Source organism: Erinaceus europaeus, chromosome 9 (genome assembly GCF_950295315.1).
Source record: "Erinaceus europaeus chromosome 9, mEriEur2.1, whole genome shotgun sequence".
Taxonomy (NCBI): Eukaryota; Metazoa; Chordata; class Mammalia; order Eulipotyphla; family Erinaceidae; genus Erinaceus; species Erinaceus europaeus.
The window spans coordinates 91,662,670-91,900,054 of NC_080170.1; the positions used below are offsets into that span (position 1 = coordinate 91,662,670).

At 37.6% G+C, this 237,385-nt stretch overlaps 1 protein-coding gene across 4 annotated transcripts; it reads right to left on the reverse strand.

Annotated features, from left to right (window-relative positions):
- Positions 1-59,408: 59,408 nt before the first annotated feature.
- On the reverse strand, positions 59,409-171,560 carry NECTIN3 (nectin cell adhesion molecule 3). 4 transcript variants are annotated; one of them, XM_060198405.1, is made up of 9 exons: positions 171,206-171,560; positions 144,270-144,611; positions 143,029-143,325; positions 137,774-137,891; positions 133,295-133,446; positions 110,618-110,756; positions 108,026-108,110; positions 63,179-63,241; positions 59,409-62,349 (listed from the first exon to the last, which is right to left on the reverse strand). In XM_060198405.1, exons 1-9 carry the CDS (start codon positions 171,498-171,500, stop codon positions 62,170-62,172), a joined length of 1,671 nt encoding a protein of 556 aa, XP_060054388.1. In that variant the 5' UTR covers positions 171,501-171,560; the 3' UTR covers positions 59,409-62,169. The 4 variants fall into 4 exon arrangements, with proteins under 4 accessions (XP_060054388.1, XP_060054389.1, XP_060054387.1 ...); XM_060198406.1 differs by lacking the exons at positions 59,409-62,349; positions 63,179-63,241 and adding an exon at positions 107,181-107,272 and having other exon boundaries at positions 171,206-171,558; XM_060198404.1 differs by lacking the exons at positions 59,409-62,349; positions 63,179-63,241; positions 108,026-108,110; positions 110,618-110,756 and adding an exon at positions 124,147-125,944 and having other exon boundaries at positions 171,206-171,543.
- Between the last annotated feature and the right edge of the window lie 65,825 nt (positions 171,561-237,385).

Below are 237,385 nucleotides of genomic sequence, written 5' to 3' on the forward strand. Positions count from 1 at the left end.
TGTAACTTAAGGCTTCATTCATCCAGACTCCTGTTGCCTTTATTAAAACTTTACCTGCTTAAAATACTTAGATTGACTTCAAACTGACCACAATCTATAAGTAAACTGATTTGAGAAATCTTGGAAATATCTTCTGGTTCTTGATGCAAGCTAAATCTCAGAAGACCATATCCTCATTTGGATTATAAAAGCACTGTTTGTGCTTAAGAATTCCTGGACTAGATGCTTTCATCTATTAAAGGAACATTCATGGAATGCCCCTTGGTGATGTTATAGACAGTACAAGGAGCTTACATTCTATCAAGAGGAGACAGGTCATAAACAAGTGAAAACATAATAAATCAAAGGGCAATGGATGCTATGGGAGAGAGTGAATACATATATATATTTTGCATAGTAAAGGAAGTATTATGTCTGTGGAGAAGGAGTTTTTTATATGGTAGTTGGGAAGTACTTCATTTGAGCAGGAATCTGAAAAAAATGAAAGAGTGTGTTGGAAGCAATATGGACAAAGTTTTTGACATAGTTCTGAGAATATGAGCATTCTTAGCCTGGATGAACAAAAAATATGCCTGAAGCAATGTAAACAATTTGGTTAGAAAGGTAACAGAAGTTTATATTACATGGGGTCTTGTAGACCATGGGAAGGTGTGCCACTTTTTCTCCAAGTGACACAGAAAACTACTGGAATTTCTATCATGCATTGATTTCTATGCTGAGAAAAAAAATTCATTTTTGAAAAAAAAAAGCACATTAACAAACACCTCACCAAAATTATATACACATAGAAAGTCTGTATATGAGGGGGACAAGTGGTGGAGCACCAGGTTAAGTGCACATAGTGTGAAGTGTAAAGATCCACTAAAGCATCCTGGTTTGAGCCTCAGCTCTCTACCTGCAGGGAGGTCACCTCACAAGCTCTGAAGCAGTTCTGCAGGTGTCTATCCTTCTCTCTCCCCTCCCCTCTCAACTTCTCTCTGTCCTATACAAAATTTTTTTTAAATGGCCTCAGAAGTAGTATATTCCTAGTGCAGGCATCTAGCCACAGTGATAACTCTGGATCAAAAAAAAAAGATATATATATATATATATATATATACTCCATATCACATTACCAGGAAAAGGTATATTGAAATAGGATATCATCACCCACTACTTAGAATCACCAAAATCTAAAGTAAAACAACACCAATTACTGGCAGAAGCACAGAGCAACAAGAATTCTCATGTATTTCTGGTGAGAAAGCAAAATGCTAGATCCACTTTGAAGGGCAATAAGGTGGTTTCTTAGAAAATTGAATAGTTTTTTTTTTTTTTCTTTTCCTTAGTCAGAGCACTGCTCAGTTCTGGGTTTGCAGTAGTGCAGGGAATTGAACCCTGGGACTTTAGATCCTCAGGCATGAAAATCTTTTTGCATAAACATTATGCTACTTCCCTCAGCCTAAATATCTTACCAAACACAATAGCAGTCATACTCTTTAGTACTTATACATAGGGTTTTAAAATCTCTGTTTAAGAAGGAAAAATACAAGGCAGAGCTGGGACTAGACTTGGTGTATTGCACCAAAGTAAAAGACTCTGGGGTTGTGTTGGGGCGGAGTGTTCAGATCCTAGAACTTGTTGGCAGAGGAAGACCTGGGCCATGTGTGTGTGGGGGGACCTAGATTGCTATATGGAAAACTGATAAATGTTACATATATACAAACTATTGTATTTTACTGTTGACTGTAAACCATTAATCCCCCCAATAAAGAAAAACAAAAAAAAAAATAGCTCTGTTCACACACAAAAAAGCTTCATATATATGTAGCTTGATTTATGTATGTCAAAACTGGAAAGCAACCTAAGCATCTTTCAGTAGGTTAATGATAAACTGTGGTTCATTGGTGGAATACTGTCTACCACCACAAACAAATGGACCATCAAATTGTAGAAAAGCATGGAGGAAACCGAAATGTCTATTATTTGATGAAAAAAAAATAACCTAAAATGTTACCTATTATATAATCTCAATATTATGACATTCTGGCAAAGGCAAAAATGTGGAGACAGCAAAAAAAAAAAAAATCAATAGGCTGCTAGGAGTTGTGGTGGAATGGATGAATAAACAAAGCAGAGAATTCCAGGGCAGTAAAAAATACCCTGTATGCTGCATTAAAAGTAGATGGATGCTGTTCTATGGGTGTTCAAGTTCATTGAGTGTGCAACACAAAGAGTGAGCACATTCATGAGCTCTGGGTGATAATGATTCGTCAATGTAGGTTCATTAGTTGCAACAACTACAGTACTCTATTGGGTGGATATGGATTATGGGGTTGTCAAGCATGTTTGGACAGAGAGAAAGTAAATGAAAATCTAGCAACACTTCTCAATATTACTACAAACTCAAGACTGCTTTAAATACAAAGCTTATTTTTAAAATGAGAGTACTATGCTGTACTTGTCGCAGACCAACTATTCAGATATGGTGTATTGTCTTCTCGGCTTTTGTTTGAAAACTACTGTTTCACCATCTTTTTTTTTTCTTTAAAGAAATTCTTTTTTAAAAGACTTTATTTATTTGTTATTGGATAGAGAGAGAGATAAATTGAGAGAGAAGGGGGAGATAGAGAGGAAGAGAGACAGAGAGACACCTACAGACCTGCTTCATCATCTGTGAAGGGCTTCCCCTGCAGGTGGGGAGCCGGGGGCTTGAACCAGGATCCTGACTGGTCCTTGCACTTTGAGCCATGTGCGCTTAACCCGCTGCACTACACCCTGACTCCCCTGTTTCACCATTTTACAGCCTAGCTTATAAAGTGATTATAAACTCAGTATCTAGCTTGTAAGAGAATTTTCTGCAATTACAAAATAAAGGCTTAGTCTCCTGGATGACTACAATTTAATGTTAGATATAAAAAAATGTAATCAGCTAAAAGAGAATGATAATTGAATACAAAGAGAGAAGGTGTCTGTAATCTGACTGAAAGAATTTCCCTGTGGAGAATGTGCATTTTATATTAAAGAATGCCTCAGTGAGAGGGCTTCAACACAAGAACTATGGAAGTTCCCATAATCACACTCCAGATTCCACTATGCTGAAGAAGATCTCAAGATAAGAGGCATTTTGTGCTCCAAAGAACTCACTTCAGTTCTTAAGGACTACACACAAGTATTGTATTAAGACTAGTCCAGGCCTAGAGTCTTCTGCACAAAATAAGCTTCTAAAATAAGCAGCTGAAAGCCAAAGGATTTCTAGAAATGATAATAGGGGCAGAGTGGAGAGGAGAAAAAGAAAGAAAAATAAAGATGAAAATAATTCAAACTGTTTCAAGTGACACTCAAGGGTGGAAGGAAGAAAGAGAGAAAGGAAGAAAGAAAGAAAGAAAGAAAGAAAGAAAGAAAGAAAGAAAGAAAGAAAGAAAGAAAGAAATAAATAAATAAATAAATGAAGGAAGAAAGAAAGAAAGAGAGAGAGAGAAAGGAATGAAGGAAGGAGGGAAGGAAAAAAGAAAGAGGAGAAAGAAAGATAGGAAGAAGAAAACTTCAATAAGACACTGGAAAGCAAAGACAGGGAAATAGTAGATTTTCATTAATTTACTTAAGCCAGAACTAACACAAAGAAGACTTACAGCTTTTAGAAACATTTGAAATGAAAGGATGAGAGAGCTCATTAAAGCTTCCATTTGCTATTTTGTTCAGTCAGACCTTTTCCCCAAGAAGCCTCACATCTAGTGCCTCGTTTGAGAAAGTAGCCTCTAGTCATTAATATTTTTCTGTCTCTATATAGACATGAAAATAATTTAAAACCTAAGTTGCACCATAAAACTGTTAACACCAAAATAACTCAATTTTTAAAAAGACACTCCTGACTCTAATAGCTTGTCAAGACCCTCCCTTTTCCCATTTATCCCCTTCTTTTTTTAAAAATATTTTTTACTTTATTTATTTATTCCCTTTTGTTGCCCTTGTTGTTTTTATTGTTGTAGTTATTATTGTTGTTGTCATCGTTGTTGGATAGGACAGAGAGAAATGGAGAGAGGAGGGGAAGACAGAGAGGAGAGAAAGATAGACACCTGCAGACCTGCTTCACCTGCAGGTGGGGAGCCGGGATTCGAACCGGGATCCTTATGCCAGTCCTTGTGCTTTGCGCCACCTGCGCTAAACCCGCTGTGCTACAGCCCGACTCCCCCATTTATCCCCTTCTCTACACACACATGCACACACACTGCACACCATACTCTTGTTACTTTTCCCATCTTCTTCTTTTTTTTAAAAAAAAATTATTTATCAAAAAGAAACACTGACAAACACCATAGGATTGGAGAGGTACAACTCCACACAATTCCTAGCACCAGAACTCTGTATCCCATCCCCTCCCCTGATAGCTTTCCTATTCTTTAACCCTCCAGGTTAACTTGATAGTTAACATGGAGGTAGACTAAGAATATTGTCAGGGAAGATATAGTCAGAGTCAAGAATAGAAGTAGAAAGCTGAATTAGAGCAGAGAAACTTGAAGAAAATATAAAAACATGGGTCCAGGTAGTGGTGCACCTGGATTGAGCCACTAGTTACAGCCACTAGTTACAGTGAGCAAGAACCCAGGTTTAAGCCACTAGTTATAACCACTAGTTACAGCCAGTAGTTACAGTGAGCAAGGACCCAGGTTCAAGCCCCAGTCCCCACCCGCAGGGTGAAGCTTTGCAAGTGGTGAAGCAGTGCTGCAAGTGTCTCTCTGTCTCTCTATCTCCCCCTCCTCTAAATTTCTGGCTGTCATTACCCAATAAATAAATAAAGATAATAAAAAGGAAAATATAAAAATACAGTTAACTGTTTACCACATCAATCTGACTCAGGGCTCATGCATATTCATATTTAGCACAGGAACCTATATAACTTCTTGGAAGTTCCTGTCAGTCTGAGCTCACAGTCTATGGTCACAGCTGGGACCATTCTAGGGCTGCACTCATTTCAGGACCAGTCTTCCTTGAGTGGCAGAGTAGGATGACGACCTCCCTTCAGAAAGTGGGACAGTCCCAACTATTGCTACTTTACGGTGGGGGCAGGGTCCTAGAGAGGTCTTTGAAAGGACTTATGATGGCATTTCTGATGGAAGTGACCAGTGGTGGTGGAGAGAGGGGTCTATAAGAGGTTTAGGCCCTTCCTATCTTACAGGGGAATCCTAGTTTTCCTTGACTTGGGCCCCAGGTGGTGGGGTCGAGTGGCCAGGTAGTGACTGAAGAGGACACCATTTAGTGAGCCAGTCTCTTGCTCTTTTCCAGGTTTTGTAGTTCCTTTATTTATTGATTGATTGATTTTTATCTGATGAGCTTGGATTTTTCTCCCACATGTTAAAGCACTGTGTCATTTGTTGTATCCCAATTGGTCTATGGGGTCTGGCCTCAAGTTGGGGAAGAAACACACATGAGCTTTTATTGAGGTCTAACTTAAGTCTTGAATTTTACTGCATTTAATTGATGATTCTAATAAAGGTTGCCACAGAGACAATAATTGTTCTTTAGTTGATATATATATATTTGCCAGTATATCTCTTGGCAATTGTATACAGTGTTTCTTCTAAAGATTATCTACAGTGTTTCTTCTAAAGATTATCAAGGGGTGACAATTATGCACATAACTGAGGGATGTAAAGTAGGAGAGGAGTGTGTCTAAGCTTGCTTTGCCACGCACATGACCTAGGTTCCAACCTGATCCCCACCATACCAGAGGATGCTTCAGTATTGTGATGTAATTCCTTCTCTCCCTCTGTTACTCTGTGTTTCTATCAGACTAAAATGGCCCAGAACTGTGAAGACTTGATGGCAACAAAAGAGAAAGAATATTAATTAGAGTCTTGTGAATCTTCAATTCTGTCTTCATTCTGGTACAAATTTACTGCACAGATTAGACAAGCCTAAGGAGATAAAAAGCCATACTATGTATATGATTTTATGTTTTATAACAGCCACATTGAAACGTAAAAGAGAAGAAGGTGAAAATAATTTTAACAATATATTTTACTGAACAAACCTATACAGAATACATTTAAACAAGTAATCAATATAAAAACTTATGTAGCCAATATTTTACATTTTCTTTTATATTAGGGCCTTGAAATGTGTGTTTCTTACACTTTCAGCACAACTCAGTTTAGGTTAGCCATAAAGTGCTCAACAGACACTTGTGGCTTCACAATTCCCCTATTTATCTCACAAGATTGCTCATAAAATGAGATCATTTTTTTAATTTAATGAGTTTTTTTTAATTTTTAAAAGATTAACTCTCTTATTATTAATTATTGTTATTATCTTTCTTTATTGATTGGATCAAGACAGCCAGAAATCTAGAGGAAAGGGGAGATAGAGAAGAAGAGAGACAGAGAGATACCTGCAGCACTGCTTCACCACTTATGAAGTCCCCCCCACCCCAGGTGGGGACTGCGGGCTTGAACCCAGGTCCTTGTGCATTGCAACATGTGCACACATGTGTGCTTAACCAGTTGTGTCACCAACCAGCCCCATAATAAGATAATGTATGTGAACACAGTTTATTGTTGCTGAATGGTATCAAATGTAAGATCATATAGTCAGAGGTCCCTTGAGTCTGCCCTATTTTATGCCAACTACTATGGCTCCTATTTCCCCACAGCATTCTGTGATACAGAGTAATGAGTTGGATACTCTTGGGCGAGTGGAGTTAGTTGTAGTTTTACTTCCTCCCTCAGTTGCGGGCTCCTCAGAAAAGCACACAGTATGAATGGAGTCAAGATGTATAGATTGAGCTCTTGGCTAGTGTCTTTTGCTAGTTTCTTCCACCAGAGTTTATCTGGGACTTTATGCCTGCAAGATTCTACTATTTCTTATTTTGTTTGGTTAGTTAGTGAGTTAGTTTTAGATAAAATGAAAGAAAAGGAGAGAGAGAATAATACACCATGGCAGCACTGCTCCACTGCTTATGAAGCTACTCTTTCATATGGTGCTCTCTTCTAGTGACCAGGTATTCATACACAGGCTTTTGCAGGTGGTAAAGTGTGAACCCTTTTGTGAACTCCTCTGGGGCTGAGCTCTTGACCACATCTTAGCTGTATCATTTCAAAAAAGTCCAGTTTCACTTCAAGCATCAGTCTCCTTTCCTACATAAAGGAAAGTATTTACTTTGCTCTCTACATCATGAAGTTGTTGGGAAGATAAATGAATGTGAACACTTGAGCTATCATTTATTATTAAAGTTCAGAGATATTTACTGCATCCCCTCAAATGATTGCTAATTGGATCCTGGGAAATTACATATCTTTCAGATCTTCAAATATATTTCTTATTCATGCCTCCTCTAGCATGGAACTACTTTTAAGATTTGGTGTGCTGGGCTATATACTCTCAGATGCAATTCCTACAGATGTTCTTCTGCTGGAGAATGCACCTTGCTGTTCTGCATTGGGAAGTGCTGGCAGAGGCAAAGTCAAATGAAAGTGAGGGCTTATGGGCTAAAGAGAGAGCTAGGTAGGGCAGGCTTGCTGTGTATCTGATCAAGGTTCAAACCCCAGCACCACATGGGTGGTGCCATGGCAGTGGAAGAATCTTTGATGCTATGGTGTCTCTTCCCACCCTTATCTCGATGTCTGTGCTTCTATCTAAATTACAGATGTGGCCTGGACTGGTGAAATTGCCTATGCATGAAATCTAGTTACACACACACACATACATGCACACACACAAAAGTTCAGAGTCATAGACAGGTGAGAAAACTGGGCCCTCTACTTTCCCTCTGGGTTTTTTACTCTTTTGAATCCCAGTTTCCCAATCTGTGAAGTAAGTTACTGCCTCGAACTGTTGAGAGACTGACAAGAGAAAATAAAGTAAAACACTTAGCACTGTGTTTGTTCCATAGTCCATCCTCATTAATGTTTTTGTCATTATCTCAGCATCCCAGATGCCTGACGTGTCACCCAGGGAGGGAGGAGCTGAAATGAGGCTCCGAAGGAGCCCAGCCATTCATCATGTTTGGAGGGAGTGGTATGGAAGCTGTTGGCAGGTTTGTTTAGTGAGGACAACCCTTGGTTGGCACTCTGTTTTATAACTCCAAGCCATTTAGTCACATCCTGTTGGACAGACTCATTATTTCTGAAGTGCTAGAGAAGCAGTTCACAAGATTGATGATTCCCTCCAGCCTGGCTGGCTCCCACGGGTACTCATTCACAGCACTTGGCTCCTCTCTGGCTTCTCGGGCAGAACCTTTCTGCTTGATCAATTTGGGCATATTATAAGTTCTGCCTCATGAGCTCTTATATCCACCATGCATTCTGTGAGTTTAGGACAGCAACAGTCATAATTTTGGTTGGAAAGAATATGAAATCCTTTCAGCCCCCCAAAGGATCTTAAATTCCTTTTTACAGCTCATCTCTTGTGAGAAGTCTTATCTAAGAATGCTATAATCTGGGTGACAGTAGGGACATTGGAGGGAATGGCACAGCATTCGCGAGGTAACAACTTGCAGGTGTCTATAGTTACAACTGACCTTTCCTTGGATGATAGAAGGCTGGATGACCAACTATCCAAGTTTACCTAACATTGGGGGTTTCCTTGGCTGCAAAGCTCTCCAGACATTGAAGAGTCTAAATTATAGATTTATTGCACTGGCAGCACTTCTCAATATCTCTCTCTGTGTGTCTCTGTATGTCTCTCTCTTTCCTCTCTCATTACCTCCCTCTCTCTCTCCACCAGGATTACTACAGGAGCTCAGTGATTACATAACAAATATACCATCCCTAGTGGCCATTTATCCATTTCCCCTATCTTTTATTTGATAGGACAGATAGAAATTAAGAGAAGAGGGGGAGATAGAGAGGAAGAGATACATCTACAACATGCTTCAGCTCATGAAGCTTCCCCCTCAAACCCAGGTCCTTGTGCACGCTAACGTTCACTCAACTGGGTGTACATCACCTGGCTCCAGCAGTACTTGAAGTTTAATATGTGTCACCTGGGAACCTTGATAAATGCAGATTCTGATTTAGGAAGCCTGAGGTAATACTCACAATTCTTCACATCCAACAAGTGAATTCACCTGCCACATTCTAAATAATATTAGCAGACCCACCTGAGGTTTTAGGAAGAGCTGGGTTGTCATCCCTGCTATAACACTTAGGAGGTGTTTTACTTTAAACTTCATTTTTCTCCTTTGCTCTGTCTCTACCCCCTGGATATGATATTTATTTTACAGGTTACTTAGAAATCAGTATTCCTGATTCCTTAGTCCACGATCTCCCTTTCGAGCCTTGCTCACATACTGCCTCTTATCCATCCCTATTTATGCCAGTGTTTGCGCTTCCCAGTGGGAAACTTTGTGATCACAGTCAATATATACAAGCTTCTTCTTCCCTCTTCTTTAATCTCCATCAGAAAGGTGTTCTTTCTCCTCAATCCTCAACTTCACCGTCTTCATCTATCTTGGATGTAAATCTGGATGATTGAGATCTAAATGTGCCACAAGCATTCCCCTCCTATACTTGGTGCCAATTGAGTTGTAGGCTTACCCACTACGGAAAATCAAAAATAGACCCCACATTCCTTCCCCCTGGTGTATCCTTGAAATATACCTAAAATAGACCTACTAGTTTTCCCCAAAATGAAGATAGCAAATTTCATCTGCTATATTCTTGCCTCTAGGTTCCTGATTATTTAACAATTTGTTCTGCTTTATATCTTAATGCTTTTTCAACCACTGAGTTCCAGATGCTACCATGACATAACCTGAATTCCCTGGGCAGACGACCTCACCAATGTGCCCTGGAGCCTCACCTCCCCAGAGCCCTGAACCAGTAGGTAAAGAAAGAGACAGGCTTGGGGTATGGATCTGCCAATGCCCATGTTCATAAGAGAAGCAATTATAGACCTTCCCCCTTCTGCACCCCATAATGATCCTGGGTCCATGCTTTCAGAGGGATAAAGAATAGGAAAGTTTTCAAGGGAGGGGATTGGATACGGTGTTCTGGTGGTGGGAATTTTGTGGAATTGTACCCCTCTTATGGTCTTGTCAATATTTCCATTTCAGAAATAAAATTTTTAAAAAAAGGAAAAAAAAGAGAAATAAAGATACTAAGACTGTTTCTTGGTTTAAAAAAAAAAACAAACAGGTCTCCAGATAAGAATCTAGGTAAGTCAATGCTCTAGTTGACTTGTGTGACACTGATATAAGGATTCATTTAATCCATGTCTGAATTTCTGAACCATAAAAATTATGAATGAAAAGTGGGTGTTCATGGTAACATGTTATACAGCAGTCGAAAACTATTATACTTACATGCCCATCCAGATATCCAAAATAAGTAATACCAAAATATATTGCCAATAACAGGGAATTTGGCTGGAATTTCTCTTGTATTATTCCCCCCAGGAATCATGCACTGTGGGTTAAATTACAAGTGAAATGATATGCACATAGCATCTGGAAGAGACTATTATATGGTATATGATGGTATACAAACACCCTCTATTCCTCCCTTATCTCACTTTTTATTATTTTACTCTTTTCAGCTATTCTAGTCATACTGTATTTCAAATACTTCCATAATACTTTTTCAGACACTAACTCCTCTTCCTGCATAGTTTTTCCTAGGATTAGATACTTCTGTATCTAATGGTGACATTTAGGAAATAAAATCCTTCAAAAGTAAGAGTGAAGTAAATTACAAATAATGAAAAAAAAAAAGGCTATCAGCATGAATTTGAGTTGGTCCACTAATAATCTAGGCAATAATTATGTCTGAAATATATTATGATCTAGGCATTCTGTTTTGATTGATTTACCTTATTACCTCAGTCCACTAGTACTTATTCCCTGGCCCTTGTTAAAAATTAACATTACTGTGTAATTATTTTTCAATATTTGGAGTTTTTAATGAATACATGCCTAATATGTAGAAATATTTTATGTTCTTGAAAGAAAAGGATAGATAGTTTCATGGTTATTGTTTTAAATAGAAGAACCATTTTAGATAACTGCAAAAAGTAAGAAAATAAGGTTGTAAACACTATTTTGAGCTTTAAGAAATAAATTCTTTAGCAGGATTATAGCAATTTGAAATAGCCTTCAGTAAAGCAAATTGGAAGGATAGTCATATCTCACATATGTCCTTTTATCAAATAATAAAATGGCATGGGAAGTGAAAAACAAGGGGATGAATTCTCTGCTCAGAATTATTGTCTTTGATAGAAAGAGCCTTTTTAGGTAGGATGGCCAAGTTGGAAAATCCTTGTACCACGAATGTCTTTCAACTGTGAGCTAATTATGGTAAGTTTGTTCATAGGCAACACCTATGTGTGCTTTTATCCTTCAATTGTCATTAAAACTGAAAAATTGAACGAGAACAGATGATCCTAAAAGTTGAAGAGAACGTTACCCCAATAGAGTTTTGTTGTTGTTGTTGTTATTGTTGTTTTTAACAAAGTGTCTGATTTCATTTAGGATCTCTCAGCTTGTCATGCTTTACTCTTTATGGAAGAAACTGATCACCTAAGAGTGAAGCAGAAACAAAACAAAAATCTCTTGTCAAATCATGTTTTACACTACATTAACTTTTTTCTGTGAGAATAGTGCTTGATTCATGCCATAAATATACCTGAGACTTCTGAAGTGGAATAAATCCCCCAATTCGAGAAAGATACATCTTTATGCATTTCAGTCCAACTGCTAAACACTTATTGGCTCTGAAGAGAAATTAGGATCTACACTTTCATGAAAACAGAACACTTTGAATTCTTCTAATGCAGACATGTAAGCCAAGTCAACCAATAATCTATGCTTCTCAATTTCAGCAACTATCTCTTCTTGTATTATTGCAAGAGATTTGACCTTAAGCAAGAGGCTTTCAACAAAACTCCTTTGGTGAGAAAGCTGAATGTCAACATACACATATTTGGAAGAGAGATGACTGCTACTAATAAGTTATTGTTCACCAGGAACAAACAGCTATTCTGTTAGAACTCTGATCATCTCAGGCTGCCTGATACATTTGTGTACTTCATGTCTCTGAGGTTGAACTAAATTTTCTTATTAAAATTTAAATGCAGATAGAAGATTTAAAATGGAATAACTCAAATTCAAACACGAATTTTGATATTTTTAACTTTTATTTATTTCACATTTCAAAAACACCAGTAATAATCTCAGTAACAGCATTTGTGGAAAAGACTTGAAGACAGAGCAGGAGTAGATAGCGTAATGGTTATGCAAAGAAAGTCTCATGCCTGTACCTCCAAAGTTCAGTCCACTGCATCACCATACACCAGAGCTGACCAGTACTTTGGTGGAAGAAAGAAAGGTAGGAAGGAAGGAAGGAAGGAAGGAAGGAAGGAAGGAAGGAAGGAAGGAAGGAAGGAAGGAAGAAAAAAGAAAGAGAGGAAGAAAGAGAGGGAAAAAAAGACAAAGTCTTCACTTCTTCATAAGTCCATGAACCAACAGGGTTGTTGAAGCCATATTTATACGAGAGAGAGAGAGAGAGAGAATTGTGCATAGTATTAAAAGAGATTGGTCAGTATGGGGCATAGGTAGATAATCACTTTAGTGTTATATGTGTAGGAGATACAAGCACTTTGTAACCAGACATGAGTTGCTCTAACAAGTATACCACAGAGAAAAATCTAGGGCCATTTAAATTCTAAACATCCAAGTGAATTGGGTCCAAGTATTAAAAGTGCCTTTTTGGTTCACTTTCTAACAAAGTCCCAAAACCTAGATATACACCCGTTTCTGTGAGAGAGAGCAGATGTTCACATGTATCCATAAACTACTGCAAAATATATACCTGAAAGCAGAAGTACACTAGAGTTTGCAGTGAGTATCCCCCTAACACTTCCTCTCCACTATTCCAAGCTTTGGGTCCATGATTGCTCAACAATTTGTTTGGCTTTGTATGTTAACTCTCTTTTCAGTCACCAGGTTCCAGATGTCATCAGGATGCCGGCCAGGCTTCCCTGGACTGAAGACCCCACCAATATGTCCTGGAGCTTTACTTCCCCAGAGACCCACCCTATTAGGGAAAGAGAGAGGCAGACTGGGAGTATGGACCGACCAGTCAACATCCATGTTCAGTGGAGAAGCAATTACAGAAGCCAGACCTTCCACCTTCTACAACCCACAATGACCCTGGGTCCATGCTCCCAGAGGGATAGAGAATGGGAAAGCTATCAGGGGAGGGGGTGGGATATGGAGAATGGGTGGTGGGAATTGTGTGGAGTTGTACCCCTCCTACCCTATGGTTTTGTTAATTAATCCTTTCTTTAAAAAATTAATTTAAAAAAGTGCCTTTTATTTGCTTTTGGTTAAAGCCAGTGAAGAGAAGTACAACCTTACACAGCTTTCTGTCATCTGTCACAGAACATTAAAGAAACAAAAGAAGCACATGCTAGAAGGATCAGAGTGGTAGTTCAATAGTAGGGCACTGAGTTGTCCAGCTAGCCAAGGCCTCTCTACTAATCTCTGATATTATTTGACCCTGGGCTCCTGACTGCCAAACCAATAAGGAAGACAGGAGAGAAGAGAGAGTTTTTCTATTTTTCACTGCTGGGGCCACAATGTCTAACAGAATACTTGAAGCATATTGAGCCTTCATAAATTTTAGTGAAAAATCATTATTATAAATTGTGCAATTTATTCAAACCTTCTATGTATGGAAATAACCATAGTTAGGCTGATAAACATATCAACTACAAAAAAATGTGTTTTGATTTCAAATATTTTAACAAACTCCTCTGTCCTACTTATAATTTAGAACTTAAGTACTTCAAAATGCTGTGTTTATGAACTCTCACCGCATTCATGGGCACGCATTCATACACGTACTCATATGCATGCATACACACAACACACATCTGAGCTCATTCAGAAATACAAATAGTAGGCATCATGAATGTGTTTGGGGGTGTCAGGTAGGAGCTGGATTCTCTGTGACACTGAACAGCATGGTATCAAATGCCTTAATCCAAAGTAGCAGAACTTTTACTTGGAAGGACAAATGGTCCTTGTTATCATGTCTCTTCGAATATCCACCTCCCGCTCTAACTGGATAAATTCACCAAACCTCTGTGTGAAGCAGAAAGACAGAGTGCATTTGTATCTAAAAGGTTTCTTGACTGTTTTGTGATGGCCTCAATTTAGTGTTAATGGTTTAATTTTCAGGCTGCACATCCTCCCTCCTTAAACAACACTTAATGTAATTGATGCCAGGTTAATCACTGCACCAGCTGAGGAAAGTGTCCACAGGGCAGGAACCACATGCTGCTTAACCTGTGCTTAAAGAGGAAAGTGCCATGCATCTCAAAAGAAACAAAACTAACTGAAAACAGAGGCTGCTCTCAAACAAGATCTTTGAGTAAAATAAAGTACAAACTTGGAAAAGAAAATTTCACTACTATTGAAGGATTAAAGGAAAGAGCAAGGTGAATAATTTTTCTTCTTTACATTATTAATAATTTCCAAAATGATTAAAGGTGTATATGTAATTTTATAATTATTTATGGTATGGTGGATGTTTTATTTTATTTTTATTTTTTATTTGCATTTTTAATTTATTTGTTTTTTATTTATTTTATTTTTTTACCAGAGCACTGTTCAGCTCTGGTTTATGGTAGTGCAGGGGATTAAACCTGGGACTTTGGAGCCTCAGGCATGGAAGTCTGTTTGCATAACCATTATGCTATTTACCCTCCGCCCTGTATTATTTATTTATTATTGGGTAGAGACAGAGAGAAGATGAGAGGTGAAGGGGAGATAGAGAGGGAGAAAGACAGATACCTACAGCTCTGCTTCACCACTTGTGAAGCTTTCCCCCTGCAGGTGGGGACCTGGAGCTTGAACCTGGGTCTTTGCACACTGTAATATGTGCACTTAACCAGGTGCGCCACTGCCTGGCCCCGACATTTTTAAAAAGCAAACTTATGTAGGGAGGTAGGTAGTATTTTTTATTGTAGTGTGGTCTTGCCTTAATCTATTCAGAAGGTTATAAACTACTACAAGTGAGATAACCTTTTTTTTCCTTCTGTAGTCTTTTTTTTTTTTTTTTATGGAGATAAAGGTTATCAAGGCAGTTTTCACTTAAGTACAGTTTCTTATCTACCCGTGATAGGTGCCTGCACACCACTCCTATCACCAACAAAAGTCCTCCACCACTGAGTCCGCAATGCCTTCTCAACCTTTTCCTCCTTCTATCCTCCAACCCCTAGAGTCCTTGGCTTTGCTACCAGAGACCACACTAGAAAGTTGTGATACACACATACACACACACACACACACACACACACACACACACACACACACACACACAATTCAGCTGTCAGAAGTGACGAAATGTTCTCCTTTGTAAATGGATAGCTTTTAAGCAACAGAAATTTATTTCTCATAGTTTGAGAGGTTGGGAATTCCACAGAGGACTTCTAGATTTTATGTGTGGTGAAGGTGCACCTTCTGATTTATAAACAGTTGTCTTCTCACTGACTCTTCACATGATGAAAGGATAAAAGAGCTCTCTGAGGTCTCTTCCATAAAGTCACAACCCCTATTTAGAAAGGCTGTACTGTCACTCACCTAATCACATCCACGGGGCCCTCCCTCCAAATTCCATAGCATGGGTTTAACATACACATTTTCAGAAGACACACACATTCAGTCTATAGCAAGATTATTAAAAAAATAAATAAAATTTAAAAATCTAAGGAATCACTAAGATGTGTGATATCTTTAAACTCTAGGGTCATTGCTAAACTTATTCATCCGTATTGCTTTCTATTATATTCTAAAATTTGAGATAGTGATGGGTATGGAAATTAGTGTTTACTAATTCAAAAAGAGATGTGCACCCCTCTGTTCATAGCTGTTGCACTGTTTACAATAGTCAAAATATGGAAACAATTTAAATGCCCAATGTAGATTACTGGATAAAGAAGTTGTGGAAGGTATATTCAATGTAATACTACTCTGCAGTCAAGGAAAACCAGGTTTTATACTTGAAAACAAAATGGATAGACCTATATATAAAATAAGAGGTCTATATATAAAATAGGAGATGAGGGACAACTACCAGATGGCTCCACTAATATGTGGAATACAAAGGACTGAAGTATATGAATCTTGAAGAGGAAGAGTGGTAATTAAACTCTTTCTTGGATTTTGTAAGAACTATGGTGGTTATGGGGAGGTGACGGTACAGATTTTTAGTGGTAAGTGTAGTGACTTAGACACACAGGATTTAAGTTTGAAATGATTCTCCCTGAAATCTGACAATTCTTTAAAACACTGTTAATTCACTAATAAATAAATAAGCAAATAAAAAAATTTAGACATTGAATATATGCGCCTTTAACTTTTCTTTAAAAAAAGTTACACGTTCTAAAAATAGCTAACACTTATTATTATTACTATTATTATCTTACAACTAAGTACTTTGTTTGCTTTGGATGTATTTTAAACAGATTTCACATCTGATTTCTGACCTTATACTAGAGGGTGAAGACTTTTATCTCAGAGAGAGAAAGGGAGTGTCTCTCTTTAAATAAAGAATAGGAATGCTATGAAAGGAGAGGATGGGATATGGAGTTCAGGTGGTGGGAATTGTCCTGTTATCTTATGGTCTTGTTAATATTTCTATTTTATAAATAATAAATAAAATAAATCACCCTTTAGGAGAGGTCTTCCCACCCCACCTCCCTCTAAGGTTCCCCATCACTAGTTGGAATGGAGTGGGCGTGGGGAGACCCATGATGGTCTCTTCATTTAAATCTAGGAATAGAATGATTTGGAGACCAATCACCACTGTTGCCTTTCACTGTTGAGGAAGCAGTTTCTGAGGGAGGATGGTTGGTGATATCATAACAAATCCGATTTGAAATCTCACAGAAAACCACAGTTCTTGTTTTTCTATGAGTGACACTGATTCTGTGAACTCAGAAAGAGAATCCTTATGAATTCCAAGCACAATGTGTTATACTTGGTTACCCTAAGTAAAGGAAGTTTTAAATACTAATAACAGTAGTAATAATAATAATGACAAAGAAATTTTTTTTACTATGAACTTAATAAAACTTTGCATGGAGGGGAAACAGGTTCTGGAAATAAATAGCAATTCATTTTATTCAAGTTGATAGGGAAAAAAAGAAAAAAGTAGAAACAAAGCTATCAGAGAAATAGAAACTCTCACACTACCTAGAACACATGTGCATGGCAGGCACTGGGCCTGCCCCCAAAGACGCCGTCAGAACTACTGAGAAGATGGAAATGTACAGGAATATCTGCAAAAATTCTTCTTTGGCATAAAGAGGCCAAATAATCTGAAAGAACTTGGGGAATGGTCTCTATTTCTTTCTGAAGGATAAAGAGAAAACCCAAGTCAGTGGCTTCAAGGGAACTCCAGAAAGCAATTGATTGACAACTTAATAGGCTATCACTCAGTTCAGCAAAACCAAAGTGGCCAACACACGACAAACTCCAGGTAGTAAAGAGAAATTAAAATGCACCTTGGAGACAGTAAAATGAACAGAGAGAACATCTAGCCTCCAGAGTGAAGACAGTTTTAGAAGCAAAGAAAACACTTTCAGGATTTACTAAGGCTTCTTGATATGGATACGGAGGTTTTGCAGGTTTCTGCAATGACAGAGTGCACATGAAATACATGATTTGATTTTCTTCTATCATTCAAACCAACTAGATTCTCCTCAGGAGCTTGGTTTACTCTGAGCCGCAGAGTTATGTTATACAAATTTTACACTACCTCCACCACCACCCCCCACACACACACACACATACACAAGGAACAGGGCATCTGCTAGAGTCGATGGCAATGCCTTTCTTAGACCCATTAAAAAATCCTACATCTACATGGGTTTTTTTTCCTGAAAATTCAAAAATTGTATTTTAACAATACTTATTTATTTATTCATAGTTTTGTTTTAATGAACGATCAGAGCACTCTCAGCTGTGATTATATATATATATACACATGCTGGGGATTGAATCTGTATTCTCAGGCCCCCAAATTTTACTTTTAAGCTCATTCCTTGACCCAGGAATTGTAATGTAGGCATAATAACCTTAGTATATCACATTTCATAACCTTGAGCATTTTCTCCTCCCAAGTCTGAATTTAGAGAATTGAATTCTCTTTATAGAATGAGAAAAGAAAAGAGAGCTAAAAACACAATATGTGGCATTGCTGTCCTGTGCATCATGGAGTGTGTGTGTGTGTGTGTGTGTGTGTGTGTGTGTGTGTGTGTGTTGGGAGGGAAGCATGCAAAATGAGTTCTCTTGAGCTTAATTTGCATAGATGCTTCATTTATTTGAGGCTAGGCCCAAGATAATCTCTGTTACTTTTTTTTTTTATTCTTACCAAAATCATTAGTGTCAAATAACCAGACTCTTCCCTAAAGCCTACAGAGGGGATTCGGCTCTGTTGGCAGTGTAATGTTAGCCTAGTAAGCCCTATTTCATATTTATGACCTCTGGATCTATAAGATACTAAATACTCTGTTGTTTTACTCAACTAAATTTTTGGTGATTTATTTTAGCAGCAATAGGAAACTACTACATAATTCAACTGAAAGGGAACATGATAATTATGCAATTCAGTTATTCCTTACCCTTTGCTTTAAGGAAATGATCATTAAACAAGAAACCCCAGAGATTTTCAATGTGAGCTTTTCCATTAGACTCTTCTAACACAACTATGCCACAATGACCTGTAAGAATAAAGATCCAAAGCCATGGCCACCCTCACACTGGCTAATATGCATTTCACACAGCCATTTGTAATCAGAGCAATCAAATCTAAATTATAGAGCTTTTTGCTCTGCAAATCAACTCTCTGGCCTCCTTTTTACTACAGATTATAACAAATTCAAATACCTCAGTAGCACATGAAACAAGGACATTGCCTAATGTGTAATTTGGGGAAGAATTTAATGATACATCTGTCTGTTTTGACAAAGCACAGTCTTGAAGTGTCTATTTAAAATAAAATCAACAGATTGGCAGCTATTAAAAATGAAAGGCTATAAAAAGTTTAGGGAAAAAAACATCAAAGTCTAATAGCTCTTGGTTTATGTGCCAGCACTATAGTAAATATTTCTTACATCAAATTTCTCTCATGAAATCTTGGCATTAGCTACTAAAAAAAAATAAATAAATAAAAAGCTACCAATAAGCACATGTCTCCTCCCCATAACAAAATCTATCTTAGTCCATGAGTCCATCTGGAATACAGTTAAGACTGGATATGCATAATATCTCAAGTTATTTTATTGAACATTTCTGAGTTTTAGCTTTCAGAATGTTAAGATAGGAACAGTATACTTTTTTTGTATTACCTTTAAATCCTTTTGATACATTCCTAATGTTATTTTGCCTGAACTAAGAATTAAGGAATTTTGAGTTTTGGGGAGGACTAGATTATTAAAAATGATCATTTCTTCATTCTATAAGGGAGAGGCAGTTAGCACAATTCCTTAACTCTCACTGACCAAGACCTGGTCATATGTTCATACTAAGTTGCAAGGGCTTCGAAGATTACAGGTTCTTATCTGTGTGGTCTGTGTCCAGCTCAGTATTAATATTCTTGTTTCCAAGGAAGGAGAAAATGGATCTTCGCAATTAACTAGCATATACTAACAGTGTCTTCACTTGTTTCACATTTAATGCACTCAACCTGACTTGAAGAAGAGTAAATTCTCTATTTAGTGTGATATAATAAACAACGTTGTAATCTATAAAATGCTTTATAAGTACTACTATTAAAGGTAAAAATTTACTAGTTGTTAATTCAGAAAATTACTACTTTGAAAACCTAGAATCTGATAGATACTATAGGGCAAAACAATTATCAGTCTTACAATATATCAAATTATTTTATGTTTAATGAACAAATATTTTGGCTATTCAGTTTCTTTGATTGCTAGTTTTGTAGACTATATTACCATGCTATCTTCCTTCTCTTTGTAGTATTTATGTTCTGTTCTTCTGCAAAACATCCGTTCCCAGGGATTCTTTCTGGATTGAATTGTACACTCTCTTTTATTTATCAGAGTAACTCCAAAATAAATTCTGAATGATTTCTTTTCTTTTCTAGGCTTTTGAGAGAGTCCGCATATCAAATACACAGTCTATATATCAAAAAGATTCAGTTTGTGTTTTGAAAAACTTTGAGACATACAATTGATTTTCCCCCTCTCATATTAATTAACTACTGATTTATATGTCTACATTTTGCTAGGAGTGTACATAAACACCATTCCCACCACCAAAAGACTGTGACCCATCCCTCCCACCCACTCCCACCCCCCACTGGCCCAGGAAGCTACATGTCTACTTCTTAAGCTTTTCCATAAGATTGAAGAAACAGGAATACTCCCTTCCACCTTCTATGAAGCCAACATCACCCTGATACCAAAAGCTGATAGGGACAGAACAAAAAGGGAAAACTACAGACCAATATCGCTGATGAACATAGATGCCAAAATATTAAACAAGATCTTGGCCAACCGGATACAGCAACATATCAAAAAGATTGTTCATCATGACCAAGTGGGATTCATCCCAGGAATGCAAGGCTGGTTCAACATCCGTAAGTCAATCAATGTCATTCACCACATCAATAAAAGCAAAGCCAAAAACCACATGATTATCTCAATAGATGCAGAGAAAGCCTTTGACAAAATCCAACACCCATTCATGCTCAAAACTCTACAAAAAATGGGAATAGATGGGAAATTCCTCAAGATAGTGGAGTCTATATATAGCAAACCTACAGCCAACATCATACTCAATGGACAGAAGCTGAAAGCATTCCCCCTCAGATCGGGGACTAGACAGGGCTGTCCACTGTCACTGTTACTCTTCAACATAGTATTGAATGATTTCTAAGTAAGTTAATTTACTCACTGTATGTCTATGGAGCACCTGTTGAGTAGTTGACAATGTTCTAGATTCCATGTAGTAGAATATATCATACCAAACAAAAATACCTTCACAGAGCTTGTAATCTAGTCAGGGGAGAGAGGAAACAAAGAGGAAAGAAAGCATTTTCCTAGTTTGGTAATTTCTGGGTGTGATGAAAAGTAAACAAACAAAAACATTTTATATCCCCTTATTTATATAATGATAAATCAACAGTATAGGATGATTGTTAAATGAAGACTAGAAAGATAATATTTGCAAGGCTGAAAGGACCAGTTAGTAAGAAATGACTTTATGGTAAGGACAAGAAAAAAACAAGAGAGGCAAGGGGAGAAAAAAAAGTAAACGTTAATGAAAGAAATGAACTCCCCTACCCCATTTCTAACCAAGGATGATAATACACTGTTTTGTGGAGATCGGTCTGACTTTGATGACCTGTTCCAAGTCAGGTGAGAATGGCTGGAAATGCAATAGCCTCTTTTACCTTGTGATTTTTTTTTAAATATATATAGTGGGTGAGAGAGAAAGATAAAGAGATATCTGGAGGACTGCTCCAACTGTGAAGCTTCCCCCTCTACAAGTGGGGACTAGGAACTTGAACATCAGATCCTTGGGCATGGTAAAATGTGCTCTACCAGATGCTACCACCACCCAGAACCTGCCCTGTAATATTTTAACAACTATAGAGTTCATAGACCAAGTGAGCAGAGAAAGAACCACCACTAGACAGTAATAGAGGTAGCACCTACTCAGAACTGAGCAGGAATTCCCAGTCAACACATTTTATTCATTCTTTCACTGTGCTGCTAGGGTTAGAGGTAAACAAGAAAGACCACAGTCCTGCGTTAAGATGATGTTTAGTCTACGAAGGGTTATAGTCATAAAATTGCTATACAAACACTTTAAAACAAACATTTTTAAAGTTCTTCCTATAAATATTTTGTACAACTTATTGATACAAGCAATCAACCTGCCAATGTCCATGTTCACAGAGAAGCAGTTATAGAAGCCAGACTTTTCACTTTCTGCACTCCATAAAGAACTGGCCCATACTCCCAGAGGGATTAAAAAAATATATGGAACCCTCCAATGGAGGAGATAGGATATGAAACTCAGGTTGTGGGAAATGTATGGAATTGAGGAGGGAGATAGCATAATGGTTATGCAAAAATACTCTCATGCCTGAGGCTTATAAGTCCCAGGTTCAATCACCATCCTACCATAAGGTAGAGCTGAGCAATACTCTGGAGAGAAAAAAAAAATGGAATTGTACCCCTCTTATCCTACAATCTTGCTAATCATTATTAAATCTCTAGTAAAACAAGTAAACTTCATTCAGATATATTCATTAAAAGATGCTAAATATGACCACTTCATTATGTTTTTTTTTTCCTGATTAGCCCCAGGAAACAACTAAAATTCACAATTTAATTTTAGATCTGGAGTGAAAGGTTTATCACCATGTTATTCAAGCAAACACATGTTACTGTGAAATACCATTCTGACCGGGCAATCTGTTTATCTGGATCATTTAGTACACAAATCTGACAGATAAATCAGCTGGGTTTTTGGCATATGAGGGCCTGATAGAACAAGCCAAAGTGTGTAATCCAGCTTCTACTCATCAGCGGTCAAATAAAAAGCCATAATCAAAGCAAAAATGCCAAGACTGATTTCAGGCACTGTTCTCTCTGACTCTCTTTTTGGAAGTTGCTTCAACTTAAATGAGCATTCAGTTGTATATATGCCTCAGATGCTCGTATGAACCAGTTAGATATTAGGAATGTTATTTATTCATACATTGTTTCTATTATTGTTATTATTATCATTTTGTCATCACTGGGGCCTGGTTGTTCTTGGATGACTTTTTTTTCAAACAGAGAAAGAGACTGAAAAAATCAGAAAGTGAAAGAGGTCACAGCACCAAAACTTTCTCCAATGTGGTGGAAGCCAGGCCTAAACCTGGATCACACACATAGCAAATCAGGACAGTATCTTTGTGAGCTATTTTGCAAACCCTACATTGTTTTTTTTCTTACCTATTTATCATGCTATTGTTTCCAAAGCAATTGTGCTTAGTAAATTAGTTCAATTTAAATTAGTACATTACTCAATAAAATATTAATTTACAATTGTTATGTCATTCAATAAGATATCATATAACATATTTAAGATTTTTAAAAGTAAAAATCTGAAGAAATAAAAAAAACTTATGGGGGTCAGGAGGTAGTGCAGCAGGTTAAGCACAAGGACTGGCATAAGGATCCCAGTTCGAGCCCTGTCTCCCCACCTGTCCCCACCATCAGAGCTCCGTGTCCCCATTCCCTACACTGGAAACTATAGTAGTTTTCCAAGGTTAAAGATAAGGGTTGACAACTATTTCTATAACAATCTATTTATATTTCCAGATATGTTTCCATTTTTTGTCTATGGTCTTGCCTTCTCTTTCTAAGTCATACTGATACCTACTACTATTTCTGAGTGTCTTTCCTTTTTTCTTCTTCTCTCTCTGAGTCATGATGAAACTGGAGTTTAGAGGCTTCTGGTTATCTTCCCCAAATATTTCTCCTCCACTGGGAGTATGTGTCAGTCAGAGTTCAGAGCTCCAGTATGCCAGGCTAGCTTCGTGGCGGGAGACAGACGACCAGGGACACATGGCTGAGCAGAGAAGCAGTATTTCTTTATTCACAAGCGACGGTTCAAAAAACTAATCTAATCTAATCACAACCCAATTCTACCCTGCCTCTCTCTCCTCTGGTGGAAGAGTCAGGACCCAAGGAAGTATGTAGGATAGGAGGCGGGGAGAAGGAAGAAATGCAAACTAGCAAGGACTAAACCAAAATCTCCCGGAGGCAGGGGGAGTGAGACCAAACCAATGTAACAGAATGACCATGTAAATAGACCACAACGTCAAGCAATGTAACAGAAGGGATCCCAGAAGCAGAACTAGAAGCATACCAACAAGTATGGACCAAAATTCTTCATGGGGTGCATAAATTGGGATTTTTAGCTTCTTTAATTGCTTCTCCATGTGACATGGACATTGACAGGTCACTCCATACCCTCAGCTTGTTTCTATCTTTCTTTACTGGGGTAGAGCTCTGGAGAGGTGATACTCACAGGCACATTGGTGAGGACATCTTCCCAAGAAAGTCAGGATGGAATTATAGTAGCATCTGCAACATGGTGGCTAAAAGGCAGTAAAAAATAAAATAGGACAAAATGTTTAATAAATAGAAACCAAACAGTAAGAATAGAGCAGACGAAAATGGGGATCTTAGGGTGGAGAGAAGCTAGGAAGTCTATTTTAGATATGTTCCTAGGGGCCCATGACTTTAGTAATTTTTGCTTGAGTTTGATAGGTAACATGAATGTGGATTAAAAATATTGTTGGGGAGGACAGTATTAGAGTTGAGAACAGCTCTAGAAAGTTGGATTAGTGCAGAGAATAGCTCCCAAACTTGAAGAAAACATATAAGTACAATTTACTCTTTATCCCCACGCTCTGATTCAGGGCCCATATATATTCATATTTAGTACAGGAGCTTGTGTAACCTACAAGCCTCTGTCAGTTTGAGATAGCAATCCATTGTCACAGCTTGGAACATTCTAGGATGCATTTAGTTCAGGACCAGACTTGCCCTCCAAGCAAGAGGTAAGTGCACACACATATCCCTGAGGCAAAAAGCCCATACCTACTTGGTACCAGTCTGGCATTTTCCCAGTTGACACACCACCTCCAGTGTGGGGTTTATCAATAAAAACACTGCTAAAGGGAGGATAACCTAAACATAACCAATTTAAAAGTGTGGGTGTCCATGGCTGTCCTGCCTCAAGGGTTGGAACAGCAGCAAGGAAGCCCTATACTGACATCTGGGGGGCAAAGAACTGGCTGGGTTACTCAGGAGAAAAATCTACACTTCTGGTGGTCTGGAGGTGTGGCTACATAGTAGGAGAATTTTCACATCATTCCCCTGATGAATTAGGGAAAAGGGTGAATAATTTATCCAGAAACACAGGACAAAGTATTGCTTGGCTCAGCTTTGGCTGGTGGTAGAATGGGTACTGGCACAGGACTTTGGACCCTTGGACCATGGGAGTCTCTTTGCATAACACTGTGCTATCCCCCATGCTGTTTTATCTCATGGTCACAAATGAGTGATTAAACTAAATAAATCTACTAATTGTTAAAAAAAAAAAACTCTCAGGCTCCCATAGACTATAGGGGAGGTAAATAACATAAGAAGGTTTGATAGCCACTATGATTCACCTCAGGGATTGAGATAATATTGAAACAACTGTTAATTTTCACAACTGTGACCTCTTAACTACCTTACTTAGACACAAGTCAATCACAAGGGTGATTGGTGGATTGAAAAGTAGTGGGAGAGGGACAAAATATAATGCTTAAACCAAAAAGAAACAATGGAGAGGGGGCCAGGTGGTGATGCCTCTGGTTAAGCACACACATTGCAGTGCATAAGGACCTGGGTTCAAACCCCTTGGCCCCCACCTGCAGGGGGAAAGCTTCAGGAGTGGTGAAGCAGAGCTACAGGTGTCTCTTTGTCTCTCTATCTCCCCCTCCCCTCTCCATTTCTGGTTGTCTCTATCTAATAAATAATTTAAATAATTAAAAAAAGAAACCATGGAGAAATGAACCAAGACAAAAGTCCAGATTAAAGCCCCAACAAGTAGGAGCAGGTGGTGGTGCACCTAGTTAAGCGCACACATTACAGTGTGTAAGGACTCAGGTTCAAACCCATGGTCTCCACCTGCAGGGGGAAAGCTTCATGAGTGGTGAAGCAGGGCTGCAGGTGTCTCTCTGTCTCTTACCTACTCTGTCTCCTCCTCCTCTCTCAATTTCTCTCTGTCTCTATTCAATAATAAATAAATAAACAATATTATTTTAAAAATCCCCAACAAGATAGAAGCACATAAGAATGAGGATAACATCCAAACACTAACTGAGGCAGTAGTTACAGGAGTGAGCTTTTGAATGTAATATCAGAAATGGGCAAACAAGTGAAACTCTGAAAGAAAATACTAATTATCTCGAGGTAATTAGATTGCTTAAAGCTGAAATAGCTGAACTAAGAGCACAACTAGCTAAACAAGCTAATACAGTATCTGAACAGGGTAACAAAATAGTTGAGCTATAGAAAACAACAGAGGTGAGAGAACAGAATTACTGAGGTTGAAAACAGAATTCTCAATATTGAGAATAAATTAGAAAAAACTAAGAAAGAAGTAAGAGAACTAAAAAAAAAGATTAAGAGACACTGAAAATAACAATAGAGACATATTGGAAGACTTCAGAAAAAGCAATAGATTTATTATTAGAGAAAGGGGAATAAAGCATCCTACAGGACATAATATCTGAGAACTTGCCTACTCTAGACAACACAAAAGACATAAAGGTTCAAAAATCCTAGAGAGTCCCGAAGAGAAATAACCTAGACCTAAAGACAATTAAGACACATCATACTTAGAATGAACAGGAATAAGGATAAATAAAGGATCCCAAAGGCTGCATGAGAAAAATAAAGAGTCACTTACAGAGGGAAACCCGTATGTTTAGTAACAAATTCTCCAAACAAACCCTAAAGGCCAGAAAGGAATGGATATATATATATATATATATATATATATATATATATAGAGAGAGAGAGAGAGAGAGAGAGAGAGAGAGAGAGGAGACAAAGAGACAGAGACAGAGAGAGAGAGAGCACTCAATGAAAAAGACTTTCAACCAAGACTATTATATCCTACCATCATTCAGACTAGGTGGAGGTGTAAAAACCTTCTCAGATAAGCAACAGTTGTAGGTATCAACTATTATCAAGACTGCCCTGCAAGAAGTTCTAAGAAGTCTCCAATAAACAGTCACATTGCAATAAACATGCCATATGTCAGAACACTCTAAAAATTTAGAATAATGGCATTCAAATACCTTCAGTTATAATATCAGTCAATGTTAATGACCTGAATTCACCTATTAAAAGGCACAGAGTAGAAATATGGATCAGAAAACAAAACCCAGCAGTATCTTGTCTGTAGGAATCCCACCTAACTCAACAAAACAAACACAGACTCAAAGTCAAAGGATGGAAAACTATCATATAAGTTAATGGACCACAAAAAAAGGGCAGCTATTCTCACATATAACAATACCGTGATGCCAACCTGACTTCCCTGGGCAGACAACCCAACCACGTGTCTTGGAGCCACACCATTCCCAGATCCCTGTCCCACTAGGGAAAGAGAGACAAGCTGTGAGTATGGATTGATCTGCCAATGCCCATGTTCAGCATGTACCTATAGTCTTGTCAATATTTCCATTTTAAATAAAATTTTTTTAAAAGATAGAGAAGTTCTCAATGGAGGGGATGGGATGAAGAACTCTGGTGTTGTGAATTGTACCTTTCTTATCCTGGCTCTTGTCAATCATTATTAAATCAATAATAAATGAAATAAATAAAAATGAAAAAAATGGTGAATTCACCTTATTCATCTCATCTTGGATGGAGCTTGAAGAATTCATGTTAAGAGAGCTCAGCCAGAATGAGAAGAAAGAATATGAGATGATCTCACTCATAGAAGTTGAGAAATAAAAACAGAAGGGTCAACATAAATCAGAACTTGGACTAGAATTGGCGTATGGCACCAAAGTGAAGTACTCTAGGTTACAGGGGTCAGGAGGGCTCAAGTCCTGGAACAGATGGCAGAGGAGGACCTAGTGGAGGTTGAATTGTTATGGAGAAAACTGAGAAATGTTACGCATGTACAAACTATTGTATTTTACTGTCAACTGTAAAGCATTAATCCCCCAATAAATTTTAAAAAGAAAAGAAAATACCAGGTGAATATTAGCTGGAATAGTTATAATTCCTGTTGGTGTTTGAAAATTTATCTTCCATACATGTATCTATTACTTTCAGAGATCTTTTTATTATTATTTCAAATAACTTTTTATTATTATTTTATATTTCTTTATTTGATAGAGACAGAGATAAATCAAGAGGGGAGAGAGCAAGGAAGAGAGACAGGCACCTCTATCATTGCTCTACCACTTGTGAAGCTTCCCCCCTGCAGGTGGGGACCAGTAGCTCAAACACGGTCCTTGCACATTGTAACATGTGTGCTCAACCAGGTGTTCCACCCACAACCCCCAAAAAGATATTTTTATTCCTACCAGTCACTTAATAAACTATTTTTTCAGTCCGTGTTATATTTTAAATACATGGATAAATCTGGCTTTTTTTATTTTCTGCTTCCTCAAGTCTCACTGGGTAATATTATCCTTCAAGTGAGGGAATCAGTGACCTTTATGAGTTTCTTTTAGGGGAGGGAGCTGGCTTTAAAGTACTGTTAAGTTTGGGGTGGAGGGAATGATTCTTTATTCCTAGTAAATCTACCCTCAGGCTTGACATTCTCTCTGCATTAAAATTCTGTGAGGAAATCCTTTTCCACTCTTGGAGATGATTAAGGAGAGAGAAACAAGTTTATCTAAACCTCCATGGGAGAGAAATGAATAATAAAAATGGCACTAAGACAGCTAACTCCCTCTTCTTCAGTGATGGATCTATTAATGCATTTCAAGGCCAGTCTATCACAATAGATTGAGAATAATTTCCTCTTTGATTTCCATTTTTTGCAGCATATTTAATTGCATTAAATAAAAACATCTACAGTCTAGAATAATAGCAGAGATCTCTCTCTGACAGAGAAAAGAGGTACAATTTTTCTCCAGAACTCAAATACATTGAATAAATATTACACTGGAATAATGAATTTGCACTCTTTCAGAATACTCTTTGTTATTGTTGTTGCTGAAGTAACACTGCATTTGCTAATATATGTTTCAGGTGTGTGTTATGTTTCTTTTTTTGACAAAGCAATATGCTGTTAAGATGGCTGCCTCTATACCATAAAATTCCTAAAATGAGGCAGCAAGGTGGCTTACTTAGTGCAGTGGCTTTGCTATGCGTGTGACCCAAGTTTGAGCCTGGAACCTCACCATGCTTGAGATAGCTTCAGTGCTGTATTATCTCTCTCTGCCTCAATCTATCTGAAAAAGTTAGCCCCCAGCTGTGAAGGCCAGAGACAATAACATTAAAAAAAAAATTCCTGAATTGGTGGTGACAGTTTTGTGTCTTCCTGATCAGCCACAAATTCAAAAATAGCGTATACTAAAGAAAGTGAGATGAAGACTCTGACTTGGTTGCTGATCCAGTTCCTCAGGTTTTCATACAATGGAAAAAGACCAATGTATTCTCTGACAAAATTAAGACTTATGCTCACAGCATGGAAGTAAGCTCTCAAGAAAGATCCAATGTTTTGGTTTTAAAGGTTGTAAGCATTACAGGTAAAGGTTTTTTTTAAGAGATTTTTTTAATCTTTATTTATTAATTGGAATGAGACAGCCAAAAATTGAAAGGGTAGGGGGAGATAGAGAGGGAGAAAGAAAGAGAGACACCTGCAGCCCTGCTTCACCACTTGCAAAGCTTTCTCCCTGCAGGTAGGGACAGGGAACTTGAACCCCAGTCCTTGCACACTGTAACATGTGCACTCAACCAGGTGAGCCACCACCCAGTCCCACAAGGTAAAAGTTTTAAAGTAATAGAACGTACAAAACACCAGATTTGTCTGGATCAGCCAATCAGGATCAAGTGACTGTTCCAAATTCAGATTCTCTTCAGATGGTATTTACATGTGATGTGGACTTGGTAGAGCTTATATGGTTAACAAGAGGCTTATCTTAACCCACTGGTGTTAATAATTAAGATGAAAGCAGGGCAGGTTCTATCCCTATTTTATTTCAGTATCATTTACTTTGGTGGTCTTGGAAAGGAAGAGGACCAACATAGGGAACTATCTTTCAAAGATTATCTTGAAACTTTGTTTTTGTTAATAAAAAATAAGTATCTGTGCTCTTATACTATATCAGATCCTGAGTTACATCACAGCATCCAAGAGGACTCTAAACCCTCCAGGAACTCAAGAAAGATGGTTCACTCACTGTTTAGACAGAGCTCTTAGTGTAAAGCTGAAGGGAGGTGCTTACCTATCTAGAGTGGCTCTCAAAGTTGTGGGAAACTCTCTGAAACTTTTTTTTTTGCTTTTCCAACCTACCCATCATTCCCCATCAAAAGTGATTATCCAATTATTCACTACAGTGAATAATTAGATAATCAATAGTATAATTATAATCAGCAGTTTCTGCCTTTAATTGATATGAAGGGAAAAAAGGAAAGTGCCGCTAAAAAATTAGAAGAGAATAGATCTAAATATTTTTTCACAGTTTAAAATAGTCGTTTATAGATGCTTACAGCATTCTAAATTTCCTCTAGCAATCAGCTTAGAAATGTCTGAAAACACTTGTGCACTGCTGGCATTAGTATAAATTGGACCAATCTTTATGGAAAACAGTCTGGATATTTCTCAGGCCACTAGAAATGGCCCTACCCTATAATTCCTCCTAGGGATTTATCCAAAGGAAACAAAAGCACCTATCAGAAGAGATCTATGTATATCTATTTCCATAGCAGCACAATTTCTAGTAGTCAAAATTTGGAAGCAACCTATATGTCCAATGACAGATGAATGGATTAAAAATAGTGTTACATTTACACAATGGAATAAATATGGGCCCCAGATCAGATCGATGGGGTTTACAGTTAACAATATTTATATACATTTTCCATATTTGGGAACTACTCTCTTCCCTGATCCAGCTTCCTAGTCCTGTTTCCAATTTTGACACCATCTCCCCAGACAATACCTTTAGCCCAGCTGCATGTTAGCTGTTAGAATCAGGCAAAAATTAGTACAGTCATGAGACTATACCTAAAATAGACTATTGAACTTTTTCCAAAATGGAGACTCCAAATCTCATCTTCTATATTCTTACCTGTAGATTCCTTATTGTTAAACAATTTGTTCTACTTTATATCTTACAGATTGTCAGCCACCAAGCTGCATGTGCTACTATGACTTCCCTGAGCAGATGACTTCACAAATGCGTCCTGGAACCTCACCTCTCCAGAGCCCTGCCCCACTAGGGAAAGATAGAAACAGGCTGGGAGTATGGATAAACCTGCCAATGCCCATGTCCAGTGGAGAAGCAATTCCAGAAGCCAGACCTTCCACCTTCTGCATCCCATAATGACCCTGGCTGGGTCCATACTCCCAGAAAGATAAAGAATAGGAAAGCTTCCAATGGGATGCAGAAACTTGGTGGTAGAAATTGTGTGGAATTGTACCCCTCTTATCCATTGGACTTGTCAATCATTATTAAATCAATAAAAAAAAATGTCAAAGTTATCTCTTTTGCATCCTCTTAAATAGAACTCAAGGACATCATGTTAAGTGAGATAAGCTATAGAGAGAAGAATGAGTAACAAATCATCTCACTTATAAGTGGGACTTAACAAATAGGAACAAAAACTGAGAACACAAAGTGAAACATAGAATGAACAGGGTGTGTTGAACCAAAGCAAGAGACTCTGGGAAAGGAAATGGAGGGAGAAGGAGGAAGAGAACTTCAGGGGCCTGGTGTATATATTCAAGGAGCAATGACTGCACTTTAAAGCATTAGCCCCCTCAATAAAAAAAAGTTAAAAAAAAGAAACAAGATCAGAAATTAAAAAAGAAATGTCTGAGTAACAGAGAGATGTGAAATTATAACATTATGCCAGCAATTCTACTATAAACCATGAAGCCCCTAATAAAATGATTTTTAAGAAAAGTTCAAAAACTGTCAGCCTGTTAGTGCACAGGTAGCCTTGTAATTCTGCACAAATTTCTCAAGGGAGCAGGAGTATTAGAAGGAAGAAGACATTACTGCCCATTTGTGTTGGAGTCCATTTACTGCGCTTTGGGAGGGAGTCCCAGTGAAGACCCCACTGGCTCTCCAGAACTTCTTCCAGATAGACAGCCAGAAATGCAGTGCCCATAAAATCCAGATGTGCTGCAACAGCTTGATTTCATGTATAGCTCTTCAAAAGAAGCATCATACTAAATGTAACTCAATATGAGCTCATTTTTATGTTGAGAAGACTTTTCCAAGACAAATTGGGAAAACTGTACAATTTTCCCACATGTTCTGGTTTGAGGTTAGGAAAATATGGCCTTTGTAGTAAGGAATGCATAAGTCAGAGCTGGGAAGCTTGGTGTAAAGGGAAAAGAAGAACTGCTGAGCTACTGAGCCAAGAGGGGATAAGCTACAGAAGCAAAGATGTCTAGAACCTAGAAAAGAACAAGTTCTCTCTATCTTTCTAACCTGCCCACCACCACCCCCCAATTAAAATTGATTAGCCAGATATTTGCTATAATTAAAATCAGTAGTTTCAGCCTTTAATTGATTGGGGGTGGGGATGGAAACTGTCACTGAAAAATTAGAAGAGAACAGATCTAGATCTTTTTTTCACAGTTTAACAAAATATATAGTCTTTTATAGATGTTCATAACATTCTAAAGTTCCTGTAGCAATCAGGTTAGAAATTTCTCAAAACACTTCAGCTCTGCTGGTAGGAGTAAAAATTGGTCCACTCATTGTGGGAAAAGGTCTGGAGATTTCTCAGGCCAATAGAAATGGTCCTGTCCTATGACCCAGCAATTTCCCTGACTGCACTGATCTTCCAACTGCTGCAGGCCCAGTGTGACGAGGAGGAAGGTCATCTCCCAAAGCAACGTTTTACACTATGCCTACACGGTGATCCTAAACTTTAAACTCACATTGGATGGGCATAGGAAGGCCTCAGTCTGAGGTTTGCCTCTCTGTTCACTTGTGCCTGACTCTTGCCTTTCACACATATAAGGTTTAAGGGGGGGTTTCTCTAAGAATTTACTAAAAAAAGAAAAGTTTGTTTCAGGAAAGATAAATATTCTTCAACACTTAGAATGCTCTCACTCTAAGAATTCAAAGCTACCTTCAGTCTTTCTTTTATGTTTCCTGAGTTTATTTGTGCTTCCTTCCTTGAAAAATACTCCTCACTTTACACTGGTAGTTCTGCACTTAGGGACAGTTCAGCACAGTGGGACTAAGAACTCTGGCAGGACTATGAGGACACTCTGGTCAAAGGAAACAATTCAGTTTAAGTTCCAGTATTCTTTCAGCCTAAGGCTCATCTGAAAAAGGAAAGTGTTACACCATTAAGGATGTTGTGCTTAACCTTTTGACTGTCCTTTTGTACATCAGCAAATATGAGTTACATATAATCCAAGAAGCTAAAAGGAAGCCCAATTTCAAGCAGCATAATTGGAAAACTCACTGGAAAGTACATATGACTATTTTACTTGAAGGTTCCTCTTGTCAGTCTGGAAGCAATTCAAGTGTCAATAGCTCTAGCCACTAAAAAAGTTTACATTGAACTCAAGATCTATGTGTTTTTAAATGATGCGTTAAGACTGCCAAAATACCCCACACCTATGTACATCTAATCTTTGATAAGGGGGCCCAAAGGATTAAATGGAAAAAGGAGGCTCTCTTCAATAAATGGTACTGGGAAAACTGGGTTGTAACATGCAGAAGAATGAAACTGAACCACTTTCTCTCACCAGAAACAAAAATCAACTCCAAATGGATCAAAGACCTAGATGTCAGACCAGAAACAATCAAATACTTAGAGGAAAACATTGGTAAAACACTTTCCCACCTACACCTCAAGGACATCTTTGATGAATCAAACCCAATTGCAAGGAAGACTAAAGCAGAAACAAACCACTGGGACTACATCAAATTGAAAAGCTTCTGCATATCCAAAGAAACTATTAAACAAACAAAGAGACCCCTCACAGAATGCGAAAAGATCTTCACATGCCAGACATCAGACAAGAAACTAATCACCAAAATATATAAAGAGCTCAGCAAACTTAGCACCAAAAAAGCAAATGACCCCATCCAAAAATGGGCAGAGGATATGAACAAAACAATCATTACAGAGGAGATCCAAAAGGCTAACAAACATATGAAAAACTGCTCTAGGTCACTGATTGTCAGAGAAATGCAAATTAAGACAACACTAAGATACCACCTCACTCCTGTCAGAATGGCATACATCAAAAAGGACAGCAGCAACAAATGCTGGAGAGCTTGTGGGGACAGAGGAACTCTTTTACATTGCTGGTGGGAATGTAAATTGGTACAGCCTCTGTGGAGAGCAGTCTGGAAAACTCTCACAAGGCTAGACATGGACCTTCCATATGATCCAGTAATTCCTCTCCTGGGGTTATACCCCCAGGACTCCATAACACCCAACCAAAAAGAGGTGTGTACTCCTATGTTCATAGCAGCACAATACATAATAGCTAAAACCTGGAAGCAACCCAGGTGCCCAACAACAGATGAGTAGCTGAGAAAGCTGTGGTATATATACACATGGAATGGAATACCATGCAGCTATCAAGAACAATGAACCCACCTTCTCTGACCCATCTTGGACAGAGCTAGAAGGAATTATGTTAAGTGAGCTAAGTCAGAAAGATAAAGATGAGTATGGGATGATCCCACTCATCAGCAGAAGCTGACTTAGAAGATCTGAAAGGGAAACTAAAAGCAGGACCTGATCAAATTGTAAGTAGGGCACCAAAGTAAAAACCCAGTGGTGAGGGGTAGACATGCAGCTTCCTGGGGCAGTGGGGGGTGGGAGTGGGTGAGAGGGATGGGTCACAGTCTTTTGGTGGTGGGAATGGTGTTTATGTACACTCCTAGCAAAATGTAGACATATAAATCACTAGTTAATTAATATGAGAGGGGGAAAATCAATTGTATGTCTCAAAGTTTTTCAAAACACAAACTGAATCTTTTTAATATATAGGCTGTGTGACTGATATGCAGACTCTCTCAAAAGCCTAGACCAAGTAGATCAGAAGCATCCAATAGCACAGCTATATACAAGATACTGGGTACTGTACAGCAAACCCTAACAAAAGGACTTTTCAAAATTAACTCAGCTGTTTTCTACTGAGAGTGGGTCTGCACTTCATGAGCATGTCTGTCCCAATGAAGTGGCACAGGGAACCAAGAAGTACCTGACTTCCAGCCCTTGAGAACTCTGACCCAAATCACAGTTATATTTTCCACAGGCCTGTGAGGGAAGATTCAGAGAGACTGTTGGAACTAGGCGCCTAGTTCCAACAGTCTCTCTGAATCTTCCCTCAGAGTTTCTCAAGGTCTGGAAGTCAAGTACTTCTTGGTTCCCTGTGCCACTTCATTGGGACAGACATGCTCATGAAAGTGTGTTTGCTTGTCTGGAATGTGTACTTCTCCCTCTAATGGAAGGAGAGGAGAGAACTGCAGATCCACTCTCAGTAGAAAACAGCTGAGTGAACAGAGGACAGGTGTACCTTCTGCCTGGTCAGTGGTAGAAGGTTGAGTTGCAATAATTATGGGAGAAGGAGTACTACTTGGATACAGTCTTTTCAGCACTGGCCTGAATTTTCTTTTCAACCTCCTCAGGCTCTCTGTGGGAATGGAGATCAGGCGTGACCATCAGTGGGGGCTCACTCAAATATTTGCTCTTTCAAGCAATAATTTAATAAACATCTTGATACATGAATCTTTGCCTGATTGTTTTACTATAGCCATAGGGTAGGTTTCTAAATGGAAAATTACTGGGTTAGAGAAAATTGACTTAAAAAAAAAGATATTAGTTAACATTCTAGAAGCAGTGATGAGACTATATCTTACTGTTTTCTATACCAACTATTATCATTTTAAAATCCCTTATTACTGGAAAGAATAGAAAGTGGCTGTTTAATTATTGTCTCAATCCACATAGTTTTTTTGTTTTGATTTTAGATTTTCCTTCTACTTATTTATTTATTTTTACTTATTTATTGTTGAATAAAGAAAGAGAAAAATTGAGGGGGGATAGAGAGAGGGGAAAAAGACAGAGAGACACCTGCAACCCTGCTTCACTACTCATGCTGGTGAGGACCAGGGGCTTGAACCCAAGTCTTTGCTCACCATAATGTGTGCACTTAACCAGGCGTGCCACCACCTACCCCCTTATTTATTTATTTATTTAGTTAGTTAGTTAGTTAGTTTAGTTTATTGGGAGGAGGATGGCTAGCTGTTTTTCTTTTTTAATAATTTTTTTCTTTCTTTTTTAATTTCTTATTTTGTTCATTAGGACAGAGAGAAATTGAGAGTGCAGGGAGAAAATAGAGAGGAAGAAAGACAACTGTAGAATTATTTCACTAATTGTGGAGTATCCCTGCTTCAGGTCAAGATGAGGGATTTGAACCAGGGTCCTTGTGCAACATGTGCACTCAACAAACTGTGTCACTGCCTGCCTCCTAGCAGTTAGTTTTTGGGAGATTATACTTTGGGGGGGGGGGGAATGTATAACTTTTTTCTCACAACATCTGTGGTAGGCCTATTTATAGGAACTTCCTTAATTATCATAAATGGATGCATTTGGTGTCAGCTATGATAGTCCTACAATATTGTTTTAGAAGGAACTCAACAGTTTCCAAGAGGTGCCTTCCAGCATAAGCATAATAGAATATCCATGGCAAAATGGAGAAGAACCAGTGGGGATAGTGGAACACTGGGGCAGTTGAAGACCTGGAGCTGTACCACAGGCAGGATCAGCTCTCTCAGTTGCTGCTGTAGCAGGAGGACTTCAGACACTAGAGAAGGAGGTGCTGGAAGACAGAAAAAGCTCTTAAATGATGTGAAGATATGGAGGCAAACACTGTCTGACTGCTTCTTTCCTTGAGGACTTTCCTGTGGAAAGGAAAGCCCTTCTTAAAGCAGGAAGTGTCATATTGAGCTACTAGAAAATCAGAGAGGTCAGAGTAACCCATCTAGAGGCAGCCTTCTCTAAAGCTGACGATGGTCATTAAAGAAGGCAGAGCAAGCTCTAAGAGTATAAAGTAAGCTGTTGTGTTTGTTTGTTTGTTTGTTTGCCTTATCAGATAGCATTGAGGGGTTGGTTCTCTGAGTGGGTGTCCTTGACCCTGATGCAATACAGAATGTTAAGTATGTAGTCTGCCCAAATATGAGGCTAGATCAGGTTGTTACAGTATGCAGCTAGACCAGATCCTTTGCTGTGGGTAAAGGTGGATCAGTCCGGGGAGATTGGGGGGGGGGGGGGGTTGGGTGGTAGCACTCAGTAGAGTGCACATGTTACTATGGGCAGCGACTTGGGTACAAGCCCCCTGGTCCCCAGCTGCAGGGGAGGGGGAGCTTTATGAGCAGTGAAGCCATGCTATAATTGTCTCTCTTCCTCTCTCTCTCTCTCCATCTCCCCCTTCCTGCTCAATTTCTCTCTGTATCTATAAAAAAAATAATAAATGAAGATTGAAAAATACAACCAAGAGTTCAGTGACAAGAGTCCATAAAGTACAGGCAGGTGGAGCATGCCCTCATACTCTAGGTCACTAACTTCCTATGTTCTTGTGGCAGAGGCTGGGATTGAACAGGACCCTACTTCCAGATGTGGGCGGAAGGGTCTCAGTTCAGGACACTGGTAGTCTGAGTTGGCAAGAAGACAGGAACTTCCTCAATAAAAGGCAAGAGGGAGATCTTGAGAATAACCCTTGACAAAACTTAAAAATATTTTTCACCACTCAAGTACACGAAAAACTGGGAAGTGCAAATGATAAATTGCAGGAGATTTACAGGTAAGGGAAAAACATGAATTAGAAGAGGACCAATGGGGAATGAACAGAAACTGTGACTGGTAACGTAGGCTAAAAGGGATGAAATGAATAGTCAAAATGAAGTGTATTATGATACCTGTAAGGTGTGGGGGGTGTGGGATGTGAAGGATTTTTTTTTTCTTAAAGTCAGTTTGTAAATCAAAAGCATGATACTAAGAATGACTTTTAAAGGGCTAATGTATTGAACTGATTTTCTTAATCTGTCTTTAATAACATTAATGGAACTAAGCAGCCATTTCAATTATGTGGTAATGAAAAGTTTTAAAAAATGGCCACAGGTGGTAAAAGAAACCTGGAGACTGTATAAATATGCAACTCAGTAGGTGTTGATGAGATTCATCTTTGAAATGATGCCTGAAAATAGTTCACACAAGCATGGAATGGGGGCAAGGCAGGGAGTGGGCAGCAGGAGAAGGTGTGGGGAGAGGAAAGGTGGTGAGCTTATTCAGCCATAGAAGAGTGCCAGTTGCATGCTGAAGGAGACAGCTGTTCTGTAAGAAATATAAGAGGGTCTGAGTGGTGGCACACCTGGCTGAGCATTCACATTGCCATGCACAAGGACCTGGGTTCAAGCCCCTATTCTTCACCTTCAGGGGTTAAGCTTCACAAACAGTGAAGCAAAGTGGCATGTCTCTCTCATTTTTACCTCTTTCTCTCTCTCAGTCTCACCTCTCCTTCTCCCCTCTTCTCTCTCCTTCTGCTTCCAATACCAATTTCTCTCTGCCCTTTAAAATAAATTAATAGAAACACATTTTAAGAAGAAATACATCAGGGGGTTTGGGCTGTAGTGCAATGGGTGCAAAACACAAGGACCAGCGTTATAGATCCTGGTTCAAGCCCCCCAGCTTCTCAAGCAATGAAGCAGGTCTGCAGGTGTCTTTCTTTCTTTCCCCTCTCTTTCCTCACCTCCTCTCTCAATTTCTCTCTGTCCTGTCCAACAACAACAGCTATAACAACCACAAGGGCAACACCAAGGGCAATAAAATGGGAAAAATATCAGGCAAAAAAAGAAAGAAAGAAAGAAGGAAAGAAAGAAAGAAAGAAGAGAGAGAGAGAGAGAGAGAGAGAGAGAAAGAAAGAAAGAAAGAAAGAAAGAAAGAAAGGAAGAGGAAACTCCACTGGTTAAAAAGAAATACATGAAATATCCTCATGATGGTCCTCAGAAGCAAGCATTAAAGTGTATTACTTCTCCAGGAAATCTGCATGAGAGTAATTTATCCTAAGTTGGGCAAGGAGGTAGAGAGGTTGCAAGTAGTGGTCAGCATCACATTTCCTGCATATCTTTAACCACTCATCTGAGACAGTTCTCACAATCACAAAAAAATGGCACTTTTTTTTTGGGGGGGGGGAAGCTAACTTAGTTCTGAAATGCATACATCAAAATCTGTTCACTCCAATCACCTATAATCTTAGACTAGAAAGACCAGAAGTAACTGGTCTTGTCTGTATATAAGATACAGTTATTTGTAAATAGCATTAAATGACATAAATCATGGTGAGGTCTTGTATGATACAGCAAACCCTAACCATGGTATTTTCAAAGTAAACTGAGTTCCCAAAAAAAACTTGTTTATAACAACAACTATCTATTGCCCTTTTAAACTCTAAGACAGCAGGAACCTTCCTCATTCTCTATAAAACCCGTATTTCTCCCAGTCCTGGAACCTCTGGGGCATGGCTTGTTTTTCCTTCATGCTTCTCTTGATCGACATCATTTGATACTGCATCTGCTTATCTCAACCAAATCAATGCACCCAGTACCACCTCGACATGTTTTACTTTGGATCGTGTCCAGAAATGCCAGGTGTGGGATGTCAGCACTTCAGCTACATTATTCTGGTGATACCTTTCCTAGCTTATAGGATTCCTTAATTCCATTTTGGGTGGTGCACTTCCCAACAAAGCCACAGAATCTAGATATAGACCAGGGCTCATGAGAGAGGGCACATGTGCACATGTATCTATAGGTTGGGGGGAAATATAGACCTTAATGTAAAAGTGCACAATACTTTGCAGTGACTCAATAAGTACATCAAGCAAGTAGAAAGTTCTAAAGAAGACACCGTAAAGCACTTAATCAAATAGTTTTTTCTTAGACCTAGATATTCTCCCTTACCTACTTCCTGTTTGCAGTGACTTAGTAAGTGCAGCAAGAAGAAAGATCTTCTTTTTAAATTTTTTTTTATTTATTAAAAGGAAACATTGACAAAACCATAGGCTAAGAGGGGTACAACTTTGCACAGTTCCCACCACCAGACCTCTGTATCCCATCCCCTCCCCTGATAGCTTTCCTATTCTTTACCCCTCTGGTAGTATGGACCCAAGGTCATTGTGGGATGTAGAAGGTGGAAGGTCTGGCTTCTGTAATTGCTTCCCAGTTGAACATGGACGTGGACAGGTCAATCCATACTCCCAATATGTCTCTCTCTTTCCCTAGAGGGGAAAGGGCTCTGGGGAAGCAGAACTCCAAAGCACATTGGTGGGGTTGTCTGTCTGGGGAAGTCTGGTCGCATCCTACTAGCATCTGGAACCTGGTGGCTGAAAAGAGAGTTAACATACAAAGCCAAATAAATTGTTGAACAATCATAGACCTAAAGCCTGGAATAGTGCAGATGAAGTGTTGGGGGGTCCTCCATCTTATAGATAGCTAGTAGGCATATTTTAGTTATATTTCAAAGGGCCTGTAGCTATACTAGTGGGTTTTTGTTTGTTTATTTGTTTTTTCCTGAGCCTGTCATCTGATTTACAGGTGGATCCAAGTTATTGTCTGGGGAGATGATGTCATGGCTGGAAAAAGGACCAGAAAGCTGGTTCAGGGAAGAGAGTAGCTCCCTAGTATGGGAAAGGGGTATAAGTATTGTTGACTGCAAACCCCATTGATTTGTTGTGATCTGGGGCCCATAATTAGCTTAGGAGCCTGTGTGACCTCTGCATCCCTCTAGATCTAAGCTCACATTCTGTGGTCATGAGTAGGAACATTCCATGCTGCCCCAGTATGGACCCATCTTCCTCAGGTGTAGCATAGAGTATGTTGTCCATCTTCCTTTCAGAGGGCAAGTAGAAAGATCTAAAGAAGATACCATAAAGCACTTAATCAAATATTTTTTACTTAGACCTAGGTATTCTCCCTCACCTACTTCCTGTTTCACTTCCCTCAATTACTCTAAGGCTCAGTCACTATATGGCTAACTTTGTCAGATATGATAAGAACTACAAAAGCTGGATAAGGGCAAGAGAAGAGACCAGAATACTTGACTCATGGCTCTCTTGGTCACTACCAGGCCACCCCATCCTTTGAAGCCTTAGTCAGGGTATCCTGGGATTTCCACAGAAATATGATGGGCCTAGATCTCTAACAGATCCCTCTCTCTACCATTACTGGTCATGTCTCTCAAGAACAATATCATAAGCCCTCTTGTGATCCTCTACAGGACCTTTCCCTTAATGTGGAACAACAATGGTAAGGATTGCCCCACTCTCCAAAGGGAGGTTGGGTCAACATACTCTGGGTCTTGCCATGAGTGAAGTCTAGAATGTTCTTGCTATGACCATAGAATGTGAGCTCAGACCTATAGTATGCAGAGGTTGCACAAACTCCTGTTCTGAATGTGGGCTCCACATCAGATCAATGGGGTTTATAGTTAATGGTATTTATATACTTTTTTCATATTTTGGGAACTACTCTCTTCCCAGATCCAGCTTTCTTATCCTTTGTCTAACACTGATGCCATCTCCCCAGACAATACCTTTAGCCAATCTGCATGTTAGCTGTCAGAATCAGGCAAAAATTAGTACAGTCATGAGCACCTTGGAATATACCTAGAATAGACTTTCTAGCTTTTTCCAAATAGGAGACCCCAAATCTCATCTGCTCTACTCTTACCTTTAAGTTCTAAATTTAGGTTCTGATTTGATCTGCTTTGTATCATAATGCTTTTCAGCCACCAAATTATGGCTACCATGATGCCAGCCTGACTTCCCTGGGTGAGCAACCTCACTGATGTGTCTTGGATCCCCACTTCTTCAGAGCCCTACCCCACTAGGTAAAGATACAGACAGGCTGTGAGTATGGATTGGCCTTCCAATGCCCATGTCCAGTGGAGAAGCAATACCAGAAGCCAGACCTTCCACCTTCTGCACCCAATAATGATCTTGGGTCCATACTCCCAGACGGATAAAGAATAGGAAAGCTTCCATTGGAGGGTATGGGATATGGAACTCCAGTAGTAGAAATTGTGTGGAATTGTGCCATTCTTATCCTAAGGTCTTGTCGATCATCATTAAATCAATAAAAAAAATTGTTCATTTGCCAAGTACTTATTACATGCCTCACTTGTACTGAGGTGGGGGTAGAGTGAAGAAAGAAAAAAAATATTATATTACCACCCTTGTTTTGTAGAGCTTTTGATAAGGTATAGGTCAGTCAGGGGAGCTGAGTGGTAGGCCACCAAGAGCCAAATAAGAAAATAGTGCATGATGGGTTAAACTATCAACATGGGTGGAGCAACTCTTGACTTCAAAGTTAAGTCCTTAAAGATGCTCACAGAAATAATAAAGTCAGTGGAGAAAAACTTCAACACGGTCAGAGAATGGATAGTTCACAACAAATTAAAGAAACAGACTACAGTAGCTAGGCTAAAAATAGCTAGTAGCTAGTGAATCACCAGCAGAAGAGGTGAAGCCAGAGGTCAAAGTGGTGAGCTGGAGATAGGGTACAGAAAACCATCAAAACACAAAAATGGCAAATGAAAATAATATGAGTTAAAGAGATGGCAAAATTGCTCACTTGGACAGTGTACTGCTTTTGCCATGTGTGTGACCCAAGTTCAAATTGGGACTCCTCCACCCTAATGGAAGTTTCAGTGGTATAGTTTCTCTTCCTCTCTCCAACTCTTGCTCTATCTGAAAAAGTCATCCCAGAGCAGTGAAGCCCTAGAGATGACCAGAAAAAAAATGTTATGGGAGTAGCATAAAAATGAACAAAAATTGCATTATATGGATCACAAAAAAGAAAGGGACAGAATTTTTTTTAATAAAAGCACTGTCATTTATTTTCAGTTATTTTATTACGCTTTTTAAAAATAATTTTATTCATGCTTTAATAATGATTGACAAGATTGAGGTATAAAAGCAGTACAATTCCATATAGTTCCCACCACCAGAATTCCATATCCCCTCCCCTTCATGGCAAGCTTTCTTATTTTTTATTCCTCTGAGTTTGGACCAAAGATCTTTATGGGGAGCAGAAGGTGGAAGGTCTGGCATCTGGAATTGCTTCTTCACTAGACGTGGGTGTTGGCAGATCGATCCACATTCTCAGCCTGTTTCTATCTTTCCCAAGTGGGGGAGGGTTCAGGGGAGGTGGGGTTCCAGGACACATTGGTGAGGTCAACTACCCAGGGAAGCAGAGTTGGCATCATGGTAGCATCTGCAACTTGGTAGCTGAAAAGCATTAAGATATAAAGCAGAATAAATTGTTTAATAATCAGAAACCTAAAGTTAAGAACATAGCAGATGAAATTTTAGGTCTTCATGTTGGAAGGAGTTAGGAATTCTATTTTAGGTATATTCTAAGGGGGCCATGACTTTACTAATTTTGGCCTGATTCTGACAGTTAACATGCAGGTAGACTAGGAGTATTATCTGGGAAGATGGTGTTAGATTGAGGATAGGACTAGAAAGCTGGGTAAGGACAGAGAAAAGCTCCCAAATATGGGGAAAAAAACATGCAAATACCACTAACTGAAAACCCCAATGATCTGACCTCATGCCCATGTCTATTCATATTTAGCACAGGAACCTGTGTGACCGCTGCATCTCTGTCAGTCTGAGCTCACATATTTGAAAGAGTGAAACTATACTTATATAAAGTATTTAGGGGGCAGATGGTGGCTCACCTGACTGAGTGCACATTACAATGTGCAGGGACCCAGGTTCGAGACCCTGGTCTCCACCTGCAGGGTGAAAGCTTTTCCAGTGGTAAAGCAGTACTGTAGGTGTCTCTCTGTCTTTCTCCCACTCTATATCCCACAACCCCTCAATTTCTAGCTGTCTCTATCCAATAAATGAAGATTACAATTTTTTAAAAGTATTTATAATCTGGTAGACCAATGTTATCTCCCAAGAAAATAATTGCAAAAGAACTATTAATGTGATAGTGAAAAAGTTTGAGGATTAAAAACAAACAAAAAGGGGGTGGAGACAATTTCTCCATAAGTCAGTTTCTCAATTCGGCTACAAATAAATACTCAGGGGACTAGTGTAGAGGTTAACTCTCAATTCAAGAACAAGCAACTGGAGTGGCGGGTAGCAGGACTGCTCATGCTCTGAGGTGGACAGAAGAAGAGTTAGAGGGAGGCTTTGCAGAAAACACTTAATCTTCTCAGTATCCATCTGGCAATATGCAGTCCAGATGGCCTAAAGACATAGAAGGTCCATGTGGGTGAATCAGGAGGCTTAGAGTACCTGAGCAATTAATATGGGGTGTGTTGGGGAGGCGCTGAAAGACTAAGAGTCCCTTACGAATCTAAAGCAGGCATGTGTGACAAGCATATAATTCTTTTTTTTGCATTTCTCAAATTTTTATTCAAGTCAGTTTTTTTCTAAAGACGTGCTTCCCTTTCAACAGATGACTTAGAAATTCACACCATTTGCAACACAGTGTTATTTCAAAATCCTGGAGTCAAACATAGTGCCTAGGTGGCATGGTAGTGGTGGCACTGGAAATAACTGCTCAGATACCTGCTATGTCAAATATTCTCTAGTGCACCATAGCATTTCTGCTGTGTCAGGATGAGGACTGGGGGCACTCCTGCCTCTCAGTTTTACTGAGTAAACACTACATCTGTTACACAATTCATGTCTGCATTTATCAAGGGACCCATAAGCCTATATAGTTGTTTTTTTCTTCCAGTGTGAGAGAAATCACCTTCTTTCCAAACTCTATTCTCCAATAATGGTTTTAGACTTCTAGGGGGAGAAATCTAGAACAGAACTTGAGTGGGAAAGAGAAAACACAGGGGGCAAATATAGCAATAATTTAATAATTTAAAGATGATCCTGCCAATTACAGTGACGTCCTGGTTTAGAAATAGATTAGCAATAGGAAAATGGATAAAAGTACCAGATCCCTTCAATTTTTCTCTTGCTGTGGGTAATGGAAATTCCCCCACATTCCCTCTAAGGAAGGACTTAGCTTTTAGATTCCAAGGGTGACTCAGCAGCTGAAGATCTCATTCCAAACTTGCCTTTGCTGGGGAGGCCCATCCAGTGACTATGAAAACTTTGCTATTTTAGTCTAGTGAGGAGTAATTCTGAAGAGATATATATGCTCTAGAACTCCCTGTACTGTGTGTGGAGCTTTGATTGACCTTCATCTCAGTTCTTCCCCTTCCCTGGTCAATCTTGCACCTACACTTTGCTTCCACAGGGGGTCACCTCTAAATAAAAAGTGCCCCAGACACACTCATCTCAATATCTGTTTCAAAAAAAAAATTGGAATCAAATCAGTAGTCATCTAACAGGCAATAAGGACACAATAGTGACAGATGAAACATGGACATCCTCAGGTGACCGTCTTATAGGAAATGAAATGGAATATACCCAAGGAAGAAAATATACTACTGGGAGTTCCCGGAAGATGGCAAACTGAGAAGCTGCTAGTGGCTTGAGCTCTGACCATATCTTCTGGAAACGGTAGGATTTTCTGCCTTTAGTAGGCCAGTCAATAAGGGGTCCTAGTGGTGACACCAAGGAGGTGACTATAACTTAATTTGGGTTAAAATATAGAGTAGGAAATAAGGGAAAAAAATTTTTTTCTTTCTTTTAAATTATTAAGCACACCTCCTTCCCCTTTCCCCCCCATAACCAGTCCCTGGGGACCAGCTCCTAGCAGGCTCCCCTGCTGAGCCCCTTTCTTTACCAAAATTCCTGTCCCACCAGGGAGTATCATTCATTCTAAGTCTATACCCTTCTGAAACCTCTGGCCTTTTTTCTTTCTAAGTAGGCAAACCCCCCCACCTCACCCAGCATAGCTAATTAAATAATTAAAAATAAATAAATTAAAAAACTCTTTCCTTTCACCGCTCTTTTATGACTGTTTTTTTTTCTCTCTCTTTCTTTTTTTTTCTTTTTCTCATTCTTGCCATCCTTTCTTCCTTAATCCTACAGCTTCCAAAGCCACAGGCCCCATCCCCCACACCACCAAACAGTGTGCTTTTTTTGAATTCACTGATACACATTTGGGAATTATTTTGGGGAAGAATTGTGACTCACAGTTGGACTCTCACTGCGAGTATCTCTGCTCAACATCCCTTCCTCCTTTAGCTACCCCTAGAATATACAGTGGATAGTAGATCTGCATAACTGCCTATTTCAGCTATCCTTGTCTAGTCCTGAGGTTTTTTTTATTGTTTTGTTTTGTTTTTTTCTCTTTCTTAACAATCAGCTGCAGAGCCCTTCCAAAACTGAACCAAGAAGAACTACAAAATCTAAATGCACCAATCACAGACAAAGAAATTGAAATCGTTATTAAGAACCTCCCCAACAACAAAAGTCCTTGACCAGATGACTTCACAAATGAATTCTACAAAACTTTCAGGAAACAGTTAGTACCCATACTGCTTAAGCTTTTCCATAAGATTGGAGAAACAGGAATACTCCCTTCCACCTTCTATGAAGCCAACATCACCAAAAACTAATAGGGACAGAACAAAAAAGGAAAACTACAGACCAATATCGCTGATGAACATAGATGCCAAAATATTAAACAAGATCTTGGCCAACCGGATACAGCAACATATCAAAAAGATTGTTCATCATGACCAAGTGGGATTCATCCCAGGAATGCAAGGCTGGTTCAACATCCGTAAGTCAATCAATGTCATTCACCACATCAATAAAAGCAAAGCCAAACACCACATGATTATCTCAATAGATGCAGAGAAAGCCTTTGACAAAATCCAACACCCATTCATGCTCAAAACTCTACAAAAAATGGGAATAGATTGGAAATTCCTCAAGATAGTGGAGTCTATATATAGCAAACCTACAGCCAACATCATACTCAATGGATAGAAGCTGAAAGCATTCCCCCTCAGATTGGGGACTAGACAACCCTTCAGCTTCATTACTCGGGTGAGACCTTTCCTTTCATAGTATACTCTAATTTCATCTCGGGTGGTTCACTTTCTAACAAAGTCCCAAACCCTAGATATATACCAGTTTCTGTGAGAGAGAGCATATGTTCACACGTATCCGTAAACTACTGCAAAATATATACCTGAAAGCAGAAGTACACTAAAATTTGCAGTGAGTATCCCCCTAACACTTCTTCTCCACTATTCCAAGCTTTGGGTCCATGATTGCTCAACAATTTGTTTGGCTTCGTATGTTAACTCTCTTTTCAGCCACCAGGTTCCAGATGTCATCAGGATGCCGGCCAGGCTTCCCTGGACTGAAGACCCCACCAATGTGTCCTGGATCTCAGCTTCCCCAGAGACCCACCCTACTAGGGAAAGAGAGAGGCAGACTGGGAGTATGGACTGACCAGTCAACGCCCATGTTCAGCGGGGAAGCAATTACAGAAGCCAGAACTTCTACCTTCTGCAACCCATAATGACCCTGGGTCCATGCTCCCAGAGGGATAGAGAATGGGAAAGCTCTCAGGGGAGGGGGTGGGATATGGAGACTGGGTGATGGGAATTGTGTGGAATTGTACCCCTCCTACCCTATGGTTTTGTTAATTAATCCTTTCTTAAATAAAAAAGAAAAAATAATAATTAAAAAAAAGAAAATATACTACTAAGTGAAATTTATCACGTGTTGAGTATTACAGAAGATATAGGGATAAAAGGAAATGGAGTAGCAAATGTTGCAGAATGCCTCTGATAGAGCAATGGTGACGTTAGTGATAAAAGTTGTGGACCCATAAAAACCAGAGACTTTCCCCAGTAGTTAAAAAATACCTTCAGTTGGGACACACCTGATCGAATACATATATTAACATGCACAAGAACTCAGGTTCAAGCTCCTGCTTTCCACCTACAGGGAAATTCACAAGTGGTGAAACAGATCTGCAGGTATGTATCATTCTTCCTCTCTACTACCCCCACCCCCTCTCAATTTCTTTCTTTCCTATCAAATAAAATAGGGGAAGAAAAAAAAAATAAAGGAAAAAGGCCACCAGAAGCGGTAGATTCTTAGTGCAGGCACTGAGCACCAAGTCCTAGCAATAACCTAGGCAGCAATAAGGAAGGAAGGAAAGAAGGAAAGAAGGAAGGAAGGAAGGAAGGGAGGGAGGAAGGAAGGTAGAAAAAGAAAAAAAAAAACTTCAGTTGAAACTTTAAGCTCAGGACTAAATCTAATGTTATTTTCAGTGAGTTACATTCCTAACTACTGTACATAAGGCCTGTTATCCTAACCTACCTGGGAGAAAGTGAGACCCTGACAGCTGCAATGAAAATATGGAAGATGTCAACTTACATTGTCAGATACCAGTGCAGCACCAAGGGGACTGATTTTGGAAGCTGTTAGGCTGAAAGGAATTGGAACATAAGTTTGAATAAGGTAGAGTGTTGATCCTGGGGGACATTCCAGAGATACAGCATGTACCCCTTGGCACAAACTCCAGGAGATGATGTTAAGTTGCTATTAGAATGGGTACTGAAACCATGAAGAAAGCAATGGTGCATAGTAGGCACAGTTGGAATGCCTGAACTTCCTTGGCAGACTAAGGAAGAACTAAAAGATTCATGGATGTAGTTACGATAAAATGAATATATTATTTCTTATATGAGGTCTCAAAACAACCAGAAAGAACAAGACCTACCATTTACCAAGGACATCTGGAGATATACTAGTGAGAGAGGCTTCAGTATCATTAAAATGATCAGAAAGAAAGGACCACAAAGGTGACATGATAGGACCTCAAAATAACAGAGGCCAGGGAGGTGGGTGGTAGTACAGCCAGCGGGTTAAGTGCACGTGGCGCGAAGCGCAAGGACCAGCGTAAGGAGCCTGGTTAGAGCCCCCGCCTCTTTACCTTCAGGGGAGTCCCTTCACAGGCAGTGAAGCAGGTCTGCAGGTGTCTATCTTTCTCTCCCCCTCTCTGTCTTCCCCTCCTCTCTCCATTTCTCTGTGTCCTATCCAACAACATCAATAACAACAATAACTACAACAAGAAAACTACAAAAGGGAATAAATAAATATTAAAAAAAATAAATAGGGAGTCGGGCGCTAGCGCAGGTTAAGCGCAGGTGGCGCAAAGCACAAGGACCAGTGTTAAGGATCCTGGTTCAAGCCCCCCCCCCTCCCCCCCCCCCCCCCCCCCGCTCCCCACCTGCAGGGGAGTTGCTTCACAGGCGGTGAAGCAGGTCTGCAGGTGTCTGTCTTTCTCTCCCCGTCTTCCCCTCCTCTCTCCATTTCTCTCTGTCCTATCCAACAAAATCATTAACAACAATAACTACAACAATATAAATAAATAAATAAATAAATAAATAAATAAATAAATACCAGAGGCCAGACTGCATGTGCTTGAATCAAGCCAGGTGGATGTAACTACCCTAATGAGCAGTGAGTCCAAAGCAGCAGGTAAGGGGGGCTGGCCTGCAGAAACTTGCAGTGAAGCTTTCAGAGTGCCCAAGACTAGCAGCAGCAGTTACCACCTAGGTAAACTTCTTATAACTTCCCAGGGCTGACTCCACACCTTCTGTATCAGAAATTCAGGACATAGAATTCGAAATTCCAAGTGTTAACAAAGCCATTCAGGTCATTTGAATGCAAGGTAAAGCTTGAGAACCTCTGCGTTGACTGAACACAAGTGACTAAGCAAGTTCTGCACTAGGAAACTCTCTGGAAGAATTGAGTCACAGCAGGGACTCCAGTGCAAAAATACACTTTGCATTTTAGAAAAGGCTTTGCTTTCACATTAGTCAATAAAGGAATAGAACATTTCACAGAGATTACAGGTTCTTTGCTCTACATGCCTTTAATTAGGACATTTCAAATTTGGGGAATCAGCAACTGTAAATTCTGAACAATGAATCCTTCACTTCACACACACTCAGCAAGGTAAAAATAATCAAGATGCTGTCTTTGATTCTTTGGCTTTGATTTGAGTTGACGACGACAGGTCAGAAACATCAATCTCACTCTGCAAGTGGGTTTCACCATTAGCAGCAGGGAAAGATAGGAGAATCCCCAGGAGATTGTGGACCAGAACTAACACAACTTGGAAGCACATTAAACTGGAATTTCAAAGAGGTTTAAAATGTCTGAAATGTGAATTTCTTACTTTCTAGGTGACTCACCATCTAATTTCTCTGGAGCATTCTTGCAGCAATTTCAGAGGATATAGGAGGAATTTTATTTCCTTACACTTTTTTTTAAATTTCTTTATTGGGAGATTAACAGTTTATTTTATTGGTAAAAGTGTAAATGTAGCACTGAGGATTTTTGTGGAACTTCCAGGGAGAAAAAACTCAAGCATAAAATGTGACGCAGAGTTCAGAACTGTGCATCTAACTACTGAGACAAATCTTCCCCAACTTTGTTTTACTCCCTTTTTTGAACTCATGCAGTATCTATATGTTTATCTACATATGAATTCGTTACCTCACCATTTTTTGACATCCAAGTCCCAGCTATAATATACATTATTTTTATACATTTTTTTATATTTATTCCCTTTTGTTGTCCTTGTTGTTTTATTGTTGTAGTTATTATCGATGTTGTCGTTGTTGGATAGGACAGAGAGAAATGGAGAGAGGAGGGGAAGAAGAGAGGGGGAGAGAAAGATAGACACCTGCAGATCTGCTTCATCTCTTGTGAAGCGACTCCCCTGCAGGTGGGGAGCCAGGGGCTCGAACCGGGATCCTCATGCTGGTCTTTGCGCTTTGCGCCACGTGCGCTTAACCTGCTGCGCTACCGTAGCCCGACTCCCACACTATTTTTTTCTCTTTTGCTGTCACTTCATGGCTCTAAGTTGACTTTTGATTCAGATAGAGATAAAGAGAATATGAGGAGGAAAGGTCCCACAGTAAAGCTTTCTCCAGTATTTTGGGGGCCACCTGGAACCTGGGTGGGTGGCCTGGCAAAGCAGGCATACTATCCAAGGGAGCTTATCTTGCTGGCTCCTAAAATGTATTTTCCAAGGAATTTTCTAGATGCATCAGAATACATTCCCATTTGTTGCTTTGCCTTTATTCCAACACCATTTTGTTTTATTTTATTTGACATCTTGGGTAATATGCATGCATATGTGCTTACTTACCTTTGGAAACATAGTCATAACTCCAGAGTAATGAAGATTGACAGAGTGTTTAAAGGCTGGTTGGGAGTGTAAAATCCAGAGGAAGGTATAGCTAATCTCCCTTTTGGTGGTTATAGGAGTGAAATAATTCAAGGAGTCTTAGCCATAGAGTTGCCATAAGACCCAACAATTTCACTCCTATGTAATTATTCAAGAGGTGTAAAAAACATATGTTCAAAGACTTATATATGAATATTCATAGAAGCATTGTTCATGATAATTTATAATTATTTCCATAAGCTAGAACACAAGGTCATACAATGGAACATTATTCAACAATACATGTAAGTGAATGACAAATGCTATAGTAAGGACGAACCTTGGAAACACTATGCTCAGAAAGGCAACATATTACATGATTCCACTTATATGAAATGTCTAGAACTACAAATCCATGAAGATAGACAGTAAATTGGTGATTGCTCAGGGCTGTGACAGGAATGAGGTGTGGGGAATGGGAGGGAATTTCTTCTCACTGTAATGAAAATACCACTAAATCAAGGTGATAGTTGCACAACCCTGTGGAAATTCTAAAAATCACTAAGTTTTACACATTAAGAAATTGACTAAATTTGTAGTAGGTCACCAGAGTAAAAACCCTGGGTGGAGGAGGGTGAGGGTGGATGTTCAGCTTCATGGGGGGTGGGGAGAGGGGATGGGACACAGTCTTTTGGTGGTGGGAATGGTATTTATGAAAAAAAAATTGATCTATTTTAAGTGTTTCTCAGACTTTGAAGTTTCACATAATAGTATAACATCCAGCCCTTAAAAGGAAACCATAGATGTTAATGTTTCATTTTTTAAATAAAAATATCAAGAGTAGATAGCATAATGGTTAGGTAAAAAGGCTTTCATGCCTGAGGCTCCAAAGTCCCAGGGTCAGTCCACCACACCAACATAAGCTAGAGCTGAGCAGTGCTTTGGTTAAAAAAAAAAAAAAAGTAGCCATCTAGCCCCAATATCATTCTATTAAAAAAAAAAAAAAAGGATATTTCAACACCTAAGATTTAATCTGAAATGTTAAATAATTCTTTAGGTAATAAATTTAGTGTCATTTAAAAAAAAGACTAAATAATTTTCACAAGAAATTCCAATATGCTACTTGTTATATACTTTAAAAAGCATTTAAAAAATCAAATACTGCTTGTAATACAAAAGCACTTTTGTTATTTTTAATAAAACACTTTTAATAAAGAACCTTGTAATAATACTGTTCCTTTTTAAAATAAAAGATGTTGAGTCTTAGATTTTACTCATGTAATAGATTTTAAGTATATAGACATTTTAATCATAGCTGATTGATAATAATGTAAATGAGAAATTTAGTTGATCAAAGCTTTATTTAAAACATGTCAGCAACCATATAGTTCAAAAATAGGACAATTTCTGGTAACTTAAAAATAAAGAATATCTAAAAATAATCCCATAAGTACCTACTACTTATAATGTAAACAATTTTAAAATCAGAACTAATTTTCATATTTCTATGGTTCCACATTTGAGCTAGAATCTCCCTTACTCCGCTATATTGTTATATATATAACTTTTGTTATATATATTGTTATATATATAACTTTCACTCCTAAGGAGGAAAATACAACTTGGATAATTTGTGACAAACAAGAATACATACTGCTTGAATCTCTTCCTAAATAACAAAATAAAAATAGCTCAAATGAGTAGGAACTAAATTTCCCTTTAAAAAAATAAGGTTAGTATAACATTTCTTTTGAACATAAGTGAATCAGTATGCTCTACTGAGTTACATGAGAACCCATTTCTACTTGAAGAGTTTCCAGATTGTTTACTGCACATTTATGGAGTGCAGGACATTGGCAATCTACTTTTCACCATTTAGGAGTCAGGACTCACAAGACCTAGGTGAAATAGGAGGATCAACCTCCGTGGACGCAGGGAGAACCAAGGCATACAGTGAGATTTTTTGCCAGGACTAGACCCTTTTTTTTCACTTCTTACTTCTGATTTCTTATTGCAGAGTCAGATTCCTATTTGGAAATAGCATTAATTAGGTCGGTGATGGGAGTAAAAGTCTGTGGAATTTGTTGTGAGAATGTTAGTTTGAGCTTCATAAGTAAAAAGTATCAGGGCATGGAAAAGACAGAGAAGATAATTTCAGTATGAAAGAGTTAATGGGAAGTTAAAACCAGCATAAAGACTATTCAAATAGCGATTACTTTTCAGAAGTAAAAATAGCAAGAATAAGAAAAGGTAATAGCTATAGAGTTTCTCATTTCTAAGCCCAGGGCTTTTAGAAAATAAATTTAAAAGGAGAACTTTTTTTGAAGAGTACTCCTAAATCTCTTACCCACCCCACCCCACCCCCACCCAGAAAATCTTTACGCAGAAGAGCACAAACACACAGGGGGTAAAACTGACAAAGAAGTTAAATAAAAGCTTGAGATCAAATGAAGAGTGATTGGACTAGAACAGATGCTATGTCTTACAGCATTGGCTTAGAAATAGAAACATAGGGTAGAGGGTAAACAGGAACTTTTCTGGATAGACAAGTGGAGTAATCCAGGGATCCAGTAGCAACACCAGCTACTTAATTTTTTTTTTTTTAAAGGATTTGGAATTTTAAGTATACAATGAAATTTAAGATGGAAAATTCTCTTCTGGGTATTGAAATGCATAGTTGAAGGGCATATATAGCAGTGAGTTTTTATAAGACCACATGAAAAGGCAGAGGCATAAATGAGTTATAGCATAGGCAACTAATGCTTTTTGTATGAAATATTGCTGCCCATAGTTAAAACATGATGGATATTGAGCCATTAATATGACTTGAAAGAATTTCATTTTGCTTGATCAATGGACTAGGGTGAATTAAAAAATATTAGCCATCTAACTAGAACAATGGTGCTCATTCTCTTGGATAATCGTAACTGTAAATTTCAGAGCCACTATGAGTTATTAAGAGACATCAGGAATGTTTGCAGTATATTCTTACCCTCAGGAAGAGACACATAAAACATGTTTTTGTGGCTGTCAGACATAATTGCAGTAGGAGAAGCCACAGTGCTAAGCCAGTGTAGCAAATCTGATGTTCTGGATTCCCAGAGAGTCTTCCCTCAAGTTCTTCTCCAATCAATTTTCATAGCTAAATCCCATATCATGACAATAAATACAACCAGTTCAGGCCATGATACTAAAGATCCTACTTGGCTGTAGGGAACTGATCATAGCAGTCCTAGGACAAACCTCAAGGGGGCTACTCTTTGATATTCCATGGAGTAAACTATCTCAGAAAAATTGGCCTTTGCTTATTAGAGACTCTTTGAGTCCACAATTGTAATCTAGTACTTTTTAAGACCGAGAGTATATCTCATTGGATCTAAGTAGCATGCCTCCAGTGTAGATTTTGTGCGAGTAACAACAGTAAACACCACACTATCGAATGGGAACAAATTAAAAGACAGAGCTCTAACCATTTTTTGTTCCCGGGGATGTTGTTGTTTCCCATGAATGTACAGCGTGACAATAGCCACATCTGTTGCCCTGAGACAAAGACATTTTTCTTTCTCCCATAGAAAAGTAAGGGATACTAGTATTTCAGGGGAGCTTGAAGGCATGTAATTTAATATACACCATGACCTCCAACCACTCTTTAGAATATTCTAGGGTTGGTTCAATGGAAAGGACAGATTTTCAATCGATAGCACAAAGAACTCTTTCATTTGTCAGTGGTGGAATTTTGAAAATTTGCATTGTGGTCTCAGTTAATAATTAATGATAAGATGATGTTTAGTGTCACTTGAATTTTCTTTGATTCTAGCCTACTCAGGTCCAGACTTTTGTATTAAACTGCAATTTTAGTAGAGAATAACTAACCTAATAATGGGAATAGAGCAGAAATAAACCTAAAAACCTATTTTTTTTTCCCTCCAGGGTTATTGCTGGGCTCGGTGCCTGCACCATGAATCCACCGCTCCTGGAGGCCATCGCCCCCCCCCCTTTTTGTTGCCCTTGTTGTTGTAGCCTCGTTGTGGTTATCATTATTACCATTGTTGATGTTGTTCGTTGTTGAATAGGACAGAGAGAAATGGAGAGAGGAGGGGAAGACAGAGAGGGGGAGAGAAAGATAGACACCTGCAGACCTGCTTCACCGCCTGTGAAGCGACTCCCCTTCAGGTGGGGAGCTGGGGGCTTGAACCGGGATCCTTACGCAGGTCCTTGCGCTTTGTGCCACGTGCGCTTAACCCACTGCGCCACCATCCAACCCTCACAACCTAATATTTTTATATTTAATCTGAGAAGGTGAATACAATCTCTCACTATCTATTTTAAACTTTTTTTGTAGAGGTGATGTTCAAGTAAGTACAGTAAAATATATCCGGGGGCAGGGTGGTGGCACACTGGGTTAAGGGCACACAGTGGGCTCAGGGACCAGCATAAGGATCCTAGTTCAAGCTTTCAGCTCCCCACCTACAGAGGGGTCACTTCTCAGGTAGTGAAGCAGGTTTGCAGGTGTTTATCTTTCTCTCCTCCTCTCTGTGTTCTCCTCCTTTCTCAGTTTCTCTCTGTCCTATCCAACAACAGCAACGACAACAAAAAATGGAAAAAATGGCCACCAGAAGCAGTGGATTTGTAGTGCAGGCACCAAGCCCCAGTGACAACCCTGGATGCAAAAAATAAAATAAAATAAATATACCTGAATAGTGATGTTTGCACATGCGAGAGTTCTCTATGCATACTACAATAATTTTTTCAAATGCAAATTTTAAGTAGACACCCTTTTTCCCTTCTCCTCCCCCATCAAAAAAGGAAAAGGCTGTTACTCAAGAGAAATGCCAGTTAGAGTATTCAGCAGTTGGTTCACTTCAGCAAAAGTATGGGAATGTGATAATTCCTTAACAAATTACATTACAATCTATGTAAGTTAAATTATTTTGCCATATGATATATATCTGCCTTAATATATACACAAGGAATAGTTAGTTAACATCTAAAGTATCATTAGGAATATGCCCTCCAAAGGCTATTAGTATTTGAAAAACCCGATCCACTTCAGAAGCCATTACCACAAAGGCTTTAGGTGAAGTCCCATACCAGAGACAATTTTCCATCGTCAAATTAGTTGAGTTACAAGTATGCGAACCAGTCTGATTACTGTAAGTTACTTCAGTCCTCCCATGAACAAGTAAGACAAGTCCAATACCCCTGGTATTTCTAGATTACTAACTTGTTTTGTGTTCTAGAAGTGAAACAGAATTGAATTACTTGATACTAAGTCTAATGAAATATTGAATAATGCTTTTCTGCAATATGCTGTTGGGTTCCTTAAAAAAACAAAATTGGGAATTTTTCAGGTTTACATGACATATTGACTATTGCAGGCTATCTGTTCTGGTGACTGCTCGTAAACAAGAACAAGGAAGAAAAAAGGGTCTAAAATCTGCTTTTGGTGTGAAAATACCACCTTGTGCGGTTAAGGGTAAGAAACCTAAAGCCTTCATCCACTTTATCTACTGAAGGCTATCAAAGCAAGCTAATAATTGCAAGTGACCAAATTAACCAAGTCATCTTACATCAATTTTACTTAGTGGAGGACACACACATACCTTTAAAAGTAGAATAAAATTAACTCAATCATAGGCCAAAGTTGAATGGTCTTGGACATAGTAGTTTCTAGTTAGTTGACAAGAACCAGGAAGAAAATTTCTGATCCTCCATTAATGTCTGCAAACAACCTGTTTGTAGGATGCTGAAGGACCTCGCTAGTTAACACGGGAACAGTTAAGCCCAGGAATAAGAGTAGCACAGAACTGGCATGTGAGTGGGAGTAGAGGGCTAGCATTTCTATTTCATAAGTCATCTTTCTTTCCTGCTGTCCATTATAAGAGTGTCACTATCTCTGGGAGTCAGTGAGCAATGAATATGTTGTTGAGCTAAGTGAGGAAGAGAAATTGGAAGTTTGTGCCCTCTAAAACTGAGTGGGGAGGAGTGATTTCAGTTCTTCAGCTGATTACGCTTACAGTTAATGGCTGATTTACTGGACATGAGAATCTGAGTATTTTTAGAAGTCCAAAAATGAAGTAAAATGAACGTATGTATTTGCTTTCATCTTAATTATTTATCATTTTCTTCCATCTCACACCCCTCTGTTATAACTAAATCTAGTCCTTGACACCATTTTCCAAATGCAAATTTGGAAGGAAACAATGGCTGTCTGATGACTGGCATGGTCTATAGGTGTGCAGGATAGGAGGGGTTCCAAAAAAAGGAACCAAACAGGAATGTGGTCCTAGTAAAGGTGACAATCTATGAAAGGTGCTTGCCTGGATTTCATCATACTATCCACTCAGTAGTGGTAGCTCTTATTAGAAGTTGGAAAACAAGAGCAAGCACAAGTTACAGCAAAGTACATTTTCAATTGTAGACAAAACTTAAAAGTCTAAGATCCAGACATCAGACTTTCCATATGTCAAATGTTTATTATAACAAAAGGAATGTCTCCTACTTGCCACTGGCTATACTCAAATTTGGTCAAACTGAAATTTTTCTGTTGTTTCTTAGTCTGCCTGGGGATGCTAATGTTACTCTCAACGCTGGTAAGGGCACCAGAAGTTTGGATTTAACACACAACTAAAATATTCATAGACAATTTCAGTTTAAAAACATATAATTCTCCATCATTATCTTTAAAAAAAAAAACTTTTATTATTGTATAGAGACAGAGAGAAATTGAGAATGGAGGGGGAGATAGAAAGGGAGAGAGACAGAGAGATACCTGCAGCCCTGCTTTACCACTCGTGAAGCTTTCCCTCTGCAGGTGGGGACCAGGGACTTGAACCTGTATCCTTGCACACTTTAATGTGTGCACTCAACCAGGTGTACCATCACCCGACCCAAATGATCTTATTTAACATTCACCACCTTTGTAAGCGGCTGACAGGGAAGAGATTTTATCTTTATGGACAGGGGTAACTAATACCATAAACAGGTTAAGGGACTTGTCTAAGTTTCCATGACTAAAATGGAGTGAAGTTGAGATAAGAACATGTTCTTTTGATTGTTGGAATAGGTTTTTGATCTATATCTTATAGAATAAGAAATTTGTAGAAAGTCTCGCTTAAAAAAAATAGTACTAGGGGATCAACATGGTAGAGGTAAAAAAAATGCACAATAAAGAACAAAATCGTGACTACTATTAAATCTGATGAAAGATGGTTTGGGAATCAATTTTTCATAAGATGGATAAAGAAACTACTATTCTTTTAAGTCAGTGACACCATAAAAATTACTGAAGGCACCAATTCACTTAGTTTCTAGCACAGTACTCTCATGCCTCTAGCATATTTTAGAGGGCAGCCTAGCACAGGTGAGAATTTATTACATGCCCCAAGGACCATAAACTTTGTTTTAAAATAAATTATAAGTTTTTTATTATCTTTATTTATTGGATAGAGACAGCCAACAATCAAAAGGAAAGGAGGGGATAATGAGGGAGAGAGACAGAGAGAGAGATGCAGCTCTGCTTCACCACTCACAAAGCTTTTCCCCTGCAGGTGGGGACCTGGGGCTCAAACCTGGGTCCTCAGACATTATAACACTATAACTCAACCAGGTGCACCACCACCCAGCCCCCGAGCATTAACTTCTTTTTTAAAATATTTATTTATTTTAATGAGAGAGATATACAGAGAAACACAGAAAGAGACAGACAGAGAGAACAGAGCATGGATTAGCTCTGATTTATGTTGGTGCTGGGGAATTGAACCTGAGACCTCAGAGCCTCAGGCATAAGTCTTTTGCAAAGATTATGCTACCTCTCCAGCCTGACCTTGAACTTCTTCAGAGCTAAAGTACATAAGGTAGTCACTGATAGGAGAACTCACTGAGAAGGGGTAACAAATCAGTGACATTTAAGAATTAATCTAAATTTGGGGGCCAGGTAGTAGCACACTTGGTAGGGCAGGCATGTTATAATGTGCAAGGATTAAGGTTCAAGCCCTTGTTTCCCACCAAGAGGGAAAGGTTCATGACTGGTTCAGTGTTGCAGGTATCTTTCTTTCTCTCTCCAACTCTGTCTCACCTTCCCCTCTTGATTTCTCTGTCTCTATCCAACAAACAAATAAATTAAATTAAAAAATAATCATTAAAAATAATTCATCTGAATTCTTAGCCCATTATACAAGACCAACCCAAGAGGTACAGATGCTTTGAGGCAAACACTTATTCTAATGTGGTTTGCACAGAACACAGTGATCTGCTATTTACAACTGGGTGCACTCTGGGTGCTTAGGCTACCTACAAAATAGGCAATAAAGGTTGTGTGTTTTAGATGGAGACTGCATAGTTTCTCTTGAAATACAAAGCTGTAACCATAAGTGGATAAGTGCTACAAGGATTTATTTCAGTTTCAGTGTGCTTTAGTAAACTAGTTATGGGGAGAGTATTCAGTATCAGCTAGGGCTTATATCCTGAAGCCTTACTTACTGACCTTTAAGAGTCTAATTTCCAAATTTATTTATTTAAAATTTTTTTTAAATATTTATTTTATTTATTTATTCCTTTTTGTTGCCCTTGTTGTTTTATTGTTGTAGTTATTATTGTTGTTGTCGTTGTTGGATAGAACAGAGAGAAATGGAGAGAGGAGGGGAAGACAGAGAGGAGGAGAGAAAGATAGACGTCTGCAGACCTGCTTCACCGCCTGTGAAGCGACTCCCCTGCAGGTGGGGAGCCAGGGTTCGAACTGGGATCCTTATGCCAGTCCTTGTGCTTTGCTCCACCTGTGCTTAACCCGCTGCGCTATAGCCCGACTCCCTAATTTCCAAATTTAAATGGCCATCAAGTAGTCTAGTCTCCAAACTTAGAGGTCAACAGGCTAATTTTAGATGACTTTGTGTGTGTGTGTGTGTGTGTGTGTGTGTGTGTGTGTGTGTGTGTGTGTATGGGGAGGGGGAGGCTAATCAAACCCTTTTAAACTCTTTTCTTTATCACTTAGTATTTCTAGAAAACAGAAGGCACCAAGGTAATTATATAGCTTATGTGACCTATGCTACATGAACTATAAGTTACCAGTTTGTTAAATGTCAGAACTGACAGAGAAGAATGAGGTTGGCTGTGAGAGATGCCTACATACTGAAATTTCTTTCTTATAATTACACCAAAAATGCAAAAAAGCTGAAGACAAGTTAAAGGATTTCTGAAACACAGTGCATCCAAATTTCTTTCCCTGGCACAATATAACAAAATACTATCTGAACTCCCCCTTAAGTTCAAGGTGTGCTTTCTTGAACAATTTGCTTCCCTACAGAATCCTAAAGACCACCCTCAGTATATGAGACTTCTTAATTTCTCAACATGGTGAAGTGCCACTCCATCTCTCCCGTAATTTGTAGTATATATGCAACACTTCCCTGGCAATGTGAGCTCTCACCAGAGTTCTCTTTTGCGAGGATTCCTATATCTTTAGCTATACTAACTCACTGATATCTTTTCAAGCAACACATTTCTTTTGTGTTAATATGCAACAAAGGACCAAAAGACATTAACTCTGAGGTAGTACAGTGATATAGCCATGGGGGTTCCTGGAATTTACCATTTTCTTCTGGATAGTTATAACTTCAAAAATTTCTGTTGCCTAGCTAAAGCAGTAAGTTAGAATTTAAGCATCTTTTCTTCTAAGAATTGTTGGTATTAGAGGGAGAGTATACTACTGTATAAAAGCAAGAGTAATTTGTCTGACAAAGCATGACAACTAAAAAAGGAAATAAACACACAAATAAGAACTAGAGCCAGTACATGAGTCATATGTATCTTTGGTATTTCATGAAAAATCTCCTCTCCTCTCCCCTTGAAGTTAGGTTGGGAATTAACTGTACTATGTGTGTCACTCTTTCCTAATATATGACAAGTCTGTAGTACAGTGTCACAGACTAACCTTTAATCTTGCAGAACATACAATAAAACAATGCTAACAATGTTTTCTTTAAGATACAAGAATGAGTGACTGACATTTGTACAAAAGCCTGCATTCCTGCCCACAATAATTATTACCTTCAAGCTTAGTAAGGAGAACTGGCACAGGGAAATGAGGAAACTCACAGACATATACAGGCACTGAAATATTGCAGGATACACTAATAAGCAACAGATGTGGTTTTTTGACATTTTTTTTCTTTCTCTTTTACTGGCCAGGTCAAGTGGTCAAGGAGAGATAAAGGACAGCATGTGGATTTGGCATATATGCCATATTGAAATGCATTTTTTTGTTTTTAACTTTGCAAATTTTTTACCTGAACAGAGCAGAAATTGTATCTTGGTGGTTTTCCAGCAAGCTTTTTTGAGGTAGATAAAGCTCAGAGAGTATGAAGTCAGAAAATACAGAGGATAGCTAAAGTTATGTATATAAGATTATTCTGAAAAGAAATCTCAGTCAGGAAAGCTGAACTTGTCATGTACAAAACTATAAAAAGAGGTACAGGGCTCAAGGGTATCCACAGTTTAGACGGCATGGGAAACAGGTCAATCTACTGATTGCTAGAAAAGAGCAGAATTGTGGGGACAATGACAGAGCAAAAGAAGAATGCACGTTAGTTAGCTCAAAGCTAATCTAGTCTATGCAGATAATAGCAAGGATATGCATCCCTCAAGACCTTAAGTGTTCCAGAAGGAACATATATTAGAGCATCACACAAGTGTGAAAGCAAGCAGCATGCTTGAAAGGCTAGTTAAACTGCCTTTTGTTGTGGTTGTTGATTGCATATTAAACAAACTTTTCTCTTTCCTCAGGTCTTTTGTAATTGTAATTACAATATTGTAATTGTACTGTTTGCCAGGGAAAACTAAATCCCAACTAAATAATTACTGAAGAGGATTTTGATCTCCCTTTTCTGCCTGTTTGAGTTACAGATGAATAGGCTGGTCTGCCTGAGACCTAGCGAGGTAAACACTCCCAGCTGGGGCCTTTCTTCCTGGAGACCCATTGCTATCATCACAGGCAGATGCTCTACTTTTAAATGAGCATGCCATTGTAGGCCAACTGTTAGTAGTTAAACACCAACCTCACAGAAACACACAAAGCTACATTCAAGTTCACAGACACAGCTGGTGGTAAAGGAACTCTTAATAAAGGGGGGGGGGGTGTCTGCTATCAGCTCCAAGTCATTCAATTCACTAGGACTTCCGATACACTTAGACTGTGATTGTTTTATATGAGAGAGAATAAAATAATAACTGTCGGCTTCAGCTTCTCTCCCTAACCTAAGAATAAACATTTGTTAGACAACTCATTGGAAAAAGTGGAAAATCACACATAATGCTCTCGTGGATTGATGTAGATGGGCTCAGGGTCGTTGTCTGGGTGATGTTTGCCAGGGCTCTGGTCTTGGTAGCACATCTGATTATACAGGGGATACATCTGCTGAATCCCATCTTCCCCCACTGGATTCTCATCTTCATAGTCAAATCTTCTGCTATGTAGGCCATTCTAAAAATTCAAACATTGCTTACATTAGTAGAACAGCTGTTAACATTTTTCTAGCACTTTAGTAAAAACAGACAAGAATAGACTTAATTACAGTGAGTGTCCCTGACTCATTACCCCCCAAGTTATTGAATGGCAAGGTGAAGTTCAACAACTTCTCATTTCCCAGTTGTTTGTTGTTTACAGTACCTGGACATGAGCAAAGAAGCTCCTAAAGAGAAAACTGTGCTTTGTCAGGAATGTAGCCAGTTTCAAGTTTGGGATTTGGAATTGTTATCAGTTAAAATAAACTGGAGAAGAGGCTGTGGACTTCAAATGCCCCTCAGCAAGGCTCAAGCCTGGAAACAGTACATGACACACACAAAAATTTGGGTCCAATAGTCACATAACTAAAAGAAACTTCCAGATACAAAACTGGGGAATTATGGAAAAAATAAAGTGAAATAAACTGGTGGTTTTACTGGATTCTGGACACAACTAAAAATAAGGAACACTACCATGAAAATATCTTCTTGTCTTACCTCTCTTCTTGCTTGACTTTGGGTCACAGCTGAAAGTACAAAATGAATGCATACCTCCCCCCATCCCTAGGACTCCTCTGTGGTGTCTGTTCATTGACCTTTCTGCCTATGTATTGGTTTCATAAAACTTGATTACTTCCAGGAGAGATAAGCATGCTCAAGAACATCACATACTCATAGATTAGATGCGCATACAACAAAGTGATGATTAAAATGGAATCACACAGCAGTCAAATGGTATTTTAATAAGCATGGTAGCCACCATGGTAGTCTGCCTGGGTGAACACTCACATCAAGATTGTGTTACTTACAGAGTGCTGAAGACTGCCAACCTCTCTTTCTTTGAACTGAGTCTCCAAAGGCAAGTGTTCGGTCTAGAGGAGGAACGAAGAAAAAAGACATGCACTTTAAAGCATCAAAAACAGGATAAAAGAGATCAAACAAGACCACTAAAACTTCTATTTTAAAAGAGCCAACCATGTCTTGTTACATGTCTGCCAACTAAGCAAAATATTGTACATGAAGATAGGATAAAGCAACTACATTTCCTGAGAGCTAGGTTCTCTCTCCTGACTCCAGACTTCTGGAAAGAACTATACCAAACATCTGCAAGCTCTTATGCAAACTTATTTACATCTTACTTGAGGGAGGCCTCACCACAGAAAGTCTCATCATCTGTCACTGTGAGAATCAGCTATTTCTTAAAATGGTTAGAGGAGTGGTAATGAAATGCCATTTTGTGTCTTCCTCTATAGTTGCATGTATGGGTATGACTCTCTTCTGACCTGCTACTTTCTGTTCCCTAGCCCCACCAGATTTTAAAGGGAATTTATTGCTTTCAAACCTCGTCTAAGAATCTTTCTCAACTTCCCTTTTGGTTTATGGACACAGATCGAAGTATATATGAATACCTTCAATTGCTAATCTCTGGTTTCTAGTTCAGTGCCTAGAGAATAAAGTTTAATAGATAGAATATAAGATACTTCCCACCCTGAGAGGAAAAAAAAGTCCTATCATGTAAGTATGTTTTTCATTTCATTTCATTGCTATACTTATGCTAGTCATTTGTGATTGGTTTTACTTTTTCTTTTTTAATTAGAGCACTGCTCAGCTCTGGCTTCTGGTGGTGCCAGGGATTGAACCTGGCACTTTGAAGCCTCAGGCTTAGGAGTCTCTTTGCATAACACTTATGCTATCTACCCCCACCCACTTATGCTGGTCATTAGGTCTAGCAGGTTTGCTCCTAAATTTCCAGCAATTGAAATACTACCTTATATAGTATTATTCCATGTCATTTTTGGCATGATACTTTAATACTCTCCACATGATCAGTCAATAATGGATGGTACACACTGGTAAAAGTCCGAGAAACTTATTAAAGGTAATATGTACATTATTAAAGGTAACATGTATCCACTGCGCCACCTCCCAGACCACTAGCCCTGAACATCCTAATAACAACCCTGCATTAACTATCAGGGTTTATGGAGAAGGAAACTGTATGTTATAACCATCCAATTTCTGACAAGGTACACAAGGTTTCAATTTAATTAAATGCTGGGTAAGTATATGTATTCACATTCTGCTCTTCTGTAAACTACTTGAAATATTTCATACTCTGTTTTGTTTTTTTAAAAAAGCTAATGATCATAAGGTTGGAGAGAGCACAGTGGTAGTGCATGGGACTTGCATAAGAGAGGCCCCAGATTTGTTCCCTGGTAACATCATATGCCTGGGCTGAGTAGTATTCTGCTTAAAATACAGCCAAACTTAATGACCACAGAATACCAATAATAATGATGATGATGATAAATTTAAAATCTTGCTTAAAGCCTCACATATGTTTGGTGTTTAATATGTAGGCACTGAATTAATCAACAATTTTCAACTGATGGATTACAGCATATATTTTTCTATTATTCATGTGAATTTTTTTTCACTGAGATGCTTGGCTACAACTTTAATATGTACTTGATTTCTCAACCTACATATACTATCTTGTAGCAACTTTTATTACACTGCAACCCATATTCATGTTTCTGATTTACTAAGATCATATAGACTTTCATTCCTGGCATCCAATGTGCTAACACTACTTGTTTTTTAATTTTTATTATATGCTATTGTAATAAATGTTTAACTTCTCTGACTCAACAAATAAATTGATACCTCCACACTCTTTATTATGTGTTATAGTTGAGCTTATTTCATGTAGATGATACTTTAAAATCCCATAAAGAGAGCTTTCAGAATTTTACGGTTTATTTTCCATGGTGTAGCTAGTACTTGAAAGTCCATAAACAGAGTTTTTAGAATTCTTACAGTTTATATTCAGTAATCACAGAAATAAAATTTCAAGTTGCAACTGTCATGAGGACTACAATAACCTTGGCTACTCTGCTCTGGCAATGGAAAAACGTCAAGCTAAAGTTCCATTTGAAACCATTATCTCCACTATCAAATATGAGTACTAGAAGCTTTCTAGCTCCTTTTATAATATCATCCTCAAAATGCTCTAGATTACTTTTTCTCTTACTCTGAACTCTTTAAAACACAATCTTCTATATTCCTAAACTTTTTTTCTAATATATCCACTTCAATTTTTAGTTCAAACTGATACATACTACTTCTAGAATCCTTTTTCCTCACCAGGGTTTCACCACCATTTCAGGCAAACCTTTTCAGATAGTAACAGAGAAAAATACTGAAGGGGAAAGGGAAAGATACCACAGTATCAAAGCTTCAGAATCAAACTAGTGAAAGCAAGAGTACTTCTAACTACCGCAAATAACTCCCATATTTCTAATAACAACCTTATTTTTGTCTTATCTCTCAATTATTTTGCTTTCTTAAATTTTTTCTCCATGGATTCTGTCCTCCTGCTACTACAATCATGTTTAAGTTTCTCCCATATTAAGAAAAATTCAAAGACACTTAAAACTCGTAACATCTTAAATTCTAAAAGGTCAGAATTTACCTCTCAGAAACTTCAGTTTAATGAAAGTAACTAACAGTATTTTCCCTGCCAAAGGGCCATCCATTTTCATTCAGTTCTCAGGGGTTTTTATTTTAAATAGCTATATGGTTTTTACTGTAATTACAAATAATTAACATTATAGTTCACTGTGTACTAGAGCTCTGAAAAATTTGAAGTACCAAGCTTTGGAAACTGACATAAAAATGGAAACTTGGAGTGGCAATGAATTTTGGATAAATAAGAATATGTTACAACAAGTAAACCATTAATTGAAAAAGTAACCAAGAAGCCTTAGTACACTGAAATAGTCTTCAGTTGATATCCTAAATAGGGAAGTGGCTGCTAGTGCCAAAAACCAAATTAGAACTATGACAGATGCAAAAAAAAAAAAATCCAGGTAAATATGAAGTAATAACAATAACAACAAAAGTTTGTGGGAAAATAGTGATCTCGAAACACTTTCGTGGCAGCAAAACTATTTAAAACACATCTAATAAATACTACTTATATAATGTTGATTAAACGTTTCTCAAATGGCCAAGATTTTTACTATAACGAAGGGGGGAAAAGTTCCTACAAAGTGTGTTTAAAGACAAGAAGAGGAGGGGGCTGGGCAGTTGTGCAGCGGTTTAAGCGCAAGAAGCACAGGAACCGACACAAGCCCAGTTCCAGGCACCGGCTCCCCACCTACAGGGGGGCAGCTTCACAAGCGGTGTAGCAGGTCTGCAGGTGTCTATCTTTCTCTCCCCCTCTCTGTCTTCCCCACCTCTCTCCATTTCTCTCTGTCCTATCCAAAAGCAGCAGAAACAACAGCAATAATAGCAACAATAACAATGGAAAACAAGATGGCCTCCAGGAACAGTGGATTCATAGTTCAGGCACCAAGCCCCAGCAATAACTCTGGAGACAAATAAATAAATGAATTTAAAAATATAAAGACAAGAAGAGTGTCCAAAAAGTTAATTTAATTCTTTTTTTTTTTTTTTTTTTAAATATTTTATTTTATTTATTCCCTTTTGTTGCCCTTGTTGTTTTATTGTTGTAGTTATTATTGTTGTTGTCGTTATTGGATAGGACAGAGAGAAATGGAGAGAGGAGGGGAAGACAGAGAGGAGGAGAGAAAGATAGACACCTGCAGACCTGCTTCACCGCCTGTGAAGCGACTCCCCTGCAGGTGGGGAGCCGGGGTTCGAACAGGGATCCTTATGCTGGTCCTTGTGCTTTGCGCCACCTGTGCTTAACCCGCTGCGCTACAGCCCGACTCCCCGTTAATTTAATTCTTAATAATCTCATCTTAACTGGAGGAGTCTTGGAATTAATATATGTCTAAAACAGTCACACATACACACACACACACATACACAAATAATGAATTTTGAAACCATAAATAATACTTTTAAAAAAAAATTTTATATTTATTTTATTTATTTATTTATCCCCTTTTGTTGCCCTTGTTGTTTTATTGTTGTAGTTATTATTGTTGTTGTCGTTGTTGGATAGGACAGAGAGAAATGGAGAGAGGAGGGGAAGACAGAGAGGAGAGAAAGATAGACATCTGCAGACCTGCTTCACCGCCTGTGAAGCGACTCCCCTGCAGGTGGGGAGCCGGGGTTCGAACCGGGATCCTTATGCTGGTCCTTGTGCTTTGTGCCACCTGCGCTTAGCCCACTGAAATAATACTTTTTAAAGTATTTGATATTAGTCTACTGACCAGGAGGAAATGTTAGTGTTAACACGTTTGTTCTGACTTACTAATTTTTACACTGCCTAAAAAGAATATTATCTCCCTAAAGAGTAGCATAATTAGCTAAAGGGTGGATTTCCACAGTTGGCTCACATTCATAACGATTTAATGATAAGAAACTAAGGTACTCTGCCGGGCTAGCGTGAGGGTGTTTCTTTCCAGGCACGTGCTCTCTGGGTTGGAGAGAACTTGACTGGAGCCAACCTGGGCTGCTGCTTACTCAGCAATGCGGGTGAGAGACCAGGAATTTGTGGCAGAGCGGGAATGCAATGTATCTTTATTGATCAGAGACAATACTTTTATATATTAGAACCAGAAGTGGAAAGTCGGAAAAGGAAATGGCTAGGAAAGGGGGCGGAGAAAAGAAAAGAGTGGGCTAAGGTAGAAACTCCTTTAGCAGCTGTTGCAAAGGCTTTAACCAGTGGGATTAATTAATACCCTGCAGGCAGGGTGGGTCTCAAGGTAGAAAGAGGATAGATCAAAGGTGGGGAACTTTCAGGCAAAACAATGATTATATAAATAGACCATAGTATCAGCAATGGAGGATGGAGGATGGAGGATGGAGCAGAGCGGGGAGGCGGGGGAGTTGCTGGCTTAAGGCCTGACAGTATTCACTTTAGAATGTCTAGTCTAGAAGGGAGGTATGGAGAACGCATTCTTTGCATTCATGAGGACCAGTGTCCAAATTATTCCTAAGGTTTTACATGGATACACACTAAGCATCCTACAGCTTTGTACTAGTGTGTAATTGGTTTGCCACCTTCCCCATGAAAGCATATAGCAAATTTCCCTGTCACATCTGTGGGTAATTTATTGTACACCAGACATAACCAAATATGCTAATGTGCACTTAAACTTTTTTAATGGAAACAGAGATTCTCGCAATATGGATTATATAAAGAATGCATGAGTAGTAAAATATGCTATTACTTCAACTCTGCCTGAAATCACAGCCAGCCTCTTAGAAATGGAGCAAATTACTACATATTGGCCTCTTATGCCTGTCCAGGAACTAAATCCTTGATAATATATTTATATGGCTCATTCCATATTAGTTATTTTCTATTTGTGCTTTTCTTATACTCTCCATTCCACTAGAGAGCAGAGAAATCGTTCCCTTTTATTTCCTTGTATTAGAGTTTCAAGTTCATACCTAGGATTCATATTGAAATTACCTCCTATTATACTCTAAATAGAGATGCTTCTGGAATTGCTGAGTCACAGGACAGCCAGTCATTTTCTCTGAGCTCTATAATCTGCACTGTTTTTCCCATGGCCTATTTTTTAAGATATTTGGTATCTATGGACATATTCTTTCCCTTATATCTCCACAGGACATATTTTAAAAGATTTATTTATTTCATGAGAGAGAACCAAAGAGTTTCAGCACATGTATACTAGGGATAACACCAGATTTCACACATGCAAGTTCTACATGCTAGCACTGAGTTATCTTCCTGGCCACTAAGGCATATTTGTTTAAAGGATTTTATCTATTGACAGACCTTACCCTAATAATTCTCTCTTATACTGAGAAGTGATAAATTTTGTCTTCTCCTAATCATAATGGAGAAGTAGCAGCATATCAGCATTTTTGTGATAAGTTACTACAAAAAAAAACTGGACAAAATATTTAAAACAATAGGTTTCAGACAGTAAACAACTGTTCTGCATAGATCTTAGTTCATAGAGAATGGGAACACACATGCAGAAATACATAATTCAATGACTCTCCAATAGACTTGACTTATCTGCTGACACAAGAAGAAAAACCAACATGAGCAAAAGGTCTCACTTAACTGAGCAGACAGAGCTCAGCATTCAGGCAATCTGAGTGGTGGGAATCCACAGAACAGGGAACTAAAGAGAAGAATCGGGGGGTGGGGGAGATAGCCAAGATGGCAACTTGGAAACAACACCTGGCATGAGCTCCAAAAAGAAGCGGCATACAACCTGGGATTCTCTGGAGAGGGTAGGATATCTGGCTTGTCTGTGAAAGGGTGAAAATGGATGGTCAAGGTGACACCAAAAAAGAGTCCTATAACCCACTCTTAGGCTGGCAAATAGAGGCCAAACGGACAAAAAAAGGAAAATCTTTGCCTTCACTATTTCTGAACTCACCCTTGCCCTCACCCCAGAATCAGCCCCAAGGGCTGGCCAGCCGCTCCTAGCAGGCTTCCTGTGGAGCTATTTTCTTCATCAAGATTCCTGGCTCAGCAGAGGTGTCAGTCCAAGTCTTTTTCTTTTTCTTCTCTTTTTTTTTAGGTGGCTAGAGCTCTATTTGAGTGACAAAAATTTGACCAGTCAGAGCCTCAGCCCTGCCTGGGGTTTTTTTGTTTTGTTTTTTTGATACTTCTTATAATTAGCTGTCTTTGCTTAGGCTGTGTGCAGCCAATTTGGAATGGTCCAAGCTGCAGACAAACTGTGAGGGTTTTTCATTATATTTTATTTTATTATTGATATTAATATATATGCATGTCCTTTTTCCTTCCTCTTCAGGCTGACCAAAATTAACTGCTATTGCTTTTTACATTGACAGGTGACTGGGTGTCCTATCCATTGTGAGAGGAATTTGTTTCTCTCTCCATCTTCCCTCCACCCTTTTTCTTTACTCCTAGCTAATTCAAAAAACAAACACAAACTCCTTTCATTATTTTTTTTTCTTTTCTTTCTTTTCCTTTTCTTCTTTTGCTTTCTGAATTCACTGGCACTTGTTTGGGAATTATTTTGTGGGAGAAATCTGACTCGGAGTGAACTCTCTATGTGTGTGTGTCTTTTCTACTTTCTTTCTCCTCTTGCAATCCCTAAAATTTATAGTGGATAGTAGATTTGCATAATTGTCTACTCTTGCTTTCCCTTTTTTTCCTTTCTCTTTCTTTTTCTTTTGGCTTTGTTTATTATTCATTCTTGGACTGGAGGTTTTGTTTGGCTAGCTGGTATTGGTTGAACCACATTAATCATTGCTTCAGTTGCTATTGTTGTAATTTCTGAGGTTTGTAACTGCATTTGTGAAAAGTCTTTAGTATAGTGTGGCTATTACTCAAAACACAACAACTGAAGAATGACAGGACAGAAGATTACAAACCATATCAATAATAATAAAAAAAAAGTGGTTAAATCAAGAGCAAATAAAACTGCTACCACAATAAATTAGGACAGGAGCCCAGAAGAAACTCCAAATCAGTCAGAAGTAACCATGTAACAACAGATAAGAAAGGCATGCAGGCAACAGTAAACCTAATAATCACAGACATGAAGACAACTATGGAGGAAAGGGCTATCAGAATTAGGGAAACAACAGATGAGACCCTCAAGGAAAAACTAGCTACCTCGAGGTAATTAGAGAACTGAAAGCTGAAATAGCTGAGCTACAACATCAATTAGCAGAACAAGCTAATACTATAACTGAACTGAAGAAAGAAGCTGAGGGAAGGGAAAGCAGATTAACAGAAATGGAAAACACGAATTAGCCAGACAGAGGAAGAGCTAGAGAAAATTAAGAAAGAGGAAAAAGAGCTCAAAAAGAAAATGAAAGACACTGAAACCAACAACAGAGACATATGGGATGATCTCAAAAGAAGTAGCATTCACATAAATTGGCCTACCAGAGGAATAAAGAGAGGAAGGGGAAGTAAACATACTAGAGGAAATAATAGAAGAAAACATCCCAGACCTGAACAACAGAAAGGACATTAGGATTCAAGAGGCTGGGCAGAGGATAGATAGCATAATTGTTATGCAAACAGACTCTCATGCCTGAGGCTCCAAAGTACCTGGTTCAATCCCCCGCACCACCATAAGCCAGAGCTGAACAGTGCTCTGGTTAAAAAATTTAAAAATAAAAATAAATAAATAAATAAATAAAAATAAAAGTCTAAAAAAAAAGTATTCGAGAGGCCCAGAGAGTCCCAAACAGAATTAACCCAGACCTGAAGACACCAAGACACATCATAGTTACAATGAAAAGAAGTAAGGATAAAGAAAGGATCCTAAAGGCTGCATGAGAAAAACAAAAAGTCACATACAGGGGAAAACCCATAAGACTATCAGGATACTTCTCCACTCAAACTCTAAAACCCAGAAGAGAATGGCAGGATATATATTGAGCCCTCAATGAAAAATGGTTCCAACCAAGGATAATGTATCCTGCTAGACTTTCAAACTAGATAGAGGGATCTAAGCCTTCTCAGACAGGCAACAGTTAAAGGAAGCAACCATCAACAAGCCTGCCCTGAAAGAGGTTCTAAAAGATCTCTTATAAAATCTCTTATATCAGAGCAAATAAAAAATTGTTGAATAATGGCACTGTAATGCCTTAATTCCATAATATCAATAAATGTCACCCATTAAAAGGCACAGAGTGGGAGAATGGATCAGAAAACATAACCCAACCATAGGCTGCTTGCTAAAATCCCACCTGGCCCAACAAGACAAACACAGACTTAAAGTGAAAGGATGAAAAACTATCCTACAGGCTAATGGACCACAAAAAAAAAACCAGGAACAGCCATTCTCATCTCTGACACCATAGACTTTAAGTTAAATAAAGTGATAAAAGATAGGCAAGGCCATTCCATAAAGATTTGAGGATCAATCAACCAAGAAGATTTAATAGTTATTAACATCTATGTACCCAATGCATCTAAATATATCAAATATCTACTGAAAGAACTACAAAAATACATCAATAGTAATACAATAATAGTGGGAGACTTCAACACCCCACTCTCACACTTAGATCAATGAAGCAAAGAATCAACATAGAAACAAGAGAATTAAATGAAGAGATGGACAGACTAGACCTCCTGGGCATTTTTCAGAGTTCTTCACCCTAAAAAAACTGGAATACATGGTCTTTTCTAATCCACACAGCACATCCTCAAGGACAGACCACATGTTAGGCCACAAGGACAGTATTAACAAATTCAAGAGCATTGAAACCACCCAAGTATCTTCTCAGACCACAGTGGAGCAAAGCTAACATTCAACAACAAACAGAAAATCACTAAAAGTTACAAAATTTGGAAACTCAACAACATGCTGCATAAGAACTGCTGGGTCAGAGAGACACTCAAGCAAGAAATTCAAATGTTCCTTGAAACAAATGAAAATGAAGATACAAGTTATCAAAATATTTGGGACATAGCTAAATCAGTACTGAGAGGGAAACTCATAGCCATACAATCACACATTAGAGAACAAGAAAACTCAAATAGACAACCTTACTGCATGCCTTAAGGAATTAGAGGAAGAGGAACAAAGGAACCCTAAAGCAACCAGAAGGATGGAAATCACTAAAATCAGAACAGAAATAAATAATATTGGAAGTAAGAGAACCATATAAAATATCAATGAAGCCAAGTGTTTGGATCTTTGAAAAAGTAAACAAAATTGGCAAGCCCTTAGCCAGACTCACTAAAAAAAGAGGGGAGGGGAGAAGACTACAATAAATAGAATTGTAAATGATAGAGGAGAACTGAGGCCACAGAAATCCAGAAAATCATGCGAAGCTTTTACAAAGAACTATAGGCCACCAAGCTAGAGAATCTGGAAGAAATGGAAGAATTACTAGAAACATATAACATATACCTTTCCAAAACGGAACCAAGAAGAACTACAAAACCTAAATGGACCAATCACAGACAAAGAAATTGAAACTGTTATTAAGAATCTTCCCAACAATAAAAGCCCTGGACCAGATGGGTTTACAAACGAATTCTACAAAACCTTCAGAAAACACTAGAGAAAGAGACAGACAGGCTGGGAGTATGGATTCACCTGTCAACACCCAGGCTTAGCAGGGAAGCAATTACAGAAGCCAGACCTTCCACCTTCTGCATCCCACAATGACCTTGAGTCCATACTCCCAGAGGATAAAGAATAGGAAAGTTATCAGGGGAGGGGATGGGATACAGAGTTCTGATGGTGGGAATTGTGTGGAGTTGTACCCCTCTTATCCTATGGTTTTATCAATGTTTCCTTTTTATAAATGAAAATTTTTTAAAAAGAAAAAAAGAAGAATCCAAAGACTTTCATGACTGAAGCTATGAAGTCCCAGGTTCAATCCCAAGCACTAGCTTAAACCCAAGCTAAGCAGTGCTTTGATCTTGACCCTTTGGTCTATCTGTCTGTCTGTCTCTCATTAAAACAAATAAAAATATTCTTAGGAAGAGTCCATAAAATCAAGTTATTAAAGTAAATTAACTTCCAGGAGATAACTCTTATTGACAAGTAATGACAAAATCCAAACAAAAATGAGCGTTGACAATATCCAGAATTTGACTAAAGTAGATTAAGCAGGAAATAATTCAATGGAAACTAACCCAGATATAACAAATGGAATGGATTTTACAGATAAGATCTTTAAAACAGCTATTAAAAATATGCTTGAGTACATAGAAGAAAATGAGAACATGAAAACTGAAAGCCATTTTTTAAAAAATAAAAAAAACTTCAAAGGCAGAAAAGATGCAACATCTGAAATGGAAAAGTCACTATACAGCTTTCATAGATATCTCAAAAGAAAAATTTTTTTACACCTTAAAAGACTGCTTTCTCTCTCTTACACACACACACACCTCAAGAAGAAAAGAACACAAGGGTTAGAACAAACTGAATATTACTTGGGGTATTAACTACTTGTTTTATTAGAGCTATGAAAAGAAGGAAAGACAAAAGCATTTTTGAAGAATTATTAAAACTTTGAATATTGATAAAAATACATATAACTTTAAGAAGCTTAATGAGTCTCAAATAGAGTAAACAATGTCACAACACATTTCAAAATCAACTGCTGAAAGCTAATTACAAAGAGAAAATGAAAGATGTAGCCTGAGACACTTATTTCAAGAGAAATAAAGAATTATTGTAGCTCCTCACTATTAAGAAAAATAAAGGTCAGAAGGCAATGAAATCACAACTTAAAATTACTTAATGAAAAAAAAGTCAAAACAGGACTCTTTATCCCACAATAATATTAAAAAATGAAGGTGAAATAAAGAAAATTTCAGACAAGCATTATTTAAGAGACTTTTTTTTTTCTTCCCAGCCAGAATGTTATGGAAAATTTCTTCTGGTTGAAGAAAACTGAATCCAAACAAGCTTTAATTAATCATTGATAAGTTAAAACCTATACTAGATTTCAGTGAGTTCATTAGAAAAAACAAAGTGAACTCTCCAGAGCCCTGCCCCATTAGGAAAAGACAGAAATAATCTGGGAGTATAAATGACCGACCAACACTTATATCCGGCAGAGAAACAATTACAGGAGCCTTCTGCATCCCCAAAAGAATTTTGGTTCTTACTTCTGGAGGGGTAAATGATAGATGAAGATGACCAAAGGGCTATGAACCCCAATTCCATCAGTTTTGACATCAAAACTTGTGTCACCAGGAATCTTTTTTTTTTTTAATTTCTTTATTGGGGAATTAATGGTTTATAGGAATCTTGTTTCTATACCATCACTGAAAGGGAGGTGAAACTGGAAAACACCAGAGGAAATCAGGCAGTGTTTCTCTTACCTGAGAGAGAAAAGGAAAAAAGGAAGGATGCTTGTAAGTAGTAATAGGTGTAGGTGAGACTTAGAAAGAAAGTGAAGGGGGGTCAGGCGGTAGCACAGAGGGTTAAGCGCAGGTGGCCCAAAGTGCAAGGACCAGGGTAAGGATCCCGGTTCTAGCCCTCAACTCCCCACCTGCAGGGGAGTCGCTTCACAGGCAGTGAAGCAGGTCTACAGGTGTCTGTCTTTCTCTCCCCATCTCTGTCTTCCCCTCCTCTCTCCATTTCTCTCTGTCCTATCCAACAATAAACGACATCAACAACAACAATAATAACCACAACAAGGCTACAACAAGGGCAACAAAAGGGGGGAAAATGGCCTCCAGGAGCAGTGGGTTCATGGTGCATGCACTGAGCCCCAGCAATAACCCTCGAGGCAAAGAAAAAAAGGTGAAGGGAGTATCATAGAAAAATAAGCAAAAAAGGGGCTGGGTGGTGACGCACCTGGTTGAGGGCACATGTTACAATGCCCAAGGACCTGGGTTCAAGCCCCTGGTTCACCACCTGTAGGAGGAGAGCTTTACGAGTGGTGAGGCAGGGCTGCAGGTATCTCTCAGTCTACCTCTGTCTCCTACTTCCTCTCAATTTCTGGATGTCTCTATCCAATAAAGAAATAATAAAAAAATTATTTTTAAAAAAGAAAAGAAAAATTAGCAAGAACACTTCCCAGATGTTATAATGGTTCCATCCTCACTTGTCTGGACAGATGACCTCACCAATATGTCCTGGAACCTTGCCTCTCCTGAGTTCTACCCCACTAGGAAAAGATAAAAGCAGGCTAAGGGTATGGATCAATCTGCCAACACCCATGTCCATAGGAGAAGCAGTCACAGAAGCCAGACTCCTACGTTCTGTACCCCCAAAACAATTTTGATCCATATTCCTTGTGGGGGAGAAGTGATAAGAGGAAGAGGATAAGAGGACTCTGAACTCTAGCTCCATCAAGACCTGGAGAGAGAGGAGGAAAAAGGGAGGGACATTTGGATGTAGTAATAGGGTTGGTTATATGTGGCTTGGAGGGGAAGAGAAGACTGGACCTGAAGAAAAAGGGGGCAATTATGTTCTGATGTAGATAGATAGTAGTAGATATGATGGTTAAGCTATGTCTGCTACCTTGGGAGAACTGCCGTGGCTTGCAGTGGAGGGATGAGGGATTCAGAATTCTGGTAGTGGGAATGGTATGGAATTGTACCCTTATTATCTTATAATCTTGTAAATCAATATTAAATCACTACTAAAACATAACATAAAAAGAAAAACAAAGTGAAACCCAAAGGAAATAAAGAAATAGAGTAAAAAAAAATCAATAAACTATGAGCAAGCATTGAACAAAATTAATGAAACAAAATGTTGATTCTTTGAAAAGATTAATAACCATCCTAAGGCCCTAGTAATACAGTACAAATAAAAAATATGCAAACCAATTATCAGAACAAAAAGGTGACATCCTGATATTACATTAATTAAAAGGATAAGCAAATGTGTTATAAACAATTTGATACCAATTAATTTTAATAATCTAGATGACAAGGACAAATGTCTTGACAGATATAATTAAATTTGTTATCCTCAGAAAAAGTCCAGGCTTACTTGGAATTTCCAGTAAATTCTAGCAAACATTTAAAGAACTGATACCATCCTAGTTTTTTTTTCTGTAAAAAGGAAGAGAAGAGAATATTTTATAAATCCTTTTATAAGATTTGGAAAATTCTAAAATGTTTGAAAACTAGAAAATATATATCTTGATACTCTAAGAAACAACAGATTTTCATTCAGACTTTGTTTTTTTTAAATCAGAGTACTGCTCAGCTCTGGTTTATGATGGTATGAGGAACTGAACCTGGGACCTCAGAGTCATAGGCATTAGAGTTTATTTGCATAATCACACACACACCCCACTTCACAGACTTAAACCAAACCAAAACAGTCTTTAACAGCTGAATAAATAAACAAATCAGGGTGTACTTACTTAGCAATTAAAGAAAACTCATTCATGCAATAACTGGATCTCAAAAACATTTTATGCTAAGCAAAATAAATTAGAAGTAAAAGAGCACACTGTTCTTTTATTTATATAAAGTTGTTTGAAGGTATAATGAATATACTGTCATAGAGAAGACATTAAAGATGCCTGAGGTGGCAGAATAGGCCAGGGAGGTGGGGTCAGGACTATCAGCAGTGGTGTGTGTGATAGAAAGATGCTTATGTGTTAGAAAAGTTCTTGATTTCAGCACTGGTTATAGTTGTATAAATACATACACTTAACAAAGCTTGTCAAATTGTACACTTAAAGTTTAACTCTCTCAGACAGGCTGGGAATATGGATTGACCTGTCAATGCCCATGTTTGGTGGGGAAGCAATGACAGAAGCCAGACCTTCCACCTTCTGCATCCCACAATGACCTTGGGCCCATACTCCCAGAGGGATAAAGAATAGGAAAGCTATCAGGGGAGGGGATGGGATACAGAGGTCTGGTGGTGGGAAATGTGTGGAGTTATACCCCTTTAATCGTATGGTTTTTTTTCAGTGTTTCCTTTTTATAAATAAAAAAAAGAAAAAGAAAAAAAGAAGAAAAATTTAACTCTCTCTCTTTTTTTTTTTCCATTGATTACCACTGGAACTTAATACCTATACAACCCCAATGTTCCTGGTGGCTGAGTTTTTGTTGTTGTTGTTGTTATTGTTGTTGTTTGTTTGTTTTCCTTCTCCTTATTTCCTTTTCTTACAGAGACAGAGAGAAATAGAAGTGCCTGAAAGAGAGAAGAAGAGGAACACTGCTCCATCATTCATGTAGCTTCCCTCCTGCAGGTGGTTACCAGAGTCTTGAATCATATTCTCGCACATAATAATGTGTGCACTCTAGCATGTGAACCACTGCCCAACCCCTAGAACTGTACACTTAAAAGAGGAAAAAGCATTACATAAATCATACTTCTATAAAGTTGAGTTAAAAGACATTCCTTTCAATTTTATTGTTGTTATTCCATTTGTGGAAAGTATAGATGGTGACAAACAGTATACTGTGAAGTCACTGGCATAGTCTATAATCTAATCTGATAAAAATGCATAGTAGATTCTTAATAAATACTATATAGTAGTGATATATCATATAAAAGGCTGTTCTTGATTCAGGAGTTTGACTATCTAATTGCTGTTTGTGTTCTAGTGACTGGAACCCTAAACTATAGAGATCACTTAACCACTAACAATAAAAAAGTAACACATAACAAAATGGCTACCACACATAATTCACAGAGTAAGGATTCCACAAGGAAGATAGGAGATTACATACATTTCTATTAAATTACTTTAAAGGGATTTATAAAACCATCACTCAAAGGTCAGTCTTTCCCTAATACTGTATTGTTTGTTTTTTTAAGTTGTGAAAACAGCAGGCCAGGTTGCATGACAACAATAAAAGCAATATTATGGTCAAGCAAAATTTGCAAAAACATTAGTTAGGCACTTGTTTAGTGAAATATATAATTGTTACTATTCTCCACCTTAATTATCCACAAAGGTGAATGTGTCTTAAACTATAATAGACCCTTGACAATCAAATATTTGAAACTGCTAGTTTCAACCATTTGTGAATGAGTTGCAAAAGGTTATGACATACAGTAATTTGTAATTTTGTTGAGATACAAATTTGAATCAAGATTTAGATAGTTTTTCTGTTTGGGTAATCATTTATTTATCTCAGTGTGTTCTTGATATTCTCAACTCTTGTAAAACACAGCTGGTATTTAGGAATGTTAGGTTTCTCAAATACCTATTAAGTATCCCTTATTAGTATCAAGGGAAGTGATGTTATTAATGAAACTCTTCTTTTTTATTTCAAACACAGAAATAAAAAAGAGATAAGCCAAAAAGTAAAGGATGGATACATGATGATCTCATTTGTAGGTAGAACTTAAGAAACAGAAGTAGAGGGAGCCGGGTGATAGCACAGCGGGTTAATCTCACATGGCGCAAGGATATAAGGATCCCAGCTCGAGCCCCTGGCTCCCCACCTGTAGGGAAGTCACATCACAGGTGGTGAAGCAGGTCTGCAGGTGTTTGTCTTTCTCTCCCCCGTCTGTCTTCCCCTCCTCTCTCCATTTCTCTCTGTCCTATCTAACAATGACAATAACAGTAACTCCAATAGAATTTTTAAAAAGATTTTAAAAATTCAGAGAGAGCTGGTGAAATAGTTGACTTGTATGTGCGCCTTGTTGATGGCCCATATTCCAGACTGGTCTCTATAACATTGAAGGGAGCTTTGCTACTATGGTACTTCTCCTCTCCTCTCTCTCTCTCTCTCTCTCTCTATCTCTCTGTCTCTCTCCAGTGGACTAAAAATAATTAAGAAGGATTTTTTCCCCTTCTATTTTTATTGCTTATGCTTGGCCCACTAATTTAAACATTAAAGGTTGCAATGAGGCAGTAGCAAGAAGAAACTACACAATGTCCTTATGGCAAACTTTCAAATGTAGGTTCAAATAATGAGTTTTATTTATAAATAGAAGAATATTAGATATTTTATACAGCAAGGTACCACTGGAAATTTCTCAAGTCATCACAAAATTGTAATTGCCTGGTTGTTATTGATAATGTCTTATCTAAAAGGCAGGCAGTGTTCCTTCTGATTGGTAAATAAATGTTATTACTTTCTGAGTATACCTTTAGATCTTAATCTTTCAAAGTGAAAACTGTTATGACACATTTTAATAAAATCTCTTATCTCAATTTTTATCTCACTTAAGCCTAACATTAAAATACACTAGTGATATTTCATGCAAGTTGTTATATATTTTGAAAATCATTAAATCAAAGTTTAATGATGATAAATGTGTTGGAAAACCATTTGTGGACAAACTAGATATCCACATATAATACTATGGTGTATCAAACCACAAGTTCTACCCATTTCTACCACACAAATAATCACGCATTCATAGAAACTATTTTCCATAACCAATAAATACCAGCACATTTATTTATTTATTAGTGGGTCTCACACGCATTATTTCACTATTCCAAGGCTGGCTCCTCTTCTTATTTTTATTTTACTTATTGGATAGAAGCAGCCAGAAATTGAGAGGGAAGGGGGTGATAGAGAGGGAGAGACAGAGAGACACCTGCAACGCTGCTTCACCACTTGCAAAGTATTCCCTCTGTGGGTGGGACCAGGGTCTTGAACCAAGGTCCTTCTGCATTGTAGCAGGTGTGCTCAACCAGGTACGCCACTGCCTGGCCCCTGGTTCTATATATATATAGAGAGAGAGAGATAGACAGACAGACAGACAGACAGGCAGACAGACACACGGATAGTTATCACAACAGGAAAGCCTCCTTTGGTGCCAGAGTGCTCCCATAAGATGCTAATGCTTGAGCCCATATGGCGTGCATGGCAAGGTAGTACCCTACCTGTGAAACATATTTCTCAGCACAAGTACATTTTAACATCAGAATACCTTACCATCCTTCTCACAATGGGCACTGGTCTATATTATTCAAGTCATTTCATTTTACCTACAGTGTAAACATTTGACTGAGGGTCATCTAACTACCCACAGACAACAAAAAATATTCTCACTGCCTCTTTTCCATTAGGTATAAATTCTGCCTCAAGATGAGAGCCACATTTTGGGAAGCTTCATTGTTGCAAAATTCAATTGTTCATCTTAAATGAGAACTGCATTTGAATTCCTCTCTAGAAACTAGTAACACAGACCTTTCAAAATTTCGTATTTAATTTGGCATCTAAGTTCTTTCTGCTTTCAAGCCTTCTTCTATATTTCCATTTCAGTATCAACTAAAGAAAAAAAAGTAGACCTTTGTTTTGAAAAGATGAGGGTATACTAAAAAACAAGGGGCCAGGTGGTGGAACAGTTGGCACAGTGAACATGATACGATGTTCAAGGACCTGGGTTCAAGCCCCCATTCCCCACCTGCAGAGGGAAAGCTTTATGAAAAACAGTGTTGCAGGTGTCTCTCTGTCTCTCTCCTTCTCTATCACCCCCTTTACTCTTGATTTCTGGCTCTCTCTCTCTCTCTCTCTCTAGCCAATAAATAAATAAATAAAATTAGAAAACATGAGCTTATTTAGAATGCATGGTAAACCTTAGATTTTCTTTTAGAAACCTCACTTTCACAGTTTTAAAATGTCTTCAAGTAATTGTAAAGCAACCTGCTGACCTGAATTTGCACTGGAAGGTGCAGTACTGGTAAGAATTTCTGTGCAGATAGTATTTATGCTATTTTTTTTTTTAGCAAATTTATGCTATTTTTAGCAAAAGGAAAATAAAAACTACAAAAGTGCTCCTAAAATTTTCACTACTGAACATATTTGTAGGGGACAGGAGATGGTTCACTCAGCAGGACGCATATTTTATCATGCATAAGGCTCCAGGTTCAAGTGTTCAGCGCCACTTGGGAGTGCCATGTACAAGGGAAGGAAGCGTCAATGAGTGGTAGAGCAGTGGACAGGTGCTGGGGTGTCTCACCTGCCTTTTCTGTCTTTCTTCCTGTTTTTATCTGAGACTGAAAGATGGGGGTATTATTCCAGAAAACTGTGGTGTGGGAGGGGGAAAAATAAGCCATCCTGAATAAATTTTTAAATTCTAAAACAAATGGCAATATGTTAGTTGCTGAACAGCACTTCCTTAGATTACTTTCTTTTGAAAAGTAAGAAAATATAAAAATTGTGTTGCCAACAATCTATTTTTTCTTTTTTCTTTCTTTTTTTTTTATTATCATTATTTATTGGATAGAGACAGCCAGAAATCAATAGGGAAGGGGGTGATAGAGAGGGAGAGAGACAGAGAGACACCTGCAGCACTGCTTCACCACTCGCAAAGCTTTCCCCCAGCAGGTGGGGACCGGGGGCTCGAACCCGGGTCCTTGCACGTTGTAATACATGCACTCAACCACCCGGCCCCTCTATTTTTTCTATTGATTGTAGTAAAAGGGTTGAAAGATGAGTGGCTAAGTAAGTTGTGGTATATATGCACAATGAAATGGTAAATTCACCTTCTTCACCCCATTTTGGATGGAGCTTGAAGGAATCATGTTAAATGAGATAAGTCAGAAAGAGAAGGATGAATATGGGATGATCTCACTCATAGACAGAAGTTGAAAAATAAGAACAGAAGGGAAACACAAAGCAGAACTTGTACTGGAGTTGGTGTACTGCACCACAGTAAATGACTTTGGGGGTGGGGGGGTGGTTCAGGTCCTGGAACATGATGGCTGAGGAGGACCTAGTAGGGGTTGTACTGTTATGTGGAAAACTGGGAAATGTTATGCATGTTTAAACTATTGTATTTTACTGTTGGCTGTAAACTATCAATTCCTCCCAATAAAGAAAAATAAAGGGTTGAAGATATGGATTAGTCTTTATCTTTCTGCCTGGTGGTTACTATGCCATAAGCCATCTGTGGAATTCTTTGACATAACTAATAATTTCATGTAGTTTTTTTTTATGAAGTCTTACATTTAATTGGATAATAGTTTTCATCATTTTCTTGAAAAGAGAAAATAGATGTAACATATAGTTTCTCCTTTTGAAGGAAGATAACCTAATAGTAGAAAAGCTGAGAACAGAAAGAAACCACACTTGAAGGAAAGTAATATTAACTTTCAGGGTCACCAATTCTGTAAATATGAAGTCCAGAGACTGGATAGTAACTTGCTGGTAGAGTGTATGTGTTACTATGTTAAGACAGATGTTCAAGTTTCAATCCCCCACCCAAAGGAGGGAAGTTTAACTACTGGTAGAAGAGTATTGTAAGTGTCTCTCTCCTTTTCTCTCTCCCATTAAGGAAAAAAAAAATGAACATCAGCAATGGTGGAGATGTCACAGCCATAACCCTGGAGACGAAGAAAGAAAGAAAGAAAGAAAGAAAGAAAGAAAGAAAGAAAGAAAGAAAGAAAGAAAGGAAGGAAGGAAGGAAGGAAGGAAGGAAGGAAGGAAGGGAGCGAGGCAGAAACAGAGACATGAACAACACCACAGAACCTCAGTTTCTGAACTTGCTTTGGCAACCTCCCCTGTGGTGGGAGGAATTGAACCTGGGTTGCATGCGTGGCAAAGCAGTTGGCCTGCATGGTGAGCTACGTCTCTGATTCCAGTGTTTTGTTTTAAATAACGGATAAGTTTATGTTCAACAGATAGACTGACTCCTTTCATTACTGCATTCGGAAAAACAACAACAACAACAAAAACCACCTTATTTTGCAGTGGCATTTTCAAATCCCAGAATAAGTAAAATGTTATTTATAGTTATTATCCTCTAACTACTAATAAACATGGGCCCAAGCAAGCTCTAACCATTTAAATTATGTGTGCATGGACATAAAGTAGGATTTTAACAGTTGTTTATTTTGAGTAAGCATTGTTTTACTCATGTAAGAGTAGCATCTGAGGGGCCAGGTGGTGGCACACCTGCTTGAGTGCCCATGTTACAGTGTGCAAGGAGCCGAGTTCGAACCCCTGGTCCCCACCTGCAGGGGGAAAGCTCACAGTAAGTGATGAGAGTAGTGAAGACCATATAGAACTTCATTAAAATCACCCATCAGTTCAAGTCAGATCTTGATGAATAATGAATTAGGAGAAAATTAAGAGATTTTTTAAGATACAGCAAATTATGGACTAAAATGCATATCCTAGAAATTCAAAGGGTTCAGAGGCTACAGCAATCAAGAGAAGATATAGAGAGGTGAGGGCTAAACAGTGTCAGTGAGGTCTCAGTCTTCATGAATGGGACATGTATGATGTGTCTACTCTGGGATATGTATGATGGGTCTGATCACAGAAGTCAGACTGGGAGTCCCAAGCTTCTGGAGTCAGCTGGATCTAGGCTTATGGGAGCAACATGGTGAAAACAGTGCCTGAAAACTTCGATTTGACCAATGATGATGTTGCTGCCAATGATAGTACAGTTTGGCATGCAGATTACAGAAGAGTCCAGGCTCTAACTGTCAATAGTAGAGAGAACAGAGAAGGCTGAAAAATGAAGCAGACCTATAGTCTTAATCAAATCTGAAGATGCTATAAGCATGCATAAAAGAGTGGCTGTGAAGAAATGACAGTAAATGTAGGCCATACACTTCATTAAAGGTTAATGAGCCATAAGGTATATTTGCCTGTGAAAAAGGTTTAACAGCGTGGATAATAGCAGAGATTACTGATATAGCTTAAGAATTGTGAGAAGGATCACATTCCATCCAAGAAGACAGAACAGATTTTTCAAAAGCACATTGAAAGGAGCAAGGAATACCAGCTCAAATACTCACTTATAGGGGCAAGTTAAAGGGGGAAACGATTGTTCTTGAAGAAAGGACAAAGACTGTAAAATTCCAGGGTAATGAGTGAGTAGCTCATGTTACAGATATTGTGGGGCTGAGAGCAGGGGGGGATAAAAGGGACAGTGCTGGCGTGTGCATAGTACACACACACACACACACACACACACACACACACACACACTTTCTTTTTCTTTGTGCCCATAAAAGATAAAGGCAAATTAGAGTTGAATCAAGAAATTCTGATTGAAAGGATCACTCCTGATTACAGATGAAAGATATAGAAGAGGGAAAAGCTGTTCAAGATTCAATAAAAAGGGAGTGTGGAATCATGCTTCCCTAACAGACCCAGAATGGGCAGCACATCAAAGAGGTTGATGTGGGGACCCGGTGGTGGCGCACCTGGTTGAGCGTACGTTACAGTGCATAAGGACCCGGGTTTGAGCCCCCGGTCCCCACCTGCAGAAGGAAAGCTTTGCAAGTGGTGAAGCAGGGCTGCAGGTGTCTCTCTTTCTCTCTCCCTCTCTATCTTCCCTACCCTTTCGATTTCTGAATGTTTCTATCTAATAAATAAAGATAATAAAATTTTTTTTAAAACAAAGTTGATGTGTATTAAAGGAAAAAAGCACCTTCCTTTCTTTCATTCTTTTCATGTTTGTGATGTAATTTAATCTGAAGACTTAGTTCCCTTCACTACTGCTATATTTCCTTTTTTTTTTTTAAACTCCATTTTATCTTTCCTTTCTTCCTGAGATTTTTGCAAGAAAGCTGAATTTATTACCTTGTACCACTTGGTCCTTTTTCTCCTCTCCCTTCCTCTATCTTATCCAATCCATGTCTTTTTTTTTTCTGTAAAATTCATTTAACAATATCTTTTAGTAATATTTGAACAACCATAAAAAGTTATAAAGTCAAAAGTTATAAGTGTGCTTTTATTTTCTTTGTCTTTTTTCTAAATATTTTTGTTCTTTCTTTGTGAATATTACTGGGAGAAGCAGTCAGCCATGGGCCCTGAGCGTTCCTACATCTTTTGTTGGCTGTGACAAGTATGCAGTGCTCTGACTGCTTTTTGCCTGGGCACTTTCTCAGGGTACTATGATTAAAACAGCTCCCCAGGTTGTGAAGAAGGAGGAAGTAGCAAAAGATCAGTAGTCCCTTCAATAAATAGCTCAGCTGGTAGGACAGAAGACTGTAGTTGACTCTCACAGGAAAAGACCAATAACTAGTCATGTTGTGGTATTTGAAAACACTATGAGTAAAGTAAAGGGAAGATCCTAAGAGTTTTCAGAGAAGAAATTACATCACATGCAGTGGCAGGTCTTAAGGCATGAGATCATGTCTCCTACTGAACAAAGCATAAGCCTGTTATCTTTTGCTATAAAACTGTATATATTCATTTATTCCCTTTTGTTTTCCTTGTTGTTTTATTGTTGTAGTTATTATTATTGTTATTATTATTGTCATTGTTGTTGGATAGGACAGAGAGAAATGGAGAGAGGAGGGGAGGATAGATGGGGTAGAGAAAGATAGACACTTGCAGATCTGCTTCACCACCTATGAAGCGACTCCCCTGCAGGTGGGGAGCCAGGGTGCTCGAACTGGGATCGTTTTGCAGGTCCTTGCACTTTGTGCCACCTGCGCTTAACCCACTGCACTACCGACCGACTCCCAAAACTGTATGGTCTTAAATAATGTTTGCTTTTGGTTATAACCTGGCTTAAAAAAGATGTTGCTTTTCAATATGTTAGAGGAGAGGAGCAAAAGAATATAGTAAATATAAGCAGCTTCAAACTCTGCAAAGCCTTCTATTATTTTTCCTCCTAAGGAGCCAGAGTACCTTACTTGAATTTCATTTTCAGTTCAAAAGGATTTGTGGGAACTCAATTATATAGGAAGGACAGACAAGGGTTCTCAGAAAAGACTTGTGAAGAATTTGATAGTAAGTCTAGGTGCTCTACTGCATTCACAGAACAAGTGTATATGGTGTATGGTAGATCAAAGAAATGGTCTAACAACAAAAATCTTCCCAGTAACAATTTGTAACTCAAAAATTCTCTAACAAATATTACAGCACCACTGTGGATAAAAATTTTTACTATTGAACATGCTAAATAATTGAATTTAAAGACCCACCTTAACCTTTTCCTTGTAAAATCAAATTTGAACATTATACCATCTTTTTTTTAAAAAAATTTTAAATATTTACTTATTTTCCCTTTTGCTGCCCTTGTTATCGTTGTTGTTGTTATTTCTGTCATTGTTGGATAGTACAGAGAGAAATGGAGAGAGGAGGGGAAGACAGAGAGGGGGAGAGAAAGAGAGACACTTGTAGACCTGCTTCACCTCCTGTGAAGCGACTCCCCTGCAGGTGGGGAGCCGGGCCTCGAATGGGGGTCCTTAAGCCAGTCCTTGTGCTTTGTGCCACGTGCGCTTAACCCGCTGTGCTATGCCCGACTCCCGAACATTATACCATCTTATATTTTCTGTAATATTAGGAAATATAAGAATTTAAATGACCATATAAACAAACTAGGTAACTCAAGTGACATAGAAGCTAACCTATGTTTAGATCCTTAAGTCAGTAGAAGTAGGTGGTTGGACCTTGCTTTAATTTATAGCCTTCACCTAGGTTCAAATATGCTTATGACATTTTATTCAGGTATATGAATTTTAACTTAGCATGATCTTAAATTGTATGTGAAAGTGACACAATCCAGAAGAAGATACGAGTGTTTAAGTCTATTTAATTGAAAAATATCACTTTGCTCAATCTACATGATGAGAAGGTTTAGAATACTTTTTTTTGTATGTGTACCACATGGGGGCACCTGGGAAGCTTCATGGAGGGTGAAGCAGTGCTGTGGTGTCTCTCCTCTCTCCCTTTTTAAACTTTTATTGAGGGGTTAATGGAAGTCCGTCCTCTCTCTCTCTCTCTCTCTTTCTTTTTTTCTTTTTCTCTCACCACTCCCATCACCAAAGGGCCATGTTTTCCTATGTTGTGAAATACTGAAAAATAACATCAAGCATTTGGCTAAAATGACCTATAACATCACATGCTATATGACAAAATGAGTTGTTCTGAGGAGATGTGTGTACTTCACATTGTAGCTAAACTTCAGTTTTCTAACCTAACAGGAGATGTTTCTCTGCTACCTCTTTCTCTAATATAGACATGTACATAAATTCATTTAAAATGTTTTAAATTATTTTTTTAGGTTTTTTTTTTAATGAGAAAGACACAGTGAAAGACCATAGCACTACTCATCTCATTTTCTAAGGAATAAAGATCTAATAAATTATGTGAACTACTCTCAGCTGAAAAATCTTCCTTGGCAAAAGTATCACAGTATAGATAGTAAAAATAAGTCATTAAAAGAAATATCTCCTTGCTGGTTAAAGTTAAACTTAAGATGCTTTCATAGTGAACATTTTATAATAATGAAGGATGAAATAGGAACAAGATGCCCTGCCCCTTAAGTATTCCTTTGCCATAATTTCAGTGCTTGAGGTACTCGGTTATATGATGTAAAGGGAAAAACTACATCTCCCTAAACGATATGTTCAAGATTTAATTTGAGGTAGCACTGCATGTAATATTACTTGGGAATAGAGTTTTTGCTGATGAATTAAAGTGAAATGAGGTGACAATGAATTAGGTTGATCTCAATCTAGTTGTTGGGCATCTGATAAAAAGAGGGAAAGTTGGACAAAGAGAAGGAAAAGCATTGTTGGAAAAAAACTAAATGCCTAGGAACTTCAAAGACTGCTTATAATCCCCAGAAGCTAGGAGAAAAACTACAGAACACATTCTCTATCAGAACCTCTAGATACACAACAGACTCAGGAATTCTGCTTCAAAACAGTGTAAGAATAACCTCCTTATATTCTCTTCCCTGATCCAGCTTTCCAGTCCTTTATCCAACAAGACAATACCTTGGGACCACCTGCAGGTTAGCTGTGGTGGGAATTGTGTGGAATTGTACCCCTCTTACCCTATGGTCTTGTCAAGATTTCCATTTTACAAATAAAAAAAATAACCTTCCATTCATTTAAATAACCCGTTTCATAGGGAACAATTACAGAAAAGACATTCTCAAAGCTGTATTTAAACACAAAGGTGGTAATGACATTACATAGAAAAAGAAAACCATTGTAAAATAAAAACAGTAATAAAATAATCACCTACAGAATTGGACACCCAAATATATACCTCTACATAGTAGTTTGCATCATCATTAAAACCTGCCATTAATTCTTTTATTTTTTTATTGAGATGATTAATGGTATATAATAAATAGTAAATAAGGTTGTTGGTACATATGTAAAAATTCTCAGTTATCCACAAGACTATCTAATGCTTCAACTAGGTTCTCCTACACCACTGTGCACCAGGACCTGAACTTCCCCTACTCTGGCCCCCTGATTCCTTTACTTTGGTACAATACATCAAAGCCAGTCCAAATTCTACTTTGTGTTACCCCTTCTGTTCTTATTTCTCAATTTCTGTCCATAAGTGAGATCATCCCATATTCATCCTTCTCGTTCTGCTTTATCTCAGTTAACATGATTTCTTCAAGTTCCATCCTAGATGAGGCGAGAAAAGGTAAATTTGTCATTTTTAATAGCTGAGAAGCATGCCACTGTGTATATATACCACAACTTTCTAAGCCACTTATCTATTGTTGGACACCTGGGGTGCTCCCATGTCTTGGCTATTACAAATTGTGCTGCTATGAACATAGGTATGCACATAGGTATTTACATCCTTTGGAATGGGTGTATTTGATTCCTTAGGATATATGCCTAGGAGAGGATATATGCAGGGCCATAGGGTAGGTCCATTTCTAGCCTTCTGAGAGTTCTCCTGACTGTTTCCCACAGGGTTTGGACCAATTTACATTCCCACCAGCAGTGCAGAAGGGTTCCTTTGCCTTCACAAGTTCTCTAGCATTTGTTGATACTACCATTTCTGATGTATAATATTCTCACAGATGTGGTGATATTTCATTGTAGTCTTTATTTGTATTTCTCTGACAATTAATGCAGCATTTTTTTTATGTCTGTTGTCCTTTTGAATCTCTTCTTTGGTGTTCATATCCTCTCCCCATTTTTAGATTTTTTTTTTTTTGGCTGAGTTTGGTGAGCTCTTTATATACTTTAGTTATTAGCCTTCTATCTAATGTATAGCATGTAAAGATCTCTCATTCTGTGAGGAGTCTCTTCAGGTGATGAAGTTTCTTTTGCTGTGCAGAAACTTTTCAACTTGATGTAGTCCAATTGGTTTATTTTTGTTTTAGTCTTTCTTGCAATTGGATTTGTATCATCCAAGGTGCCTATAAAATTTAGATGAAAAGGAGTTCTGCCAATATTTTCTTTTAAGTATTTGATAGTTTCTCATCTAACATCCAAATCCTTTATCCATCTGGAGTTTACTTTTGTGTCTGGTGAAATGTAGTGCTTCAATTTCATTCTTCTGCATGTTTCAACTCAATTTTGTCAACACCATTTGTTAGACTTTCATTTCTCCATTTAATAGTTTGGACTCCCTTGTCAAAAATTAGATGCCCGTAGGTATGGGGCATCTGGGTTCTCAATTTTATTTCACTGGTCAGTGTTTCTATTTTGTTCCAGTACTAGGCAGTTTTTATTACAGTGATCGTATAATATACACAGGTATATCCAACTTTTGGGATAAGTGTGTTTGATTCCTTAGGATATAGCCCCAGGAGAAGAATTGCTGAGTCATAGGGTAGGTGTGGGAGTGTGATACCTTCAGTTTTTTTTTTAAGTCTTTTTTTAAAACATTGATTATCTTTATTTACTTATTGGATAGAGACAGCCAGAAATCGAGAAAGAAGGGGGTGACAGAGAGGGAGACAGACACCTGTAGCCCTGCTTCACTGCTTACCAAGCTTTTACCCTGCAGGTGGGTCCCAGAGGTTTGAACCCAGGTCCTTGTGCACTGTAACATGTGTGCTCAACCAGATGTGCTACCACCCGGCCCTGATGCCGTCAGTTCTGTTCCTCTTTCTCATGATTGTTTTTGGCAACTCTAGGTATTTTCTATTGCATCTTTTGCTCTTTTCTCTTTAAAAAAAAATTGGTGGGACCTTGATGGGGATTGCATTAAATTTGCATATGGCTCTGGGTGGAATACTCATTTTGATGATCTTAACTCTTCCAATCAATGAACATGGACAATCTTTCTACTTCTTTGTGTCTTTTTCTATTTCTTTTGTTAGGTTTATCCCTATACATTTTATTGATCTTGTTACTATAGTGTATGAGATTATTTCTGGTTTTCTTTTTCTTCTTAGTGTTTGCATAAAGGAATGCCACTGATGTTTGTGTGTTGATTTTGTAGCCTGACATCTTACTATACTGGCCAATAATTTCTAGGAACTCCCCGCAGGATTCTTTAGGTGTTTCTATGTATATTATCATATCTTCTGCAATTAGTCAGAAGTTTGACGACTTCTCTTCTAATCTGTATTCCTGTAATTCCTTGCTCCTGCCTGATTGCTATACCAGGAATTTCCAACTTTATGTTGAATAGTAATGGTGAGAGTGGGCAGCCTTGTCTAGTACCTGATCTGAGGGGGAATGCTTCCAGATTTTCACCAATGAGTATGATGTTGATCTGCCCACTATCTTGAGAAATTTTTCATCTATTCCCATTTTTTGTAGTATTGTGATCATGAAGGGATATAGGATTTTGCCACAGGTTTTTTCTGCATCTATTAAGATAACCAGGTGGCTTTTGGTTTTTCTTTTATTGATGTGGTGGAACACATTGGTTGTTTTATGTAAATTGAACCACCACTGTACCACTGGGATACATCCCACTTGATCATGATGTATAATCTTTTTAATATACTGCTGTGTCTAGTTGGCTAGAATTTTGTTCAATATCCTAGGATCTATGTTCATCAGAAATATTCTACCGTACGTTGTTTGTTTTTGTGTGCAGGTACTTGTCTGCTTTTGGTATCAGGGTGATGTTAGTTTCATAGGTTGAAGAGAGTGTTCCTGAGTCTTGAATATTTTGGAAGTGCTTGAAAAGCATAGTATTAACTCTTTCTTGAAGGTTTTATAAAATTCATTTGTGAAACTATCTGGTCTTGGACTTTTATTGCGTGGGAAGGCTCTTGATAATGGTTTCAATTTTTTTTACTCTGATTGGCCTGTTCATGTTATCTAGTTGTTGGTTCAATTTGGAAAGTTATATATTTCTAGGAACTCTTCCATTTCATCCAGTTCTTTAGCTTGATGGAATATAGTTGTTCATAGAAGCCTCACTCATGACTTTGGATTTCTGTAGTATTGTTGTGATCTCTGAATTCTCTGTAATCTTTCTGGACAGGCAGATCAGGATCCAAAGAGATTTCCTGGGGAGAAAATCCCTAGGCTTGGCTTCTAGCTGCCATCTTGTCTCTGTCGCCCCAAAGGCTTTCTTCTCCTATGTACATTCTAATTTTCTATTGATATCTTCCAAAACTTTCTAGATATAAGAGAATACATGGAAGAAGCAAACTAAAAATTCCAAAAGTAGCTTTTTCAAAACACTGTTGCTCGTCCCCAAAGTGGTAAAGTTGATATCACCTTGTCTTGTATCTTGAATTGCTGCAGAAGAAGTTTACAGTGAAGCTTCCATGCTGAAGAGATCATGCACAAAAATAAAAGGGAAAGATCCTGCAAAAGTATAAATTGTTCCAGTCCCTACATTCTCATCCCAGCCCTACTCCCATTAACCAGTAAGTGAGCCTTTGAATGTCCATCCACCCTGACTGAAAGACTATGAGAATCCTTAAGCAAAATCCACCTACTGGCACCTTATCAATGACAGAATAAGATGGTAATAAAATGACTGTGTTCATTTAAATAAATAGGTAGATTGTTATATGACAAAGAGAAAACAAGATTATAGAACTTAGAAGTGGGTGGTACTATCATAAAACCTGAGTTACATGGTAATGGCTTTGGGACCAGACTATAGGCAATAGCTGAAAAAGACTTTTAAAGAGAATTAATAGAAAGACGATGATTTTCAAGGAGGATATTGGCTTAGGAAAATGCTCTTGAAGTTAAGGAAAAAGCAACTCTTTTCTTGGATTCTATAACTTGTAGTAAAATAAAGCTTGGCAACACTGTTTCCTGTGACAATATAGAATATGTATGCATAATAAAATAGCAAGCTTACCTAAGTAGATTTATAGGCAGCATATTCTAAATGTCAGTTATTTTCTTTTAGCTACATGATATGAATTTTCTACATCAATTTACTCCTCAGTAAGTTACAAAATATGCCCCATGTCCAAATTGCAAGATTGGCTCAGTTCACAGAGGCAGAAATGGTAAAAATGATAACTATCTTGTAAATCATTATTTTTTCCCAATTTAAGTATGAGAGTGAGAGAGAGAAATATCACACATATGTGTGTGAAAGTAGATTTAAATGATTTTAGAACAGGTGGGAGAATACAATGCTCACTCAAACAAAACCTTATGCAGATGTACCAAATACAGATTTTTGGATTAAATATATTTACCTGAGTAGCTGGTAGTGGCTCTAACAGTTTGGTTGGCTGGTTGAAATCCAGCCCAGAGGTGAACTACATTAAATGAACAGGAAATTCTAGAACTTCCTATAGCAGAAAATATTTTCAAAAGGTTTAAGGAGATCGAATGTTAAGGTGAATTTATCTTGTTAAACCTGTTTTGTAACTCCTTGAGTTAAATGTGGGTCATGAAAACATTCTCTTCATCAGTTCTGTATGAAATACATAATAGATGGGGGGGGGGGTATGGTATCCTAGAAAAGTTATGCAATGGGTTATTCTTTGCAAGCTAGCAATGGCAGTGGGTAATCCTGGCTTATATAGGCTACTGTCTGAACAAAATGAAGAAAATTGTCTCCTAGAATTCTAGAGACCAGAAAATAGAAAATAACCACTAGCAAAAGGTAGATGTGATACCAGCAAATTAACACTTGAGTGGCAATTGTTGAAAATTAATGACTTCAATAAATACAACAAATCTTATGCCATTAGATTGTGTCTCAAAAGCTCTAGAATCCAATATATTTTACATTTCTTAATAGTCTACTTTTCTCCATACCCTCAGTTAATATTCGTTTCAAGATTAGTAGAGGTGCAAGTTCATTCTTTCTCTACTTTTGGTAACAATTGTTCCTATCTGTACTTCACTCTAATATTTTCCTATTAAAGTGAAAAAATGGAAAGGTTCTAACTTAAAAGTATAAACTGTATGTCCAGTTTTTGAAAATTCTACGCAGTGAAAATTTATCATTTTAGAAAATCACATTAAAAAAAAGTTAATGTGAAACATGAGAAACTAGTAGGTTATCTTCTGCTGTTTTGTATGGATGTACATATGAGTGCTACAGTAACTGATTTTACCAGTCCTGCTAGATTTAATACTACCTTTTACTTGATTTAAGTGGTATTGGGTTCTTCTCACATGAGATATGTGTACTAAAGAATCAAAATTTTTAAGTTCAATTGATATTGGCAGCTGAGAGTGAATGTCTGAGAGTTGAGAAAAGCCCAATCACTTAAGCCAGACCCAGCCATCATAACCACTTTGAACATCGAGGCTGAGACCCAGCAGTTATTTACTACTCCTGCCCTCAGGGCCTAAAATACCAAGCGTGGGGGAACAAGGCCATTCCAAGGAAGATTTTAGGAACCATAAAATGGTTCAATCTCAGGAACAGATAGAGTTTCATCAACAGCAATGATACCAAGGAATATTTATGTGTAACTCAGGATACCATAAAGAAAACCAACTCCACACTGTATCTTTGCATTCTGGTGGAGTTCCAATGCAAAGCAGGTAGGCATGCAGCAGACTGGTACCTTAATAGAAGCTATTCACATCACAGCAGTTCTCCTCCATGTAGTTACCAGCAGAATGACCATACTACTAAGAATAGGGAAAAGAATGAAGGATAAAAGTGCTCCTTGAAGGTCCGAACCAACATCACCAGTCCTACTGCAGGCAACAGTTTCCACCTTACTACCGTAGAGAATCTATGGGAATCAAACATAGTTATCCAACCCTTCCATGAAAGAGATGATGGAAAAGTGCTGACAACCAGGCTGCAAGAGAACAAGGTAAATCAGTGAAACAGAGTAGGTATTAGGACTATAGGTTGTGATTCTTCAGGGGTTCTCCTTGTCAAAGAGAACAAGAAGATAAGGAAAATCCAGAAGATGAAACCCAAAATGAATGACCACCTCAACTTCAGATAGGGGCAATGCAATCATGAGTGCGTAAGCTCAATTATCAACACAGAAGCTCAGAAAATCTTAAACCACAAGATGGCAGAGACTAAAGCAGTTGATCTACCAGTTGAGAACTCTGCTTGCTCCCAAGGTTGAGTAGGGAGGGTCTGAATAAATACCAATAAACCATCTCTACAATCATCTAGTTTAGTCATCTAAGAATTTCATATGAACTTTCATACGAATATGAAATTCCAGCCATAAGAAATGAACAAAAGATTGGAGATAGAAATCTCAAGCACTTGCTTCTTGTCTGATAATCATATAACCAGAACTATCTGCATTAGCTATGCAACCCGGGATTTTTATTTTTACCTAAAGATGTCTCTTTTTGGTAAATGTCACATAAATTTTTGTTATTGTTTGTTTATTTGTTTTAAAAAAGCCTGGTTTTTCTCAGTACACCTTTAAAGGTCTTTAAATTGTTTCATATCTGGTCAACTTGAAATTTTAAGGACTTCAGTTTTAATTTTCAATAAAATTTTATAACATAATTTTCTTTTAAAAAGTAAACTGTCAGCACCTGTTAACAAAGGTCTTAGGTAATAGTTTTTAAAAATCTGAATTTTAATTGTATTACATAAAAAAAACTTTCATCAAGGGGGAGGTCATATGGTGGCATACTGGGTTAAGTGCACATAGTACGAAGGAAGTACAAGGATCCTGGTTGGAGCTTCCCCTCCCCTCTCCCTAACTGCAGGGGAGTTGCTTCACAAGTGGCAAAGCAGATCTGCAGGTGTCTATCTTTCTCTCCCTCTCTCTATCTTCCCCTCCCCTCTCCTTCCCTCTTCTCCTTTCTCAATTTCTCTCAGTCCTATCCAATAAAAAAGAAAAAAATGGCTTCCAGGAGCAGTGGATTTAGCAGTGCAGGCACAGAGACCCAGTGATAACTCTGATGGCAAAAAAAAAAACCAAAAAACTTTTCAGCAGGTTGATTAATTTTGATCTAAAACAAAGATGATGTGTTCCCAGAACTTATACATTATAATGCAATGCTGAAACTTCAATGGATTTTTAAAGACAAAATTTAATGGAGAGAAACAGTCATTTTAGGGGCTATGTGATGAGCTGGGTAGTACCTGTTGAGTACATGTTACAATGCGCAAGGTCCCAGGCTTGAGCCCCTCTCCCCCTGCCTTCAGGGGGAACGCTTTGTGAGTGGTGAAGCTGATCTTCAGATGACTCTCTCTCTCTTCCTCTCTATCTCCCTCTTCTCTCTTGTTCTCCCCCTTCCGTTTCTGCCCAATAAAGATAATAAAAAAATTTTTAAAGAAAACAAATCATTTTAACAGAAGTAGACAAAGTTATAATCCAAGTTCATCTGATACTTAGCATCTATGAATAATTGTATTTTGTTCCAGAAAACAAGATATTTTATTAGAAATAGTAGCCAGAATTTGTTCAGAGGAATCTGAACCATGGGGAGAAGACAAACTATATAATATGTAGATTGGTTTAAAACATTGAAAACATTTAGGTTGGTTTTTAATATTAGTAAAAGCAAGTTGGAAAACTTCGAATATTTAACAAGTTATGAAATAATTCCTGAAGGGTCATTGTAAGGTATGGTATGAAAAATATCTAGGGGGGTCGGGTGGTAGCGCAGTGGGTTAAGCGCACGTGGCACAAAGCACAAGGACTGGCTTAAGGATCCCAGTTCAAGTCCCCAGCTCCCCAGCTGCAAGGGAGTCACTTCACAGGCGGTGAAGTAGGTCTGCAGGTGTCTATCTTTCTCTCCCCCTCTCTGTCTTCCCCTCTTCTCTCCATTTCTCTCTGTCCTATACAACAACGACGGTATCTATAACAACAAAAATAACCACAACAAGGGCAACAAAGGGGGAAAAAAAAAGCCTCCAGGAGCAGTGGATTTGTGGTGCAGGCACTGAGCTCCAGCAATAACCCTGGAGACCAAGAAAAGAAAAAAAAAGAACAAGTCAGAACGACATCACACAAAATAAATGGAAGATGGCTTAAAAAAAAAAAGGGAAAGAAAAGTATCTAGATGTTCTTTAGAGTTGCCACTTAAAATGCTTGAAAGAATTTTAGGAATTACTGATACAAACTTCAACACTGATTCAACTGAAAGAAGACTATCTGCCTAACAAGTCATCCAAAAGTGAAATACAGTGCCTTGTGAGGTTGTTGAATTGTCAGTGCAAGTGTTTTCAGTTGAGGCTTGAGGACTCTCATTTTTGGGATATTAGTGAAGGAAATTTTGCCTTGAGTAGAAAGCAGGGCTTTAAGACTCCAAATGATATTTTCCACTCCAGGCCAATGACTCAGATCTGCCACATATTGCCCTAACAACTCTCCCTTGGCAAATTATATAATCCATAATATCATATTCCTCATTTAAAAAATATACTGTGGGTCATAGTTAATTATGGGGAGGGGGGGACCTACCAACAAGAACGGGATTACTCAGTTTTAAAAGACTTAAAAATAAAAACATAAAATTGAGTCACTTCTCATGAAGCCAAAAATCTATCATACGTTCATTATAAATCCTTGTATGTAAGAACTTCAACGGAGTGTTATGCAGTGAGGGTGAGGGAATTCTCTCTGAAACAGTTTTGGTATAGGAAACTTTAACTGCATATAGTACTTTAAGACTTAAAGACAAAAAAGAATAATGAAAATTAACTAGAGAAAACGACATTGCAAGTATAACTTGTTTTCTTTTTTTTAAGATTTTACTTAATTTTTATAAATATTTATTCCCTTTTGTTGCCCTTGTTTAATTGTTGTAGTCATTATTGTTTTTGTTACTGATGTCGTTGTTGTTGGATAGGACAGAGAGAAATGGAGAGAGGAGGGGAAGAATGAGTGGGGGAGAGAAATATAGACACTTGCAGACCTGCTTCACCACTTGTAAAGCAACTTCCCTACAGGTGGGGAGCCAGAGGCTCGAACTGGGATCCTTACACCGCCCTACTCCCTATTTTACTTAATTTTATGAGGGCAAGAGACCCCAGAGCACCATTCTCGACTGGCTCAGGTGTAACACAGCATGGAGAAATTTAAAAAATTACTGTTAAGGAATTCTAGTTTCCATCTATTATTGTCTATTATCATTAAGAAACTTTAGTTTACAATTTATTAGTGTTAGTTTGACCTTTAAATATTTGTCTTTAAGAAAAGGAGCACTAGTTTGATCCTTTCTTCACATCCTGTACTGAAAAGAAAAACTTGGCTTTACAGAATGGGCTTTTAGTGTATGACCAACTCTCTAAACAGGCAGTCCTGCAGAGGAGACACAGACTATATAAGAAGAAAAGAACAGTTACAGGGGAGGTTAGCTGAGATATCTACCACTGTTCCCCGTTGATCAGTGGACCTTTTGTGATAAAGTTTAAGATTTTTGTTTCCATTACAAGTTGCGTGTGATACTGATTTTTTTTGGGGGGTGCACCTTTTTACACTAATTTTTATCAGGAATTGAACTCAGGGGCTCATGTGTATGAGCAATATGTTAAATCTGTTGTGCCATCTCCAAGGTCCTTAACAATCCTTGTGTAAGCTAAACAAATAGTAGTTGACTCATAAAAGGCAAACTGAAATCAGTAGTCATAATATCAAAACCTAATTTTTTTATCTTAATCAGTCTAATGGGTATGTAGTGGCCTATTGTTGTACTTTAATTTCCCTGCAGGTGGGGGCTGGGGACTCGAACCCAGGTCCTTGTGCATTGCAACCTATGTGTTCAACCAGGTGCGCTACCACCTGAGCCCACTCAACATACACCAGGAACCTAATACCTTGAGCACCCCTTTCCTACACCCTCTTCCCTGAAGTCTTTTGCTTAGTGCTGCAATACACCATAGTCAGGTAAGTTTCACTTTGTGTTTTCCCATTTGGACAGAACATTTTAGTAGATGGTTTATCAAAGATGATGTTGAAAATACTGAAAGAAGCCAAGAAAATCATGTATGAGCTGGATTTTGAACGCTGAAATAGGAATCCAACAGCTGACTTAGAGAGAGTGGGCGTTAAAAAAAAAAAGAGTATTTTCAAAACAAAAGCAAACAAGAAAACTTTGGCTGTCTTTTATATCCGAAAAACAACTGTATGACTACTTTTTTTTTTTTAACTCTGGATACAGTTTAACTGTCTAATATTTGTGCTGCAACTATTTTCCTTGAGCCTGTGGTATATCTTTTTAAATTTTTTTTCATACTGCTCTTTCTCAAAAAGCAAGTATTTTTAACTTTAATGATGTCCGATTTGTCACCTTTTCTTTTATATTGCATACCTTTGTGCTGTAATGTGACTAATTTGTTTGGAAGTGGGGTAAGCACACACACATGGTGTTACAATCTTCCATGCAGTTCCAATCTCAGTAGGAAGTAACCATAGTAAAAATTTTCCACTCTTTCTTGAATATAGTCTGCAATTTCCCAGGTACTACTTAAAGGTAACACCATGATTTCAGATCACTTTAAAAAGAGGTACTTGTAGTTTCCATGGGAACATATACATAGATAATAAGCCATTTAAAATGTTTCAAGCAAATACATTTATATGGCATCTCTTTTAATAAACAGGATTGATAGCTTAAATAATTACTGCTCACCAAACAACTGAAATTGAGATTATTACTTTCTGTAAAGTGCCAATGAATTTAAAATAGGTATCACTATAAAGCTAAGTATTTCCTTTTAAAGAACTTCAACAATTCTCATTCTCATAGTTCCTTCTGTGCGTGGAAGGTTCTACAGCTCGTAAGTCTTACTTAAGCTGCGTCATCACTGTAGTTAAAGTTACTGTAAAGATATCATTCAAAGTATATTTTAAGATTTAGTATCTAAGTAGAGTCAGTCATAATTGTAGACCAACCATAAAAAATGTATGATTTGTATTTGAAGAAGTAAATCTTTTAAAAAGGCTGAAATTTTTAACGTATATCAAATTGCTTTTTATATGTGGAAATAGCAACTGATCTTAAAATAAATTCAATGAAAACCTTTAATGTATGTGCTTTCAGTAACTTATAAACAAAAATACCCAGCCATGTAGTTAAATACTGTCCTCAGAATCACAGTAAGAAACCCATGTAAAATGCTGGTTGCAAGAAATACCAATGTCATTTTTTCAATCTATTACACATATCCTTTTCTTAATGAAAAAAAAATGGGAAGACAGAACTAGAAGGGCCCTTAAAAATGTATTCTTGGAACTGGACAGACCGCTCACTGGGTAGGACATGTGCCTTGTAATCTGTGAAATTTAGATTTGTGTAAGTACCGTGTGCTGACCAATTGTGCCACTGGAGCTCTGAAATTCAGATTTGAATCCAAGTACCACAAGGGATGTCGGGGCACAAGCTTTAGTATAGTGGTGTCTCTCCCTACCTCTGACTCTAACTGAATGAAAAAGTCAGTCAGGAGCAGTGAAATCATGCATATGTAAGATCTTATCTCTATAAATAACAATAAAATGACAACAATAACAATAAAATGATGGGTGAATTTTTATAATTGCATTCTTAATATAGAAATGTTTTTATTTATCTCCAATAAACATCTACAACAAAGGAGAATGGCTAAGACTTGTTAAATAAGCCCAGTTAGAACGACTTGCAGTACTAGCGTCATTATCAGGAGAACCCAAATACTAGAAAAATTTTATACAAATAAAATTTAGTATTTGAATCTATGTTCTTATTTTTACTTTCTGGTTCGAGTTTTATCTTCTCAAACTACCCCAAAAATATATATATATATATTCACCAAATCAATCAGACAGCAAGAAATCATGAATTTTGGCTATATATATAAATATATAAAATATATAAAGATAACTACATTATTACAGAAATGCAAAATGAATTCAAGCTTAGTTGTGTGAACAAGAAGTAGGTCTAAAGAATTTATCATGAGGAATGATCTTGAATGTACAGCAAATGTGTCTACTAGAAATAAGTACACAGGTTAGGAAAGTGAGTCATGACATGTTTATAAATATGAAAATGCTTTTAAGAGGCATTTTCAATTATTTAATTATTGATTGATGAATAAAAGAGAGATAACCAAAACTGCCATATACAGTGCTAGAAATCAAACTCACTTCATGCCTCCAAAGTCTTTAGTACAATTGCTGTGCTACCTCAAGGGTCACGGTTGCTGACAACTATTTGGAAGGGAGCATCAATAATTCAAACTAACGTACTACTCTGGGGCAAGAGACATAGCTCAACAGGCAGCCTGTCTGTCTTACCAAGCAAGCGCATGACCCATGTTTACTTTATTAGTTTTTAAAAGTTATTTATTTATTTATTTAGGATAGAAACAGAGAAATTGAGAAGGAAGGGGGGAGGTAAGGAGCACTGTTTCACCACTGGTGAAACATCCCCCCATGCAGGTGGGGGTTGGGAGCTTGAACCGAGATCCTTGCGTGCTAAAACAGGTGTGCGGTGACCCAGTGCTCCCATAGTCCAGGTTTAAACCGGCACCACGTACAAGTGCCATGATGGCATCAAGGGAAACTCTAGTACTGTATTATCTCTGAGTAGCTCTCTTCATCTCAATGAAAAAAAAAGCAGCCAGGGAACAGTGAAATATGCATGCATAAGGTTACTGAAAATAAACAAAGGACCATTACAGGTAAGTTCTTTCCCTTCCAAACAAAGGGTATAATTAATTCCTCAATAGTCTAATTTACTCTGAATTGTAAGGTTATGTTTTTAATTGATATACCAAAAAAAAAGATATGCCGTTTTGGAACCTATTTACTTTCCATTTCAAATCCTTAAATAGCAAGCTATGTATTTTTTTTTAAATCTGTTAAAATAATGCTAATTATGCATATTATATACATTCTCAATTTAGCAAACATCATTAAAACAAGCAATGGGAAATTAATGTATATTAAATCTGAAGAGATAAACAACTAGGTTTGAGAAATTCCAAAAGAATCAACAAGACAAATTTGGAATCATTCCACAACCAAACTTAACCAGTGTTGAAGACTTCCATGTGTGAGTGGTAAATGTGTCTACTTTTATCCTGAAGGGACAAGAAACATGGACTATGACTACTTGATTATGAAAGAATCTCACCTGATATTTTGCCAAGGTGAATTAGGTTAAAAAAAAAAAATCCCATACTCACATAAGGCAATGAATTTAGTGGATCTTAGGTGAAATAAGGTAAACTTACTCAACAATAACTGTGGTCTTGATTACTTGACCACAAACATGTTTTTATCATGTTATATTTAAACATTTTTAAACTTTCATTATTTTGTTATATTTTAAATATTTCTAAATGAGTATGTAGATTAAGGTAGTTAAATTCAAAGTAAACTTAGGCTCTGGAAATAGCCCAGCTAATAGAGTATAGGACTCGCAGCATAAAATTAGATTTAATAATGCCTATGTAAAATTTAATTCACAAGTAATAAGTCTGTTCCCTAAAAACAAATTTAGTTGTTTTGTTCTGAATAGCTGATATATCTCAGCTTTCTGTCCAGACTTCTCTGTAGAAAATCATGAATGCTTTGAAATAAAGAAAGTTATTAGGTCCTCTAAAATTTAGGAGGAAATGTCATTGTCCTTAGTTAACTGTATTTAATGTAAGCCGTTCTTTTACTTCTACTCACTCATGAGTCAGTCATGAGTGATCGTTAATTAAGACTTATAGTTCCCTTATAGCAGTGTGAATTTAACACAGGTCTCATATAAACCAATCAAGATTTAATGTTCTGATTGTAACTCAAGACTGAATATTTTAAATTTAATTCTTTAAAACCCAAGGGTAAAAAAAAAAAAAACACCACACAATTTAAGTAAATTAATGGTTAGAATAATACATTTCTGCATGAGTTCCAAAAAGTATTGAGTAATTTTTACAGTTCTTTCAAAGCACTTAGCAACACATTGAAGTTAAGATTTCAATCTTAACATGGTACATGAGATACTTTAAACATATTTTGGTGATAACTTTAAAAAGTAGAGGGTCATCTCTTAGTATTACGAGCTAACCATGATAATTATTTGAAAATAATGTTATAGAGGGAATCAGGCGGTAGCGCAGTGGGTTAAGCTCAGGTGGCGCAAAGCACAAGGACCAGTGTAAGGATCCTGGTTCTAGGCCACAGCTCCCCACCTGAAGGGGAGGAGTCACTTCGCTTCACAAGTAGTGAAGCAGGTCTATAGGTGTCTGTCTTTCTCTCCCCTTCTCTGTCTTCCCCTCTTCTCTTCATTTCTCTCTGTCCTATCTAACAATGACATCAATAACAACAATAATAATAACTACAACAATAAAACAAGGGCTACAAAAAGGAATAAATAAATATTTTTTTTTAATTTAAAAGAAAAGAAAAGAATGTTATAGATTGTGGTCCCAGGTTCAATCTCCAACAGCACAATAAACCAGCAATCATTTTAACAGATTTACACAAAAAATAAGTTAAGTGGCAGGTCAACAAAAGGAAAGAGAAACAATCACTTGTCTTTCTCTTCTAAGCGGACTACACCTCATCTCGAAATGCCACTACTTTGGGCATTAGGGTTTCAACAAATGGGTTTGGGGGGACATTAGCATGAAGTCCATAACACAAAATGAAGAGAACACTCCTAAACACACTAAGAAAGCAATTCCTTAAGAAAAGGTAAATATTTAACAGATTTTACACACACACACACACACACACACACACACACACACACACACACACACACACATAGTTAAGTGGCCGGTCAACAAAAGGAAAATTACAAATTAAAATCACAGTATAATTTAACAGCACACCTACTATAAAGCACATAAATTTTTTTTAATGTTTTATTATTATCTTAACTTATTGGATAGAGACCGCCAGAATCAAGAGGGAAAGGGGTGATAGAGAGGGGGAGAGACAGAGAGACACCTGTAGCCCTGCTTCATCACTTGTGAAACTTTCCCCCTACAGGTGGGGACCGGGGGCTTGAACCTGAGTCCTTGTACCTGTAACATGTGCGCTCAACCAGGTGTGCCACCACCCGGACCCTAGCATATAAAATTTTAAAAGTGTGATCATAGCAAATGATGGTGAAGGCATGAAAACAAATGATAAGACCAGTTGGAATATCAGTTTGGATTTTTCTTCAATAATTTTATTGTTGAAGTTACATTTACCCTATGATTCAGGCAACCCAGTGTGTTTACCAAAGAGAAATTATAGCATAGTTTGTAAAAGTATTCACAGAAACACTGTAATAACCAAACTTGAAAACTATGCAAACAACAGATAAATGTATAAACAAAATGCATAGTTAGAAGATATATCTATCTAAAAGAAATGAATTATTGTCAACACATGAAAGAATTACAAATCATTATGTGGGGAGAAAGGAACATACTTTATGAATCTACTATATAAAAGCAAGAATCTGTACATGAATATATATGTGAAGCTAGTCTGAGATTAAATCCCTTGGAACATGGAAGGGGTCTAGGAAAAGGTGAGAGTAAGAGATTACCAACTAGCACCAAGAAGCATTTGGATGGATACATGTCCTAAACTCATATTTTGTTTTATTTGTAAAGCTTAAAAAAATTGTTAAGAGTAAAGGGGCATCACTTTGGATCATAAGATGCCAAGGAATATATTGGGACCTATGCTTGAGAGTCTAACTCTCCCATCCCCAAAATCTCTCTTTTTCTTTTTTTTCTTATTTTTTATTTTTTAACCAGAGCACTGCTCAGCTCTGGCTAGTGGTGGTGCAAGGTGCTGAACCTTAGAAATCTCAGGCATGCGAAATATGTTTGCATAACCATTATGTTATCTCCCTTTGCCCTAAAATTCACATTTTAAAATATAGGCAGTTTGTTGAGCATTATCATATACATTTACTACTAAAATTAAATCTCCATAAAGACTTTTATATCTTATCAAACAAATGTTCAAAAAAAAAAGAAAATGGATCTGTTTATTTCAAAACCTGAAATGCTATTCTGTTCAAAAAAGTTTCCTTGATGGAAACATGATGGCAGAGGACCTAGTGGGGGTTGTATTATTATGTGGAAAACTGAGAAATGTTATGCATGTATCAACTATTGTATTTATGTCAACTGTAAAACATTAATCCCCCAATAAAGAAAAAAATGAAAAAAATGTTTCCCAAATATTAAAAGACTCATTAAAAGTCATCTAAAAATTACCACTAAAGATATGGCTATCTAGAAGTAAAAATTTCATGATAATTTAAGAGATTGTAAGGGTATTTTTGGTCTTTAAGCCAAATAGTATTAATTTACTACAAAGTTATTATTTATGATAAGCCAAAATTACAAAATAACTTCAAAAGTCAACATTCCCTATAAAAGTCAACATTTCCTATAATACGACCACAAATAAAAATTCTGTTATGTTCATTGGTAAAGATAAGTAATAGTTTCTATCTCAAGGAACCTAGTAGTCTTGACATTACAAGAGTAAATGCTGAAACAGGGAACACCTTAATATTATAGTTTTATGTTTATGTTAAATTCCTCCATATCAGAAAATAAACTATTAGATTTTTTTTTTTCCTAAGACATTCCCTGGAAAAATTTAGCTGGTTTGGATTTTTTTTTCACCTTGTTATGTACAACTCTCCCAATATAAGGTTAAAAAATAAGTTATTCATAGAATGTACAGTGTCCTACAAAATCGTAATGCTAATTAAAATTTTATAACAGTGTTCAATATTTCATGATGGATCAGAAACAGAAAGAAATAAAGAAGTCTACAAATGTCAGCATTTAGCACTCTGCTAGAGGCCCTAATTTTCTGCAAAAAAAAAAATCATAATAAAAAAGTTAAAAAGGTGCTATTTACAGCAATTCTATATCTAGAAAATTCAAGAAAGCAAACAGACTTAACTGTAGAATAAGAAATGAGAAAGGAAGCTAGAAACTAAGTTTTTAAATGAAAGCATTTCATTATTCATTTAACAATGATTTCCAATATTATAAAATTTTAGTAGTATATGAGACTTGAGTATATGAGAGTATATGAGACTGAGCATGCTTAAAAAAAACCAAAGAAACACCTTAACATATCCCTCCCAGTGCCCTTCCATGTTCTTTCTGCCTACTATTATAGTTTTTACAAAGAGTCAGCTTCAAAGTAAAAACATTTCTATATGCTAATAATAACCAATTAGGGAAAGTTATGGGAGTAGGCTGAGGGAGCCCCACTGATAATCAAAATACTTATAAAATCATAAGAAAAATGGAAAACATATAGGCAGAAAGACTTTATTCTAATATATAATAACATCAAAACAGGATTAACTGCTTTGTAGATAGGGAGAATTGACATTATAATTATGAATATTGTCAATTCTCACCAAATGAGTAAGCTCCATAGAATTTTTATGGAACCAATTCTAAAGCTAACAGCAGAAGAGAAGTCAGGAAAATTTTGTGAAGGAAGAACAGAGATGAAAAAAATTGTGGTCCGGAAGGCGGCACAGTGAAAAAGCTTTGGACTCTCAAGCATGAGGTCCTGAGTTTGAACCTTGGCAGCACATGTCCAGTTCTTTCTCTCTCTTCCTATCTTTCTCATAAGTAAATAAATAAAATCTTTAAAAAAAAAAAAGAAAAAATTGAGCCACTAAATATCAAATCACAGCATAAAGCTATAGCAAATAAGTGTTATCTTGGTTTAGGAAGGGAAACAGAGCTATAGAACAAACAATTTCAGAAATATACCAATATATATGGGGAATTATTTTGTGACAGTTGCCCTCAAATCATGGAAGATGACTGACATACATAATTCATTGCCCTATTTGGGGTTGGGGGAAAGCTACTGTCATTTTAAACAAAAACGTTATTTAAAATACCCTCTACCAACATTAGAGTTTTATTTTTGCTTTTATCATTCTAAATCTTGTTTCAATGAGACAGATACAATTTCCAGAAGCCATAATGACAAAAACAGCATTTTGACTACATAAAAATTCAAATAGGTAGTTTACAGAACTAAAAATAATAAGCAATCACTTGTGAAAATTTATCCAGAAATCTAAAAAGCTTTCAAGTAAATTATTCTTCCATTTTACCAAATTGGAGGAAAAGAGTTCCACTAAAAAAAATATTTGGCAATGAAATTGGCTTTAATATATGATTTGTAGAATATAAATTGATCTAGCTGATTAAAATGTGAAAAATCCCATGTAAATAAAGGTAAAGTGATCCTATTTTCTTGCACATATTAGAGAAATGCATGCGTACAATAAGTATCTTCTCCACAGCAATTATTATTATAACAGAAAAAGTTCTAACAACTTAGAAAATCATTAGGTATTTTGTAGAATATCAACATGTTGAAAAAAATACACTCATTAAGAACAAGATAGAGAAGGATAGCAAAATACCTCAACTTAGGTGGTGTGCTGCTTTGTCATGCAAACCACCCAGGTTTGAACCCAGCTTCCAACCCCCTCTCCCTTTCTCTCTCTACCCCTCCCCCACCTCCCCATTCCCCCTTGCTACCAATCCAAACACAGAGACTTCAGGATGTATGGTCATTGAGTAACAGATGTTTCATGTAGCTCTCCTGATCAACCTGACAAAGCAACGAAAAGTTCCCTGAAAGCTCAACAAAATTCAAGCAGAATTTCTTCAGAAACTCACTAAGCCACAAGTAAGTCATAATCAGCAACTACATTTTCTTTCTTTTTCTAATTGCTATTGTAGTTATTATTGTTGTTATTGATGGCATCGTTGTTGGATAGGACAGAGAGAAACGGAGAGAGGAGGGGAAGACACAGAGAAACACTCTCTCCCTCTTCATCGCCTTTGAAGCCACTCCCCTGTAGGTGGGAGTGGCTCCAGTCCTCGTGCTTGGCGCCACCTGTGGTTAACCCACAGCGCTACTGCCCAACCCCCTACGTTTTCTTAACTAAAACCAAAACACCTAGTCTGAGTCAAATCTTTTTTTTTCTACTTTCCAACTTTTAGCAAACATTTAACTTGAAAATGTTAAGTAACCAAATTAGGTATTCTTAATACAATGCTGACTTGGCTGGTTATACTTATAACCTTTTTTTTTTTTAAACCAGAGCACTACTCAGCAGGGGGTACTGAAACTGGGATTGTGGAGCCAGTCTTTTTGCATAACCATTATGCTATCTACTCCCACCCCATTAGCTTTTCCTACCAATTTTTAGGTAAAAATTAACTCCCTGTTTTAGAAAAAACAGCTGGACAATTATTATGTATTATATGACATCTGATTTATAATAGTGCAAATTTGAGACAAATAACATACATGTTTTAGTACCTTTTATTTTAAATGTATTCAGGAATGTAGGCTTACCTGGTATAGCCCGTCTTTTTGAGCCAATGGAGGGGACTGGTCTTCATACACTGGTGGTGGTTTATGTGTGGGTGGGAGATCAATCCTGCATTAAAAAGATAAAAAATATGATTAGCACAGTGAAGAGAAGAAAGGAAATTTGCATTAAGCCTTGTAGATCTTCTCCAGGTCCATATTTATTTTAGCCTATATGTTTGATTTGTTTTTACATTTCTATTAACTATAAATGAAAAAAAATCAGTGATGTTAAAGATTTCAACATAGGAGAACAGTTTGATATTTAAATAAGGAACTCAAGTAGAAGCATTTTTTTTTTCACCTTGTACATGATCAGGTCTCTCAAATACTAAACACTCATATCCCTGTATCATTTTCAAAGAAAGTCAAATTTTATGTGTGTGATGGAAAGTCCTTTCCTCCAAAGTGTCCCAAAAGTAATTTTAAAAACCATTATCTTAAAATGATAAAGAAAGCAAGTTATACTGTATCTTATAAACACTACCAAAACTATTTTCAAAAGTCCTGGTCATTCTTAATCATCATCCAGAATATAAATCTTGCCAATTTACGGGCAAACTATCCTTTAGGGGATTGAATTACTTTCATCTAAATGATCTGTCTATAGAGTCTTACATGTTGATTTTCAATGATGCATACCTGAAAACTAAATGGTATAGTAAATTAACATTGCAATATTTTTTTCATAAATTTTAAACATTGTTTACTTAAAGCAAAATGGGGTTAAATAAGGTTGTAGTCCTCTGCAATTCAGAAAGTAATTAAATATATATTTTAATATAGATATTAAGATCACTAATTTCCAGGCTTTTGATTAGTAAATCAAGCATAAATGCTATCTGCAATGAAGGATACAGATAATAAAACATGTAGAGGCTGCCATAATTATAAATTCTAAGGTTTAAATACTTCAAAATGTAGGCATGACATTTCATTACAAACAATAAATGCTTATATGGATAATTGAAATTACAGAAAAGCCAAGATAAATTGGAAATAAAGATAAAGATAAAATGCTAATTACCCTTGAAGTATTAAAGAACTTCAGTCTTAAGAAGTCCTCTGAGTACTTTATACTTTTTTAGGTAGTCAATTGTTTTCATCTAACAAAAATCATAGCAAATTCTTATCTCTTAAGGAACTATAAAATACTTTGATGAAGTAACTGAGGTTCATGCATGTATGATTGAGTTTAGTATGATTTGTTGAAGGTAGTACAAATAATTTTATTCTAACAGAACTGAGATTAGCATACAGGTATCTTCAATTGAAAAGATTAATACTGTAAGTGGGTAATATTAGGGAAACAGGGACTGGCAAAACAGCATAATAATTAGGCAAAAGACTCCCATGCCAGATGCTCTGAGATCCCAGGTTTAATCCGTAGGACCACCAAATACCAGCGCTAAGTAGTGCTATATAGTCTGTCTCTCTCTCTTTCTCCCTCTCTCTCATTAAAATAAATTTACATGTAAAAGTACATTAAGGGAAAAGCAGACACAAGCACACAGTATTTTTTTAAGACAGAAGACATTCACTCTTTGAAAGCTATGTCCTAATATAAAAAGTAAGTAGGTAGAAAACTATCGCAGTGGGTTAAGTGCACGTGGCACAAAGCACAAGGACCTGCCTGCATAAGGATCCTGGTTAGAGCCCCAGGCTCCCCACCTGCTGGGGAGTCGCTTCACAGGAGGTGAAGCAGGTCTGCAGGTGTCTTTCTCTTGCCCTTTCTGTCTTCCCCTTTTCTCTCCATTTCTCTCTGTCCTATCCAACATGGATGACATCAATAACAACAATAATAACTACAACAACAAGGAAAAACAACAAGGGCAACAAAAGGGTAAATAAATATTAGAAAAAAAAACAATCCAGTAATATAGAACTTCACAATTCAATAACATTATTTTATTCTATTCTCATCACAACTATGTGGTGTTACTAGGAAAAGTACTACAAAAGTACTACAAAAGTTCTACAACTGTGTTAATGGAATTATAGCTAAGTGCAATTTCTATGTTATAATTTATAATTCTCTCAATGAATAGATAGCACTTTCTCTTGAAGTAATATATATATATGTATATATATATACATATATATATATATATATATATATATTAATTCACCAAGACCAAAATTCTCTTAAGGAAAATGTTTTAAAATACAATCTTTTTAGCAACTCTTAGTAGTTGATACACACATATGTAACTGGAAGGGTTAAATTTGCAAGATCTATCTTTTGATTACTTTATCCAAGGTCTAATTTTTTTTTAGAAGACAGGGCAACATAAATTGTCATTATGCTGACTTTTTGAAAGATGCCTGATGTACTGGAGATAAGTGTCTAATTTACTGTAGGTGAAATGGGTGCTTAGTACAATTTATCTGCTGCCTCTTGACACTATTTATCAAAATGTAGTCTGAGACTGTTTTTGAGCTCAGTCACTTCATTATGATCTCCTAGCATCCTAATGTGCACTGCTCAGACCCGTTACACAGGAGGTAACTGTAAAGTATCTAATGTATCCCAAATATTCATTGTTAAATATAGGCAGGAAAAAAAAAGGTACCCACACTTTGTCAAGATAGGATGGTCTCTTTTTTCGAGGAATGAGCAGCACAGTCACAAAGACAGCAATGATGAAAAGGGCGAGGATAGCTCCAATTATAGCTCCAGCTACTGCTATGGAAGAAGTCTGCTTAGATGGAACATCTGTAAAGTAATAAAAATTATGCTATTCAATCAAATTTTAAGAAATCTTAGATCTGCACATCCTAACTTTCGTATGTGAATTATTTGAACCGTTTTCTATTTTTCTCTTTATTAGTAATTTACAATATTAGAATAGCTGGATTATAGTTCCATACCACATCTACCACCAAAATTCTGTGTGCCCAACCAAATAACCACCATAGTGCTGCCAGAGTGAAAGGTTGGCTACTTTTGTTTTGTTTCATTTTATTTTGCAGCTGTTTTCTAATGACAAGCTTTGAGAACCCCCCAGTTATCCATTTTAGTAGCATTACGCTACTTTTCTTTCTTAATGAGTCCTCAGTATTCTTAGTACTCTATATAATTTTGCTTCCCTGAAGTTGTTATCAATTAGATAAAAAAAAAAAAAGCCTCTATAATGTAGACAGATAGTTGTAGAGATGAAGGTTGGTCCATGTCTACAATCTTAGGGGAACTCTGGTGGATTGCAGTGGGGAGACTGAAGATTCTAAACTCTGGTGGTGGGAATGGTGGGAATTTAAACACCTGTTGACATGTAGTTTTTTTAAAATAAAGATAACCAAAAAAAGACAGAAAAAAAAAGCCTGTCTACTATATGTAAGCACAGAATGGCTATAGAGGAGAAAATGGAGAAAAAGATGAAAACTATTCTATGTATTTACTCTAAAAAATGATTTAAAAATTCTCTAATAGAGCTAAGCAAAAATATAGACATTTACCATACCCAGAATTTCATACCCAGTACAGTAAAAAAAAAGTATTGTAAATTTTTTGTATTGTAAAATATTATAAATATTGAGAGTACTTGTTATTTTTTTCAACTTCAGTATCACTTTATTAGGAGGTCTTGAAACTTTACATCAGGCTCAACCTGACGCTGTTAACTGGCTACGGAAGAAGGGCAAACGTTAGAAGAAGAAGAGGGAAGTTGATTTTTCATTTACAGGATTGCTGTTATGAGGGTATCTTTCTACATTTCTCCAAGAGAGGTTTCAGTACATTTCAACCTCCAACAAACTTCATGTCATTACACCATAGGGACTTAGATCTCTTCTCCCTTATGAGTCCCCAAATCTGCTGCAACCTCCATTGAGGTTTCACCCTGTACTGTCCTTTCTTTGTAAAACAGTACTTGTTACAGATAATGCCCATTAATTTATGCATAGTTAGTACAGCAATGTAAAATAACATTTTTCCTCCAAAATTAAATGCTAAGTATTCCCTGACTCCTGGCAACAGAATACTATATATGTAAATATAGATACATTTAAAATTTTTGAATTTCATTATTTTTCCCAGATTGCACCACAAAACTTAAAAGTGTTTTACACTCAAAAGTTAGCATTTCTGAAAAAAAAATTATCACTCTATTGCACGACTCCCTGAATAAGAGATGTTACTAATTATGGACATGAAAAACTAATTCTTTTGTTATTTTGATAATTTTGGTCATGTTAAATCCATAAATAACTTTTGGGTGACTAAGAATTTATAAAGTACCTTTATGCATGTCTTATTTTCCTAATCAATTTAAGATATGTAACATTCTAAAATTAAGATATTGAAGTTCTAAAGTAAAATATTATATCGATAGTCTTTTAACCAATGAGCCATAGCATATGGGGGGAGGAGGTTAGGATCAAATAGAAACATCCACCATTAGTACCTTTTCTTAGGTAGCCTATTTGGTAGTAAGAAGAAAGACTGCTTTGCCTTTTAGTTTTCACTTATGCTGACATTATTTTTGGTATTGATTCAAACATGGCACAATCAACTTGAAATGCATTTCACCTGCTCACATCTTATTTCTACCAAAATACATGTAGTAGCAATTTTTGGCTGTTTTTTAATTAAAATGTGAGACATATGTTTAGATTGCTATTAAGAATATTTCAATTGCAAAAATTTCTAGAGCTAACAATTCTGGATTATAATGGGTCATTACATTAGCCTCATATAAATCATTCATTTTTATAATCTTTCAAACACTGGATAGATTCTAACAGTATGTATTTTATATTTACTAATACATGCCTGACCTTTCTATTGCTCATTTCTCTAACGCCTTGCCTGTGTATATGCTAGCTGGGGAAAAAACTAAATCAAAAGCATATCAACTACTTTGATCTTGTATGAAAAAGATAGTTGGCATGAGCTAGGGATAATCTTCTACACTATCAGTTTCCCACTATATGTTATATTTTTGTATTCAGTCCTTTATAACAGACTGAAACCTAGTAAGATTATAACTAATGTCATGAATGGCACAAAAACATTTCTATCAATTATGCTGCATATTCCACACTAATTATTATTGTCCCTTAGTGCATTTTTTTTATTCTGCTAAGGAATAAAGTAGCTCAGTAGTTTTTTCCAAGCATAGACTTTAAATCAATGGCAAATAAATACACTTATAATACTTCTGAAATCATTTCCCATACCTTTGGGTAATAATTTGAAATTACTTCAAAGATTCTCAATGTACAGAACATTATAAATGAACCAAATCTCATACCTCCTCACTTAACTCTAGCAAATTTATGCCTTGGGTCCCAGAGTTCTCAAGTTCAATTCCTTGGACCATCAGAGATGGGATGTGTGGGGGCTGGGTGGGGACACACCTGGCTGAGTACCTGTGTTACAGTGCAGTGTCCCATGTTTGAGGCCCCAGTTCCCACCTGCAGGGGGAAAGCTTTGAGTGGTGAAGCAGTGTTGCAAGTATCTATCTCCCTCTCTATCTCCCCTTTCCCTCTCCATTTCAGACTCTCTCTATCCAATAAATAAATAAAGATAATAAAAAAATTTTTTAAAGAGATGTGATGGTCTCTCACAAAACAATTAAAAATAACAATCTTAACATAACTAAACTATTGATATTAAATTTGGTAATGCTATCTAAGCAATAAACATAATCAGATACTCAATGTCCTTTAATAATTCCCAATTATGAGTTTCAAGTCTAAGTAGGTATTATTTTTAAATACTTAAATTTATGGGTAATCCCATTCTGTCTGACTAGTCTTCGAATTTTTGGTTCTAGGATTCTATTGGGTTGTTGGAAAAGTCAATACAAGTGAGAATCAGTTATATGAATACTATATTTCTATTTAATGAGTATTTTCATTTCATCTGATTCCATTAATTCATTACTCATTTCTCCTCTTTAATCTGAATACCTTGTCTCGGTATCAAAATAGGCTTGTTACTATAAAAATAGGTAATTGGATTTAAAGTTAGGTATTATACTGTTTGTTAACTGAATAAGCTTGAATTACATAAACTGATTTTTTGCTAAATGCATGAGATATATTCATTATCTCCTGCTTTGAGTCTCCTACTATATATATATTTACTATACTATATATAATTGAAAGCATTGGTATTTTAAGGGTATTAACAAGTATTGAACACTAATATAAAAAAGGAAAGAATTGAACTCACTTGCATATACGTCAAAGATTTTTTTTTTGAATGAAAATTGAGAATTGGGGGGCTGGGCAGGGTAGCACAGCGGGTTAAGTGCATATGGTACAAAGTGCAAGGGCCAGCTTAAGAATACTGGTTAGAGCCCCCAGCTCCACACCTACAGGGGGTCGCTTCTCTCCTCCTCTGACTTCCCCTCCTCTCTTGATTTCTCTCTGTCCTAATCAACAACAGCAGCTATGACAACAAAAACAATAACTACAACAAGCTCAACAAGTGCAACAAAATTGGAAAAAATAGCCTCCAGGAGCAGTGGATTCATAGTGCAGGCACCCAGCACCAGTAATACCCCTGGAGGCAAAAAAAGAAAAGAGAAGAAAAGAAAGAAAGAAAGAAAGAAAGAAAGAAAGAAAGAAAGAAAGAAAGAAAGAAAGAGAAGATTGAGAATTTATAACCAACATTACTACCTCTCTGTTCACATAACCAAGTTATATATACTCTTTCAACAAAATAAGGAGAAAATCAATATATAAAACTGAACCTTTAAAACAACAAGCTAGTCTACTGAGTAATTGGCATAAAATACTGCCATAACCTATGGATGTCTTTCTAAATAAATCTATGCTTACAAGCAGAAAACAAAAGTGTTAAAAAAGATACTTAGTACTAGACGATTAGACAATGTGCCTCTCAAAAGAACAGCTTGTTACAACTATCGTGTTGTTGGAAGTCGTGCTGTATTCTTGTACAGAAAACAGAAAAATGTCATGACTCTTCCAACAACCCAATATATTTTCCCAAATATGTTGGCATGTCATCACCAGGATCAGAAAAAATACATCAATAACATAACAAAAATAAAGTCCATAATTAATAACATAGTGCCTATGTCTTTGGGAGAATCACAAGCCACACTGGAAAATATGGATGATGTAAGAAATCATTTTCAATGGCCAGGTAAGTGGCTCAGCAAGTAGAGCACTTGCACACCAGGTTCGATCCCAGGCTTAATTCCAGGCTCTCCATCTCTCAGATCCTCCTGTGTCTCTCTTGTGAAATAAGATAGATTTTTTATACCTTTTTGGAAAAAGTGCATATATAAATATTACAGATTTTAAGCTGAAGTAGTCTTATTGAAACAAGTGACTCAAAATGTGAAAAATTTTCAAAATTGCACCAAATTTACATGTGAAACCTGAGAAAATATTTTAAAATAAAACACCATTATTCTTTAAATATATAGATTTATTAAAGATAGAACCAGAGCATCACTTGGTGCAGGGAGTCATTTAGAATGGCTGAGTCTATCACTCTACAGACCCTCTTCACAATTATATTCATACCCTAGTCCTAGTAGAGGAAAACTTGTGTTTTCTCCAATCTTCATCCCCCCTAAAAACTCCAGTGACTCACAAGTTAATGTAATATCCTACAAACCTATTGTCTTCACCTTTTATATGTTCACATTAACACACTACCAATTTTCCCCACATATGCTTTTTCAGCAGAAAGTTTAAACACTTACTTTCTGTTAACAGGGCATTTAAGCTTTTACATCTATCCAAACAGTTTTTAAAATAGAAGTCTTCTACTTGGGTCAGGTCAGTCTCCTTAATCTTTCAATAAAGTACTAATCGCAACCTAACAGGTGCCAGGCCTTGTGCTAGGTGCTAGGAATGCAAGGATTTTTACAGTCACGGTTTCATGAAAGAAATCAGAATTCCCCCCAACAAATCAGAATCCATCCAAATATATCCTTCCAATGACACTGAGTATCATTTCTTCAACAAAGGATGAAGGACACATTAATGAAAACAAATATACCACATCTAATATATGTATTGGCACTGGTGGTCCTAGCTGTTTCAAATGTTAACATTCCACATGGGGTATCTATAATACATAATGGCAAGTGTGAATTAGGGTAGGCCCAGAATGAAATCAAATAGATTTCAAATCAAGTAGATTTCATTCTATTCAACTGTTACCATCTTGCGATATACTCCAGCTTAATGAAGGAATAACTTGTCTATGACTTAATAATTAAACATGCAAAGTTAATGAAATGGTACTCCAAGTCAGGAGAACATCTGACACATGGACCAAGAGAGGATCTCAAGTGTCAGATGTCTGTAAACAGGTAAGCATTTATTCTGAGTGTCATTCCTGCAAAGAATTAGAATGAATACTACTAATATCTGTACATATAAAAGGAAAAACCCATTAGTTAAGATATCTTACTAATATATACTCTATCGATAGCCACATTATGAAGTACATAAGAACTAATCAGATGTGACTAGAGTAAAAAGAAAAATTAAATCTCAAATACTAGACCAAATTATGAATAATAAAGCTCACCCTAAATCCATACTAAGTGAATAGTGGGGTATTGCTATTGGCATGACACTGAAAACATCAATGTCTTAAACATGATGACAAGCTCTAACAGTGGTTGGGAAGAAGGCTCCAATAAGAAACTTCTTACATTCAAATCTGTTAGTTTCTGAGAAGTAGCATTTCAGCTATCATATCTAAAAGTCAAGTGTCAAATACAGTGACCATGAAATCAGACCACTGAATCACTAAATTGCAAAGTATAAAACCAAGATTAATGACAAATGAAGCATACTCAATTGTGTGATGTAGCTTCTCAAAAGTATTTTAATGAGAAAACAGTTAACTTTTAAAATGAAGCAATTACATTGTTTTCCCAAATACATGTTAGTGGAAAATATTAATACTTGAAAAAAATCCTCCAAATTTTAAATATTTCCATTTTTTAAGTTTTTATAATGCATATAGCAAACTTTTCTAATAGCACATATATACTTTATACATTTATACATTTAGGAATATATACTACTTTTTAACCTTAAAGATAGTCAAAAACTTTTTTCAAAAAGACTGATGTAGAAGAGTGAAAACTAGATTAAAGTGTGATAATACGGTAGTCATAAGTTAATATAAATAAATATTAACAGCAGTTATAAATTCTAAAATAAAAAACAAAATTCCATAAAGCTATCTTAACATTTGATGAACTGACTAGCTTCCCAATGTATATGAGGGAAGAAAGGGAATTTCAGGTTAAAAAAAAAAAGTGACAGAATGGACATAACTATACAGACATCAAAGCACTGAGTATGGTAATGAACAAGAGTTCACATATCTAAACATATTAGATCTAAACTTTGAACACCAAGATTGCTAATGTTGAAATAAAAAAGTTATCTTCTGAAGAACACTATATCCTCTGTGAAGTAAGTTGGCCCTCAAACTTAAAACTTTGAGGATATAAAACAGGGGCCAAGGGAAGGGATAGATAGCATAATGGTTATGCAAAGAGACTCTCATGCCTGAGGCTCCAGAGTCCCAAATTCAATCCCCACACTATCATAAACCAGAGCTGAACAGTGCTCTGGTTTAAAAAAAAAAAAAAAAGCAATCAATCAATAGAAGAGGGAACAGGAGGGACTTGTTTACTTTGTTTTTTTCTGATTTGGATGTTTATAAGATCATTAATAGGCCATACAAAATACTCAACTTAAAATTGAGCAACACTTCATGTTGCTATGAAAAGAATCTTCTAGATTTATTGAATTTCAAGTGCCACTGGTGGTTGCCTTGGCAGTGTCAGGACAAATGATCTTGTAGTCCTTAGGGCCTGTGGGCTGGACCTTCCCTCCACTCTGATCCAAAGTGCTAAATCAATTATCACTGTCATGCCACAAGAAATTCAGATGTAGCTGGTATAATAAAAGATGACTGGGAAACTAAGCTAAAAACAAAAACTAAAATAAAGACAGGAAGCTGGGCAGTGGCACGCCAGGTTGAGGTGAATATACAACACTACCAGGTCCCTGTTCCCCACCTGCAAGGGGAAGTTTCACAAGCGGTGAAACAGTTCTACAGGTCATCTCTCTCTCTCTCCCACTCCTCCTCTCAATTTCTCTATCGGATTTAAAATACTAATAACAGTGATAATAATAAATAGGAAATTGGGTCACCAGGAGTGGTGAGTTCATCCTGCAGGCATGCAATAAGCACTTGGTGGGGGTTGGGGGGATGGAGGAAGGATGGAAATGGGGAAGCAGCACATAGAGAACATATAGGTTAAAAATAAACAAAAAACATGTCTAGATAGCTCTGAGGTAGAGCACAGGATTTGCATTCCTAAGGCCTCAGGTTCAATCCATGACAACTGCAAATGCCAGAAATGAGCAGTGCTCTGGTCTCTCCCTCTTTCATAAAAAATAAAAATAAATCTAAATAAATAAATCACTTCAATCACAATGTATAGACTAAATTTTGATATTTGAATGATTAGTAATCTGAATACTCACTGGAGAGAATACATTAAGAAATTGTTTTTAGTGTAATAAAATAATGTCATTACTTTTCCTAAACATCTTTGACACTTAGAACTGAGTATTACTATATTTACAGATGAACTGTTGATATCAGGGATAGGAGTATATATGAAGTAAGACTGACCATGAATTGATGGTAACTAAAGCAGTTATATGGGGGACCATTTCATTGCTCCTGGACATACATAATTTTCCCTATTAAATAGATTTTTCTTATAGGGAGGCCAGAAAGACATTCAGATAGTCACATCAAAGTTTTAGATCAAACCATTTCTTCAAGGCTAGGTTTTCCCTGAGATATTATTAATAACTGAGATTTCAAAATAAGGTATCATGTGCATATAGAAATATTACTATGTACAAATGAGGCATTGGATATTCTTAAGTTTTAAGGACTATGTATATTTTATTCTATTAATAATCATATTTACTGTTTGATCCAGATGCCATGTGAAAATAGCAGATATTAACCAGAAGACAAGGGAAGTAGGGTGCTCAAAATCTGACTCACTGTTCCCTTTTTAATTGAAATATAATAAGAATCATAAAGTTCCAAGAAATTACCCCTTGTATGTATACAACAAAAACTGTAATGTTTAATTTCAAGTTCACAACAGAAACCTACCACTAAGTCAACATATATTAATAAAAGCAAAACTGACTACACATCATAGTAGAAAATAGATATATATATGTATGTGTGTATATATATATATGTATATATGTATATATATATATATATGAATGTATAAACAGTATTAAGAAAAAAAAGTCAAGGAGACAGTGCACTGGTTGCACACCACTCTTTTATGCTTGAGGACAGGAGGTCCCAGGTTCAGTTCCCAGTACCAGCATAAGTAAAAGCTAAGCAAAGCTTTGGTTTCTGTCTTCCTCTCTCACTTATTAAAACCAAACAAATATTTATAAAATTCAGGGGCTGGTAAGAAAGCAAATCTGGCAGGGCCATTGTCTGGCCAGGCACGCAACCCAAAGTTTGAGCCCCCAATATACTAGAGTACTACAGCACTAGGGAAAGACAAAGTGTTGTGCTGTTTTATTTTGTTTTTAATTTTTTGAATTATCTTTATTTATTGAATAGAGACAGCCAGAATTCAAGAAGGAAGGGATAGATAGGGAGAGAGACAGAGAGACACCTGCTTCACCACTCGCAAAGCTTTCCCCCTGCAGGAACTCCCCCCAATACACCCTTGAACCCTGGTCCTTGCGCTTTGTAACATGTGCGCTCAATCAGGTACGCCACCACCCGGCCCCGCTATGCTGTTTTTAGAAATAATAATAGCAATATTATAAAAAGGATTGCCATATGCTTCCAAACATAATAGACGATATTAAAATTACAAAAAGAAAGACAAGGTGGTACACTGCTCATTATCAATGAACATTAAGTTTTTTTTTTTTTAGTATTATCGTTGGATAGGACAGAGAAATGGAGAGAGGAGAGGAAGACGAAAGAGAGGGAGAAAGAAAGATAGGCACCTGCAGACCTGCTTCACCACTCGTGAAGCAACTCCCCCCCTGAAGGGAGCTAGGGGTTTGAACCGGGATTTCTAAGCCTGTCTGTGCGCTTAGCACCATTCGCACTTAACCTGTTGCGCTTCCGCCTGACCCCCTGAACATGAATTTTTATTAAGTGTAGTAAGAGGGAAGAACTAGTATGCTAGTTCACGTGGGTTGTGTACCTACTTTATCATGTATGTTAACATGGCCCAGGTTTGGGCTCAGCACCCACCACAGTGGAGATCTCTAGTGCTATATATAGTCCCTTCCCCTCTCTCTCTGGAAAAATATTGATTCACAGTGGTGAAGCCTAGGTAACAACAGGGGTGGAGGAGGGGACCCTAATTCGATCAAATTTTATGCTAGATTTAAAAACTACCATTGTTATAAAAAATTCAGACAAAAAATGTGTCACAATTTGAAATATAAGATAGGAACTGGACAGAGGTGATTACAAAGGCTTTTCTCAACAGAGTAGCTCTTTTGTTGGAAAACATTGAATACCAACTTAAAGATATGAAATGTACTAGTTCCAAAAGAAAAGCCAATGTCTAAAAATTGGCACTAAAGTCACATGAAAAATATTTAATCTCCACTGTAACTGCTAGGGCTAGAAAGGCATGATAATTCATGACTATGGAGAATGCTATAGATAACAGAAATACATAGTTAAAAGCAAAAGTTTGAAATAGGTTAGCATCCGATTTAGATGTCCCCTTGCATTTTATTTAACTCTTATCTTTAAACTGACATCGTATTGTTTGGGGAAAAATCAATTTCTAATTTCCACAAAATATCATTAATTAAAATTAAATGAACTAGGTTACACACCTGCTCTATCTCCAGTTAACTACCATAATAGTTGTAGGCTTGCTATAGAAATATGACCTAAGAAAATTTTAAATGTTTTTATTTAAATTCAAGTATCTGTAGTTATTAGGGCATCCAACTAATAAAAATAAATAATAAAAATCCAAACTTAATATACCATTTAAAAGGGGGCATTCTACAGATGATGCATTTCTAATCAGCAAGTAAACAGAAAAAAAATTTTTTTTACCTCTGAAAAAATCATTCTCCATTAGAATTAAAAACTCAATGTGGGTACCATTTCTTCGTACTTTTTTTTTTTTTTACCAGTTACTACCACACATTCAAAATTTCTGGATCATAAACTTCAAGCAAGGAGCATTTACCAGCTATCCATATAAATTGATACTTTTAATTTTTTCACTTACACACTGTACTTCCTACAGTGTGTAAGCTCCTTATAGACATATAGCCAAAACTGCCCTATATATTGGTAATGTGAAAGAAATTACTAATGAAGAATCTTAAGTTTCTTTAACTGTTAACAATTAGAAATCCTTTAGGCACGTGGCAAAATACTAAAATTTTTAACTCTAATGTATATAAAGTATTATTTTAAAGGTTAACTTCTAGACCAGGTGGCAGTGCACCTAGTTAGGCACATGTTACCCTGCACAAGGACCTTGGTTTGAGCTCGTTTCCCACCCGCCGGGAGGTAGGGGAGGAAGGAGATTCATGAGTGGTGAGGCAGGGGTGCAGTTATCTATCTTTCTCCATCCCTCTCACCTCCTAACTCAATTTCAAGTGAAGAGAAAATGTCCACCAGAAGTAGTGGATTTGTCTAGCAGGTGCCGAGCCCCAGAGATAACACTGGAGGCAATTAAAATAATAATGATTAAATAATAATCTCTAGACTTTAAGAAAACATTGACAGTACACTTCACAACCTATATTTCAAAAAGGGTCTTCAAGGACTCAAATCCAACAGCAAAAACAAACATATATCAATGGGACTACATTAAACTGTAAAGGTTCTGTACAGCAAAGGGTACCACAACCCAAACAGTGTAGGAGAAGATCTCTACACAACATAAATCAGATAGATACATCAAGAGCTCAGTAAAAAGACTAAAATAATGATAATAATAAACAATACCATTACAAAATGGGGTGAAGGTATGGTCAGAAACTTTACTCGAGATCCGGAGAGCCATGAAAAGGTGCTTAAAGTCACTATCAATGAAATTCAAATAAAGATAATGAGATACCACTTTACACCTGTTAGAATGTCATACATTAGAAAGGACAGTAATAACAAATGTTGGCCAGAATTTGGAGGAAAGGAGACACCTCCACACTGCTGGTGGAAGTGTACATTGGTCCAAACTTAGTGGAAAACAGTCTGGAGATTTCTCAGAACACTAGAAATTCACCTACCCGATGACCCAGCAATTTCTCTCCTGGGGATTTACCCAAAAGAAACAAAAATTCTATGTAAACCTTTGTTAATAGCAGCACAACTTGAGTGCAACTCAGTTACCCAAGATGGGGGACTAAAAAAATTGGGGTATATATGCATGATGAAATACTACTCAGCTGTTAAAAATGATGAGGTTGTCTTGTTTGTGTTATCTTGTGTGGAACAAGAAGACATGGTTGGTAAGATAAGCCAAAAAGAGAAGGACAAATACTAAATGACCTCACTTATAAGAAGGACTTAATAAATAGGGACAAGAGGGAGAACATAAAGTCAAAGGTAGAGTGGGATGGTATATTGCATCTAAGCAAAGGACTCTGAGGAAGAAGGGAGGAAAGTGGTAGAAAATTGAGGGGTCCTGGTGAGCAATGAAATTGTACTTATGCCAATGGCTGCACTCTAAAACACTAATCCCCTTTAAAAAAAATAGGAGAGAAAAGGGGACCTGAATCTCAACTGTATTGTTGGTGTAAGAAATTTCTAAAATGAACACAAAAAAGAAAAACACTCAAAAAATAAATATAAACATGGCTAAAACAAAATATAAGTATATAACTGGCTGTGCACATTACTAGCTGTGCACATTGACATTCAAAAATTAACAAGATGTTTATTCAGTGTGGCTGTTCATACTCATCAGTAAGTCTGTATGGACAGAAGATACATGTAAAGTTATAAGAACAATAGTGCACTGCATCAAAAATATTTTAGCACTAGCATCAGATTACCAAAAATACTTAGGTGTGTGTCCTGAAATGACAAAACAAAACAAAAAAGGCAAAAAACAAACAAACAAAAAACCCCAAAGTCACACGTTTAAAAAGCTATCCAGACAATGGTCACAATGTAAAAGGAAGTTCATAATTATAAAATATATTTTTAAGTCACTAGTTTCCCTCAGATTGTACTCAAGATGAAATAGTATTGTGCTTTGATTTTCATTTAGTGCTTCAAACAATGATCTAAAAATGAAAATTTGATTTTAAAGTAGCTCTAATCTACATCTTTCATAGCAAGAAATTCCAGACCCATCTTTCCTGTGACCATATCATTGTTGGTATTTAAATTAAAAAACGCAATAAAGTCACTTCAACCACCAGGTATTATCAAGAAAGTTTTTTTTCAGTATGTTAGGAATAAAAGACTTTAATATTTGCTTATCTGCAGCTAATTATACTAATAATTGTTTAAATAAGGTATCAGTGGATTTCATTTACCTAGATCCTTAACCAATCTTACCAAACATTTAAACCTGTTTCTAATTTCCAAAAAGTAATGTTAACTAAAATAAGACACTATCCTATAATCATTTAGAATGAAGTCTTCACTACTTGATAATTCTATGAATATGTTAGAATTTTTACCTAATACATATTTTTAGATTTGATGGGAATCTGAAAGGAGGGAAGGAGTTGTGAGATTAAAAAAAAATACCTGTTTTGCTTTTTATTAACAAAATAATTTATTTAATTTATAATTCCCCTACTATCACTTCAATTCCCTGACAAAGCACCTAAGGCATTTCTACACAGCTGTTGCTGTTGTTGCTTTTTCAGATAAATCAACAAGAAAAAACATATCTTTTAAGTTTCAAAGCAGTGTCATATTACAATTTCATAGAACTCCACTGTAAGAGCAATTAATTACCTCACAGAAAGATCCATTTGAAGATAACACTTCTTTTTCAAAAGATACATGATTTTTTTTTGAAAGAATATACTGAATGGATTATGTGAAAAATAAAAAAAAAAAGAAAACAAAAACCTCATAGTATTTCCAGTTTTAATTGCAAAAGCAAAAAATCTTCAACACATACAAACATTTAGAAGAAAAAGAGGATAATTTGCCAATGTCCATCAGCAAATACTAGTGATTGGCTTCATAATTCCAATTTTTCTAGTTTAATCCCAAATTTCCAAGTTTATTTCTAATTTTTTTCTGTATATTTTACCCATTGTACAGAATCAATATTAACGACAAAAACAAGAAGGCCTAGAAAACCCTTTGAATAGATTCTTGGGTGATATATGTCACTTCTAAAACTGATACTCTAATGTTAGTTTACTCATGTTTTTCCATGTACTACAATGCCCTCTCTGTACTATATTTAACTGTATACCATTTGTATTATTATCTTATATTTAGAACATAAAGCATTAAAACAAAACTATCAATGTACCAAAATCCATGTTCACATGACAACAGTAGAAGTGTTGAGGGATGAAGAAGTAATGATTAGATTTTAAAGGCTTACTTTTATTATTTTATATGTATTTTGGACAAAAATAGTGATCAACTAATTATACTCTTCCACACATCATTTTCACTGAGTTTACTGCCACAGTTTTAGTGCAACAAAATATCTTTGTAAAGCCACCCTACAGTAATTATGGCAAGGCTCATTAAAATGCAGAGGTAAAGATTTCATTTGTTTAGAAAATAATGCATGAAAGTGAAAGGTGTTTCATCAGGCTGATTATTTTTTGTGTACTAAAATATATATATATAAACATTTCATGAATTAGTGTATACTCAATTTTGATGTAGTATCATTTAGTGGTGATAAATTGAGAGGTATATGACTAACAAACATTATGCTTGAGATTATAGTCTTAGGTAAACATTTAATACACAATGCCAAGGTAGTTTCCTTTTTTGCTTTTTTTTCTCATTTTTTAATTTTTGTACCAAAAGTCATACATTTAATGTTGACATTTCTTCTTACCTTTGCCTCAGACCAATAAAGTACTCTGCATTAGAATTTAAATCTTGAGACAGTAGTACAGCATTGAAAAAAAATTGTAAAGCAGCTCAGATACATTGAACCCAGATTTTACATTTTCATTTGACAAATCAGAATATAAAAAGCTTGAAAATCAAGTTGAAAAAGCTTATTCTTCCTCAAGAAAAAGTATGAACTATCTGAAAATGATCAACTAGTTATGAATGAAACATTGTACACAGTCTAGTCACATTCAGTGGTTGCTAAACATACCACTCCCTCCTGGAAATTACCGAACCATCTACATGTGAAACTAAATCATCTTCATTTTCATCGTAGTGTTCATCACTGACGAACTTCATTCCCATTTTTAGATCTTCATAATAATCCATTGGTCTTTCAAACCTATTGAGATTTTCTACATTGTTCCACTGTGTTTTCTCAGGCTCTTCTAAATAGTCTTTCCGTATTAGATTGTTCACTGGATTTTTGTTTTCTTTTTTTATACTGTCTGGGTAAGAATCAAGCTCATCTTGTTGGAGAACATCTATTTGTGATTCTTTTTGCATATCTGATGGTGGAATGTAGTTCTTGGCAAAGTAATCTCCGCGAAACGTCCGTCTTCTCCTATAGCAGAATATTCCAGCCAAAACACTTAAAAGTACTATGAAGAGAGCCCCACCCACTACACTAGCAATGATGGTGCCAATTGTATCATCCTTAATTGTTGCCAAAGTTGACAATGGGAAGGGCAATTTTTTAGGTTCTGTTGCTAGATCCTCGAGGTCAGCAGTTGAGGAATGCCACTGAATTGTAGGCTGAAGGGTGGTAGTAGTAGGAGGATCTAATGGAAACAGTAAAGATAGAGAAGACACAGAAAGGCAAAGAATGTCAATGAAGGCTGATTCAGCAGCAAGTTGAAAAGACAGCAGTTAATGAATATATATTCATAGTAAAAAAAAATAGTTTTTCATTCTTAATTTGAAAACTAGAGTAGCATTTACCTATCATTAAAAGATAATAAAGCTGACACTTAAGTCAGTAAACTAACAAATTAAAAGGAATTTAAAAATACCTATAATACAAATCTTAGATTATTCTAAGTGTGATATTTTGCTCTAAAGAATATTTTTAAATGAAGCTAATATCACTTAAGTATTCTATAGACCACTGGCTTAAGAATTATCATATCTAAAAAATTCAAATGCATATTATTAGCCAGTAGCACAAGGAAATGAAAAATGAAGAAATTAATGTATGTTTATTTAATATGTATCTCTACCCAATATAGTTCTTTTTGTAATATCCAAATTTATGTTTAAAAGAATGAAAAACTATAGATTCTTGTTAAATGGCCATAGTATATAAGCTGTTGGTTTAATCATTCTCTCAAAAATATTTTCCTTAAATAAAGAGAACTCCTCAATTTCTAGAAAGACGTGTATAAAAACATTATTTAGAACTCAGAAACAAAATGTGTATGTTTAAGTTGTCAGCCAAATAGGCTATTATCAAGTGACACTACTAGAGAAAGACCAAAAAAAAAAAAAAAAAACAACTGCAAGTAATCAAGTATTATAAAAGAAAAAGAATAGTTATTACTACATCTATACATCTATACCCCAGGGGTAAGACATAAGAACATTTAATAATTTGTGAAATTTCAACAGTATCTGCAAAATTTGTTGAAATCACATCTCATTAGAAGGATGTCTCCAAAAGAATAGCTAATATTTTAGAGAGAACATTCTAAGAGTACTTAAATATTAGATGCAAATGATCCTGTATATTGCCATTAGATTAGAGAAAATAGCCATTAATATTAAAAAGCAACTAAACATAATAAAAATTAAAGATTGGTTAATTATCATATAAGTGGCTTTTATAGGCTGTTACACAAATTCTACAGTTTGAAGAATGAGTTAAAAATCTTGAAATTTTCACTGATAAAAACAAATGACCCAAATGGTAAACTCCTACAGTTAACTTTTAATGAGTGGTACTGGTAGAACTTTTTAAAAATGGTGTTAGAAAAATACTAAATCTACATGGCATAAGTTATTCTAAAATTACAAGCTGAAGAAAAATACTTACTGAAACAGGTTTCATCATGGAATGCCATACATACAGAATGTGGTAAAAATTTAGCAAGTACAGTATAAAATGTCAATTACAATATAACTAATTCCTGAGATTTAAACAGCATAACAGGGAACCCTTTCAAGTACTTTGAAGTGATTATTAGTTGGCATTATATGTAAGTCAGTGAATCAGGGAAGAGTTTTAATTTGTGGACAAGATATCAAGATGAACAAATTGAATCTGAAAAAAATCTGGGGAACTGCAGGGCTATTTCTATCATGAGAGTAGTAAAAACTCACAAAATTCAGTGTCACAAAACCAAAACATAAATGAAAGCTACTAAAAATTAAACTTTTCTAAGATAACTTATATATTTGTTGATGGAAGAGGTGTAAATGGAAACCCAATTAAGTATTAAATGTCACCTTTACTATGATTCCCAAAGAAATCAGTAAAATGACATCGGTATGCTCAGATAACAGAAGAAATCACCCAAGTAATTATTTAAAACTCACAAATTCTTGTGCATATGAAATGGAGGTTTTGATAGTTCTTAAAGAACTTGATATTTTCTACTATATATATATATATATATATATATACACACACATACACACAAACACACATCAGTTCTCATCAATATAAAGCATATAACTGAACAATTTTACCAAGTACCCTGAAAAATTAAAAAACAAAAGCTGCTAACATTTTTATTTCTATTTACAAAGTTCTTTATAAGACATAGTTATCTACTGTCTAACTCAGGTTTAACAAAATTAAGTTTTCCAAAAGCAGAGAAAAAGCAACAACGATGACAACAAAACAAAATAAAAAATCCTTTAAAAAAATATTTTTGTATCAGTGATTCTAGAATTTTCCTCCTTCTTTACCAGTGTTAAAAGTAACAGCCTCACTATTAAGATTATTCTGAGAGAATACTGTTAACATATTATTATTATGTAATTTAATCAATGGATATAAAACAATGCATACAAGGCATTTTTTCATGTTTTCTTTTCCTTTATTCTTTCCCTGCTCCAAAATAATTTCAATGAGTTACAACTCATGTAAGGAGATATTCTGTAATCACTCATATTCTGTAATCAATCACCTTACTACAGTTTAAAAGACCATTCCCAACAATATTCCTTGTTTTTTCAGTCAGATTTTTTACATTATTTGCTGAATGTGTAATAAATACAGAACAAATTTAATAAACAAGTTCCCCAACTTGTTAAGGTTGTTTATTCTTATTTGTTTTATTTTTCATAAATTAATGATTTCTGCTAAATTGGGCAACAAATAAGTCTAGTAAGGCTCAGGATCAAGGACCCAAGTTCAAGCCCCCAATTCCCTCTTGCTGGTATTGGGGAGGGAGGGAGAGCCTCACAAGAGGTAAAGCAATACTATAGAGGCAGGCGTATCTCTCTCTCAATCTCTCTCTCTCTCTCTGTTTCTCCCCTTACCCCCTCTTGATTTCTTCCTGGCTCTATTCCATAAATAGAATATATTTTTAAAGTATATTTTAGTCTAATTAGTATGCTAGAAATGGCAAATGAATTGAGTTTCTCCTTTTACAGACTTTTAAGAATTGGCTAAATAAATAAAGTAATGCATTTTAAAGTTCAAAGATGATTGAGATGTCAATCACAGAAGTTGAAAAATAAGAACAGAAAGGAAAAACACAAAGCAGAACTTGGACTGGAGCTGGTATATTGCACCAAAGTCAGACTCTGGGCTTGAGGGGAGGGTTCAGGTCTTGGAGCATGATGGTAGGAGGACCTAGTGGGGGTTGAATTGTTATGTGGAAAATATGTTACACATTACAAATTACTGTTTTACTGTGACTGTAAACCATTAATCCCAATAAGTAAATAAAAAAATATTTAAAGATGCTAAGTATGGATCTGAAGTCTGCTATTTTGATTTCTATGTGTACGAACATAGATGAACTTATATGATATATAAAAATTTACTGTTCTATTTTCAAATATAAGAGGTATCAGTAGTTAGGGAATAAAACATCTACCAGAAACAACTAAATGCCAAAAGCAGCTTTATACTGCACAAAGAGTCACTCTAGTGAATTATAACATGAATTATAACAGAAGATGGAATACTGCACTTCTGAATCAATAGCTATCAAAAAGCTTATGCTTACTAATGTGGGAAATTATGTGTAATAAAGAATAATTTTCTTCAAACAGTTGCTAACCCCACTCTGTTCAAAGTAGAACTTTGTATTCTCATCGTAAGATAATTTCCTTTACAAATATCTTTTAAATCGTACTTAAAATTTGAAAATATCAATTAAATAAATTAAAAACAATTTTCTTAGCAGCAAAAATACACAACTTAGAATGAAAAAGGCTAATTGTCTGATTATTTACCACATATGGACTATAGACTTATTCTAATAAGAGCCAAAAGGCAGTGTTATATCTCTGATACTTTTGTACACTCTAAATCTTTTTTTTTTAAGGTTCCCCTTTGGTGATTTTTTTTAAAAGATTTTATTTATTTATTAGTGTAAAACATAGGAGGAGAGAGAAAGAACCAGGCATCACCCTGGTACATGTGTTGCCAGGGATTGAACTCAGGACCTCATGTTTGAGTCTAATGCTTTATCTACTGTGCCACATCCCGGACCACTACACTCTAAATCTTAGAGGAATGAGCTGAGTATAGTATAGTATAGTATAGTATAGTATAGTATAGTATAGTATAGTATAGTATAGTATTAGTAATAGTATAGTATTAGTAATAGTATAGTAATAGTATAGTATAGTAATAGTATAGTATAGTAATAGTATAGTATACTGTATTGTACTATATTATAATGCAAACCCTGGACAAAAAGAGCAATTTTTCATGATTATTTGAAGAAAATCACTTGATATATTCTTTTCTGAAGTATTTAGTAGTAATTAAAAATGTTAAAGGTATTCTTTATTTTATTTTAATTATAAACAGAAAAAAATACAGAGAGAAAGACCTTAGTAGTTCTGGGGACTGAACCTGGGACCTCAGAGCCTCAGGCATGAAAGTCTTTTTTGCATAACCACTATGTGGTCTCCCCACCCCATTAAATGTATTTTTAAAGTTGCACTCATCAATCTTACTTTGTCTCTTACAAGATTTAGAAAATGTTGATAAAAAATACATATAAGGTTTGTTACCAAAGTTACATTAGCTCACTCACCAAAGAAATTAAAGTTACATAAAACCAGATTCTATCATTTTAACTCTTTCCTGATTGTCATCTTTCACTTTCATAGAAAGAAAGAAAGAAAGAAAGAAAGAAAGAAAGAAAGAAAGAAAGAATATTGTACACTTATTATGTGCTAAACATTACTGTAGATCAGTGGGAATATACTGATAATTTAAGAGTCAATTTTTTTTACTTTTCAGGGCATGTGTTCTGGTGCATATAACAACAGACAAGAAAATAAGTATAATAAATATAGGAAATATGTCACATGAAAATATTAAAGAAAAAATAGGGCAGAAAAGGAGATACAAAGTAGTAAAAAAGTGAGAAAACAGAATTGCCCATTTTAAATAATGTCTTAAAGATGATTTTTTAGTAAATACTACAAGGAAGTAAGGAAAAAGAGTCATGAAGATGTCTGAAGTGGGGTAGGGGTTCCTAGGGGCTGGCTGGCACACCTGGTTAAATGCACATATCTCCATGCAAGAACCTGGGTTCAAGCCCCTGCTCTCCATCTGCATGGGTAACCCTCCACAAATAGTGAAGCAGGTCTGCAGGTGTCTTTCTCTCTTCCTCTCTATCTCCCTTTCCCCTCTCAATTTCTCTGTCCTGTCAAATAAAAATTAAAATTAAAAAATTAAAGAAAAGGTCACCAGGAGTGGTGTATTCATAGTGTAGGCACCAAGTCCCAGCAATAACCAGTGGTTAATAATAATGATAATGATAATAATAATATACACACATATCTGAAAAGTAGTAAACAGTATAACAACAGACTCTAGATGAAAATGGGAAATATGTCTGTGGTGTTCAAAGCAAAGAGGTTAGTGTGTCTGATGACAAGCAAGAAGTATAAAAAATGATGAAAACCTTAACAATGAGAGTGTTGAAGTCATTTTAAAGATGTTTTTCATTGTGGGTAATATGGTAAATGCAAGGAAGTCTTCAGGGAAGAGACATAATCTGGCCTGCCCTCTGTAAGGATCATTAGGTCTATTTATCTGATGTAAGTAGGGAGATCAAATGTCTGCTTTTTATATGATAAAGAGTTGCAATACGAATGGAGAATTGGTAAGGTTCCATTTGTAGCATAATAGGAGATTTGATATTGATTTTTTTTATGGAATTATTATGAAATAAGAGGTAAAGTTCAACCAAGAATAAATATTAAGGATATTAATATTAGCAATTTTTTAAGCCTGAGGACTGTTCTACTCTGCCTCAGGCAGCAGAATCATCTGAATAACCACTATGCTGTCTTCCTCTGCTCACCCTGAGCACTTTTAAGGATGGAGGTACCAGTAATTGAGAGGAGGACAACTACTGGAGCAACAGGTCTGGTGTATGAGATAGGAAAGGTCAGACTCTCAGTTTTGTAGTTGTATCTGTCTGCTACACTTCTACATAGAGTTAAATATTATTAATAAATAGCTTGGTACACATGTCAAGACCACTAAGAGCAGACTCAAAATGTCCAAAGATATAAATTCAGGTTAGCACAACTGGAATCAATCTATGTAAGAACAAACTGAGCCCTGATACTTAAAGGATTACATAGTACATCATATTGAATCTGAAATAGACAATAGCCCACACCAAATTTCATATGACAGAAACAAAAAGTAAATAGCCCTAGGTAACAATTTAAATATGCATTCCCTATGGCCTTAAAATTTACCAAAAAAAAAAAAAACTCAAGTAGATAAGACAGATATAAAATATTTAAATTCACTAAAATTCCTGCCAACCATTGCTGCAGGAAGTGCTAGGTAGGAATGTATAACTCCTGGAATATTCACAGAATTCTTGGGGAGGGGAAATCTGTCCATATCCTGTATTAGGCACTAAACTTTGAGTATACAGTAGTGAATGCAGCAAACATAAATTGTCTATATGTAAGAATAAACAGTAAGTAAATAAATGAGTATATAAGAACATAATGAGTATAGTGTGTAAACACTATGAAAAAATAATATGGGGACTGTTGTTAGGTTGAATGAGCATAAAAGGAATAAGAATATAGTATTTAAGCAATCTGTGACTTTTTCTGTAATCTCTTATGTGTCAACATATAAATTATCTTTTACCTAAGTAAAATTAAAAACCTACATCTTTGTCAGGGTTTTCATGTTTCTTCTAATTTTCCATTTATTAGATATGAGCTTAAGTAAATTTTTAGTCAATGAGAAGATTCTCAAAATGTTTTACATACATTTAAGTCAGAATGCTATTGATTATTTATTGTAACAGCTACAAAAATTTACCTCTAGTTATAATTTGTGAAGGCCTGAATTTTTTTTACTCAGTCAAATTAATGAAACATTCACTGTAAAAACAGAGTTAAAGATTTAAGTCCTTAATAACTTGGGAATTGACAAAAAAATAATGTAAATTTTATTCCATTAGCAATAGTACTCCTACTTCTGATAAACAGTATAAAGTGATACCATGAGTGATAAATAATGTCACTTAATAAGCCTGGTTATCAAAGTCGATTTGTCATTTTATTTACCAAACACCTTTGTGCAGAATAGCCATCAAAATAAATTAAGTTTCAAATGTTTGTTCCTGGTTAAAAGACGAACTAACCTAGAAAAGTGCATAATCTCCGAAAGCAAAATTTAATGCTACTAACAAAATTTAGCTACAAGACAGCTAGAAATATATAATGTATATAAACTTGTTCCCTAGGCATTTTGACACTTATGGAAAGAAATGTTACTTCACGCATATGTATTTCACAGAGCTAGTTAATCACATCTTATGGATCTAGAAAATTCACACTGAGAAACCTGTTATCTTCTGAAGTATACTTTACTACTATCTTTGGCAATATTGTTATTACTATGACTGTCATTATAGGAATAATTTAAGAAACTCATTTTGTAAGTAGTGACTTACCTGATATGTAGATGACCTTTTGATGACTTCTTTGACCAAGGGAATTAGTCACTTTACAGACATAAATACCAGAATAATTGAAAGTCAGTGGATAGACAAAATGAAGAGTATTGTCTGAAGCCAATAAACCATCGGGCCATTGTCCATCTGACCTAGATTTTAAAAGCATGACATTACTTTAAATATCTTCAGTCTCTATTTATAAGTGCTTATTTAAACAAAATAGTGTAATTTTGATGTCAGTGAAAGAACCAGCATTCTCTAGGCATAGCTCACTATAAAGTGAAAGCATGTAAGTAGAGATGAATAAAGCTCATTAAGAGTATCCATTAATGTGGTCCAGGAGGTGGCGCAGTGATAAAGCTTTGGACTCTCAAGCATGAGGTCCTGAGTTCGATCCACAGCAGCACATGTGCCAGAGTGATGTCTGGTTCTTTCTCTCTCCCCCTATCTTTCTCATAAATAAGTAAAATCTTTAAAAAAAAAAAATCCATTCTTGAATTCAGCTAAAATGACAAGGGAAACAAAATAAACAAAATAGACATTATCATGAAACAGAAAAACCATCATACTAAATATAAGAAGACACACCTTACTAGGGAAAGAGAGAGGCAGACTGGGAGTATGGACCGACCAGTCAACACCCATGTTCAGCGGGGAAGCAATTACAGAAGCCAGACCTTCTACCTTCTGCAACCCTCAACGACCCTGGGTCCATGCTCCCAGAGGGCTAGAGAATGGGAACGCTATCATGGGAGGGGGTGGGTTATGGAGATTGGGTGGTGGGAATTGTGTGGAGTTGTTCCCCTCCTACCTTATGTTTATGTTCATTAATCCTTTCTTAAATAAAAAATTTTTTTAAAAAAGATGCCTATAAATCACATATTCAACAAAGAGGTCAGTTAAGAGTGAAGAACTCAAAAAACTCAATACAAACAAAAACAACCCAGAAAATAAGAGTCTACAGAAAAGCAAAGCCTTCTATACTTCTAAAACTATAGCTTTACTCAATGACAACAAACTGACCAAAGACACTGGTTCCCTGTCCCCATGAAATCTCACTTAAATCAAAAGTACAATTTAAGTTATTGAAAATTCATGAGATTCAGGCCAGCTATCAAACTCCAGCAAAAACTACCATAGTGGTCCCCTAGAAACATGGCTAAAATGGATTTCCTAGCTTTCTTCAACCCCAAGAGCCCCAATCTCACCTGCCCTATTCCTAATTTTTGGTTCTTGTTTACTAACCATTGTGTTTCACTTGATGTCCCACCACCTTCTATACACCAAGTTGCAGACATGACCATGGTTCCACCTGACTTCCTCGGGCAGACGGCCTAACCAATGTGTCCTGGAGCCTCACCTCTTAAGAGCTCTACCCCACTAGGGAAAGACAAAAACAGGCTGGGTATGAGTCGACCTGCCAATGCCCAATTTCAGTGGAGAAGCAATGACAGAAGCCAGAACTCTTACTTCTGCACCCCAAAAACAACTTTAGGGGAGAAGTGATAGGGGAAGAGGATAAGGGGGCTCTGAACTCTAGCATTATGGACGAAAAAGAGAAATATTTGGATATAGTAATAGGGTTATGTGTGGCTTGGAGGGGTAGAGAGGATTGGACCTATAAGAAAAAGGGGGCAAATATATGTAAACGTAGAGATGACAGTTAATCCATATCTTCAATCTCGGGAGAACCGTGGTGGTTTGCAGTAAGAGGGTCTGGGGATTCAGAACTCTGGTGTTAGGAACTGTGTGGAATTATACCCATTGACATGTAATTCTGTAAATCAGTATCAAATTGCTAATAAACAAATTAACAAAAAACCTAAGAAAACATATAGACAAATTCAACAAAGTCTCAAAACCACCTGATAAAAGAGAGAAAAAATAGTCTACAGTTTCTCATGTGTTATTTCTACCTCTAGTGGATGGACATCTGATCAATATGAAAACTTTTTATATAACTGCCACCAGGGTTATTGTTGGGACTACACAAGTAGTCCACTGCTCTTGGCAGCCATTTATTTACTTATATTTATTTATGATAAGGAAAAGTTAAGAGGGAAGTGGGAAAGAATAAAGTAAGACATCTTCAGTACTGCTTCACAGCTTGTGAAACGTCCCCCCTGCATTAGGGAATAGGGGCTCAAACTGAGGTCTTCATGCAAATGTCTTGAGGTGCACTCTATTAAGTGTGCCACCACCTGGCTCCTGAAAGCATTTTTAATTATCACGACTGGGAGATAGAAGGGAAGATACTACTGGCTCTATATAAGAGACACCAGGGGTACTATATTTTACAAGGGCTGGGAGGCAACTTAGTAAGTGTGTCAAACCACACACTTGGGATGTATAAGCCTCAGGTTCAATACCTGGAAATGCACACAAAATATGTGTTCTGCTTTCTTTCTCTCCCTACTTTCAACATAAGAAAAAAAAAAAAAGGTAATACCACATAAATATATCTTACAATTCACAGAACTACCCATACAACAACAAAAATCTAAGCCCCACAATATTAAAAATATTGATGTAGCGAAGCCAATTTTTCACTGGATGAGTGTCAATGTGGTCCAAAGCCTCCAAAAAAGATAAAAGAATTTAATTCACCAGACAGAAGATCAGACTAAGTCAGAGGCCAAAAGTAAAGACATTACTTGAAAACTAAAAAAAAATCATTAAACCCTGCGAAACTTTTACTCTATCAAAAGTGGTGTATAGAATTTCCACAGAGGAATCAACACCTTTCTATCTGATCAGTGTTAGTCACAGAATGTACTAATCCCCATTATAGAGGATGAAACTTCCCCCAAAATTTTAGTGCTGTGAAATGACTGGACAACTGAGATAAATGAAGCAATCTATAAGATGAAAGGTAGGGAAAAAAAAAAAGAAGAAGAATGGGGGTGTGAGGGGGACTGAAGGAAGCAGAAAAAAATTCTAGAGAAAGTAACCAGTATCTTTAGGAAGAAACAAGATAATATATCCATAATTTTTTAAAGAATGCTAAAAATAGCTCTTTAAAGCTGAAAACATGTCCAAAATTATTTAACTGAATAACCAATACCGAAGGAAAAAAAAAACATAAGAATGTGTATGTAGTGTACAATATCTAGAAGTCCCAGTAAGAGCAAACAGGAAAGAAAAGAAACAGGAAATATAAAAAAATCCTATTCACCAAAGAGGGGGACGGGAGGGCCACAAGGACTATGATTAATCAAACTTTATGCAGTTTGAAACTTCATGAAGAGAAGAATATCTAGACAGTAAAATAAGCCAGTAAAAAGAAACCTCAAAGAAAATAAAGGAAATAAAATTCCAGTATACCACTTAGCTTGCAAGTAAATGATACTTACCTGCCACAGGGAGGAAATCAGTAATTAGAGTCTTAATAAAGTAGTTTGTTTTCATTTGAGTCTATGAAGGATATATATGGACAGGTCTGTATGTGATGGGGCAGGTATGTATTTAACTAGCATAATAGTACTATAAATAATCTATAGCAAATCAAGTAGCATTTTAAGACCTATGATGATAATCACCAGGTTTGCTAAAATAACCTCTGAAGAACTGTGGGGGTAGAAAGGTGGGAAGAAGATGGGTCAGGAGAACACAAACAAACCCTTCATCAAATTTATCTTGAGCTACCATTGTAACCATGTATTAAAGTGGTAGAATGTTTTTTAAAAACAGGCAAGTAGTGGTGCCCAATAGCATGCACATGTCAATGTACAAGGGCCAGGGCTCAAGCCCTTAGTTCCCACTTGTAGGGAGAAAAAAGAAAATATCACTAATCCTTTCTTAAATAAAAAATTAAAAAAAAAAAAGAAAGAAAAAAGAAAAAAAATATATATACATATATATATATATATATGTATATATATATTATTCCCCCCTTTTGTTGCCCTTTGTTGTTTTATTGTTGTTGTAGTTATTATTGTTGTTGTTCTTGATGCTGTCATTGTTGGATAGGCCAGAGAGAAATGGAGAGAGGAGGGGAAGACAGAGGAAGTGACTCCCCTGCAGTTGAGGAGCCAGGGGTCAGTCCTTGTGCTTCTTGCCAAGTGCGTTTAACCCACTGTGCTACTGCCCAACCCCCAGGAGAAAAGTTTTATAAACAGTGAAGCAGTGCCGCATGTGTTTCTCTCCCTCTCGTCTTTTCCTCTTGACTTGTCTCTAATCAAATAATAATTACATACATGTATGCATAAATACAATTTTTTTAAAGTCTTAAAAACATATTGAAAAACTGAGGAGATAGTTCATCAGGTAGGTTTCCTGCCATACCATACATGTGGCCCAGGTTCAAGCCCCAGCACCACATGGGATGGAGTAAGGTCCTGGAGGGAGCTCTAGTGCTAAGGTAATTCTCCTTTATCTCTCTGAGAGAAAAAGTGGCCCCAGAGTGGTGAAATCTTAAAAGAAAGCATCTAAGAATAAGTTAATTCCTCTTTAAAAGTACATAAAGAAAGATGTTACCTGCTCCATACAGATTTGAAGGGTGGTGGATTTGCATCAGCATTACACTTGAGATTAACACCTTTTCTTCCTACAAACCAATTTCCATCATAGCCTGTTACTGAGACTTCAGGAGCATCTATAAAAAAATGCATGACAAAATAGATTATCTTTTGTGGATAACAAAGCCAGACAACAGTAAAGCATCAATATACTAGACTAAAATTAAGAAGAGAATCACTTTTCGTCTCTCAATATTTATAATCAAGGTAGAATATAGTACTCAATGGGTATTAGCTTACTAAAGGAACAAGTAGAATCCAAACATTAAATTAACAACTATAAGCATGTACGGTTCAAGTTATTAAGGACACTCAATGTAAAAACATTCACAAGCCTATAATCACCAGAACAAATTTGAGTCTAAAACATATACAAAGAAAATGCATTATAGCACTTAAGTTGATGGACTATGCCATTTAAGTATGATGTAGTAGCAAGTCACTATATAAAGCTGTCTTTAGAGAAACATCTAATCTGAAAGAAGTATCAATGAGATGACACTCATCTGTTAGAATGGCTCTTAGCAAAAAGACAAAAAATAACAAATGTTAGACAGGATGTGGAGAAAGGGGAATAGTTGAATAGTTGGTGCACTACTGGTAGAAATATAAACTGATACAACTAAGATTGTCTTTAAAAAAAATCACTTTATGAGTGATCCAGCAATTACACTTTTGGTTATTTATTTAAAAGTGTGTGTGTGTGTGTGTGTGTGTGTGTGTGTGTCCCTTATGTTCATTCCAACAAAAGTAGAATCTTGCTATTAGGACAAGGCTATACCCTGACAGCATTACCAAGAAAAATACTGTGCTATCTTACTTATAAAAACAAAGGGAGGGAGTTGGGCGGTAGCGCAGTGGGTTAAGTGCAGATGGCGCAAAGCGCAAGGACCGGCATAAGGATCCTGGTTCTAGCCCCCAGGTCCCCAGGTCTGCAGGTGTCTGTCTTTCTCTCCTCCTCTCTGTCTTCCCCTCCTCTCTCCATTTCTCTCTATCCTATCCAACAACAATGATGTCAATAATAACTACAACAATAAAACAACAAGGGCAACAAAAAAAGGAATAAATAAATAAAATAAAAAGGGAGCTGGGCGGTGGCGCAGTAGGTTAAGCGCACATGGCATGAAGCTCATGGACTGGCGTAAGGATCCTAGTTTGAGCCTCCGGCTTCCCACCTGCGGGGGGGGGGGGGGGGTCCTTTCACAGGCAGTGAAGCAGGTCTGCAGGTGTCTATCTTTCTCTCCCCCTCTCTGTCTTCCTCTCCTCTATCAATTTCTCTCTGTCCCATCCAACAATAACAACAATAATACAATAACAACAGTAAACAACAAGGGGAACAAAAGGGAAAAAATAAATAAAAATAAAAATACATTGAAATAAAAAAAAAGATAAAGAGCTGTGTAGATAGCATAATGGCTATGCAAAGAGATACTCACACCTAAGGCTCCAAAATCCCAGATTCAATTCCCCGCACCACCATAAACCAGAGCTGAGCAGTGCTCTGGTAAAAAATAAATAATAAAGTAAAATTAAAAAAAAATAAACAAGTCAAAGATGAAGACTAGTTATTGCCAGAGGTGGAACATGGGGAGGTGGGGAAAGCAGGTAAAGGAGCACAAAGGATGCAAACTTCTAGTAATAAGTAAACTTACAGGACACAAGAAGCAGCATGATAACTATAAGACTGAACTGCACTTATCTGAAGGTTGCTGAGAACAGATTTTTTTAAGTTGTCAATGTAAACAAAAATCTTAACTATAGTTCAACTAAAACTTGAAAACTAGGATTAAAAATTATTTATATACCTATGTTTATGGTAGTTATTCATAATAAGTGGAAGCAATATAAATACCTATAGACAGATAAATGAATTGACATATGCAGAATACAGATGAACTTGAAGAAATTCTCCTAAGTGAAAAAAAAAATGACAAAAGACAAGCCTGTAAAATCACATATGAGGTACCTGGCAGTCCAAATTACAGATAGAAAGTAGAATGGTGGGTGCCAGAGAATGAAGGCAAGCGGGAGGTGTGTTTTTGCTTAATAAGTACAGAATTTCAATTTTCAAGATGAAAATCATTTAAAAAGTAGGTACTGATAATTGAATACAATTTGAACATACTTAATACCACCGAACTATATATCCTAAAATGATTTAAGATTAATCTTATGTACATTTTACTCAATTAATAAATATAGAAATATTTGCCAGGAGATACCACAGTTTATAGAGATTATAGATTTCATGTATCATAATAAATATTCTGGGTATGCAGAGATGCTCAAAATTCTTAGAATACTTAAACTATAATTAAAATAAATTGTGTAATACTTCAGTTTTTCTATAACATGGCCTTTTATCCTTCCAGTAAGTCTTTACATTAGTTACATGACCAGTTTATAATACAGTTGGATAAATAAATAAATTACAAATTTATATTCTAATAGTGAAGGTGTTATTTTTAAAACATTTACCTTGAACTTGTATCTAAGCTAAGAATATAGATAAATGTCTAATTTATAGGTTGAGAGAGAGTTGAGGGTAGTCATGAAAGGTTTCTTTAATGAAATGTTACTTATTTATTATAAAATACCTCTACCCTCCTACAAGATACAAAGTAAACTAAGTAGGTACTGGCAGATGAGAAAAGACTAGAGCAGCCTTTAACTTTGTGACAGAAAACTTGATCTTTACTATGAAGCATAGGATATTAAAAAAGCAAAAAAAAAACAAAAAAAAAAAACCACACACACCCACATATATATATAGTACCAAAACAATTACCTTGGTACTTTATAACAGAAGTTCCTGCCTTTCAGAAATAGCAAAAATTAACACATTGATAACTTACGATTGGATTTGATATAAAAAAATTACTAAAAGGGCAGTTAAATTATGCATTTTATCTTTTTAAAAAGGTAAAAGAAGAAACAGGCATTAGTGTATACACAAAGAAAAAAAACTGAGACCAAGAATTTTGGATAGAAGACTTTTAACTACTTAAAAAAATCTGTGCACATGTTTTACATGCCTTAATTTAAAAAAAAGTCATGAGCACTCTATGAACATATTAAGAGCAAGCCAGTAATTACGACCCTTAACTATGAAATCTAGCATTAGAAGAAATATTTATAGATATTACATTTAGGGTTGCACTCAAGAAAACAAAGAAATACATGTACAAATACAAATTAAAAGAAATTTCAAACATTACTAGACACAGGGAAGGAAAAATATGCATGAGAAAGAGATTAACAGTACTTACAATTGGGATCTGATTTTTATGAGAAAAAGGAAAAAGTTAAGAGTCTGTGAAAGCAAGGTAGGAGAAGGAAAAAGAAAATATTTAATTGGATTCTCCAGAGAAGTAAGGAGAAAAGAAGGTATCTGCACTCAAGAATACAATGGTAATAACATTAGTGTAACCACAGCACCTCAAGTTTAATCCTATCAATTTTGAAAAAGATCCTAGAAACCATGACATTAAGTGTAACAAATATGGGTAATGTAAAAGTCCATGCAGTTCATATCAAAGACCAAATGGTAAGGATGAAAATAACAGCAGAATGTAAACACTTTATGTTTATATTGCTTACTTTTCATTGTCTTTAATAATGTACAACTTACATTTCTCATAGTCACAATTTTTAAGTGCTAGACACAAGAATTATCAAAAACTAAGAAACTTCAAAAAGGAGGAAATTATATACATATATGCATAAGCATACACACACACACACATGAGAATCCCTTGACCAAAATAATCTAACTGCAAGGTGGGGTCTGTTGAAGTTATCAGAACTTCATCTGTAGTACTTTAAAACCCCAGGGCTGGGTGTTAGAAGGCCTTGTTTACCACAAGTTACCACGCACAACGATTCAGTACAAATACCCAGTCCCCATCTGCAGAAGGGAAGCTTCATGAGTGGTGAAGAAGGTTGCAGTTGTCTCTCATGCCCTCTCTCGATTTCTCACTCTGCTCTATCATGAGAAAATGAAAGTAGGAATAAAGGGAGAATGAGGAGGGGAGGGAGAGGGAGGAGAAAGGAGAAAAGGGCAGGGGAGGAGCAAAATAATGGCCACTAGAAGTAGTAGATTCCTAGTTCAGACACTGAGCCCTACCTAGCAATAGTCCTGGTAAGAGCTGAAATTAATTAATTAATTAAAATAAAGTAAATATAGTTAAAAGTCCACTGAAATCTTTAAAATACCAGTTTTATCTATGGGTCTTACATAATCAATAAAATCAGATTAGAAATATCTTTTAAACCATAAATCTTCAAATAAAATCAACTTGAAAAGCAAAAGATTCCTGCTAAAAGCATCATGGACAGTATCAATAAAACTGATTAATAATTAAATTAATTGGGAAAGTAGTAGTTTGACTTTTAAGTATTGCACATTCTTGAGGTATAATTTTCCACAAATACAGATTTGCTGAAGTCAAATTTTTTGTTTTTAACTTTTTAAAAAAAATTTTATTTATAAAATGGAAATATTGACAAGACTACAGTCAAATTTTTAAGGTTTAAAAGGTAAGGTTAGATAATTTTTAGTTTGTCGACCACACAAGTCAACAATCACCCCCTGTGGGGAATAGGAGTTCACAAGTAGTGAAGTGTTTCTGTATGTGTGTATCTCTCCATCTTCCTGTCCTCGCTTAATTTCTATCTTATCAAGTTAAAAAAAAAAGAAAAAAGCTTTAAAAAATGATTTTTTGTCAGAGAAATTTAAATTTACCCCTCCAATTTTAGAAAGTGATTAAAGATAACCCGTTCTAGTGATGATATATTTTCATTTAGTTTTTTTTATATTTATTTATTTTCCCTTTTGTTACCTTTCTTTTTATTGTTGTAGTTGTTGTTGTTATTGGTGTTGTCATTGTTAGGAGAGCGAGAAATTAAGAAAGGAGAGGAAGACAGAGAGGGGAAGACAAAGACAACTGCAGACCTGCTTCACCACCTGTGAAGCGATGACTCCCCTGCAGGTGGGAGCCGGGGGTAAGAACCCGGGATCCTTCCGCTGGTCCTTGCACTTTGAGCAGCTTAACCTGCTGCTCTACCGCCAGACTCCCTTCATTTTTTTTTTAAACTTAAGACAAGCTGTAGAAATCTCTAAATGCTAAAAATTAGCTTAATAAGGTAATACATCAAAGGAAGGAAATTTAAATGCATGGCAGGTTTAAAAAGCATACACTGTCATTTACTTACATTGTATGTCTAGTATAAGAGAATATCGGATGTCCTTTTCCAGAGCTGGATGTTTGACAATACAAGTGATTCGTCTCCCTCTTGCAAATCTGGTTGGCAACACCTTGTACTGGCTGACAATTGTTGTTGTTTCATTTGGAAATGTAGTAGTAGTGGATTCCATTACACCAATATCGACTTCCCAGTCAATTTGCGCAACTGGTTTTCCGGTAGCTGCGATGCAAATGGCTGCAACCGTTTCATTTCCTCCATCAATTAAGGAATCCGGTCCTTTTATCAGGCTCACAGTGGGTTCAACTGTTTAAAATTTGTTAATTAGTTACATTTCAATTAAGAATACACGTATATCCACCCAGGCTGTATCTAGGTATATTTCATGAGCTATGGGACAAAAAATATATATATATAAAATCTACACACATAATTTCTTCAGTAATGCCAACATGAACTGAATTTTCAGCACAAGAGGAGTTAATGAGCCAAGATCAATAATACTTCCTTTAACTATTCCTTTAACTATTACAAAGATAGCTAGCTCTTCCTTTAACTATTACAAAGATAGCTAGCTCTCCTTAGTAGAGATATACTTGTCTTTCTAAGGACAAATGAGTTTTCCCAAAAATAATTATAGAAAATTTCTGAGACTTGGAACAATCATAATCCACCCTCTACATTTACTCTATTAAAAAGTAATTCTCTTTATATCTTCTGATTTTCTTTTTAGCAGACCTAACAATGTCCCTGATGTGTCTGGCAGATCTGAAGCAAATAGCCTCCATTAAATGAGTTCCATTTTAAGTAGAAATGGCTATCTTCAGTATTAGCAACTTAATACTTGTTCTTCTATTCCAAAAAACTATTCAGCAATATTTGAAGACTGATTTACCTTTCACTGCAAGTGGCATTTTAAGTCAGTAAAATATTTTTAAAACGCCATAAGCTAACAACTACCAGATAAGAAAAAGTAGATGACTTAAAAGAGTCAAAGATTCAAATAGCTATGCAAATCCAAAAAGCAGGTATGAAATCATACAGTAACTGTTAAAAGACACACACAAAAGTTTAAAGATAGCAAGGTTAAAAACTTGAAGAAAATAATGAAAACAAGGATATGCCAAGGAAACATGGGACTTTGGATTACAATTTTAAAAATATTTTTCCTCAAGAAAATAAAATAGCTAAGTAAGTTATGCATAGCATATAAACAGGTAGATATATAGACAAAATTAAAACATACCTACCTAATACAGTTACAATTGTGGAAGACTGCGCATTTCCAAGTGGGAAAGTAACAGCTTTGCATATGTATTTTCCAGAATCAGAAAATCCTATGTTATGTAGAGTAATTGTTGCATCATTAAGTGAATAATTTTTAAACAAGACCCTTCCCTGGTACTCTCCTTGAACAGAGAATCCATATTGAGGATGATGAACTGCAACAGTTTGTGAACTTTTGCCATGTATCTTCTCCCAAGAAATTTGTGCTATAGTCTCATTTACTTCAATTAGACACTTCAATGAAACATTCTTTCCCCATACTGCTGTGACATATGGCTCCACAACAATTGGTCCAGCTAAGGCACCTATGGAGGGGGGAAAAGGATAATTCTTAAAATGGAAAATGCTAAATGTACATATTTTCCATCCCTTCTGTTTCCCCTCACTTCCTCCCCTTCTGTAGACACACACACACACACACCCACACCCACCCACCCACCCACCACTTATAACAGCATAACTGAAAAGAGCTCCAGGTTCCTGGAACTAAATGTAAGACCAAAGACTCTTAATTAAATCAGATACTCATCATTATGTGTTACAGTGGGAAGACAAAGTAGATGGGGCCAAACAGATCTTTTGCAGGTAAGCCTTCATTTGAGATCCAAGCTTTAGTTGACATCTTGACTGGAGACTTGTAAGAAAATTCTGAAGGGGAGTCCTGCAGTAGCGCAGTGGGTTAAGCGCACGTGGCGCCAAGCACAAGGAGCAGTGTAAGGAGCCCTATTCGAGCTGGCTTCCCACCTGCACGGGAGTCGCTGCTTCACAGGTGGTGAAGCAGGTCTGCAGGTGTCTATCTTTCTCTCCCCCTCTCTGACTTTCCGTCTTTTCTCCATTTCTCTGTCCTATCTAACATCAACGACATCATCAACATCAACAATAATAATAATTACAACAATAAAAAAGGGCAACAAAAGAGAAAATTAAAAAAGAAAAAATTTTAATAATAAAGAAAATACTGGAGCAAGAGGTATCATTAAGCCGTGACAAATTCCTGACTCAAACTGAGAAGTACTAAACTCACGTTGTTTTAAAGTTACTAAACTTGGGGGTCAGGTGGTATGAACAAGTTACAATGCTCAAGGACCTGGGTTTAAGACCCCATGCCCCCTGCAGAGGGAAAGCATCACAACTAGTGAAGCAGTGCTGCAGGTGTCCGTCTCCCTATCTTCCCCTTTCCACTTGATTTCTCTCTACCTTTATCCCATAAATACATAAGTAGATAAATAAGCAAATAAATAAATGTTTTAAAAGATCTTTAAAAGCCGTTATTAAATTTGAGTATAATTTTGCTACTCAGCAATAGAGAGCTCTACATGTGGGGTCTGTCAAAACAAATAGTGAATTATCCACTTATAAGTGTCCTTGGGAGTCCCGCGGTAGCAAAGGGGGTTAAGCCGCGAAGCGCAAGGACTGACGTAAGGATCCCGGTTTGAGTCCGCGGCTCCCCACCGGCAGGGGGGTCGCTTCACAGGCAGTGAAGCAGGTCTGCTGGTGTCTTTCTCTCCCCGTCTTCCTATCCTCTCTCCATTTCTCTCTGTTCTATCCAACAATGATGACATCAATAACAACAATAATAACCACAACAATAAAAAAAAAACAGGGCAACAAAAGAAAATAAATATTTTAAAAAGTGTCCTTCCTCCCAGAACAAATCAATAGGGTTTACAGTTAACAATATTTAAATGTTTTTCCCATATTTAGGAGCTAGTCTCTTCCCAGATACAGCTTTCTAGACCTATTTCCATTTCTGACAACATCTCCCCAGACAATAAATGGGGTCCACCAGCTTGTTAGCTGTTGGGCTCAGACAAAAATTAGTGGGCCCCTTGGAATATACCCAAAGTAGACCTACTAGCCTTTTCCCAAATGGAGACCCCTAAACCTCAGCTGATATATTCCTTCCTTCAGGTTCCTGATTATCAATAATTTGTTCTGCTTTATATCTTAATTCTTTTACAGCTGCCAGGTTCCAAATGCTACCATGATGCCAACCTGGCTTCCTTGGGCACACAACCTCACCAATGTGTCCTGGAGCCACACATCCCCACAGCCCTGCCCCACTACGGAAAGAGAGAGCAAGCTGCGAGTGTGGATCAAACTGCCAACAATCATGTTCAGCGGAGAAGGAATTACAGAAGCCAGATCTTTCACCTTCTGCACCCTATAATGACCCTTGGTCCATGCTCCCAGAGGGATAAAGAACAGGAAAGTTTCCAATAGAGGGGATGGGATACAGAACTCTGGTAGTGGGAATTGTGTGGAATTGTACCCTTCTTATCCTATGGTCCTGTCAATATTTACATTTTATCAATAAATTTTAAAAAATGTTCTTCCTATAAAAAAAAAAACCCTAGTAGAAGTACCCTTCCTATAGCAAAAACAAACAAAAAAATCCCGTGAATTTTGATTTAGCTCCCAGAAAACACTGTTAAGTACTTATATAAATATGAGATCATTTTTTTCCATTTCAAGGGTAAAGAACAAAACATTCCACAAACTTGTCTCTTCTAACACTCATTTTCCTAAAAATCATGATAAAAATCTAAATCATTTAATGGGAACTGAAAATAATTTTCATGATATCTAAAGACAAACAAGACACTGCTCAATGACAAGTATATTACAGCATATAGTAGATTTACAATTCACATGTATCCCAACAAAATAACAAGTTAACAAGCAAACCAGTGGGGGTTGAGCAGTAGTGCAGCAGGTTAAGCGCAGGTGGCGCAAAGCGCAAGGACCCACGGAAGGATCCCCGTTCAAGCACCCGACTCGCTTCACAAGCGGGGAATCAGGTCTGCAGGTTTCTATCTTTCTCTCCCCATCTCTGTCTTCCCCTCCTCTCTCCATTTCTCTCTGTCCTATCTAATAACGATGACAACAATAAAACAAGGGCAACAAAAGGGAATAAATAAATAATATTTTTTAAAAATTTTAAAAAACAAGCAAATCAGTATAAGCACACAAAATGGAAATCATTCATATATATACTGATATTGACTCATCATCCTGAATATTTTAAATTAATACAAAGATTCAAAAGATTCCACTTAAAAGGCAATCAAGAAAAATGTACCAGACATGCCCAAATACTTTAAACAACAAAAGCTTTATACATTATTTCCATAAACCACTGAGAGGGAGAAAGTAAGAAAAAAAGGAACTAGAATGACAGTTCTCTAGGCAAGGTCTATGGCAAGCACTGGAACCACATGGGAGTACCACAAAACAAAGGAAAACATCAGCGCTATGGTAACATTCACTCTGTCTGTCTGTCTGTCTATCTATCTATCTGAATGAGAGAGTTGGGATGATGAAACTGAATAGAACATGCTTAAGGTGGTGTGACAAAGAAAGAGATGGCAAAAAGAAGAAAGTAGTGATGGGGCAAAGAAGGAAAAAAGAAAAATGTTACCATTCGAGGAATGACAAAAGATCTTTAAAAAAGCACTGACAGTGCACAGTCACTATACTTAGAACTATGCAAGATTTTTGTTTTGAAATTGTTTCCCCCCTACCCCGAAAAAAAGTATTCAGTACCTATGGGATATGGAGTTCTGGTGGTGGGAATTGTGTGGAGTTGTACCACTATTATCCTATAGTTTTGTCAGTGTTTCCTTTTTATAAATAAAATTTTTTTTAAAAAGTATCCAGTACCAAAATTTTATTATCAAGCTTACTATCTAAGATATATAAAATGTGTAAGTATTCTACTACATTTTCATGAGGTATGATAAGTGTAGTATAAAAACAGAAACAAATCAAAAGGCAATTTATGATTTTAAATACTACCTAGTTCTGAAATCAAAGAAAGTGACAAAATACCAAGTTTAAAAATGTAACAATCTAAAAAAAAAAAACTACTTGAGCAATTAGAAAATATGTCATGTTTTTAGATGAGAAAATTTAGTATTACACAGGCATCAAACCTCCATATTTATAAGAAAATTCAATGCAATTCAAGAGAAAATGTATTTAATATCTCACTTCTAAACCTGCAGGAAATGATAAGCATCTTGGAACATGTTGGGTTTCAGGATCTGTCCATTCTATCATCCATAACATACACACACATACACACACACACACACACACACACACGCACGCACACTTTGTAGTCTGTACCCATCTATACACACACTCCAAAAATCTTTTAAGTAGATCTTTTCAACCACGAGGTCCTGATTTCAATCTCCGATAGCACATGTACCACAGTGATGTCTGGTTCTTTCTATCTACCTGTCTTTCTCATGAAAAAATAAATTCTTAAAAAATAATAATAAACTCATTTCAACAAACTCTCAGTCAGTACCCAAAGCAAGGGACCATCTAGGGGTGCACTTGGTTAAATAAATTCACGTTTCAACATGCAAGGACCTGGATTCAAGCCTCAGGTCCCCACTTCAGGGATATAGCTTCCAGACACTGAAGCAGTGCTGCAGGTATCTCTCTCTTCCTTTCTCCCCTTTCCATCTCAGTTTCTCTGTCTCTATCCAAATAAGTAAATAAGAAAAAAATAAAACCCTTAAAGCAAAATAAGCACAGAACAGAATCAAGTGAAATAGGACAATGTGAAACATATATATATATATATATATATATATATATATATATATGTTCAAATTCAACTAAAATATTAAAGAATTTCTAACTTCCTGTCATGCCATAGCTAGATTAACTTTAGAATCATAGAAGGAGCTAAGGCAAAACATAGGTCATATACCAAAAACTTGACAGAACTCAGATTAAGTAGTTATCATATATGCTCTATGGATCGTTCTAAGTGCTGGGAATAGCACTGAATAAATAAGATGGCCCCTATCAGTCTTTATAGAAGAGCTATGCTGGAAAGTAAAGAGGGACAGTGGTTTCTTTAGGGTAGTACTATGCTCTTGATGTAAGTATAATAAAAGGTTTTTTTTTTAAAGAATACTAGAGATTTCAAAATAGTGTATGGAAAGGGAAAAAAAACCTTTCAGTACTCCTAGTAAGAAATGAGAGAGAACAACATTCAATGAGGCCACAGAGGTAGGAGCAGAACAGCCCATTCATGCATGCCATTATAAACTTGGCTTTAATCCTAAATAAAATGGAGATCATTAAAGAATTTTTAGCAGAATCATGACATATCCTAATTTAAATTTTAAAAGGATCACTATTATTTTGGGAATACACAAAGGATGTTATAAACCAAAAATAGCAAATTGTGAAGGAAAAAAAAAATAGGACTTGAACCTGGATATTAAGAGTAGCAGTGTATAGTAGTAGATTCTGGATATATTTTATTTTGAAAGCAGAGCAAAGATCAATTTCTAACAGGAAGGAAGAAAGAAAAAAAATTGAAAGAAACACAGAAGTGAAAATTACTCTTGTTTTGAGCCTAAGTAAATAGGATGGAGATGTCATTTACCCAGATTAGAACCAGCAAGTATAGTACTTATTTTTTTGCCACAGTTTTAACATTTCCATTAACAAGGAGAATGTATCAAGTGTTTTGAAACTACATACTCCTATTATAGTGGTAAGTGTTTTTTGTACTTTTAAGTTATATGTTCTTAGCTAGGGCAATGCTGTTGTAGAAAATACTAATCTATGTGGCAGAGTAAAGTAAATGTATCTTACAATCTTGCTAGATTTTTACTCCTTTTCTTGAGGTCTTGCAATTCACTCTGTAAATTGAGATCAGTCATTGAACTCATTTTGTTTACTGTCTCGCAGTTTAGTAGACTTTGTTATTGATCATTGTTCTCATATGCTTATTTCAGACAGGAAGTTCTGTAATATTCTTCCCTTTCTAGTTGTAGAAGTCTCTGTATTATAATAAATCTACTGCAGACAAGTTTGTGTCCACTCCACTCACCTAACACAATCTCCATTATTACTTACTGGTCCTTTTCATTTTTACTCTACTAGGACTCAGAGTAATTGATAATTCTAAGTAATTTCTTCATTTACTGTCAAGAATACTTCTTGACTCTTTTCCTTGCCTTCTAATCTTTTGTCATAGTCTGCTTCAAAGCATATAGTTCTAGATCACATATGATAGCATACACCTAGTATGTAAGTTCTTTTCTAATTGCAAGTCCAGAGTTTTCCCAGATATGAAAAGTATTTCCCAAATAAAATAGATAAATAGGCAATATATGATACCTTTAAAGTGTCTATTTCTATAATAATGATGCACCTGTAACCAACACACGAAATAAAAAGTATGAGATAATCTCCAACTACAGTATTTTCTACAGTATTAACACTAAAAATAAACTTAATTTCATTGTCATGGCACTGCTAATTTTAAGTAGTATTTTCAGACTTTACAAAATGTTCTTTCTAAGATCTCAATTACTGCCTCATAATTTAATATTTTTTACTTCCAACCAACCTAAAGTCCCTCAAATTTTCAGAACAGAAACAAACACAAAATCTGCGATCAGGACAAGAACATATTGTTGTCTAACCTCAATTTACAGAGAAATTGATTTATCCTTGGCTAGCGGTAAAACATAGTCATTTCCTGAAAAAGCCTCCTTGCTAACTCCATCACGCTGAACTATCTTGAATAAATTCTATATATTTCAAATAAAGAAAACATAGAAGGAACATTTGCATGGGCACTGAAAAACTCGGGATTTTTAAAAATAGAATGGCAGAGAGGAGCTACTTTTTTTTTTTTTACTAGTGACTTAAAGTTGATTTACAAATTAGGAGTTAATGGTTATAATTCTACACCGTTCACACCACTAGAGTTCTGTGTCTCCATTCCCTCTACTGGAAATTGCAGTAGTTCTCCCAAGAGCACAGATATGGGACTGACTATCATTTCTATAGCTATCTATATTTATATACATTTGCCTTTTTTTTTAATGGCCCTGCCTTCTCTTCCTTTCTAAGTCACACCTTTACCTATTGTTACATCCTTCCTTTTTTCCTCTTTTCTCCGGGTCTTGGAATATAAAGTTCAGAGCCCTTTGGTCATCTTCTCCTAACATTTCTCCCCCTTGGGTAAATTCTTTTTGGGGTACAGAAGGGAGTAGTTCTGGCTTAATTGCTTCTCCACTGGACATGGGTGTTAGCAGGTTGATTCATACCCCCCAGCCTGTTTCTGTCTTTCCGTAGTGGGGTAGGGCTCAGCTGAGGTTCTGGGAAAACTTTCATGCCTTGCCTCCAAAGTCCCAGATACAATTCCCCACACCACCATAAGCCAGAGCTAAGCAGTGTTTTGTTTTTACTCTATGTATCTATTTCTCTGTATCTATTAAAACAAAAAGTACATTTAAAAATTAGAGCAAAGGAGCTACAATTCTTAAGTTACCACCATTAAGGGAAAATGGGTTTTCATAAAAATCATAAAGATATTGTTTTTGTCACCGGTGTTATTAGGGTTATTGCCGGGGCTCCATGTCCGTATTATTGCTCTCCTCTGGGTGATTTTTTTTTTAAACAGAAAAAGGGAATGACACCACTACTCCACCACTCGTGAAGGGTCCGCCTAGCAGGTGTTTCCATGTGGTAGCCATGGACTTGATTGAGCCCAGATCCTGCACATGGCAAGTGAATACACTGTACTGGGCAATGTATCTTCTAATTCTAAGATTTGCTCTTTCAATTCTATTTCAACCTGTAAAGTGTAACAAAATCTGAACACTACAGAAATTGAATCTTACTCATAGTTTGTCAAAGTATTTCTCAAAATACTGTATTAATTACATTATCATAGGTTTTTACTGTTACTTTACCAAGAACATTTATTCTCAAAACTGAACAATTTTGAATTGAAGAAATTTTTTAACCAAACCTGTGAATTTACTTCTGATCTTTTAATCTGATAATAACTGATATCTAAAAACAGAAAGTCTTAAGTGATCATAATGAAGACTACATATAATATAGTCAAAATATAATACTACAGGCATAAATCTAATGCTATATATAAATCAATGTTAGTTACTTCAGGAAAAAAACAATGATTTAGCTAGCCAAAAAGCAATTCTGTGAATACATACATATTCTCAGAAGTGGGCACTGTACACAAGTGATTCAAAGACATTGATCATTTTTCAAGATTCATAATAACCTATGCAAAAATTCACAAACATTATTTATTGATGTTATGAGAAGGCATGAAAGAACAAGTGTATGTATACATTAAAAAAAGGAGAGCTATAAAGAAGTGAAACATACCTACATATAAACTAATGATTTTTATTTCTATTTGGGTAAATTTGGAGAATAACAGAATTTAAGCTGAATCTTAGGCAAGGTGATTTTTTCCAAACAAAGAAAAGATGCTACAGGAAGAACAAAAACAAAATAGGTTCACAGAAATAGAAAACATAGGAAATCAGAAAAACCCAAAGGCTAGTAACAAAACAATAGAGGTAAAGGCAGAAAGAAAACTATTTCTAAAACCTTCATTTACTGGAGTTAGGAGATGACTCATTAGTGGAATATATTAGTGGTGCAAAGCTCAATTAAATCACTTGCAGCAAAAAATAATAATTATAATTTATTTTATGAAAGAAAGATCAATGGATCACCAGAGTACTGCTTACTTTGGGGTCCCCCACACACAAGCCCTGCCCTCTACTCAATGATTCACAACCCCAGTGACCAAAATGCAAATTCTCCCCACCCCCAACAAGTTTTTGTCATTTTATAGGACTATAAAATTAAAGGCATAAACAAAATAGAAGGGTATAGTTCCACACCTATATACATAGATAAATGTATACAACTCACCACTATCACCACCAAAGTTCCTGTGCTCCTGCCATTACGCTATAAAGTATTCTCTACCTTCTCTCTCTGCCCCAAGTCCCCCCATTCCTTCCTCCTACCAGTTTTCAGTCTTATCAGTTTGGTTATTAGCATTTTTTTAAGTCTTCTTGTTTTACTTGCATTTCAGAAGTGAAATGACTCAGTAATTACCTTTCATTTCTTACTTCACGTAAAATAATTACCTCCAGTTTTATTTATTTTGTCCTAAATGTGCTCCTTTTTTAATGGCCAGGTAGTATTCATACAAAACCAAAGCTTCCTTCAATGTAGTGGTGGCTGGAATTGAACCTGCGTCACAAGACAAAGCAACAGACTATCCATCTGAGCTAATTCACCAACCCACTCATAACTTCTTTTTTTTTTATTGTTGTAGTTAATATTGTTGTTACTGATGTCTTCATTGTTGGATAGGACAGAGAAATGGAGAGAGGAGGGGAAGACAGAGGGGGAGAGAAAGATAGACACCTGCAGACCTGCTTCACCGCTTGTGAAGCGACTCCCCTGCAGGGGAAGACAGAGAGGGGGAGAGAAAGACAGACACCTGCAGACCTGCTTCACCGCCTGTGAAGCGACTCCCCTGCAGGTGGGGAGCCTGGAGCTTGAACTGGGATCCTTATGCTGGTGCTTGCACTTTGCGCCATGTGCATTTAACCCGCTGTGCTACCGCCCAACTCCCTCATAACTTCTTTATCTAGTAATTCAGTAAAAGATGTTTAGATTGATTCTAGGCTTGGGCATTGTGAATAGTATAGATATAAACATAAGAACACATATATTGGGGACAAGCTGGGAGGTGATACATCTGGCTGAACACACACATGCTCAAGAACCTAGGTTCAAGCCCCTGGTCCACACCTGCAGGAAAAAAACTTTGTTAATGAAGTAGTGCTGCAGGAGTCTCCCATTCTCCCTCTTCCCCTTCCCTCTCAATTTGTCTATATCCAATAAATAAATACATGTTTTAAAAGATGAATACTTGTATCTTCTCAAATAAGTGTTTTCATGTTCCTTGGATAGACAACAAGGAGTGGTACTGCAGAATCATAAGGTTGTTTTCACTTTTAATACATTTTTATTTTAATATTTCTATTTATTAGACAGAGACAGAAATTGAGAGGGGAGGAGATAGAAAGGGAGAGAGACAGAGAGACACCTGCAGCCCTGCTTCACTACTCATGAAGCTTTCCCCCTACAGGTAGGGACCAGGGGCTTGAATCTGGGTTCTTGCACACTTTAATGTGAGCACTTAAGCAGGTGTGCGACCTCCCTGGCCCCAGGTTATTTTCACTTTTATTTGCTTAAGGAATGGACAGGAACATTTCTTTCTGACAAAGGTCACACTAAAGCATCTTTAGTGGTCAACACAAAATTATCAACTTAAAAACTAGTATCTGGGCTAGAATGATAGCATAATAGTTATGCAAAAAAAAAATCATGCCTGAAGTCCTAGGTTCAATCCCCAGATCCACCATCAGTCAGAGCTGAGCAGAGCACTGGTAAAAAGTAAATAAGAAAACATTTAATGTTGTTATGAAAAAATCTTCTATGACTTATAGAATGTATGTCCCACCAGTGGTTGCTTTCACAAGGCCAAATCAGAAGTACTTTTCTTTTAAAATTCAGCCATAAGGGGCTAGACAGTGGCATACCCACTAGAGTGTACACAGTACCATGCATAAGAATCCAGATTCCAAGTCCCTGGTTCCCACTTGCTGGAAGGAAGCTTCTCAAAACTTTAACTATAATGAGTCTTAGATTCCTCATCTAGGAAAGGAAGGATCTATACTAGAAAAAGTGGGTTCAAATTCTCCAGATCTAATTCTAGTACAATAGCACAATTAATGAGTCAGGATCTGCAAAGAGAACTGCAAAGAAATGAACTTAGAACTTCTCCAAAAAAAAAAAAATATATATATATATATATATATGTTCACAGCAACATCACTCACAACAGCCAAAACATGGAGTCAACACAATGTGTATCAACAGATGACTGGGTAAAATAGCTGGGGATATATATTCAATAAAAAAAGAATGAGTTCTGGGGTAAAATAGGTACAACTCAAGACCAGTTAGATAGCATAGTGTTTATGCAGAAAGACCTTCATGTCTGAGATACTAAAGGTTCTAAGTTCAGGCCCCAGTACCATCAGAAGCCAGATTTTAGCAGTGCTCCGACAGGAGGTGGGTGGGTGGAGCTCATAATGATTTTGTTAAGTGAAATAAATGAAAAATACAGGGAGTCTGGCAGTAGTGCAGCGGGTTAAGCGCACGTGTGCTTAGCACAAGGACCAGTGTAAGGATCCCAGTTCGAGCCCAGGCTCCCTACCTGCAGGGGAGTCGCTTCACAGGCGGTGAAACAGGTCTGCAGGTTTCTGTCTTTCTCTCCTCTCTTCATTTCTCTCTGTCCTATCCAACAACAACGACATCAGTAATAACTACAACAATAAAAAAAAAGGGGGCAACAAAAGGGAAAATAAATTTTAAAAAAAGAAAAATACAAATTGACCTCACATAAACAAACAAACAAAAAAAACTTGGAAAAATAACTGAAATTGTGAAAACTATGGCGGAAATGAGACGGGAAAGCGGAGAGGATAAGTAGGCTTCCGTTGTAATAGTACTGGAACGTTGATAGTAGATATGATGAGTCTTATATACACTGAGAAGATGCCTGCTCTGCCATGCTGGCAAGCCAAGTTTCAAGTCCCCAGTATGACAAATAAAAGTACTACAACCTGGGGGGGGGAGGGGCACTGGTGGTGTGGTGTCTCTTTCTCCATCTAAAAGTCAGTAGGTAACAGCAAAATGACACATTACCTCACACCAATCTACACCAATCAAGTCAGACAGGGTCCAGGAGGTGGCATGGCACTCGTTTCAATCTCTCAGAACAAATAAGAGCACAGTGGATTACCAAGCAGTGCTCTGGTTGATATCTCCTCACTTTTTTCCCCTCCTCCCTATTAACATTTAACAAATAAAATAAAAATTAAAAAGTACAGGTCAAGAATGTAGTGCAACAGCAGAGTGCAGGCTTTGTAGGTGTGAGACCTGGGGTTCAAATCTTGACATCAAAACAAAGTCAGATAATCCATTCTAAGGAAGTAAGAAAGCCTTTCAACAATACTGGCAGGAATGTGTTAGTATGTAGTTACTTTAGAAAACAAATGAGTACTTTGTCAATGGATTTTATTTGCCACAAAGCTCAGAAATACCACTGCCAAATAAATACTCAAAAATCTATACTTGAGTGTTGATACAGCATTACTTATAATAGCCCCAAATGAAAGTAATCTAAACATGTTATCTATTAAGTAAAGAAAATGTGATTTATCCAGTGAAATATTTGGCAATAAAATATTGTATGTTATGTACAATATGGATGAGCCATTATGCTAAATCAAATAAATGAGATTTAAAATACTACATATTTTGCAACATTGACACTATCACTTTCATGTATATGAAATACACAAAATTGGTTATATAAAGACACAAAGCAAATTAGTATTAACTTAGCATTGAGAAGAATAAGAGAAAATGGGAAAATAAGTACTTGGGGGAAAGCAGATGGTAATAAAAATATTCTAAAATTGAATGTGGTGATAGCTATACACAACAGAATAAACTAAATGATTTATGCATTTTAAATGGGTGTAGTAGATTAATACAAGGACCTGATGGTCCCCAATTTCACATTCTATTCCCAACCAAGTCATAACAAATTTCCAGCTGTATATATCCCAGAGCCAGTGCAATTAAAACACTTCTCAAAAGTCATAGGATTTTTTTTTTTTTACCCTAGCGAATCACCAGCTTCTGGGAAGTACAGGATTTGAACCTGGAAACTCTTGTCTCCGAGTCCACAGGCAGAGCCACTACCCAAGCCAGACCTTGTTGTCATAGGATTTTTAATCAATCCTTCTGCCATTCTTTTTCAGTCATTCAAGAAGGAAGCCTAAAGTCACATTCAACTCTTCTTTAATGATCTACATTGACACTCAAACACCATGTAATTTACTTCTCAGATCCAGACCTCTACCAAAAAGCCATTTATTTCCATAAAAATGATTTGCCAAATGCCAGTTATCTCCACATTACTCTCTTCAAATGTAATATTACAATGGTTTTGCCTTTTGCTTGTCTTGACAATATTAACCTTTTACAATGTAATTAGAGGAATGCAGTATTTTCAAATCACAAATTCAGTTCCTTAGCTGCCTTCCAAGGTTCCTCTTTAATACCCAAAGTCTAATCTCAGCAAAGTATTCAAAACCTATGCTTTCCCTCTGCAAAGTTCATGTCTGAGTCACAGTAAAACATTAATTCCTCCCACAGTGTTCTCAGTCCAATGGTATTTCCAAGCTGGAATGCCCTCTTTTCCACTTATCTCCCCTCACAACTTTTCTTGCGTGGTTCAGCTACAAAATGAGTTCCTCAACATTGTCTTACTCTATTCCCAGCTAAACTCATCTTTCTATAAACCCACAATACCTTATATCTGTAACCTAAGACAATTCATTTTTCTTACATTATTATCAGTTATATTTGTGAAGCACTATACTGTATTTTAATATTGATTTCATATAACTTTCACTACATAGTGCTGCAAACAACTAATATTTAGCCAATTATACAGGGATAAAACAAGCAAAGAAATGAATCTAAAACAGACACAAACTAATTAACACACAAACTGTAAATCTAACAACTGTATACATCCTTAAAGTATACTCAAAGGGTATATAGTAAAGTCCTTTCAGTGTAACAGACACTTTATATTTTAATATTATCCTCATTTGAAATAACCCCATCTTACCTGTCTGAAATCAAATTTATTCTTGAAGACACAGCTCCAAAGCTTCATCTCCTCTAGTTAGTTTTCTGAACTTTTCCCAGTCTTAATTTTTTTTTTAAGGCTGTATCATACAACTTGGCATGTTATTATTACAAGTGTTCCACCTCGTTTTATTCCTCTTTGGTAAATTCAGTACTGTCTAGCACTTAGTTGGTGCCATCTCAACTGTTTCCTGATTGATGTTAAACAACCTAGTCACTCTCTTCCCTCCAATTTCTTAAGCTCTTTATTTTTTGCACTATAGGTATTGACCAATTATTAGAACTAAGTGCCACATATTTTAATATATTTACCCACCCCTGAAATTTAAAACTAAGAGATCTAGAAAGTATTTTGATTATCTGATGGGATATCAAAGACCATGACTAGATGACTGTAGAGGGCAGCAAAGCAACAGCAGAATTCTCAGAGAAATCTACACATGCACATTCTCAAGAACTTCAGATTTGTTTTTGCATTTTAGCAAATGCTGTCCTTAAAGCTGTTAGAAGAAATTTTTTTGGCATGCCATACATAGTTTCACCAAATACTTATATATTTAAACATTTTCACTATCAAATTATAAATATAACAAAATTGTACCACCTCCCACCACACACACAAACACACAAAGGAGGAAGATTCAATAATCTTTTCCTTTCTCTCTGTGTCTGAAAAAGTCAGCTCAGAGGGAAGTCCCCTTGACAATGGAATAAAAAAATGTATCAATATCCAATACAAAATTCCTTTATACAGAAAAATAAGTTTGACAGGCAATGTGTGGCTTCAAAAACAGTCACCATTAACTGTTGACTGACAAATCTAAAAGCTGAAAATGTTTCATCACTGAAAGTATAAAAGTAATTTATCTTAAATACAGAAAAGAATTTCTGCTGTCTAGACAATCTTATTTCATACTGCTCAGTTTGATCTTGATATGCCTTCTTTTTGTTATTCAAGACCATTTAACTATAAAGGCTATAGTAGTTTTAAAAAGTATACTACAAACAGAAAGTTACAACTAGGAAGAGAACTATCTTTACTGTGATTAATATCAAAGTTCAGGAGTCGGGTTGTAGCGCAGTGGGTTAAGTGCAGGTGGTGCAAAGCGCAAGGACCAGCATAAGGATCCCGGTTCGAGCCCCCAGCTCCCCACCTGCAGGGGAGTCGCTTCACAAGCGGTGAAGCAGGTCTGCAGGTGTCTATCTTTCTCTCTCCCTCTCTTTCCCTCCTCTCTCCATTTCTCTCTGTCCTATCCAACAACAACAACATCAATCATAACTACAATAATAAAACAGCAAGGGCAACAAAAGGGAATAAATAATGAATATTTAAAATATATATACAAAGTTCATTCTGGTTTCAATATGAACTAGGCAAGTAAAACTGTAAATAATTCTGTTTCTAATGATAGAAATGTTTATAGGAATTGGGAAACTACTAAAAAACATGGGCATTCAATGAAACTATTGTCTATTTGCCTCTCAAGGATTTTGTTGGTGATTATTGCCTCTTTTAAATTTAGCATACCAGAGACTTGAGTAGTTCCTTGTTGGGTAGTATGCCAGCTCCCCCTGGCTTCTGCTTAACCAAGCACTGGTATGCCTGTATAGGGATTGGTTTGATCCCACTCAAAGCTGTGGTCTATTTACATAAATCACTTTTACATTTACATAAAGCACCACCCTCCTGGCTCCAGGGCATTGGTGGTTCAGTGGTAGAATTCTCGCCTGCTCTGCCCCCTCTCCTTGTCACACCCTGATTTTCACCAGTAGCTTTTCTCTCCACCCTCTCTACGTCACATCCTGTTCACACCCTACTTGGAAAGTATATAAGGACAGCATTGTTCCTTTTAGTTGGTTGTAGTAGTTAGTTTTAGTCTAGCTCGGCTTAGATTGTGCTGCATCATGCATGAATAAAGAGATACTGTGTACAACCCAACCATGAGTCCCGGGTCGTCTGTCTCCCATCAGTGAAGCTCAGCCCGACGTAATGGCGCCCGAACAGGGACACAACAAAAAAGGAAAACTACAGACCAATATCTCTGATGAACATAGATCTCAAAATATTATACAAGATCTTGGCCAACCGGATACAACAGCACATCAAAAAGATTGTTCATCACGACCAAGTGGGATTTATCCCAGGAATGCAAGGCGGGTTCAACATCCATAAGTCAATCAATGTCATCCACCACACCAATAAAAGCAAAGCCAAAAACCACATGATTATCTCAATAGATGAAGAGAAAGCCTTTGACAAAATCCAATACCTGTTGTCATACGTGGGCCGCGGAGACGAGAGAGAGGAGATCTGGAGTGAAGAGGAAACACAAATCTTTATTTGTGCTGGCACCTCAGAGCTGGGTGCTAGAGAGGCAGGTTGGGCCACGTGGAGGTAGCGAAAATGGCCGCCTCACACAGTAACCTTTCCTGCGTCTGAACACTGGAGTGAAGCGCTGGCAAGAGAACGAGGTGCGGAAGAAGAAGGGTTTTTATAGGAGTAGCTTTGGCGAGAATGGGAAGGGGGAGGAGTAACCATAGCACTCCAGGATAGGATAATAACTCTCATGAGAATGGGAGGGGGGAGGAGCAACCAAAGCACTCCAAATATCGCGGGGATATAGACAATGCCCTGAGGGCACAACATGGCTGAACAGGCACTCTGAGAATGTCCCAACTCTCGTGGGAACTAGCAGTAGCCTGAGGGGACAACATGGCAGATGTGACTGCATCGGCACAATTTCCCAGCAGTTCCTAAATCCACTAACATGCATGATTTAGTGAAAAATGCTATGAAGTTCGTGTTCTTAATGAGGGTAGAACCGTTAGCTGCGTATCTTTTCTTGAATTATCTTCACTAAAAAAAAAAGTGAAATTGAGATTTTTTTTAACTTTGCATTCAAATTTTAGTAGGGGATCACTAAGAAAATGTTCAGCGCAAAGCACAAGGACCGGCATAAGGATCCCGGTTCGAACCCCGGCTCCCCACCTGCAGGGGAGTCGCTTCACAGGCGGTGAAGCAGGTCTGCAGACGTCTATCTTTCTCTCCTCCTCTCTGTCTTCCCCTCTTCTCTCCATTTCTCTCTGTCCTATCCAACAACGTCAACAACAATAATAACTACAACAATAAAACAACAGGGGCAACAAAAGGGAATAAATAAATAAAATAAATATTTAAAAAAAAAAAAAGAAAATGTTCAAAGTTATTTCTTACTATAGACCCACTAAGTTGGATCCATGACCATGAAATGATTATGTCTACTTTAAATCAAATTAGAAGGAAGTATAGAGTACATGACAGGACACTTGTGAAGCAATAATTAAACTGGAAATCACATGAATAATTTTCAAAAACAATGGTCTAAACTCTTCTAATAATGTTCTGAAATAGTTACACATGAAAATAGTCTATCACAAATTACTAACATTTCATTAATATTTCACTTTTCCTCAAACTTTTGAAGCCATTATAAGATGCAGAAACACATTCAAATGTATGTTGGGAAACTTCTATGGGTAGACTTATTTTTATATCTGCCTCCTGGTTTTATTTCCTTCCCAATAATAGCACTGGGATATTCCCATTATAAAATAAGATATATAAATTTACCCACTTTATTCTTACAACTCAAATCCAGAGCAAGGTATATTATATACAAAGTAAGGTATGTAGCACAGAAGGCAATGAAACTATTGTCTACCTGGGAGTAAATATTAGGCAGCATAAGTCTATTTTCCTTAAACATCTCAGGTTCAAAATGGATTTGTTTTTGACATTCCAAGCTTCACTATTCACTATTCCAGGCTGGCTGTTTTTTTTGTTTGTTTGTTTTTTCCTCCCAGATAGAGAAACAAAGATGAGGGGGAGCAAGTGAACTACAGCATGGAAGCAGTCTTCAACGTGGAGGGAGCTAGGCTAGAACCAGGGTGCACAAAGGGCAAAGCAAATGAGGTATTTTTCCAAACCCAGAACTTTATTTATTTTACTTTTAGAATTTCGGGGGGGGGGAGGGTTTAGAACAAAGAAAAACAAATACACTCTCACCAAGTAGCCTCATTAAAATCTATCACTCTTGTGGGAGGTTTGGGGGAAAGTGGAGGGTATTGAAACTGCACAGGGGCTAGAATCTTGGGCATAAAAGCATGAGATCTGAAGTTTGATCCCTGGCATCACCACATCATATGTACCAGAGTGATGCTCCTGTCCTCCCCCCGCCCATTAAAAATTAATCTTAAAAAAAAAAAATCAACACTTTCAAGTTGATTAAGCAAAGATCAGGCATAATTTATACATGTGTAAATGTATTTATTTAGATTTTTTCCTATCTTGGATGTAAAGTGCAGACAAAATGTCAAACAGAAATACCTTATCAAGTGTACAAATCTACCTAGTAGGATCTATTTCCTATAGTGTATGCTGCACATTAACTTCTCAGCTTCTGTATTATAACAAATCACACAGATAAATTTCATCAGTTTGTATAACAAGATATTTTACTTAAAAATTGTAATTAGTAAACTAGTGCACATTGTTAATTTCCATGAGGGAAATTTTCCCATTTCCAAATTCACTGAGTCACCCTACTTTCTTCCAAAACCATACTATTTCAGAGGAGTGGAACAGTTCTGTTCCACTGAAACACTTCAGTAAACACTGCTGTAAACTGTATGAAAAAATAGAATCTGTATCCATTCCCTGTTAATGACTGCATATCACCTTGTTAAGTACAGAATAAGATGGCCACCAACCACTGTCACCCAGGGACTAAGGATCTGAAAGATCTCTAATATCAGATAGGAAACAAATTCAAAAGTTTACTCTTATATAATGGAGTTATTGTATTTTAAAAGTGGAAAATGAAGTCATACCCAAGTGTTCTTCTCTTATTTTCTTTTTGTGAAAAAGAGACAAAGACCAGAGCACTACTCTACCATTTATACTATTCTATTTGTTTTTGTTTTTCTCTGGACCAAACCCAAAAGCCTCACAATGCAAGATATATAATATATAGTGGAGCCAAAGTCCTAGGCCCTCAAGTATTCTCTTGATACAATTTTATGGTATTGCAAATTTGGCCAAATCCTTAAGCAATAATTAATGAAGGGGAAAAATGTTAGTTTTAAAAATAGCGTTTATGGGGCCCAGTGGTGCCTCACCTGGTTGAACGCATATGTTACAATGAATAAGGACCCAGGTTCAAGCCCCAGGTCCCCACTTGCAGGGGAAGGCTTCACAAATGGTGAAACAGGTCTGCAGGTGTCTCTCTGTCTCTCTACTTTTTTTATCACCCTCTCAGTTTCTGGCTCTCTCTATCCAATAAATAAATTAAAGATAATAAAAAATTTTAATAACGTTTATTCTGTGAGACATTCTATGATAAAGTGTGAAGGACTTGACTGCAAAGGACATACTCACAAAATATAATAAAATACTTTATAATGAATATGAAGAGTAAATTTAAGAATATCACAAAATATAATAAAATATTTTATAACGAATATGAAGAGTAAATTTAAGAAAAGATCATTTTTAATTTAAGAAATGCCTAGAGAAAGCTTCAGAGAAAATTCAACTAAAAGTGGGTACCTCACTTATAGGAAGTAAAAGTAATAGCAGTTTAGGCCTTATGAGTAAGGAATGAAAATGGCATAACCTATTTCCAGAGACATTACCTGCGCTTAACCCGCTGCGCTACCACCCAACTCCCGAACTTTGATATGTGAGGAGGGTGAGACCAGAGCATTGCTCCGCTCTGGCTTTGGTGACGCCTGGGATTGAACCTCTAGTTTCTGGGGCATCAGGCATGCAAACTGGTTCTGTAATAAGCTGAATGAACTCCCCAAAGTTTTTCTGTTTTTTAAATGTGTTGGTGAGAGGATAACCTGGGCTACAGCAGGCTAAACTACTCCCCAGTGCTAACTAATGCTTAATGCGGCATAAGAAAAACTTAAAATATGTCTGTAACTCACATATATTTTTGCTGAGTAGTGCTGATTAAGAATAAACTTGTTTTAGCTACTCAACCCTTAAAGCAAAGAAACCACAGTGTCTATTACATGCTAAGCACATGGAGATACAACTCTGAGCAAAATAGTACAGAACTTAAATTAAAACACGGTAATAAATAACTTATCTGAAGCTAAAAATACAAATGCCCCATCTGCCAGGTTCTACTCCCCCACAACTTTCGGAAAATTTCTATCTACTACTGCTGGTCCTCAAATACTGATCTGAAAAATATTGATTAGTAATTACTTGATATCACCTACAAAGCCTACTTTTGCTCTCCCTGGCTAGCTTAGAAGTGATTGACAGATCTCCTTCCTTGTTATTTTTTTTAATTTGTTAAATATTTACTTATTTATTCCCTTTTGTTGCCCTTGTTTTATTGTTGTAGTTATTACTGTTGTTATTGATGTTGTTGCTGTTGGATAGGAGAGAGAGAAATGGAGAGAGGAGGACAGAGATGGGGAGAGAAAGATATACACCCGCAGAGCTGCTTCACTGCCTGTGAAGTGACTCCCCTGCAGGTGGGGAGCCGGGGGCTCAAATCAGGATCCTTACACCAGTCCTTCTGCTTTGCGCCACCTGCGCTTAACCCACTGTGTTACTGCCCCACTCCCAAAATGTTATTTCTTATGGCACAGGAGGTGGTACAATGAGTAAGGAAATGGACTCTTGGTGTGGCGCACCTGGTTGAGCATACATATTACAATGTGCCAGGACCTAGGTTCAAGCCCCTGCTCCCCACCTGCAGGGGGAAACCTTTACAAGTGGTGAAGCAGGTCTACAGGTGCTTCTCTGTCTCCCTCCCTCTCTCTATCTCCCACTCTTCTCTCTCAATTTGTCTTTATCCGATAATAAATAAATATTTTTTAAAAAAGGAATTGGACTCTCAAGTATGAGGAACCAACAACTAATAGAAATAGTACAACAACAACTAGAAATAGGTAATTTCTAGTAAAGTGAATGTTCAGCAGTCAGCCACTAGCATTATAAGAAAAACAATTTCTCTAAATGCTGCATGAGATGATGTGGAATTCGCAAGTATGCAATATCCTTCAAAAACAGCTATACAGTAGTACTTGCAGTATGTCGACTTGCAATATCTGGATTCATTGGAGGCAGTGCTCACCAACATTGTACATGAGCACTGCTATAGTGAGTCATTTAGGAAATTTATTTTATAATAAAGTTTATTTAAATAAACTATGTCAGAATCTACTAAACAGAAATCTTGAGTTTTGGGCCTGGAAGATGATGCATTGAATAGTTCGCTGAACTTTAGAACCATGAGGCCTAGAATCCCATGTGCCAGAATGCTCTGGTTTGTGTTTTCTCCCTCCCTCACCTTCCCTCTCTCTCTGCTAATAAATAAAATCTTTAAAAAACTACTCAGGGGGAGTCGAGCTGTAGTGCAGTGGGTTAAGCGCAGGTGGCGCAAAGCACAAGGACCGACATAAGGATCCCGGTTCGAACCCCGGCTCCCCACCTGCAGGGGAGTCGCTTCACAGGCGGTGAAGCAGGTCTGCAGGTGTCTATCTTTCTCTCCTCCTCTCTGTCTTCCCCTCCTCTCTCCATTTCTCTCTGTCCTATCCAACAACGACAACAGCAATAATAACTACAACAATAAAACAACAAGGGCAACAAAAGGGAATAAATAAATAAAATAAATATAAAAAAAACTACTCAGGAAAGTATGACGTCAAGATTCTAAAAATTTTTGAGATAAAAATGTAAATAACTAAAAACTGACACTAAAAACTGACATCAATCAATGGTGCTTAAATTTTCAGATGAGTACTTGGTACAATGAAATCCTCTCTAGTACTCATTCCAGTACTAATTCAAGGGCTATTTGATTTATCCTGCATTGGCATAATCACAGCTATTATTAATTAAATACAACACCTTTTGCAAACAGTATACTTTATTTATTTATTTATGAGAATGATAGGAAAGAACCAGATTTATTTATTTATTTATTTATTTATTTATTTATTTATTTATGAGAATGACAGGAGAGAAAGAACCAGACATCACACTGGTACATGTGCTGCCAGGGGTTGAACTCAGGACCTCATGCTTGAGAATTCAGTACTTTATCCATTGCGCCACCTTCCGTATCACCAAACAATATATTCTTTGTCATCGATTTTTATGAGCACTTTGCTAGGTCACAAAATATTCTATAGCAAAATATGATCTACTAATTTTTAAGGGGTAAATTACACAATGTCAAGATTCCCTATTTTTTTAACATATAATCACAGTAATTTTCAAATAAAAGACAATGAGCTATGCATGAGTTTTTATTCCTTAATTGTGCAAACATAAAATATACACCAACTTTACCAAGTCACCACAGGAATATGTAGTATACAAGCATAAGTAACAATACAGTAAGAGAGTATAAGCATACGCATTCATAATTGTTAGGTTTTTTTTTTATTTTCAATTCCTATTCTTGATGATGTAAAATAAATGCAAGAGAGGAAGTGTAAGCCTTTTTACAATTTTATTCACTAATTATGTGAGTTTAAGATGCAGAAAGCTTCATATGGGCAACACTTATTATAAGCTCCAAAGTGATAGCATAAGTAGATAAAACACAAGAAATCTGTGACTCCCCTTTCCAATTCCACATTTTCAATATACTCACTAACACTCTAAGTGATCTTACAGAACTGCCAAGTTTTGAAATGCATTCTATATCACTAAAGGAATTTAACTAGGTTCACATACAATTACAGAGTTGAGCTAATTTCACAGAACCTTATATTCCAAAACTCGGTCATTTGTTAAGTTCAACAAATACTTAAAGATTACTGACTGGGCTATAAATTACATATAAAAGTGAAAAGTGCAAAATGCAAAGAGTTATGTAACTTGAAAGCTCAATTAATGAATCAAACTTTTTTTTTTTTTTTAAACCAGAGCACAGCTCAACTGTGGCTTATGATGGTATTGGGGGTGTGGGGTTGAACCTGGGATTTTGGAGCCTAGGGCACTATGCATAACCATTATGTTATCTCCCCCCAACTGAAAGCTCAATTAACAAAGACATCATGGTAGTATATTCAGCTGGTTGGTTGGCTTATAATGTGCAATAGAGTAAATGGAAATGTTTGAATGTTTACTATATCCCATGCAATCATTTTCATTTAGTCCTCACAGGAACTCTTATCAAGTCAGGGAGGTGACTTAGTGTTAGTAGTAGAATGTACAATTCCTATGCTTAAGAAAGATCCTCCTAGTAAAGTGTAGCCATATAAATCACTAGTTAATTAATATGAGGGGGAAAATTAATTGTATGTCTCGAAGTTTTTAAAACACAGACTGAGTCTTTTTAATATATAGGCTGTATATTCGATATGGCGGACTCTCACAAAAGCCTAGACCAAGTAGATCAGAAGCAACCAATGGCACAGCTATATAGAAGATACTGGGTACTATACAGCAAACCCTAACAAAAGGACTTTACAAAGTTAACCCAATTATCAAATAATGTGATGATAACATTAACTATCCAGTGTCTTTTTGAATCCTAAGACAGCAGGAACCTCACATCTCCACTATAGAGCCTATATTCCCCCCAGTCCTGGAACCTTAGGAGGTTATGCTAAATGTAAGCAGCATGCCAAATAAAGTACAGCGAATTGGAAAAAAAATCTGCATAACAGTAAAGTATTCTGATTAGGAAGTCAATCATTTCTTTAAAGACTGAAGACATTTTCAACCTTAAAACTACTCAGTTAAACGCTAATATGCCCCTAATTATATATAGCATTATGAATGTCAGATTAACAGATCGCATGAAGACTGATTCCATATTCCCCTAGATCCCAAAAGTGATGCTTTACTCAGGCTGAATTCTAAAGTAGAGAAAGGTTGATGGAATTTTCCATTATAAGGGATCACAAATTAAGGTGTTACAGCACTGTAAGCCAAAAAAAAAAAAAAAAAAAAAGGAACTTCTCTAAATGAACACACTGCACAGTAACACAAAACTAATGTCTTGTCTCTACAACTCCAAGCAGAGGTGACTCTTCAAATCATAGTACACTGCCTATACTTCAGGAATATTTTTGCATTTTAATAGTATTCTATTGAAGAGATTACTTTTTAAGTCTTTCATGTGAAAACCAAAATGTTCCTTCAAAAAGTAACCAGCACTAACTGTTGAGTTATTACCTAAATTCTATTTCCTTGCATTAGCAATACATATCACCTACCTAGCTTCAGTTTTCCATAGGCTTTGTCTAGCTAAAAGCCATTACTGAAGGTCAAGTAATATTCTTTCAGTTCTTAACACAATCTAAATCAGAACAGTAAACTGTTAATAACCTTTCCAACTTCCTCCCACCCAACTGTGAGATCCACCCAACTGTGTGGTCCACAATCCTCCTTAATGAAAAAAAGAAAAATCAAAGTTTGCAAATTCAATCCAGACTCAGGCATCAATTTTAAAAGGTAATGCATTAAGATAAAGCCAAACATCTAGGGAGTGAGCCTCCAGAAAACATGTAAATTAGATAACACATCATGCCACTTGTCAGACTGTAAATCACAAACTTTGATTGCACTGCTTGAAACATGGTGAACTAACTGGTAGTGGAAATTCTCAGCCTATAAGGGGCACCCAATCTCTTGAAAACTTGCCTTCCTTCATAACCATCCCACCTTATGACACACCTCTATCTTTTTTGTTTTTTTTAATCACATGCCACTCAAGAAGTCACACATTTCTCAACTTCAGGTTTAAAATTTCAAGAAAACACTGGAATCCGGCAGTAAGGCACTGAAATGTCTTCTGTAAAGCAATCTTTGGGAAAAGACTAAGTTTTACTCCTCCACTTCCTACATCAAGAGTCCTCAAAGGCACAAAGTCCTGCAGTATTTGGATATCGCCAAAAGACAGTCAAGCCTCAAAGACTGGTCGCCTCAATTCCCCCCAAATCTATCACCAGTCATTCGCAATCGTTTACATCTCCTACTCTTGCATCAAAGCAGAGTTTCACACAATCCTGGGTGGGGGGGAGACTTCCAAGTCTCCAGTACCCAAGGAGAAAAGAACTTACAAAAAGACTAGCTCTTTCATGCGTTAAGAAAACTGTGACACCGGGGTGGGGGTAAGGAGAGACAGGCAGACACCCGGAAGAAGTATGGGGGTTGTGATTACATGGTCCGTGCCATCAGATAACACATTAAAAAAAAATCCACTCCCCAGGACTAACAAACGGGGGGGGGGGGCAGAGCGGAGTAGAAGGGGAGAGGGAGAGGGAGAGGGAGAGGGAGAGGGAGAGGGAGAGGGAGAGGGAGAGGGAGAGGGAGAGGGACCCCACAAACTGAGACGCGGCGCTCGGCTCGTTGGAAAGCCATCCAGGGGCTGCCAGGGCAGAACGGGCTGGAGGACCGTAGAGACCCGACTGTAGGGGATGTTGCAGGGTGGGGAACCTGGTGCCTTCCTCGGGATGGAAGGGGAGGAGGGTGGCCCCGAAGCCTTCGCCCTGCAGGGTTCTGGTCCCTCAGAGTATCTGGGATCCCAGTTCAAGTCCCGCTGGGCGCGAGGGGAGGAAGTGGTAAATGTGCATCCCCGGACTCTGAGCCCTACCAGTCCATATATCCGCGCTCTCGGCTTCCTCGGAGAATAAGCGAGGAAGTAACGGTCCCCGGAGCGAAACCGGGCCCAGCACTGGGGCGGCCCGGCCCACGACCCCGGACCCCGGCCACGGCGCGGGGAACCGCACAGGCGCGGGGGAGAGGAGAGGAGAGGAGAGGAGAGGGACGGGGTGGCCCGCCCCGCACTCGCCAGCCCCGGCCCCGGCCCTTCTCCCGGCCTCGCCCCGGGGCGCGGCGAAAAGTTTTCAGCCAAAGTCCGCGGCACCCGCTCGCTCAGGCAACCGCCCGAAACAACCGCCTCGCCGCCCCGGGAAGCGGCCCGCGCCGGCCCAGCCGAGGCGCCGGGATCCCCGGGACACCCTGCAACCCCCTCCCCGGCCCCCGGTCGCGTCTCCCGCGGCCGCTCCGGCCCCCGATTCACCTACCACATAGCCGGGAGAAGAGCAGCAGCGGGAAGAGCAGCAGCAGAAGCAGCGGCGGCGGCGGCGTCGGGGGCGACAGCAGGAGCCCGGCTCCAGGGGGAGACGCGGAGGAAAGTTGTGCTTTGCTGCCTCCGGGACACAGTGGAGCCGGCCCCGGGGTCCGCGCCATTCCCCACCCGTCCCCCCGGCCCGCCTGACCGCCCGCCCCCCGGCTCCCCCGGCTCCCCCGGCTCCCCCGGCTCCCCCGGCTCCCCCGGCTCCCTCAGCCCCGGCGCCTTAGGCTCTGGGCGGTGGCAGCGGCGGCCGCGGCGAGGCGGTGGCGGCGGCGGAGGCTGGAGGTCCGACGCGCGTGTCTCCAACTCCCAGTTCTTGAGCCGTCGCCGCTGGCTGACACTCAGCCGAGAGCTCGAGGCGGCCTCGACTCCGCTGTCGCCGACGCCACTGCCCAGGCTGAGGCGGGAGCCGCCCGCCGCCCGCCGCCGCCGCCGCCGCCACTCCCCTCCCCTCCCCCCGGCACCCGCCCACCTCGAACTCCTGGGAACTCGGAACGCACCACCCGCCCGCGCGGGAGGGAGAGAGGAAGACGACCCTTCGGAGCCGGGCGGGGGCTCAGCCGCTCACCCGCCCTCCCCTCCTGTCCGATCCCAGGGCGCAAGCCGCGTCTCCTCCACCCCGCCCTCCTGCACACGCTCCTCCCCGCTTTCCAGAACAAGAAAAAAAAAGATCTCTTCACTTTTGAGAACGTGTTTCCTCGCAAAGTAAGCTTTTAAAAGGACAGCAAAATCTGGACCAGGTTATTAGCCCCGCCCCCCCCCCCGAGCTGGCCTCGTCTCCCCCCCTCCCAGAGTTTCCAATGGTCTCGCCCACTCCGCCCCTCGCGGGTCCACCGCGGCCCCGCCGCCGCCGCAGACGGAGGCGGAGGGCGGCGGGACAGTTGTGCTCGCGCTTTGCTGCGCCCGGGTGGCGCTCTCCGGCCGGCGGGACCCGGGACGCGGTGGGGGTGGGGAGCAAGAGGCACGCAGGGGCTGGGGCTGGGGCTGCCCTTCCGTTGCCCAAGCCGAGAGGTTCCTGTCTAGGAAGCCGGACGCAGCATGGAGTAGTCATCTCCACGCCGGGGAAGCAGGAGGATGAAAGGAAAAGACTTTCTCCTTCCTGGGACAGCTGTGCTCCGATTCCCGCCGCCCACCCACCCCCCCACACACACACACAATCTCCTTCCCAGTCCTACTTCGTGCTCGCCTGCCAGGCACGGCTGCACAGGCATTTTTCGTGCTCTTTTCTCTGGGAGGCTGGCTTGGTAAAAGGGTCAGCGGAACCGGTCCAGGAGAGCGACCCCAGAAGATTTGCTTCTTCTCTTGTTTCTCTCTTAACTGCTGGGCTCTGGGCTGTCCGCGCCGGAGGACTGGCAACAGGAGGCCATGGGATTGACTGATTGCCCCACCACCACCATCATCATCGGAGAGCTTCCAGTGCGGTGGTGGTTTCCTTTGGTTTTGATTCATTTGCATGCTCGCACGTGTCATTTTATTGTTATTGCCTGTTTTCCTTTGAACCGATCGCGGGACAGCGACCTTAGGAAGTATTAAACACTGACCGGTGAGAAAAGTGCCTGGGGTCCATCAGGACCCTTCCTCACCTCACCCTCCTCTCCTTGCCCCCATGGCTGCGCTCCCTGCCAGCTCCGCTCGCCCTCCCGCCCCGCCGCGCTCAGCCCTGCTGGCCTGACCTTGGGGCCACAGTCACCGGCAGTTCTGCGGGGGTGGTGGACAATGTGAACATTCCTGAAGGGAACTGGAGGCAGAGAACACACGTCCTCAGCCCTGTCACCGTTATTGTAGTTACGGAGGTCCTGCCATCGCTATCAGAAAGTCACAATGTGCTCCAATAAAAAATAAAAAAAAAAAAGTCCAATAAGGCTTCCGCCGCCAGTCTCGGCTACACTAATGCCTGCCTACCGCCAATATCACGCCGTCTGCCCTTCAATCACCAGATCTTCCCACCCTCCACCTACTGACTTACAATGTTTTACTCACCTCTAAGCCTACACACCATTCTCTGCCCACCTCTTAGTAACTTCCGCCTTTTATCCTGTCTCAAGGCGCTCTGTTTAATACCCCTTTTCCTCCACCGCCACCCTCTTCTTCCTTTTCTCTCAGTGCCTGCCTGACTCTGACATCCCTACAAGTCTGTCTCCTGCAGCCACTCCTTTCCATCAGCTATACTCATGATACACTTGCCCAGCGTCGTTCCAGGAGACTCCCTGATGATGATCATAATTGACGAAATTTTGCTATTGTGACATTCCTCCACGGTGCTGACACCACCGTTTCCCATAAGAAATTTTCTTTTCCTATTTTCTTGTTCCCTAGACCTAATTTCCCTTCTAAATTTAGGCAGAGCCCACTGTGCAGCAACTAGCTAATTATCTGTTTAGATAGCACGTCAACACATTGCGGGTGCTCAATTAAATGTTAACCAAAATTTTAATATTACTAGCCAATTTGATTCTCTCCTCCCCACCCAAGCCTTCCCTGGTGGTTCCAGTTTCGAGAAAAATAATAGTTTATTTGAAAAGCCGACATTTGAAAAGATGCCAAAGGCTTCTTATAGGGTCCATTGTGCAATTGCTACAGAAACCATGAGGGATTAACAGGTTTAGTCCTCCTCAACAGAATAGTTTGGAGCTTTAAAAAATGTTCCCCTATATTTTGAGAAATTGGATTAGTGACATGTTGTGGTTATATTCTCCTCTGTCCTAAAGTGAAGAGTGATCCCTAGAAATGCAATGTTTGCTATATAAGCATTAAATGAAGAGCATGTTATGTCCTAATAATAAAGATGTGTTGATATAGTGTCTTTAGCCAGAGATGTTAAAGCACAGTCGTACTTCACTAGGAAGGTAACAATTACTATTGTTTCTACTTGACATCTGAAGGAACCTAGACACAAAGGTTAAATGCAAATATTACAGGTGTGGTGGTTCCCCTGTGAGATCCAAGTTCTTACTTTTTTTTATTTTTTATTTAAGAAAGTATTAACAAAACCATAGGGTAGGAGGGGTACAATTCCACACAATTCCCACCACCCATTCTCCATATCCCACCCCCTCCCCTGATAGCTTTCCCATTCTCTATCCCTTTGGGAGCATGGACCCAGGGTCATTGTGGGTTGCAGAAGGTAGAAGGTCTGGCTTTTGTAATTGCTTCCCCGCTGAACATGGGCGTTGACTGTTCGGTCCATACTCCCAGTCTGCCTCTCTCTTTCCCTAGTAGGGTGGGTCTCTGGGGAAGCAGAGCTCCAGGACACATTGGTGGGGTCTTCAGTCCAGGGAAGCCTGGCCGGCATCCTGATGACATCTGGAACCTGGTGACTGAAAAGAGAGTTAACATACAAAGCCAAACAAGTTGTTGAGCAATCATGGACCCAAAGCCTGGAATAGTGGAGAGGAAGTGTTAGGGGGATACTCACTACAAACTCTAGTGTACTTCTGCTTTCAGGTATATATTTTGCAGTAGTTTACGGATATGTGTGAACATCTGCTCTCTCTCACAGAAACTGGTGTATATCTAGGTTTTGGGACTTTGTTAGAAAGTGAACCACCTGAGATGGAATTAGAGTATACTATGAAAGGAAAGGTCTCACCCGAGTAATGAAGCTGAAGGGTTGTCATTCCACACGTGAAGTCTCTGGACACAGTCTGAAGTGAAGCATGTTGAAGTGGCAATCGTTGTGTTGGTTAGGTTGTGATCGGCAGATGCAATATTATTTGATATGGATTGGGAGAGGCATACGGGAAAGTGGGCCCTATCCAAGGGTTCCAAGACTCGGGAAAGTAGAGGCTCTATAGTGGAGATGTGAGGTTCCTGCTGTCTTAGGGTTCAAAAAGACAATCGATAGTTAATGTTATCATCACATTATTTGGTAATTGGGTTAACTTTGAAAAGTCCTTTTGTTAGGGTTTGCTGTATCTTGTATATAGCTGTGCTATTGGTTGCTTCTGATCTATTTGGTCTAGGCTTTTGAGAGAGTCTGCATATCAATTACATGTTTCCAGAAGATGTGGTAAGAGCTCAAGCCACTAGCAGCTTCTCAGTCTGCCATCTTCCGGGAACCTCCAAGTTCTTACTTTTTAATGGGCACCAATGACCTCTCATGATGTCTCCTAAAAACAAATTGACTAAGATATCTTAGATTTTCTTTTTAATCCCCCCATAAATTTAAAAAAGATATCTTATATTTCTACTTTTTAAAATTTTTTATATTTATTTATTTATTTCCTTTTGTTGCTCTTATTTTTTACTGTTCTTGTAGCTATTATTGTTGTTGTTGATGTCGTTGTTGGATAAGACAGAGAGAAATGAAGAGAGAAGGAGAAATGGACAGAGAGGGGGAGAGAAAGATAGACACCTGCAGACCTGCTTCACCACTTGTCAAGCAACTCCCTTTCAGGTGGGAAGCCAAGGGCTCAAACCCAGATCCTTACGCTGGTCCTTGCGCTTTCTACTTTTTTTTTTCTACTTGTGATTTCTACTTTTTAAATGCCCGTTCTTAAATTACTGAACACTTAAATTCTCAAATGCAGAAACACACACACACACACACACCACAGGTTTTCCTGTTGGATGTTATTGCATACTACAGAAAATATTTACAGATACAACCTTTTCGAAAGAGCCATGATTTAAAAGGTGAGAGGGAGACTTCAGCAGGAGAGTGTTGCTGTATCTTATACCATTTTCAGTTTGCTATCATTATAGATAAGTTTTTTTTTTAATGTTTGAATATCAAACTGGTTGAAGGAATAGCTACAGTTAAGTTGTTAGCATTTCTGGCAATACTGAATCCAAGATGTACATGTATTTTCAAAGAAAAAAATAGTTAATCAAAAAGTAACATAATTCTCATACTAACAGTGATTTCCATGGTGTGGGGATGCGTATTCTGATGGTTTCCATGCCACTTTCTGCTTCAAAGACTACTGGCCAATTATTAAGGTGCACTGACTTAACAACAACAAAAAAAAGTTAACATCTTAACAAAGAAATAATTATATATAGTGCTGGTCATTTTACATTTACTCAATTAAAATGAAAGGTTTGAGTCTTAGAATTTCATAGCTGACCCAGAAACAAAGATTTTCTTTTTCTATGTTTTTGTCGTTATTGTTGGAGTTTCACTGCTCCAAGCAGATTCATTTCACATAGAGAAAAAGAGATAGAAAGACACCATAGAACTGAAGCTTCCCTCCAGCTCAGTAGGGGACCAAGCTTAAACCTGGGTCCTGTGCATGGCAAAGCAAGGTAAGCCGCCTTGTCAGCCCAAAACAAAATACTTTCTAGTGGACATAAATCAGTGTGTCCTATTGTTCCTTCTCTTTGTCATCAGCATCATTTTTATAACTTTTATATAAAAAAAGCATACTTTTTCCCTCAGTGGAAGAGATAAGCAATGCTTTGTGGAATGCTTGTACTATATTTGATAATAGGTTTATCTTACCTTGTTAGAGTCACAAACGTCTAGAAAGTAGGCAGTGGCACACTCAGTTTAGATGCACATTACTAAGTGCAGAGAAACTCTACATGGTAAGAATCGTTTAAAGTCTAAATATATAACCATAGTAAGTTATTTATTTATTTATTTATTTATTTATTGAGCTGGAAGGTGGTTACTCTAATTGCCTACTGCTTGAGCTTCATTGTTCTACTTGTCAAGCTGTTATCTCTCCAACCTAAGGTCACAATTACATGGTCAAGGTTAATAGTACTGGAACTGGGAGTACTAGCACTGGGATGAGGAGGTATGCAAACTCTATGTCACCATTGCCAGATGGCTTCCTGGTAGGTTCTGTCAACTGAAGTCACAGAAGTGTGAGAAGCAGGAATAGGGAAGAAGAAACATATTCCTGTCTTCATCACTTCAGCAGTATTAGTCCTTCCTTCTGTCACCAGCAGTTGGTTTGAACCTTCTAATTCTTTCTTTATTGTTGGATACAGACAGAGAAATTAAGACGGGAAGGGAAAGATGGAAGGAAAGGAAGAGACTGGGTGGTGGCTCACCCAGTTGAGTGTGGTATGTACTTTGTGTGTAGTACTATGGTATTACAAACAAGGATAAGTGTTCGAACCCCCACTCCCCACCTGCAGTGGGCCACTTCACAAGTGGTAAAGCAGGTCTGCAGGCATCTGTCTTTCACTTTTTCTCTCTATCTCCCCTGCTCCTCTCAATTTCTCTTTGTCCTATCAAATAAAAAAAACGTGGAAAGAAAAAAGAAAGAAAGAAAAACTGGCCACCTGAAGCAGCTATGAGCCCCCAAAAGAGAGAGATAGAGAGACAGAGAAAGGGAGAGGGAGAAAGGGAGAAAGAGAGAGAGAGAGAAAGAGAGAGAGAGACCGAGACCTGAAGCCCAGCTTCACCATTCATGAAGCTTTCTCCCTACAGGTGGGGACCAGGGGCTTGAACCCAGGTCCTTACACACTGTAATGTGTGTGCTTAACCAGGTGCACCACAGCCTGGCCCCTCAATCTTCCAATTCTTTCTCACTCTAAGAACCTAAGTCAACATGAGATGCCAGCACCAGGCAAATCATGCCTACTTCTCAGTAGTCTAAAACTCAAGATTCCACCAGAGTGTCCTGGAGCTCCACTTCCCCAGAGCCCTGCCCCACTAGGGAACGAGAGGGGGAGGGGGGCTGGGAGTATGGATCCACCTGCCAAAGCCCATGTTCTGCAGGGAAGCAATTACAGAAGCCAGACCTTCCACCTTCTGCACCCCATAATGACCCTGGGTCCATACTCCCAGAGGGATAAAGACTAGGAAAGCTATCAGGGGAGGGGATGGGATATGGAGTTCTGGTGGTGAGGAGTTGTATCCCTGTTATCCTATGGTTTTTGTCAGTGTTTTTTTTTTTAATAAATAAAAATTTAAATAAGTAAATGAACAAGTGAAATATAAAATAAAACCCAAGATTCCTATTCTGAGCTTCTAAGTACCTATAACTTCAACCTTCTTTCCCTCAGCCCTAATGATGGTAACAGCTTCCTATAGTTCATATCTCTGGATCCTTTATAACAAGACACTATTATTAAATTCCATGGTTAATGTAGTATAGTTTCTGTTTTCCAGAATGAACCATATGATGGATGCTCTATTTTTCAGTGACAATTTCTCAAAATCTTGTAAGCTATTTCTTTCTAGGTAAACAACTTAAAATAACAAAGCCACAGCCATCTATCAATCTGTGCAAATAAACACAATAAGGGAAATGAGCAAAATGGATTCTGTTTCATTGACAATAATTCTAATTAAGTGGAGGTGAGTTTGAAATAAAGAAATTTGTAGGTAATTTTATTGGTGTTTTAATCATATGTATATGTAAATTTCTGTTGCTCATGACATTCTTATCTAGGTACTGGTAAAAAATAAATAGAAATTTCTTTTTTTTTAAATTTTATCATCTTCTATTTATTGGATAGAGACAGACAGATATTGAGAGGAGGAGGGGAGATAGAGAGGGAGAGAGACAGAGAGACACCTGCAGACTTGCTTCACTCGCAAAGCTTTACCCTGCAGGTGGGGACCGGGGACTCGAACCCGGGTCCTTGTGCACTGTAACATGTGCACTCAACCAGGTGCACCACCACCCAGCCCCTAAATAGAAATTTCTAATTTTACTTGATTTTTTTTTGCAGACCTTGATTATGCTTGAGTATCATTATACGTGTAGAAAAAAAAAAAGGATTATTTGGGAAAAGAACTGAATTTATCTCCTAAACCCAAGTACACAGTAATCTAGGCAAGTGTAAGCAAACAAACATTTTATAGGGGCCAGGCAGTGGTACAACTGATTGAGTGCACGTGTTATGATGTTTAAGGGCCCAGTTTCAAGTCCACCTGCAGGGAAGAAGCTTCATAAGCAAGTGAAGCAGTGTTATAGGTTTCTTTCTCACTATTTCCTCTCTCCCTCTCAATTTCTCCCTGTCCTAGAAAATTAAAAATATATAAAACTAAAAATATACATTTCATAACATTATCAATAGCTAGTTAATGGCATATAATATATGACTTTTTTTAAAGACACTGGTTCTAAGGACTAAACTTTGAAAAACAGCTATCATGAAAAGGATAAAAAGCTTATCATAGATTTATGTTAGTTTAAATAAAAGATCAATTTTGCAAGGATGATTGAGCTATCTTATGCTGGAGTGTATTTCAGATATTGGAAATAAAAACATCCAAGTCTTGACTGCAAATACCAATAACAGTCTTGCAAATAGTGGAGTCTTATATAGTATGAGAAATAGCAGAGGAGGAATCTCAAGTGTGTCTGAAAGAGACTGTTAAGGCCTAACAGCAAAGGTTACATTTGAACAGTTTAAAATAATAACTAGAAGTTTCTCATATAGATGAAGTAAAAAAAAGCACAGATGGTAGGTTACAGAAGCATGACAAGAATGTGTGTGTAATAGAAACCACAACTATTTCTGTGCTGGTAGAGGAATTAGAGGAAAAGGTAAAAAAAAAGAAAAAGGGGGGGGGGAGGCAGGAATATGTTTTTTAATTTTTTTAATATTTATTCCCTTTTGTTGCCCTTGTTGTTTTATTGTTGTAGTTATTATTGTTGTTGTTATTGATGTCATCACTGTTGGATAGGACGGAGAGAAATGGAGAGTGGAGAGGAAGACAGAGAGGAGGAGAGAAAGATAAACACCTGCTGACTTGCTTCACAGCCTGTGAAGAGACTCCCCTGCAGGTGGGGAGTCAGGGGCTCAAACTGGGATCCTTATGCCAGTCCTTGTGCTTTGTGCCATGTGTGCTTAACTTGCTGCACTACCGCACGACTCCCAGCAGGAATATTTTTAATCTCATTTTTTTTAAAGTCTGGCTTTTATCTGGTAGGTCATGGGAAAAATTAAGAATTTTGAGTAGGATAATGACAAGGTTAATTTTGCAGGCTAAGTTAGAGATTGGTGTAAAGATGAGGATGAATGGCCAGAGAATTTTAGAAAACTTATAAGCAGAAATTTTGTAAGAACCTATAAGGAGGCAGCTGGGCAGTGGCACACTGGGTTAAGCGCACATAGTACAATGCGCAAGGACCTGTACAAGGATCCGGGTTCAAGTCCCTAGCTCCCCACCGGCAGGGACATTGCTTCACAAGTGGTGAAGCAGGTCTATGGCTGTCTTATCTTTCTCTCCTCCCTTCTACTCTCGGTTTCTCTCTGTTCTATTTAAAGAAGAAGAAGGAGGAGGAGGAGAGGAAGAAGAAGGAGGAGGAGGAGAAGGAGAAGAACTTATAAGGAGCAGAGGAGAGAAAGAAGGCAATAACTTGAAGGGTGATAAAGTAAATGCAAAGGGGGTAAAGAAATCAGAGGGACTGGGGAGACAGTTCAGTGGCAGAGCACAGGACTTACATGTCCAAGGTCCCAGGTTTGACTTCTGGCAATGCTATATACTAGAACTGAGCAATACTCTTCTCTCTCTCTCTCATAGCAATGACAGCAATAACAATCACAACAACAACTATAAAACAAGGGCAATAAAAGGGGAAAAACAGCTTCCAGGAGCAGTGGATTCATGATGCAGGCATTGAGCCCCAGCGATAACTCTAGAGGCAAATTAAATAAGAAAGAAAGAAAAGAAAGAAAGAAAGAGAAAAAAAGAAAGAAAGAAATCTGACATCTGTAAGTTCAGTAAAATGAAGAGACACCCCCCCATAGATATTTCATCCTGCCCTAATAAATCATGAGAGGTTTCCTCTAACTTGGACCCTTTGACATCTAACATAAAACATGCTCATTAGCTTCTTCAAGTCTTCCTACCTAGACATGTAAACACAGGGAGACTGTAAGACAAGTTACTGATATCCTTTGACCTTTTCCTGGGAAAATTATGTTTTCTTCTTTGGTAGTATTTAGGGATCAAATTAGTTCACAAAATGACATTAGAAAGTTTACAAGTTGTTAGTTTTTATTGTTGTTAGTAGTAGTAGTAACAGCAGTAATAGGAGAGAGCAATAGTGTTTTTTTTAAATATTTATTTATTTATTCCTTTTTGTTGCCCTTGTTGTTGTAGTTACTGTTGTTGTTGATGTCGTCATTGTTGGATAGGACAGAGAGAAATGGAGAGAGGAGGGGAAAATAGAGAGGGGGAGAGAAAGACAAACACCTGCAGACCTGCTTCACCGCCTGTGAAGCGACTCCCCTGCAGGTGGGGAGCCGGGGGCTCGAGAGAGCAATAGTATTTTTAAACAGAATCGGAAGTCGAATATCATCATTAAAAACCTGAGAGTGAAGTTCTTATAAGGCTCATCTTCCCACATCCAGTAGAAATCAGTTCTGAGGAACGCTGCCTTCCATGAGCAAGATTATGCTAATTCAGCATCTTTCTGTGTTGCTTTACTGTTTACAAACTTCTACAAAGTACTTTCTGTGGTAGGCAGAATAATGGTCCCTCAAAAAAACAAATCCACATTCTAATCCCCCCAACCTGAGGCTGTGCTATGTTACATGGTAAATGGGGATCAAATTTGCAATTAAGCTTGCTAATCAACTGACTTTAACAATAGAGAACATATTCTGGACTCCTCAAGTGGGCCCAGTGTAATCCCAAGGATCCTTAAAACAATCACAGAGGGAAGTAGAAGAGTTTGAAGGAGAGGAGGCTACAGAAAGTTATTAGAAAGATGTAATGTGTGAAAATGTTATGCATGTACAAACTATTATATTTCACTGTCGACTGTAAACAGTTACTCCCCCAATAAATAATAATAATAATAAATAATAATAATTAAAAAGAAAGATGTAATGTTACTGACTGTAGTGATAGAAGAAAGGTATAATGGGCCTAAGAATGTGGTAGTTCAGAAGATGGAAAGATACAGGTTCTCCCCTGAAACCTATAGAAGGGAATACAGCTCTGACTACATACTGATTTTAGCCCAGTGCAACCCATGTCAAACTACTAATCTACAGAAATTTATGATAAAGTTTATAAGAGCAACAGTAGAAGAGAAAGCCAACTATGTCTATCTATCTATCTATCTATATGTCACATATATAGACATAGAAATGCACACACATAAATATTTATATTTAGCTTTCAGGTTTCTTCACAGAGCTTCTAAAACAATCTGGAGTTTCCACTTTGATTTGAAACTCAAATGGGTAGGAGAAGTGTCTTTTGTTATTTATAAAAAAACTCCATTAAACCACATCTGCATTTATATTAATGATGCAATTCCAGTAGTTTGGGAGCTGGTTACCAGAGAAACCAATCAGCTCATTTAGAGGGTTGGAATTTTCAGTCCCACCTCCACCCCCAGTCTCCAGAATGAGGAAAAGGACTGGAGAACAACTTAATCACCAATGGTCAATGCTTTCATCAATCTTGCCTACATAATGAAACCTTCATTAGACACACTAATGAAAGTGGTTTGGAGAAGTCCCTGGTTGGTGAGCACATGGAAAAGTTTTTAGAGGACATTCTGAGAGGATGTACAAGCTTTACCCTTTTTTCCATACGCATTACGGCCGGAGGCATCTTCTCCATTTGTCTTTTGGTAAGTTGTAGTCTTTATAATAAACTGACAAATATAACTAAGGGTTTCCCTAAATTGTGAAAACATCTCTAGCAAGTTACAAGTCTTGAGGAGAGGGGGCCTAGAAACCTATTTATAGCCATTTGGTCAGAAGTATTAAGTGAGGGCATCTGAATCAAAGGCAGTCCTGTGAGACTGGGCCCATGCCGTGAGGAGTCTGAGAGAGATTTCAGAGTGAGCAAGTGATCACTGTAGTTCCTGAACTTTCCAGAGCTTTGGTCTTAGAGTGAGGAAATGTTCTAACCCTTTTAGTTCCAAACAAAGCCAGTTTTGACTGAGCTGCAGCAAGATAGCCCCATTCTTCCCCGAATTGCATAACCAACCCATCCTTTATGCTGTGCTAAAGCCCCATTCATAGGGTATAAAACCTGCTAACCTGTGAGAGATGGTACTAATCCAGAATCACTTGTCTGATAGGCCTTCCAAAGTTTCCTCCAATAAACCCGCTTTGACTCTCAAAGAAGCATTTCTTTCTGTTTCTGTTTCTCTGTCTCCCATTTTCCAACTCCTGATTTTTCTATCAGTTTATACTAAATCGAGGTTGTGAATGTCATAAATGAATTCTTGTTTCATTTCCTAGTGTCCTAAAGCACTGACAAATTGTTTGGTCAAAGTGTTTGTCACCAGGAATTTTTGTTTTTTATACCATCACTAAAGGGAAGAAAATCTGAAAAACACCAAGAGGAAGTCAGGCACTGTTTTCCTTATCTGAGAAGGAAGAAGAAAAGGGGAGGCACTCCAAAGTAGCAATAGGTGTAGGTATGACTAGGAAAGGAAATGAAGGAAGGGTCATAGAAGTGAGTAAAAATAGGTAAAAAAAAAAATGTAGGTAGATGATAGGGAGACAGATGAATAGATAGATATAGATCATTAGTCAAAACACATCTGTGACCTTGGAAGAACAATTACAATTTCACTGGAGGTGGGGTGAGCATAGGGATACAGAACTCAGGTGGTGTGAATGGTGTGGAACTATACCCCTATTATCTTAGAATTTTGTAAATTATTAATGTTAAATAAAATAACAGTAAATTTATAAAAGATAGAAAAATTGTTTGGTATGGGAATATCTCTTCTTCCTCCTCTCTGCCACATACTGTGATCAAAAGTTGGTATTTTGTCAGAAAACAAGATTCCCTTTTTTTGCTAAGATTTTTTTTCTTGCCATGCAGGCATTTAAAAATTTTATTTATTTATTCATTCATTTATTTGTTTATTTATTTATTTATTAGTTAGAGACTGTCAGAAATTGAGAAAGAAGGGGGCTATAGAGAGGGAGAGAAGCAGAGAGGCACCTGCAGCTCTGTTTCACCACTTGTGAAGCTTTCCCCCTGCAGGTGGAGACTGGGGCTTGAACCCGGGTCCTTGTGCAATTGGAACATGTGCACTCAACCAGGCGAACCACCACCCAGCCCTGGAAATTTCTTACTAGCATTAAATCTTTTTTTCTGTATTCAAGGACCTTGATATAAAACACCTCCTTATGTTAATTCCTTTGTCAACGCTCAAGGACCTTGATATGAAACTCATTACCTCAAACATCTTTACCTCCAACAGGGATCCCTACTCTAGTCCTTGTGCTTCAGGCCATGTGTGCTTAACCCGCTGTGCTACCGCCCAACTCCCTTTCTTTATTTCTTATTACTGGTTTAATAATGACTGACAAGATTGTGGGATAAAAGGTGTATAATTCCATACAATTCCCACCACCAAAGTTTCATACCCTTTCCCTGCCATTGGAAGTTTTCATATTCTTTATCTCTCTGGGAGTATGGACCAAAGATCTTTATGGGGTGCAGAAGGTGGGAGGTCTGGCTTCTGTAATTGCTTCTCTACTAGGCAAGGGTATTGACAGGTTGATCTATATCCCTAGCCCATTTCCATCTTTCCCGTATAGAGTAGGGGTCTGGGGAGATGTGGTTCCAGGACACATTGGTGAAGTCGTCTGCCCAGGGAAGTCACTTTGGTGTCATGGTAGCATCTGCAACTTATTGGCTAAAAAGCATTAAGATATAAAGCAGAACAAGCTGTTTAGTAATCAGGAGCCTAAATGTAAGAATATAGCAGATGAGATTTTGAGGGGTCTTCACCTAGGAAGAAGCTAGGAAATCTATTTTAAGTTTATTCCAAATGGCATATGTCTTAATAATTTTTGCCTAAGCCTAACAGCTAACATGCAGTTGGACTAAGTATTGTTTGGGAAGATGGGGCCAGAGTTTAGAATAGGACTAGAAAGCTGGATCAGAGCAGAGAGTAGCTCCCAAATATGGGAAAAGTATATAAATACCTTTAATGGTAAACTCCATCAATCTGACCTAGGGCCCATATCTATTCATATATTTGGCACAGGAGCCTGTATAACCTCTGCATCCCTGTCTATATGAGCTTGTATTCCATGCTCATAGCTAGGAAAATTCTAGGCTGCACTCATTTCAGGACCAGTCTTTCTGGAGTGGTAGGTCGACCGAGCCTGCCTTCAGAGAGTGGGGCAATTTCTACCATTGTTGCTCCACATTGAGGACAAGGTCCTGTAGAGGCCCACAAGAGGGTTTATGATGTTGCTCCTGATGGAAATTACCAATGATGATGGTGAGAGGGATGTGTTAGAGGTACAGGTCCATCATATCTATGTGGAAATCCCAGGATTCCCAGATTAGGGTCCCGGATGATGGGGTAGCCTGGTAGTGAACAAAAGGGCCATTATTAAAGTGTGCTGACCTCTTGCCCTTATCCAGTTTTTGTATTCCATACTTTATTTGACAAGGTTAACCTAAGAATGACTGAGGAAAGTGAATTAGGAAGTAGGTAAAGAGGGTATCTAGGTCTAAGTAGAAAATATTTGACTAAGTACTTTCTAGTGTCTCTTTTTTATGTCTTTCTACCTGATTGCTGCACCTATTGAGACACTATAGACTATTGCACACTTATACTTTAAGGTATATGTTTTCCCCCAGTTTATGGGTACATGTGCACATGTGCCCTATCTCTGGGCTCTAGTCTATATCTGTGTTCTGTGACTTTGTTAGGAACACCATCTGGAATGGAACTAGGGAGCCCTATGGGCTAGGAAAGGTCTCACCAGAGTTTTGGTGCTGGAGGGTTGACATCCCACGCCTGATGTCTCTGGACACAGTCCAAAGTGAAATATGTGGAGTCAGTATTGGTTGCATCCAAGATGAAGTATCAAATGGTATGTTAACAGCAACCTCATTCTGCCCTCCCCCATCCACACAAATCAAAACTATAGATTTTTATATTTTATTCTAGCTGAGAATAGAAGACTATAACTTTTTAGAAACACAATTGAGTATTAGTGTTCTTAAAATCTCATGTCAGAATCAGAAAATCAGTTTCAAAAATAGATAACCACTGACATCACTACTGTCTTCCAAAAACCCAAAAAAGTGTCTGTTATGAAAATAAAAATTCAAATAAAAGAATTGACTTAATAAATAGAGCTTAATTGGGAGCCATATGGCAATTTTTCAAGGAAGTAATTTGTATTTCTCTTATGATCCAATATTTATATGTTACTATTCACTATTTGAAAATCTCATTTTGATATAAAATGTATGTGACTATTTGGGTAAATAAAGAGATCTGTTTTCATATGTGGTTCTGTAATAAGTGGCTAGAACCTCAGAAATGGAGGGAATCTTTACTTTCTAATTTATTTTTACTCTTTTACCTTGCCTTTTATATATTTCATAAATTTCATCTACTTAATTCCTTAAGTTTGTCTTCTTCTAGTTATTTCCATGCTTATTTAAAATACTATGAAATATGCTATATTATGAAAAATATCCAGACATTCATACTTCTAATACAGCTTACTCAGAAAATCCAATATGTCATTTCTGTCAATCTCTGTATAACAACATGAGAGAAATCCCTGGGAAACTGACCTTTTTGCCTAATGATAAAATAACCTTTCAGAATTATTAAATATTTTGTCCTTGGTGGGGTTGTTGACAGTGAATGAACTACCCTTTCTAATGCTACCCTAAAAGATATATTTCATTTATTCAACATTTATTTTCAGACCATCTACATTCCCTGCAGTGGAAATGTAGCAATAAATAAATACAGGAGTTTTTTTTAGTTTAGAAGCAGCAGCAGATATTAAATGAATAATTGTGCAATTAATTGCTTAGTCACAATTCTGCTAATGTTGTGAGGAAAAGCACAGAGTGCTAGTGAACATTTAATGAATAACCCAGATTAATATGTGGAGCTAAAATTACTCTCATTGGGAAGTCAGCAGTTGGTTTCCCAGGTAGAGCATACATATTACTATGCACAAGGATCTGGGTTCAAGACTGATGCCAGCACATGTGAGCTCCTCCAGCACCAAGTGATAAGTGAAGGAGTAGTGCTATAATGTCTCCTCTTTTCTCTATCTCTCCATCTCTCACTCTCTATCCAGAAGAAGGAAAATAGCACTGGAACCAATGAAGTTGTACAGACCCTGAGCCCCAGTGATAATCCTGATGGCAAAAAAAAATAAATAAAAGTCTCATTGATGAACTGTTATTTATTTATTTTTCTCTTATTATTATTATTTTTATTTTTTATTTCTTTATTGGGAAATTAATGCTTTACATTTGACAGTAAATACAATAGTGTGTACATGCATAACATTTTCCAGTTTTCCATATAACAATACAACCCCCACTAGATCCTTTGTCATCCTTTTTGGTTCTGTACTCTCCCCCTATCCCCCACCCCAGAGTCTTTTACTTTGGTGCAATACACCAACTCCAGTTCAGGTTCTACTTGTGTTTTCTCTTCTGATCTTGTTTTTCAATTTCTGATGAGAGTGAGATCATCCCATATTCATCCTTCTATTTCTGACTTATTTCACTTAACATGAATTTTTCAAGTTCCATCCAAGATTGGCTGAAAACGGTGAAGTCACCATTTTTTACAGCTGAGTAGTATTCCATTGTGTATATATACCACAACTTGCTCAGCCACTCATCTGATGTTGGACACCTGGGTTGCTTCCAGGTTTTGGCTATTACAAATTGTGCTGCTAAGAACATATGTGTACACAGTTCTTTTTGGATGGGTGTGTTGGGTTCCTTAGGATATATCCCCAGGAGAGGAATTGCAGGATCATAGGGTAGGTCTATTTCTAGCCTTTTGAGAGTTCTCCAGACTGTTCTCCACAGAGGTTAGACCAATTGACATTCCCACCAGCAGTGCAGGAGGGCTCCTTTGACCCCACAACCTCTCCAGCATTTGCTGCTGTTACCTTTTCTGATGTATGACATTCTCACAGGAGTGAAGTGGTATCTCATTGTTATCTTTATTTGCATTTTTCTGACAATCAAAGACTTGGAGCATTTTTTCATGTGTTTCTCGGCCTTTTGGATCTCTTCTGTGGTGAATATTCTGTCCATGTCCTCTCCCCATTTTTGGATGGGGTTATTTGTTTTCTTGCTGTTGAGTTTGGCAAGCTCTTTATATATTCTAGTTATTAGCCTCTTGTCTGATGTATAGCATGTAAAGATCTTCTCCCATTCTGTGAGAGGTCTCTTGGTTTGGGTAGTGGTTTCTTTTGCTGTGCAGAAGCTTTTTAATTTTATGTAGTCCCATAGGTTTATGCTTGCCTTAGTCTTCTTCTCTTCCATTCTAAGTCACACCTACTACTTCTGAATGTCCTTCTGCCCCACCCCCACCTTCCTCCTCCCTCTCTTCTCTCTCCAGGTCCTGATGAAATTGGAGTTCAGAGCCCTCTGGTTACTTTTCCTGAACATTTACCCCTCTGGAAGTATGTGCCAAAATTCTTTATGGGATGCAGAATGTGAGAGTTTTGACGTCTATAATTGCTTTTCTACTGAACATGGATGTTGACAGATCAATTCATACCCTCAGCCTGTTTCTATCTTTCCCTAGTATGGTAGGGCTATGGAGAGGTGAGACTCCAGGACACATTGGTGAGGTTATCTGCCTAGAGATAAAATCATAGTAACAGCTGCAATTTGGTGGCTAACATATAGTAAGATATACAGCAGGACAAATTGTTTAATGAACAAGAACCATAAAGTAGGAATAGAGCAGATGGGAATAGAGATTTTAGGGAGGATAGAAGCTATTAAGGCTATTTTAGGTAGGCTCCAAGGGGCCCATGACTTTAATTATTTTTGCTGGAACTTGATAGCTAACCTGCATGTGGAGGATGTCTGGGAGGATGGTGGCAAAGTTGAGAATAGGACTAGAAACCGAGATCAGGGCATAAAGTAGCTGTCAAACTCGAAGAAAAGATATGAATACAGTTAAATATTTCCAACACCGATCTGACCATATCTATTCATATTTAGCACAGGAGCCTGTATAACCTCCCAGTCCCTATCAATCTGTGTTAGCAGTCCATGGTCACAGCTGGGAACATTCAAGGCTGGGAACAGCCATTTCAGGACCAGTTTTCCTCAAGTGGCAGAGTAGGGTGACTCACCCTCCCTTCAGAGAGGGGAGGAATCCTAACTGTTGGTGTTTCTCCCTCCCTCTCTTCTCTGTTTCTTTCTCCTTTTTTTTCTCTTTTTAAAGATAGACAGTAAACATGCTGGGTTGGGGAAGGTGTTCAGCAGTAGCAGTATTACAATTGTGCAAAACTCTTGGTTCATTCTCTGGTGCTAGGTAAAGATAAATAACATTTTAAAATGTAAAGATAGGGGGCCTGGTGGTGGCACACCTGGTTGATCGCACATGTTACAATGCGCAAGGACCTGGGTTCGAGCCTCCAGTCCCCACCTGCAGAGGGAAAGCTTCACAAGTGGTGAAGCAGGGATGCAGGTTTTTCTTTGTCTCTTTCCCTAGCTTCTCATTCCTTTCAATATCTGGCTGTCTCTTTACAATAAAAATAAAGATAATAAAATACCATTAAAAATAAAAATTTAAATATATATGTAAAATAAATAACATTAAGATGTAATTATATATTATATGTATATTGCCAATGTGCTGTCAAAAAAGCTGATGATTTAATAATAGTTTACAAGATTATGAAATTAGAGTGTTGTAGTTTCACACTTCACCTACTGCCAAAGTTCTGTGTCTTTCCTTTTTCCCAATCACCACAGTTCTCACAAAATCTGGGAGACATTTTGGTTATTTTTTTATTTATTTTCTTTATTGGGGGATTGATGTCTTACAGTCAAAAGTAAATACAGTAGTTTGTACATGCATAACATTTCTCAGTTTTCCACATAACAATACAAGTCCCACTAGTCCTCCGCCATCCTGTTCACTTATTTTTGTTTTAAGTTTGTACAATGTTTATTCCACAAATAAAACAAAACCATACAGTTTTTTGTCTTATACCTCTTTACTTATTTCACTTAGCATAATCACTTTCATGTCCATCCATTTTGTCCCAGAAGATACAATGCCATCTTTTAAATTGCAGAGTTGTATTCTATTGAACATATATTCCATAACTCCTTATAATTTCTTCTCTCCCTCTTTCTTTCTTTCTTTCTTTCTTTCTTTCTTTCTTTCTTTCTTTCTTTCTTTCTTTCTTTCTTTCTTTCTTTTTTTCCAGAGCAAGCACTGCTCAGCTCTGGCTTATGATGGTGTTGAGGACTGAACCGGAACCTTTGGAACCTCAGGCATGAGAATCTGTTTACATAACCCCTCCACCCTACCCCATAACTTGCTATCCCCTGCACCCTACCCCACAACTTCTTTATCCAGTTATCCATCAGTGGACATTTAGATTGTTTCCACTCCTTGGCTATTGTGAATACAGCAGCTATAGACAAATTTCTTTCTTTTCTCCCCCACCCCACATCATTTTATTAGGGGGTGCATAATGGTTTACAGGAAAGTTGTTGATACAGGAGTACAATTTTTTAATCTTCCTGTGATAAAGAAGATATACAGCTAGCCCACAGATACATGAAAAAAAAATACTCCATCTCATTCATCATTGGAGAAATGCAAATTAAAACCATAATTAAAACTACCTCACACCTGTGATAATAGCTTACATCAACAAAATAGAAAATGAAAAGTGTTGAGAGGGATGTAGAACAAAAGGAACGTGGTACACTGATGGTGGGAATGCAAGCTAGTATAGTAATGCAAGCTAGTATAGTATAGCTAGTATATGGAGGGTTATGTGGAGAAACCTTAAATAAAAAATGGAATGTCTTATGATTCAACAACAACCTCTTTTAACAGTACATAGAAGTTGTGATATATATACACGATGGAATACTACTCAGCTATTAAAAATGGTGATTTCATCATTTTCAGCCCATCTTGGATGGAGCTTGAATAAATCATGTTAAATGAAATAAGTCAGAAAAAGAATATGGGATGATCTCACTTACAGGCAGAAGCTGAAAAACAATATCAGAATATTAGAGAAAACACTAAGCAGAACCTGAACTGGAGTTGTTGTATTGCATCAAAGTAAAAGATTCTGGGATGGGTGGGGGGGGAGAGTACAGGTCCTGGAAAAAGATGACAGAGGACCAAGTGGGGGTTGTATTGTTATGTGGAAAACTGAGAAATGTTATGCATATACAAACTATTATATTTACTATTGAATGTAAAACATTAATCCCCCAATAAAGGAAAAAAATAAAATAAATAAAACAATAAAAAACAAACAAAAAATAGTATGTAGAAACTTATCTCAGGAACCCTCTAGAAGACATTCCTCATCTGTCTTCGGCTAAGACTGGGTTTGATAGCTATTCCTCACAATTGTTTTTTTGTTTGTTTTTTTTAAATCATTTTAGGAATGATTGCAGGCTTGGCCATCTAACAGTGTCAGTCACACACAGACAGCTCTTGGAATTTTAGAGAGTATTTTTTTGTTATAGTTAGAAATTAACTTCAGTCTACCTAAATACTCTGAAGTAGAAGAAAATTCAAAGATACTTATGATGCAGAATAAAATTATTTCTGAATAGTTGAAACAAAGTAAGTAAAATATTCTCATCCTGTATATTGCTGCTATTGCTGTTATTACAACCATTACTTTTACTATTATTTTGCTTAAAGATGGAAATTTGCTTTTCTATAACTATTGAAATCACCAGGACACACAGAGATACCAGGGTTTTTTATTTTTTATTTTTTATTAGTGAGTTAATAATGATTAAAAAGATTCTAAGATCACAAGGGTGCAATTCCACACAGTTCTCACCACCAGAGTTCCATATTCCATCTCCTGTATTGAAAGCTTCTTTATTCTTTATTTTTAATTTTTTTAAATATTTATTTTTTTATTTTCCCATTTGTTGCCCTTGTTGTTTTTTATTGTTGTAGTTATTATTGTTCTTGTTATTGATGTCGTTGTTGTTAGGACAGAGAGAAATGGAGGGAGAAGGGGAAGACAGAAAGAGGAAGAGAAAGATAGACACCTGCAAACCTGCTTCACCACCTGTGAAGGGACTCCCCTGCAGGTGGGGAGGCTCGGGCTCAAACCAGAATCCTTACTTGGGACCTTGTGCTTTGTCATGTTCGCTTAACCCACTGTGCTATCGCTTCCTTATTCTTTATCCCTCTAGGAATATGGACCGAGTATCTTTATGAGAAGCAGAAGGCTCTGGCTTCTGTAATTGCTTCTCTGCTGGATATGGGCATTGGCAGGTAGTTCCATACTCCCAGCCTGTTTCTATCTTTCCCTGGTGAGTTACTACTCTGGGGGTGTGGGGTTCCAGACCCAGCTTTACTTATGTTACTTCTAGTGACAGAGTGCTCTAAAACACATTAAAAGTTATGACTAGATAATAATATTTACTTTTGAATATGATATCCTGTCTGAAGCAAACTAGAATGAAATAAAACTGTAACCTCTTTGATCTCCTTAAAGTGACATAGCAGAAGTGACAGCTTACTGTGTGAAATCTGTTGCTCCTTTTGAAACAGAGACTCACCATGAATCACAGTAAGATTTAGCACAGTGATAAAACAACAAGACCTTAAACCTTTGTGTCCAAGATCAGTTTTGAATCTCTATTTCCCAGCTCATTAATTCACTATAAACATTTTACCTAAACTGTATTAAAATGGGAGGGGGGTAATGCTAATACTTCAAAGATCTGTTTTGAAGATCAGATGAAATGTTAATTAACATTTTATAAATGAAAAAGCAAGTTGCAAAGGTGTTACCTTGTTAATTCAGTAATTTCATTAGGGTTGTATCCAATGTGGACTTAATTTGAGGTAGACTGTATTTAATGTTTTTTATTACAGAATTCTAAATTTAACTAAGGTAGACTAGAAACAAATCTTCAAGGGTGGGGGTGGATAGCACAATGTTATGCAAAGAGACTCTCATGCCTGAAGCTCCAAAGTCCCAGGTTCAATCCCCTGCATCATCATAAACCAGAGTTGATCAGTGCTCTGGTAAAGAAAAGAAAAAAGAAACAAATCTTCATATTTGTAGTTCTTTTGTATTGCTTGCAATAACTACCAAAGTATAAACAGAAAAGTGATTGAGTTTTTAATATTAAACAAACTCCCTCTCTCTTAAGTATAGAACTTTAAAAATTCCTTCCTTATACATTTAATGAAAAATGTATCTGGCCTATTGCTTTAGTCTCTATCACCTTATTTAATAAGCCCCGTTGACATTAAAATAATAAAGTATTTTTCCTGGGTTCTTCTCTCATAATACTAGAAAATAAAAGTTCACAGAGTGAAACTGGACTAGTACTGGAAAAATAAATGGATATCTACGTATGAAGAAATCTTTACACTTTTCCATTACACATATTTTGCAGATAATATATATGTGCTTAGAGATGTTTTTCTTTCATAAATTTATTTATTTATTCATTACTTTGGATAGAAAAAGAGAGAAATTGAGAGGGAAGAGAGAGGAGGAAAGGGATAAAGAGAGATACTTACAGTACTGCTTCACTACATGTGAAGCTCTCTCTCCTGCAGGTGGGGACCACAGGCTTGAACCTTACACACTGCAACATGCATACTCTACTGGTAGTGACATCACCTGGCCTCCCAGAAATATTTTTCATACCAGAAGATCTAGAACAATTTTATCAAAATATATAGAATGATTATCAAGTATTCTTCATATGATCAATAAGATACTCCCTTGGAGAAGTCTTCTTTGTCTTTTATTTATTTTTGTTTCTGCTAAAAAATTCTTTTAATTTCTTATTTCCCAACAGTGAGATTTGGGCAAGCAAAATATTTGTAATTCTGTAGTAAAATGTATATATATATATATATATATATATATATATATATATATATATATATATATGGTTGTAGACATGTAGTTGTCATAGGTGACCTCTTATCTCAGTTTTTTTTTTATTTGTTTCTTTGTTTTCTCCTTCTTACTATTTTTTTAAACTTTTTATTTGGGGATTAGTGATCTACAGGGTAGTCTTTAACACATAGGAATAGCCTCTCATCTCTCATTGATCAGTGTCTAGAAGACACACCAGGACCCCAATGTCCCTCATCCTATCCCTTCTTCTCATTCCCCAGAGTCCTTTGCGTTGGTGCAATATTCCACATCCAGTCCAAGTTTCACCTTATTTTTCCTTTACTGTTCTTAAGTTCCACCTATAAGTGATACCATTTAGTATATTGGTCTTCCTCTTTCTGTCTTATTTTATCCAACATTGTTCCTTAAAAGTCTGGCCATGATGTTGCCAAGGAGATGACTTCATCCTTTTTAACAGCTACATAGTACTCTATCGTGTATATTTACCTCAACTTCCTTAGTCATTCATCTGTTATTGGGCATTTGGGTTGCTTCTATATTTGGGGTATTACAAACTGCTATGAAAATTGATATGAATAGGTCTTTTCAGGTAGATGTTTTTGTTTTCCCTGGGTAAATCCCTAAGAGAAAGATTTCTGGGTCATAAAGCAGGTCTATGTTTAAAGTTCTGATGAATCTCCAGACTGTTGTCCAAAGGGGTTGGGACAACTTATCTTGCACCAGCAATGCAAGAGAATTCCTATCTTCCCACAGCTTCTCCAACAGCTGTTTTTCCGTCTTTTCTAATGTGTGACATTCTCACACTCACAGGTGTAAACTGGTATCTCGTTGTTTTTATCTGCATTTTCCTCATCATCAGTGACTTTGAGAATTTTTTCATATGTCTGTTTGCCCTTTGGGTAAGATTCTGCCCATTTCTTTTCCCCATTTTTCAAAGGGGTTGTTTGTCTTTTAAATAAGATACTGAATCTATCCATTTAGTAGCTATTTATTTAGCTTAATACTTAGTTTTTATATAGGTTATCCATCACTTAATAAATGCATTCAAAGAATATTTACTAAATGCTTAAATAAATAAAAACCAAAAACTAGATAATTCCTTTAATTAAGAGATTCTACATTTTTCACATATTTCCCCTTTTTCTGACATTAAAGGTAGAAGAAGGCTTGAGAGAAGAGAAAAAAAATAGTGGGAGGAGAATTTTTTCAAAAAGATTGAGTTTTTTTTATGAGGAATGTTATGCATGTACAAACTATTGTATTTACTGTTGAATGTGAAACATTAATTCTCCAATAAAGAAATTTAAAAAAAGATTGAGGTTTTTGTTTGTTTTTGAGTTTCAGAGCCTTAACCTGAAAACTTGGGTTGTGGAAAATGTTACTAAGCAGTTTGTGAGAATATAATTTTAATTGTCCAGTATTTGTGGCAAGATTAGAGGTATCTTTCTGCCTACATGTACAATATGTCCATACTTAAGAGGGAAAAGACAAATATGGCTGAAGGAGTAAGACATTTGGGAAGCAGGTGGAAGAGTGAATATTGACTATTTCTCTTTTTCCCTCTAATCCTTGGAGAACAGGGAAGCTTGCTTTCATTTTCTGTATCAACTCCCTTTGTCCTCAGGATAATAATGGCACATTTAATCTCATACAAATCTTCCTCCAGGGGCCTGGGTGGTGGTGCATTCGGTTAAGCACACATATTACCATGTGCAAGAACTCCGGTTTGAGCCCCGCTTCCCATATATATATATATAGGGCTTCCGCTTCACAAATGGTGAAGCAGGTCTACAGATGTCCCTCTTTCCTTCTCTTTGCCTCCCTGTCCTCTCTTAATTTCTATCTGTTCTAGCTAATAAAAATTAGGAAGAAATGGGAGGGGCGAGAAAAAATGCCCACCGGAAGCGGTGGATTCTTAGTGTTGGCACCGAGGCCCAGCGATAACCCTGGTGGCAATTAAAAAAAAACAAAACCCAAAGAAAGCAATGTTGCTAATTATGAAAATAATTGATTTAAATTTTTTTTTTTTTACTGGGGGATTAATGGTTTACAGTTGACAGTAAAATAGAATAGTTTTACATGCATAACATTTCCCAGTTTTCCACATAACGATTCAACCCCCACTAGGTCCTCCTCTGCCATCCTGTTCCAGGACTTGAACCCTCCCCTTCACTCCAGAATCTTTTACTTTTGTGCAATACTATAATTGTTGTTTTAAAAGCTCCCAAGTAGCTTGTCCTGGTAACTGTGTTTATCATCTTGAAATATCTTTAAAATGTGCCATTTGAAGTACTATTTTCTGTTTTGTATGTTCATGTATGTTTACTACAAATTGTGAAGTATATAGAATTAGTGATGATTTTTTGCCAATGTGGCTTTTGATAGTATACATGTTAATTCTGAGTTACTCTCCTAAATTTAAAAAATAACATCAAATATGTTCATGATTGGCTGAATTCTGTTTAAAGAATAGTCTCTAGGTATTCAAGGTCTGTACCTCTCATTTTATTTTTTTCTCTAGGATGCCAGATCTCCTATCACACCATACAATGATTGTAACATTTGGGGTTTGAGACAAGCATTTGTTGTTAAGAATTCCTGGAGTACCCTGTCTAGCTCAGGGGATAAAAAGAAAGGCTTGTGCACCCAAAAGTTTCCTCACAAGACAAGACAGAGGCGAGGAACCTACTGTGCAACTAATCTTCACTGCTGAAAGAACACAGAGAAGTTACAGTCAGAAACCAAGAATTGCCTGCTAGCCACAGGACAGCAATTCAGCTCGTGGATGTGTATTTATTTTTTCTTAAAATTAAAGAATGTATTGAAAATGAAATTTCCTGGCATGATGGAGAATAGCTGCTTTGAAGAGGTGGAAGTAGAAAAGAAAGAATAATTTACCCAACTTCCAAGTTTTTCCAAGACCTATCTTCCAGGCAGGCAGGATGAGATTTTATCTGCCCAACTGAGGGAGGCAAGATTTCCTTCACAAAGGTATTTAGTTGTACAAAGTGTCACATGCAGTGGAAATGAAGGTTTTAACAGCTGAGTGTTCTGAAAACAAGTAGAATTTGGGGACTGGATGCTTATTTCATGGTGTGTGTATTTAGTTAACTAAAAGTGCTACTTCTGTGGGAATAGATGGGTAGAAGGTGTAAAATTACCTATACTAGCCTACCTTCAAAATTAAAGACTTCTTAAGAACTCCCAGGTATCTATGATAGCATATAGAGTGACCTTAGAAGTCACTTTTGGGGGCAGCTAGAGTTTAATTTGCAAAGGCAAACTGGACCACATATGTTCTCTTGTTTGCTTTGTAGCTAAGGGAAAAATAGGGATAAGAATCAAAGCCAAATACTAATGCTTCCATTAGAGTTGGAAAGGATCTTTCTATTTTTAAAAGATATTTATTTACTTATTATTGGATATAGACAGAGAGAAATAGAGAGGAGAGGGGGAAATAGAGAGGGGGAGAGACAGAAACCTGCAGTCTTCCTTCACCACTTGTGAAGCTTTCTCCTGATAGGTGGGGGCTGGGGGCTTGAACCTGGGTCCTTGCGCACTGTAATGTAAGTGCTTAGCTTATCTAGGTGCGCCACTTCCTGGACCCTGGATAATTCTATTTTTTTTTAAACATATTTGCTTTTTATTGGCATGGGTGAGGGATACATAGAATGGTATCAGTTAAAGTATACTGCATGATATTCTATTTACAACAGGAGGAATGGATTCCCGTCTGGTGCCTATAACTAAAACTTGAACAAATCAGTCACTGTTTTTGGACCTTAGTTTCTTTGTCCTAAAATGAAGAATGTGAATCACAGCAATGTCTCTCAGGCGAGTGGGTGCAAGCTTTCCAGCTGAGATTTATTGGGATAGAATAATTAAGTCTGTCTCTTAAGATCCTAATACTTCAATATTATAAGCTACTGGCATAAAAGTCAACATCCAGGTATCGTCTTAATTTCCTTGTCATTAGGCAATAACTTATTTGAAAACTAAAATAATGAAGAAGGAAAAGGAAAAGAATAATAACTATTATTTATTTTAGTTTTTTAATTATCATAAGTGTTATTGCTGAGACTCAATGCCTGCATACAAATCCATCATTCCCAGTGGCTTTTTGTTTGTTTGTTTTGCTTTGTTTAGAGAGAGAGAGAGAAAGAGAGAGAGAAATAGAAAGGGACATGGAAAAAGAAAAAGAGAGAAAGAGAGACACCTACAGCACTGCCTCATCACTTGTGAAACTTCCCCTTGTAAATAAGAAAAAAAACCTTTTTTTTTCTGAAACAGTGCTGAAATGTATTTTTCAAAAAGTAAATAGCACCAAAGTAAAAACCCTGTGTTGAGGGGTAGACATGCAGCTTCCTGGGCCGGTGGGGGGTGAGGGTGGGTGGGATGGGACACAGTCTTTTGGTGGTGGGAATGGTGTTTATGTACACTCCTAGTAAAGTGTAGTCATATAAATCACTTTAATTAATATGAATTGTGTGGAGTTGTACCCCTCCTACCCTATGGTTTTGTTAATTTATCCTTTCTTAAATAAAATAAATAAATAAATTTGTTTTATTAAATGGAAATATTGACAAGACTATAAGATAAGAGGGGTACATTTACACACAATTCCCACTGCCAGAACTCCTTATTCAACCCCCTCCCTTCATATCTTCCCTATTCTTTATCCCTCTGGGAGCATGGACCCAGGATCATATGGGATGCAGAAGGTGGAAGGTCTGGCTTCTGTAATTGCTTCTCCACTGAGCATGGGTGTTGGCAAGTGAATCCATACTCTAAGCCTGTCTCTTTCTTTCCCTAGTGGGGCAGGGATCTGGGGAGGTGAGGCCCCAGGACACAATGGTGGGGTCATCATTAAAGTATACCACTTTCTTGCCCTTATCCCGCTTTTGTAGTTCTTAACTTTGTCTGACAAAGTTAGCTTTGGAGTGATTGAGGGATGTGTAATAGGAGGTAGGTGAGGAGGTTATCTAGGTCTAAGTAGCATCTGTTTCATTAAGTACTGTAAGGTGTCTTTTTTAGTTCTTTCTACTTTCTTGCTTCATTTATTGACTCAATGCAAACTATTGTGCATTTTTGCTTTGCGGTACATATTTTCCCCTAGCTTATGGATACATTTACATATGCCCTATCTCATGGACCCTGGTCTATATCTAGGTTTTGAGGCTTTGTTAAGAAGTGCACTACCGAAATGGAATTAAGGAGTCCTATGAGTTAGGAAAACTCTCACCAGAATAATGAAGCTAAAGGGTTGACATTCCACGCCTGATGTCTCTGGACATAGTCCGAAGTGAAATATACTGAGGTGGTATTGGTTGCATTGAATAGGTTGGGACCAGCAGATGCAGTATTGGTTGGTAGGACATGAAGGAAGCATTCAGGAAAGAGAATCCAGTCCCACCCTAGAGTTTCCAGGCCTGGGAGAAATATGGGCTTTATAGAGAAAGGGGATGGTTCTTGCTGTCTTAGGGTTTAAGAAGGCAATATATAGTTATTGCTATAACCAAATTATTTGGCAATTGGCTTAACTTTGAAAATCCTATTGTTAGGATTTGCTGTATTATACAAGACTTCACCATAATTTATGTCCTTTTGTGCTATTTACATATAGTTGTATCTTATAAAGTAATGCCACCAGTTGTTCTGTTCTCCCTGGTGTAAGCTTTTAGGAAATTTAATATTTCAAAGGACATGCCATTATTAGTTGTGTATTAACAATTTGAGCCCACTGTTAAAATTCAGTCTGATTACTAATTTGAAATCTTAAGTGCTTAGAATGAAGGAACATATACTCAGAGCTAAGGTCTATGCATCAAAAAGTTTGAGACATTCTATCCATTTTTCCCCTCTCATATTAATTGAATAGTGATTTCTGAGACTATAAGTTAATCTTAATTAAAATTTTTAAATATTTATTTATGCCCTTGTTGTTTTATTGTTGTTATTGTTGTTGATGTCGTCCTTGTTGGATAGGACAGAGAGAAATGGGAGACTATAAGTTAATAATAGTGGGATCATCCCATACTCATCTTTGTCTTTCTGACTCATCTCACTTAACATAATTATTCTAGCTCCATCCAAGATTGGTCAGAGAAAGTGAGTTCATTTTTCTTAATAGTTGTATAGCATTCCATTATATAAATATACTACAGCTTTCTCATCCATTCATCTGTTGCTGGGCAGCTAGTTTGCTTCCAGGTTTTAGCTATTACAAATTTTGCTGCTGTGAACATAGCTGTACACATATTTTTTTGGTTGGGTGTTATGGAGTCCCTAGGATATATCCCTAGGAGAGGAATTACTGGGTCATATGGGAGGTCTATTTCTAGACTTGTGAGAGTTTTCCAGACTGCTTTCCACAGAGGCTGGACCAATTTACATTCCCACCAGCAGTGTAAGAGTGTTCCTTTGTCCTCACAGCCTCTCCAACATTTGCTGCTGCTGTCATTTTTGTTGTATGACATTCTCATAGGAGTGAGGTGATATCTCAGTGTTGTCTTTATTTGCTTTTCTCTGACAATCAGTGACCTGGAGCAATAAGGAAAAAAACTTTTAAAATGTCCTTGGAGAGCAAACATAATGACTCAATAAAAATAAAATGCCAAAATTAAGAAAACCCATTATTTTTTACTTTGACAGCATCAAAATTTGACTACATAATTACATGAACAACCCAGGTTGACTTAATTGCTCTGTAGGTAATGACCTAACTGCACTACGACATAATCAACATAACTTTAGAGATTACTATTTATTTCTTAAGGTATTTAAGTCTTTGAGTAGATGATGATGATGTGGTTCATTTTGACAGTCTTAATCTGTCCACTCCCCACAGAATCAATGAATATATGTTGCAGTCTACATAATGGTTCAAAAATCTGTCAGGCACAAAAATCAATTTCCCCAATAAATGTAAATTCCCTTTAAAATTTTTTTCTGATTTAATTTTTGAAGTACTTTCACAGCTATTTCTATATTCAGAAAGTAATATTCATCCTAAATCTGGGTTGGAATATAGTTATTTGTACTTTTTCTAAATTACACTTCCCAGTGGAGTTTCAACTGTGGGAGTGTAAGCTCCAATTGCATTATGACATTCTTTTTTTTTTTTTTTTTTTTAATATTTATTTTATTTATTTATTCCCTTTTGTTGCCCTTGTTGTTTTATTGTTGTAGTTATTAATGTTGTTGTCGTTGTTGGATAGGACAGAGAGAAATGGAGAGAGGAGGGGAAGACAGAGAGGAGGAGAGAAAGATAGACACCTGCAGACCTGCTTCACCGCCTGTGAAGCGACTCCCCTGCAGGTGAGGAGCCGGGGTTCGAACCGGGATCCTTATGCCGGTCCTTGTGCTTTGCGCCACCTGCGCTTAACCCGCTGCTCTACAGCCCGACTCCCAATTATGACATTCTTAAGATGTTTTTATATGAGTTCAACATTATCTTTTAATTTATTCACATTCACTTATTATTTCAGAAGCCAACAAAGATATCAAATTTTTAATGGAATATGCTTTCTACTAGAAATTCTATACCTATATACTATTATTTCTCAAATATGGTCTAGATAATAAAAGAAAAATGTAGTCAATCATCAAAGACAAAAAAAATGCCTCCAGCAATACAGAGAGAAAAGAGAGAAGCATGAAATTCAGGTAATAGTGGTATTAACCCAGGAGAATAGTGAGGGTAGTCCCAGCAGAGTTAGGTAGTAGGTCTGGGGAGAAGCAGCCCCAAAAGAAGCAGAAAGTTGAGGTAGAACTTAATTTGATTGGGATAGGAGAGAGAGGGCCAATTCTTTTATACAGTTATGAGGAAAGTTAAGAAAAGAAAATTGTGGGTAGTTATAATTGGAAACTACAATAGCAGAGTAAACTCATTTGGAATATCAGGAACCGACATAAAACTATATAAATAAAAGAAATGCAACTACAGCACATTACACACTGTCAGGTTATAATAGATACATATAACTATAGTGGAATGAAGAGGAAGGGGTAGTTGTATTGTAATAGCTAATTTCTAATGTATTATAGTAGAGCATAAATAGTATCTAACATTGGTGAATATTCTTGATTCCATAAACTTATAGGTAATATTCACATTGGTGAATATTCTTGATTCCATAAACTTATAGGTAATAGGAAGTAGAGCTGGGAATGTATGCAAAAAGAAATTGTTAATATTAGTTATAGTAGTTTTAGTCCTATTAGCTTTTTTGTAAACAAACATACCTATGCATTACTTTTATGTGAATATGATTAGAATTTTTTTTTCAATTTACTGTGATAGATCTAGTCTGATCTATCTGATATGATTTATTTCTGATGTAGTCTACTTCTGAAGCCTCTTACTGCAACCTGAATTGTATTCAAAGTATCCTTTAGGCTCTGCAGTTTTGTTTGGAGGGGCTTTTTTTTTTGTAATTATTTTGTAAAATAATCACTGAGTTCTTGGACTTTAACTTTAGTTTCTTGAAGTGATTTCATAATGAGTTTCCTGTACTCTAGTTCTTTCATTTTTTCTAGTTCTTTGGTCATTTGGTTTTTTTAAAAAATGTATTTGTGATTTAATAATGATTAACAAGATTGTAAGATAATAAGGGTACAATTCCACACAGTTCCCAACATCAGCATTCTGTGTCCATCCCCTCCTAGGAAGCTTCCCCACTCTTTAATGGAACAAAATTCTTCATGTGGTGTAGAAGGTGGAAAGTCTGGCTTCTGTAATTGCTACTCTGTTGAATATGGATGTTGGCAGGTTGTTCCACAGCCCTAGCCTGTTTCTATCTTTCCCTAGTGGGATAGGGTTCGGGAAATGTGTGGTTCCAGGACACAATGGTGAGGTCATCTCTCTAGGGAGGTCAGGATGGCATCATGGTAGCATCTGCAACTTGGTGGCTGAAAGGTGTTATGCTAGAAAGCAAATTGTTCGGGGTTGGGGCGGGAGCACAGCGGGTTGAGCCCATGTGGCACAAAGCACAAGGACCAGCATAAGGATCTGGGCTGGAGCCCCCTGCTGCCCACCTGCAAGGCAGCCACTTCAGAAGTCTGTCTTTCCCCACTCTCTGTCTTCCCCTCCTCTCTCCATTTCTCTCTGTCCTATCCAACAACTAGCAATATCAACAATAACAATAATAACTACAACAACAAGGGCAACAAAAGGGGGGAAAATGGCCTCCAGGAGCAGTGGATTCATGGTGCAGGCACTGAGCCCCAGCAATAATCCTAGAGGCAAAAAAAAAAGGAAAAGAAAGCAAATTGTTCAATAAACAGCCTCTGTGAAGAAGCAGCAAGAAGTCATAGTTGTAAATTGATGAGTTTTTAGATGATTTTTTTTAACAATCATCTTTATTATTTTTAATCATCTTTATTGCCTAATCTCAGACCTGAAAGTGGTGCGGCTCAGGGGCCAATCTCCCAATTTGGTACCAGCCATCCCTGAGCATCAGTTTTTGGTCCTGGGAATTGCTCTTTCACGCTCCTTTCTGCCCACAAGTCACATATGTCTGTACTCATTTGTGGGTTAGGTGGTGCCCCGGCCAGCGGGGCGTGAACAGGGGCTAGGAACCCTGGAACCTGGAATGAAAAGGGACAGGAGACACAAGAAATGACAGCAAGACAGGATTCTGATCAAGCTGCAAAATTCTATTATGTTCACAGGCATTATAAGGCTTTGGGGAAGGGGGAAGTGCTGGAGGAGGAGGAGGAGGGGGAGCAATCATCAGGGTGGAATGTTCCTTGCAACGTACATAGCCGAAACCATGTCTATTAACTATAACTATGTGGTGCGTCACTTGTTTTCTGGTAAAACTGTCTATTAACTATAACAATGTGGTGTGTCACTTGTTTTCTGGTAAATGGCCTACCTGCGGGGAAATAGAAACTTGTCTCGAGGGCTTCCATTGTTTCAAAGCTTATCTTCTATCAAGCAGAGAAATGGCTCTTGGCATCTTCTCCCTTCGTTACAATTTAACTGAGGCAGGAAATTGAGGGTGAGGGGTAGAGACCTTAACAACAGATTTGGTGGGCATTAACCAGAGGGAGGAAGTATTGACCTGATTCCTCCCACGGGGTAGATATAGAACCCAATCTTCCCACATCTTATAAGGCTCTTGGTGTCTTTTGGGGAGGGGAGGCAGAGCCACAGTTTCCAGGGTGAAGAGAACTTCAAAGCACGAAATTTTTATTGCTGACACCAACATCCATGAAAATCATGTTTGCTTCATGGGGGACTCAGAGGCGGACGATAGGGTCCTCCCCCTGCAGTGCTTAGCCTCGCACCCCTTACTGGTGTCCTTGCCCTGCCAAGGTTGGATGTCTCAATGAATAATTCTGAGTTTCATGCCATCCGTAAAGGAGGTCTGTCACCCTCAGGTTCAGCCAGGCTTCTGTCAGCCAAATCAAGTCTATGATAATGTATTTGTAAGGGTTTTGATGCCAAGGAGTCAATCTGCCGTTTTATAAAATCAGTAATCTTATTGAAAATAAAGGGTCCTAAGGTAATCATTAACAAAAAACTAATCAAGGGTCCCATAAGGGGCTCTGTAATGACTCAAGACTATTTGTGGTGGAGTCTATAACCTGTTGTAATTTGTCAGAAAATTCATGGGAGGAATATATAGAGTGTCCTAGTGTGCCACCAGCAAGTCTAAGGGAAGCAGTCAATGGATGTTATGTCCAGGGGAAGAAACACAGCACGTCTGGTCCTCTGGTGGTCATCAGCACCAACTGGTGAAATTTTCTTCTTCATAGAGGGTCAGCTGTGGAACAAGCAAAACTAGGAGGCAAGGAAAAGATAGAGAAGAATTGACATGAAAATATAGGATGGTGTACCAAAAACACAGAGGAGGTACATATACATTAGGTGAGGTTCCTTGAACATGAGGAATATTTTGAGAAAAGTGAGCAGTCAATGAACATGCAAAGATGAAGTCAGCAGTGGTAGGTCAGTAGGAAGAGAATACTTGGATAGGCTGGTGTGGTTAGCTGGAGTATATACTGCCATGGCGTCCTTTGTGGTAAGGACTTGCCAACAGGGACTGTGGATTTTGCAAGAGCAATAATGTCATCCACCATAATAAAAGGAAAACAAACATGGACATCCAGTGTTGAAAAGAGAAAAAAGGAATATGTCTCTGTGACTGGAAAAGTGGGTGGCTTTGTCAATGAGATACAATAAATGGACAATTCGAATTTTTGTAAATATTAAAAAGGCTTAGTATAGTTACTTCATTGACACTTTAGCCAACTGAATACTGGGGGGTGCATTCCCCTTCTTTTTTATTTATTTATTGAGCTTTTAATGTTCTAAAGGAAACAAAAATAGCAAATGACACACCACATAGTTGTGGTAACAAACATGGTTTCGACCATTGTATGTTGCAAGGATTATAATGCCTGTGAACACAGTAAAATTTTGCAGCTTGATCAGAATCCTGTCTTGCTGTGATTTCTTGTGTCTCCTTTCCCTTTTCATTGCAGGTTCCAAGGTTCCTAGCCCCTGTTCACGCCCCGCTGGCCAGGGCATCTGGCGCCTGAACGTGGGGCGAAGAAGCCTTCTGGACCTAGGAACACCGCTGATCGAGAGGATAGGCCTATCCGAATTCACTGATCCACCGCGGCCGAGGGTGTAATGCACAGGCTCACATAGATCGCCACGGAGCTGCCCGGCCGTGAGTCGCATCTGGAGGAGTGTCACAGCGGTGAGGTAGACACTATCATGGGACAGGCATTTAGTAAACAAGATCTGTTTATTAAGGGACTCAGGGAGTCCCTCAAGACACGAGGAGTAAGGGTTAAGAAAAAGGATCTCAAGAAGTTTTTTTTATTTTGAGAGTGATGTTTGTCCATGTTTTCCCTTAGAGGGGACTATTGATGAAAAAGATAGGCTAGAGTAGGAAACTGTTTAAGAGATTTTTTATGAGACCTTTTGTCCAAAAAAGATTCCAGTCCAGGCTTTTTCTTATTGAAATTTAGTAAATGATATACTCAAAGTCTATAAACATTGTCCTGATGTACAGGGAGTCATGAGAGAGGGAGAAAAAGCCTTATAGGGACACTCCCGGCCACCTTCTGTTTGTGAGTCTGATTCACAAACATGCCTGATTCAGGAGACCCTGCTCCTGAGGCCGCCTGCTAAGTGCCCTCCTGTTAAGATTTATCCCTCTTTGACAACCTTAAGACCCCCCGCCAAAGATGGGCCTGATGATAGTCTTTCTCCTGAAGAGGCCTTATCCCTTGATGAAGAGATGGCCAAATATAATCCTGACCAGCCACCCCTATGCTCTTCCTTGTCCAGACTGCCTCCTTATACCACCGCCCCACATTGGGCACCATATGCCCCGGACAGCGGGGCGTGAACAGGGGCTAGGAACCCAAGAACCTGGAATGAAAGGAACAGGAGACACAAGAAATGACAGCAAGACAGGATTCTGATCAAGCTGCAAAATTCTATTATGTTCACAGGTATTATAAGGCTTTGGGGAAGGGGGAAGTGCTGGAGGAGGAGGGGGAGCAATCATCAGGGTGGAATGTTCCTTGCAACGTACATAGCCGAAACTATGTCTATTAACTATAACTATGTGGTGCGTCACTTGTTTTCTGGTAAAACTGTCTATTAACTATAACAATGTGGTGTGTCACTTGTTTTCTGGTAAATGGCCTACCTGCGGGGAAATAGAAACTTGTCTCAAGGGCTTCCATTGTTTCAAAGCTTATCTTCTATCAAGCAGAGAAATGGCTCTTGGCATCGTGGTTTTCTTTTTCTTTTTCCTTTTCTTTTCTTCCTTCCCTCCCTCCACCCTCTCTTTCTTTCTTTTTTTCTTTCTCTTTCTTCCTTCCTTTCTTCCTTTCTCCCTTTTTAACAGTTGTTCCTTTGACTCAGATCCAGTAGTGGTGTGCCCAGCTATCACTGTCTCAGTTTGGTGCCAGCCATCCCTGATTATGGCCTTTTACTCCCAGGAATGCCTCCCTTACCACTTTCCTATCTAGGAGCCACACATATCTGTGCTCATCTGTGGCTTGGTGAGTTGACAAAGAAATCCTTGCTGTATTTTGTTGAGTTTTCAGGTGATTTTTGATGCTTTTTCTAGTTGACTGAGGAAAGTGAAACACAGCTGCTGCTACTCCAAAGCCACACCTCTGGAAGTTCTGAGATTCTTACTACTTTTCCTTTCTGTGGTATGAGGCTAAAGGAGAGGAGCAGAAACCAAGGCATAGATCCACCATATTGTTTTTAGATGTTGTATTTGTTTTTGTCTTTCTGATTTTTTTTTCTACAAAGAATGTAGATTTATTTAGAAAATCTGTTACCTGCTAAAGGTGGAAATGTGGGCTGAATGCGGAAAAGCCTCCAAACTCCATAAATGGTTAAAAATGTATTTAGCTAAAAAAAACAAGAAAAATACAAAACAAACTTGAGTAGAAGATTTAAAGAGCTAGTGCATCCTTGAAAAAAGAAGGGCAGACAGGAAGTCTGCTTGTCTTTCTTGGTTTTATGGTGTGCAGGAGATCGAATTCTGGACTCATGCCTGCAAGGTAAATACTCTACCACTGACTTGTCTCCCATATCCTTGCAAGACACTACTTCTTTTTGTTTTTTAATTTTTTATTTATAAAAAGGAAACATTGACAAAACCATAGGATAATTGGGGTACAACTCCACACAATCCCCACCATCAGAACTCTGTATCCCATCCTCTTCCCTGACAGCTTTCTTATTCTTTAACCCTCTGGGAGTATGGACCCAGGAAGATCCTACTTCTTTCTTTCTTTCTTTCTTTCTCTCTCTCTCTCTCTCTCTTACTTTCTTTCTATCCCATGGCATCCCTTCTTTATTCTTTTTTAAATTTTATTTATAAAATAAAATATACCAGCAAGACCATAGGATAAGAGGGAGTACAATTCCACACAATTTCTACCACCAGAGTTCCATATCCCATCCCCTCCCTTGAAAGCTTTCCTATTCTTTATCCCTCAGGTAGCCTGGACCCAGGAAGACCCTATTTCTTAAAGCAACCTATGCAGTTCTAGTTCATATTCTCCAATTTTCAATTTACTGATAAAGGTGTTTAAAACTTAATTAATGCATACAAAGGATTTTTTTACTAGTAATTTAATAATGATTAACAATTGTAAGGTAAGGGGTACAACACACAATTCCCACCACCAGAGTTCCCTGTCTCATCCCCTCCACTGGAAGTTTCCCTATTCTTTACTCCCTCTGGGAAAATGGACCAAAATTCTTTATGGCGTGCAGAAGGTGGAAGGTCTGGCTTCTGTAACTGCTTCTCCACTGAACATGGATGTTGGCAGGTCAATCCATACACCCAGCCTGTTTCTCTTTCCCTAGTGGAACAGGGCTCTGGAGAGGTGTGGTTCCAGGACTCATTGGTGAGATTGTCTGCCCAGGATGGCATCACGGTATTCTGCAGTTTGGTGGCTGAAAAGGTGGTAAGATATAGAACAGGAAAAAATTGTTTGATAAATAAGAACCCAGAGGTAAGAATAGAGCATATCAACCTAGGGGTCTTTGTGTGGGAAGAAGCTAGGGAGTCTATTTTAGGTATGTTTCAAGGAACACATGACTTCAGTAATTTTTGCCCGAGTTTGATAGTTAGCATGTGGGTGGACTATTAGTATTGTCTGAGAAGAAGGTGTCAGAGTTGAAAATAGGACTAGAGAGCTGGATCAGGGCAGAGAGTAGCTCCCACGTATGAGAAAACTATATAAATATTGTTAACTATAGACCCTTATCAGTCTGACCTATGGGTCATATCTATTCATATATAACACAGGAAGCTGTATAACATTGAGTCCTATGTATGGTAAATGAAGAATAGAAGGGCTTCTGCACAGCTTTGGTCAGGTTTAAGCAAAGGGGGAATTTATTACATTGCGGTACAGTGGTATGGTACGGTACTACTTAGGTGCAGCAAAATAGGCTAAAGGGCCAATATTGACTAGTCATTATGGCTGGAGAGGAGAATCTTTTTTTTTTTTAATTTATTTTTTATTTAAGAAAGGATAAATTAACAAAACCATAGGGTAGGAGGGGTACAACTCCACACAATTCCCACCACCCAATCTCCATATCCCATCCCCTCCCCTGATAGCTTTCCCATTCTCTATCCCTTGGGGAGCATGGACCCAGGGTCATTGTGGGTTGCAGAAGGTAGAAGGTCTGGCTTCTGTAATTGCTTCCCCACTGAACATGGACGTTGACTGGTCGATCCATACTGCCAGTCTGCCTCTCTCTTTCCCTAGTAGGGTGGGTCTCTGGGGAAGCAGAGCTCCAGGACACATTGGTGGGGTCTTCAGTCCAGGGAAGCCTGGCCAGCATCCTGATGGCATCTGGAACCTGGTGACTGAAAAGAGAGTTAACATACAAAGCCAAACAAGTTGTTGAGCAATCATGGACCCAAAGCTTGGAATAGTGGAGAGGAAGTGTTAGGGGGATACTCACTACAAACTCTAGTGTACTTCTGCTTTCAGGTATATATTTTGCACTAGTTTATGGATACATGTGAACATATGCTCTCTCTCACAGAACCTGGTGTATATCTAGGTTTTGGGACTTTGTTAGAAAATGAACTACCTGGGATGGAATTAGAGAATACTATGAAAAGTAAGGTCTCACCCAAGTAATGAAGCTGAAGGGTTGTCATTCCACACGTGAAGTCTCTGGACACAGTCTGAGCTGAAGCATGTTGAGGTGACAATCGTTGCATTGATTAGGTTGTGATTGGCAGATGCAATATTATTTGATATGGATTGGGAGAGGCATGCAGGAAAGTGGGCCCTATCCTAAGGTACCAGGACTGGGGGGAATATAGGCTCTATAGTGGAGATGTGAGGTTCCTGCTGTCTTAGGGTTCAAAAAGACAATGGATAGTTAATGCTATCATCACGTTATTTGGTAACTGGGTTCACTTTGAAAAGCCCTTTTGTTAGGGTTTGCTGTATAGTACCCAGTATCTTGTATATAGCTGTGCCACTGGTTGCTTCTGATTTGAGGAGAATCTTTTAAGCTAAATTTGCCAGAGCATGGCTACACATGTTTGGTTACTGGGAGATGTGGAAAGAAGAGCATGCAGGAATATCTAGCTGCAGCTGAATTTGCAAGAATTGAGAGGGCATTTCCAGAATTAAATAAGTTCTGATGCACCCATAAACTTTTGTGGGTTTGTGTAAGTTTGAAGTATGCTTATAGGTTGACATCAGTCATATGGTAATTACATTCATGTCCCAATAATTGTAGTATAAACCTGGACAGATGCTTTGAAAGAAAACATTGGGAGTTAAGTCCAGATAACACATTTTTTAGGGTTCTTCTTTGGTCATTTCATGGAAAGGTTTCACTAAACATGATGAAAATAGTGCATCTGAATATGCCATGATTGCCACCCAGAGACCATCTGAACGCAGGGCTACTTCTGCTGGCTTATGTTCTGAGCTTCTACAGTTGCTAGGTCCTCTGGATTAGACATAGATAAACAGACCAAAGGTCTCTTGGCTAACAGAAAGCCTTTATCGGATACCCAGTTATTGTGTCAGTAGTCTTGGGGACAAAGTCAAGGCTTTCAGAACAAACCTCCGTGACATAGTAGACTAGTGTTGTTTATACTTGAATTGGAAAATTGTTGGGATCTAAATGTAATTAGTTTAGGGTTGACACCAGCCTGACAAGCATAGGACTTAGTTATGCAAACCCTCAAGGGGTTGTTGGTGCATAAGAAGTTACTTAAGTAAGTGTCTGGCAGGAATAGAACTCTTTGTTCCTATTGCTCTTGCCTGTTCACCTCCCTGGGACCCACCGTGCCACTTCTCCTAATCTGAACACGTGTAGCCTAGTGTTGGGAATTAGCTTAAAGACTCACTGCTCCCCACCATCATGACTAAGCAATCTTTGGTCCTTTGCTTATTTTGCTGCCACAGTTTTTATGTACTTAAATAACCCACAACATAATAAAACTCCTGTTTGTTAAACCCCCAACAAAAGTGCCACAGGAATTTTTTTTAAAGTTTTTAATTAGTATAAGCAGGTATATCATGGATGATGTGCTTGTCACCACATATACCAGAGGCTATTAGTGTTCTGATCTCTCTCCTTACTCATAAGAAATAAACAATAAAGCATTTCAATATAGTAACTACAGAGTATTAAACCCCAAAATATGAGGTCCCTTTCTAGTACAAAGGCCTGCAAAAATCTACTGGTTATATATCCTAGAAACTATTCCTGATTGTATCACCTAGATATGCTGTAGAGACTGGTAGTTGAAGACCAGTGTGAGTAATAGTGCTAACAAGCCAAGGCAAAGGGACCAGGCAGTGGCGTGGTTAAATGCACATACTACAAAGCATAAGGACTCTCACAAAGATCCCAGTTCAAGCTCCCAGCTCCTCACCTATGGGGGAGGTCTCTTTACAATGGGAAACAAGTCTGCAGGTATCTATCTTTCTCTTTCCCTCTCTATCTTCCCCTCCTCTCTCAATTTCTCTGTGTCCTATATCATGGAACAAAACAAAACAAAACAAAAAGACTGGAAGGAGCAGTGGATTCATAGTGCAGGCACCAAATCCAGTGATAACCCTGGAGGCAAAATGAAAATAATAATAATAATGATGATATGTTTGGGACTCCAAAGGTATATGGCACGGTTTCAAAGATTCAAATAGTAGTCACCTCTTCTGAATGTAATTAACTTTCAAAAGTGATCATCAGCAACACTTACAGATAATCTTTCTCTTCAGTTTACTCCCAAATGTCAGGGACTCAGATTATTATACATCTTGCATTAGTGCCTGTGCTAGTCCAGTCATGTGTTGAATACATTTGTTGAGCTTCTATTATGCACCAAACACTGTGGCAGGTGCTAAAGATATAAAGGTACAGTCGTTGTAATGTAATGGGATTATATTTCCATTTTCATTCATGAAACCTTCATATTTTTATTCTCACTAAAAGTTTTCCTGAATTGTAGAAACAGAGCTAGCTTTTGGAAAGAAGTGATATTATTTCATTTCAGTTGCAACCCTTAAGAGTTCTTCATGAAAATGCAATAGCTACATTTGCCTATGATTTAAATCCAGTCAGAATCCTTGCTAAGCTATAAATTCAGTGGAAAGTCCGTTGGGTTAATTCTAGATTTTATAAAAATAATTCTCTCTATTCCTTTCCATGATGACAAACTCACCAACACATTGTCCAGAATAAAGATATAAGCAGTTAGTTGTTTTTAATATACTATGGTCCTAAATTATCACAATGGGGGTTTTGAAGAGCAACTTTCTAGAGAGTTACCTGTACTCCCCTACTTAAATCTAAAGGTTCACTTTTTCTTATCAAAGTGAATTAAACAACAAACTCAGTGTACTACTTAAAACTTAATCATTTATTATCTTAAACTTTTACTGAACATTTGGATCTTGATTTCTCTTCTGTGGTCCTTTAAAATGTAAGAATAGCATTGTATTGTTAGCTTTTTTCTCTTCCTCCCTCTCTCTCTCTCTTTTTTACCCTATCTTTGGTGTGAAGGAAATTTTAAGAGATAACTCCTCAGTACCAAGAAAGCTTTCAGAACTGTGAAAGAAAAATCACATCATGAAACAAAATAATTCTCACTTTGTTCCTAGAAGAAAATGGCCATTGTTTCTTATCTCAGAGGTAGTTCTTGGTATAATGGTGAAATGGCAAGAATAATTGAGAAAAATAGCTGTGTGTATTACAGAAGCTAAAATGCATCTCTTCTAATACATAAATAATCATCAGCTCTTACAGTAGATATTGCATATTCAGAGAAGAGGTGTTTATATTTCTAGATATGATATTAAAAACCTCTTATCTCTCCTTCACCATATTTGTAGTGATTTAAAATACTATTTGCACCTTGCACTATAAATGCTATGACACTCAAAAATTTGCAATACATCTCAGAACATATTTCAAATAGGGTTGTTGGAAGAATATCTTTGTGCATTTGACAACAGAAATTTATAAATATGATGCAAAAAAAACACCAAAGTCAAATCATATAGAAATTTGAATAGTTTCTTATTTGTGTTAAAGTATATGTATTGATAAGTTTATACATATTTTATTAATAAAATCACACCTCAAATACCATTTCTTGAGATTACAGAAAACTTTCTATATCAGAGAAGAAAATTTCACCATAAAATGGCAGCAATTTCCCAGTTGTCATTTATGAAATATTTATTACTATAATTATTATTTTAATTGATTTAACAATGATCGATAAGACCATAGGGTAAGAGGGGTATAATTCCACACAATTCCCACCACCAGAGTTCCACATTCCATCCTCTCCATTGGAGGCTTTCCTATGATTATTTTAAAAAAATTTTTTAATATTTTTCCCTTTTGTTGCCCTTGTTTTTTATTGTTATAGTTATTTTTATCATTGTCATCGATGTTGTCGTTGTTAGACAGGACAGAGAGAAATGGAGAGAGGAGGGGAAGACAGAGAAGGGGAGTGAAAGACACCTGCAGACCTGATTCACCGTCTGTGAAGCAACTCTCCTACAGGTGGGTAGCGGGGGGCTCAAACCTGAATCCTTATGCCGATCCTTGCGCTTTGTGCCACATGCGCTTAACCTACTGTGCTACGGCTGGACTCCCGGCTTTCCTATTATTTATCCGTCTGGTGGTATGGACCCAGGATCATTATGAGGTGCAGAATGTGGGAGGTCTGGCTTCTGGAATTGCTTCTCCGCTGAATATGGGCATTGGCAGATTGATTTATATTCACAGCCTATTTCTATCTTTCCTTAATAGGGTAGGGCTCTAGAGAGGTGGGGATCCAGGACACATTGGTGATGTCACCTGTCCAGTGAAGTCAGGTTGGTGTCATGGTAGCATCTGCAACTTGGTGGCTGAAAAAGTATTAAGATATAAAGCAGAATAAATTGTTTAATAACCAGGAATCTATAGCAGATGAAATTTGGGGTCTCTGTTTTGAAAAAGACCAGTAAGTCTATTTTAGGTATATTCCAAAGGGCCCATGACTTTACTAATTTTTGCCTGAGCCCAATAGCTAATGAGCTAAAGATATTGTCTGGGGACAGGGTGTCTATGAAATCTTTAAAACCAAGATACATATAAAAAGCTCAAGATTAACCATACTCTGAATGAATTAATTGTTAAACTAACTTTAACTTGGGCTTTGCTGGCTTTAAACCTACTATTTAGAACTTCCATCTCATTTTAAAATTGTCCACAGTTATTTCTAAATGTTCCTTTAAGGTGTCTATCATTATTCTCAAGTTATATCAGCTATAATTATATGGTGCTTTCCATTTTTTCCCTTTTATCTTGATTCTTCTTCAAAATTTCTCTACATCTGGGGATAGCTGATGCTAAGGGGTCTTTTTTCTATGAGGTGTCACTGGTGTCTCTTGCTCCCACAGATGTCTTGTTCATTTCTTGCAAGCAGCAGTTATATGAATGGTCCTCATTGCTTCTGGTCATTGTCCTCCTTTTCAGTTATTTCTGTCTCCTAAGTTCTCCTTCAATTAATTTGACTAAATTCTCCGAAAAGCCAAAATTTCCACTAATCGTAAATTAGTCTGTATTGTTCCTCCCTTAAGTATACTCTCTGCTGACACTGCATTCATCTAGTGTGTAAATTTTAAAACTTAGCTTTATCTTTGATTCCTCCTTTTCTTTCACATTCCATATATAAGTTATAGGTACAATTCTTGGTTCTCCGTTTAAAAATATGAGAATCTGAATGGGTTCTCCATTTGCTTTTATTATCTACTTCAAGTGTTCACCACCTTTTTTCCTGGGATATTAATATAGTTTCCTAATTCTAGCTTCGTCACTAATGCAACAGTTAGAGGGATTATTTAAAATATAGATAGATAGATAGATAGATATACCATGTGTTTTGCTTTAAATACTTCAAAGCTATCTGTCTCACTCAGAATAGAACCTGTAGTTTCAGAGCCTCTTCTCTCATTTAATTTTCTCCATTGTAATTGTCACCTTCTCAGAGAGGTCTTTTCTAATCGGATGACTATATATATATTTGAAAAGAATGCTTTTTTCTGTTCACTTATACCTCATTCACTTTCTTTTTTTCAAATATTTAAAAAAAATACATTTATTCCATTTTGTTGCCTTTGTTTTTTTATTGTTATAGTTATTATTGTTGTCATCGTTGCTGGATAAGACAGAGAGAAATGGAGAGAGGAGGGGAAGACAAAGAGGGGGAGAGAAAGATAGACACCTGCAGACCTGCTTCACCGTTTGTGAAGTGACTCCCCTGTAGGTGGAGAGCCGGGGGCTTGAACCGGGATCCTTAAGCCAGTCCTCAAGCCACCAGCGCTTAACTCGCTGTGCTAATGCCTGACTCCCTTTATAAATTTTAAAAAAATATTTATTTGTTTATTGCATAGAGACAGCCAGAAATCTAGAGGGGAGGGAGAAATCAAGAGAAAGAGAGATAGAGAGACACCTGCAACACTGCTTCATCACTTGCAAAGCTTTCCCCTTGCAGGTGGGAACTGGGGGCTCAAAAGTGTGTGTGTGTGTGTGTGTGTGTGTGTGTGTGTGTGTGTGTGTGTGTTATCAGAACACTGCTCCACTCTGGCTTATGGTGGGATGGGGGATTAAACCTGTGACTTAGAAGCTTCAGACAGGCAATGAGAGTTTTTTCCGTAACCACTGTGCTATCTGTCCCACTCTTATTCTATTTATTTTCTGGTTTCTAGTTGTTTTTTTATTTTAGTATTTTTTCCATCTGATATGTTATATATTTATGATTTATTTATTTATGAAATATAATTAAGTATAAGGTTGGTTTTATGAATGCAATGTTATGAAAGTCAGGAAGATAGCATAGTGGCTATACAAGTTATTCATGCCTGAGACTCTGTAGTCTTAGGTTCAATCCCTGATACCACCATAAGCTAAATCTCAGTAGTGCTGTGGTTAAAAAAATAATAAAATAAAAGAATGATGGGCTGAGACCACTAATGGATCTCTCTCTATCTGCACCACCACTGGTCACTTTCATCAGGAACATCATTATAAGCCCTTTTGCGGGCCTTTCCAGGACCTTAACCTCACCATAAAGCAGAGATGATAGGGAATGCCCCAGTCTCCAAAGGAAGGCTGGGGTATTCTGCCCTGCCACTCAAGGAGGACTAGTCCTGAATGAAATAAGTTCAATTTATCATGTTCCCAGCTGGGACCATGAACTGCGAGCTCACACCAGTAGGGACTCTTAGAGGTTAAACAGACTCTTGTGCTAAATATAAAATATATATGGGCCCTAGGTCAGGAGGATGGAGGTAAATAGTTAATTTTAGCCACAGAATTTATTTTTTTAAGAATGGGAGCTACTCACTGCCCTAATTCAACTTTCTAGCCCTTTTCTCTACTCTGACACCATTTTATCAGACAATATTTTTATTCAAATTCAGGCTAGCTATCAAACTCAAGCAAAACTACCATAGTTGTTTGCTCCCAAGAACATGCCTAAAATGGACTTCCTAGCTTTCTTCTGTCCCAAGATCCGTAATCTTATCTGCTCTATTGCTACTTACTGTTTTTTTTTAATTTTTTAATATTTATTTTATTTATTGATTCCCTTTTGTTGCCCTTGTTGTTTTATTGTTGTAGTTATTATTGTTGTTGTCGTTGTTGGATAGGACAGAGAGAAATGGAGAGAGGGAGGGGAAGACAGAGAGGAGGAGAGAAAGATAGACACCTGCAGACCTGCTTCACCGCCTGTGAAGCGACTCCCCTGCAGGTGGGGAGCCGGGGTTCGAACCGGGATCCTTATGCCGGTCCTTGTGCTTTGCGCCACCTGCGCTTAACCCACTGCACTACAGCCCGACTCCCCACTACTTACTGTTTTTTATTCATGAACCTTTTTGTCTCACTTTATATCCTGCCACATTCCAGACACCAAATTGCTGATGCTACCATGATGCCATCCTGACTTCTCTGGGCAGATGACCTCACCAGTGTGTTCTGGAATTTCACTGCTCCGGACTTCTAGCCCACTAAGGGAAAGATAGAAACAGGCTGGGGGTATGGATCAACCTTCTAACGCATATGTCCAGTGGAGAAGCCATTACAGAAGCCAGAACTCCTATCTTCTGACCCCCCAAACAGTCTTATGAGTATGAGATCCATACTCACGGTGGGGGGAGAAGTGGTAAGAGGAAGAGGATAAGAGAGCTCTGAACTCCAGTTCCATCAGCACCCAGAGAGAGAGAGAAAAGGAAAAAGAGAGGGACATTTAGACGTAGTAATGGTGTCATGAGTGACTTGGAAGGGAAGAGAGGACAATTATGTACAAATGTAGACAGATAGTTGTAGAGATGATTGTTGACCCATGTCTAAAACCCTCAGGGAACTATGGTGACTTGTCATGGAGAAACTGGGGATTCAGAACTCTGGTGGTGGGAATGGTGTGGAATTATACCCTTGTTGACACGTAATTTTGTAAATCAATATTAAGTAATTAATAAAAACTAAAAAGAAAAAAAAGGAAGAGAGAGACACCTGCAGCCATGCTTCACCACTTGTGTAGCTTTCTCCCTGCAGGTAGGGACCAGGGGCTTGAACCTGGGTCCTTGCACACTGTAATGTGAGCACTTAACCAGGTGTGCTACTACTATCTGGTCACCTGGGTATCATTAGTTGTAACTAGTATTAGATTTGTGGGATCTGGCTTCAAGTTAAGGATGAAATAGACCTAGGATTTTAGTTAGCCTCAAGTTTTTCTGTATTTACTTGTTTGATGACTCTAATAAAAGTTGTGATAAGGACAAATAAATGAATAAATAAATGAAAAGAACATGATTTTTTTTTTCATTACTGTGCTCCCAGAACCTGTCAAGCAGGTTCTGTGAAAGTGTTGACTAAATCATGAAATTTCATCAATCTTATTGTGGAGAATGTTTATTGTGATAAAATTCTGGTGTTTTTGGATTTTTGTCCAACCATCACAACTAGAGCATTGCTACTATGACTTCAAACTTTTATTTCCAAAAAAAAAAAAAAAAAAATACAACTTATGACTTAAAATATCACAGGTTAGCTGGGAGATGGCTCATCTATAAAAATGCAGATTTTTACCATGTGAACCACCAGCCACCATATGGGAACATTATGAAAAGGAGAAGCTTTACAAATTATCTCTTCCTTTATTTATCTTTTCCTCTCTTCAAGTCTTTTTGCATAAGCATTATGTTCTCTCCTCAGCTGAGATTTATTGGTTTCAAATACTTGGCTACCTGTTAGGAAAGTCTGAGGGGCCAGTGGGGTGGTGGCACACCTGATGAGCACACATGTTACAATGCACAAGGACCTGGGATCTGGGTTTGAGCCTTCAGTCCCCACCTGCAGGTGAAAAGTTTTGCAAGTTGTTAAGCAGTGCTGCTAGTGTCTTTCTCTTTCTCTCTGTATCTCCCCCTATCCTCTTGATTTCTGGCTGTCTCTATCGAATAAATAAGAGATAATAATAAGAAAAAAAAGAAAGTCTGGTCACAACTATTAATTACTAATCCAATAATGCCTAAGATTTTCCTCAAAAGTTACATTTCGGGGGAGTCAGGTGGTGGCACAGCGGGTTGAGCGCACACGGTGCAAAGCTTTAATGTGCCAGCATAAGGATCCCAGTTAGAGCCCCCAGCTCCCCACCTGCAGGGGAGTCATTTCACAGGCGGTGAAGCAGGTTTGCAGGTGTCTATCTTTCTCTCCCCTCTCTGTCTCCCCCTCCTCTCTCCATTTCTCTTTGTCCTATCTAACAACGACAACATAGATAACAACAACAGTAATAACTACAACAACAATAAAAAGCCAAGGGCAATAAAAGGGGAAATAAATAAAAATTTTTAAGTTACATTTTATGTAGATTTTTTCAAGGTTAATGAACTAAGAATTATACTCCATAACAGATATCTAAAAATAGAAAAAATTGTATTCCATGTGTCAACAAAAAAATTTTGCAAATGAATGTGTTGTTTTTGTATATAACTACATCATTTTATGTTAGTGTGGATATGTGTTTCCTGCTTTGTCTACAATGTCTTTATTCTTTCTAATCAAAAGAATAATTCAGTTCTGTAAAAATGATAGTGCATTTAAAATTCTCCTGTAGAAAAATGTAATTTAAGTGAGACTTTTAAAAAATGGGTCAACTGTCTGAAAGAAACCTTGATTAGTCCTACAACTCAATCCACAAACAGATTTCTTTAACAGTCTTGTAAAAAAGTTTATACTATTTTCAGCAATTCAAATTGGTTTTCTAAACTATAATTAGCTTCATTAATCCCTAGATAATATTACTAGATCTGAAAGCTCTTGTGGATCAACAAAGGGTATCTGTGAAATATGGGGAAAGGAAAAAAAAAACAACCAGCAATTAGGTCATAAAATAGATAGCAACCAACTCCCTGTGTTACCTCCTATGCTCACCATCCCTTGAAGTCTTCAAAAGTTTCATTTCTTAGAAAATTATAAAGGTGAGAAAGATGAAATATTAATAAAGTGCGATTTATCCTTTAGATCTTGGAATATTAGTTTTAAAAAATCTTTAGGTTGAGGGAAAACTTACCCTGAAGATTTCAATTCAAGCTCTTGAATTCAACAACCTCATGAAACAAGCATTCTCAGTCATTACCAGAGTATCATATCTGCAGTGCTATGATTACAGAGAACACCATAATTAGAATCTTCAATAGCAAAAGGAAATTATTGTAATGCTAGGTAATACTTTCCACCTGAAAAAAATGGGGACTTGCCTTCTTTTGTCTAAAATAATGTAATGTTTAAAGGCTGCTGAAATGTAATTATTTTGGTTAATTTTTTTTTAAATTTTCTTTTGTTGCCCTTGTTGTTTTATTGTTGTAGTTATTATTGTTGTTGTTGTCGGATAGGACAGAGAGAAATGGAGAGAGGAGGAGAAGACAGAGAGGGGGAGAGAAATATAGACACCTGCAGACCTGCTTCACTGCCTATGAATCGACTCCCCTGAAGGTGGGGAGCCAGTGGCTCGAACCAGGATCCTTAAGCCAGTCCTTGTGCTTTGTGCCACCTGCACATAACCTGCTGCACTACTGTCTGACTCCCACTGGTTTGTTTTTATATCCCTGACTGAATAATTAATCCATCAAGGTTTTAAAATCCATTTGTAGGAACAACAAAATAGACCCCTTTGTGGGCCCCCATAGGTCCTTGCCCTCAACTTGGATCAACAATGGTAGAGAATGTTCCATCCTCCGAAGGGAGACTGGACAGCATACTCTATGCTACACATGAGGAAGATGGGTCGATACTGGGGCAGCATGGAATGTTCCTACTCATGACCACAGAATGTGAGCTCAGATCTAGATTGATGCAGAGATCACATAGGCTCCTAAGCTAACTATGGGCCCCAGATCACATCAAATTGATGGGGTTACAGTCGACAATACTTATGCCCCTTTCCCATATCAGGGAGCTACTCTCTTCCCTGATCCAACTTTCTGGTCCTTTTCCCAGCCATTACATCATCTTCCCAGACAATAACTTGGATCCACCTGTATATCAGATTCAGGCTCAGGGGAAAACAAAAACAAAACAAACAAACAAACATTAGTACAGCTACAGGCCCTTGGAAATATAACTAAAATATGCCTACTAGCTATCTACAAAATGGAAGATCCCTCAACACTTCATCTGCACTATTCCAGGCTTTAGGTCCATGATTGTTCAACATTTTGTTTGGCTTTGTATGTTAATTCTCCTGTCAACCACCAGATTCTAGATGCTTGCAGGATGCGACCAGACTTCCCTGGACAGACAACCCCACCAATGTGCCTTGGAGCTCCACTTCCCCAGAGCCATTCCCCAATAGGGAAAGAGGAAAGCAGGCTGGGAGTATGGATCGACCTGTCAACGCCCATGTTCAGCGGGGAAGCAATTCCAGAAGCCAGACCTTCCACCTTCTGCATCCCACAATGATCTTGGGTCCATACTCCCAGAGGGTTAAAGAATAGGAAAGCTATCAGGGGAGGGGATGGGATGCAGAGGTCTGGTGGTGGGAACTGTGCAAAGTTGTACCCCACTTATCCTATAGTTTTGTCAATGTTTCCTTTAAAAAAAAAAACACCATTTCCACCACCAAAAGACTGTGTCCCAACTCCCCACCCCCCCAAGAAGCTGAACATCCACCCTCACCCTCCACCCAGGGTTTTTACTTTGGTAAATAAAAAAATTTAAAAAAAATAAAAAATAAAATGCATTTGCAGGTGTTTTGATGGGGGAATTTATTTCTATCAATGGCCTAGATTTTCCTCCCTACTTCTGAATAAAGGTCATCAGACTAAAACAGTAAAGCTGTGGTTTTTCTTTTTTTTTTTTAAGGTATGTGAAAGCCATCTGGAAGGCTTATAAAGATTGCTGAAACTCATAATATCTGACTCAATTTAAAGTGAGCCCTAAAATGTATATTTCTAAGAAGTTTCTAGGTGATGTTTGTGTTGCTGATCTCAGGATTATAATATTTTAGAACACTGGACAATGACTTCATTTTAAAACCTACTTTATTTTCTTTTGGGTCAACACTGGTTTATAAGACTATTAGTGCTTTAGAGATTGTTCACCTGCAGGGACCACCTATTACCTAGATCTCTTCCCCAAAATATTGTATTCTTTATTTATCAGAAATATTAAACTTTGAACAAATTGAATCAGATTGCATGAGTCTATGATTTGAGCAAGGTGATTTTGAGATTCATGGTGAGGAGAACAGGTTGGGTTCACTCATGTTATTCACAAATAACATTTAATTGTATGAAGGAGTTAGAATTTATTTATTGATTATACTACTGATGAAATTTTTATTGCTTCTAGTTATTATTATTGATAAATGCTAATGAACATGCTAAGATATTTGATTGTTAGAGGGATTATTTAATTGATCAAGTTTTCTTCCTTAAGCGCAAAATACATAGTAGGCCATGAAAAATGCTTGGCTGAATTCGTTTCAATAATTTGATCTTTTAAAAGTTTTTTCTAGCAAATATATACTAAAAAAAAAAAACACATATGAGGAAGATATTTACTGATGGGATGTAACTTAAAGGAAGACTTTGTAATTGTTTAATTTGTTTTATTTATTCTAAAAGAAGCTCCATCCTTGCTGAAGAAGACACAGCACAACTGGGAAGGGATAGCTAATTTCCTTGTTGTGTGTTCTGCTAAACCACCAAGGAAGAACACATTTGCCCAGCTAAGCTTTCTTAAAACCTCTGTGACAAAGGCAGTTAGAAACAACTACAGTAAACCAAATATTTGCCCAGCTGACTTTTTCTGTCAAGATGATGTCTATATGGGTGAAAGTCAGTTTACCCTTCCAGTTTCCCTCTAGTTCTTTTATTGTGATTAAATGCATTCTTTTTTTTTATATATTTATTTTATTTATTTATTCCCTTTTGTTGCCCTTGTTGTTTTATTGTTGTAGTTATTATTGTTGTTGTCGTCGTTGTTGGATAGGACAGAGAGAAATGGAGAGAGGAGGGGAAGACAGAGAGGAGGAGAGAAAGATAGACACCTGCAGACCTGCTTCACCACCTGTGAAGCGACTCCCCTGCAGGTGGGGAGCCGGGGTTTGAACTGGGATCCTTATGCCGGTCCTTGTGCTTTGCATCACCTGCGCTTAACCCGCTGTGCTACAGCCCGACTCCCAATTCAATCATTCTTATTCCCATTAAAAAATTATGAAGCATCTAGTTGTTTGCATGAAATCATGATTGCAAGGTGGAGTCTGTACAAAAAGGTTATACCCCATGTTATTGAACAAAGTTTTAAAAAACTGTTTAGATTTGATGTTATGAATATAGTTATAATACATTTTGAATGACTTACATACTAACAAACTCGAACGTTAGGAAAATAAGGTTAACTACATTCACATCCTTTCAATTATCTGCAACCTCAAGGAGGTCTGAGTGTACACACCATTTTCCGTCTCTGTCAGGAAATAGTAAGAGGTCAAACACTTCCCTATTTGAAATTAGGTTCTGCTGTGTCTTCTTGATAGGGGAATGGATTATGGCACAGTTTTATAGATTCTAGACTTGCTTGCCTTGATATTAGCAGCCTATGTGATGTTTATTGCTTTTCTTTCTTTTTTTTTTTTAGTTTATAAAAAGGAAACACTGACAAAACCACAGGATAAGAGGGTTACAACTCCATACAATTATCACCACCACCAGAACTCTATATCCCATCCACTCCCCTGATAGTTTTCCTATTCTTTAACCCTCTGGGAGTATGGACCCATGGTCATTTGTGGGATGCAGAAGGTGGAAGGTCTGGCTTCTGGAATTGCTTCCCCACTGAATATGGGCATTGAAAGGTCAAACCATACTCCCAGCCTGTCTTTCTCTTTCCCTAGTGGGGCAGGGTTCTGGGGAATTGGAGCTTCAGGACACATTGGTGGGGTTGTCTATCCAAGGAAGTCTGGTTGACATCATGCTAGCATCTGGAACCTGGTGGCTGAAAAGAGAGTTAACATACAAAGCCAAACGAATTGTTGAATAATCATGAACCTAAAGCCTGAAATAGTGCAGATGAAAAGTTGGGGGGTGAGGGTCTCTGTTTTGTAGATAGCTAGTAGGCATATTTTAGTTATATTCCAAAGGACCTGTGGCTATACTAGATTTTTATTATTGCTTTTTTCCCTTTTTTTTTTTTATTGCTTTTCTTTCTTTTTTTTAAAGGAATTTCTTTGTTTTCTTTTTGTTTAATATTTATTTATTAATTTTCCCTTTTTGTTGCCCTTGTTGTTTTATTGTTGTTGTTATTGATGTCTTCATTGTTGGATAGAACAGAGAGAAATGGAGAGAGGAGGGGAAGACAGAGGGGGAGAGAAAGAATCGCCTGTGAAGCGATTCCCCTGCAGGTGGGGAGCGGGGGGCTTGAACCAGAATCCTTAAGCCGGTCACTTGTGCTTTGCACCACCTGTGCTTAACCCCTGTGCTACCGCCCAACTCCCTTTTATTGCTTTTCTTGTTGGTCATTACGCCAGGTCCCTGCATTGCTTGATGCTGTGGTCTATTTACATAACCATTGTTTTGCCTGAGACCCGCTCTGCCTGCAGGGTATTGGTCTAATCTCCACTGGTTAGATGGAAGCTTGCTACCTTCATGCTCTTTTCTTCTCTCCACCCCCTCTCCTAGCCATTTCCTTTTCTGACCTGCCACTTCCATTTCAAAAGATATAAAGGCGTTTGCTCTGATCAATAAAGGCACTGCATTGTGTTCCCACTTAGCCATGAGTCTTTCTCTCTGGCGATGCTAGCCTGACATTTCTTATCTGAATTACATTTCTTTTGTCTTTTTCTTTCCCCCTTCTCTCTTCCCCTTTCTCTCTTTCTTTCTTTCTTTCTTTCTTTCTTTCTTTCTTTCTCTCTTTGTCTCCCTTCCTTCTTTCTTTTCTCTCTCTCTCACTCATTCTTTCTTTTTTAATTGTTTTTGGGGGGATTAAATGTTTACAGTCAACAGTAAATACAGATGTTGGTGTATGTGTAAAATTTCTCAGTTTTCTACAAAACACTCTATCCCCCTCACCTTGCCTATTCCTTTTGTCTCTTAACAGCCACTATCCCTTATCGCCCAATTAGCAAATGATTATTGCAGATGAACTGAGGAGTGTCCTAATTTACAACTGACATGTAAATAACTACTTCCCTGCAGTGAACCACATTAAGTACTGCATTTGACTGTATCCACCTAAATTACTAAGTTAGCAATAAATTCAGTCCCATTTTCCCTGACAGTCATCTCCTGAACCTCTCTTCTGTATTTTAAAGGCCAGTCCTGTTTCTTCCCATCTAATTGCCAATTCTATTACCTTTGTATTTCTTGCAATTAAACAATACCTAAAATAATTCCCATGACTAGAGTTATTTAAATTAAATTTGCAGAGACTTCTACTCAAGGGTAATAGTAAAGATGTTATTAAAAGACTGCAGGAGGTCATGCTGCTTTCTTCCATCTTTTTTACGTTTTGTAATACCTACATACTACAACAATAAGGCTGCAATAAAATACAATATTTAGTAACATTTTAAGTAAGAAAAATGAAAAAAAAAAGTACATACTTACCTTATTAGGGTGGGGTTTTAGATTCATTACTTTGATAGGATTTCCAATTATTACATGAATTTCAGATTGACAATGAATTTTTTTATACCGTGTTCATTTTCTTTTTTTAATATCTTTTTTTTCTATTTATTCCTTTTTGTTCCCCTTGTTATTTTATTGTTGTAGTTATTGATGTCGTCATTGTTGGATAGGACAGAGAGAAATGGAGAAAGGAGGGGAAGACAGAGAAGGGGAGAGAAAGATAGATACTTCAGACCTGCTTCACTGCTTATGAAGCGACGCCACTGCAGGTGGGGAGCCTAGGGGCTCAAACTGGGATCCTTATGCTGGTCCTTGCACTTTGCACCACGTGCACTTAACCCACTGTGCTACCGCCCAACTCCCATTGACAATAAATTTTTTAAACTGTAAATAAGCCTTATGCAATATTGGGAATAACCTATATTTTAAAGTTTTTCCCCTGAAATCAAATTTAATGGGGATTCCTACATTTATTTCCTTATTATTTATTAGTAGAATTCAATAATCTTAATTATAGGAGAAAAGTTGTGTCAGTCTTTGTACTCTTACATTCTAAGCCACAGATTTTATGTAAATATGGTTGGTCCCTGCGAATAAATTCAAAGGTATTGATAATAACATCCCATTTCTCTTGAAAAACATTTAAGGAAGTGGGGAGAAAGGAGGAAATGTCAAGAAAGGGTGAGAAATAGTATGAAGAAAGGGTGAGAGGATGGTTAGAGAAAGAAAAAGGATGAAGAAATAAAAATAAAAAGTTCATTTGCATGTTAGCTGTCAAGCTTAAGCAAAAATTTGTGAAGTCATGGGCCCCTTGGAATATACCTAAAATAGACTTCCTACCTTTTTCCAAATGGAGACCCCAAATCTCATCTGCTTTCCTCTTACCTTTAGGTTTTTGATTATTAAACAAGTTGTTCTGCTTTATATCTTACTGCTTTTCAGCCATCAAGTTGCAGATGCTACCATGAGGCCAACTTGACTTCACTCGACAGATGACCTCACCAAAATGTCCTGGAACCCCACCTCCCCAAAACCCTGCCCCACTCAGGAAAGATAGGAACAGGCTGAGAGTATGGATTGACCTGACAATGCCCATGTCCAGTGAAGAAGCAATTCCAGAAGCCAGACCTTCCACCTTCTGCAGCCCATAATGATCCTGGGTCCATACTCCCAGAGGGATAAAGAATAGGAAAGCTTCCAATGGAAGGGATGGAATGTGAAATTCTGGTGGCGGGAATTGTGTGGAACTGTACCCCTATTATCCAATAGACTTGTTGATCATTATTATATCAATAAAAAATAATTTTAAAAAATGTAAAAAAAAAAGTTTCATGTCCTCACTGAGCATTAAAAAGAAGGGAATAAAGAAGGGAAGAACAAAAAATATTTGAAGTACATTGGACACACTGTTAAACCATTAAAAAATACAATACATTTTATAACTACAGGAAAATAGAGCTGTACTGGCACCAAATCTGGTGATAAGCTGTTAATATAAAAATCACTGTGCTTGCAAAGATTATTCTGTGTGTGTGTGTGTACATATATAATCACAAAAAAAGATGCATCTACACTCTATGGAATAATTTCTGCCTGTACTGAGGTGATCGATGGCAAATGAAATATTGATTTCCATCACTTTTGTCATCTCTTCTTCATGTTACTTACAAAGTGCTGTTTACTTTATTTTACTTTTTTGAGGAAATGGCGATTTGAACATTACAATTAAGTAGCTGAGCATTTGTGCTTCTAGTTGTTTTTTCACAGTCATCCACTAGAACAGCTTTTTGGAAAACATTTATGGCAATGACCTTCATACCTCAATACTGAGACTCTGTCACGTGAAATGTCTTCAGTCGGGGAGGTGGAGGTGAAGGGAGCAAGGGGTGACATGATACTTCCCATGATGAATCCACTCAAAAGATAAGGCCATTAAATAGATGTCCCTAGTCTGGGGCCACTGGATGCAGATTCCAAGGTCAGAGATAAGCTAGAGTTCAGGGAGTCATGACAGAAAGAGCAGAACTAAGGTCATGGGGATTGGGGTGGGAGTGGGTGAGAGTGCAAGGGTGAAGTGGGTCCTCTCTAGGAACAGGACAGGCTTGTAGGTGCCTCAGACCAGTACACATGGCCTCACGTACCCCTCAAACAATTTTCTATTTTTTTTTCACTTATTATGAAGACTACTTATTTATTTTGGTGCTGTGGTGTCAGAATTTTTACATATCATTAAACATAATTTTAAAAATTCATTTTAATAGCTGTAGAATATTCCATTGATGGTAATGCTTAATTACATTTAACCATTAATATTTCATGTAAATTTATTTCTGATTAAAATTTGGAGGTTAAATCTTTACATTTTTTTTCAATTATTCCTTAAATTAACGTAGCAGTACAGTTTCTAGGATTGGACAAAGTATTAATTTTGCACACAGCTTAAAAAATCATTTTGGGGGGGTTGGGCGGTGGCGCAGTGGCGTATGTGGCGCAAAGCGCAGGGACTGGCGTGAGAATCCGGGTTTGAGCCCCTGGCTCCCCACCTGCAGGAGAGTCGCTTCACAGGCGGTGAAGCAGGTCTGCAGGTGTCTATCTTTCTCTCCCCCTCTCTGTCTTCCCCTCCTCTTCCATTTCTCTCTGTCCTATCCAACAAAGAACAACATCAACAATGGCAATAATAATAACCACAAAGAGGCTACAACAAGGGCAACAAAGGGGGTGGGTAATGGCCCCCAGGAGCGGTGGATTCATGGTGCAAGCACCAAGCCCAGCAATAACCCTGGAGGAAAAAAAAAAAACATTTTGGTGGGCGTTGGGTGGTAGCACAGCGGGTTAAGCGCATGTGGCACTAAGCGCAAGGACCGGCATCAGGATCCGTGTTCCAGCCCGCTCCCCACAAGTGGTGAAGCAGGTCTGTAGGTGTCTATCTTTCTCTCTCCCTCTTTGTCTTCCCCTTCTCTCTCCATTTCTCTCTGTCCTATCTAACAATGACGATATCAATAACAACAATGATAACTACAACAATAAAACAAGGGCAACGAAACGGAAAACAAATAAAATATAAAAAAAACATTTTGGGCAATTTTAGGTTATCAGAAGACTTATAAAAATAGTTCAAAGAGTTCTTATATGCCCTTCTACCACTTCCTTTATTGTTAGCTTTTTTTTTCTTTTACCAACACTAAGAAATTAACATTTAAAATTTGTTGAACTAAAACTCTAATATATTTTTTTTAGTTCCAGAACACTATCCATAAAAATTTGTTGCATCTACCTATCATGTCATTTATTTTCTTTTAAAAATATTTAATTTATGTATTATTGTATAGAGACAGAGAGAAATTGAGAGCAGATGGGGAGATAGATAGAGGGAAAGAGACAGAGAGACACCTGTAGTCCTGCACCACTCGTAAAGTTTTCCCCATGCAAGTGGGTACCAGGGACTTAGGCCAAGGTCCTTGAACACTTTAACGTTTGCGTTTAACCAGGTGCATCACTTCCTTGCCCCCTATGTCAACATTTCTTCATAATTTAAAAAAAATAATTAATCTCTTAATTTTTTTTTTCTCAGGCACATGCAATGTCAGGGGTGGAATTCAGGACCTTGTATGTTTGAGTCTTGTGTTTTAACCACTGCACAACCTCTCTGGTCACTCTCCTTAAATTTTTCCAATTTAAAAAAAAATATTTATTTATTTACTTATTTATTTATTGAATAGAGACAGCCAGAAATGGAGAGGGAAAGGGTTGGTGGAGAGAGAGATAAAGAGAGACAGAGAGACACCTGTAGCACTGCTTCACCACTGGTAAAACTTCCCCCCAGCAGATGGGGACCAGGAGTTTGAAACTGGGTCCTTGTACATTATAACATGTACACTCAACCAGGTGTACCACACCTGGCCCCCAAATAGTTTTTATGACATTTTTTGAAGAGTACCATTATGTAATTTTGTTTAGAATGATCTCACTTTGTACCTGTCTGATGCTTTTTCAGTCTCAGACCAGTAATCTGATGATAAGGTTTTAAGGTATCTGGCACATATATTAGAAGTTATTCTCCTTATAAGTATAAGTGCTTGGCTAACTAGAAGAAAGTGTTTCAAGGATAGTAAGGGAAAACATAAGGTGAAACTTGGATTGGGCATGGTGTACCAAAGTAAATTACTCTGGGAAGGGGGAATAGGATAATAGGGGTTAGGAATCCTGGTATATGATAAGAAAGGAGATCTATGACCGGAGAGAGAATATCATCTAGACACCTATTGTGGGAAGATGAGATGTTGTAACTATGTCTCAACAACTGTACAGTTAACATTTCACCTTCAAACAGTATTAAAAATAAGTTGTTCAGAAAATATTTTAAATGATTTTCACATATACTTACTGACTTTATGTTCTTTCAACTACTAATACTTTAATGCTAAATCAGTTTTGCTTATTTTTATTTCTGTGTTTAGTATATTCTACTGGCGTTCTGAATCATCTCTCGCAAATCACAATTATAATGAAGAAATAATTTATGATAATAATTTCACTTTGCCTAAAATGGAGAGAGATCTCAAAGCACTTGAAAAGCATTATAGTTTTCTTTTGCATTTGACTTATCAACATCTAAAATTGACAGTAGTTTCCTTTAAAAGAAAAAAAATTATTTATTATTATTTCTTTATAGGACATCAGTAGATTACAATATAGTTGTTGACACATGGGTGCTATATACATGTATATATAATTTATTTATTTATTTATTAATGAGAGATGTAGGGATCTCCAAAATTAAGTAATAGGCATCAAGAAATCAGGGGTCTCCAAGAAAGAGCAAAGAAAACCCCCAAACCAAACTATCTCTAAGACTGTGAAAACTGCTTGTGGTTATTGATAGGAGGGCGGGGGACACAGAACTTTGGTGGTGGGTATGGATAATCTTACAATCTTGTAAACCACTATTTATCACAAATAAAAAAATGACTTAAAAAGATAATATACTAGAGAAGATTGTATAGAAATAATCTATGATGAATTTAAATTTACATATTGGTAATTAATAAAGCAACATTTCAATATTATTTCGTCTCTTCATCACATATTTATTTTTATAGTGATTCAATTAAATAGCTTTTCTGTTTTTTTTTTTTATTTTATTAACTATTTATTGGATAGAGACAACCAGAAATCAAGAGGGAAGGGGTGATAGAGAGGGAGAGCAACAGAGAGACACGCAGCACTGATTCACCACTCAAAAGCTTTCCCCCTACAGATGGGGATCAGGCGCTCAAACCCTGATTCTTGCACATTGTAACATGTGCCCTCCACCAGGTGCATGTGCTACCAACCGGCGCCTAAGTAGCTTTTCTTTATTTGAAAGTTTCTAGACTGCGATTTGCTTCAATTCTACTAATTAGTGTGTTACTATCCCCACCACTACTACTTCTTCTCCTTCTCCTTCTCCTTCTCCTTCTCCTTCTCCTTCTCCTTCTCCTTCTCCTTCTCCTTCTCCTTCTCCTTCTCCTTCTCCTTCTCCTCCTCCTCCTCCTCCTCTTCCTCCTCCTCCTCCTCCTCCTTCTTCTTTATAAAATATAGTTTATTATTACTTTTTATTATCTTTATTTACTTATTGGATAGAGATAGGCAAAAAACACTAACAAGAACATAGGATAAGAGGGATACAATTCCCACCATCAGAGCTCCACATCCCATCCCCTCCCCTGATAGCTTTTCTATTCTTTTAAAAAAATTTTTTTTATTTATAAAAAGAAAACATTGACTAAGTCAGAGGATAAGAGCAGGATAAGAGGAGTACAACTCCACACAATTCCCACCACCAGAACTCCATATCCCATCCCCTTCCCTGGTAGCTATCCTATTCTTTAACCTCATGGGAATATGGACCCAGGGCCATTATGGGGCGCAGAAGGTGGAAGGTCTGGCTTCTGCAATTGCTTCCCTGCTGAACACGGATGTTGACAGGTTGATCCATACTCCCAGCCTGTCTCTCTTGTTCCATAGTGGGGCAGGGCTCTGAGGAAGCGGAGCTCCAGGACAAGTTGATGTTCCTACCACTTCTACCTCCCTTTAGCTTTTCTGTAGCACACACAACTTTCCATAATAGAGATTATCTCCTTATTTACCAGATGTATTATTTAATTCCCCTTTTATTACCAGAATATGAAAACTCTATACTGTAGATATGGACCCTTGTCTAGTTTCTGTTGTTAAACATACCAATATCCCAGGGCAGTGCTTGAAGTGTGGTAAGAACTCAAAAAGCATTTAATAAGTGAATGAATCATACTTTAAAAAAACGCCTTAAGATATGCAAACAAGCAACACAGAAAGTGAACACCCTTACTAGGATATTCTAACTGGGCAAGTCTGTTTTAATCAGAACTTCTAAGAGATGTTTTTATCTTCTTTGTAAAGTTTTTTTGGTAATTGAATACCTTTTTGTAATAACCCTAGGATAGATGTACATGGATGAACTAGATCATCTGAAGAACTCTGAAGACTGAGTTCATGTAATTTGAAAAGCCAAAGTAATGTTTATGGATGCTTTACAAAGAAAAAAAATATTTATTTGTTTGTTGGATAGATACAGCCAAAAATGGAATGGGAAGGGGTTGGTAGAGAGGGAGAGACAGAGAGACACCCGCAGCACTGCTTCACCACTGGTAAAGCTTCCCCCACAGCAGGAGGGGACCAGGAGTATGAACCTGGGTCCTTGCATATTGTAACATGTGCACTCAACCAGGTGCACCACCACCTGACCCCTTTTAATATTTTCTGATTGCTTAGTGAACTCTGATTGAAGTTCTTCTTTCATATTTCCAGTTTCTTAGAGAATTTCGTTCAGAGCTTTTCTTTGTGTTTCTTTTTTTTAAAAAAATAATATTTATCTATTTATTCTCATTTATTGTCCTTGTTGTTTTAGTGTAGTAGTTATTGTTGTTGTCTTCATTGTTGGATAGGACAGAGAGAAATGGAGAGAGAAGGGGAAGACAGAGAGGGGGAGAGAAAGATAGACACCTGCAGACCTGCTTCACTGCCTGTGAAGCGACTCCCTTGCAGGTGGGGAGCTGGGGGCTTGAACTGGGATCCTTACACCGGTCCTTGCACTTTGCGCCACCTTTGCTTAACCTGCTGCACTACCACCTGGTTTCCCTCTGTGTTTCTTAACTCTTTAGGAAAAATGAAATATTCTTTCAACTCTTGAATATGCTTCTCTTCATACTATGCTTAGATTTTCAGTTAGTCCTCATAATGAATTTTCTATCATATTTCTCTGATAGTGCCTTTATGTCTATAATTTCTTGGAGTTCTCCTTTTTTCATTTCTATCTGTATGATTTGTCATATTTTGAATTTAGTTTTTTTTTTCAGTTTCTCTCCTATTTATGCATTTATTGTGTTAGTTATTGCTTGGTTAGGAAGTGCTGTTATTGTGATTACTAGATTTTGCTTTGTTTATATATGGGGTAGGAGGAGCTGGAGTTATGTTTCTTGTTATTTCCTTTAGATTTTTTTTGTATACCACGTGATGTGATATGTATATATGACTTCTTTGTAGAATTTCAGACTGAAGCCAAGCCTCAGGGGTTGCTCTAAGGTGGCAGTTGTGTTAAGAGAAGCAGGGCTTTATTTAGTTTAGGCACCAGCTGCTACAGTTTACTTTTCTGTATATCTATCTGCCTTAGTTCAGGAACAGAGCAATTTTTGGTCATATTTCCCTTGCCACTGTGGAGTGTCTTTGCCAGCAGTTCTGTACCTTAACTCCCCTGAGATCATGAATTAAAAGCTCAGAGTTTCCCCTCATACACAGCCAGCTTGTGTTTTGTTGTGTTTGTAGTTACAGTGAGACAAAATGGCATTGTCCGTTGCCAGTGCTCTAAACTTCTGCATCTGGTTTAAATATTGTACCCCTTCTCACCACAATCACATACACTTGAGGCTACAGTACTTCTGTGGATGTCTCAGCTGTAGTTTGATGAGGTTTGTTAAGTTCAATAATTGTTGATCTTTGTGTTTTTGGGGGGAGAGTCTTTGCTGTACACTGTTATTCCATAGTCATCTCTCTGGATTCTACACAAAACACCCTAAGTTACAGACTCCCACACTTTAGAACAAATCATAACAGTTTTTATTTGTCTACAGGATTTCTCATAATTTGTTCTTGACTGTTCAGTACTGTGTATATTGGGCTGAGGAGACAGCATAATGGTTATGCAAAAGAGTTTCATGCCTGAGGCTCTGAGGTCCCAGGTTCAATCTCCAGCACCACCATAAACCAAAACTGAGCAGTGCTTTGGTCTTTCTGTGTCTTTCTCTCTCTCTCGTTAAAATAAAATAACTATTACAAAGGGAGAGAATTTTAGTTCTAAAAAAAAGCCCCAATAATGAATGTATTATATAATTCAGGCTGTTATAACAAACTGCTATAGACTATATGATTAAAAAATGGATATTTATATCTATCCCCACCTGTAGGGGAGTCACTTCACAGGGGGTGAAGCAGGTCTGCAGGTGTCTAACTTTCTTGCCCCCTCTTTGTCTTCCCCTCCTCTCTCCATTTCTCTCTGTCCTATCTAACAACAACGACATTAACAACAACAGCAATAATAACTACAACAATAATAAAAGAAAACAAGAAGGGCAACAAAAGGGAAAAATTTAAAAAAAAGTGTTAACCCCATCAGGAAAGCCATATCTTTATATACTCAGGGAACTTTACCCCTAAAGCACCATCTGCAACTGGTATTATATTGAAAATTAGAGTTCTAACTTATTATGTTGAAGATTAGAGTTCTAGAGTTTTGGGAAGGCACAACATTTAGTGCATAACATTGGGCAATCAAGACTCTTAAGTCTTGCAGTACTGAGTATGAGGGACTTACAGAGACATTCTCTGTACCTTTCTCTTCATAGCTCCTCAGTCAGATCTGACCTAAGGCAGTATCTTTGTCTTATAACCTTTAGAGTAAAAAGTCAGAGAAATTGCTGTAGGCAAAGTCACCTTTGAGCTCCACTTCAAAAATTTTACTGAAACTATCACAACTTTTTTTTAAAATTAAGCAAGTGTTAAAATGCCTTATGTTAGATAATAATGAGAAAGTGGAGGCTCTATTTTTTGTTTATGGCGTATAAAAATCTATAAATGTAATAAGAATTATACTAACAACAGGAATAATCCAGATAAATAAAAAATAGATTAAAAAGCATGTATTTTCTAGAATTCACTAGCAAAGGAGGGAGGCAGCTAACTGGGAAGCAACTAAGAGAATTTATTCTTAGAGGGTAAAGGTTCTTTGAGGGCACACAAATTCACTTTAACAGAGCCTGTGATGATGAGTGGCTTTTACGGACTTAGGTAAGAAGATATCAGCTAAAATGTGTACACATTCTGACAGGCCGTGTGTGAGCTAGTGCACATTAATTTAAAATAACTGGTAACTTTGTGCACAAAGAGAGTTTATAACCATTTGCAAAACCTTTTTCTGAATTTATCCTACATGTATGCTCACAATAAAGATTAGGGGTAGGTCTTGGACTCAGTCTTGGAGAATAAGCAACATCTGCAAAATTGGCTGCCAAAAGGAAAAAGGAGGGGCACTGATATGACCTCACTCAAAAGTGAAGTTTGCAAACTCAGTTTAACACGGGTGCTGGACAAAGAGGATGAAAAACTATAAGGACTGTAAGCAAGAACTTACAATCAGATCAAAAGGAGTGGCAATCTGATGGTGAGACTGCGGGCAAGAGTAGAAAATTGCCTTCAGAAGAAACATATGTTGAGGGAGAAGGTACTACTCAGAAAATGGGAGTAGTTACAGGTAATGCTTAGAAAGGTGGACCCCCACCAATGTGTCCTTGAGCCCAGTTCCCCAGAGCCCTGCCCCACTAGGGAAGGAGAGAGGCAGGCTGGGAGTATGGACCCACCTGTCAATGCCTGTCAATGTCAATGTTCAGAGGGAAGCAATTACAGAAGCCAGAAGTTCCATCTTCTGCACCCCATAATGACCTTGGATCCATACTCCCAGAAGGATAAAGAATAGGAAAGCTATCAGGGGAGGAGAGGGGATGGGATACGGAGTTCTGGAATTGTGTGGATTTGTACCCCTCTTATCCTCTGGTTTTTGTCAGTGTTTCCTTTTTATAAATAAAAGAAAAAGAAAGAAAGGTGGGAGCAGAGCTTGGGTTTTAAAAAGCTGTACCTTTTGAGCTTTTGCTTTCTCTCTCTCTGCCCAAATTACCATGTGATTACTGTAATAAAAATTCCATAATATTGCTCAAAAGTAACCCATGACGGAGACCTGAGGCCACATGGAGGGCAAAGAGTTACGTTAACTTTATATTAATGGGTTACAGGCCGATTCTTACTAGACCAGCTCAAACTTGTATTGTAACACCTAGCTTTAATCAGTTTCAAACTGGGCATGGCACAAACTGGTTAGAAACAAAGTCCATCAAGGTGTTGACAATCAAGGTGAAAGCAGGTTGGCTATGGCCACTCAGAGCCCGCCACTCATGATGCTGGAATGTAGAAGTGGGAGTCCACCAGGATCCTATAGATTTTTCAATTACAATGTAAGGGTTTCCACTTCCCTCCCCCTTCCCCTCCCCCTCCCCCCCCCTCTCTTGTCTTAACATATGAAAGTTCTCAGTTTTACCTAAGTGCCTGAATATTCATGCCCTCTCTTCAACTCTTTGTAGAGGTAATGCGTGATTAAACTTTCAGTTTGGGGGAGAAAACATCTCCCCTCTTTTCCCTTATTCACATAGGCTGATGGAAGCTGCAGGTGGAACAGAAACTCTGAAAAAAGTCCTCCAGCAGCCCCAGGCTTCACTCTAAGCACAAATCTACTACTGAAGACGTAAGTACAAAGTCTGAATGAAAGAATACAGTCCAGTATAGCTGCTTTTTCACAAAAAGCAGACTTCCATATCTGAGGCTCCCAGGTTCAATACTCAGCACCACCATAAACCAGAGCTGAGTAGGATTCTAGATTAAAACAAAAAATTGTAGTGTTTCAATATGTGATGGCAATTCAGCAAAAGAATGCTCAAATTAATCTCCCTGTCTCTCTTGTCTCAGGTAACCTTTGGAAAACTAGGGGTGGCTTCTATCTAATAGGATGAAGGCCAAATCTTCCTACTTCTTGGATCTGTTTAGATGAATTTTCTTTGGATTTACTCCTGAACAAAGTTTGTAACAGTTACTCACTTGACTTTGTTATTCTAAAGAGGTAAAGCCAGCCAGGAAGGGAGCACTGGAACTGAGTCTCTCTAGCTTTCCTTTTGTTTTTCAAATTCAGTTTTAGCATACAAATAGTCTCTTGCAAAAACAGCTCCTATAAGCTCCACTAGGGATAGTTATTCTCTTTATCTAACCCAAATGTATGAATTTCTGTCACCTCCTGCCTCCAGGGCTATAGCAGGTAGCCCTGACCTTTTGAGACCACAGTTTGATGTGGGTGATGATGTGTTGAAACTTCGATGGTAACTGCAAAATTCACACAGGATTTTCAGATGCATTGTAGGGTTTGAGAAAGCATACATCTGATCTTTTCAATCTTTCCTACCTTACAACTGGCTTAGAGTTTTTGATTTTTCTTTTTGAAAGATTTAATTTAGCAAGTGATTAACTGAATGCAGGAAGAATGATTTTCACATTAATTTTATTGCTTATATATAATAATTGTCATGTACCAGGAGCTGTTCTACATCCCCTCACCCCCACCCCATTCCAGGGGTGAGTGATCAAAGCTGATTCTGCTTTGGAGTCCCACTCAGCACCATTATCTCACAAACTCTGTTTGGCTCAAGGTCATTAGCCTACTCAAACTTGTCTTGGGCAAAGAGTTTTTTTTTTTTCCTCATGCTCTTTGGAAACTTGTTAGTTTTTTAAAAAATTATTTATTTTTTATTAATAATAGGTCACAAGATTGTAGGGTTACATGGTACATATAAATTCCCCACCACGCCAGCCAACAAAATTCTGCTTCTACCATTCCAATGGTAACCATTATAGTTCTCACAAAGTCCAAGAGACAGTTTGTTTCCTTTTTCTTTTCTTTATATTTTATTTACTTATTTATGAGAAATATAGGAAGAGATAGAAAGAACCAGACATCACTCTGGCTGTCTGGTGATGTGCTGCCGGGATCAAACTCAGGACCTCATGCTTGAGAGTCCAAAGCTTCATTGCTGCGCCACCTCCAGGACCACTGCTTTTCTTTCTTTTTCTTTTCAGATCATGTATTCCAGTTCACTAGATTCCACATAGGAGTGAAGCCATTTAGTAGTTGTCACTCATCTCTCACCTCTGTACTTACTTTCATAAGCATAATCACATTCAGTTCCATCCATTTTGCCCCAACGAACACAATATTATCTTGTGTTTTCCCACATTCCATAATTCTTTTGAGCAGTCATCTATTGATAGGCATTTAGCAGCTTCTACTCTAAATGACTATTGTGAATAATACAGCTGTGATATAGGGGTGGATATGTCCCTTTGGATAAATTTTTACATGTCCATTGGATAAATACCTAAGAATGGTATTGCTGAATCATAAGGTAATGTCTTTATTATTTACTTAAGGGCTCTCCAGAGAGGGGTCACACCAGTTTGCATTACCATTAGAAGTGTAATAGAGTCCTCCTTTCTCTACAAACCTGCAAAATATATTTATCATTTCTGTTTTTGTTGATGTAGGCCATTCTCACAGTGTGAGGTGGAATATCACTATAGATTTGATTTGCAAACTTCCTCTGATTACAAATGCAGCATTTCTTCATATATTTGTAGGCCACGAGTATCTCTTCTTTAGTAAACTACCTATTTAGTTCTTTGAGCCACTTTAAAAAAAAAAAAAGGGCTACTTTTTTCCTTTTGTTGAGCTGCACCTATTCCTTGTAGATGTTTGATATCAGTCACTTGTTTAATGGATGATGTGATCTTTTCCCATTTACTCGGTTGCCTGGTTATCCTTGTGTAGTTTGCTCTCAATATGGAGAAGCTTTTTAGTTTCACGTAATCCCATTTATTTACTCTTATTTTCACTTCCCATGGCCATAGTGTTGAGTCTTCAAATACATCTTTGCTGTTAAGATCCTTCATTGTGGGAGTCCAGCGGTAGCACAGCAGGTTAAGCGCACATGGTGCAAAGCACAAGGACCTGCAAAAGGGTCCTTGTTTGAGCCCCCGGCTCCCCACCTGCAGGGGAGTTGCTTCACAGGCGGTGAAGCAGGTCTGCAGGTGTCTATCTCCCCCACTCCCCCTCGTCTTCCCCTCCTCTCTCCATTTCTCTCTGTCCTGTCCAACAACGACGACAACAATAACAACTACAATAATAAAACAACAAGGGCAACAAAAGGGAATAAAAATAAATTTTTTTAAAAAAAGATCCTTCATTGTGTGGTCTGGGAGGT

What these genes read in the sequence shown, in the direction of transcription:
- NECTIN3 (XM_060198404.1), bottom strand. Translation starts at nt 171,500, where the DNA reads ATGACACGTGCGAGCATGCAAATGAATCAAAACCAAAGGAAACCACCA. An exon ending in GCCTGGCAGGCGAGCACGAA is followed by an intron (nt 144,612 to 171,205) that starts GTAGGACTGGGA and finishes CCCCCTCCATAG; the next exon opens with GTGCCTTAGCTGGACCAATT. An exon ending in TCTTATACTAGACATACAAT is followed by an intron (nt 137,892 to 143,028) that starts GTAAGTAAATGA and finishes ATTTTTTTATAG; the next exon opens with ATGCTCCTGAAGTCTCAGTA.